This window comes from Gopherus flavomarginatus, chromosome 3 (assembly GCF_025201925.1).
Source record: "Gopherus flavomarginatus isolate rGopFla2 chromosome 3, rGopFla2.mat.asm, whole genome shotgun sequence".
NCBI lineage: Eukaryota > Metazoa > Chordata > Testudines > Testudinidae > Gopherus > Gopherus flavomarginatus.
Window position 1 is genome coordinate 245,505,951 of NC_066619.1, and position 288,358 is coordinate 245,794,308.

Here is a 288,358-nt window from a genome sequence, read left to right on the forward strand (position 1 = left end):
TCCTTACCAACTATATAATTTAATTTATTTTCCTCTCATCTTCTGTCAACCAGATTTCATTTAGGCAATGAACTAAAGATTACATTCTCTACCTGTGTTGTTATAAAAGTCTTGAATGCTTCTTTGCCTGTTTTGAACAGTCTAGTACAGAAACAAAAGAGTATAGATAACATCTATAAAAATTGCTGGAATAACTTGAGTACTCCATCCATATTTACCTGTCATTTTATTGCTTTTTCAATCCTTTCTTGAATGATAAAAAGATTGAACACTTATTATGCTTTCTGATATTTTTGCAAGATAATACAAGGAAAATGTTTGTGTTCAAAATCCATTCCAATGGATTTCTCAATCTTCTCAAGCCTAATCTGATAGCCATCCTTTCTACAAGGTGTAAAGCAAAATAAGTTATCTAAAGTATGATCTGGTGTAAATGTCTTTGAAACACAACTAATCAGTGATTTTTCTATTGACTTTACGGTGTTTCATTTATGGAAAAATCAGATTCACCTCCACCTCTTCCAATCCTTATTTAAATACCAATTCAGGGGGAATTTTTTCAAATGGCATTTTGAAAGTTGTTTGCATCATAATAACAGTTTCTCAACAGTAATTTCATATTCTCTTATTGCTTCCTAATTACTGCTTAGCAAGCAGATTAAGTTCCATTGTGTTCCAAAGAAGCTTTAACTTGCTCTATTGCTTATCAATATAACCAGATGTTCAATGGCAGATCGAGTGATGACGGCATTTTTAATTGCTTTTTTCATTTGGCTAAGTAAGTTCAGATGGTCACTAATTAGTTCTGTCATGCAGAAGTAGTTTTGTTATGAACAATGCAATCAGTGTTTCATTGAAAAGACAACTGTACTAAGATCAGCACTGCTTAATTATTCCTAGGAATCCATCCTCGGTTTCTTTATTTGTTTATTACTGTCATGAGTAAGGTGACATGAATTAAACTGAACTGCTGCTTAAAAGAAGGCTTCAACCAGTGCACATAATGATTTCTCATTTTCTTCTGCTCAAAAGCAATCAATTGAAACCAGTCTTAAAGTCTTATTCTGTATTAAATTTTATGCATTTAGGGGCAATCCAAGCTATTTCAAAATTGTATGATATTTGAGCAGCTTGCACTTGTGTATGTTTGTGTGTTGCACGGAACATCATGAAATCTGCAGCTTCAGATAAGAAAAACTTTAACTTAATTCTATAGGAAAATGTCTTCCTAGAATGCCAACAAAAAAAGCAATATGCAATTCTTTTCTACCACACAGACAATGATAAATAATAACAAAGTAATGACATACTATAAATCATGAATATTAGTTAATTTTTCAATGTCTATGTTTGTTTAAAAAAAACTCCTTCATTTCTAGACTTTGTATGTTAAAATAATGGCTCAGCTTCATAAAATCTAAACTGGTGTTTAGAATTGTAAAAAACAAACAAAAACAAAAAACTCAGTTTCAGTTAACAGGATTTCCCTGGGGATTTTTCAAAGCAGTCATACTTTTTTTCTCTTCCCCTAAGACACTGCACTACCAGGTGTTTTATAACACCATTTTTAGTTACAATAGGAAATGTATTATGGAGTTGGTATTGCAATAGATCTACCATTTTAATACCACATGGATCTACAAGGCCTTCCAGCAACCAACTGTGAGTCTGTGTGACGGTAACTAAGAGGGTGTGACTTGTTAGGATTGGATAGCTATATAAATATGTTCTTTACAAAACTATTCATGACATTTTGAATCTTTTCCACATTATCTGCTAGAACTGACAGTGGCAAAAGGGTTTTTAACACATGCATATCATTTGTAAAGAATGCTGTTAGTTTTTAGTCTTCTTACAAAGCTTCACCTCTTTCGGGCATGTTTTAAGCATAAAATGTTAGGAAAAAACATGGTAATGTGCCAGTTCATGCTCTCCTAAACCCATCTGAATAGGATGCAGGTGGGATTTGCACCTGTAAATAATTTTCAGTGGAAGGTATGAGTAGAATTCAGGCACAAAAAATTACAACTGTCAGGAAAATATGGGAGGAGATTTGACCTAGAAAATGTGCCCATTGTAAAGTTATCAAAGGTGGCAGGTGGTCTTTGGGGCAGATAATCTGTCTGCAACTGCTTGGATCTGGATCAGAGGAGAAGCGAACACCACTTGCTCATCTTTGCTTCATTAGGCCAACCACCTTATACAGAGAAGCCAGACAAATAGCAATCCTCACTTGGAGTGATTTGGGGCAGACACTGAAAAATATTTAGGCAACTAAAGGTGCAGATAGGCAATTCGTGGGATTTGTCAAAAGCACCTAGGCTCCCTAACTCCCAAATTGCACCAAGAAAGCATTTGAAAATACCACAGAGTGCCTAAATGCTATTAAAAATCTGGCCCTTTGTGACTAGGCCCAATGGGTTATTTTACTAGAACATAAGGTGTAATACTGTACAAGAACTGAATGTCAGCCTTCACTCTAAAAGTGCCAAAGAGTTCTGTGGCACTTTATAGACTAACAAATAGATTGGAGCATGAGCTTTCATGGGTGAATACCCACTTTGCCGGATGCATGTCACTCTGAATTTCTTTCCTTGCATCAACAGTAATCTAGATCCCAAATAGTACTTTGATATACATTTTATTGTAAATTTAATGTAATATATTTTTAAAAGCCGTTGATGACATTCACTCAGTCTGAATATCAGACATCCCAATTTTTAACTCTTGTGCAAAACAAAGAATGTTCTCTATATGATGGCCCACAGAAGTATAAATTGTTGCTGCTTCACACTATCACTTACAATGTAAAATTGTGAATGTGTTCTCTCTGCATGAACACTTGCTTATAGAGAGCAAAGAGCTTTACTTTCATATGCAGTGAGTAAACATGAATTGCCATGTTCCCCAAAATGATTGTTAATCCCATTTCTCCATATGTATGATGTAAAAAATGCTACTGGTTCTAACAAAATATAACTTAAAAATAAGACTAGGGTAAGGAGATCTTGAGGAAACAGTTCTTCTTGTTAGAATAACTTTAATATATACATATGGAGAGAGATAGAGACATGAAAAGAAGGGAAAGGGAGTTCCCCTAATATTAATATTATTAAATATATTTCAGACCAGGGATTAAGCGGGTATTACATAATATAATGAACAGATGTGTGTAAATTAACCCAAACAAATAAAATAATAACAATGATAATAAATTATTAATACTCCCAAAAAACATTTAAATGACTAACATCCTTAATGTATGGAATGGTAATAAAAAGAATAAAAGACATACTTGGATGAGTTAAGGGTGGAGTGGGAGTCTTACTTTGAATGCCCTAACTTTTGTTGGTTTGCATCAGTTATTATTTAAACTCAGTTGTAAGTGTCTCTATTATTTCAAGACAAATACTAGATTGTCATTGCAGATAGCTCAATAAACTCTTCTGTTCCATGTGCAGTGGAAGTCTAAAAACAATGCAATGTTAGATGCATAACTAACTGGTTGGAAATTAATGTTAAATGCATACAAACTCTGGAAAATACTCAGAATATTACAATATCGTTATATAAATCAAATATCTGTCCTCAAATGAAATACTGTCTTCAGTCCTGGTCATCATTTCTCAAAGAGGATATGACAGAAAGAGAATAGTTGTAGAGATGCAATAAGAATAATTAGAGGTGAATAAAGACTTCTATATGGAAGTGATTGAAAAAGAGTAAGGCTGGTTAGTTTAGTAAGATGGCAACTAAAGGAGATTGGCCAGAGACTAATGAAAATAACGAAGAATATAAAGAAAGTAGTTGACCTGCTCCAATTTATTTCTGCTCATAATAAATGAATAGGAGACAAGAAATAAAAAGGAAAGACAGCAAATATAAAATGAATAAACAATACATTATTTGGCTGTGGAAACCTTTGCCACTAGAAATCATTGAGTTTAATATCAGGTTTAATAAAGACTAGGTTATTATAAGGATAATATGAACATCCAGAATTACATTAGGTTTAATAAAGACTAGGTTATTATAAGGATAATATGAACATCCAGAATTACATTAGATGGGATTTAAAATAAATATAAAGAATAAAAATCCTTTCCTTTCAAAATATATGCCAGCTTCTGACTGTTGAAGCATAGGAAGAACCCTCCCCTATGGGCAGGTTGTTGTCTACTATGAGATTTCTTACATTTCATCTATAAAACCTGGTTTTGACTACTCTCAGAGATGGGATTCTGGACTAGATGGACCAGTGATCTGATCTGGTATGTTAGCTCCCATGGTCCCAAGTTCAAAGTACTTGAAATGTGAAAAAGTACTTGATATTGCAAACAGATATTAGATAAGCATAAAATAAATATGCTGTTATGCTTGAAGCATTCTAATCGTTTTCACATATGAAGACATTAAAAAAAGTTTGTTGAAACAGTCCCACACATTTGAATATTTTCTTGTAAACCAATCCAGAAATAAATCCAAAGCCATTGGGGAATCTAAACATAACAGAATTTCCTGTTGTTGGAGATGAGCCAAAGTTGAAAGATAATTACACTATGGTTTGTACCAGAACCCAGAATCAAAGGAAGCAGGGCCCTTAGACCTGTGAAATCCTCACACATCCATACTTATTTTCACAATGTAATGCCTTCATCCATGAAAATTAAATTTATCATAACTATCAGAATACAGATTTTCATATAGGTAAGTTGGGGGTTATCTAGGTTTCAAGCACAGGAAAGCCCAGTAAACTTTTTTTTTTAATATTAGACAGTCGGACATCAGTTTCAGTACATGGGTTTGCACAACTGCAATTGAGATTTCTAGACTAAAGTTTTCAAGTGTGGTTGCCTAAAATTAGGCATCCCAATACAAAATGGAAATCAAGCAGAAATGCAGGTACTCAGCATTGGTCCACTTTTCATCACTACCAAAACATGGGTTTAAATATCTATCTTCAGGCACTCAAGTTTAAAAATGTTGACGTTGGTCAAGAAACTATGTCCCTTACTCTAGGCCCCAATCCAGAAAGACACTTAAGAATGTACCTAATTTTAAGCATGTAAGTATCCCTAAATGGCTTTAGTGAGAATGCTTACGTGCTTAAAATTAAGCACTTGCTTAGGTAACTTGCTGAGTCAGGACCAAGGAGATCATTTTCTTTTCTAGCCAACCTAAGATTTTCTTTTTAAAGTCCTTTTGTTTTAAAGGATAAATAATTGTATATTGCCATGTCTTATTGGAATTAGCAATGGATCAAAACAAAATCCCAAATATTCCCAAACTTTTAAATCTGAATCTGGATCTGAATTATGCAAATGTTTCTAACCATTATAATGAGTCCAATCAAAATCCTGAACCCTTATGCCCATAGACTATTCAATCTGGGCTAATCCCTACTTGTGATATCTTATACCTTCTCTTAAATTTCTGTTTCCTAAAGAAGATACATAATTTTCAGAATGTAGAGGATAATTGCAAACTTCTTTGTTCAATTCCATATTATTTGACAGCTTCTTTCAATTATGCACTCATAATTTAAGCATCTGCACTACCAAATGGGAGGAGATAGAGTTTTAGAAGGTGTTGTCTCATTCATGCAATCTTATTCTATATTTTACAAAAAACGTGCTATTTTACTCTACGCTGTCCAAATGCAATGCATTTCCTTCTTGCTGAAAGCAATAGTAAATATTATATGCCAAATAAAATTAACTATGTTAAAATGTTTAACTCCATCTTCTTGATCTTTTATACATGTATATGTATTCCCACAAATCTATGGTTTTAAAAAATGAAAACTTCCCATTTAATTGTTCTCTGACAATTCCCTAGGTAATTTTGGTAATAACACTTTTTCTGAAGTGCCTTTGAACTCAGTTTATCATGAAAATAAGGAGATGCATTCATCTGAATATTTTCTTCAAGTATAAACAAGTCAGGTATTGTGTTTTAGAGAAGAAATTCTATACATTTCCATCTATTTTCAATTGTTAATGATCTTTGAAAATGAAAAGTGTTTTCCTAGATGTGATTGTCTTTTTGCCATAGAAACTTGAGATATTATCTGTTTTCAAGCTGCTGTTCCAGTTATGAAAAATGTGTCAATAAGTAGGAACTATATGTCCCTTATATGTGGATGTCAATTTCTAAGAGGTTTGAGCTATGGATCCATCATAATCAGATGGCACTTCTGAGACTGTGGAAAGTTTGACACATTTCTCAACTAGAATGAAAAAATGTTTCCTAGCAAGTAGTATTAATATTAATAACCCAGTGTCCTCTGGCCATTACTCTTTAGACAATAAAAGTGCTTTCTATGTATGGAACATTTTTCTTCATTACTGTTTTCAGTACATGTTGCACAAACAAAACAACACAATAGGACTAAGGGTTGGATTTATCAATAAAAGCAATGAACATTTACTTTGGGTATAGGAGTCAAACCTTAGCTCACCCAACAAGATCAAACACTTCTGAGTTCTTTCCATTGTCTTACCATAATAGTGTGAAATATGAATGATCAGTTTTAGCTCTGAATTTCCTTGTCTTTTTTTTTTTTTTGGCTTTAGCAAAACCAATAATGCCACTATAATGATTTTTTCATTCATTTATGTCTAAGAGTAATATAAAAAGAATAGAATATTTAAACACCTTACATCTCAAGTTTGATGATCCTTTGATCTTTCATGGTAATAAAATATTCTGGTGTGTTTTACATGGTTTTTTATAACATTCTTAGTATATATTATGAGTGCCTTAACAGTATATACTGCTATGGCTACAGTTAAATGAACATGTATGCACTATTTACATTGCAACAATTCTACAATTATGGAATGTACAAACAACCAATATACAATATAATGAATAGTGTATATGCAGCTCAATGGTTATTTCTATTCTAAATAGTTTATACTTTCTAATACCAAAAAAAGTCTTCAGTCCACACTTCCAAATTACATGCAGCAGAACAAACCTTGAGCAAGCATTTAGAAAAATATATGTTCCCAGAGGAGGAGGCGTAGAGGTTATCAAATCATGGTGTCCAGTTAATTGGAGAGGAAATTATGGCTATCTCACTGCACTGGATATAGCACAGGGTTGTTGTGAGGAGCTACTTTTCTGCTTCAGAAAGTGAGCAGGCCCTGAGAAATAGAAAGCTTTCAACTTACTAATTTGCTTCCTGGAAAAAGTGTGCAAGTAGACTGGCCAAGCAAGATATTAAGTGTTGATATTAAACACACTCCGACATACATTAGACCACACTAGCTGCAGGTTAGAATTGGCATTTATTATATTACCAAATATAACCAATGAAGGTCATCCATGAAATCTTTCTTACATTCATGTTGGTGTCTCTCTCTGCCTGTGGATCCATCTAAACTCTGTATGAAAGCCTTATTTTATCCTCCTCTTTGTCTTCATTGCAAATAGGCACCGATGAGCCATCCCCCTCATCCTATAGGAGAGTGGGTGGAGATGAGTCTAACATTCCGACTATTTTATGGGCTCATTACATACACATTATTAGAAGTCAAGATCAGTAGAAATTTCATAGATGATCTGAACACATGCTCTTAGGATTGTCATGATGATTTTGCCAAATGGACTGTGTCCTTTTATGGAGTGATTCTCCCTACTTAATGTGTTTTAGCAACCTTCTTAAGTACTTTAAGTTCATTTCACAATGTTTTTATTCCCCCAGTCATCAGTCAAGAAACTTAGGACTTAACCATTTAAAAACTAGTGCTACCAAAACCATTTAGGCTATTTGAGATGATCCATATGGTAACAAGTAATTTTGAAATCCCTATCCACATGGAGTTCCTGTGTCAGTTATTGCTCATAAAGAACACATTTAGTTTAATACTTCATTTTTCATTAAAATGAAACCATCCAAAAAATGTCAGATAATAATTTTGCAAGATTGGAGCAAGCATAAAGACATAAAGAGAGTATTTCTCTGGAGCAAAGAAAAGCAAAACAGGTTTCCTTAATTTGGAAATCCAGGAGCTTCTCCAGTTCTGTGACATAATAAGCATTTTGCACCTTTTCTCAATTGCTTTCTAACCTAAATTGTGTCTATCTGTTTAGCTATCTACCTAAATTGGGTTTAAATAAATCAGACTAATGAAGATGACTTTTTAGACGTTAGATGACATATCATATGACATTGAGAGCTGCAAAGTGAGAAACATTTATGAGGATTTTCTGAAAAACCTCCAATTTCAATTTTGTCCCTATCTTGGAGGAATCAATAAAATGCAATGGGGTCCTTGATGGGACAAACTACATTGAGAAACAATATTCAGTATATGATTCTACAATGATGAATTGCTAGAAATCAAAATTATCAATTTAGTAGTAAAACCTGCAAAACAATTTTAATCAGGTCAGACTATCTCTGTCAAAAAATGTTTGCCATTTCAATAGTCAACCTGACAGCACAGATGGGAATTTTTCATGAATGTTATCAATGAAACGTGTCTTTTCAGAATAGCAGAAAATGTGCTATGGTAAGGAATCAACCCCATGCACACACGCTGGAAAGACAAGTTAATCATTTTCTGCCTAATTCACTAAATGTTTGAGTATTTTTTTATTATTATTTTTAAATGAGCACTGTTCCTCTTTGTCAGTATTTCAAATCACATGGCAGACCAGTCTGGCTGAATGTCTATTAAAAGATACTCTGACATTCAAAAGAATATGGAAATGGATTATCTGTAGATTCATACTAAAGTTGTGCCATATCTATTTTTCATCTGTAGGCTGGGTATCAGCAAACTCATGATATTTTTAAAGAAGTGTGCCATTCTGTTATGTGTCCACTTCCCTGAATGGCTATTTCCCCAAAAGTTAGCAATCTGTTCTGGGTAAAGACCACATCTCTTTTAAACTTAAACACATTATATTTCATTCTTTTTAAAATATCTCATAGACTCATAGACTCTAGGACTGGAAGGGACCTCGAGAGGTCATCGAGTCCAGTCCCCTGCCCTCATGGCAGGACCAAATACTGTCTAGACCATCCCTAATAGACATTTATCTAACCTACTCTTAAATATCTCCAGAGATGGAGATTCCACAACTTCCCTCGGCAATCTATTCCAGTGTTTAACTACCCTGACAGTTAGGAATTTTTCCTAATGTCCAACCTAAATCTCCCTTGCTGCAGTGTAAGCCCATTGCTTCTTGTTCTATCATTGGAGGCTAAGGTGAACACGTTTTCTCCCTCCTCCTGATGACACCCTTTTAGATACCTGAAAATTTGTTGGATTTTCTGATGGATTTTTTTTCATATATGGCCCAAAATAACCTTATTATTGTCCAGCACCAATGTTAGCAGATTTTCTGATCTCGCTCCATTCAAGCTATTTCATTCTTTCTTTTCCTCTTTATTTCTTCCTGTCTCTTACACATTTTCATCCACCAATTCCGATCTTGAAAGCAATGCATCAAGTTAATTGCTGTATTTATTAGGTTGGAATCTGAAAGTCAGGGAACATAAAAGTGGAATTGCTATTACATGCCATTTTGGACCATTTTGCTCAGATCACCAGTCAGAGGGCAATAATTTCCACCCTTATCCTTAGACTGAAATAGTGGCTATGGGAGGAAGTATGTGCTGTAACCTTTCATTCTGGCCCCAGTTTGCAAGGCTTTATACCACATCTCTAATCTCCTACATTTAGCTTGATTACTTGAGCACTGTGTTCAATTAATTCAGGGTTGGTTTTTTTTCAGTTTTTATGAGTATCTCATCATTAAAGAGGAATAATGATCTCTGGTTGAATCCCCTGGGTGTGATCCAGTAGAGCTATCTATACTAATAATGCACCTGTTTACATTACATTTCTTATGATAAAGTAATGATCTGATCTAATCTATTCTGTGCAAAGAGCAATACAGGTTACAAAGTAGGAAATAACCATACCTGCATTTCAGTGCTAGACCCAAGTTTTTAAAAAATAGATGACTACCTTTGGCTCTTAAATCCATATTTAGGTACATAAACTTTTGGCTAGATATCCAAAAGTGCTGACTACTCAGCAGCTCCCATTAAAGTTAATGCTGGACGTTCAACATTTTACTATCCACAAAGAAACAAAAGCAATAGTGGACCTTATCCTGTGAACCTTTACTCATAACAGTAATCCTACATGAAAAGGGTTTTTTGAAATTACTCATTGTTGCCCTGATTCTGTTCCCATTGAGGTTGAACTATCATTGACTTCCATGGAAGGAGAGAGAGGCAAATTTTTGAAAATCTCATCAAATGTGTGTAGTCAACAGAGCCATCTATATGACTACAAACTTGTTATTTGTAGACTTGCATATTCTGTGGTTTGTAGGCTGTCAACATTTTAAGGAAAATGTGACACTTTACAAATAGCGGTAATTTTGCTATTTCAAAGCAATTTCTTTATAAATATTAAAGGCACTAGTCTTCAATAAGAATTATATCCATGTCACATTTGAAGTTAAAAAGCATAGATTTTGGTGTATTCAGGCTTATTATACTGTTTGAAAAAATATAAAAACTTTATTTTTTATTTTTTTCTAAAGATTTTATTTATTGGTATTTTTAAATATTTCTAAAGATCAAGTATGAGAAATTTCCACCCAAAGAAAATTTTCTGAGAAATCTATAAGTGATTGAAAGTAGAAATTAAAAATGAAAATTTTTACTCAGTCTAAATTATGACATCACTGCTGTGGTGCTATAAAATATAAATTTCAGAAACCTGATATTGACTTAACTCTAGAATAAGCTTATTACATTTGGATATCAGATGTAAGCAAAGTCTGAATGAGTTCTACTCCCACAGCTAGTTAGCAAGTGGGGAAAGACTTCAAGATCAGACTATATTTACATGAAGACATCCGCTCTGCCTAGGTATCCAGCAGACAGAGCTGTGTTGCCAAAGTGGTCAACTTTGGCTGGTGTTGGGTAACAAATCACTTTAATACTGAATGAAGGGGTAGTGAAATGTTATTATTGTTGTTATCTTTATAGTATGAGTAAAGGGCAGCAAAACTGTGCTTAGTCTGTCCTGATTGAGGGGGTCAACCTTGTTGAAATGTATTCACTAAGGTAAGGGCTGGAATGCAAGAGCCCTGTGAAAGTAAATGGAGGTAAGCACAAGTGTTCTTGCCTGGAGGTCTCCTCTCTGTCTCAGAGAAACAGGCATGGTTTAACCTACCCCTCCCTACTGTTCAAAGATAGAGCTAATTAAGGCTTCATTAGGAGTCTTTTGTTTTGTTAAGTGATCATTAGAGCTGAATTCATTTGTTGTGACAGTGTTTCTGCACAGCCTATTTCATCAAGGAAGTTCCCCCACGAAGCCTATGTCGACACTACACAGTTTTGTTGACAAAAGTTATGCTGCTTTAGTTAAACCTCTGTTGAATGTCGACAATATGCTCCTTGTGTCAGCAGAGCGCTAGCACTAGCAGCTTTTGTATCAACATTGAGAGCAGTGTTTTGTGGGTAGCTATTCCACTGTGCAACTGGTTGCAGGGTGCTTTGGAAAAGGTTTGCAGTGTCTCAGTGGGAAGTTACAAAGTCATATGATGCAGGTTTCTCAATCACATTGTTCCATGGGCATCCTGCTAGATTGCTATCCACTTTTTAACTGACCTGCATGGAGAGGGGGAGGAAGTGGGGCAGAGTGCATAGGAGGGATAAGGTTGTCATCCCTCCAGAACTGGCCTGGAGTTTCCAAGAATTAAAGACTAATCTTTAATTAAAGATTATGCCATGTGGTTAAATCTCCAGGAATATGTCCAGCCAAAACTGGCAAACCTAGATAGGGAGTGTGGGGAGGAAGAGAGACAGAGACAGAGTGTGTGTTGGGGAAGTGGGTGTGTTAGGGGAGAGCATATGAGCATGCTGTCTCATTAAGTTCAGACAGCAGCTTGAGAAGTCTCTACAACCACTCCACCCCCACCCCCACCCCAGCAGCAGCCCACTCTCCCTGCCTGCCTGCCAGGGACAGCAACATCCTATATTAATGATTCTGATTCCCTCCAAGTTCTCCCACAGCCTCCTCAGCTGCCAGGAGCAGCATCCTCAGCAACTCTGTGAGCTCTCCACGTTCTGGAATGTCAAAGCTTCCTGGATCTTTGAAAGGGGAAGGGTGCATGCCTATGTAGCTAGATACGGGAAAGCCAAGCTCAGAACAATGAACTTAGCAATCATGGAGAGGGTAGTTATATCCAAGGGCAGCAGGTGAAACCCCTCTTTGGAGATGCTAGTCCCCAGCTCTGCCCTTCACAATGAGGTCCTGACCTTACCTGGCCCCTTCAGGCATTTCCAATTTTCTACTCACACGAAACCGAACACCCTTGCCCCGCTGTCATAACCTTAGTCCCAGATTTGGACCTTAGCGTCCAAAATATGGGGGTTAGCATGAAAACCTCCAAGCTTAGCTACCAGCTTGGACCTGGTACCTGCTGCCACCACCAAAAAAATTAGAGTGTTTTGGGGCACTCTGGTCCCTCTGAAAAACCTTCCCTGGGGACCCCAAGACCCAAATCCCTTGAGTCTCACAACCAAGGGAAATAATCCTTTTTCCCTCCCCCCCTCCAGGTGCTCCTGGAGAGATACACAGACACAAGCTCTGTGAAACTACACAGAGGGACTCCCCCTCTCCGTTCCCAATCCTGGAAACAAAAGTACTTTCCTATTTCCCCAGAGGGAATGCAAAATCAGGCTAGCGATCCAACCCACAAATCTCCCCTTGATTTCTTCCTCCCACCAATTCCCTGGTGAGTACAGACTCAATTTCCCTGAAGTAAAGAAAAACTCCAACAGGTCTTAAAAGAAAGCTTTATATAAAAAGAAAGAAAAATAAGTACAAATGTTCTCTCTGTATTAAGATGATACAACACAGGGTCAATTGCTTAAAAGAATATTGAATAAACAGCCTTATTCCAAAAGAATACAAATCAAAGCACTCCAGCACTTATATTCATGCAAATACCAAAGAAAAGAAACCATAGAACTTACTAGCTGATCTCTTTGTCCTTACACTTAGAAACAGAAGACTAGAAAGTAGAACTACTTCTCCAAAGCTTAGAGAAAGCAGGCAGACGGAAAACAAAGACAAAAGACTCAGACACTCAATTCCCTCCACCCAAAGTTGAAAAAATCCGGTTTCCTGATTGGTCCTCTGGTCAGGTGCTTCAGGTGAAAGAGACATTAACCCTTAGCTATCTGTTTATGACACGCCCCCCAAATTGCAGACAGTGGGGAAGCTCACTGGCGGCGATTTCCTTCTAGAACTTGAAAATAAACAGATTAATACAACACATAGACCTTTACATATACTCCTAAGTATATAACTAACAGACTTGTACATTTTAAGAACACTTTTTAACTACTGAATTCTGGGAAACTCTCACGGGAGAGTGCATCAGCTACTTTGTTAGAAGCTCCTGTGATGTGTTGAATTTCAAAATCAAAATCTTGGAGAGCTAAACTGCAACGAAGAAGTTTCTTGTTGTTCCCCTTGGCAGTATGAAGCCACTTTAGTGCAGCATGGTCAGTTTGTAGTTGGAACCGCCGTCCCCAAACATATGGGCGTAGCTTTTCCAGGGCGTACACAATGGCATAGCATTCCTTTTCACTGACTGACCAGTGACTTTCCCTCTCAGACAGTTTCTTGCTGAGAAACACGACAGGATGGAAGTTGTGATCTGTTGCTTCCTGCATGAGCACTGCTCCTATACCACGCTCAGATGCATTTGTGGTTACTAGGAATGGCTTGTCAAAATCCGGGGCCCTGAGCACAGGGTCCGACATGAGCGTTGCCTTAAGTTGGGTAAAGGCCTTTTGACACTCATAAGTCCACTTAACTGCATTTGGCTGGGTCTTTTTGGTCAGGTCGGTCAGTGGGGCAGCGATTTGGCTGTAGTGTGGTACAAATCGCCTGTAGTATCCGGCCAAGCCTAAGAAGGATTGGACCTGCTTCTTGGACCGTGGGACAGGCCACTTTTGGATAGCATCTACCTTGGCCTGTAGGGGGTTTATGGTTCCTCGACCCACCTGGTGCCCCAGGTAAGTCACTCTGTTTTGGCCTATTTGACACTTTTTGGCCTTAACAGTTAGTACTGCCTGCCTGATGCGCTCAAAGACCTTTTCCAGGTGTAGTAGGTGTTCGGGCCAGGAGTCTGAAAAAATGGCCACATCATCGAGGTAGGCAACTGCAAATTCTCCCAGTCCAGCTAGTAGACCATCTACCAGCCTTTGGAAGGTGGCGGGTGCATTTCGAAGGCCGAAAGGAAGGACATTGAATTAATACACCCCCGCATGGGTGACGAATGCTGACCTCTCCTTGGCAGGTTCATCTAGCGGTACTTGCCAGTACCCCTTGGTTAAGTCTATTGTAGAGATGAACTGGGCACGTCCCAACTTCTCCAATAGCTCATCAGTACGTGGCATTGGATAGTTGTTCGGACGAGTTACAGCATTTAGCTTACGGTAGTCCACGCAAAAGCGTATTTCCCCATCTGGTTTGGGTACCAGAACCACTGGAGATGCCCATGCACTGGTAGATGGGCGGATTATACCCATCTGTAGCATGTTCTGGATCTCCCGTTCTATAGCAGCTTGGGCATGAGGAGACACTCGGTAGGGTGGGGTTCTGATTGGGTGAGCATTACCTGTATCAATGGAGTGGTATGCCCGTTCAGTCCGTCCTGGGGTGGCTGAGAACAATGGGGCGAAGCTAGTGCACAGCTCCTTGATTTGTTGCCGCTGCAGACATTCCAGGGTGGTTGAGAGGTTCACCTCTTCCACGCCACCGTCTTTTTTCCCGTGAGGTCCTGACCTTACCTGGCCCCTTCAGGCATTTCCAATTTTCTACTCACACGAAACCGAACACCCTTGCCCCGCCCTCTGCCTCTCCCTCACCTGAGGCCCTGCCCCTTCTCTGAGGACCTGCCCCCACTCATCCCATCCCCCATTCCTCTGTCACTCACTTTCCCCACATTTACTCACTTGCTCATTTTCACTGGGCTGGCTCAAGTGGTTGGGGTACTCAGGAGGGATGTACCAGGCCAGAGGAGGGTATCTTTCAGGGGATGTGGGGGTGAGATGGGACTCGGGGAGCAGTTGGGGGTGGAGAAGAGGAGGGATATGGCAGGTGGTGGGGACCTCCAGAGAGAGATAGGTGAAGTGAAGGATGTTGATTACAGATTGCTCTCACCCCTCGCTCCACCGATATGGCCACCAGGTGCCCGTTATCTACCGGGTAATGAGCGTTGGAATAGGGCGGAGGTTCGATCACTGGATGCCCTGGGGGGGGTGACAAGTGCCCAAGGGTAGTGACGGGGATAACGCAAGCAATCAGTCGTAGTGTTAAAGATTGAGGATTTATTAAATGAGTCACAGATAAGGATAAGGGACCACACAATTAGTTACAACTTGGGCTTACAATATAATACTAGAACAAATAACACAAACACTACAATTACAAATAGAAGCTGGCCCTGGTATTTTTCTAAGTCCCAGTAATTATTCAGGTCGTCCCAGGGGTTAGTAAAAGTGATATTAGTACTATTAGTAACCATAAATGCAGCAGCTAATCTTACTAAACACAGGTCGTGAGGCTTGACTGGCCCCCCTTGCTTTCAAGGCTTCCTGGTCAACGGGTTTCCCCTAGCAGGAGCCTTGGGGTGGCTGGAACCAGTCTTTGCCTCTTATCTAACAGCACAGTTATACTTAACAGCTAATTCTACTTACACATACAAACCACGAAAGTTTCATTACGGCCGGCAAGCAGTCAGGCTTCAGGAAACGCGTGAGCCTGGGAGAGACTTCAGGGTGATCAGGCCTGGATACGGTTCGACGGGGATTCGTGTTCTCTCCACCCGTCCCCGGGAGGGGGCCGACAATATATAACGAATTTTTCATCATAATTTATGATAAGCCAATTGCGGGGTCGCGAGTGGCTCATGCCCATACAAGGGAGGCAATCGGGCCCCAGCATCTCTACCCAGGAAGCGACTGTCGTGGGGGAACTTCCCCTCCTCAGGCCGGCCGACCGCAAGGTGCTGTTTCCTGTTACAAGTTCTGCTTTCTGAGCAGCTATGTGATCAGTGGCAGTTCTGGGGGCTGGGGGAAAATTCCGTTGGGGGGTGGAGGCCGGAGCACCCGCTGTCTGGCCCTGGGGCCCAACTTGGGGGTCTAACAAAGGAGAGGAGAGGAGGAACACACTAGGCCACGGCAGGGTCCTTGGGGAAGAGGCGGAGCAGGGAGAGGAACAGGCAGAGGAAAGGTGTGGCCACTACAGCCCAGGCATCCTGTAGCAAGTCAGTGGTGTCTGTGCCAGAGGAGGCTTAGCATCCCCTCGCCTATTATACCTGCTGTCCATCATTATATTGACATAACGAATGGCAGTGCCTACACTGACATGTTATCACTTTAACTTTATTTAAAAAGCTTTATGCCTCTCATTGAAGTAGTTTTATTTTGCCACCAAAAGTATCTTTGTACTGTGTACACTTCCACTGTTTTGTTGGCAAAAGCTGCCTTTTTCAGACCAAACTGTGTAGTGTAGACAAGACCTAAGAACGGACAATCACTGAGAGCTGACAATCACTAATTGCTATGAGAAATATCAAGTGACTAACCCGCTGAGGTCACTATAGAGAAGCAGGTGGCAGCAGAAGGTGACAATATGCAGTGGAGAGGCTGGTGAGGTGGCCAGCGGAGTGGAACATTGAATGTATGGTGGGACAGTCAGTGGAGTGGAATGGCGAGCAGCTGGCAAGTAGGCCAGTGGAATGGAGCAGTGGCTGGCTAGCAGGGTGGCAATGCCATAGCAAGTGCTCGGATGGCAGAGCAAACAAGGTGCCTTCTCCCACACTTCCCTGGTGGGAAGTGAACTCACACAGATGCACCTCTGAACTCTGGGTCTTCACTGACCAAGAACAACTACTGTGAATGGGATATTGTGAGGGAGAAGAGAGGGGATATTAAAGGAACTTTTGGTATAAAATTCATGAATCTGAAGCAAACAACACTGCCCAATGTACTCTGGGGTGGGGTTTTGTTTGCTGTTTTATATTTATGAATCCTGCTATAAGGGTTTTCTCTAATTAATGCTACATGGCTTCCATCCTTTCATTAAAATGTTTCTTTCTACACTGAGACTCTATGCTTGCAGGAAGGGAAGTATTGCCTCTAGAGGTGCCAAAGAGTGGTGCATAATTTTTCGAGGTTACTGAGTGGCGGGGTTAAGCCAATTCTGTGTTGTATTGTTGAAAAAGAAGGAACCCTTAGATATTGAGCTTGACCTTGTTGCTGCCATCTCCCCATGGCAGAAGAGGACACTAACAAAGTTCTCGTAAATACAAATTTACATTTCCTCTTTATTTGCTGGGTGAACCATTATTTCAGTTCATTACTTGAAAGAAGTGAAAATATAGGTGGTTTCTTATTTGCAGAAAAACTATTTTATGTCTCCTGAAAACCCTGTAAAGTGAAAAATTTGCTTGAGTCTATCACATGAAATAAGATTTATTATGACTTGTCAATTTCTTCTAATTATAATGCAGTACAATGCCATGACTTTTCACTGAACAAAATCAACTTTTCTGGAATAAAGTCACTAAATTATTGGAAGTGTCTGATTTTTAAGGATTTAAAGGTAGTTGGAATTGAAGGCGTCCAAACCTATTTATATTCCATTAACTATTATGTAATTTGTCAATGTCAGTTCTTGTGGACTATATTCACAGATGCTTCTATATCATTATGCTTTTAAAGATTACATTATGTTATAGTAGTGTGTTCTGTTCCCTCAAGCAAAAAAATAAGATGAGTTCCTATGTTGTAGGTAGAAGTGTTTATTTATTTTATTCAGACATATCATTTTTTCTTTTTTATCCTTTTATTATTTTTCTGTAGTGTAAGTACTTATTAAAGTGTTTAGAGGTTTTTTGTAGTTGCTGTTTTTTTCATATCAAGCACAGCGTGACTGGAGTTCAAATGGTCAGATTTTTGTTTGTTTGTTTTTAGAGAGAGCTGCCAATTTCTGAGATACCATGATTTTTCACTGGCTTTCTGTGCTGTATATGCTAGCTATCCTTGCTTGCGTCTGCAAGATAAATATGTGTACATATGCTGGCTCCACTGAAGTGCATGGCATTACTTCCATTGATTTCAGTAGGGCCAGAATTTTATCCTAAATACCTAAAAATAATGTAATTTTCCAATGAGTTATTTTAGCCAGCATGTTTAAGGTTTGGGTTCTGGTGTGAAATATTGAACTGTTACTATTGAAACAAAGACCACGGGAGATGGTAGACCAGTCAGGGAGCACTAAACAAACGTCGTCTGTCCAATGGAGCTTGAGGAATCTGAACCAGAACTCCTATGAGGCACCACGGTAGCTTAGCCAGATACAGATTAATGTTGAACTGACTTGAAGCTAAATGTTTAATTTCAGTTTGGAAAACTGAAATATTTCGATATGTGTCTACCCATCCTGAATACTGAACAGAAAAAGAGAAACCCTACGAAATTGAGAATTTCATGTGGAAAAATCTCAATTTTACAGAAATGGCATTTTCCAGAAAACAAAAAACAAACAATTTCAGCAGAAAATGCTCAGTCCACTCTACTTCCAACATTTACTGATATCCCTGAAAAAACATCACATGGCCCCAGTACATCGTGTATTTTCTGCTGGTCTGGCTGCTCTCTTTAGACCTTTATGATTTAGAAATCATTAGTTATGTTTTATAATGTAACAGCATCCAGAGACCACAGCTTATTCTGCTGGGCAATGTACAAACTTACAACAAAGAGATAGCTCTGTCCTCATGAACATACAATCTAAACATAAGATACAGACAACAGGTGGCTATAACAAATAGGGAGAGCATAATGAGCTAAAAATGAGGATCCAGTAATACCTGTCAAATCTGCTTAAACCTTGTATGGTGTCTTTCAGTTACTGAAGCTTATGGGAATGATCTTTCCACTATCTCAGTATATATGAGAAATGTTTAGCTGGGATGGATGCTAACATTTGAAACATATATCTGAAACCTTAACACAGATACAGTGCACTCTGAAGTGGAGGAAAATGAGTATACCACACAAAATGTGTTTGATAGCTCTTATTCTCATCAAAGGCAAACATATATAATGAAAATAAAAATGAAATCTCCTAGTCAGAACTTCAAAACTTAAGTTATGAAGTAAAATATTAATAAAGTAAAACCAGCAGCAAGAGGCCCCATGACCTAAAGGGACCTGAACTGAATTAACTTATGAAGGTTTATATTTTCACTACACTATATAAGTTTGAATATTTCATTATTAAACTTAATCATAATTTCATAACAGTGCTATTCAATGTTATTAGTAGAACACTTGAGTAGAATTACAGCTTCATGTTCAATCTATAGTATGGTATTATGAGGAATATATGAATGAAGAAAGAGGTTGATTAGTTCATTAAATAGGAAAGCACATGTAGGGATTAAAAAGGTTCTTAATAGATAAGAGTATTGACGGTCCACAAGGTCTTTAGCACAGAATGTGCAGCCTAAATATGATTCAATAAATGTCATTCCTTAGGGTCTATAACGTCTGTAAAAGTTTCACATCTTATTGAGCAAACACTGGGTGTATACACAGATACTCTCCATCTGATTCATATTCAGCTCTGCAGTTTTTATATTAGGTAAATTCAGGTGATGTACTGTGGGTGTCCTGGAGGTTTTTATACAGCTGGGAAGGGAATCTGCTGTTTTGCCTGGTGGAGGATCAGGAGCTTTCTGCTATCAGGAGTGATTAGTAAAAGCCAGATGTCTTGGTCTGGAAATGGAATTGAGAAATTTTCACATCCTTGCCTGGTATAATCTGTCTATTGTGAAGCACCATGCATTGTTATATAGCTAAAAAAAAGGATAGCTATGAAGATACATATAAGAAACATGAATGGAATGGAATAGAATAGATGTTTAATAAACTAGACTTTCAGGTTCTCTACGCTTTCCTCATACTGACATGTAGTATCTTTCAAATATATAGTGAAGTACCAGTTCTAGTTTGACCATGGCAGTAATGCATTGTATTTGTGTGTTAAAGGTATTCTGAACAGTTGCTTTTGACTTGTGTGCTTATGGACTTTTAAAGTAATTTAACAAGTGTACTATATGGTTGTGGACACTTCAGACAATAGGCGGTCACATTCTTGGTTCATATTTTTTGGATTCAAACAACTTCAACTTTGGGTGTTGCATCTTGTCAATGAGAGTTAGATTAGACTTCTAACTGGAGTTAAAGTATGGGGAGGATGGGTAATGTTCTGGTTTGTCAACCCCTGATTATGGATCAACCAACCACCTTATGTCTCTGAAGTACTCAATTTCTTAATGCAAAATTTGGAGATTTTACGGGGGTGAAGCTTACAGAGGCATGAAGCCTTCAGCACTTAGGAAACTACAACTAGTACAGAAAGTTGAAGTGCATGTCTTCAGCACCACAGGCTATCACAAACACATTAAAACTCTCTTCTGCTCTCTACACTGATTCCTTAGAATTTCAAATCAAGTTCAAGGTCTTGGTCCTTATATTCAAAGCACTCCAGGGTAGGCACCTAGTATATCTAAAACAGGTTCTCAAACCGTGGTCAGTGGACCACCATTGGTGTGCAAGCTCCATTCAGGTGGTCTATGGACAGTTCCCTCTAAGGTCTACGCCTGGGCTCCACTAACTAGGTACCTGTATGCTGGAGAAGATGCACCTGTAAGATGAGGTGGTGGCCTTGGGGGGAATAGGAGACAGGTGGGAGGGGGCAGTGGGATGAGAAGAGGGGGTTGGGGGACTTTGGGATGTGCACGGCTTCGTCATCCAGGGAAAGAGGTGACTTTCCCTAGCTCCAGAGCTCCGACCTCCAGACAGAGTTGCCCTTTTTCCCAGCCTCAGCTCTGTGGCTGCTGGAGTGCAGAAGAGACCCCTGTCCTTCCCAGCCCCATCTCGGGGGCCGCCATGGCAGGGAGAGAGGGCACATCCACTACATTAGAAAGGTAAGACTACTGATATTAAAGTATGAGTTGTGTGCATTTATTTGTAGAACAAAAAAAGTTAATTATTATTATTACTTTTATTATTATTATTATTATTTTGATATAGCACTTTTATCCAAAATGCTTTACAATAGTTAGATAACAGTACAAACAACATTTGGAAAGATCATTAAGTGGTCCGCTGAGACTCACAGCAGTTTTCAAGTGGTCAGTGGAAAAAAAAGTTTGAGAACCACTGATCTAAAAGATCATCAAAAGCTCCAGGATGATGACTGTGGTTGATACCTACACTTCCATGGTACAAAGGAACAAATAAGAGTAAAGCACATCTGTGCAGGAGACAAAAATTTCTTGAGTCACTCTGACTATGGAATTAACTCCTGCAAGAGCACATTTCTACCTTACCTTCTCTAACATAAACACACAGCAATTAGTATATTTATATAAACAACTACTATCTTTATAAAAAACTCCAAACTACTAAAGCAAGACATCCCACTGCACATGCAAACAAAAAATGCGTGACAGATATGCAGTCAGAGTGCTTAACTCGCCGGTGAAGGTGTTCAGATACTACGGTGATGTATACAGTATAAAAATCTGAATAGCACAGAACAGACAACTCCAGCCTTGAGATTAAGGCAAATTTGCTTTGGTACAGATAGGATACTCTGTGCTGTCTGAGTACTACAACTGGGAAAGTCAGTGACTGTAAAATAGCTGCTGTCACATCCTTCTATTTCACTCTACTAGGGCCTATATAGTTGTAGGGATTTGTTTAGGTCTGATTCTATAAAGATGTGGCTTTTGCCTGTTTTCTCAAGAAATTTGTGTCTGACTTCCTTGACCCCAGTATACCAATTAAAAAAGCAAAACTAAAGTAATACGATTGTCTAACATTCACCCTGACAAGCAATCTGATTCTATTCATAGCATTGCCTGAGAGAGAAGATAGGCTTCTTAATGTACTGGACTGAGATTAAAAAAAAATGTAGGTTCAATTCCCATCTGCACCACAAACTTCCTGTGTGATTGTGATCTCTATGTGCCTCAGTTCCTCTGTCTGTAAACTGGGGATAACACTGCTTTGTCTGACTTTTCTATTTACATTTTTAACTCTAATGCCAAGGACTGTCTTTTACTGTATGGTAGCACAAAGGGGCCCCAATCTCAGTTACAGCCTATGGGCTATGATTTAAACCAGTGGGAGGTCAGAATTAGGCTCATTACATGCTTTTATCTCTTTATGCATTTATTATTTCCATGCATATTTATTAATTTTGTATCTCTTTTTATTACTTATTTTGACATAGCAGCAACAGGATGATGGAGTTCGTTTTTCTGTTAATAAGGCACTGGGATACTCTTGCAACTTTTCTAATTCCTGCAGTCTTTGCTAGTGGAAACTGATGGATTTTAAGCTACTTTCTCTTCAGCTTACAATAATTTTCATATGCGCAAAGTGAGAGTATGTTAATGGAATATAACTTTATTCATAATCATTGCATATTTGTAGTTTTTAACATTTTTAATAGTTTGTGCTTTGATTGGTTGGTCACAAGGCATCTTCTACACATAATGGTAATATAGTGAACGGCGTGGAGTGCAACAAAATTAGATTTTAAATTGAATCACAGATTCTGTACCATATGTTGTCATGAATTGCCTGCCCATGCTATGTATAAAAAAAATGACATTATTTTCTTTATCAGTACAAGACATGCTACCGCTACTATACAATACACTGATGGAACATCTATACTTTTGTAACTGAATGCTGCTTTTCCACATTTTTCATTCATTGCTTATAGCTCTTCTAGCTATTTTACATATAGGTTATAATCCTATGTTAGATTATTTAATTATTTTTTCTATTTTTTATGTGGAGGCAATAATCTAAATAATTACAGCAGCTGTTCATTCTTAATTGGCACATCCTATTTTTTTTTAATATTTTCCTCTTAATTGTTTCAGTATCTTTTGCTTCAAATATTAGCAGATTTCATTTTCTCGTTGCTTTCCCAAGATGCTTACTGAGTGATTTTTACCATTAATCTTGATCATCTATCTAAATCAGCATAAGGAAATGTGTCCGAACACATGCATCAGATAGCCCTTAATAAAATATCGCCTATCACATATCTACGAATGCACTCCATAATTTTATTATATTGTAACTTGATAGCAACTGATCTACCTGATTCTAATGCCTTTACTCTGCAAATAATCCCATTGGTTTCAATACATGTCTGACTAGTAAAATATTGACTGTGAGTAAGGGTGGCAAAATCTGGCTTTTTATTTCCAATAAAAATCTTACTTGCTTTTCAGTGAAATGTTTGTTTGCTGACAACTCCCATGGTTCATTTCAGACACTGATATTCTTTCACACTTTCTATTAACTAATTCATTGTTTGTAACATGGTATATTTTCTTTCAGAGACACAATTATCTGTCAAGGCTAATTCCCCACTCTGGCACTTTGAGTGCAGAAGGTGGAAACCCATAAGGATTCTAAAATTTAATACTGGCCACTCCAGGCTTCAGGCAGAAAAAAGAAAAGAAAAGAAAAGAAAAGAAAACTCCCGTGCTTTGCAAGCTGCCAAAAGGAAAAATGTGTCCTTTTAAAATCCTGAGGTCTGTGCCTCTGGTTCAAAATGATCCCATTGCTCTGCTACCATGTCAAGGCTGATTCCCCACTCTGACACTTCTAGTGCAGCAGGTAGGGGCTCACAAGGATTCTAAAATTTAATATTGGCCACTCCAGGCTGATATTAAACTCCCAAGGTTACAACTTTTCTCTGACCTTGGACTGGTAGATGCTGCCACCACCCAAGTGCAGAACCCATTTGAGAGCCCAGGAAGGTGTATTTGGGAATTCCTTAATGTGGAGTACCCTCAAGCCCTTTCTCCCCACACACACACACTGAGAAAGAGCTGAGAAAGAAAGAAAGAAAAATCAGCTGTTGCCACCAGCTAATTAAACATGTGCACAAACCTCTTAACACACAAAAATCCAATTCTGTTCTAAAAAAAGGTAAATTTTATTGTAAGAAAGAAAGAAAGATAATACATCTGGGAACTCAGACTGCAGCTAGATTTTAAAAGAGCAACTACAAGGATTAAGCACCAAGAATAGTTTTCTTGAGGTCCATCTTTAAGGTTACAAGCAAAACAAAAGCACCTGGGGTTAGCACACAGGAATCCACAAGCCATAATGAGATAAAAGGAATAAACCTAATCATGTTTTAATTTTAGAAAAGTTCTAGCCTTCCCATTGGTTCTTTTTTAGCCAGGTGCTCACTCACTTCCTTTTACCTATGCATAGCAGTGAGACTTTTTAACCCTTTATAGGTAGAGCATTTAGAGAACAGCTACTAAGAGGGATTTTATAGCTACTGCCTGGCTGGGTGTCCATAAAAGGGAACTATCCCACCCCTTCATTTATCACATCTTCATAGGTGTATATTGTCTTTCCTCAGTTACCCAGATTACCACAACTTTATTCTTTGTATCACTGTGTATTAGATGGTCATTATGCCATCTAGGTCCAAGCAAGGGGCAGCATATTGTTGTGTGTGCTCTAGGAAAGGGATTGCCAATTGGGGGTTTTACTTAGAATCTCCTTCCCAGTCTCCCCTGCTCCTCTATCCATGCTTCATTGACTCCTTAACTCTGCCAACCCACCTGTGTGAGGGAGGGACTTAGCAGCTTTGCAAAGCTTGTTATCTCCTGTCCTGGAAACAATGGTACAGTATGTAGGCATGTAGGAGTAAGGGACATCAAACCTCAATTTACATAAGACTTATCCTGCAAAATGCAGAGAAAAAGTTGTTTGGATAAACTTCACACAAGCTGACTCTGGAATGTATTTGGAATCTGAATTTCATTAAAGATTAGGAAATTGGCTTAGCTTTTCAAGTTCAGGCCCATCTTTAGAAAATTCATCCTTTACATTTTGTAGTGAGACTTACATCAACTATATCTGAACCCAATTTCCTTCCAGAAAAGTTACAAATATAAATGTTTCCAAATGGCAGGTTATTTTGAGTTATTTAGTCATTAGCACTTAAAGACCACATAAATCTATATGCACTCTAGGGATGGGTAAAAAACAGTCCAATAAAGTTTGGCTTTATTTACTTATTTACTACTATAGTGTTTGGTTCTGAATGGGTGGTAAAGGAAGTCACACAATACCATCCTTACTCAAGCAAAATTCAATGGCCACTTCACCTGGGTAAAGATTTGATGATTGGACTCCCCGATCTTTTTATGCTACTAGCTGCAACTTTTTTGGACAGTATTCCTTCCTGTCTGACTAAAAAAAATGCTGTTTAATTTTCAGTCTTTCTTTTTCACTCTTATGCTTCCTACTCTGTTTGGTTTCTGTTTCTATCCATTTTTGTTTCTTCTAGTGGGGGAGGGATAGCTCAGTGGTTTGAGCATTGGCCTGCTAAACCCAGGGTTGTGAGTTCAATCCTTGAGGGGGCCATTTAGGGAAGTGGGGATTGGTCCTGCTTTGAGCAGGGGTTGGACTAGATGAGGTCCCTTCCAACCCTAATAATCTGTGATATCAGTTTTAGTAAATCCAGTACAGCACTAAAATCCTGATTATTAAACATGAAGTCTATAATTCTAAAGACCTTATTCTGGAACAAAGGATTTCCAATCACGCTAATGGAAGATTTGCCTGAATAAGAACTTCAGGTTTGAACTCCATATTCTAATTAGGATAATAGACATTTGTGAACTGGAAGATGATTAGGCATAGGATGAGATTACTGTAATTGTCTTCATTATAGATTATGGCAACTACTGCATCCTACTACTGATATTGAATTTTGTGTAATATGCTGCAGCCCAAATGCCTAAGAAAGCTTAGCTTTCTCTGGTTCTCGGTAATGGTCCCTGTTTTCCTATTAGAAATGAAATAGCAATGCTCTTATCACCTAAAATTCTTTCTCCCAAAATAATACTTTATAAAGACTGATTATTGGACAGACTAAACGCTTGAATACACTTTATGATCAGGCTCGAGGCACACTGAACAAATTTCCCCTTCATCTTCAAGTAAGAAATCTTTTTCTTTCTCTGTGATTTTTTCTACACTAGTTTAGGTCTCTTAGAAGTTTCTTTCCCTTCTAATAGGAGACAAGGTGCCTACATTGGTGAACTTCTGGAAAAATCACCCTTTGCTAACAACAGGCATCAGTAATGGGTGACTCGGAACTGGTGCTAAATATACTTAAGCTTGGTAGAATTAGATTGTTATTGGTAAATGACAGTTAATGTTGATTTCACTTACCCACACAAACTAATGAAAAAATATTTCCACTGACAATCAACATTTACTGATAGTCAAAACATGAAAAGTGCTGCTTGAGAACTTAGTTTGATTTAACAACACTGACTTTGTGTATTTTGGCAAGCGATGTCGACAATTGTATTTTTATAGTTCTAAAGTTTTAACATCTACTGTAATTAATTATTGTCTGATTCCTCTATTGTATGTCCCTCCATAATTTCCTGCAAATCTGTAAACATTAAATAAGCTTAAAACTCATAATTTTGCACTAGTGTAAACATTTAAATTAATACAAATAAAAAATGGTTAAAATAATCATCGATATATATCAAAATTGTTAAACAATAAAAATTGTTCTGCCAAGCCTAAATAGAGTTCAACAATAAGCACATCCCCAACTTAGAAACTGTGGCTAAAATCTGTTCCTAGCACTTGAGGTCAAACCAAGGTCAGTGGTGCATTAGTGGAACCCACTGCAGAAACCCTGGGGCAAGGGGTGTATTAGGTAGGACCAAGGTCATGACCTGTCTGTGCTCAAATGTTTGTTTCTTGTCTTAAGGCAGGCAAAAAGAGATTGCACCTTTAAAACTAATAAAAATACATGACTTAAATAATTCTTTTTACTGGGGAAAAAATACTCTGGGGAATGACACTCTAGAGAAAACTTCTGTAAGGGAAAATGTGTTTGGTAAAATACTTCTGGGAAATGACTGTCTTGACAAAACTCCTGCTAGGGAAAATGCCTCCTGGGAAAATACTTCTGGGGAATGACTTTTAAGACAAACCCCCTGCTAGCTCTCTGTCCCCCAAAGTGAGGCTTTTAGAATTTCAAGCAGAATCCAAACAGCCGATAGCTGAATTAACTTATTACTCCAATTAGGCCAAATGAAATTCTATATAAAACTGTATTCAGCTGCTCCTCTTTCCTTCTGACTTACAAATTGCTACTCTGCTACATCCCCAATGTGAACACTTTCAGACTAGTCTGAAACTTGGTGGTCTGTGTTCAGCTTACTTGTAGTAAATTGATTCATGTGTTCTGTGAAGTGCCCTTATAAATTCTATCACCAAGTAAGTGTGATGTTTTTGTTGTAGTAGCTCTTTGCAATATGGGGTTGCTATAACTGATCCTTGATTGCAGTGAATCGAAAAATATGGGAAGATCAAAGTGCAAGTGTCTCAGAAAGTATTCACTCCTTCATTGCTGTGACTCATGTAAAAAGAAAGACTGGAAATTGAGATGAACCCAATACATTTAGCAAAGTATAAGAACCTCCAACATGAAGACCTTTAGTCCCACAGTATTATATTATTCATTATTTAGCCTTGCTTATACTGTGCCATCCATAGTTAAAGGAAGATAAACATGGCCTTTGCCTCAAAGATCTTATAATCTAGGTGATAACTTGAAATAATTCAAGGAAGATTAATATCAGTCAAGAGGGAATATAAAAATAGGGTTATAATCTAGCTTCCCTTTCAATGGTTTGCATTAATTTATGTTTCCTTCCCAAATACTTCTCCTTTTTTAAATAGGCAGGGAAGGTGCAGGGAGTGGAATGAGTGGGATTGTGCTTCTCTGTTGCAGATGGGCACAAGTGGGAGGCATCCTGAGCAGGACTCAAACTGGGGAAACAGAAGTGAGAGTACTTTCACAAGCTATGCCCTATTGAAATGCCAAATGGAGTACTCACAGTGCATTGTGAAGATGTTCAAAATGTTCTCAAGCTGCCTTGGCCAGGCTCCTCAAGAGTGGTTCTCTTTCAGTGGGATTCAGATACACCATAAGCATGTGCATAGGGTCCTGGAGCCAAAGCTCCTGTAATAACATCAGAATCCCAGATTCATTAAATATATATAAGTTTCTAGACCTCATGGTGCAATGAAAAAAAATGAAAAATCTGAACTGAGCATAACTGAGGCAGTAACGTGGGCCTGAGTCTGCAAATAGCTTCCAGCATAAGGAGAAACTGGAGCACAAAGACAGCCATGCAACCCCCCACTCCAGAGCTGACCAGGTCCCTGTTGCTTTGAGGTAAGAGAGATATCTTGACTGGTTGTGTGGTTTGGATATCCAGATGGGCTCTGTGGAATTTGTGGGGCTCAGATGACACCCTAGCCTCCGCTCCTTCCTTCTATCTCTTTAGCTCCACTGGACTGGAGGAAAAATGTGTTGATACTCCCCGAAGCACTATACAGTCAACACCAAAATAAAATGTTGAATGACAATAGATGATGCAGACGTGTATTCCTCAATCTCCTTTCTTCTGTGCTTTGGTATCAATGAAATACACCTTTACCTCGATATAACGCTGTCCTTGGGAGCCAATAAATCTGACTGCGTTATGGGTGAAACCGTGTTATATTGAACTTGCTTTGATCCACCGGAGTGTGCAGTTCCCCTCCCCCCAGAGCACTGCTTTACTGCATTATATCCAAATTTATGTTATATTGGGTGGCATTATATCGAGGTAGTGCTGTAGTTAACAATGCTGACACTTAACATCATTGTCACTAGAAAAACCCAAGTTGCCTATCATCCTGTACTGAGATGAGTGGAGCAGTTCATACCTCTGATATCTATTGTTTCAGGCTCACTGCAGATTTAGGGAAACATTGCTGTGTTGGTTACACTCATTTCATGCTGGTTTTCTCTGCAGTCATATAGGCTACAGATGTTTAAAGAAAAATAATAGTTGAGATTCTGGAGAGCAAGAAGAAAGCTTGAGGAAAACAAAGTCCTGGGTAACCTGACCTAATGGTATCTGGAATAGTTTGAGACCTGCTCTCCAATTCCTTTCCTTACACAAACCACTGGAACAGCCAAGCACAATCAGTCCCACTGTTTGGTTTTACATCGCTCATATGGCTGTCATAGAAAGTAAAACAAGGCATGAGAGTGAAACTTCAGAAGATATTAACTAACTGATGCTGGATACCCCTTTCAAAAGGGCGTATCTTCTGAATGTGCCATTTCTGGCAATGACAACAAAACTTAAGATATTCACTGGTTCTTGTGTGGCTTGGCTTAGGTAATCATAATAATATGTGTTGGGGTAGACAGTGCCTCTACTTGCAGTGGTTTGGAAGGAACAAGAAGGAGCAGGGAGCATCCTCTTCCTTTTCTTAGCCATGAAGAAGAAAAATTACTCCACATAGGCCAAGTCCTGTTGTCTGTCACTTCCATGTAAATCTGGAGTGACTCCAATGATTTCAATATAGTTTCTCTAAATTTACACTAAAATAACTGAGAGGAGCATTTACTTAGCTGACTGCCAGGGATGGGGCTAGGTAGTTGATATTGTGGTGTGATTGCCACCCTTCCACAACCATAATTGCTTAGTGGTTACTACAGGGCATGAAGGGGGGATACATGTTACACTTTTTTAAAATAGTTGCCATTCTTGAACATGCTTCCTCAGTGGCCTGGTATAGGCATACTATCCCAGATGGGCAGAAATCCTCTGGTAAGTAACTCTCAGGCACTGCATCTCCACAGCTGTAGCTGCTGCCCAAAGTATGTATATTGGGAACAGTCATTTACTTCCACAGTTATTTGAAGGTGTTAGCTTTGGTAAGAGATTTCATTTTCTTTTAAGTCCGATTTTAGCTCTAAAGTGGGTTTTAAATGGTCCTTCAGATATTGCCACTACCTGATCTGCTGCTTTTCAATCTCATATTAGTCCATAATAAATAGCGGATTTAACATTGTTTAATATATTTTTGTGATACTAATATTTGGTCTCTCTGCTCTTTATATTCAAGAGGCCAATGTGGCTTATATTCTTTATCACAAAAAACCTCCATAATTATTGTAACCAGGGCTATAATCATAGTGTATGTGAAAAGAAAGGTGATTGGTAACTTTCTTTTTGTGCTCCCTCCCACTTTTCATTGTATGTGTGTATACATATATACACAATATTAATCTGGCAATAATTATCTTAATATGCTATATCTTTGTACATGACAGCTATTGAATACACCTCAAAATTCCTTTTAACTGAACATTCATTTTTTCCTAATACATATTCTGATCTATTTTCTTGTATATCTGAGTATCCTAAACAGAACTGGAACAATCAGAAACACTGTTTTCTTCCACACATTTAAAAAATCTTAAAACTTACTGAGAATTTTGCTTCCCAAATGTTTACAGGGACCAAACAATCCAAATATTTCTCCAGTGAAAAACGGTTTAACTGCAGTGCACAGTTATTATATAAATATGAATATGAAGTAATGTTTACTATGGTCCCAAGTCCACTAAAGTTATAAATTGATTATAGATTAGGAGGCTTTGTGCTCTTAGGCCTTTTTCTATCTTACTGTTGTGATAAGAAAATTAAAATTTAGTTTAGATAACAAATATAATCACTGTAGCATTAGGTTCTTTGGATATTGTGATGGGGTGCCCAACCCACACAACCCCTGAAGGGCTTAAGTTGACTCAGAACCCAACAGGGGGAGAGTTAGGCTTGACTGACAAGCACTTATTGAAGATGGAGCCCATCTGGGCAGGAGTAGGAAGGGTTGTATACAGACAGGAATTGAGAGCAGAAGAGGGCTGTAGTGTGGCGGCCTGCAGTCATTTTCTGTGGCTAGTGAGGAAAGGAGAAAAAAGAAGGGGAGTAGTAGTCCTGGATTCTGACCCTGAGGGAAAGGTTTTCCCATAAGTGAGGTGGAGAATAAAGCCTGTGGAGAACAGAGTAGGAAAAAGCCAGGGAAATGGCAGCAATGTTTGAGACAGTGCAGACCTTCTCTTTTGATGGTTGGGTCCATGGGCTGGAACCTGGAGTAGCAGGCAGTCCCAGGTTCCTCTACTACCAACTCGGAAAGTGGCACAGTTTTGAATAGGAAGACTGCATGGACTGGCCCCTGGACAGTGGGTCCAATGAGACTTCATTACCTCAGAAGAGTGTATAGCAACACAGCTGGAGGACCAATCCACAAAGAGGAAGGGCTAAGCTATCAGACAACTCATAGACAACAGGAGGGTCTGAAGAGTGAATAAGTGACTGAAGGGGGCATCAGACAGGGCAAAACTATTCCCCAGATTCATCCACAAAAGGGGCTGCCCTAGTACCAAGTATACTCTATTTCAGACATGCACCTGATAGCTGTTTCCACCTATGGCCACAAGGCACCTTTCCTTTTCCTAGTAATAATTGGTAATGGTTACTCATGGTCTTCTACCATCAATTTTCCCTTCCATTGTACGTAAACATGCATCAGCTGCTGAACTCCTGAAAGTGCCCTGCACATAAAATTTTTATTTTTATTAGATTTTGATAAGCACTTGCTGAGTTCCAATCATCTCCAGTACTTTTCCATTGGTTATGCAGTCTATCTAGGATATTTTCAGAATTCTTTTATAACACCATGGTTCAAAGAATTTTAGTTTCTTTATCAATTGTTTAAATGTCCATGTTACATAATTGTACTTTAACACAGAGCAGATGTAAGTTTTTTAGAATTGAAATTTAGTCTTCAGATTTATGTCCCTTCTCACTGTATGTTTATTCTTCAAGAATGTCTCTTTCACTCTCCCTCTTCAGCATCCAATCTTCCGTTTTCTGTAATAATGCTTCATATATAGCAGTAGTTGTCACTTGCTATATAGTTGTGTAGTTCACTGGAATGTTGCATGTTTTCATATTATCCTTGCATAACACCATAGTTTTTGTCCTGTCCATATGAAACTCTAGACCACGTTCTTTGCTTTATTCATATGTAATCTCCTCTAGTTTCATCAAGCCTTCTTCTGAATCAGCCAACAGCACAATGTCATCTGAACAGCAAATGCTATTCTCCCATTTTCCAGTCATCTCATTACATTTTTCTGTTTCTTCAATTAATTTAATCAAACACTCGCTATAAATGTTGAATAAAGTCAGTGACATTATACAACCTTGTCTCACTCCTCTCTTGATCTCTATTAGATTTTCATCTCTCATCATAATCATCTTTAGCTACATTTTCACCTACTTCAAATATTTCAGTTTCAGTTTTCAGAGGGTAAAGGAAGGGAAATCTGCCTAAAGTATTTTCAGTCAACAATTGAGGTTTTTCTGAATGTTAACCCCAACAATATAGAAAGGCCAAAACACTGTATTTTTAATTCCACGCTTCTCTTTCAAATGATTCATGGCTGTTCAATGCCAAACGCTGAGATTTGTTGCACTGCTGATTTTCTAGTTTCCCCCTCTGCTAGATGATTACCTATACCAATAATAGTATAAAAACCAGGAAGAGAAATTACTTCAGAACTAAAATATTTTTACATTGTGACGATGCAATCCAAGTGGAGTTTGTGGATTATATGATAACATTATATGACTTGGCAGTTCTACAGAAATATAGTTTCTGCATATAGTTCTGCATATAGTTTCTGTTGGTGCATAGGGAATATTCAAAGCAATGCTGATGCACACAGATTCATAGATTCATAGACTTGAGGTCAGAAGGGACCATTATGATCATCTAGTCTGACCTCCTGCACAATGCAGGCCACAGAATCTCACCCATCCACTCCTGCAACAAACCCCTAACCTATATCTGAGTTATTGAAGTCCTCAAATCTTGGTTTAAAGACATCAAGGTGCAGAGAATCCTCTAGCAATTGACCCATGCTCCATGCTTCAGCGGAAGGCGAAAAACCTCCAGGACCTCTGCCAATCTTCCCTGTAGGAAAATTCCTTCCCGACCCCAAATATGGCAATCAGTTAAACCCTGAGCATGTGGGCAAGACTCACCAGCGAGCACCCAGGAAAGAATTCTCTGTAGTAACTCAGATTCCACCCCATCTAATATCCCATCACAGACCATTGGGCATATTTACCTGCTAATAATCAAAGATCAATTAATTGCCAGAATTAGGCTATACCATCATACCATCCCCTCTATAAACTTATCAAGCTTAGTCTTGAAGCCAGATATGTCTTTTTGCTCCCACTTCTCCCCTTGGAAAGCTGTTCCAGAACTTCATTCCTCTAATAGTTAGAAACCTTCATCTAATTTCAAGTCTAAACTTCCTAGTGTCCACTTTATATCCATTTGTTCTTGTGTCCACATTGGTACTAAGCATAAATAATTCCTCTCCCTCCCTGATATTTATCCCTCTGATATATTTATAAAGAGCAATCATATATCCTCTCAGCCTTCTTTTGGTTAGGCTAAACAAGCCAAGCTCTTTGAGTCTCCTTTCATATGACAGGTTTTTGATTCCTCGGATCATCCTAGTAGCCCTTCTCTGAACCTGTTCCAGTTTGAATTCATCCTTCTTAAACATGGGAGACCAGAACTGCACACAGTATTCCAGATGAGGTCTCACCAGTGCCTCATATAACGGTACTAACACCTCCTTATCTTTACTGGAAATACCTCACCTGATGCATCCTAAAACTGCATTACCTTTTTTAACGGCCATATCACATTGGCGGCTCACAGTCATCCTGTGATCAAACAATACTCTAAGGTCCTTCTCCTCCTCTGTTACTTCCAACTGATGTGTCCCCAATTTATAACCAAATTCTTGTTATTAATCCCTAAATGCATGACCTTGCACTTTTCACTATTAAATTTCATCCTATTACTATTACTCCAGTTTACAAGGTCATCCAGACCTTCCTTTATGATATTCCGGTCCTTCTCTGTGTTAACAATACCTCCCAGCTTTGTGTCATCTGCAAACTTTATTAGCACATTCCCATTTTTTGTGCCAGGGTGTCATAACATAATTCCCAGATTTGGACCTTAGTGTCCAAAATATGGGTATTAGCATGAAAACCTCCAAGGTTAGTTACCAGCTTGGACCTGGTAAAGCTGCCACCACCCAAAAAATTAGAGTGTTTTGGGGCACTCTAGTCCCCCCAAAAACCTTCCCTGGGGACCCCAAAGACCCAATTTCCTTGAGTCTCACAACAAAGGGGAATAAACCATTTCCCTTCCCCCCTCCAGGTGTTCCCTCCCTGGGTTCCTGGAGAGATATGCAGAAGCAAGCTCCGTGAATCTAAACAGAGGGACTCCACCCTCCCTATTTCCAGTCCTGGAAAACAAAAGTACTGAGAGAGAGCTAATCTCTCCTCTTCCTCCCTCACCCAGAGGGTATGCAAGGTCAGGTTAATAAATCTAACACAAAGAGATTTTCCGCCCTGACTTCTTCCTCCCACCAATTCCCTGGTGAGTTGCAGACTCAGTTCCCTGGAGTTCCCACTAAAGAAAAACTCCAACAGGTCTTAAAAAGAAAGCTTTATATAAAAAGAAAGAAAAGGACATAAAAATGGTCTCTCTGTATTAAGGTGACAAATACAGGGTCAATTGTTTAAAAGAATTATGAATAAACAGCCTTATTCAAAAAGAATACAATTCAAAGCACTCCAGCAACTACACGCATGTAAATACAAAAGAAAAAAAACAATAAAACCCTATTGTTTTATGATCTTTGTACTCACAACTTGGAAACAGAAGATTAGAAAGCCAGGAGACAGAAAAATCCTTCTCATAGCCGAGTGGGACAGACAGAAAACAAAGAACAAAGGACTCCACACAAACTTCCCTCCACCTAGATTTAAAAAAGTCTTGTTTCCTGATTGGTCCTCTGGTCAGGTGTTTCAGGTTACTCCTTTCCAGGTGAAAGAGACATTAACCCTTAGCTATCTGTTTATGACACAAGGTCAGTAATAAAAAGATTAAATAAGACTGGTCTCAAAACTGATCCCTGAGGAACTCCCTAATAACCTCCTTCCAGCCTGACAGTTCACCTTTCAGTATGACCTGTTGTATTCTCCTCTTTAACCAGTTCCTTATCCATCTTTCAATTTTCATATTGATCCCCATCTTTTCCAATTTAACTAATAATTCCCCATGTGGAACTGTATCAAATGCCTTACTGAAATTGAGGTAAATTAGATCCACTGCATTTCCTTTGTCTAAAAAAATCTGTTACCTTCTCAAAGAAGAAGATAAGGTTGGTTTGGCACAATCTATTTTTTGTAAAACCATGTTGTATTTTGACCCAATTACCATTGACCTCAATCTCCTTAACTACTTTCTCCTTCATAATTTTTTCCAAGACCTTGCATACTACAGATGTCAAACTAACAGGCCTATAGTTACTCGGATCACATTTTTCCCCTTTCTTAAAAATAGGAACTATGTTATCAATTCTCCAGTCGTACGGTACAACCCCTGAGTTTACTGATTCATTAAAAATTCTTGCTAATGGGCTTGCAATTCCATGTGCCAGTTCCTTTAATATTCTTGGATGAAGATTATCTGGGCCCTCCAATTTTGTCCCATTAAGCTATTTGAGTTTGGCTTCTACCTCAGATGTGGTAAAATCTACCTCCATATCCTCATTCCCATTTGTCATCCTATCATTATCCCGAAGCTCCTCATTAGTCTCATTAAAGAATGAGGCAAAGTATTTGTTTTGATATTGGGCCTAGACTATTCTTAACCTCCACTCCATCCTCAGTGTTTAGCGGTCCCACTTCTTCTTTGTTTGTTTTCTTCTTATTTATATGGCTATAGAATCTTTTACTATTGGTTTTAATTCCCTTTGCAAGGTCCAACTCTACATGGCTTTTGGCCTTTCTCACTTTATCTCTACATGTTCTGACCTCAATAAGGTAGCTTTCCTTGCTACTCCCTCCCATCTTTTACTCCTTATAGGCTTTCTGCTTTTTTCTTAATCACCTCTCTGAGATGCTTGCTCATCCAGCTTGGTCTACAACTCCTGCCTGTGAATTTTTTCCCCTTTCTTGGGATGCAGGCTTCTGATAGTTTCTTCAGCTTTGACTTGAAGTAATTCCTGGTCTCCTCTGCCTTTAGATCCACAAGTTCTTCAATCCAATCCACTTCCCTAACTAATTTCCTTAATTCTTTAAAGTTAGCCCTTTTGAAATAAAAAACCCTAGTCCCAGATCTATTTTTGTTTATCCTTCCATCTACTTTGAACTGAATTAGCTCACGATCACTCGAACCAAGGTTGTCCCATACAATCATTTCTTCTATGAGGTCCTCACTACTCACCAAAACCAAATCTACAATGGCATCCCCTCTTGTTGGTTCTTCAACTATTTGGTGAAGGCATCCATCAGCTATTGCACCCCGGAAAAATCTGAGCCCTATTATTATTACTAGCACTTGTTCTCCAGTCTATATCATGGAATCTCCCATGATCACACAATTCCCATTAGTGTTTACTTCATTAAGAACAGTAAAGAAGTCTCTATCCATATCCAGATCAGATCCCGGCGGTCTGTAGAACACCCCAAGCACTATCTCAGGGGAGGCTCTAGTAGCTTACGTGCCCAATGCGATTATGGTTCAGATAGACTCTGTCTGATCCATTCCATCACTTCTTATTTCTTTACAGTTTACCTCATCATTGATACACAATGCTACTCCACCACCTTTGCCTTTATTTCTGTCTTTCCTAAACAGCACATACCCTTCAATACCTGTGTCATAAACAGATAGCTAAGGGTTAATGTCTCTTTCACCTGTAAAAGGTTAACAAACAGTGACCTGGAACACCTGACCAGAGGACCAATCAGGAGACAAGATACTTTCAAATCTCGGTGGAAGGAAGCCTTTGTTTGTGCTTTTTGGGTTTTGTTTTGTTCTCTCTGGGCTCTGAGAGTGACCGCATGTACCTACAGGCTCTCTAATCTTCTATTCCAATTTTGTAAGTATAAAGGTAGAAAGGCAGCATAGTCTTTTTTTATTTGTTTTCCTTTATGTGCAAAGGTGTATTTGGCTGGAAGTATTTTAAATTGTATTTCAATTGGAGAAGGCTGTTTCTCCAATTTCTTTAAGCTGACAGACCCTGTAACTTTTTACCATCTAAATTGCAGAGATAAACCTTTTACTTTTTTCTTTCTTTTTATTAAAAGTTTCACTTTTAAGACCTGTCTGATTTTTTTCTCCTAGTTAAGGCTCAAAGGAACTGAGTCTGTATACACCAGGGAATTGGTGGGGAGAAGGGAAAGAGAGCAGGGAGGAGAAGGGAAAAGTGAATTTCCTCTTTGTTTTAGATTCATGGAGTTGAATCTGGATTGCCTCTGGGGAAAGGTATCATTCCTCTCTGTGTGGTGATTCAAGGAGTTGAATCACGGTGATCTCCTAGTGTACCCAGGGCGGGAAAGAGCTGGGAAGAAGAAAGGAGGGAGAAGGGAAATGGTTTATTCCCCTTTGTTGTGAGACTCAAGGAATTTGGGCCTTTGGGTCCCCAGGAAAGGTTTTGGGGGAGACCAGAATCAGACACTCTACTCTAAGTCCTGGTTGGTGGCTGCACTACAGGATCTAAGCTGGTAATTAAGCTTAGGGGAATTCATGCTAGTACCCATATTTTGGACTCTAAGGTTCAGATTTGGGAATTATACTATGACAACCTGTACTACAATCATGACTACTATTCTACCATGTTTCTGTTATCCCTATAATATCCAGTTTCACCTCCTGCACCAGTAGCTCTAATTCCTCTGTTTTGTTACCTAGGCTCCTCGCATTAGCATACAAACATCTTAATTTTTGCCGTTTGGCTGCACTGACATTCTTTACCTGATTAGGCACAGACATACTACCACTAATATCACCCTTTAGACTGGTATCTACATTACCCTTCCTCCTTATGTCCATTCTCCTACCCACGGCTGTATCCTTTCTTACTTTGTTTTCTTCCCTCTCAATGTTAAAATCCATTTGTTGTGAATATATCTCTGTGCCATGAATATTAGAAGCAAATTAGAATATTAGATCAAAGAAAATGTAATAACCATAATACAGAAATATAGAAAAGAAAAATACTGTGCTTTTCTCATAAAGATTTGAGGTGCCAAGCTGCCAGCTTTATACTGAACTCACCTCTGGGGGCGTGGCTTATGGGGAATAGCAGTTTTTGTCTGGCTTATCAAAATAATAGTTCCTCAAGTGCATCCCATAGGGAAAGAAGTATTATGTCCCGCTTATGTTTTGATGCCATCCAACAACTCTTAGTAAACAAACAACATTGATATGCAGAAATTAAACTGTAAAAAAGTACATCTAAATTGAGCTTCTTAAGACAGGGTGACCAAAAATGTGGGTGCTAAGACTGTGCAATGGCATATTATTTTTACGTATTTCTCAAATATCTCGCATGAGCTGTGTGCTTGGAGTGAAGAAAGGATAGCAGTAGCAAAACCAGCTGTATTGTATAATAAAGCCCCAACTGTGTCAGTGACATTACATTAAAGGAACTGCTTGGATGAATTTTACATATTTTGTTAAGCTTTCCAGAGCTGGGAATAGATCTGTTTATGGTATACTCTTTGTTGTGAATGATTGTGTTTTTTCCCCTTTTTGCTTGTTCATTGATTGCTTTGTTTGCTCATTTGTTTTCCTCTTAGTGTTTCAGCATCTGCTCATTAGTGAAAGTAAAATCATCACCCACTCTTGTTTTCATTGCCTCTGTTGTTTCCTCTAGGCCATTTTACAGTGTCATCTGTGTAGTACAGCTTTTCTTTTGATTACATTTTCAGCATGTAAATTGGTAGGTAAACAACCAGGAAGGGAGAATCTAACGTAAGTCCTAAAGACTCTTTGCAGAATTACCATTTACAATTATTTAACATTATAAATGTTTATTGAAGAAAGATATCCAAGAAATTAAGACTTTATGTATTACACTAAAGTAGTCAGCAAAGATGTGCAGATATAATTGCTAAATGTGCTCAAATACATAGAAATTCTATAAATTCCAGTTGGTACAGGAGAGTCCACACAGGGATTTCAGATCTTTCTTTGCTGTTTAGCCATACCGCACAGTTTTTGGCAGCTTTCTCATCACTATTATTGTCTATTTCCAGAATCTTAACACTATATGATGTAAGAGGAAATTCACTCCACTATAGAGGAACTGTACAAGGTCCTAGGCACAACTAAACTCTCTTTAGAGTCCCTAAGGGCTTGTCTACACCAGATAGCTTGGTTTTTTTTAACCTTGGGTTAATTGATTGCCTAATAAATTGAGGTAGTTAACACATTTGTGAAGGTTAGTCTGGAAACTTCCGTGAACATTTATTCAAGAATGCAAAAGATCCTGTATCGGGGGTAGCTGTGTTAGTCTGTATCCACAGAAACAAGGAGTATGGTGGCACCTTAAAGACTAACAGATTTATTTGGGAATAAGTGTCCATGGGTAAAAAACCTCACTTCTTCAGATGCATCTGAAAAAGATCCTGGGATCTTTGACAGTTCTTGGAGTACCCCTTGAGTCTCCTTGTTGCCCCTTATCTTTGGCATAAAGGAGTCTTGCCAGTGGTAGCTGGGTGTTAGCTCCCTAACACTATGAGCCTGTCAGCTACTCAAGAATTCTCCTGTGGTCTATGCCAGCTCTGAATTTACCTTGAAGGTTAAGTTGTACAAAAGTCCCCTTGAAGCATTCCTCTGTGACATCTAGCCCCTGACTATGACTACTCATAGAAATCCAAGATCCTCTGCTTCCAAAGGAACTGCTCCCCAGTTCACCAATTTTAAATTAAATCAACATTCCTGTATAAATATACAAAACTTGTGAGAAATTATAATCAAACAAAAGAAAGGTTATTTAAAGAAGAGTAGAGATCCCACTAGAAACAAGAATGTGATGGAAACATACAGCAATAATATACAACACAATCATAAAATACAAAATGGGGCCTAAACTTATTAATAATCACCTTCCTTATCTAATTATATAGGTTTCCTCCACATTGTTCAGCCTGTTGGAAAGTTGGCTGGCTTCCCAGGAATCAGGATCCAATTTTTGATGATGCATCTGACTCAACAAGATGTATCCTCTGTGAATGGATGAAGAGTTTCTTTCTCCACCCTGTGATATAATTAATCAATGTTTTGTCTGTATTCACAGACAGGGTGATCTCTGGTCCTTTGTAATGTTTCTCCATGTGGTTTTGATTATTTGAAGTTGTCTTTGACTGTTAGGAGTATGATTGGGGCAAGGGAACTAACCAGAAGGAGTTACTCACATGAATTGGCCATCACTGAGACATACAGTTCCCTGGTGACTAACTTTTAGTCCAAGACAATAAAGAATAACTTTCAATATAGATAAATTATTCCTTAAACATTACCCAAACATGTCATAGTGATTGAGTATTGGTAAGTTACAAGCTTTCAAAAGAGACATCACATGCTACCTCTTATGGATAAATACTATTAAAGAGGTGTAATAGGTGGAGTGCGTTTGTTGGTTATGAGACAGGAGTTGCTTATAACTTTGCCCATTGGCAACAAAGGACCTCTCTGTCACAGGATCTTAGGCTTCAGTATGACCAGCTTTAGCCTGTGTTAACGGCTGTGTCTTCTTTACCAGAAAAGATGAGTGTTGTTTTACACTGAGATAAGTATGTTATCTTACTGGAAAATCTTAGGGGAGACAAGGGACAGGTAATTTTACTGTGATGTAACTTGTTGAGGTCACCCATCCACAGTTGGCCTCACCTAGCTATATTATGCTAAAAATGACAGATCCCTCATCTCCATTCAGATTTTAGGGTGCAATAGCTAATGTATGTTTTCTAGCTGTAAAAACACAACTTTTTGATACTGAAGCCATGCCCAATGTATACACTACCCTGGGCACACTAGCATTTTAGATCACATTAACTCATATGTTCTAGCGCACCTTTTTAAAGCTTACATGAGGAAAGACCTCAGTGTTCATTCTGTTTTCCAGGCATTGAAAGGCAGAATTTGACAATTATTTTATCAAGGAATAACTACATGACATAGGATTCTTTTGATTTTAATGGGATCTTCTGAGTAGCAAGAATACAAACAAAACTGATGAAAAATGCACAATTAACCTGGATTAAAATGAGTGTGATGGTCTAAAGGCCTAATCCTATTCCCACTAAAGTCACGGAGAGTTAGATCAGGCCCTCTGTGCGGTACTGTACTATAGAGATGTATTTGTATTGCCAAATCTCCTCCAAATTGCCAATAGAAGTTCAAATTAATGTCTCAGCAAAGTGACCAAAGATTGAATAGACATATAGACCTCATGACATATATCAACTTCCCACCATATTCTTGGGAGACTTTATTGAATTAAATTCAAGTACCTTTGGGTTCCATTGTATTAAATGAATAATTTATGCATTATTGTAGGCTGAGATTGCATATAACCTCTTAAAGGAGGGCATATGTGGAAGATGGGAGACATAGGAGATTTATATTGAATAATTTGCCAGAGAAGAATGGATTTTTGGAACAAAAACTGTTTAAGTCGTTTTCCTGGGGAATATCTAGGGGGAGATGAATGCAAATTTCCCACATCCAGTTATGCAAAAACCAAACCTTTTGAAACTATGCCATGAAGATTGGGCTATTGGCTACAGACGAACTGTTTCATGAGCCCAAGATCAAAGGCTCAAGCTTCATAAAGGAATTATTCGTGGTTGTTCTGGTTTCTGAATTTGAAAAAACTATGAAAAACAGTTGTGGGTTTTAAAAGATTGAAACCTGCCAGAACCTGAGGTTGGAGCCGAAGTGACTTCTGGTAAGCTATTTAGTATGTGGGATGTTCTTTTGTTTTTAATGTGTTTTCTCGGTAATACTTGCACCTTAAGAATAAATGTTCTTGCTTATAAAGAGCTGTGTAGTAACTTGTAGATGAGAGAATTACACTATTGATAGCCTCAGGAGAGAAAGCAAAGTGTGCACATGCTGGTCTTTTAGACAGTCCAAGTTTCTGGGAATATGACAGTGTGCTCTGGGAGCTGTGCAGCTTGGAAAAGCTCCCCAAACAAGGTGACTACTTGGAGCAGGGAACCTAGAGTGGGTGCCCTCAAGGATTATAGAGGGGAAATATGCATGAAATTGCCTGAACTGTGCCAGACTTTAACACCTAGAAGTTGTCCCTCTTGGTAAGAACTAAAGCACTTTGATAAGGCAGAGTGTATTCATGGTGAGGGATGGGAATGTTTGCACTTCTGATTCTCATTCTATACCAGTACTGGGGGAAAACAGAGGACCACAGCCTTCTTTCCTGTCAATCTAGTCAATTTCACAAGTATTTATTTCACACAATGCACGCACATAATTAAATTTAACCTATATTTACATTATCTTATATTTTGTCTGTTGTCCACACCTATACCTTGATTTTAGCTAGTAATATTTTCAAAGGTGCTTCCAAAATTGCACCTGCAAATCTTATGCCCACTCTTGTTTGTGCAAATCAAAGTCAGGCAATTGTGCATGGAAATACGCAGTTATGCAATGAATTATCTGTTTTGTGCATGAAAATGTTCAAATGCATGCATGCTTAAATTTTGATAGCCAGTAAGTAAGATAATTTAACAGAATAATTGTCTGGGCAAACTGGATATGGTTTTCCCACTCTCTGTTTCTGAACTTTGACAAGACAGAAGCTACTTTTGATTCTCAGTTTATAAACACCTACACTAGATTCTTATGCAGACTCAGAATTTTCCATAATGTCTATTTTACAGCTCGCCTATAATGAAAACTCTTAACAGATTAATTAAAAAAAGACTTCTAGCATATGACAGTATCTGTCCAAGCAATAAGTGTATATCACTTTAAATGTGTTTAACTACAATTATATCATTTCGTTGTCATATGCAGCAGGAAGAAACATTGCAAAAAATCTCAAAATGCTGGCTTCTTAATAAAAAGACAATTTTTTCATAAGCATATAATTGCTTTCCCAGCATAAAAAACAGATACAAACTGCTATTAGCTGAATTTGCATGGTAGGTGGTTCCTCTTCCTTCTGTTTCCTTCTCGGAAATGCTTGCAGGAAGTTAATCTCTGTTACTATTAGTAGTTGCTATCATAACCAGCAATTTAATTGGAACTGGCCATGAATCATGAGGCTTAGGAACCTAGTATGGTGTATTTACAGAGCTCAGACATATAGATTTGACATTTAGGAGATTCTATTATTGCTGCTTTCTAGAGGATTTGTGAAATAGTGTTGGTATTGCTCTTGGACAAGTTTGCTAGGTTGTCTGCCTAGTAGAAAATAAGGGCAACAAGGGTGGCTGTGAAAAAGGAATATCTAATAGAGTAGTTGCTTCTCAGTAGAGATTTGATTGAGGCATGCATTGCAAATGCCACCTCAATTTCTGCAGGAGAGGGGTGCTTATCTGAGGTAGCAGGAGGAAGATGGGGGGAGGTGGGTTGCCAGTACTAGGAGATCTAGCATCTTAGTGGGACTGAGAAAATGACGTGTATCTTCTTTTCATCCTTTGTGGAAATCAATGACTTCAGAAAAGGGGGAGCCACTTAGAAACCATTTTATAGATGGGAAACTGAGGAATGGTTAATTGAATTCATTTGCCCAAGGTCACATAGGGAAAAATTGGTAAAGTAAATTCTTATACACAGGGGTTTCAAACTCTCATTCCTCTGAACTTTCCCTCGGTTTTGCTACTTTTGTGACAGTCTATAACTCTAGCTGCTTTGTGAAATCAACACAATGTTCAGTTATCCTGCTTTGGTTTTGGGTAGGTCTACACAGCAAATGAAGGAACTGCTGGTAAGTACACACACTAGCTTTTATTTAGCTAGTGTAGGTAACAATAATAGATGTCAGTAAAATGTCAGGAAGGCTACTGAAACAAAGAGTAAAAATTCTTAACGAAAGCATCCCTCAACACTGAAATAAAACCTGGAACTGACATACTTATTACTTATGCTCCACTTTAATTGACAAATAATGTACGTTACAATATTTTTATTAGCAAAACTCACTCATGAAAAAGGTATTTAGGCTTAAACCAAATTAGAAGAAAATTCTTATCTTCCTTAATCCTTCCCAGATGTGCAACTGTCCACTAGCATCTATTACCTGCATCTGATTGCATTTCATAAAATAAAATATCCCTTTTAGTTTCTTTCCTCTCCTTTATCAGATGTATGGTGAATATTTAATGATAATTGAGTTGACATAGATTCTTATAACTTCATGATGATGTAAGTGGTTTCATTGCCCATTCAAGTAATCACTATACTTGAAAAAGTATTGTTTTCTGAGCCCAAATCAAGACATTTTAACACTGTTCCTTAAAATATGAACAAAATCCTGGCTCTGTATGTGTGCTCCCTGTTCCAGACTCAGAATTTTTCCTATTAGAAGGCATTTTTTAAAAAATCTCATTAGTAGGGTAGTGATTAAAGGCTCAGTTGTAGCAGTACACTGCAGCCAGCTGTAGGGAGCAATGTGGAGGCACACCAGTACAGTAACAAAGGGGTAGTCGTATTAGTCTGAATCTGTAAAAGCAGCAGAGTCCTGTGGCACCTTATAGACTAACAAATGTATAGGAGCATGAGCTTTCGGGACGCATCCGACAAAGTGGGTATTCACCCGTGAAAGCTCATGCTCCAATATGTCTGTTAGTCTATAAAGTGCCACAGGACTCTTTGCTGCTTTTACAGTCCAGTAAGAACTCCTAGAGGCATCCTTCCTCTGTAAGACACAAGACCTCCAGGATCACACAGGCAGGCTGCTGGGCAACACTGGGATCATATTCAGTATGTACCCACCATACTCAAGGCCAGCTCAGTTGGCTGGCTCAGAGGGGAAATATGACAATAGTCCTATCCCTTCTGACTTTCCTTCAGAGTGCATAGCACCAATCAAGTACTCTTGCATTCAGAGGCATGTAAAGACTACCAGTATGACCAGAATCTGTGTGGGATCTCCTGGAATTCTCCTTGTTGGAAATAATTTCCCTAATAAATTTATTCCACACAAGTATTCCCATATTAGTCTGGGTGCCACATGATATTGGTTACATCCAAATCACACCAAATCACAAATACAACCATATACACATTTACCTTCTATAACCCAGTAACAATGCAGTTATAAGCTTAGGTCAAATACTCATAATAAGATCAGGCTTGGGAGATGCTATCCCAACATGACATGACTCCAGAGGAATAAGAAACAGCTCTGAGAAAGAAAAAATGCAGCTTTTTATACACTAAAATAAACAAGTGATGTCATCGGTGGTTATTAGTCTTTAAACTAAAGCTAGATGAGGCAGTTTAGGGTGGAATCCTGGCCCCCGGCCCTGTTAAGACAAGAGGGGGCGGTTTTGTTCAATATCTTCATTAATGATCTGGAGGATGGCGTGGACTGCACCCTCAGCAAGTTTGCAAATTACACTAAACTGGGAGGAGTGGTAGATATGCTGGAGGGTAGGGATAAGATACAGAGGGACCTAGACAAATTAGAGGATTGGGCCAAAAGAAATCTGATGAGGTTCAACAAGTACAAGCGCAGAGTCCTCCACTTAGGATGGAAGAATTCCATGCGCTGATATAGACTAGGGACTGAATGGCTAGGAAGCAGTTCTGCAGAAAATGACCTAGGGGTTACAGTGAACGAGAAGCTGGATATGAGTCAACAGTGTGCCCTTTTTGCCAAGAAGGCTGATAGCATTTTGGGCTGTATAAGTAGGGGCATTGCCAGCAGATTGAGGGATGTGATTATTCCCCTCTATTTGACAATGGTGAGGCCTCATCTGGAGTACTGTGTCCAGTTTGGGGCCCCACACTACAAGAAGGATGTGGAAAAATTGGAAAGAGTCCAGCAGAGGGCAACAAAAATGATAAGGTGGCTGCAGCAACATGACTTATGAGGAGAGACTGAGGGAACTGGAATTGTTTAGTCTGCAGAAGAGAAGAATGAGGGTGGATTTGATTGCTGCTTTCAAGTAACCTGAAAGAGGGTTCCAAAGAGGATGGATTTAGACTGTTCTCAGTGGTACCAGATGACAGAACAAGGAGTAATGGTCTCAAGTTGTAGTGGGGGAGGTTTAGGTTGGATATTAGGAAAAACTTTTTCACTAGGAGGGTGGTGAAGCACTGGAATGGGTTACCTAGGGAGGTGGTGGAATCTCCTTCCTTAGAGGTTTTTAAGGTCAGGCTTGACAAAGTCCCAGCTGGGATGATTTAGTTGGGAATTGGTCCTGCTCTGAGCAGGGTGTTGGACTAGATGACCTCCTGAAGTCCCTTCCAACCCTGATAGTCTATGATTCTATGATTAATGATTGGGCTCCTGTCTTCAATGTTTTCCTCTTTATCTTATTTGCCATATTTCTCACTAACTACTGGACTAAGCATTTATTTATAATAAATTAAACAAACATATACCCAATTATTTACTGCACCTGTTACCCAATTAACTATATTTTCTTTATTTTTAATACCTCAAACCAAACCGTAAAAAAAGATAATGCTGGTATTTCAAAGGTCACTACACGTTTAATATGAAAAGTCCTCCTTTCTCTTGATTTCATTTTATTTTTGGTCATGTGCTTTGGGCCCATTACTCATACTAACATCCAAACTCAGTTTAGAGTCCTAGTTCCCCCATGACTAATATAGGCCAATATTTCTACACTGTGCAACATGCAAGAGCTTTAACAACATAGACTCCAACACTATCCCCTTTGTTTACAGTTTTACTCAGGCTACCCAGAGCTAGTAGCTTAAATTCCAGTTATATAGAAGTAAGAAAGGCTACTTGCTTGCTCTTCCATTAAACAAGTGGGCAAGAAATGTTCAGAGCCTTGACTTTACTCCCACCACTAAATAAGTAGCTCGGAGTAGCTGAGCCAGTGCATTGTGACAACAAGTAGGGGACAGTAATTTAAGATGGCCATAAGTCAGAAGTAAATTATCTCCCAGGAGCAATGAAGAAGCAGGAGAATGTGTGTCAGCCACAATTAGAGTTTTTTGAAAAGTTTTGCTTGAAACATTTTGATGGCAAATTGCTTTTTTATCAAACAGAAAATTTCTGGAGAAAATGTCTATTTTCAATGAGTTTGAGGGGGGCTTTCATCTAGAAACGTTGAAAAAAACATTATAATAATGGACCCCTACTTCAGCAGCTGTAAAACTAAAAAAAAAAAGAAAAAAAAAGAAAAATCCATTTTTGGTTTTTCAATCCAAAAATTCAAGTTTTTTTCCAGCAAACTTTTAGTTTTGCTGAAAATGGGGACAGAGGAATAGTAAAAGCCACATAACACTTCTACTGTTCATCTCCAGTCACAAAGCTTCCAGACCACCCCTTGCTCAGAGCTATATCTAAAGTCACAATATAACCCAAAATGAATGAGTCTAATCATCATCTTACTCTGAACACCTAGGGAACATGGTGATTCCTCCACCTCTGGAGTTGAGCAGAGACAAACAATAACTACCTTCTATTTAGGAAAAGAGTCCATTGTCACAGTGAACACAAGACTTGAAGACTCAAGTGTATAAGAGACAAATAATAGAGCAAGAGCTATTGTGGATAAGAGAACGGTGAAAGAAATGCAGGAAAGGATGCTATATCACACTTGTTGTTATTCAAGTCATCCTAGTTAGAATTTTTTGCAGTAAATCTTAATAAAAAGGGGGGAAATGGCTCTGGTTGTAGTCATTCAACTACAAGTACCTCTGTGGCTGAGGAGCATGACTGTCATATGGCCCAATAAAATACTTTTTATAGCCTTGCCACTTTTTATTTAAAAGGCAAGAAACCTAATGAATAGTTCATGTATCAGATGTGAAATATATGGGCTATGTAATTATTTCATACTATTATATATCCCAGAGGCTTTTAAGTTTTCTATAAGAAGCAATGATGTTTGTAAGATTTGCCCCAGTCCCCTCTAAAGATTTTCATTGAAATGTATGTCAGGCTTATCAAAGCCTCATGTTTGTGCTACATCTCATCAAGTTTTGTTCCCACTGGAAAGGTAAGACATGACAAAAAATATATTGAAAATTATTATCATAGTACTTGTAGGTCAATGACAAAACAGGAAAAAGAACCACTGGCAGTAACTCTATCTCTCCAAGCATGTTAAAGAGAGTAGCTGTTATTATCTGGTGAGTAATATCTTTATTACATGTTAAAGCCCTGATTCATCAAGGTACTTAAGGACTTAACCTTATGCACAGGGTTCAACATTAAGCATGTGAGTAGTTGAATGGAAGTCGGTGGAATTAATCACATGAGTAAAGTTAAAAATATGCTTAGGTACCTTCCTGATCAGTGTCTGAAAAAGGGTAAGACTGGAAGGTAAAACCAAAATAATTTATAAAGAAAACGACTATGGTTGTATAGTAAACACATATTAGCCGTCTTACCTGACTATGTCTACATGCTATGGAAGGGCTGGCCGTCATTGAGGGAGTGACGGACAAGCTTACTCATACAGCAAGTGCTGTGTGGGTTTCTAATTAACTTATTTAAAAACAGTAATATCCACTTTTTGTTTCAATGTAGTTTATTATATTTTCTATTATAGCTATATACTATATTTACTTATAATTTGTTTTTAAGTTATATTGGGCAATATTGGAATGTTGGTAATGGTCTTTTCCATTGCCCCGAGAATCAAATAGGAGGTATGAGTTGTGGGCACCCACCCCTAACTGTGATAATTGGACTACAGTTTGAGGGGCTCTTACAACACTCACCTGAACAACTGAATGTTGCTGCCCTAGGTGGGACTCTCTGGTCATGCAAGAAGACCTGTGCCAATGGCACTAAGGGCTTTTAGCATGAACCTACATTCAGAAGAGATACTTTTTATATAGAACTTTGTCACAGAGAATAGTGATAGCCTGTTATTATTATTTGTATTCTATTAGCACCTAGGAGCCCTAGTGATGTCCCACAATCCCATTTTGCTAAGTACTATGCACATATATCCTATATTCCAGTGAAGTATTGATAATATTTTTCATACCCCTATAGGATCCCCAAACATTTTTATACATTATAACTTTTCCTGTCCTTTCAATTTTTCTTACATCCTACAGGAATTGTGGGAAATCTTGAAGGAAATCTAACTAACTAAATAACGAAAATCTTATTTTACTTTCAAAATCATTTCAATCAACGTAGTACTATAAAATGGGAATCCAATATTGTTTAATGTGGAAATTTATCTTATTGGGGAGGAGACTTTTATCATTTAAGTAAAAATCTATTCCATTACTGTAAGTTAAATACTTTACAGAATCACATTTTATAACATTATATATAAAGTCAAACTATAATGACAATATTTATTTTGCTGCCTTCAGTGATGTCATGGGTATGATTTATTCTTGCTCTTTTCCAAAATCATTTTAATTATCCATCTTTCCATTATTGTTATTTATTTTGAAAAAGTTATTTTGACAGGTGAGTTTGCTCTAAAAAAGTCTCTTTTGCCATAAAAATGAACAAATATCTATCAGACAATGGACAATGTTTATAAACCCACCCCAAACATCACCAAATTCATCCATTTCATCTTCATCTATAACAACAAACACTACCATAGCACTAATGATACTGTGAGGAATGACCCTGAGGAGATAGGAAATGACTACAGGGCTCTGGGAGTAAGATTGAAGGAGCTCAGTGTGCAGATTCTGTTCTCTTTGATCCTTCTGATCAAGGGTAGTGGCCCAGGCAGAGATAGATGCATCCTGGAGATAAATGCCTGGCTGTGAGATGGTGTCATCAGGAGGATTTCAGCTTCCTTGACCATAGGATGCTGTTTCGGGAAGAAGTACTGCTAAGCAGAGATGGGGTCCAACTATTGAGGAAGGGAAAAACCATATTTGGATACAGATTGGCTAACCTAGTGAGGAGGACTTTAAAGTACGTTCAAAAGGGACAGGTGACAAAAGCCCGCAGGTAAGTCTAAAACATGTAGACCTGATAGAAGGTCAGAATCTGGGGGGAGCATGGGCTGTTATAGCAGGAATAAGGGAGAGACAAGAAAGAACATGAGGGGAAATCAAATCAGTATCTTAGATGTCTGTATACTAATGTGAAAACTATGGAGAATAATCAGGAAGAACTTGAAATGCTAGTTAACAAACACAAGTATGACATAGCCCACGTCCAGACTAACCCGCGGCATCGGCGAGTTAAAATCGATTGCTCGGGGATCGATATATCGCGTCTAGTCTGGACGCGATGTATCGATCCCCGAGCGCGCTTACATCGATTCCGGAACTCCATCAACCCGAACGGAGTTCCGGAATCGACACGGAGAGCCGCGGACATCGATGCCGCGCCGTCTGGAAGGGTGAGTACCTCGATTTTAGAAATTCGACTTCAGCTACGTTATTCATGTAGCTGAAGTTGCGTATCTAAAATCGATTTTAATACCCTAGTCTGGACGTGGCCATAGTTGGCATCACAGACTTGGTGGGATACTATGCATGACTGGAATATTGGTATACAAGGGTACAGCTTGCTCAGGAATTACATGCAGGGAAAAAGGGGGGAGGTGTTGCCTTATATATTAAAAATGTATAGACTTGGACTGAGGTTGAGATGGAAATAGGAGACAGAGTTGTTGAAAGTCTAAAGTTAAGGCTAAAAGGGATAAAAACGAGAATGATATGATGGTAGGGGTCTACTACAGACCATCTAACTGGGAAGAAGAGGTGCATGAGGCTTTTTATAAACAACTAACAAAATCATCCAAAACACAGGACTTGGTGGTGGTGGTGGTGAAGGATTCCAACTACTCAGACATTTGTTGGGGAAATAATACAGCAGGGCACAGATTATTCAACAAGTTCTTGGAATGTATTGGAGACCTATTTTTTTTTCATTCAGAAGGTGGAAAAAGCTACTAGATGAGAGATTTTGACAAATAAGGAGGAACTGGTTGAGATTTTGAAAGTGGAAGACAGCTTAGCTGAAAGTGATCATGAAATAGTAGAATTCATGATTCCAAGGAATGTTAGGAGGGAAAAGAGCACAATAAAGATAATGGATTTCAAGAAGACAGACTTTGGTAAATTGAGGGAGTTGGTAGGTAAGATCTCATGGGAAGCAAGTATAAGGGGAAAGACAGTTCAAGAGAGTTGGCTGTTTTTCAAAGAGACATTATTAAGGGCACAAGAGCAAACTACTCCACTGCATAGGAATGATAGGAAGTATGGCAAGAGTCCACCCTGGCTTAACCAGGAGATCTTCAATAATCTGAAACTGGGGAAGAAAAAAAAAGAGAGAGTCCTAGACTCCTATTGGAAACTCAGTCAAATTACAGAGGATGAATACAAATAAATAAGAAAAATATGTAGGGACAACATTTGAAAGGCCCGGGCACAAAACCAGATTAAACTAGCTGGAGATTTAAAAGGTAACAGGAAAAATTTCTATAAATACATTAGAAGCAAAAGGAAGACCTAGGACAGAGTAGGACAGTTACTCAAGGGGGGGGCAATAACAGACAAAAGGGGAAATGGTAGACGTGTTAAATGAGTTTTTTTGGTTCAGTTTTAGTAACGATTGGATATCTAACATAGTGAATGACAGTGAAAGTGAGGTAGGATCGGAGGCTAAAATAGGAAAAGAACAAATTAAAAATTACTTTGACAAGTTACAAGGGGGCTGATGAAATACTTCCTAGAATACTAAAGGAGCTGACTAAGGAAAATATCTCTAGTGATTATCTTCCAAAAGACATGGAAGATGGGAGAGACTCCAGAGAACTTTAAAAGGGCAAATATAGTGCCCATCTATAAAAAGGGAAATAAGGACAACTCAGGGACCAATCAGCTTAACTTCAGTACCCATAAAGACAATGGAGCAAATAATCAAGCAATCAATTTGCAAACACCTAGAAGATAATAAAGTCATAAGAAACAGTCAGCCCCGACTGGTCAAGAACAAATCATGTCAAACCAACCTAAAAGCATGCTTTGACAGAGTAAAGGGCCTTGTGGGAAGGGTGGGAAGCAGTAAATTTGGTATATCTTGACTTTAAGATTTTTGATAGTGTCTCACATGACGTTCTCATAAACAAACTAGGGAAATGCAACCTAAGTGGAGCTACTATAAGGTGGGTGAATGACTGGTTGGAAAACAGTTCCTAGAAAGTAATTGTCAGTGGTTCACAGTCAAGCTGGATTGGCAGATAGAGTGGGGTCCCGCTGGGATCGGTTCTGGGTCTGGGTCTGGTTCTGTTCAATATCTTCATCAATGATTTAGATAATGGCATAAAGAGTACACTTATCAAGTTTGCGGACTATACCAAGATGGGAGGGGTTGCAAGTACTTTGGAGGATATGATTAAAATTCAAAATGATCTGGAAAAACTAGAGAAATGGTTTGAAGAGAACAGGATGAATTTCAATAAGGACAAATGCAAATACTCCACTTATGAAGGAACAATCAGTGGCACACATACAAAATGGGAAAAGTCTGCACAGGAAGGAGTACTGCAGAAAGGGATCTGGGGGTTATACTGGATCATAAGCTAAATATGAGTAAAAATGTAACACTGTTGCAAAAAAAAGAAAAAAAGCAAATATTCTGGGATGTATTAGCAGGAATATTGTAAGCAAGACACAAGAAGTAGTTGTTCCACTCTGTTCTATGCTGATTAGGCCTCAGCCAGAATATTATGTCCAGTTCTGGGTGCCACATTTCAGGAAAGATGTGGACAAATTAGAGAAAGTCCAGAGAATAGCAATGAAAATGCTTAAAGGTCTAGAAAACATGACCTAAGAGGGAAGATTGAAAAAACTGGGCTTGTTTAGTCTGAAGGGGAGAAGACTGAAAGGAGTCATTATAACAGTTTTCAAGTACATTAAAGTTTATTACAAAGAGGAGAGAGAAAAATTGTTCTCCTTAACCTCTGAGGATAGGACAAGAAGCAATAGGTTTAAATTGCAGCAAGGGCTGTTTAGGTTGGACATTAGGAAAACTTCCTAACTGTCAAAGTGGTTAAGCTCTGGAGGAAATTGCCTAGGGCGATTGTGGAATCTTGACTGCACCCTCCTTCTAGTGGAAAATCACTGCAAGTCCATGATGGATTTTAGTATCAGGTGACATTACTGCCTGACCTTGTAATGTCAAAGCAACATCTCAGAATACTTTTCAGGCAAGGCCCCCCAGGGGGTGAGCACATGGAGCAATTTGCCCAATGCCCCGGGCCCCGCAGAGTCCCCCACGAGAGTTTTTTGGGGCCCCTGGAGCAGCATCCTTCACTCACTCTGGGGACTGGGGCCCCCGGAGCTTTTTCCGTTCTGGGTCTTTCGCGGCAATTCTACGGCGCTGGGTCCTTCCACCCCGGAACCTGCTGCCGAAGTGCCAGGTCTTCGGTGGCAATTTGGCAGCAGGAGGGCTCCCACTGCTGAAGATCCCAGGCCCCCTGAATCCTCTGAGCAGCCCTGTTCTCAGGAAGGAGACAGATTAGTGTCTTCAAAGTCTTATTGTTTCTTGCTAATGGCCCATCAAGGCTCTTTGCCTATTGTCTGGTGGGTGTTTCCCAGGTGAAAACATAGTTGTAATTGTTACATACTCAATTTCCTAGCTTTAGATACAGAAATATACATGCATACAAACTGGATAATTACATTCAGTAAATTATAACTTTTCCAATGACACATTACGAGACCCATCTTGCATAAAATATATCTGTTATGCCATATCCTTATCATAAGCATATTTTAATAAAGAAAATATGGGGTGTAATGTCACAATGTACATGACATTTTCATCCTCTGACAGATGATCTAAACTCCCACATACTTCCAGGAATGTCAACAACTACCAGCTGCCCATTAAACACTCTTTAGCACACTCCCACATCAGCATCCTGGATATTATGATCAGCTTCAACAATGGGACCCTACTGATAACTATATTAAAAAAACCAAAACAAACAAACTGTCATAAACAGATAGTTAAGAGTTAATGTCTCTTTTACCTGTAAAGGGTTAACAAACAGGGAACCAAACACCTGACCAGGGGACCAATCAGGAGACAAGATACTTTCAAATCTCGGTGGAGGGAAGCCTTTGTTTGTGTTTTTTGGGTTTTGCTTTGTTCTCTCTGGGCTCTGAGAGTGACCACATGTACCTACAGGTTCTCTAATCTTCTATTCCAATTTTGTAAGTACAAAGGTAGAAAGGTGGTATAGTCTTTTTATTTGTTCTTTCTTTATTTGCAAATGTGTATTTGGCTGAAAGTATTTTAAATTGTATTTCTGCTGGAGGAGGCTGTTTCTCCAATTTCTATGAGCTGACAGACCCTGTAACTTTTACCATCTAAATTACAAAGATAACTTTTATCTTTTTTCTTTCTTTTTATTACAAGTTTTGCTTTAAGACCTGTCTGATTTTTTCCCCTTGTTGAGGCTCAAGGGAACTGAGTCTGTACTCACCAGGGAATTGGTGGGGAGAAGGGAAAGGTGAATTTCCTCTTTGTTTTAGGTTCATGGAGTTTGAATCTGTATTGCCTCTGGGTGAAGGGAAAAGGCGGGGGGGAAAGTATCATTCCTCTCCGTGTGGTGATTCAAGGAGTTTGAATCACAGTGATCTCCTAGTGTACCCAGGGCAGAAAGGAGCTGGGAGGAAGGGAGGAAGGGGAAGGAAAATGGTTTATCCCCTTTGTTGTAAGACTCAAGGAATTTGGGTCTTGAGGGTCCCCAGGGAAGGTTTTGGGGGAGACCAGAGTTTATCAGGGGGAATTCATGCTAGTACCCATATTTTGGACGCTAAGGTTCAGAACTGGGAATTATACTATGACACAAACAAACAAAAAATGGATCTCCACACTTATCTCCACAGATCCAGTAACTCCCCCAAACACACCAAGAAATCTGTTATCTGCAGCTAGGCTGTCAGATACCATAGAATACACTCTGAAAACAAAGTCCACGATATACACCTTAATACACTTCAAATAACTCCCCAAAATTGCCAAGTTCATCAAAAGTGAGCCTCCAAGGACCAGGAAACAACTCTGAGAGGCACCAGACTCTGCCAGAACAACAGATGTAAAACCTGCAGACATGTCTCCACTGCTATAATTATAAATCCCCCCAACAAATCACATTCTAAGATCCTTGGGTACTAAGCATGCCGATCAGAACATATGGTGTACCTCATCCAGTGTATCAAATGCCCCAACGAGTATGTAGTGAAACCAGACAAGCACTATGCTCTTGAGTGAACTCACATAGAAAAATGATGCTTTTCACAAAGCAACCTCTATAGCTGATGTCTCAGTCCACATCATCAAAGGAAACCTGCACAACACTTCCAAAAGACAAACTTAAATTCGCAACTGTGCTGGACATTAAAAACCACGGACTTAACAGACACCATTGTTTTATGTTTCATTACAACAATTTTTAAGACACCCTTCTGCCTACTACTCTTTGTCCTATGGCTGCAGAGTTGTTAATTGTCCACTTTTTAAAAATTAGTCTCTTACAACATATGTGCAATATGTGATGCTTAACAATCTGCCATACCTTTTCTTTAGCCTGGACACTCTGGTTATCATCCCCAGACCTGAGGAAGAGTCAAAAAGAGAAGTTGGTCCAGTAAAAGATATTACCCCACCCACCTTGTCTCTCATGTCCTGGAACCAAACAAACACAAGAAGCAGAACAAAATTAACAGAAACAGCAAGATGCAGCTACTTTATTACCATCATATTGATTTCCATTGCATGCTTTTCCTGTCAGTGTTCTTCTAATTGAACTAAGCATTATAAGAATGGCCATTGTGGGTCAGAATAATGCCCCACCTATCTCAGCATCCTGTCTTCTGATAGTGGCCAGTGCTAGATGCTTCAGAGGGAATGGACAGAACAGGGCAATTATCAAGTGATCTATCCCTTGTCATTACAATTCTAACCAATTACTGTACAATGATTTCAAATTCCATTCTTGAAACAGACGCCCATACAGAAGTCAGGCAAAGGACCCATTTAATTGCAATGTAGATATTTGGGTTCATGCTGGAGTCTGTGCTGTGGGGCCCTGCAAATTGGGAAGGTCCCAAAGCTCAAGATGCAGCCCAAGCCTGAACATCTACACTGTAATTAAACAGCCCCTTAACATGAGCCTGGTGAGCCCAAGTCAGCTAAGAGGTATCTAATTGCAGTGTAGATACACCCTCCCATCCCAGCAGGCAGAGGGATAACACAAACTGTTGTATCCCTTTATAGGATGCAGTTTATCCTCTGGACTATGTTATCCACAATGGTTTAAGGTCAGGGAAGATAATGGTAAGTGGCCCAGATGGGGATCATTATTGTACAATGCACAGTATTTGTCCCAAGGAACTTGTAATCTAAAAAGACAAGTGACATGTGGAGGGTGACAAGAAAGGATTAATATCAGTTAAACACTCTGATGAAACTTTAGAGATATATTTTAGTACCCTTTAGACTCTCCTAGTCTGGAATTAACTTCTTGACACTAGCATAGAATCAAAGTTTTGGATCACATACTGAATATGAGCATGTAAACCAGAACACAGAATTGGAAATATATGTTTCAGGAGAAATCCTCAGGGCCCTTCTCAGCCCCTTGATTTCAACAGGAGTTTGCGTAAAAGAAGGAAATGTAAAAATTCAGTAAGGTCATCATTATTTGGTACATATAGTACTTATTGTAAGAACACAACAAATTAAGATAGTCTGAGGTCCATCAGCATATTAAGGACCTCACACAGAAATGATATTCTCCTAGCTGCACCATAAATATGTACTTCAGATTGTTTCAGTAGTCTGGAGAATGCAATCAGACTGTCCAAAAAGGGCATTTACCAGAAAGGGAGTCTACTGGGCATTATATTTATTCCCTCAGAGTAGAAACAAGTCCCTTTGCTACATGGTTTATTTCAGCGTTCATCCAAGGCTTCCATGATGTCAAATAAGATCACTTCAAGAGCTTTGGATGAAAAATAACCAGCAAAAACAACATCAGTTTTCACACTGTTAATTTTTAAAATAAATCAATTGATTTGAAAGCACTTTGAGATGGTGGTGAGGGGTAGAAGGTGGGAGAGTGTTGGCATTTAACTCTTTACTGATTGGGCATTACTGAAGATGCTTAAGACTTTTCTTTTAAATCCTCTCACCCTTTTAAGTAGTTTTGTACAAAACATTTAAGTTTCCACAAATTAAAAATTATATTAGAGAGTTGTGGTCTTTAGAGTTTACAGTAGCTTTTCCTATGGACTCAATATTGTTCAAAAGATTACACGTTGTAGCACAGAGCAGAGACTTTGTTTTCCTTTGGCAACTGTAATGATATCAGAGTTAAATATCTTCTTCATTAATTACTTTAGCTCCTTATGGACCTTCAGCGTACGTCATAAAAGTGACTACTAGATGCCCATGTAGATCTATATCAAATATCTTTTTATTCCACTGAAATTTCCATTGTCATAATAGGCATCCAATAGGTGACCTACATTATTATGTGGCAGTTGAGTGCACTTCTGAAAAAAGATTATGTCATTTCCTCCCCTAAAAATTCTGACACAGTTAGCATGCTATTTGGGAGGGGAGGGAATTAAATTGTAGAACTAGTCCCTTTTATTATTTTTCCTTTGCAATGCCATCCATTTGAAAACGTTTTAGAGACTGGGTTCTGGCAGGTTGGCATGCACAGCTGTGCATGTTGCTGCCACTTATATTTCAAAGAAAATATAAATAAATGTTGTTTGAGAGTAAACATCACTCTTAAATTATCATCACATGGCCATATGCTACCCTCATTATGTTCATGGAGCTTCCATTTATGTCAATGTGCACACAAATTGCAACCATTACACAATCCATATAGTTTTTCCTTTACTTTACGGTGTCATTCAGTAAATGTACTGGTGGGTAGTCAATTCCTTTATAAAGGAAAATGGGCGCTCTGGTGTCTCTTAACAACATTTCTGTTTGTAATAGGATAGAAAGATGTACTAGGAAGATTGGATTTTTTTTTAAAGATATGCTCTAGTTCAAACAGGAAGTTTGGAACTTCTATGGCCTGTTTCCTGCAAGAGGTTAGACTAGACTACAATAGGTGAGTGGCAGACAACACCCCTTTGGTTCACTTAATGTACATTCTCTACATACATGCACATCATTTGAAAGCTCATTATATATGTACATTAAGATAGGGTCTGATGTGGAGTTGTCAAGTGGTGCTGTTACCACAGAAATGAGAATAAACAATGTCTCCAACAGCTTATAATGACCACTTTGAAATGTTTACATTCATTTGTTAGTTTAATGACTATGTACTATTTTAAGATGATAAAATTGGATTTCTTTGTAATCTCAAAGCATCACAACAATATAAAGAGTAAAACAAAATCTAATAATAAATGTGTACAGGTATCTTTGAAATGTAATAGCACGGGTGATATTTCTAGTTAACATTGTTACCATCATTATGATCACTGTCGATTGTGCATGGCTTACCACAGCCTTCATTGCCTTGGCATGTATACAATTCTGTGCAGGGAAGATTTTCTGACTACCAACAGAGTTGATTGTGCAGTGTTCCCTACTGGTACAGGCACAAATGAGATCTTGGGCCCTTGATGAATACAGAAAGTAGTTCATCATCCATATTTTTCCATCCATTTTTCAATAGTGATCCAATATTTGGTTTATCTGTGAGTAAAGACATCCAAATCTTTGTTTTCCAAGATGTTCTTTTGATGTGCACTTTAAAAATGTTCTCACATGGTGGGAATATGTCCAGTAACTTGTACTTTTTGATGGCTAGATTGAGGCACAGTCAACTCATGACTCTGTTACTCTCTTTTACTTTCATGCTCTGGTCATAAAACATTTCTATCAACTTCCTTGCTGCAGAAATTGTAGCTTGTCTGTCATATTCTCCCAATTTGGCAAGATCTCTGAAGTGATTCACTCTCTGTGTTTTCACATCAACAATACCAAAAAAGAATGACATAGTATTACATCCTGTTAATGCTTGTACAGCAGGAAGTATGTTTCAGAATTCAGGCGTGAGTGCATCACAAATTGCTTGCACAAATATGAAGAGACACTTGTCAGTTTTTCTGGTAATTGTGTCTGTTTCAATCCACAAGTTATCTATGTGTTGCATTTTTTTGGAAAGTAGTGAACAACAAGGACCAAAACATCTGTATCAGGTGACATAATTCCTATGATTCCTTTGACACCAAGAGACCCAAAAGACATATTGGCATATATAGCATGCAGAAGCACCCTTGTACAGTACCAAGAGGAAGCAGACACAGGTCACAGGGCATCCACCAATCACCACATATTTCTTGCATCCAACCATAGATCCTGTCCATCACTCTCTTTCTGCAGTTTTCAGAGTTACTGTTATCAGACATATCAAGGACTTATATTACAGAATTAGCTTTGTCAAATCTTTTTAGGACCTGCCTCTAGTACTTAGCAGCCAATTCAATGAATGTGTGGAATTTGTTTCCAGCCATCATTTATATGACAGCCATGATATCTCTGATACACTGTAATTTCCATGTTGCATGTATTTAGCTCATGGATTCTTTCATCCTGAGTTTCCAGATGATATCCTAATACAGTGATGTCTAGTCTTCTCATTGTTCTATCAGCATGGAAGAGGGACTTAGTCACTATTGAATGACTAAGAACAGTTGCCACTGAAATAATGTCTCTACATCTTGCTAAGGACAGGGCTCTGTGGAAAATAGTTTCTGGACTGATAGCTCCTGTGATTTTCCTTCCCTTGCCAGCCTTCTTGATCATTTCAGCAAACAAGTTTTGATGCCAGATTTATTGACTGGGTGGAAAAAGCTATGTGTCCTATCAGAATCAAGAGCACCTCTCACAAAATTCAAATTTGTTCTTCACCAACAGCTGCTATTTTTCAATAGAGACTTGTGTATATCTGATGCCTAGCCCAGAAAATAGGTTGTAAAGTACCTTTATATGCGATTCAGGGTCAAATGTGTTTGTCATATTGTTGAATGCACGGTTGGTAAGAGGTTGTATCATGCTCTTTATCACTCTTCAATGCAGAGGCAAGGACTTGTTTGTGCACTTTGCCTTCACTACTTCTTGGTACACTTCTTTTTCTCATAGATTTTGTATATGAAGCTGTGTGTTGTAATCTGTAACACTAATAATGACTTCTGCCTAAGTGTCACTAAATGTACAAGCTACCAGTAAGTACCAAAATAGTTCAAAGGCTAATACTACATGCATAGGCTATTACAAATTAATATCTTATACCAGGCAAACTAGCTGCTGCATTGTATGTACAAAAGCTTCCAAATGGAGAAGCTTTACATTAGGAATTCACATACCTTTAGATGTATCCCCCTGTGAAGTACAGACTACAAACACACAAGCTGCTGCTACTGATGCACAACCTTCAGCATGAGACTGATCTTAACAGCAAATTTAAACTGAAAATATAGAACATTATTTTATTTAAAAATGCTGATATTCACCATTTTTTCCATATGCTAAATAACTTCACCATTTCTCGGGGTAGATCTGGCCAACAAACAGTACAATACAGTATTGAAATTAACTTAAATAGTAAAAACTGTAATCATAGACATGTTGCAGTGTTTCTGACACTCCCTCATTTTGAGTACAATTATTTTGCCTCACCAACAGGCTTATGGCATCACTTGACTGTTCCACATCATACCTCATTAAAACACCCTTTCAAATGATACAGAATGTGTATGGCTCTTTTTGGCAAATTGTTGCACCTGTTCAATAGTCCCTTCTGGTCTTGAAAACTGTGACTCTATGAAGAAATAGATGGTGAGAAGGAAACATCCATAAAGATATGAAGTTTTAAAAAAAGGAGTTTATCAGAGTAAAACACAAAGAGACAGCAATCAGCTTGTCCGGTAGTATGGAAGAACCTCAATTAGTTCTTTTGGATATGCATCCAAAAGTTCAGACTGATCTGATCTTTGTCCAAACTGCCAAATATTCTGTCTGCCAAATTACACTGGAATTACTCAAGGGGTTTTCAGTACCTTTGGACTTCTGATAAAGCCAGAAATACTGCAATGACAGCCTCCTCTTCCCCCCCGCCCCACCACAGTATTTCAAGCAATTCTGCTTCCACCCTGGCTAACATCAGGAAGAGCAGAGATGCACTAAAATGAAATATTTGGAGGAAAACATTCTTAAGTTTTGCAAACTCAGACTTGAGGTTGGGTGAGGTGAAGGTTATAGTCAATTATTTTATCCAAAGTCATTTTTCCCATCACTACTTTGTCAGTGGAAGAGAGAACATATGGGTAACATAACTACTTCCTGTGTAAATTAGACAAAATGTATAAAGATGACGTAATAAAAATACTAATAGCTATACTTTAGAAGAGTAGGACACATGTCAAGAACATGTCCACAGTCAAGAACTCAGTAACTGGAACAGTCAAGACTGGTTTCTGCAGAAAGCTAAGGAAAAGCAGGACAGAAAAAAAATCGAATAGCTTTCCCACACAGATCTAAGGATACAACTTCATCTAGACCTGAAACACCCTTGCCATTCCTCCCCAGTATCTTTCTTAAGCACAGCCTGATACACAACATAAATTGCAAAATGAGTTTAAGTACAAATATATGAATTGAAAATGACACCTAAACTCATGTTCAATTTTGATCTTGAGTAATATCATGTGGCAATGGTAAAGAATCATAGAATCATTAAAAGGAGAGTCAGAATAAGGAAAACCATGTTATCTCTAAAGCTTATCTCTTTCCTTCTCTTTCTGCTTCATGATTGTACATCTGCTTTGAACATGGTCCCTTCCTGGCTGGCTTCCTACAATAGGTTAAAATAAAAAATAAAACTAAAAAACTAAATTATCCTAAGATATAATATTTGCTATCCAAAGGTGAAAAGTTAGTGTGTTAAGTTAATTACACACTTTTTTTTTTTGGAGGAAACGTTGTCAGTCCTGTGTTGGAGATGGAATGTTTGTACATTTGCTAGTTCCTGGTTTAATTTCTGTGTGAAATATAAACATTTAGAAGAAGAAAGAAGCTCTAACAATTTTAAGGTTTAGTTCATTAATTATTTTGATACCTTTTGGGGAACTACTGTAGCTGTAATCAGGTAAATCCTGGTTCAGCATTATGGAAAAGTAAGTAACTTATCTGACTAGAATCTTTGGGTGGTGAACACTTCTGAAAATCTGAAAAATAAACTGATTCACTAGCCTATAAAAATAAAGAGATGTATGAAAATAAGAATCATATTACACAGCAAACATCCAATCATGCATAATAATGAAATTCAGGTATGAAAATGTTCTAGTTCTTTAGACAGTGGAACAGGGAGGTCACCCATTATAGTGTATGAAAAACTTTAATTCAGATTTTCTCTGCAGACAAATAGAGAATAATATCTGCAGTTTTGCATGTTCTTAAAGGATGTGAACTTGTCAGAAGAGATTTAATATATACTTGCCTTTCAATAATGTCCAAGGATAGTTTTTGCTCACAGTATCTTGGAGCTAGGGACAGAACTGTAATGTAATTAATTATCTGAGATGTCACAAGTAAAAAGATAGTGACCCTCCCAATGGTAACCTGAGAATCTGCAAAGTTTTGCATGATTATTAAATCAGTGGAATTCTCAACAGGAAAGTAAGATAGCTATGCTACTTTAGGTCTTGCACAAGTTTCAAAGCCGTATATTATTTGCATGATAAAACTGCTGCCCAAAAGGAATGTTGAACATAACCAGTGAAAAGCTTTACACAGTAGCAAAGATGAGCAACAACAACTAAATGGTTTAACAAATCAGTTTGCATATGTGTAGGTCCAGATCACCAGTTGGCATAAACCAGTGTGGCTCCAATGAATTTTGCAGGCAAATAAAATGGCATTGAGACATAATAAAAGTCAATGCAGCTACCATTATTTAACCAGCTGAGGCTATAAAGGCTTTCATTTAATCTCCTCACTCCACTTATGCCTTTTAAAACAAAAACACTTGAAAATCAGTTGTTGTTTTGCATATTCATCTCATTGTTTGTTTCTTTCTCAAGTTATCATTCAATCATCTCTGTGCTTTTTTTCCATACTGCTCCTTTTTCATGGAATGCCTGCCATGAGGTGAGCCATAATCCATTACCATCTTGTCATTCAAAACCCTTCTCAAGATCCACTTCTGGTATGATGCCTCTCAGAAATGAACAAATTAATTATTGCTTGAGGGGCAGATGGAGGGTTCCTTGGCAAATGTATTTGATTATATTCTTTTTCTATCACCATCTAGTGAGGCAGAGTGGCCTCCAACTGAGCCGGAGGGGGAGGAGCCATGCTCTGATCCCTGGTGGGTGGAGTCAGGCCAGGCTCACCCCTCCCACCAAAAGCTAAGGGGAGGGACAGGAAGTATAAAAGGTGGAGCCTCAGTTGAGTCTGAGCCAGAGAAGGAAGCATACATCTCCAGACTGCTGCAGATTCCCGGAGCTGAACCTATGCTGCACCAAACCCTGCCCAGGGAGGAGACTGACCCAGGAGAAGAGCTGCCAGGACTACCACTCACCCCCAAAGATATGAAAGATAACCCCAAGCCACAGGAACCTTATCATGGGAGAGTAGGAAGTAACTGAGGGACACCCAATTATAGCCTGGTTGTGTGGCTTCCGGAACACCAGTCAGCATGTTTTGACCAGATCCCCACTTGTCCAGTGGCAAACCCATCCACAATTGTTAGGACTTTGGGCTGCAACCCGGTGGAGTAGGCGCAGATCCTTGTATCCGCTACTGCCAACCTCCATCCCGGGGGTTGACAGCTTACCACCTTAGGCCAAGAGGCCTGCATTGGTCTGCCGTCTGTCAAAGCTAGGACATCCGACTGTCTGCGTGTTTGGAGCATGAACTCTTACACTGTTTGGGGCTCGACCCCGCCTGGGGGCCCAAGCCTTAGAACTGTTTTTCTGCCTTGCCCTACCATGACTGAGGGCCTCGGCTCCTTAAGACTGTTGGATTGTGTTGTCCTGTCTAAGGGCATAAGCTCTAACACCTGATGAGAGTGGTGACCCAGTGACACAGTGAGGAGGAGTGGCTTCCCACTGAGCCAGAAGGGGAGGGACCACAGCCAACTGACTATGCACACTTGATTTCACTTGACCTATAAGAATGTAACCTCTTTGGGCCAGGAACTGTCTTTTCCAATACGGTTTATACAAGAAGTAGCCCAATGGCCCCTGCGTGCTATTGTGACATAAGTGTTTAAATAATATTAATAGTACTTTTAGGTACTGTTGTCTCAATACTTAGAAGAAAGTAAATCAGTGGTGCAGTACTTATCTGGTTAGTGAAGGCAGACATATATTTTAACTGATAGTTACAAATGTTCAACCACATTTTTAGACCCTCTTAAGTCCCCTTTGTGCTGCTCTACAGGCAACGAGTCTCTTCACTAGGTCATGCATTGTGGCGGGTTTAGGCCTTACCTGTAGAGATGCTTGGGAAATTATTTCTCTCCTGTGAAAGCTTTAGTTGAAAATGATTTTTCTTCACTTGAATTGAAAGTTTTCTATGTAGATTTTTGAGTTTTCATCAAGAAACTAAAAAATCCCAAACCAGAAGGCTGACAAATTATTTGAAGATTTCAGCCAGCTGGGTAGTAAACATTTTCAGGGACAACAGATTTGTTCAGTTTTCATTTGGCTTTTTTTTTCAACGAAAACTCAAATTTTAATTGAAATTTGGCATTTCCCATGGAAGTAATCATTTTAACAAGACAATCATTTTCTGTCAAAAAAATATAACCCTTTTAACTGAAAATTCTCAACTAGCTCTATTAGCTATCTTGAGGACATCAGCAATCTCTGCCTGTTGCTGATATATGAAGATGTTGGGTTTGTGACAAAACACTTGGCATTCCTTTTTTCTATCCTTTTTTCTGAAGGTGGTTTAACATAGGCAATTACCACATGCTATAGTACAGACAAGATTTTCACCAAAACTTACTTGATATTGTCTCAGGTACAGCTCCTCTCCCATTCATGACTATAATGATCTTCTCCCCTGCCATTATTACAATTATTTATATTACAATAATCCTAAAGGACCCCACTAAATTAGAGACCCCACTCTTCTAGTCACTCCACAAACATAGAAGACAAGATAGCCCTGTCCTGAAGAGTTTACATTCTACAAGACAAGCCAGAGGAAAAGAGAGACAAATAACAAATAAGCAATTGTCAAAAACTACAGTAAATTTTTCCCCATCTACACCTATGTCCCTCTATCAGTCAAAGTATTTAATGTATCTTACTCATATCAAGTGTCCTTCTTTCATTCTACCTTACCCTACAGGAGGGCATTAAGCCTCAGTTTGATTGTAGATATCTATTAAAAAAAATGAGCCAAAAATGTCACTATTAAAGAAATAAAATCTTTGTGGTAGATATAGCAATTGATTATATGGATAAATAATATTATGAAAATAATGAATTTCTAGATCCCAATGGAATGTATCTCACACCAGTTGACAAACCAGGTTTCCATGAACCTCTAATAAGTGTTCTGCAAATATACTGGTAGTCCATAGAACATAGTTTGGGACATAAAACATTTCATTGTATATTATACATACACTCAAAAGAAGGACAATAAGTTGACAGAAGAAAAACTGATTCAAGGATCAAACGTTAATCCTATGGAAGAATTTGGAATGGACTCATTTCAGAAAGTACTGATGAAGACACTAAGACTACTTTCTTTTGCAAAACCTCTAACTACAAATTTTGAAAGAAGGACAATATCAAACATGTCAGAATAAAACTATTTATAAAATAAGTACCTCACAGCACCGTTTCTATGATCCAGCGGTATTTTGCTTTTCTCCCAAAATTTACTGCTTCCTTTCATAAACAATTAGTGATTAACAATTCTTATCTTATTTGTTGAAGACCAAAGAATGTTTCTTTTTAAATGTTTCTGATGCCAAAGAAATATTATGCAGGATACATTTCAAAAGGGAAACAAACTGTATGACTCCCACTTGACAGTAATTAGAGAGACAAGTTGTGTTAGGTAATATCTTTTACTGGGCCAACTTCTGTTGGTGAAAGAGACAAGCTTTTGCGTTTACACTGTTCTCTTCTGGGAAAATAACTCAAAATATCACTGCTAAATACAAGATTAGTTTCCCAGACCTGAAGAAGAGTTCTGTGTAAATTTGAAAGCTTGTCTCTCTCACCATCAGAAGTTGGTCGAATAAAAGTTGTTTCCTTACCCCAGTGGTTCCCAAACTTATTCCACTGCTTGTGCAGGGAAAGCCCCTGGTGGGACGGGCAGGCTTTTTTACCTGCTGTGTCCACAGGTTCAGCCGATCGCGGCTCCCACTGGCCGTGGTTCGCTGCTCCAGGCCGATGGGAGCTACTTGAAGCAGCACAGGCTGAGGGATGTACTGGCTGCCACTTCCAGCAGCTCCCATTGTCCTGGAGCAGCAAACCACGGCCACTGGGAACCACGATCAGCTGAACCTGCGGACTTGGCAGGTAAAGCCCCGGCCCACCAGGGGCTTTCCCTGCACAAGTGGCAGAATAAGTTTGGGAACCAATGCCTTTCCCACATTGTCTGTCTAATATTCTGGGACCAAAATGACTATAACACTACATAGTACAGTAAAGTCAATTATGTAGCTATACGTCCCTCCAATAGCTTGAAAATGTCTATCTTTGTATCTAGGATTAATTTTCCAGAAAAAGGAACAGAGGGGAAAAAGAGAGATAAACTTTACGACATAAAACATGCCCAAAACACCCATCCTGATTAGATCAACCTTCCCTGAGTGAAATCTGACTCAAGTAGCCATTTATTTATATGTATCAATCAATATAACGTACATTGAATACCAATCAGCAGTCTTGTGTTGTTGTAAAAAGCTTTTCTCCTATTAGTTAGTTGATTTCTCTTCTATGTAGCTATTTTACATTAAAGAATCAACATCCTCTTATTTAATTGAATGGACACTTAATATACAAGCTAAAAAAGAATCATCCTGAGGAAATCTATTTTCATTCTAAATACACTAGAAGAAAAATTTAAAAAGTCATTGTGAGGAATCTATTTGAGTAAAAAACTATTATATCCCAAATCACCTTCCTCTCAAAGAAGTGCACAGTGTGGATAATGTGATAATTACGTTTACCAAAAGGAATCACTGGCTATTTGTCAGTTGATAGACTTCTGCTCAACTTTACCCAGTTGGAAATGTCAATCAACACTTGCTCTTGAAAAATGTGTTCTATTAAACACAGATCATTTAGAGGTATGTAATGTCATGACATAAAAAAAAGTGCCATGCCTTAAGTGGCAATGAAAGAGCTCCCTTACCATGAAGTCCTTCTGATTCTTAAGCACCTCCTGCAATACATCTTGGTCCTCTCTTTGGAAGACCAGAAACTCTATAATCACTCCATATCTTCCTTTTCTTGTTATAACATGTTAAAACTAAAATTGTAAGCCAATTTATACACACATCTCATTTCAAAATAAACTTCAAATTCCTTAAATATATTTACAATACTATGTCCCCTTTTCAATGCTATTTAAATAATCCCTACACATTATTCTAAAGATCAAGTCTTTGAGGGGGTTTGGTCTGTCTTATGGATAATGTTCTCACTTGCACTGAGTTTTCATATGGGGATCCTTGTAAAGGAGGATGATTTCCTGACACAGAATCTTGGACCTTTTTGGTACTATGTCTATTGGGTTGGAAAATATTGAAGATGAGCCTAATTCCTAATGGAGAAGTTTTTTTAGAGTCATCAGTAGGGAAGATATGCATGTTCCTACTGAGTTCCAAATAATTCAGATGCCTGGGAGCTTTGGAGCCATACTCTGCACTTTGGTTTTTAGTTCAGGCAGTGCTTTTGTCCTGTGATGAACACTGAAGTTTTGTTGCTGCCAATATTTTTTATTTCAACATCCTGTTTTTAAAAATTCTTTCAAGTTCTTTCATTCTTAGGTTTAAGTTATATCAGTGCCACACATAAAGATGTCTTTAGTCTTCTTCCTGTCATAAGTTCTGCTGGAGACAGTCCAGATGCAAGCAGTGTTGACTGATATTCCATGAGTGCTTTATGCAGGATCCACTGATATCTGTAGAAGTCTTTTAAAGTCTGGACAGTTCTCTCCACCACAGTATTGCTCTGGGGATAATGCAAAATCAAAACCCTGTGCAAACACTAGGAAAATATCAGAGGTAAACTGAAGTCCATTATCTGATGTGAAGACTTCAGGAACTCCATGTCTATCAAATATTGACTTCAGTCAATCTTCTGTGCTGAGTATAGCAAAATTAATCTATCTGGAGAAATAATAGACTGCAAAAATTGTGTGCCCCCCCTCCCATTACGTGCCTGATAGCTTCTCCTAAGGTCTGAACTTGCCTAATCTCAGACCTTGCCACAATATAGTTTGTTGTGCCCATGCTCTACACTTATTTATACTTTGGCATTCTTCATGGATTTTGGGGAGTATCTAATTTTTAAGTAAGGTAGGGATAAAAATAAAGATCCTTTCAGAGGCAGGCTTTTAGCCATGTAAAGTTAATTTTGATTCTGCTCATATGGTAGTAGGTTCCATGGAAATTGATGCCTTTGACAGAGTTGAGGAAGTTCCTGGCAAGTCCCATCTTTTAGTTGTTCACCTCTGAGTTGCTGAAGTTTGCTAGCACATTCTGGAATTGCTGCCAGAACAACTAAAACTACTGCTGCTATGCATGTTTTCCCAGGTATGTGTTCAATAGTGAAAGAAAATCACATCAGCCGTAGTCAAGGTCTTTGATTCCCAGTGGTTTTGAATCCATTAATGCAACTAAGGGCTTATGGTCTGTTTTTATGTTAAAATCAAAGCCAAACATATACATACTGAAACGTTCACAGGTCCAAAACACTGTTACAGCTTCCTTTTCCACTTGAACATGCTACTGATTGGTTTCTATGCGGATTTTTAATATGAATGCAACGGATTTCTAGTCTCCTTCTGGCTGCTGCTTCTGTATGAGCTGCTTCTGTATGAGAAAATTTGACCACTGCTACTGTTGTTGGTTAATGTACTGAGTATAATGCAAAAATAAGCGGAAAAGACAGTAGTTCTTTTATTAAAAGTGTTTTGATATGTGCTCCTCTATATTTACACATTGTGACCATTAAGGCAATCTCTTAAGGGTTTTGTTAGATGAATGAAATCTGCAAGTAATGCCTCCAGTTTGTCTGAATCTAGCCAAATTCTTGTTTGTTAATTATGTGCCCTACAAATTTAATCTGCTCCTTTTCACATTTATATTTCTCATTCAGGGTGATTCCAGATTGTTAGAAATGTCTTAAAACTGCACGTAGCTGCTCATCAAGTTCATTTTTCTCTCTCCCATATATCAACACATTGTATGCATGGCAAAGGATACCAGGCAACCTTGACACAATCTGAGATATTCTGTTTTTGAAATGTTCTGGTAATGAATATATGCCAAACGGGAAGCTGATTGAAACAATCCTTCTGAATGGAATGATGAATGTAGTTAATGGTATAGATTTTTAGCCAGGGACATTTGCCAGAGCCTGCTGTAGCATCTAACTTTAAGAATACTTTGGCCTCTGATAACTGACCTAATGTCTAATCAACTGTTGGAAGCATGTTTGTCACCTCATATGCTTTCAAGTAACTTGTGTAAGGTTCACACAAGTGCAGATTTTGTCATTGGGCTTTGGTACTAGAAGCATCCCACATACCAGTCAGTAGGGGAGACTTCTATCTTTTTTCTATTCTCTTTAAGTCTTCTTTGACTTTCCCTAGCAAGGGTGAGGACTGTGGTGTGGGGCTGTGAGAACAAAGGGAGTTGCTGATGGCATTAGTTTTATTTTGTACTCCCCTGACTGTTTTCCTAGCACTGCGAATATATGTGAATATATCTTCTATATAGTTTGTTTTTTGTCATTAATACATTCCAGTTTTTCTTGTGGCTCCACTTCACACATCCTTGAATTTTGAAAATATGCTCCCTCCACTGAGGAAGCTGTTGAAAAATCATGTTTCCTCAGTTTGTGAACATTTTACAGCACCTTAGATTCTTTTTCTGAAAAGGAACGACAGTTTTCATATCTGAACTTGAAGTGAAAATTGGTAGTTTCAGACAGTTTCACTAACACACCAAAATAATCATGTTCAGTATGATCACAGCAATCTCTCTCTACATTACTCTAGGCTTCATCTCCTCGCTCTGTTTGAAGAGTTGAAATTTTGAGTGTGAGCAGTTTTTAACCACCTTTCATGCTTAGTGGTGATGCAGGGTGTTTGTAGGGATAAGACAAATATTATAGCTATAGTAATTTTAAGCTTCGTTTAAAAAAATGGATTAAAAAGAAAAAAATGTGCTTGGAGGATTTCAGTAACTCAGCAAGAGGTTAGGGTCTACTACAGGAGTGGGTGGGTGAGGTTCTGTGGCCTGCAATGTACAGGAGGTCAGACTAGATGATGATGATGGTACCTTCTGACCTTTAGGTCCATGAGTCTATATTGATGTAGCTCTTCTGTGTGTAAATTGGGTGTATGTATCAAAAGTGAGTATTGATGTGAAAAGTGTTTATGTACCAGTATGGAGAGAGGTTTAAGCAAACTATTTTCCTTTGAGAAAAAATGTAAGACATTGAAAAGAAATAAATGTTTACCTGACATAGCTGGGTTTATCTTTTAGAAAATGTTATCTTAGAGCAAACATCTTAAATGTACTGTACTATTTACTATTGTGGTAATCTAATTTATTATTTATATTTTATACACACACACACACACACACACAAAATGTGATAATATTTACTCCATTAAATGTAATGGTTTATTACAGCTTCATGAATAAATAGTGGGCCTTGTGATAACCTGCATTTATCATGAACCTTTGACCACCGCAGCTATCTTCTGTCCATTAATTCAGCTCTCCAGGGATTACGTTAGCAAACCAAACCTCAGAGCCAATATGTCCTTCTTTACCCCAAATGTGAAAGTTTCCCCAAAATTGTGATAATCATTCCTGCAACAGTGGGCAAATTTATAGGTGGATTTTCTATATCTTATCAAAGTTATCAAGTGACAATTAATATTTGAGATGCTTGTTCTAGGTTGGAGGATATTCTAAAAGATGAACCCAGATATATCATATAAACATTTTTTTTCTTTTTGATGCTTTACAGTCTTCATGAAGGTAAATAGGAGGATAATATCAATATTTATTTTTATGTATTTTGCCTATTTTTAGTAATTTTAAATTTTCCAGTTGCAGGAAATTGTGGAGGGAGATGTCAGAATTTAACGACAGCAGATGTTGACATTAAAAGAGTTAAAGCTTTATAACCATTACAACACAAATTGTCAGCATCACATGTTAATATATACAGATTAAATATCTTTAAATCAAACTCAAATTCTCAAGTAGCATTTTTCTTACTTTGCCAATCTGCAAATTTTGATAAACATCAAGGAAATATTTTTTCATTAGAGTGTGTGCATATGATGAAATCAGCATTTGACATTAACTGATAAAAATGTAATATTGCCAACCCTAATTATTTGGAACATCTGGACTCTGCACTCTCCATATTTCATTACTGGCCCGACTTGCTCCTGGAATGCCAGTTGCTCAGGAGTAGAGGAGAGAGTGAGAACCACTTATGCATAAGAGAAAAATTGAACAAGGAATAAGCATATTTTGCACCCAAAAAAACAACTCAAGGGCATGAAAGCTTGGTGGGAATGGACCATACTATTTAGTCATGAATTTGTTCCTAGATTTTAAATAGATTTTTTCCTATGTTTCATATTTACTCAGTCTTCTCTGTTTGGACATTAATGACCCTGTGGCACATTCTGTAATACTATGCTGTCATTAACCAAAGCATCTCTTTCCAGCTCTCCTCGAAATAATCTTGGCAAGGCCATCTCACAACAAATTGCCCTGTCATTCAGGGAAGTCTATTGCAGTCTAGTCTAGAGGCTGTAATAGTGGACTTGCCATGCTACATTCTCTAGGTATGAGTTTATAGGCGGTGAATTAATTTATATTGAAGACCCATTTTACACTTCTCAATTCCCCTTCCTTCCTCATTGGTGCTATGGAGCAGTGATCCCTGGAATCTCTTGAATGGCTTTTCCACAATTTTCCCCATTTCAGTTTCAGCGTACCTCTATATATGTATGGGAGGGAGGGAGGGACAAGTCTATATGCTCCCCCAATCTTCCAGTAGCTCCTCAACCATCCAGGATTTTTGACTGTCAATGGTATACTAAAGTTAATTTACTGATTTTCTTAACATTCTAAAATTCATATAATTTGGACCAAGTGATTTGGTTATGCTCAGATTTCCATGTATTATTCCCTTACTTAATCTTTATAAATATTCACATTTAATTCACTAACTGATCAGACTACTATTATACATCTCTCTTATTAAAGATGGATTTAAAAAATGGACTTTGGTGTATCAGCCAATACACAGAATTGGTTTACATTCAAAAGTAGTATTTTTTCAAATTAGTAAAGAAAGAACAAAACACCTAAATAATTAGGAATACATTTGGATGTTTGTTTAATATGTTTTCAATACCCTTTCTTCCAGCCATCCTGCTAATTAATTTGTCCATGAAAAAAAGTTTCAAATTTATTTTGTAACTCTATTGCATCCTGTTAACATTGTAGAAAAGCATCTGGAAGGTAAAACACAGGGTATTTCTTATCAGTGAATACCTTTTTTATTAGCCTTACTTGAAGTAAACTTAATCTTTTTCTTCAAATGCAGATGCTATGAACAATACAGGTTACACTGCTCTACAGCCAAAATGCTTCTGAAATAAACGTAGTCCTACTTTACTAATTCTGGGTCACTGAGAACGAAAATGATGCTTAAAATTGTCGATTGGCTCTAGTTTTCAAGATATGCTATCGGGTCAGTATATACGACCCTTGACTTGGGAATGGCGGAGGATAAGTGAGTTATAAAGGGAAGGGATCTCAATTTAAACCAGAAATGACTAAAATACATCTTTGACTGGATCTATGAATAAATCTATGACTGGGTTCGGACAGTACTTGCTTTTTAGGCAAAACAATGAATGATGCAATCTGAAGCTGGTATTGCGTCATACATGATATGAATTGCATCATGTTATTCCTAGAAGTCATGGATGATGCAATCATAACGAAGCTTACATCACTCTGCTGAACAAATTGCCCTACAAATTGCCTCAGCTCTAGAAATCATACAGTGTTGTGCTCTCTTCTTTGTCAGTGTTTGATTTTGCAAAGGGACACATTTCTGTTTAGCCAAAGTGAGCAGAGATGCCTCATACTTGTGTGAACAGTGCAGATAACTTCTGCTATGTTTGTGGTGAAGTGACTTATGCATCACAAAAGCGCAGTCTAACCACTCTGGTTAAGAAAGCCTATCACCTTTCTTTTGGCTGCAAAATTGGAGATCAGGACAAGAGGTGGGCCCCATATATATGCTGCAAGACTTGTGCAACAAATCTTGGCCAGTGGTTGAACAGGAAAAGGAAATCTATGCCTTTTGCAGTGCCAATGATTTGGAGAGAGCCAACAGATCATACCAGTAATTGTTACTTCTGCATGGTGCCTCCAGTTGGGAAAGGTGTGTCAAAGAAGAAAAAATGGACTGTGCATTATCCAAACATTCCATCAGCTATACGTCCAGTACCCCACGGAGAAGGACTGCTGGTTCCTGATGCACCAGAATCATTCTCACTTGAGTCAGACGAAGAAGAGGATGAAACTTCTGGTCCTGAACCATCAACGTCACAGGACCCACATTTTCTCCCATCCTCCTCCTCTGAACCACCTCATAACACAAGGTGAACTGAATGACCTTGTCAGGGATTTGGAACTACCCAAGAGTAAGGCAGAGCTGTTGGGCTCCAGACTACAGCAGTGGAATCTCCTGGCAGGCTATCAGGGCAAATGGAGCCCATCAATGCTTGCAGACTATTGCTGGACAGTGACAAGAGATGCTCCATTTCATGAATACAAGAGACAAGCCAAGAAGCGCCGAGTAGACACTGAATAGGACTAAACGATGTACAGAATAGTTTTTTGCCTTTTGTTTCATAATAAATTTTATTTATAGAACCCTTTTGCTGATTTTTAAAGTGTTACATAAACAAAACAGGTGAAATATTATCATGTAAAGCAACCACAAACACATGAAAAGACCTAGGTTTACAATTTATGATTAAAACTCTACTATCTACACAATATACATAGACATAAAATGTAAAAACTTAAAAATCTTAGAAACAGTAGCCAATCAATTGTTTTAATTGTCATATTTGAATTCAGCACATCAAAATACATAATAAATAGCACATTTTATCTCTGAAGCAGACGACTTCTCAAAAATTGTAGACCAGTGTTATAGTAGATGTGAATTATTTTCTAGGACAGCTTCTTCCAAAAATACTGTAGTAAGAAATAATTGCACAGGCGAAAGCTGGTGTTACTTCTATTTTCTTCTAATTTCAAGACTATTACGTTCGTTACATCCAATGTTTGAAAACAGGAGTCTGGTTATTCTGGTATATCTTATTTGCCCATTTTTGTGTCTTAATTTGGAAATTAAAATTATTAACCAACTTTAGATGATCTTTCTGTCCCTTTATCTGCTCTATTAAAGTTGTTATTATGGCTTCCCTTTTCTTCATTTCTCTTTTTCTTCCAATTGTTTGTTACTCCCATTCTTGTGTGATTGTCTTAAACCCCAACTGTGATTTGTTACACAAGTTACTGTGCAGAGTTCCATTAATAATAGTAGGGTTTAGAGTGTGTACAATAGCCTGCCTTCACAACAGATTGCACTCTTGGAGCCTTAGATTTTAATTGTTGCAGGACTGTGACCGTTTCTTAGTATGGGGTAGATTGTGAGTTTACTACCTTGCCCATCATAGCAAATAGGTATTTACTAGGTGAGGCATAGATGTAAGTCAATAATGTAATGAGCCTACAATCCTCAATGCCTGTAGGACAATAGTTTAGCCAAGCTAATTAAGGCATAAAGCCAAAAAAAAAGCCTTAAGCACGTGTATCTAACCTAGACTAACCCTAGATCCTAAGATATCACAGGATAGAATGTTATGATGACTACACTTCTGGCATTTGATTACAAGATCTACTTTACATCAGCTTGGGATATTTTTAGTTAAGCACATCAGCCAATGTCTGGCCACACAAATGCCATGGAAATGAATAGATGTATATGCTTGAGGTAAAAGGATTAATGACCTTTGGGAGAAGGGTACTCCAACATTAGTAGGGAAGGAAATACAAATAAGGAAAAGGAAAAATAAAGAAACCCCTATTGAATATGCATTAGGGATAGTAGCATCAGTGTGACACATTATAAAAGTTGTATCCCAGCCTGTGTGCTTTGGAAATGAAAAGATGTAGCCTTTGGGAGATGCCATTGTGACAACCACTAGTGCGTGTGAGGGGGAAGATAAGAAGGATGATGCTAACTAATGCTTCCAGTTGTTTTGGAAAGAATGATGTAAGTAAGGGGTTCCCAAAGTTGGTTAGCGGCTTGTTCAGGGTAAGCTCCTGGCAGGCTGTGAAATGCTTTGTTTACCTAAGTTTCTGCAAATACGGCTGCTCCCAGCTCCCAGAGGCCATGGTTCACCGTTCCCGGTCAAGGGGAGCTTCAGGAAGCAGCACGGACTGGGCCACTGCTTCCTGCAGGTCCCATTTGCCAAGAATGGTGAACTGCGGCCACTGGGAGCTGTGAGTGGCCATACCTGCAGACACTTAGGTAGACAAAGCATTTCACAGGCCGTCAGGAGCTCACCCTGAACAAGCAACGAACCAACTTTGGGAACCCCGGGCTTAGGGTAATACATTGCTACACTGTCCCTGGAGTAACTCTTGAAGGAGATTGTAAACACACACACACGCAAGTGTCCCTGTTGCTTTGGAATGACTTGTGTTGAACTTATACCTGAAGCACTGGCTATGCTACTAGATTCTTCAGGAAAGACAAAATTCAAAGCCAAGGCTCCACCCTCTCCCTGTCTCCTCTTGACCTTTCCCACCCACCTGAATAGAGAGGGAATATAGTGACTCTGTAGAGCTAATATCCCTATTAACACTACTACCCATGATATGAGTAACTGGAACAGGAGAATTCTTCTCCAGGCAGGCCAGAATTTGTCCTGATGTGTTTGCACAGTGCCCATCACAATGGTAACTCATTCTGACTGGGGCCTGTAGGTGCTACCATAACATAAATAATAAATACTATATTTGTATTTGTAAATATAAATAATTATTACATGGATCCAATATCATTTTATTCCTGCTCATTTTGACAGCTCCAACTATCCCCTAATTACTAAGAATCTGATCCAATGCCCTCTCAAGTCATTCAAACAAATGCGGGATAAACAAGAACATATCTATCTTGACAAATTAATTATTCGGCTTGCACACATTCAGATGACTTCTGCTTTCTCTGGAGCTTATATTATTCTACTAATTACCACTGGTTTCCATAAAAGAAGAATCAGACCCAGTCAGAGAACAAAATTTTCCACTAGTCACCATAACTGAACGTGGACCTCAGCTGAACTTGGAGACCCGTTATCAGACAGTTCTGGGTTAAATAACCAACCAAACAAAACTCCACAGAGATCCTGAATCTTTTATTTGACACTGATGATCAGATGTTAGCCATCACTACTGAAGACTTTATATTTCTGCTTCAAAAGGGTTTGCAATAATAAGCAAAGAATGTTGCTGAGGGGTTTCTCTATTCTGATCTTTAGAAACAAACAGAAATGGCCTATCTCATTTAGAGAGTTTGGATTGGGGCAGTGGTATTTTTTCTACAGAGAGAGATTCTGACCTGGTTTAAGTTTGCCCCTGGTTCAACAAAGCACTTAAAACAGAAACTCATCTTTAATCAATTTTAAAATTAAGCAAATGCCTACACTAACATTTTTGCTTCATTGGGGCCAAGGAATGCGGCTGAAGTGGAGGGAGGAGTCTTCAGGCTGCCTTTATGGCTACCCAGTCCTTTGACTAGCTAGGTATAGTATATCCCCTGCTAGAACTCAGGCCAGCTTGTGGCTGCTCTAAGTTGAGCCCAGTTGCTACAACACTCAAGAAACTGCTCTGTCAGGTACGGATCTTGAGAGCTCTGTGCCACTCTAGCCATATGCCTCTTTTCAGTCAGCCATGTGCTCTTAATGCTGGGATTGAGGAAGGGGTGGAGAAAAGCTGGCTATGCTGTTTTATGTTAGGAGAATCCACAAGTAGTTAGTGACATAAGTTTTCTTTTGCGTCACTTTATTTATTTATTTATTTGTTTGCTTGTTTAATCTTATTAGCTTGACAGGGCTAATTTAGCAAGGGTCGAGTAAGCTGGATTCTCTCCAGATCACTTATCAAGAAAAATGTTAACTACATTTCAAATGCATAATTTTTTTACATCAAAGTGCACATAGGTATGCTCTTTATTGCACCTTAACACACTAAAATACACCTGTGTTGAGTCAAAGTTACTGCTGATACATAAAGAGTGTACAGATTTAGCAGTCACAAAATCTTTTAATTTGAACATCTTTGTTATGGAGTGATTGAGACACAAACCAGGAAACCCACAATGCTGCTTTTAGAGAATCCCTTATCAGAGGAAAACTACTCTTTAATGGTCTCTGCTGGCCCCTCATTCCATCTCATCTACATTATGGTGGTGTGAAGTTGGTGTGAAATTTGGCATTGTGGAGACAGTATACATTTAGCAACACAACAGTGCATGCAACAGTTTTTTTTTAATGTTTAAGTATACATGCACGTGTTTTATGTGGAGGGGAACAAGATAGACATAATTTTAATTGGAAAGAAAATCTGCTGTATTCCTTCTGCATTTAAAAATGTGCTTTAGATTATATAAAATTTCAATTCTATTTAATTTTGAAAGTGAAGCAAGCTACATTCCTGAGACCTCCCACTCAGAAGAGTGCTTCTGGTTGCTCTGGGAAAACAATCTGGGAAACTAGGGTGGCATAGTTCAGAAAATTGTTCTAATGGTCACTTTTTGTCTGAGAAGAGGTCAGACAAATGATTTCAATCAAGAGTTGCATAGTTTATAGATTGATAAATGGGCAGTGATTTTATGACAGCCACTAGACACAGAATAGTGTTGGTCAAGACTCTTGAAATTTTTTAACGCACTTTCATTCTTGAGTTAGAAGATTTTAATCAAGCCTTAAAATTTAGGAGGAAATGATAAGTTATTTGCCAATTCTGTTCTGATTTTACAGGCTGTGAGTTTATTTAGCAAAAACATTTAGTAATTAAGAGAATTACATCACTAACAAACCTGCCAAGGAGAAATAAAAAGTAGAATTCACATGACTCCAAGTAGTAAGCAACTTTCTTAGTGTATATGGAAAATCATCATTTTCATACATGTAATATAAAGCATATAAAACATTTTTATTTTTTCTTAGAACTATGATTTTTTAAAATACCAAAATTATTTTTATTCTGGAATTTAGTTGTGTTTTATGAAGATGAGTCTGCCTATTAGGCCTGATCCAACTCCCATTTAAATAAGTGGGGGGGGTAATCTGATTGTCTTTAATGAGGGCTTTGAAAAAGCGCTAGATTATCAAATCTGAAGTAGGCATTGTTCCTAACTAAAGCATTAATTAATCAATCAATACTTATTAAACAACTAGAGTTTTTAGTATTCTTATTCTATATTACCCAATGCAATATAATACTCCTGGCATAATACAAAATGAAAAGAAAACAAAATCAAAACAACCCACCTCCCTAATTTAGATTGCTTGAGGCCTGGTGCAGGCAAAGATTTGTGTGCAGCTTTTGACATTATCCAATAGAGAAGTGCCTTGCAAAACATTAAAACTCTACTATTAATCTATGATTAAGGCTCATCCCACTAGTCACCACATGAGATTTGCCAAAACATACTGCTGCTGGAAATATGGCTCTCTGGGAGCTGCACTGACTCAAGTATTTTGGTGTTCCCCAGGGTATGATTTAGAAGTAGGGAAGAGGATTAACATGATTACGGAAACTTCCTTAAAAATTACTTCCTAGAACTTTGTTATGGGAAATATTGCAGCATCTTGGAAACTCTCCAATTCATGGAAAGTTTGGTTTACTAGAGCAGTGCTGATAGGTAAACAACACATATTGCTTATAGTCTAAGCCTTAGACAGAAGAGTAGACTGCCTTCAGAGATAGAACGTTGGCACAGCAACTTATGTGACCTGCCATCTAAAGAGCAGGTAATGTTTTAGAGAAGAAGGACCCAGACAAATATGACAAGGTTTGGTCTGATGTTTCAGAAACCTTTGATAAAGTATTAGTGGATGGAAACAGATGTTGCTCTCATTTTCTCTTACCTTCCTTCCATTTTTTTCTCTCCCTTCCAATCCCTTTGCTTTTGTGTTCTTTTCTGTTCTCCCCTTATTTTTGAAAATAAAAATCAATATAAATAAAATGTATTTAAAATAAAATCCTACCAGTCCACACGATGAAAGACGATACTTCACAAAGCAAATTTGGTCTGCATGATTCCTTAAGGCCTTATTCGGAAATGCATCCTTATTCAGGAAAGATGCTGCCTACTTGCTTTCTCTGAATCAGGATGGATTTTGCATGTGTTTAAGTGGACGGCCTGCACATATGGAGTCCACTGAACTACCATATACATTTAGGTCAAGGCATTTGATTATTTAAGACAATTAGTACATTTTCAAGGATGATCGCTGCATTTATAAAGTTAGGCAAAAGCTAAATATCCTCCTACTGAGGCAACAAAGGAAAAATACAGTAAAAAATTTCCTGACCTCTCCAAATCCATTACCCCCTTTTTGCCTTTAACAGGTAAACTGTTTTTTAAATGATGTTTTCCTGCTTGTTGAAGTGGTTTTATAATCACCTTGACATTTTAATTCAGTGCAAGGTAACTACATGATTGGAAAACCTCTACAGCCAGTCAGATTGCAGCTTACCTCGATAAACATTTTGTTAGGTTAAATAGCGTATAGTGCTACCAAAATGAAAATGAAGTTGTGGTGCAAGCAACAGCTAGTCCCTGGCCTCAAAATGGTTTCTGTTTAGAGATTAACTCAATATCTTCCATCATAGCAGTTACAAAGAAAAATAGCCTTAATAAGATTTAGAAAATTGCATCTACCTAGCAAGCTCCTCTGAAATCTTGATGGAATTATAAATTTGAAGTACTATCTCCCGTACTAGACTGCAAAGACTTAAGTCATTTCAGCAAAGCACTTAAGCATATATGCTTCAATCAAACTGACTTCAATAGATTCAGGAGGTACTTTAGTACTTCCCTGGATTGGGTCCAGATTCACTCTATCATTGCTGTAATTCTGTATTGCAATTCCTCACCATTTTCCACAGGGTACATCTCCTTGCAGAGTCCTATTGTAGACTTCTGTACAATTCTGATATTTTCCAAGGTTGTCATCTCTTTTCTTCCTAGAGTCAAACAGGCATAACATATGCCCAGGAAATGAGTACAAACTAGAAAAATATTTATACCAGCATTCAACTGAATTGCTATTAGAAGAGAAGAGATGAGACAGATAAGGTGTTCAGATATTTCGCTATAAGTCAACAAAGTAAATAATCTGTGGATGCACCAACCTACAAATAATTAACTAACAAACCATTTCTAATCAAACCCATTTGTGCCTATTGGAATACTTGAAAACACTTCTCAGTAGATCTCAGGCACCTTGAAAGAACACTTTTTTGGCAGATTAGTCAGCTGGCAAATTACTTCATACATTTTCAAAAGGGAGCTTTTTCCTGTCACTTTTCAAGATGAAGGGGCCACTTTTTTTCTTCTAAAAATACATTTTTAGTATTGTTTCCTCCAAAATCCAAAAGTTTATTTTTTTCCTGAGTGTGGAAGTGGAGGACAAGACTAAAATTGCTCAAATATTTGGATGGGCTTCAGAACATCACACTGTCTTTCACTGAAAATGAAGTATGGTGGCATCCAAGGACATTTTGATGTGATGGCCTTAATTTAACATGGTACAGCATATATTCATATTATAGCTGGCAGTGTTCACTCCTGGTATAGTTATAACTCCTTGGATTCAGACACCTCACAACTTCTTAAAGCATTCATCTTTGGGGCTGACATTTTCAGTGTTTGGTTTCTGCTTAAGGTGGATGGTAAATCTTGTTGGGGTGTGTGAGTATGTGGGTGTGTGTGTGTATGAGAAAGAGATTTTAAAAATAAAAATAATTTTTAAAAAATCAAGCCAAAAAGCAGACTATCCACCAAAACTGAAGGGAATAAAAAAAGTTATTTACGTGATAAAGAAAAGATAAAAACGTTCAGAAAATAAAAGTTGAAAATTGGCATGGACAGTCCTATAGTGAGCAGAGTGTGCTTTAGAAAATTAAGGGGGAAAAAACAGGATTAGAAACAAAAAAGTTGTTATTTGCAAATGGCATGATGTTAATCATGAATGCATTACTCATATGGATGCAGCAAAATGCTTAAACCACTCAGATATTGTCAACTGGCCAGGAGATATTGCAAAACAATTTTTTCACGTACTAAACTCTTCAGGACTACCATTTTCTCTTTTGTGTATGCAGCCCTTAGCATGAGGGAGCCCTGCTCCTGATTCTATTAGTTTCCACAATAAAAATAAGGAATAGTAATAATTCTGCTCCTCTCCTACCACAACATAAAAGACTGAATGCTAGCAGCTCATGAGTTTTGTTCCTTATTACTTCAACTGACTAGTGCTAAGTTTTTGCTATGATATATATAGTGAACATTCCTATTATTATTGGGAGTAGCTGGGAGTGACAGAGGGCAGCTGTGCATAAGTATGAGGTCTGCTGTCTGCCACTGATCTAGGGCAAGACAGACTCCAAAGTAGGGTGATAGGAGACATTCTAGGGGAGAAGGAATGGAGGAAGTTTGTTGGAAGGAGATGTTTGGCAAATGTAATCAAACAGTGAGAGAAAGGAACCGTGTTTAAAAAGATAGGATTTAGACTCTACTGGCTTAGTTTTCTATTTGAGATATTTAGGGCATGATTTTCCAAAGCATTCAGCATTGGCCTAACTCTGCTCTCCCACCACCAAAGGTAAAACTCCAACTGAATTAATTGAAAGGAGAATTAGTCCATCTGGGAGTGATTTTAAAAATCACTTCCATAGTCCCCTTGTGAATCCTATGAAGTCTTAAGTGGGAGAAAGTATTTAGTTTTTGTTTGTTTCTTTGTTAAACTTAACAACCCCGGCCAACTACATTCTATACCTAAAATATGAAGTATTACGGGCTCTTCTGATTTAACTAAATTCAAAATATTACTTAAATAAGTTTAGTTTTTACATCCCTGACTTTTAGGAGAGGAAGAATGAACAGACTAAAAATCCATTACTTTCCACTGATAGAACACACTTTTCTGTTCACAGTTTGGATGCTTGCAGTGTTGACAGGAACTTTGAATGGGGGGGAGGCACGCAATGAAATCTCCTTTGATGAAAATCACTTTTATGTGTTTTAGACTGTGTGATCAACTGCTGAATCCTTTTGAAGAGCCTTGGGGGAGTGAGATTTAAAATCAGATAGTAAATTCAGTGAACCTGGGCTCTGCAAATATGGAAACTATCCATTGTCCTAATAGCTTTCCATTCTGAATAGCTTTTAAGGCCCCTGGTCTTTAAAACCTATCAGAACTACTCTTCCTTTATATTCCCAGAGGCATTTCTGCCTACATTATATTATCAGGGTTGGGGGATGGGTGAACATAGCCCCAATTTAGAAGTGAAATGTAGTTTTAATCCGTCTGATACAAATACACTTTTAAAGATTTAATTGAGTTCTTGAGAAGGAAGGAGAACATCAAATGAAAATAGATTCATATTTTGTTAATAGAAAGAGCCTGTGCTTACCACTACCTGCAAATATTTCATAAAGGAGTGTTGTGCAGGATGAAGTGCTGAGGTGGTGTTTTCCCAGAATGTGTCCTCAAGATTCTCCATAACAGAAGCATTGTTACAGAGATGGGCTGAAAGATGGTTATGATCAGAAGCGAAAACGTGTCCAGGACCACACACTTCATATAAACCATATTTGAAAGCATCTAAATTGAGTAGAGTTAACACTGCTCCCAATGCTGCATCTGAATCCATCTATTGTTTGATCCATTATTAGAGGTTAAGCTCTCCTGGTGGTGAGGAGAGTTCACATTTTTAGCATGAGAGATCCCTGGGCCCTCATTACACATTATCTTAATGAGGCAAGTGAATACACTTGCAGAAGAATAATATGGGAAATAATATTTCCCAATATATGTTAATTACAAAAGTAGGGTGGCATGCGTAGAAAAACCTGAACCCCCATGAAGATGTTGTAGCAATGGAGTCACAAGAGCATAAATAGTAAAAGAACAAGTGAGCTACATTGTTTTGAAAAAGTTGCAACTTGGTTACCATTGGCTAGTAGATCTGCCAGGAGACTAATGATTGTAAATAGAAAGAACTAGTGCAGCTGTCAAATAAGATTTCTAAAATGACTAAAAAATTAAACATGAAGGTTTTGCTAATAATCAAGAATTTCATCAAAGAACTAATATAGGGTTTAAGTAGAATGAAATAATGAAAGGGAATACAATAAAATAAAATGAAATAAACAAATGAGATCAAAATATAAATTAGTACCTATATTCTATATCACATGAAGAAATGTGGGAAGAAAGCAGGTTATAATGACTTGAACATAAAAAAATTGAACAGTTTAAAAAAAATGGGTTTCTGTCTTATTCATGTTTTATAGTAAGAGATTACCATAAAACCAGTAGGACATGTCATGTAGAAAACAAGAAACAGAGGGCAAGATTCTGAGAAACACAGAAAAATAAATGTAAATCTGGATATCATTTGCATATGAAACCTTAAGTTAATAATAACATGTCTCATATAACTCACTCTAGATAGAGTAGGTGGGTGAGGTAATATCTTTTATTGGGACCAACTTCTGTTGCTGAGAGAGACAAGCTTTTGAGCTTACGCAGAGCTCTTCATGTCACTCTGTATAGTCCCTAGTTTATGGATGGGAGCCTGCTGCCTTGCTCCTTATGTTTTATATAATTTGTTTTCATTTACCATTTCTAGTGAGTCATATCCCTACCACAAACTCAGCAAGCCTGAGTGAATAGTCTGATTAGTGTGAATCAATTTATTATGCTGAATTTTTTTAAACTATCAGCAGATGGAGCTAGAGTTTCAAAGAGTCCTTCCTCTCCTCGTCCCTCCAGTGAAGCTGCCTGCTTCATCATAGATTGCTCTTAATGGACAAGAGCTCTGGGAAAGTGTTTTACTCTTAGGAAAGAAAATGAACAGTCAGTAGGTATGTGGGAGTTTTCAGTGGGAAATCTAGAGTGCTACAGGAAAGAACATTGTCTGGCTATACCAAAAGAAGGACAGGAGACCCTTCATATGGATTTAATCAGGCCACAACTTTATTATTAGATGTCTGGGACTACCTGGCAGATAAAAAGTGTACAGTGCAGGCAACTTCATGCTAATTCACAGAACAACCTGGGGCTTCCACCAGCTCCACATCTTTATAATCCATTTAGGTCCCCCAGCCAACCATGGTTTGGACCTTACCATCCTCTGGACATCTGTCCCACACTTACAAAATGAGTTGTGACATATGGCCTAACTCCTTAGAAATCATAGAATCATAGATTAGGGTTAGAAGAGACCTCAGGAATCCTCTGCTCAAAGCAGGACCAATCCTAACTAAATCATCCCAGGCAGGGCTTTGTCAAGATGGTCCTTAAAAACTTCTAAGGATGGAGATTCCACCACCTCTCTAGGTAACTCATTCCACTGCTTCACGAACCTCCTAGTGAAAATAGTTTTCCCTAATATCCAGTCTAGACCTCCCACACCAACTTGAGACCATTGCTTCTTGTTCTGTCATCTTCCACTACTGAGAACAGCCTAGCTCCATCCTCTTTGCACAGTCTCTTCAGGAAGTTGAAGGCTGGTATCAAATCCCCACCCACACACACTTCTCTTCTTCAGCCTAAATAACCCCAGTTCTCTCAGACTCTCCTCATAAGCCATGTGCCCCAGCACTTTAATCATTTTCATTACCCTCTGCTGGACTCTCTCCAATTTGTCCACATCCTTTCTGGAGGTTGCGGAGGTGGGTTAAAACTGGATGCAATACTCCAGGTGTGTCCTCACCAGTGCTGAATAGGGGGGAATAATCACTTTCCTCGATCTGCTGGCAATGCTCCTACTAATGGAGCCCAATATGCCGTTGGCCTTCTTGGCAACAAGGGCACACTGCTGATTCATATCCTGCTTCTTGTTCACTGTAATCTCCAGATCCTTTTCTGCAGAACTTCCTCTTAGCCAGTCGGTCCCCAGCCTGTAGCAGTGCATGAGATTATTCCATCCTAAGTGCAGGACTCTGCACTTGTCCTTCTTGAACCTCATCAGATTTCTTTTGGCCCAATCCTCCAATTTGTCTTGGTCACTCTAGCTTATCTACTTCTCCCTCCTTTTATTGCCATAATAGGTCCTCCCTGACATGTACTGTAGGGAAGGCGAAAACACCCTCTCCACCCAGGCCAACATGGAGGTGAGGGAAAAATTAATTCCCAGTACCCCTAAAAAGAAGTAACTAATGCAATAACCACAGCAGGTCCTAACCAAACCTGATATTTGCTAGCTCAACAGGAGAGAGGGTAGGTACTGCCTTGTTTGCTGCCTGGAGAAAGGGCTTCTAAGGCCCAGGCTTGCACCTTTTAAACCTTCCATCCTTACATTCCCAAGGGATGAGTCAGCATCACCAAGCTGACTCCAACCCACCTTTTTTCAGCAGTTTCCGACTTCCTCCCTCCCCTCCACCACACACCTATGAAGCACTGCCACCTTCCTTAGGCAAGCCTGGAAAATATCCCCACCACTTCAGGTGTGACACAGGAATTGGCAGCACACTTCTCTGAAATAATTTCTCAATTAATGCCCAGCATAGGACTTTAATGTGTTAAATTGGTCTGGCTGAAAATATAGAACTGAATTTGGAGAATTATCATCCTGAAAGATGCCATAGTACTTTTACAGACACAGAGGATTTAATCCAAGTGTTCTGGTTAAATGCCATTGGGATAATTATATTCTGCCTATCTACATTTCTCTCTAGAGTTTCAGTTATGTGTGGTAGTATTTCTTGACCTAAAGTATTGTTTAGTATGGGGGTTGGACTAGATGACCTCCTGAGGTCCCTTCCAATCCTAATATTCTATAATTCCTATGTGCTGTTACACACTCTCTATGACCCAGCACAAGTGGCTAGCCGACAGAGAAGGATTGATAGTAAAGTTTATTATCTGGGATGCTTACAGATGAAAACAATTGTATCAATATAAGTTAATCATTCTAACTTTTTACTTTACAAGTTATTTTTTCCTGCAAATTCTGTTCCTCCAAAAGAAAAGTAAGCATCCTAAATATTTAATGCACTAATTAGGTAAAATACTAGCACTAGCAGAGGCTTTAGTAAATATATTCCTCTTCACCAAATTCCGTCCAAGGTTTTTAGCCCAACTCTGAAAACATTTATGAATTTATTTTAACTTCATAACCAGTAAATATTTAATCAGTACTTTAAAATTTAATACCACCCATTTAAGAAGGATGTTTTACCTTTTGAAAAATAGTTTACAAAGTTATCTTCTCTCATGTAGAACAGATTTTTTATTTGAATCATTAATGTGCCTTTTCTAGTCTAATTTTTAATTCTAGGGGAGTTTTAGCTGTTAAACATACATGTCACCAGATTTTACTGAAATACATGGGAATGTTGTCACAAGATCATTTCTTGTGGGGGAAAGAATGATTTTGCAGGACCAGGGCCGGCCTTAGGATTTATGGTGCCCTAGGCGAGATTATTAAACTGGTGCCCTGGTGCCTGATCTGCTCTTAGCAACACAAACATAAGCTTATAGTGTTGGAAAACTTGCCACATTCACATTATTAAAACCAGTTTAACTTAATTAAGCACACTGTAATGCTGATGGACTAGCACTAAAGAAGCAGTACTATAGAAAAAAATTCTGATATGACAGAATGATGCAAATAATATTTTTTTTTAATTTATCAAAATTTTATTGGAAATTTATCTGAAGAGATATTGAAACAAAGATTTGTTTTTAATTAAAAGCAATCTTTCTGGCTTTTTTGGCTGCAAAATCAGTAATAATGTCATCATATGACAAAGACAAAGTCGTGTCTTGTTCGATCGCAAGAACAGCAAGACCAGTCAAGCGTTCCTGACTCATTGTAGAGCGGAGATAGTTTTTAATGAGCTTTAGTTTTGAGAAACTCCGTTCTCCTGATGCTACTGTTACAGGAATTGTCAGTAGAATACGAGTGGCAATGTACACATTAGGATATATGTCAACAGGTATGCGGGTATGAATAAACTGTACAATGTCCATCACCGATTTTGCATGTGGCAACATTGATGACAGTGTACTCAAGTCTTCGTACAGTTCAAGTCCGTTTAAATCAAAACTATCACCGTGCTTCAGGAGGCTCTCTAGATTCTTGCACTTTGTCATTAGTTGCTCTTGTTTTCCTATTTCGTTGAATTTAGTTATGTCATACAAAAATCTAAACTGTTCATGGTGTACTTGCAAGGTATTAGACCTTTCATCAACAGCAGATACTGCTTTATCCATCACAACATTAAAATATTCAACCTCAAATTTCTTTTCTGGATCGTCTATGGGCATGATCTGCTGTACAGATTCTTCACAGAGAAGTGTCCCTGGCCTTTTTAACTCATATTAACTATGTATTTACTTTATGAACGTTGGAGAAAACATTGTGAAAATGTAAAACATTGGCTGCCCAACTTCTGGGCTGGCAAAAGTTATACTGACTCACAAGGGAAAAAAAAACGCAGGAGAATCTTAGTACAACATATGGTCACTCTATTCCAGGGGTCAGCAATCTTTCAGAAGTGGTGTGCCAAGTTCACTGTAATTTAAGGTTTCTCGTGCCAGTAATACATTTTAATGTTTGTAGAAGGTTTCTCTCTATGTCTATATTATATAAATAAACTATTGTTATTATCTGAGGTCTTGACCACCGGTCCTGCTCAGGCCACTGCCAGCTGAGTAAATGAAACCCCAAACCAGCAGCGGGCTGGTGGCTGGAACCCTAGACAAGGATCCCAGGTCCTGCTCAGCCCGCTGCTGGTCTGGGGTTCTGACCACCAACTCCTGCCAGCCAGGATCCCGGCCGCCAACCCCCCCTCAGCCCACTACCAGCCTGGGATTCTGCTCACCCAGGCTGGCAGGAGGTAGGGTGGGGCTGGCGGCTGAGCTCCTGACTGGCAAGGGGCTGGCAGCCGGAACCCCGGAGTAGCAGTAGGCTGAGTGCTGCTGGCACCCCAGACTGGCAGCAGACTGAACCACTCAACTCCCCACCGGCCCTGCTCAGCCCGCCACCAGCCCACTCAGCCCGCCACCAGCCCACTCAGCCCGCTGCCGGCTGAGTGAATGGAACCCCAGGCTGACAGCAGGTTGAGTGATTCAGCTGGCCTGCTCAGCCCACTGCCAGTCTGGGGTTCCTTGGGGGTCCCCAGGCCAGCAGCAGGTGCTGAGTGGGGCCGATGGCTGGTATCCCAGTTGGCAATAGGGCAGCAGCCGGAACCCCAGAGCAGTGATGGGCTGAGCCGCTCAGCCTGCTGCTGCATACCATCAAAAATCAGCTCACCTGCCACCTTTGACACGTGTGCCGTAGGTTGCCGACCCCTGCTTTATACACTAGTAAGGAGATGAGCATATTACAGTTGTTGGAGGGCTCTTATCAGGAGTAACAGGCTATAGGAAAGTCAGTCAACATTTTTTGTTTCTCTGATGAAAACTGGCCCACTCCCTGCCTCAAACCAAACCTGTCACTAATAATTGTCAACAACTTAATTTTCTGTTTTTGGCTAAGATATTGATTTTTTAAAAAAAAATATTGAAATTGGATTCAGGATTGTTAGCAAGAATTTTTGGCAAACAAAGTTATTAAATGACATTCTAAATGGCAACACAGTACTGCTTTCATGCTTGGCTCACCCCCCAGCCCGCTGGCCCAACAGCTGCAGTAGAGGAGGAGATAGGTGGAAAACTGCAGGACCTCAAGATCCACCTCTTGGGGTGCAGAGTGGCAACAGCAGCAGCAAACCCTCAGGTCCAATCACACGCCAATGGGCACCACCACCAGCCTTATGGACCATGGTGAAGTTAGCACAGCATCTGATCTCAGGGACAGGGCACCCATGGAGCCACAGCAGCTCATCCTGCCCTGTGCAGCTCCCCCCGGATGAGATGGATTGCTGGCAACTGCCAGCCTGGGGGAGAGGCGCTCCCCAGCTAGGGTGGCCAGATCCAGATGTCCTGATTTTATAGGGCCAGTCCCGATATTTGGGGCTTTGTCTTATATAGGCAGTGTGACATTCCAATTCTGGCTGCCTGCCCAGGAAGTGAGTTACTTTCACTTTCATTCCTCAGCAAGCAGCCAGCCAGTCTCCCCTCCCTCCCAGCACTTCACCCAACCTAGCCCTGACGGAGGGGAGGGAGGAGAGAGAGAGGGATGCTCCTGGGGAGGAGGGAGAAAGGAGGGGGTGCTCCGTGGGGCAGGGGGGAGAAGAATGGATGTTATGGTAGACAACAAAGGATACTGGTTCCAGAGCCACAGTCTCACCTGACCTCAGCCGGGGGGAAAGGGTCACACTCACAGGTGAGCTCCTTTCCCAACCCCCACCCCCTCCCCTTCCCAGAGACCCCAGCAGCCAATCCCATTCCTCAGACTGTGCTGCATTCGGCTCTCTCTAGGACCCAGCAGCCCTGCTTCTACACTGTCTGGGCTGCCTGGAGAGTGCCCCCAGGCAGTGTGAGGCCCTACGCAGTTGCCTATTCTGCCTATGCCTAAGGACGGCCCTGTGCAGGACCATATTTACAGGGCCACAGTCAGCAATAAATGGGCCTGAGACTAGTAGTAGAAATGCCTACTTCTGTCCATTCACTTCTCCACCAATCAACTCTTTTCTTCCCTCAATCTTCTGCCCCTCCCAGAATCCCTCTTTTTGATCAGTTTGTTTCTTGTTTTTTCGCCCAACAGAAATTACTTTTAAATAAATTTTCCCAACCCTTGTATTTCCTGTTTTGTTCATCTTCCTGTACACACATGCTCTCACCCAAAGATCTCTGGCTGAAGTGGCTGAGATAGCCATGAATAGAAAGCAAGTGAGGCCTAGAGTATAATCCAGAGATGTTCTTTACAATATATAAAGTATAAAATTCAAATCAATTTATCCTGCTCTACTTTTGTTCTATCCAATTGGAGCAAAAATCCGCCTCACTGACAGCTAAGTAGGACCATTAAAATGGGCTGTTGCGGCAGACCTAAATTTTAAGTAAACTGTAATAGAAGGAAGGAGAGACCTGGCTCAACTACAATCACATTAAAACCTGGTGGTCATTGGCACAATTCAGCCTCAATGACAAGATTATGGAATGGAAGTAATGAATAGGCAAGGTATAATTCAAAATATATATATATAAGATAAATTATAGTCCCTTATATCTAGCTTCCACTGATTTCCTAGAAAGGCATGTTTTAATTTGTAATAATAATGTTAGAGCTAAGAAAGAAAGAAAGAGAAAGACAGAGAAAACAAGATAAAATACTTTCTTCACTAATGAAAAAACACAGGTAAGTCTTAACTTAGGCTGGGCTTCCGTTCTACGGTTATTGTGTAAATCGAAAACCGCGTATAGTTGAAATTATATCCCCAAGCCCTTTAAACCCTGCCTGCAGGTCCGGCGGCTGGGCTGGGGGGGCATTTGAAGGGCTCCACCAGGCTCCCCGCTGCCCTTTAAATGCCCTCCTCTGACCCCGCCGCCGGAGCTGCGAGGGGCGGTTTAAAGGGCTCAGCTGGGCTTCCTGCCGCGGTTGGGAAGCCTGCAGAAGCCCTTTAAGTCCTGCCCGCAGCTTTGGCAGCCTGGCTGAGGCTGGCATTTAAAGGGTCCAGAGCTCCACGGTGGCTGGAGCCTCAGGCCCTTTAGTTCGCCACAGGGGCTACCAGCTATCTCTGCAGCTGGGATCCCCCTGGGTGATTTAAAGGCCCTGGGACTCCCAGCCACAGCTGGTGCCCCAGGACCTTTAAATCTTGAGGTCACGCCCCCCACTCTAGCCATACGTTTAAAGTTGAAATCGTGCATGTTAAATGAGCGTAAGTTGCGAGAGACGTGTACTTCATGTTGAAGGGTTTGTAGAACACAACAACAAAGTGGATGGTTTTCTTCTTGGTACAGGTAATGTGAGTGATGGTTACAGAAATCTTTAACTGGTGGACACAGATAATTGTTTAAATCCTTGATCTTCGTGCACATTGAAAAATCTCTGAAATTTGTGCAATTAGCAAACTATTCACACTCTTAAAAGATCCACAGATGCTGTGAGCTAAAGTTCTGTGTGTTTAAAACATGACCCAGTATAATCACTTTCATAAAATCACTTATGATATGTCATATCCTGTTGCTTCATTTCATGTTGGCATACAACAGAAATAAAGTAAAGTGAACACAGACTGTAAGATTAATCAAATTCATTGAATGTATTTCTATTCATGTCAACACCTTCTTTTGGGCTTAAACGGCACTCAGTGATTTTTTTTTTAAACCACAAGGCTGCATAATTCTCAATGAAAGAGAAAAGGTTTACTCCATTTATATTGTTTTACAATAAGATGAAATAAAAGAAACTAAAACAAGTGGAAAGAAGCAGGACATTATTATTTCTAATCGACTTTGAATTGAGGTATCCTGGGGTTTCTCATTATTGAAGAACTTTGTCTTTCATATCCTGCCTTCATGTTAGCACTTTAGTTAATGTGTCATTGTAATGTATTTTGTCTTTTGTTCATCACATTAGTCCAGTGTGACATTTGCATTTGTCTGCTTCAGTCATGAGACTTTTTCTTCTTTCATTTGTCTCATCTTAGTGCTGCATATTTGTCATTCAGTTTTTTAAATGCATAGTGTCACTTCTTCATCTTGTTTGATTACCTGGCTTTCATTCATTTTTTTTCCTTTCTCTTCACCTCTTTTAACTCTCTGTGTTATATTCAGCAAAACGCAGAGTTGCTGTCACTATATAATTGATAAGTGTTCCAATTTACATCCTAAGGCCTGCGGATTTAGCCACAAGAATTTACTTAAATAATTCAATTGAAAGTTTTTTTCCATATAAATATAATCAAAGCAACATTATGCATAAGGAAACTCATTATATTGTAATTATGTCATAAATACAATGCAATGGTGTATATGCATTTTGATACCTCTAGTAACTACTAACCCATGTAATTGGAAAGTTTACCTTTGAGAATAATTACAGTATAAACGCAATGTAATACATATGTCAGGATTGTAATAATATAAGTATTAAGAAGAACATCAAAGGGAAAATGATTTATGTAGTTAAACTTCTGGCCATGTAAGTTAATGATAATTACATGTGAAAAAGCAAAAACAGTGATTACTCTGAAATTATGTGTAACTATATTGTAATTATAGTATCCTTTTTATAATATGTGGCTGAGATGGAGAAAGCATCTTTAATATTAGATTGCAAGAAATTGATAGAAATCATATTTAATTTTACTGTAAAAATCAAGACAGAATTTTCATAATCAATGAAAAAATATTTATGAGGAAAAAAAATAAGGATTACCTTTTTCCTCTTGGTTTATAGGAGTTCTACCCTCAGGCTCATCTTGCATTATAAGATCTCAGGCTTCACTAGACTTTTCCTACAAAATGTAGAAAACAAATGTATGGTGGACTTACTCACATTTTACACTTGTTTAAAAGTACTAACCACTTAAATTCCCCATTATACGTGTGAATAGGTCACTGTGATCCAAAGGAGGATTGAAAACTCCATTACAATACCTGGATTTTAGCTCAGATAATTCATTTGAGGAACATTATGGATGTGTACAAACACACAAATGTCTTAACAGGATAGCTATAATTCTCTCATCCATATAAATTCAGTTCTCATCTACCCTTATTTAACTGTAGCAAAGAGCTGATGTATTTGAATTTTTCTGCACATCATCTTTTACCTATTACCACACAACTTAATGATCTAATCTTCTGACCATTGAAGTCAGTATGGATTTTGTCATTAACATAAATGGAAGCAGAATGTGCCTTTAGATTATACAGTTCTTTTTCAAAATAACAATGACATATGCTCAATGTTTGTTATCCCACTGCATTTTGTCACATTTCCATTTGTGTTTGATATGCTTTAGGAGGTTATAAGATAACATGTAGAAGCAAAGTAATTTCATAGCACATAATGGCAGAAAGGTAAATAGGACTACATTTTCAAACATGGGTGCCTAAAACTAGGCACTCATATAGAAGTCACATTGATTTTTTGTGTCTGGCTCTCTTCACTTGCTTTAGGTTTATGGAGTATAACCGTCTTGGAAGAGTGCAAAAGGTGAGATGGGCTCTCAGCTAGACCAGTCCTAGTCCAGCATGGGCTTAATAGATTAAACACTGAAGTTTTCATTCTGTTTTGCAGGTGGGTTTTAATCTGTTCTTGTGCCAGGAGTTCTCAAAGTATCTCTTTTTTCTTCATTTGCTGTTGTTTTCAATCAGAGAAGCATAGTCACATATGGAGACAAACGGTTGTTTTGGTACTATGCATTTGTGGTGTTCTAGCATTTACAAACTAGCAGAACTTCTCAGTTTTCTTTCCTTTTTTTTAATTTGAAATTTCAACAATTCTAAAAACTAAAATTTCATATTTTGATGTTATAAAAGGGGTGGGGTAATGATAATTTATTCTCTTACCACTCTTTTTCTACCAGCTCTGATAAAATCTTTGGTTGGGTGGTTTTCTGTTACAGGATCTCTAGAAGTTTTCTGAGACCAAGGTCATCAATGGATTAATTAGTTTGGGCAATTAATTGAAATAGCTAGATCCCTTTGTGATGTTGCACTCTGTATATTTTATGGAAATATGTTTATGTGTGTAAATATAATGTAACTGGAATATGCTTTATGCAAAAGGTCTCTTGTAAGGTATCATTACAAAGCTTATAATATACTGAGTGTGTTCATCCTTTTTGTATGAATGTATAATTCTTGTATCTGAAACTAGAACTATGGAGTATTACTCTAAGGTCCTATTGTAATTATGCAAAGTGTGGGCCATAATCTTGATGGCTCCCATTAACTAGGACAACTGGTTGTAAATGGCTCTGTTTACTCGTAAGCCTTCCTGTATATGTGCTTGTACCAGCCAGTGGGTAATGAAGTCTCACAGGACATGTGAACATGTCACATGATACTGGAATCCATCTTAAACCTGGTGCTTTTCCATTTAGAAGGAAGACTGGGAACCCAGAGAGAGACAATGGATTCCTGCCTTCTGCCAAAGATATAAAAGGGGGTGGAACAGAACAAAGGGGGCTGCCAGTCATTAGGAATCTCCTAGTTAATCACCTGAGCTGAACAAGGACTGTACCAGGGAAAGGATTGGGCCCAGACTAGGAAGAAGTCTAGTCTGTGAAAGAAGCTTATTGGAACATCTCTGAGGGTGAGATTTACCTGTATTCAGTTTCTTTAATGTATTAGGCTTAGACTTGCATGTTTTGTTTTTATTTTGCTTGGTAACTTACTTTATTCTGTCTGTTATTACTTAAAACCACTTAAATCCTACTTTTTATATTTAATAAAATCACTTTTGTCAATTAACCCAGAGTAAGTGATTAATATCTGGGGGAGCAAACAGCTGTGCATATTTCTTTATCAGTGTTATAGAGGGTGGACAATTTGCGAGTTCACCCTGTATAAGCTTTATACCAAGTAAAACAGATTTATTTGAAGATTGGATCCCATTGGGAACTGGGTGCTGGAGAGAGGTGAGTAGTTTTTGGTTATAGCCTGCAGCTTCAGGGATGTGGTTCAGACCTGGGTCTGTGTTGCAGCAGACTAGTGTATCTGGCTCAACAAGGCAGGGTTCTGGAGTCCCAAGCCATCAGGGAAAATGGGCTCAGAGGTAATTTCAGCACATCAAGTGACAGTCCCAAAGGGGTCTCTGTGACCGAACCCATCACACCCTTTAATCTAAATCTCGAGGACTCGGTGATCTGTTCAGGAGCATGGAGAGAATTCACACTTCCAAGTTCTAACCATGTGCCAAATACGATATTTAATCATCAGTTTTTCCCTTCCCTTCCTATATTTCCTTTTCTCCCTTTCTGGAGCTGGTTATATCAGTTTGGTAAGTGGTTACTTAATTTATGTCTTTTGTGCAGGTCTCAACTGGTATTCATGAACTGGCAATCAATATAGTTCTTGAAGCACTTGACTTGAATTAAAGTACAGTATTGAATACCATTATTAGATGTGAAAAATTACAAGTCTTTCATATTAAATCAGTAATATACATCTTAAATGATTTTATAAGTAGAAAAATCAAAATCACTTATTTCATACTTCTGACCAAGGGATTCAATCTAATTTTGTAGATTTCCCCATGCCTTTAACACCTCCAGCTATTGTAGAATATCCACAGCTTGTAGATTAAATAAGAACATTCAGAGTGACAGCACAGGTTAGACTATACCATTTTTGCCTCCTCATCTAAGAGAAATAGCATTGAAATGTCAAAAGAGTGAGAGCAGGAAAGGAATTTGAAAGCTGACATTACATCTTGCTTCCAACAGTTTTAAATTCCAGTGATGTGAATTTCATTATAAAGTGGATTTTATAGTCATTACTATCCAAAATCTGGTTTTAATACCCAACACTTAAGCAAATGCTTTAGTGGTGGTGGTGGGGGGGCGGGGAAGCGGGAGATGAGAACTAATTGTCTGATGCTCTGCATCTTTCTGTCTTATAGTAACAACTTGAATAAAACTATGACACAATTTCAGTAAACTCAGTCACTATTCAATTTAAAACGTTATTGCAGGAAGTGCTAATTATCAGCAAAGTCCATCATATGGCTCTGTTTCAGGGATGAAATTTAAAAAAGCAGACTGCTTTAATTAGTGATATCTTAGCTGATGTTAACCTTTGGGGACCCTCCATAGTTGTGGTTTTGTGCTATTTCCCTGACATGACAAGGCCTGCAGTCGTTTTTTTTTTTTTTCAGTTAAAGTGGAACATGTAAATAATGAAGTGTGACAGGCATATCAATAATTCATTCTCAATCGTGTTTGGAAGGTATTTGATGAAAACATTGTGCTGTGTGTTCATTTAGACTTATTATACAGTAAAATGACAGTTTGACTATGTGAGCAATGATGGTTGGGGAGAAAACAGGTTCATATAAAGATCTTCAGTCAACATTTGGCACAATAGTTTTATAAAATTTACAAACTTTGAAAAGCAATCTTTCTGAAAACTCCTACCTGTACAATTCAATGTTTTTTTGCTTTTTAATTAGAGAATATTTATTAGATTTTATCTAAACTAATGTAATTTGAGGTCTTCTGGGCTCATTTTTTGTACAGTCAAAACTTTTTTCCCCTCAAAGACAGCAGCAATCTGTCTGGATTCCCATTCCTGGGTATTGACTTCCATGCTGAAAGTCCTATAGTCTTAAATTTTGAAGCTTTGATAGACCTATAGGGCTACGTTGGGCACTTCTCAGTACAGTACTGTCTGTAGGCTCTGCCTTTGTGAGCTTCTTTCTGACTACAAAGCTTCCCTTGGAATCTTCTCTACTTCATAAACTGAGCCTTGTTCTTGTTTGTGGAGATGCTCAATGGCTTTGCAGCAGCCCGTAACCCCACTTTATGCTTTACTCCCTCTTTTGGACAGTTTTTCCTTTGTTAGATTTAGTGCATCATTGGTCTTTGCTTCTTCGTCATCTCTTTCAGTTGAGGATGGAGGACAACACCTCAGAGACTTAAAGAAACATTTCATATCTGAATAAAATTTCAGCATTTTATAGACATTGTACACAAGCGGACTCACCCCTGTGGCACCTCCTGCTGGTTACTCCTGGGAATTAGCTCATTCTGGCTCTGTAGCGCCCTCTGCAGGCCAGTGATCTGCCTGTCCTCTTGGCTCCTGTGTCCCTCCCTGGACCCCAGTGCCCTTTTACATGGGGTGCTGCCCCTTGGCAGTAACCCCTCAGTCTTAGGGTCTCCCCTCCCTGGGGAACCCACACCCACTATCCCCACCTCACCTCAGTATATGGCTACTGCAAGTCATTGTCTAGCCCCTGCACCCTGGGGCAGACTGCAGTATCAGCCTACTCATCACTGGCAAGGTTGGGTTTGGGCCTGCTGCAGCCTACCCCTGGGCAGCTCTCTGCAACCCCCAGTACCTGTTGGCCCAATGCTAGGCTACAGCCTGGGGCTTTCCAGGCTGGAGCTCCCCAGCTCCTCTGCCTTTCCCCAGCCCCGCTCCACTCAGGTACTCTATCTCTAGCTCCCTGCAGCCAGGCTCATCTCCCTCTACAGGCAGAGGATGACTCTTTGGGCTTCTGGCCCACAGCCTCTTATAGGGGCCAGCTGGGCCTGATTGGGGCATGGCCACAGCTGAGCCTTCTTTCCCCAATCAGCCCAGGCTTCTTGCCCCAGCCACAGCCCTCTTCTGGGCTGTTTTAAGCACTACAGGGCAGGAGCAGGGGACCACTCTGCTACAGACATGCACATATTGTGCATTCTGTGCAACCATGACTGGCTGGGTTCTGAGCTGTCATGGGGAAGGGACTGTGTCTACCTCAAAGTTTGCACAATGCCTAGTTCAGTGAGGGGACCCACTGTAGTCATTACCAGAGTAGAAATAATGAATAATAAAGCAATAACATCATTGTGAATCACTGAGTTTCAAAAAGAATACCTGAAACCCATCTGGCTTTCTCTGAATCTTCAGTGGGTCTTGCACAGGGTTAGTTCAGAGCACCTCAAATCTTCAGCCTAGAAGCAAAGGAGTTCCCATTCTGTGTGCTGAGAATCTGTGCCTGAGCAGCCAAATTGTCCGGCATGATGCCTTATAACATGTTTCTAGGCTGCATCAAGGCTCAGTGTACTCAATGACTCCCTGACACTACGGTTCTCAACACCAGCTCGATTCCTTCTGAGTGAAACATTGCTTTTGTTCTGCCCCAGTCATTTCCTGACTCTCAGCGAATGCTACCTGCAATGCACCGACCCTCTGACGTGATACAATTTCACGGTTGTTTGCTGTGAACTTTTTAATTTACTGATTATTTTACAAAACCATGTATTTTTTCCTCAGATTTCGGCTGTCAGGAGGGATTGGTTTTCAAAAAGATTTAAACATGAAGATTTCATATGCTAAGGGATAAAGGATGTTTATTTGCCCTACTTATATAGGCTGTTCCCCTTTTATATAATAACTTTGAATAGTTTCAAGGTCACCTGAAAATGAGTTTAAATCATAACTGATATTAAACAATTAAATTTAGCGACCTTATTTAATTCTAAACATGCCTACTTAAATGTCAGAGTTATTTTGCCTAAGCTGTTACTACATGTTAGATTTTTTCTTCTTGCTACACACGAGTCCGCCACTATTCCTGCAAAGAAAACCAAATAGTTTTAATGTTGTAACTATACTATATGCTTAGGATAGATCTCTCTCCAAACTTTCAGTCCATTGACAAGGTACATAGGGAGATCATAATCAGTAAATAGTGAAATAAATAGCTTATCAATGCAGGAGACTGCCTCTCAGGAAACTTTTTCAATATTATCAGTCTCTTTAGACACTGGTCAGCTAGGCCAAAGGCAAGATATTAGGTCCTTCTTTGTGCTCTGGAAGGTGACACCAGCTCCTGTCACTAAGATATCCCAGTCATTATGGCTTAACATGATTGGTAATGAACCACAAGTATCAACCCTCTCCTGGAATAGAGATGGTGATAACTAAGGGTAATGTTAAAGACTAATATATGTACAGGAGAAACAGCTGACATAGCAGACTTGAGTTACCAGTCTCAGCACAAGCAGTAAGTGCAGAGGTAATCACTGAGCCTGATAACAGCTTTGTTGCATTGGTACTGGCAGGGCCCCTCAGAGTCTGGAGAATAGCAGTAATTGTTGTCAGAGGTGTTGTCAGAAGCTACCAGTATGGTGCTTTGCTCTGCTCTCTCCTTGTTGGTATCACTCGGCTGCGTGCGTGTGTTCCCTCTGTGTGCTGCCCCAGCTCTGCGCAGATAGCTGACACAGCAGACCCGAAGAGAAACCCCAATGACCACAGAGTCTAGTAAGGTATGAAGGCACGTCGGCCAGGTTTATTGCCGTATTGGACACAATAATAGTTCCCGGTAGGTTTCTTAGCCTAATTCAGGGCATACTACGAGTATGTGCCCACGGTCAATGGACTTGGCTCAGTTAGTGGGGGGACTTTCCACTGCCCCCTCGGCCGGACAAAGACACCACCCCAGGGATACATTCTTATACACAGGTACAAACAAGTTACACATGACTCCTGACGTATTGAGGTACAACCCTTCTACGTAGCAAGGTACAACCCCTCTACGTAGTAAGGTGCAGCCTCTCACCTTGTACATGTTGGTTTGAACAAAACAACTCTATCCATCATATTACCCTTTTGCCCCTGTCGTTGGGATGGGTCAGTCTGTTCCTTGTTATCTGTGTGCAATGTGCAAGTATGTGAATGTTCTGATCTTTAGTGTTCAGTATCTTTTAGGTACGAATCTTCTTGCAGCATCAGCCCTTTCCTTGCCAGCTTCTGTGAGCAGGGCCTGCCTCTGGCTCACAGCTTCACTTTGCTGTATGTTAGCAAAGTCTTGGCCATTATTTTAGTTCAGGCCTCAGGCCTCATACTGGGCCTTTATCAGGGCCTTCACTTACTACAGTAATGAACAGGAAAGTTACGCTATAGCCATAGGCGTAGTAACCAACAAGACAGTGGTGATACATAAGCTCTTATCATATCATGTGACCCCACCAGTTATTCATTGGTGTAGTTACAGGCTCACCCAACATGCTGAGAGTGCTGCACAGATGCAAATCTGTTATCTGGACCCAGCAAGAAATATCAGAGACGCTGTGATAAATAAAGAGGGTGGGGTAGCTTCTTTTTATGGACACCTAACCAGCCAGTTAGTTATAAAGTCCCTCTTGGTGGCTGTTCTCTGCTTGCTTTACCTATAAAGGGTTAACAAAGTTCCTCAGGTAATGGAAAAGGAGTGGGCATCTGACCAAAAGAGCTAATGGGAGGACTAGAACTGTTTTAAATGGGGGGAAAAACTTCCCTTTGTTTGTGTGTGCGCCCCTCTCTGGGAAAGAGGGCAGCAGGAATGCTGTGTAAGGCTTGAACCAGGTATAAAAATTAATCTTTCATACCCAGAAGAAATATTTTGTATAGGAAATGTTTAGTTAGACACTATCAAGTTTATTTCTTATTTTGGCTTGTGGATCTCTGTGCTAATCCCAGATGCTTTTGTTTGCTTGTAACCTTTAAACTGAACCCCCAAGAAAGCTATTTTAGGTGCTTAATTTTTTGTAATTGTTTCTTTTAAGAACCAGCAAAAAGCCTACGTTCCAGATGTATTTTTTTTAAAAACAAAATTTGCCATTTTTAAGAACAGAATTGGATTTTTGGTGTCCTAAGAGATTTGTGTAAATTGTTTGATTAGCTGATTGCCACAGCTAATTTTCTTTGTTTTCTTTCTTGGCTCTTCCCCAGACGGGGGATGAAAGGACTTGAGGGTACCCAACTGGAGGAATTCCCAAGTGTTCCTTCCTGGGTTCAAAGGGATATTTTTGCATTTGGGTGGTGGCAGCGTTTACCAGGCTAAGGTCAGAGAAAAAGCTGTAACCTTTGGAGTTTAATACAAGCATGAAGTGGCAAGTATTAATTTTTATAATCTTTGCAGGCCCCTGCTTCCTGCACTCTAGGTACTAGAATGGGGATTCAGCCTTGAAAGATGCTCATGCACTGGCAAAAATGTGGATGTGGTAGGTGGGGCCCTGTACTTGAAGGCTGCATTAAAACAATGTTTCCCCAATAAACACAGCTGTAATTTTATTGAGTGTAATTTCAGGGAGCTTACCAGTTAAGGTGCGAGAAACACTTACGAGGCATGTGGGTGTTAATCAATTGCTAGAAACAGTAAATGATGGGATGCTACTGAGTGCGCCGGTGAGCAGATGTCTGTAGCCACATCCCATTATAAGCTGAAAGCCCTCAACTATTCATTATGGGGGAAAGACATTAGAGAAATGGCCCAGGTCCTGCCCCTGAAGATAAGGTAGCCAGGTACTGCCATAACTCCAAGCTTCCTCTGACCACCTGTTAGTCCAGCTTGTAACTTCAGGATCGACTCTAGGATATGCAGTTTCCCTGTTGGTGCTTCTGGACATGATTGCTCCACTTCTGTCAGATGTGTTTTGGGGATACAAAAGGCTCAGGGGCTCCTAAGACTAAACTTCTTGCATTGCTTCCAGAGTTCTTGACCACCAGGTAGACACATCCAGGCAAAGGGTCCCTTCTGCCTGTGGTTCATCCTTCATAATAATAATCATGACTACCATTATTCTAATGTGTGTTTTGACAAGGAGAGGACTCAGCTTTATCTCTTAGACTGGAGCAGTTAAAGGCATGGTGGGTGGACTCCTCTTGTGGCCTGACACACAGCAGAGCAATATTCAAAATTGCTGTTAGAGAGAACAATCAAAGAGAAACATGTTTTAATTCCCTCCCCCAAAGGTTTATGATGTCAATTATATTAAAAATTTACCTTATTAAATAATTTGCTTGAAATATTCACATGACAGCAACTGAGTGTTCCTATATTTCTCCCTACCCTAAAAGGTGGCAACTCTAATGGAGCCAGACATCAGGGAGTCAGGAATCCAGACCTGCAGGTCACTTTGCAGCCCAGGAGCTGGGGAAACAAAAGAGTAAATTTGGAAGCTGGAATGCTTGGAAGACAGAGTGTGGCAGCCAGAGACTTGGCTGCAAAAACTAGCTAGCATGTTTCCCCAGTAATATTGGAGTAAAACAAATAAGAAAGTGTATTATGGGATTTTACCACTTAACACATTTTTCAGACCACCTGAGAGTGGACTTTAACTGTTAGACTACAAACTAAATATATTTGGAGCTACACAAGATTGGACCTGTTAATGAAAATGTTTCCCAAAGAATCAAATATTTCTTTTGGTACAGAATGTACTAATTCATTTCCCAGAACTAATGTTAATTTTGCTGATTCATTCATTCAATCAGAATTTGATACCCTCTATAGTGTAGGAAGTGAATGATCTTAAGTGTATACTGGTTGGCATTTGTATTTGTCTGAAACCAGTTTAGGAATCAAGGTCACCCTTGCAACATGAAATAATTGGAACAAGCACATTTAGTGCATCTAATCACCAACAATTTATTTTTGCTCTATTACAATGCATATAAAAGCCATTAGACTATTTGAAAAGTGTCCATTTCTGTAATTATTTAGCTATAGTAGTACTAGGGAAATGCTTATACAAAAGACATTTCAGCCACTTTTGCTATCTCCTGATGCTACTTTTATTTCTAAGCAGATTAACATAAGTATAACAATCATGGCTTAAACTCCATTTATTGTATCCTCTTATCTGACAGGCATCAGGTTTAAGGAGTTTTCTTATCTGATACACATCAGGTTTAAGGAGTTTTCTTAAGATAAGACAATTTTGAAAGCTTGGAATTATTCTGTTATAGTGCATTGCATTTTTTTATTTATAAAAGAGCTTGTGTGGTGAGGAAGATCATAAAAATGATAGATAGTCCTTCATCTATATTTCCTTGTTTATGCTGTATTAGAATCTAAAAGCATTTTAACAGAATAAAGCATCAATATATGATGTTCAGTCTGCTGATGTTTAAGATATTTCTTTGGATGAAAGAATATATTAAAGCGCTGAAATGATTTTAATCCTTCAGAAAATGGTTAGCTTTGGAAAAAACAGCATTTGGTGATATTCTTAATGCACTGCCATCAGCGAACCATACCTCCTACTGGCATAATTTACATTCCAATGCTACATCAAGAAATAAAGATTAAAATGCTTTCTACCCTTAATGGGAATGCTAGGCACACTTTTAATGTTACAGTGGGCTGTTTCAGAAATGGAAACACTTGAAACATGAATTCAAATTTGTTTGAGAGAGAAAAGATGATGGCCCAGATCTTAAAAGGCAAAGCAGCTACTTTGAACTACAGCAGAAGAATCTGTATGTCATGACAGGATAACCTCATCATAGGAAGATCCTTAAGTGCTATACAGCTGGAGTTTGGGCTCTTGTATCACCTTGTTCCCTATGACCAGTGTAGGTGGAATTACTAGGAAAAAAAGGTTGTGGGCAGAACCCCATTAAACCTTGCTGATTCCTATCTGACTTATAGGCTCCCTAAGTTATTGACATCTGAAAGACATTAGAATGGCCCCCTGACTACTCTATTGTGCCATGGGGCTGGCTCAGTATTTATTTAAGCCCAGCTTTGCATGCTTGCCCCTCCCCAATCCTGCTTTGTGCCCTTGTCAGTCATAGCTGAAGATCTGGGCTATTGTGTTCAAACGGTCATATGCTTTGGACCATATCCTTCGACTGATTCTTGAAAGGAATGCATATCCAATGCCAGGAGATGTGCCAATTTATGTTTTACAGCTTGTTGTTTTCCACTGTTCTGTGGAAATATCACTAATTCAAAGGACAGAACCATTGTGAATTACTGAATGTTGTGAATCAATGAGTTTGGGAACACACTATAAAAGCAAGTATAAGTAGCCCAAAATATACTGTGACAACTGCAGTTTAATTTAATATTTATGTCATAATGTTCTAATATATTAATTTGGTAATATATTTTGTGAAACGTTGTGAAGTCTCTGTAATATGAGGCTTCACATTAGCATCCTGATATAAAATCTTTGTTGAGAGGTGAAAAGAGACAGCCAGCTTGTTATGTGGATTATAATGTGTGCTATAATAATGACATACACAATCAAGAAAAAAAGGTGAGATTTTCAAAGGTGATAGGGGAGAATTACTAGTCCTTTATGGATCCAGTGCAAATCTCATTACAGTCAATGGAAAAGAAGTCCATTGTCTTCAATAGAAATTGGATCAAACCCTTTATTCTAACAGGTCCTGATTCAAAGTACATTGAAATCAGTGGAAGTCTAATCTTCACCAGTACAGTCAACCAGTACAGTCAACATCATTTGTTAAAATACTCTGGGAGTTTTGCTGATGTAGTTGCTGAAAATAATATTCTAATGTTTTCAATGTACACAGTTCCTATCTAATTATTAATTCAGACTATTATACAGCTGTTTCTCCTAAAATTCTCTATTTTTGCTGAAATCTTCAGAATTTTAGCTGACTTCCAAGTGGTGGCAGTTATGAAATTAATTGACTCCACATTGTCATTTGCAAGGAATTAAAATATGAAAGTAATCTCTGTTCCAAACAAAAGGAAAATGCAGTTACAAACAAAATGCACTCTAAGATTTTCATTAACTTGAACTTTGTAAGTTATGTGACAACAGAAAAGTAATAGGAGCATGTAACAGGTCAAGGCAACTTCACCCGTATTTCCCCCTTGAAGATCTTGCAAGAGCACCCAGTCTAGGCTCCTGCCTTTTACCTGTCACCTCTCCTGGGCAGATACCAATATCTCTCCCACTGCTGACTGGGATATTAAGGCTCCATATCTCCCGAATTTACAGTGTGACATCCCCAACCTAAAAGGCCAGTGTCTGCACTTTTTTTCTCTCTCACCAGAGGCTATGCCCAGTTACAGGTTACCACACAGGTCTTTCTAAGCAAACAAATGTATTCTTAAGGTGAAAGCATTATAAAGAAAACATATTAAAAGCAAAAAAAGAACCAACCCACATGCTAAAAAGCTTATAAGAAGTCATCTCTCACCCCGTAACTCTACCCTCTGGCTCTAGTAAGTGTCACTCCTTCAAAACCCACAGCTGGGTTTTCCCCATGGTTAAACTTCATAGCAGTCTGAGATTCAGAACCAGATGGAAAAAATGGGCAGTTCATACAGCTTGGATCTTTGATCTCCAGGCTCTGTGAACAGTAATCAGCAGACAATGACCCAATCCTCAGAGCATAACTTCAAAAGGCTGGGTTGTTTTGTTTTTTTGCATAATCAGAGGCAGGGATTTGCGTTCCCCAGGAAAGTATTCCCTAGGAAATCCACTTCACAATTATTGTCTTAAAAGGCCATTCTTGCCTGGCACAATTTCAAGGATATTTCAGGAAATTACCCATACCTGTCACAGAAGGAAAGTTATTAAACTCCTTCATGTTTTTCATATTTGTCAGTGTTATTTTGGGGAACTACAAAATTGCAAAGTTTTGGTGGCAATACAACTTCTACTTTTGCTTTTCCAGTTTGTGATCAACCAGCATTAACTTTAATTTGTTCCTTTTACTTGCTGTTGGTTTTCCTTTTCATATTTTGACATTTTTCTGCCACTCTAGAGGAGTGGGTTGTGTTACTGAAGGTTGAGAAATTGGCATCGTGTTTTCTGTTTTACATTTTTTCTGACATAATAAACATTGTTTCTCCAATTTTGCTGCAGTCAGCATTGGTCAGTATCTAATATATCAAGGCCTTTAACAGCTTAAAATTGCCCCTGTCATTATCATGTCAGTTGTATCAGACACTGAACGTTACTGACGAAAATCTTTCAAGAACATTTTGACAGAGGGAACACTGTAGCACAGTGTTCATGAAACCACCAAGAATTCAAATCATGTGCAGAGACAGAAAGTGGTACAAGCACTGTTTGCCCAAAGCCAAAAAGTTAGATCATAAATTCTACAAATTCCATTCTTCAGGGTTAGAGTTTGGTGATTTGATGCTAATTAAAATATAAACACATACTAAAGGAATTAAGGTAAAAGATTAAAGCACAGAAGCAGTTATGCTTGAAGTCTACTGCACAAACAGGCTTAGATTTTAACCTCTTTATATTGGTATAAACCCCAAGTGATTTCATTTAAGTCACTGCAGTTAAAGGATCTCAGTTAGTGTAAATTGGTGTAAGTCCACTGGAGTCAACAGAGCTATACCAATGTACATCAGCTGAAACTCTGGCCTTTACAGTCTTACTTTTGGTAACTGTTGGTGCTGGCCATTGCCAGGGACAGGAAACGGGACTTGATGGACCATAAGGATCATCCATTATGGCAATACTGATGTTACTGGGAGTAAAGTCTAAAACAAAAACTTAGGAAAACATAAGACAGAGACACCCTGTCTTGAGTATCAGGTAGCTTTTTAAAAGTGAGGTTTGGTTCACAAAGAGAACTATATAGATATGCACTACAGTAATAAGACAGGAGGACTAAGAAGGAAAGAATCAGGAATCCAAGTTTACAAAGGGATTTGGAAGTTTAAACCAAGGGATTTGGGAGTTTGCAATCCACAAAACCCTCACTCAGCTGCTATCTAGCCCTGTAGACAACTTAACACACTTGTCTCCTATATTTCCACTGTAAAAGTACCATAGACACATAAGTTTCTGTTTCTGGGCATGCACATAGGTACCTTTTGTGCATGCCTAAAACAGCAAAGTCCAAGCGTGGTCATCAATCCAGGTAAAAGATAGGTGCTGCCCTGCTGATCAATAAGCATGCTCCCAGCTTGCCTAACTCTACACAAAATGGCTGAGAGGGTAGAAAGAGAGTGGGCAGCAGTGGTCTTTCTTGCAACTTTTAGACCAATGCTTAGGAAACTCACTCACGGTGTGAGAAACCCTAGTTCAATCCCCACTCCCATTTGATGAGAAAGGATTTGAGCAGGGATTTCTGCACCTCCAAGGACTACAGAGTCATTCACTCTCTTGAGTCTAATGCATATTTATATAAATTAGAATGGCTTCAATGAGAGAGACTGAAAAATATAAACATCAGCATATTCCACAGTCCAGTTTCTAAAACACGCACTTAAGAAGTGGGGAACTCCTGTTCAAACTCTTTTTTGCTAATCGGGTAGAATGGGGAGGTGAACCAGGGTTTCCCTACATCTCAGGTGAGTGGCCTAATCAGTGGGCTAAAAGTTAAGGGAGGATGCTACTTCCTCTTTTCCCTATGTGACATTTTGGGGTCTTCCTAGGCCTGCAAGGAGTTTATTCACCTTCTGCCTTGTGACCCTGGATGTCTTGTGGTTGTGCATCTTTGGTCCAGAGCTCTGACCCCCAATAGCCTGACATCTGCGGACATTAGCTTTACCCAATCTAATTACTTGCTGGTTAAACTTCCAGTCCCTAATTTGCCCCAGGGTAGTCCTACTGCAGGGACCAGTCCCTCTCACTGAACCCTCACATAGAAAGTGTCAGGTTCACTTCCTTTACAGAGACAGTAAAACCCTTCAGCCCACTTGCTTTCTAGAAGTACACACTGTACTGAACTTACAGAGCACTGATGATTTATAGTGAAAGCAAAAGATTTTTATTGAATAAAAGAGAATGGAGTAAGTGATAAGTAAAGAGATCAAAGTAAAGATGGTTATAAGCAAGTACAAGTGAAAACGTATTTTAGAGTCATCTAGCAAAGTACAGTCTTTGTTCAAGACAGTTTCTCTCACCCTCAGTCTTCTTTCCAGCTTTTACTGGTTGCCCTGGCAAGGACCCATCACAGATCAAATTGCTTGGTTATTTTGTCTCTTAAAGCAAAGGCTAAAGATGGAGTCTCTGTTCTTTATATCCCCAATGGGATGTCTTAATATTACAAGTCAGGAAGGCTCCCTCGATATTCAGTCTCCTGTATCTCTCTGTCCATTGAGTTCAGAATCAGGATAATGCCTGCTGGTTCAGCATGATGGTTTTCTTTACTGATAATATGTAAATTGAGGTAAAGCCACATTCCTTGGCCTAGGATAGACTTATTTATTTCCCTTACTTAGGCTGTCTGGTCTTAAACATGTTCCAGTAATGTTGTATGGAGGGAATTTATACCTTTACATATAATGTTGGCAAATGCATTTAACAATGATATTAATAACTGGCATGCTATTGGCTTTCATTTGATATCTTACAAGGCATATTTTGTATAATTGTTATTGCAGTAGTGTGTAGGATGTCAATATAGGGGTTCATGGTCATACTCTCCCCACTGGCCATTTCCTAAAGCAGTTCTTATCAGAAAGGCACCTGACTCCAGGAAAAGGTTCTGCTGTCTGTGGATCACAAGCAGAGACAGGCATTCTGTATTAAATTAGATGGAATATATAGGTCCAAAGAGACAAAAAGTCGTGAAAATGACCCAGGTGCTGTCCAACATTAAATAGTTTTTAAAAAGACTCAGAATTTGGTGTATAGAGGCACCAGCCTGCTTAGCACCATGACAAACATTACAAATCCTTTATTTTTTTTATTAAAGATATGGAAAAAGAAGAAAACACACTTCAGATTCTCTAACTGTTAAGCAATAAGTGAGCTGTGTAAACATGAAAGCTTGTCTCTCTCACCAACAGAAGTTTGTCCAATAAAAGAGAGTACCTCACTCACATTGTTTCTCTAATATCCTAGGACTAGTGATGCTACAAAAACACTGCATACAAGTATTAAGTAAGACTTCCATTTTAACAACATTTTTGTTCTTTCCATTTAGCTGGAGAGAATATTTAGGACATTTGTCTGCTTCTGCCACTTCACTCCCCACCCCCACCTAATCTGACAATCTTTTGGGTGGTAATAATTATCCTTTTATGTGGAAAGGGGAAAAAGTAAGTTGAGGTGGACTGGAGCTATTATTGTTGCTGTTGTTGTTAGACTCCAACCCCATCTTCTGGAAACTAAACAAGAGAAACACAAACTAAAGGGCACAGAAAAGAACAGCAGAGAGAGAAAATGCAGCTGCTGTCTCTGGTGTTGACTGTCACTTGATACCTCACAGCTGGAAAACTACAGATAGGGCATTTGATTTTATTAGCCATTCAAGTCCTGGCAAATTCATGCCATACCATTGCACTATTTAGGGTATTTCTTTTAGTTGTCTCTCTGATCACAGGCTTACAGCAGTGTTGCAAAATATACAGTATTGGCCTGCTAAAACAACTTAATAGATGGAAAGAAAATTAGGGGAATAGGAAAGAGAAGAAATAAAGTGGGGAAGAAAAAGGACACATGATGGGGAGGAGATGCATCACGTTGCAGCTGATGACTGGGAGTCAGTTGGAGAGGTGGTGATGACATTTGGGTCCCTTTCTGCCTCTGACCTGGTCTGTCTCTGTCCAGGACATCTCATGGGATTAGAATGGGGAAGACTCAGCAGAGACATGGTAGATCCTGGAGTACCAGGAGACAGTGGGAGTTGGAGCCATGATGGTGACACTCATTTCTTTCCTGTTAATCCATCTCCCAGTCAGCAGTTGTCAGACAGCTTCTTCCTCTGCTAATCCCTCCCTCCCTACCTCGGCACAAAAGTCTTTTATTTAAAAAAAGAAATCAGAAAGGGAATAATGGGTGGCATATTCTCACCTACCCCACCCAGCACTGCTTTTTTTTGTTGGTCAAATCAGCCTAATTCCAACACACCAATTTTGGTCCATTTATTTCTGGTCCTACTCTTTTCTTGTTTAGTAGGCACGATCTTAACATAGTTCTTGAGTAATATCAATAGGTTTTTTTCACTTAGACTAATTCAGTCTGCCTCCCTTTTGCAACCTTTTCCCACTAACATTTGTTGTTATAGGTTATTGTGTCATCTTAGAAACTTTTATTCACTCTTTGCAGTTGAGCTCACAATTAGGGCAATTTTATAGATTCAATTATCACAACAGGTGCCACCTCCAGCTTATATTTAGGTGTCCAAATCCCTTAGAACACACACCTTTCTTGTAGCTTAAGCTCTCATTGGCTATCTTAAGCGGCTCCCCACCTAGTGGACTGGCTTTTTCTCAGGTATATATATCTTCCCATGCAATATATAGGGAGCCTAAGTGCCTAACATAGGATTTGTGGATTCCAGTGGTTTTCAAGGTTTGTACAAGTCCCTTTGTGATCCAGGCAATGGTCCTTTATTTTTAAGGCATACTTTACATTTCATGGGGATAGAAAGTGTCTCTAAATTCATTGAGCAAAATTTACAGATGACAATGAGATTTATGCAGTTACTATTTTAAACCCATAAGTCAGGGGTTCTCAAACTGGGGGTTGGAACCCCTCACAGGGTCATGAGGTTATTACATGGTGAGTCGTGAGCTGTCAGCCTCCACCCTAAACCCTGCTTTGCCTCCAGCATTTATAATGGTGTTAAATATATAAAAAAGAGGTCACTAGAACAAAAGTTTGAGAACCACTGCCATAAGTGCATGGTCACATCACCAGGGAGCACTGATCTCGCTTGCTTTCTGCTATTTCCCATAATCTGATTCTAATAAAAAAAAAAAACACCAAGTAGGAGGGACTCCTCTTCCCTCTCTTTTTTCACTTCTTTTACTCTGGCTCCCCTCATTTTACCAACTTCATCCATCCCCAGTAATGAATTGCATTTGGAAACTAAGAGGGCACAATTTCAATTTTTTTCCCCTAAAGACCATGGTCATTTATGTATTCTGCAGATATTTTACAAACTTTAATCTGACCAGTTTGGGATGGTAGAACATGATGTAGAGCAGGGCTTCTCATTCTAATCACTAAAGGCCACTGCGATCAGGTTAACACCCCAACTCATCTGAAGGGGATCTGGTTTTGCAGAATTCACTTTTGTAAATTCAATAGAGATTTCATATAAGGAGACAAAGGGAGGTAGAAACCTATTTCCATTAGCCACCCTTCCCAATTTACAATATAATTCAGCGCTAAGATCAAATCAACTGGTCGAAAAACATAATAAAACCCTCTTTTTATCATAATGGAAGCATTTTATCATTATTATTTTATTTTTAGAATTTAATCTAGTCAAAAGATGGATTAGCAATGGTACATCCCTTTAACCATATGCCCATAACCTCAGGATAGACAACCATCTGGAATTTCCTGGCTAAATTTCTGTCCTCCACAAACACATTTCATGCTTATAGTTGGTGTTTGGATATCTTTACTCATATCCATCTGCTCAGATGGCATTAAGCCTGCATTCATGTCAGTCTTTTTCACTAGGACACAGGTGCCAGTCATTGATTGGTTTAGACTGGCAGCCTGGATAAAATTGCAAATGCCATCTCTTCTTCTGGACATACAAGTCTTTTCTTTATGACATCAGTTCCGTATTGGCCTCACATGTTGCTTTACATCTGATCATAACTATTACCACAACAATTGTGGCAAAATTATATCTTAATACTAGAAGAAGAGAAGATGTGGAGTTCCATAACACTGACAATTCCACCACTTTATACGAAGGCAAGCCAAGGCAGGGCCACCCAGAGGATTCAGGGGACCTGGGGCAAAGCAATTTTGGGGGCTCCTTGGTTAAAAAAAAGTTGCAATGCCATAGAATACTATGTTCTTGTGGGGGCCTCTGCGGGGCCTGGGGCAAATTGCCCCACTTCACCCCTCCCTTCCCCCCCCCATCTGGGCAGCCCTGAGCTAAGGTCAGAAAAAGAGACTCCCACAAAAAATAAGACATTATATTAGTAGTAGTTTGTATTATGGCAATATTGAAGTATCATTGTAGGAACTCAGTAGGAGTTCTCTTGATCAGCAGAAGATTCAGTGGACCACAGTAAAATATTATTTATTTTTCTTCTGTGGTAGTACCCAAAGGCCTTAAACAAGACCAGGTTCCAATTGCATTAGGTGTTGTACAAACACACAAGAAGGCAGGATTTCTGTCCTGAAGAGATTAGAGTCTAAGGACTTGATTCAAATCCTAATAACGTCTACGTGAATTTTTCTTTTCACATCAGGGAGTTTTGGATTAGGCCCTAATCCAAGGGAAGACACAGTGAGGAAACAGATAGAATGAGGGAAGTTATAAATCTGGGAAAACATAGACAAATGGTATACAGAAAAACTTCAATAAGCACTATGAGCAATGCAACTTGAAAGGGATAAATTAAGATATATATACTTGAGTTATTCTTTACTTGATTTAGATAGTGTACACATGTTTAGATGTCACTGTTATTGACCCTTGACCTGACATTAGGAGTACTTCAAGTCTGAAGAACAGCTCTATATAAGAGCAAAAGCTTGTCTCTTTCACCCACAGAAGTTGGTGCCATAGAAGATATTACCTCACCCACTTTGTCTCTAATAACCTAGAACCAGCATGGCTACACTGCATATAGATTTTATAGGGGCTTTTTCGTATATGTATCCATGCAGTAACTGCATTTTCATATTAAAAATACTGGGAAAGGTAGGACTCAAATAATTTTTGCTAGTAGTTGGAACTCTAATTATGATCCCCTAGAATAACAAACACGGGCCAGGAGCTGAGAGCTAATTCAGTATGGTCCCAGATATATGGAGATGTAGGGAAAAAGGGTAATAAAAAAATTGTGACACCAACCACTAGTTGGGACATTGGGATGACAGGGAAGGTGGAAACTTTATAATCATTCCCATGTATGGTGATTCTCCGCTTCCTATTTTTTCCGTCTTCATTTCTAATGGTCTCCATAATGTTGTGAGTGTGCACAATGCAAGGGGTCATTTTGCTATACTTATTTTTCCCTTCCTGAGGATGCTAATATATTTGTATGAATCTGGGTACAAAATAGAGTCTTTATGTCTATTGTACATAACTCACCAAACTCATTTCCTGTAACAAACCTCAAGTAGCCTCTTGAGTAAAAGAACCTGTTATTAGTGACTTGCTCATTTGGCACCCTAAATTAATCAAAGCTTACACTGATATTGCTTTTCCATTCCAAAAAGGGGAAATACTTAAAAGAAATCAATTACACATCAAGCCCAGATGCTGTCTTTGGGGCCTACATAGTATGCTTTATAGAAAGATGGGGAAATATACCTTCTTACAATGAATACATATTTTGTATTGTTTACAATGGATTATTTTGCTTATGCAACAGAACAACAAATGAGATCTAGCACTAAAGAAAGGGAAGTCTTTCTTGTAATTGTAATTAAATCACCATGATCACAAGGTAAAATTTGATCCATCTGACAATGGCAGCATGACTTTTCTATAATTATGAATTTCTCTCCTGAGGAGAACACTATCCTATTTCATTACTCCACCTACGCTGTCCAAACAGCCCAAACTGACTGGATCTATAGCAAATATGCCCACATACCACTAGACAACTACACTGTTTTGTGAGTGCTTCACTCAGCAGTCAATTAGTTAGTACTCTTATCAGCACTTTGAATAAACAGGTTAAGTGCTATTTAGTCTGAAAAATCATCTAGCTGCAAGGGAAAGTAACAAATCATTCCTTTCCTTACACTGCCTTAAACATACTTTAACTTGTTTGGCAGGTTATAAAAACAAATTAAAACCTGTAATAAACTTCCACTTTCGGATTAAGGATCTCAGAGTTCCTGCTGAGCTCCAGTAGTTGATATTTAAGCTAAGTGAATGTCTTGCTCCTAACTGCTGTACCAATTAAATTCTTGTGATCAGACAAGAACTTAACTTTTCCTTGTCTGAGAGAAAATGGAGAGAAAACCTAGTGCATGAAAGCAAAAAGGCCAAGCAAGTCTGAATCTTGCTCTGCACTGTGTGATAAGGGAACATAATTTAAAGTAATCAGATGCATTTGTATCAACGGTGTTCTCATAGACTCATAGACTCCAGGACTGGAAGGGACCTCGAGAGGTCATCGAGTCCAGTCCCCTGCCCTCATGGCAGGACCAAATATTGTCTAGACCATCCCTAATAGACATTTATCTAACCTTGTAATAACCTTAGTCCCAGATTTGGACCTTAGCGTCCAAAATATGGGGGTTAGCATGAAAACCTCCAAGCTTAGTTACCAGCTTGGACCTGGTACCTGCTGCCACCACCCAAAAAATTAGAGTGTTTTGGGGCACTCTGGTCCCCCTGAAAAACCTTCCCTGGGGACCCCAAGACCCAAATCCCTTGAGTCTCACAACAAAGGGAAATAATCCTTTTTCCCTTCCCCCCTCCAGGTGCTCCTGGAGAGATACACAGACACAAGCTCTGTGAATCCAAACAGAGTGAATCTCCCTCTCTGTTCCCAATCCTGGAAACAAAAAGTACTTTCCTCTTCACCCAGAGGGAATGCAAAATCAGGCTAGCCACTTCAACACACACAGATCTCCCCTGATTTCTTCCTCCCACCAATTCCCTGGTGAGTACAGACTCAATTTCCCTGCAGTAAAGAAAAACTCCAACAGGTCTTAAAAGAAAGCTTTATATAAAAGAGAAAGAAAAAATACAAATAGTCTCTCTGTATTAAGATGACACAATACAGGGCAATTTCTTAAAAGAATATTGAATAAACAGCCTTATTCAAAAAGAATACAAATCAAAGCACTCCAGCACTTATATTCATGCAAATACCAAAGAAAAGAAACCATAGAACTTACTATCTGATCTCTTTGTCCTTACACTTAGAAACAGAAGACTAGAAAGTAGAACTACTTCTCCAAAGCTCAGAGCAAGCAGGCAGCCAGAAAACAAAGACCTTAGACACTCAAATCCCTCCACCCAAAGTTGAAAAAATCCGGTTTTCTGATTGGTCCTCTGGTCAGGTGCTTCAGGTGAAAGAGACATTAACCCTTAGCTATCTGTTTATGACACGCCCCCCAAATTGCAGACAGTGGGGAAGCTCACTGGCGGCGATTTCCTTCTAGAACTTGAAAATAAACAGATTAATACAACACATACACCTTTACATATACTCCTAAGTATATAACTAACAGACTTCTACATTTTAAGAACACTTTTTAACTACTGAATTCTGGGAAACTCTCACGGGAGAGTGCATCAGCGACTTTGTTAGAAGCTCCTGTGATGTGCTGAATTTCAAAATCAAAATCTTGGAGAGCTAAACTCCAACGAAGAAGTTTCTTGTTGTTCCCCTTGGCAGTATGAAGCCACTTTAGTGCAGCATGGTCAGTTTGTAGTTGGAACCGCCGTCCCCAAACATATGGGCGTAGCTTTTCCAGGGCGTACACAATGGCATAGCATTCCTTTTCACTGACTGACCAGTGACTTTCCCTCTCAGACAGTTTTTTGCTGAGAAACACGACAGGATGGAAGTTGTGATCTGTTGCTTCCTGCATGAGCACTGCTCCTATACCACGCTCAGATGCATCTGTGGTTACTAGGAATGGCTTGTCAAAGTCCGGGGCCCTGAGCACAGGGTCAGACATGAGCGTTGCCTTAAGTTGGGTAAAGGCCTCTTGACACTCATCAGTCCACTTAACTGCATTTGGCTGGGTCTTTTTGGTCAGGTCGGTCAGTGGGGCAGCGATTTGGCTGTAGTGTGGTACAAATCGCCTGTAGTATCCGGCCAAGCCTAAGAAGGATTGGACCTGCTTCTTTGACTTTGGGACAGGCCACTTTTGGATAGCATCCACCTTGGCCTGTAGGGGGTTTATGGTTCCTCGACCCACCTGGTGCCCCAGGTAAGTCACTCTGTTTTGGCCTATTTGACACTTTTTGGCCTTAACAGTTAGTCCTGCCTGCCTGATGCGCTCAAAGACCTTTTCCAGGTGTAGTAGGTGTTCGGGCCAGGAGTCTGAAAAAATGGCCACATCATCGAGGTAGGCAACTGCAAATTCTCCCAGTCCAGCTAGTAGACCATCTACCAGCCTCTGGAAGGTGGCGGGTGCATTTCGAAGGCCGAAAGGAAGGACATTGAATTCATACACCCCCGCATGGGTGACGAATGCTGACCTCTCCTTGGCAGGTTCATCTAGCGGTACTTGCCAGTACCCCTTGGTTAAGTCTATTGTAGAGATGAACTGGGCACGTCCCAACTTTTCCAATAGCTCATCGGTACGTGGCATTGGATAGTTGTCCGGACGAGTTACAGCATTTAGCTTACGGTAGTCCACGCAAAAGCGTATTTCCCCATCTGGTTTGGGTACCAGAACCACTGGAGATGCCCATGCACTGGTAGATGAGCGGATTATACCCATCTGTAGCATGTTCTGGATCTCCCGTTCTATAGCAGCTTGGGCATGAGGAGACACTCGGTAGGGTGGGGTTCTGATTGGGTGAGCATTACCTGTATCAATGGAGTGGTATGCCCGTTCAGTCCGTCCTGGGGTGGCTGAGAACAATGGGGCGAAGCTAGTGCACAGCTCCTTGATTTGTTGCCGCTGCAGACGTTCCAGGGTGGTTGAGAGGTTCACCTCTTCCACGCCACCGTCTTTTTTCCCGTCGTAGTAGACACCGTCAGGCCACTCAGCATCCTCTCCCTGGACTGTAAACTGACAAACCTGTAAGTCTCTGGAATAGAAAGGCTTGAGAGAATTAACATGGTACACTTTAGGCTTTAGTGAGGAATTGGGAAATGCTATGAGGTAGTTTACAGCTCCCAGGCGCTCTTGGACCGTGAAGGGCCCTTCCCATGATGCTTCCATCTTATGGGCCTGTTGCGCCTTCAAGACCATAACCTGGTCTCCTACCTTGAAGGACCGATCTCTGGCATGTCTGTCATACCAGGCCTTTTGCTCTTCTTGAGCATCCTTTAGGTTCTCTTTAGCAAGGGCTAAAGAGTGTCGGAGGGTGCTTTGTAGGTTGCTTACAAAGTCCAGAATGTTAGTTCCTGGAGAAGGCGTAAACCCCTCCCATTGCTGCTTCACCAACTGTAATGGCCCCTTAACCTCGTGACCATACACAAGTTCAAATGGTGAAAACCCTAAACTGGGATGTGGTACAGCCCTGTAGGCAAACAGCAACTGCTGCAACACTAGGTCCCAATTATTGGAGAATTCGTTGATGAATTTTCGTATCATGGCCCCCAAAGTTCCATTGAACCTTTCCACCAGGCCATTGGTTTGATGGTGGTACGGGGTGGCAACCAAGTGATTCACCCCATGAGTTTCCCACAGTTTTTCCATGGTCCCTGCCAGGAAATTAGACCCTGAATCTGTAAGGATGTCAGAGGGCCAACCTACCCTGGCAAAGATGTCTGTTAGGGCCAGGCACACAGTGTTAGCCCTGGTGTTGCCTAGAGCGACTGCTTCTGGCCATCGGGTAGCAAAGTCCACTAAAGTCAGTACGTACTGCTTTCCTCTGGGCGTCTTTTTTGGGAAAGGACCCAGAATATCCACAGCTACTCGCTGAAATGGGACCTCAATTATGGGGAGTGGCTGGAGAGGGGCCTTGACCTGGTCTTGAGGCTTTCCCACTCTTTGGCATACCTCACAAGACCGGACATACTTGGGAACATCCTTGCCCATCCCCTCCCAGTGGAAGGACTTCCCCAACCGGTCCTTGGTTCTGTTCACCCCAGCATGGCCACTGGGATGATCATGGGCTAAGCTTAAGAGCTTCTCCCGGTACTTAGTTGGAACCACCAACTGTTTTTGCGGCTGCCATTCTTCCCGGTGTCCACCAGAAAGAATTTCCTTGTATAAAAGTCCTTGGTCTATAACAAACCGGGATCGATTAGAAGAGCTGAGAGGCGGTGGGGTGCTCCGTGCCGCCGCCCAAGCTTTCTGAAGGCTGTCATCCGCTTCCTGCTCAGTCTGGAACTGTTCCCTTGAGGCTGGGGTCACCAGTTCTTCCTCAGACTGTGGACTTGGGCTTGGTCCCTCTGGAAGTGATGTAGGTGATGGGGTTGTTTCCGTTGCTGGTGAACCGCTCTCCGCTGGTGCACCTGAGGGTATTTCAGGCTCTGGCTGAGCCTTTTGGGTATGGCTGTCTGTCGCTTCTGCCAGTTTTGGCTCGCTGGCGCCCTCTGGCGTTGAGTTTGAAGATGTAGTTGCACTTGCTGGTGCTGGTTGTTGTTCCAGTTCCGGGCCTGGGACTGGAGATGCTGTGGCTGTTTCAGTGGTAGGCATGGAATCCGGGTCCACTACCTCTGTCTGGGTCTCTGGTAACACAGACGGGGCCTCTGTGGACGGCTCAGGAACAGGAATGGGTCTGGAAGCTTGCCTGGTTTGGCTACGTGTAACCATTCCCACTCTCTTGGCCCGCCTCACCTGGTTGGCCAAGTCTTCCCCCAGTAGCATGGGGATAGGATAATTGTCATAGACTGCAAAAGTCCACATTCCTGACCAGCCTTTGTACTGGACAGGCAGTTGAGCTGTAGGCAAGTCTACAGCTTGTGACATGAAGGGGTAAATTGTAACTTTGGCCTTTGGGTTGATGAATTTGGGGTCAACGAAGGATTGGTGGATAGCTGACACTTGTGCCCCCGTGTCTCTCCACGCAGTAACCTTCTTTCCGCCCACTGTCAAATTTTCCCTTCGCTCCAAGGGTATTTGAGAGGCATCCGGGCCTGGGGATCTTTGGTGTGATGGTGGTGTAATGAATTGCACTCGCATGGTGTTCTTGGGACACTTGGCCTTGATATGTCCCAGTTCATTAAACTTAAAGCATCTTCCATCTGATGGGTCACTGGGCCGAGGTGAGTTACTGGAGACTGGTGAGGTTGAAGGGTAGGGTATCTGTGGCTTTACTTGGGTGGTATGTGGGGTCTTTGGCTGTCCTCGGTTGTAGGGTTTATGGTCTGTGTGCCCCCTGGGGTAATCGTTCCCCTTGACAGTAGCTTTCTTGCTTTCTGCCAGTTCCATCCATTTGGCTCCAATCTCCCCCGCCTCAGCGATATTCTTGGGGTTTCCATCTTGTATGTACCGCGTGATGTCTTCAGGAACACCATCCAAGAACTGCTCCATTTGTATGAGGAGGTTCAGTTCTTCCAAGGTTTGAATGTTGTTTCCTGTTAGCCAGGCCTCATAGTTTTTTGCAATGTAGTAGGCGTGTTTGGGAAATGACTCCTCTGGTTTCCACTTTTGGTTTCTGAAACGCCGACGGGCATGATCTGGGGTTATCCCCATCCTGTATCTGGCCTTGGTTAGAAAAAGTTTATAGTCATTCATTTGGTGCTTAGGCATTTCAGCTGCCACCTCTGCTAAAGGTCCACTGAGCTGTGACCTCAATTCTACCATGTACTGGTCTTCGGGAATGCTGTACCCAAGACAGGCTCTTTCAAAATTTTCCAAGAAGGCCTCGGTGTCATCACCTGCCTTGTAGGTGGGAAATTTCCTGTGCTGTGGAGCAATAATGGGCGCCGGGTTGTTAGGGTTGGCTGGAGTCTGTTGCTTAGCCTTTTCTAATTCCATGGCCTGTTGGTGGGCTTCCCTTTGGAGTTCTATCTGTCTTCTGTGGGCTGCCTCTTCTTCTGCTTGCTTCCTTCTATGGGCCACCTCTTCTTCTTCTATTTTTCTTTTGTGTGCTGCCTCTTTGATTTGTTCTTCTCTTTCTTTCATCTCCATTTGTCGCCTGTGTTCAGCTTCTTTGAATTGCTCTTCGGCCTTAATTTTTGCCTTAGAAGTCATGGTTCCTGTTTTCTTGTGTTGGGGTGCCCTCCGGTGTTTATCTTCTGAACTGCAGGTTCTGTTGCCTCCTGAAGTCTGCCTAGCAACAGTGCTTTTTTCCTTTTCTCTCTCTAGCTAATGTTCAATGAAGGGAAACCAGAAAAACCACTTTATTTGCATGCATATAAGTGCCGGTACTTGCCTGCTAATGGGAGGGCTATTGCATGACAAAAGACCCTTAACATGCAAGCCACAAACTGCCAGAGAGAGCAAAAAAAAAAATTTCTCTCTGGTTCCCTTTTAAAACCAAACTGTTTCTCTCTGCTAAAAAGCCCTTAGCAGAGAAAAGAAAAATATAATATTCCTACTGGCTTCTGGATTCTAGTCCCACCAGCTGCACACCATGTAATAACCTTAGTCCCAGATTTGGACCTTAGCGTCCAAAATATGGGGGTTAGCATGAAAACCTCCAAGCTTAGTTACCAGCTTGGACCTGGTACCTGCTGCCACCACCCAAAAAATTAGAGTGTTTTGGGGCACTCTGGTCCCTCTGAAAAACCTTCCCTGGGGACCCCAAGACCCAAATCCCTTGAGTCTCACAACAAAGGGAAATAATCCTTTTTCCCTTCCCCCCTCCAGGTGCTCCTGGAGAGATACACAGACACAAGCTCTGTGAATCCAAACAGAGTGAATCTCCCTCTCTGTTCCCAATCCTGGAAACAAAAAGTACTTTCCTCTTCACCCAGAGGGAATGCAAAATCAGGCTAGCCACTTCAACACACACAGATCTCCCCTGATTTCTTCCTCCCACCAATTCCCTGGTGAGTACAGACTCAATTTCCCTGCAGTAAAGAAAAACTCCAACAGGTCTTAAAAGAAAGCTTTATATAAAAGAGAAAGAAAAAATACAAATAGTCTCTCTGTATTAAGATGACACAATACAGGGCAATTTCTTAAAAGAATATTGAATAAACAGCCTTATTCAAAAAGAATACAAATCAAAGCACTCCAGCACTTATATTCATGCAAATACCAAAGAAAAGAAACCATAGAACTTACTATCTGATCTCTTTGTCCTTACACTTAGAAACAGAAGACTAGAAAGTAGAACTACTTCTCCAAAGCTCAGAGCAAGCAGGCAGCCAGAAAACAAAGACCTTAGACACTCAAATCCCTCCACCCAAAGTTGAAAAAATCCGGTTTTCTGATTGGTCCTCTGGTCAGGTGCTTCAGGTGAAAGAGACATTAACCCTTAGCTATCTGTTTATGACAAACCTACTCTTAAATATCTCCAGAGATGGAGATTCCACAACTTCCCTAGGCAATCTATTCCAGTGTTTAACTACCCTGACAGTTAGGAACTTTTTCCTAATGTCCAACCTAAATCTCCCTTGCTGCAGTTTAAGCCCATTGCTTCTTGTTCTATCATTAAAGGCTAAGGTGAACAAGTTTTCTCCCTCTTCCTGATGACACCCTTTTAGATACCTGAAAACTGCTATCATGTCCCCTCTCAGTCTTCTCTTTTCCAAACTAAACAAACCCAATTCCTTCAGCCTTCCTTCATAGGTCATGTTATCAAGACCTTTAATCATTCTTGTTGCCCTTCTCTGGACCCTCTCCAATTTCTCCACATCTTGCTTGAAATGCAGTGCCCAGAACTGGACACAATACTCCAGCTGAGGCCTGACCAGCGCAGAGTAAAGCGGAAGAATGACTTCTCGTGTCTTGTTTACAACACACCTGTTAATGCATCCCAGAATCATGTTTGCTTTTTTTGCAACAGTATCACACTGTTGACTCATATTAAGCTTCTGGTCCACTATGACCCCTAGATCTCTTTCTGCCATACTCCTTCCTAGACAGTCTCCTCCCATTCTGTATGTGTGAAACTGATTGTTCCTTCCTAAGTGGAGCACTTTGCATTTATCTTTATTGAACTTCATCCTGTTTACCTCGGACCATTTCTCCAATTTGTCCAGATCATTTTGAATTTTGACCCTGTCCTCCAAAGTAGTTGCAATCCCTCCCAGTTTGGTATCGTCCGCAAACTTAATACGCGTACTTTCTATGCCAACATCTAAATCGTTGATGAAGATATTGAACAGAGCCGGTCCCAAAACAGACCCCTGCGGAACCCCACTTGTTATACCTTTCCAGCAGAATTGGGAGCCATTAATAACTACTCTCTGAGTACGGTTATCCAGCCAGTTACGCTCCCACCTTATAGTAGCCCCATCTAAATTGTACTTTCCTAGCTTATCTATAAGAATATAATGCCAGACCCTATCAAATGCCTTACTAAAGTCTAGGTATATCACATCCACTGCTTCTCCCTTATCCACAAGGCTTGTTATCCTTTCAAAGAACGCTATCAGATTAGTTTGACACGATTTGTTCTTTACAAATCCATGCTGGCTATTCCCTATCACCTTACCACCTTCCAAGTGTTCGCAGATGATTTCTTTAATTACCTGCTCCATTATCTTCCCTGGCACAGAAGTTAAACTAACTGTTCTGTAGTTTCCTGGGTTGTTTTTATTTCCCTTTTTATAGATGGGCACTATATTTGCCCCCTTCCAGTCTTCTGGAATCTCCCCCGTCTCCCATGATTTCCCAAAGATAATAGCTAGAGGCTCAGATACCTCTTCTATTAACTCCTTGAGTATTCTAGGATGCATTTCATCAGGCCCTGGTGACTTGCAGGCATCTAACTTTTCTAAGTGATTTTTTACTTGCTCTTTGCTTATTTTCTCTTCCAAACCTACCCTCTTCTCGTAAGCATTCACTATATTAGACATTCCTTCAGACTTCTCAGTGAAGACCGAAACAAAGAAGTCATTAAGCATCTCTGCCATTTCCAAGTCTCCCTTTACTGTTTTCCCCTCCTTACTGAGCAGTGGGCCTACCCTGTCCTTGGTCTTCCTCTTGCTTCTAATGTATTGATAAAAAGTCTTCTTGTTTCCCTTTATTCCCATAGCTAATTTGAGTTCATTTTGTGCCTTTGCCTTTCTAATCTTGCCTCTGCATTCCTGTGTTATTTGCCTATATTCATCCTTTGTAATCTGACCTAGTTACCATTTTTTATATGACACCTTTTTATTTTGTAGGTCACGCAAGATCTCATGGTTAAGCCAAGGTGGTCTTTTGCCACATTTTCTATCTTTCCTACCCATTGGAATAGCTTGCTTTTGGGCCCTTAATAGTGTCCCTTTGAAAAACTGCCAACTCTCCTCAGTTGTTTTTCCCCTCAGTCTTGATTCCCATTGGACCTTACCTATCAGCTCTCTGAGCTTACCAAAATCCGCCTTCCTGAAATCCATTGTCTCTATTCTGCTGTACTCCCTTCTACCCTTCCTTAGAATTGCAAACTCTATGATTTCATGATCACTTTCAACCAAGCTTCCTTCTACTTTCAAATTCTCAACAAGTTCCTCCCTATTTGTTAAAATCAAGTCTAGAACAGCTTCCCCCCTAGTAGCTTTTTCAACTTTCTGAAATAAAAAGTTGTCTGCAATGCAGTTCAGGAACTTATTGGATAGTCTGTGCCTCGCGGTGTTATTTTCCCAACATATATCTGGATAGTTGAAGTCCCCCATCACCACCAAATCTTGGGCATTGGATGCTTTTGTTAGTTGTTTGAAAAAAGCCTCATCCACCTCTTCCACCTGATTAGGTGGCCTGTAGTAGACTCCCAGCACGACATTACCCGTGTTTTTTACCCCTTTTAGCCTAACCCAGAGACTCTCAACACTTCCGTCTCCTATATCCATCTCCACCTCAGTCCAAGTGTGTACATTTTTAATATATAAGGCAACACCTCCTCCCTTTTTCCCCTGTCTATCCTTCCTGAGCAAACTATACCCATCCACACCAAAATTCCAGTCGTGTGTATTATCCCACCAAGTTTCAGTAATGCCAACAATGTCATAGTTGTATTTATTTATTAGCACTTCCAGTTCTTCCTGCTTATTACCCATACTTCTTGCATTTGTATATAGGCATCTAAGATACTGGTTTGATCTTGCCTCCCAGCTTTGCCCTGACCCTCCTTCCTCACTGCCATTATAGCCTGTGCTCCGTCCTGTTTCCAACCCATCTCCCAGGTCTTGTTCCCCACTTACCTGTGGGGTTTGCTCACCTGTCCCCATCAAACCTAGTTTAAAGCCCTCCTTACTAGGTTAGCCAGTCTGTGCGCAAATAAGGCCTTTCCCCTCTTCGAAAGGTGAACGCCATCTGTGCCTAGCAGTCCTTCCTCGAATAGCATCCCGTGGTCGAGGAAGCCAAAGCCCTCCTGGCGACACCATCTTCGCAGCCAGGCATTCACCTCCACGATGCATCTGTCTCTGCCCGGGCCCCTACCTTCAACAGGAAGAATCGAAGAGAATACCACCTGCCCTCCAAACTCCTTAACCCGTACTCCCAGAGCCCTGTAGTCACTCTTGATCTGCTCAGTGTCACACCTCGCAGTATCTTTTGTGCCCACATGGATGAGTAGCATGGGGTAGTAGTCAGAAGGCCGGATAATCCTCAACAATGCCTCTGTAACATCTCGGATACGGGCCCCTGGCAGGCAGCATACCTCCCGGGATGAACGGTCAGGGCGACAGATGGGTGTCTCCGTCCCCCTCAGCAGAGAGTCTCCAACCACCACTACCCTACGTTTCTTATCAGTGGTTGCAGCAGACCTCCCAGCCTTAGTGGTACGAGGCTTCACCTCCTTAACTGTTGGGGGTGATTCCTTCTCTCCTGTATCAAGAAGAGCATAATGGTTATCTTTTACCATAGCACGAGGGTTTGCAGCAGGGGTGGAGCACTTCCTGCTGCTAGAAGTAACCAGCTGGCTGTGTCCACCCTGAGCCTCCTCCTCCACTGGTGTGTCAGATACACCCTGAGGCACCTCCTCCTCCACTGGTGTGTCGGTAGTCCTGTGAACTGGGACAGCTACATCAGCTGTCTCCACATGGATACTGTCCAAGAATTGTTCATGGATATGGATGTTCCTCAGCCTAGCCACCTCCTCCTGTAGCTCTTCCACCTGCTGCCTGAGAGATTCCACCAGTAGGCACCTTTCACATTGGATGCCATCCCCAGCCTGAATATCAGTAAGTGGAAATTGCAAATTACAGTCTTTGCAAGCCCACATCAGAATCTGGGTAAAAGCATCCATGCTTTGGTGCTCTGTCTGGCTACAGGCACAGGTGGAGGAGACAGAAGCAGTGCTGGCACAGGTGTTGTGGGTCCTCCTCACCATTGTAAGCCTCCCTCTGTCAAACTCTCTCAAATTCCCGTCTGCAGCTCCCTGTTCGCTCTGCTCTGCCCACAGATGCTGTATGTGCTCCTCCCTCACCTTGAGAACTCCCTTGCAAAACTCCCTGTTAGCAGCTCCTGTTCGCTAGTTACCAAAGCTATCTTGCAACTTCAAACTATTTCCACACACACACCAAGTAAATCTACAGTGCATCTTTTATAAATCCTTCCACACACACACCAAGTAAATCTACAGTGCATCTTTTATAAATCAATGCCTTTGTAGTTCTATTTGGACAAAATATTAGTTATTTCCTGACCCAATCTATCCTGCTGAACTGCTGTGTACTTTTAAATATAGTTTGCACATTTTACCCATGGGTAGTTGCCTTCTTTGGTGGGTGAAGTGATTCCTATTAATTTAGAGAGATTGTAAAGTCCTTTAGAATCTTGCTGGATTAAAAATGTTGTACAGAGTCAGCATGTTCTGGTTCAAGCCTTCTCAACTGGTACACCAAGACTCCTGTCAGTTGAGAAGGACCATACCCACTCAGGAAGAAAAAGAAAAGTCAGCAAGATACTGTGAGTGCCACGTCCCAGAAGGAATAGCATGCATCCTTTCCATTCCTCTTCTTCCTTCCTACGCCGTCTAGTCCCTATCCATCCCACAGCAGCTCTTTCCCTTCTTTCCTCTCCCTGCCTACAAAGCGCTCCATTTAGCAGTAAGGGAAATGGCTCGTCAGTCTCTTAAAACAGTGCTACCCTGGAACTGAGTGCTGTCAGACAGGGAGCTCATCCACATATAGTCAACATAAATAATATGATCTGTATAGTAAAACCATATTGGTTTTTGTCTTATTTCTTCTTCAGCCATGACATAGGGCCAAATTTAGCCTAAGCATAATTAGGTGCTAGTCCATTAATAACAAAAGTACGGAATTAAAAAGTACATTCTGGTTTCAAAGTAATACAGTAAAAATAGAACATGCCTCATAAATGTGTATGTGACACCATAGTTATGAATTCAAAATAATTTAGAGATGTAGTATATAACCAAATTCATGCACATATCACTTTGGTGGTCACATATCAAATATGTGCAGGAAAGAGGAGGGATTGTGTAAGAATGATACAAGGAGTTTTATAACCAACAACTGAAGCCTTATAACCTGGAGTAGAATTTTATGGAAATAGTATATGATATTGTACTAACTATACAATAGCTCCATTGGGAAATTTCAGAATGCCCAATCTATTGTGGCAACAAGATAAATAAGTTATATCATCAATGGAATTAATTTATGAAACTATTGTTTGTTATCCCTTTGTTTGTGAATGAAATGATAGAGTTTAAAGACCAACTAGAGAAAACTAAAAGCAAGAAAATCAGAAGCTAACAAAGTGGGTTGCATAATACACTGCCTAACAAAAGATTCTAAATGTATACAATGTATATATTACTGAAAGATGACATAACATTATTTTTAATGTTGAAGATAAGTTTGTATAAAAGTTATCATTACATAACCAGGAGAAATGAGGGAAGAGCAGAACTGTTCAAATGTATATTTAATGGAGTTCAGTTAATCATGCAGAGGAATGGGGCATTTAAGATAAGAGCTGAAATCATTCCAGTTTAGAAGAGAGCAATGCTGAAAAATTTATCCTCTTACTTATCCTATTGTGTAATAAACCTCTACACTTTCCTGTTGTGGCCAGGTTGTCCAAATCTGCTAGCCAGAATTTGTTTTGTTAAGCAGGGACTTTGCCAGAGTTAAAGTTAGGATATACTTTTTCAGATTGTGGAGGATCAAAACCAGGAAAAAATATCAATTTGCTCCACCACACCTCAGTTATTTAAATCCTGTAATGATACATGTCTCATACAGGACTAAAGAAGTACCAAATGTAATAATTCAAGGGTGGGAGGGAGACAATATTGGTCCTCAAAGGAGCAACTGCAGTAATCGTAATGAAATCCCACATATATTAAAAAACTTGTAAGGGAACAGAACAGTGAGAAGTTTCCAGGCAGACCAATGCCAGAATGCCCCCTACAGTAGCTCTTTAGCACCAGTCCAATTAGCATACTGCAAGTCAACATGCAATGTATTAGTGTAATATATATGACACATGGGTTGTCCTACTGTCTAGTTGCATCATTACTGTACAGGGATTGCAATTCAGGACCCAGTATCGATGTATCTGTATTGGTATAGCAAAGGCTGAAAGCACAGGAGAGAGAGAGTGTCCAGCTCCTTGGGAAAGGAACAAACTGCAATTCTCCCTGGTGAATGCAAGTAGTGGACTTGACAGGCTCCTACAGGAACCAACTCTAATGTCTCTTCTACCATGGTTGTAAAGCAGAACCTTTGGACATAAAAATCAACTTAGGAAAAAAAATGCCTGTATTAAAAAAATCTCTTCAATCTGGAAAGTACCTTTCCATCTTTGAAGAATCTGCCCCAGCTGGGATTTAAAATAGAGTTCCTTGGATCCAACAGCTGTAGCTCCACAACCTGAGCTAAAATAAAATATTTAATAGCTCTCAGCAGTGATGCCACTCAGATCTTCTTTCCAGCCACTAGCAGAAGAGTCCATTACAATTCACTGCTGTCTGAAAAAAACATAGTATCAGTCCACTGGAAATCTGAGAAGCCCCTTTCAGTATTACTTTGAATTAAGTCAAGAAGCAGCACTTCAGTAGTCCCACAACTGGTGATGCAGCACTTCAGTAGCACATTGACAGCCTCATCAAACTCCAGAACTATTCCTGGAAATCCCAGGACTGCTTTCGAAGCAGCTGTGTAGTGCCAGTGAAGACCATCTAGTTAATAAGGAGAGTTTCCAGCTGTTTAGCAATCCACATGTTACCTGACACTCCTTTACAGCAGGAGAGCTTCTTGGGCATACCTGATGTAGAGACAGGCCTTATGGCACAGCCTCAGAGACTTAAAAGAACTGTACAGAGCTACAGTAAATTTCACAACTTCCATATAATTTTATGTTATCAGTTAATCTGCTTTACACACAGATTATTTTTATTAATGTGCAAGCAATTGAGTGATAGGAAACCAAGAGAATATGCCACTTGAAGAAGAAAAAAAAGTGTTTTTTTTCTGCCTACATTGCTGAATTCTGCTATTACCTTGATTAGAATTCATTTGCATTCCTTCCAAAAGTATTTTCTGTAAGTGTTTCCTAGCTATTTCTAGCTTTTCAGTGGTACATATCCTGTACATTGTGACAAGAATGTTTGAATTTCAAAGAGCAATCTGAAGCTTTGTTTAGGCAAATTGAAAACTGGCCTATGATGAGCTGAAAATGTATTCTGTCCATTCAAAGAAGATCCAAGACTGCTGTCAAAATAGTGTATGTGCATTTTAAAAGCATTAGGTTCCACTTGCCTTACTTCTCTCATTCTGCCAGATCCTAGTTAGCTTAGTGTACATTTTTAAAGTCTTCCCTGCTCTGCAGATCAAAGCTTCTTCCTGTGTTTGACCAAAACAGCTATTTTATGTGCTTAGTTTATTCTGGATCTGTTTCACGTGAAACTAAGTTTATCAGGTTTGTTGCATGAATTGAATCATGAAGCACTTGATAGGAGCATGCTTGGTGCAGAACAGGACTACGTATAGCAAGAAACTTGCCTGGTTTCATTCCAGCTCAATGCCTTGTTCTTTGGCAGCCCAGACTTCCAAAGTCCATATATACTCTCCAGGGGCTGGGGGCCTTAGGAATTCCAGGGTATACAGCTCCAGAATAGCCCACTAGACAGACTGCCTAGGGGTCTCATTCCATTTTGCAGAAAATTTCAAAATATTTGGTTTTCAGTCCTAATTGGAATGAAACTAAAGTTTGAAATACAAAAATGCTCTGCAAAATGGAATTACGTTTCTCCACCTAGCTCTAAAAGCAACACTAGACCAAATACTGACAAAGAAACAAATTATGTAAAAAATCGCTGTCAGAAAATACCATATTATATTTCTTGTCCATAATCCTAATTAAAATTACTTCATGAAATTTCATTTACTTGAAGTCAGCATTCCTAAATTTGACTTTTGTGTTGTCCCTCATTATTCTAATGTATCATATCCAATGACCATTAAATTTAATATATTACCCACCTAAAATTGTATTTATCATACTCTCCTCATTTCCTAGAATTATATTGTTCTGAATTTCATGTCACATTTTAGTGTTCTAGGTGAGTCAGATAACTCACATTTTGTTACTGTAACGTAACTTGATATTGAAAAAAAATAGCACACTATGTATGTTTCAGTGAACAGTTGCCTGAATTCTCAAAGGTTCTTATTCTACAATGTCTATTTCTTCAAACACTCACAGTTACATATTGTGGATTATCTTTTATCATAAATTTTTGTTTTGTTTTATTTTATTTTCCAGAATTGCAACATCTAAAATCATGATGGGTGAACCTCAGAGCTTCTGGAGATTTGGATCTCTGAACCTGCAAATCCCTATTGACTATTCAGAAGAGGTAAAACCACAGAAAGTTAGAGGAAATAGAAATGGATTGAATGAACTACACAGTAGTGTTGAAGAGGACAGTAAGAGAATCATAAAATATAGGGAGTAACATGTTCCTCTCATGCCTGTTATCTATGGGTACCCCTATGCAGCACATATAAGGAAAGACTTCTCACAACTGGAAAGGTTTACAGATTCAGCCCCTTAATATGATTCAGATCAGGATTCAAATATTTGAAATATTATGTGAAGTTTAACCTAATCTATGTAAATCTCATTAAGACTGTCAAATTAGAGTAGAAATATGACTGGAAAAAAAGATTTCCTTGCTTCTATTTGGGCTGGTATCACATCATATCATATCACCTCATAAGAACAGCCCACCTTCAAGTATTTGGATACTTTATGACCCAAACCAGATCTCAAATTCAGAGAAAATGAAATGTATGAAATAAAAGTAATAATAAAAAAAAAAAGGGAACAGTTTCCTTTGTGCCTGTTCTAATTTTGTGAAATATTGGGGACCAGGGAATTCTTATTTTAATTGTAACATAAGGGACATAAACTTTAGATACATGGTCTTTTTCAACATTATTCAATTTATCCAATTGTAATATCAGAGAGCACAAGAAATAATTTGAAAGTTTGTATACTTTTTCTTTGACTTTTTTACTTTGATGGCTACTAATTCCTTGAGAACAGAGAGAACCTCTGTGGGCTGAATTTTTCCTGATCCTTTCCCAACAGATTGCATTTTTAGCAGGAAAAGAAGATTGTTCTTGCTTTTTTTGAAAAATGGTTTCAAGCATTACTTAATTTGTAATGAAAGAATTGCTAGTGCTCAAGCAATTTTTTTTTATATTCATAACTGATGCACAGAGCCTGGGGTGCTGGAGCTAAGAACTGCCAAGCCTAGAGGTGCTGGGGCTCAGCCCTGGCACAAATTAAGCACTGGTTTCAAGAGGTGTTAAAGGTGATCCCTACAATAAACCAACAAGCAGAGACAGGTTACTCCAAGCTGTTAATAAGGAGTGACTGGAGATCTCTGAGGATATTAACATAAAGCTGAAACTACTGACATTTGTGACATTTTTCCTTGGTGTTATGGTTTTATGACTGAGGAAAAGTTATTTCTGAAATATTGTTCATAGTGTGTCAGAAATAACTTTAAAGTTTATAACAGTTGTGAAAGAGAATAAACAAGACACAGGGAAAAAATGAGGTTTTGAGGGATTGATGTCAGTTCTATGTCCACAATACATTTCAGTAGATATGTAACACTATTGTTGGGGCTCAGAGTTTAGTATTTGTAGATACTTACTTGGATGAATATCTCTTCTGACAAAACAACGTCCAGAACATTTTGGGCTAAGAGATAGCTCCAGAATATTGAGACATAATTAAGAATTGTAAAGACTTATGAACATTACAGGAATAAGACATATTAACTAAGAACATACTTGAGGACAACAAATACTCAAAAGATGCCATTAACTCTCAAGCTGCTTCAAATGTCTCCAGGTGTCTTCCAAATAAATTATTTTTTCTATCAAACAGGGGAAAATGCAAGTAGCTCCGAGGTTTCTTTTTATGGAAATACGTAAGTAAATCTATTAAGTCCATAAAGTTTTTGCTTCAGTGGCAGATACAGTAGGTGGTTTATGGGTAGAAAATACCAACCTACCTACAGAGGTAGATATATTTTTCATAACAGGTTTGTCCTCTAAGGTTCAAATACAGCTGTTTTTGTTTGTTAGTTAGTTTGTTTTGCTTTTTTTGTTTGGTACAATAACCTAGAATTTTGAGCAGCGTGAACATTTCCTCTCCTGGATATGCAAAAAAAATAATTTTAGATAACATTAGTTCAATAAACAAATCTTACTAATGGAACTTAGGCACCTAAGGACCTTTGAAAAACCCCCAGGTGCCTAAAAACATTTTAGGTGCCTAAGAACATTTAAAAATCTGTCACTAGGGAGCCTAAGTCATTTAAGTGTTTTGGGGAAAAAATACCCCTTTTCAGGGCAAATGTTTATTGTGTTGGAACATGACCTTATAGACTTAATAGGCCTAATCTTGCTTCAGGTGATGTCAACAATAAAACTCCCATTGACTTCAGTGGTAAAGAATCAGCAGATGTTAACTAACATGATGCTAACATGACTAGTAAATGCAGACAGGGAAAATGTTACGCTTAGAATTGCTTCAGCTAATCATGTTTAAACTCTGACACCAGTTTAATCATGACTACCTGTCACAATCCTAAAGGCTATTTGTCCTTGTCTACCTTAGTGCAGAGTCACTACCTAGCATTGTGCTAATTGGATCTTCAAGGTTATATTTTAATGTGATAATATTTTGTGGTAGAGACAAGCCCTCTGTGAAAAAGCACAGGAAGAAATAAGTGAAACTTGGACATTTAAAGACAAAGATAATTCAATTTTGCTGAGTAAAGATGGCAGGAGTAGCTCCCTATCTTTTCAGTTACCAGATTATTCATTATAAATATTTAATATTTTTATCTACATTATTGTAAAAAAAAATCTGAGTTCTTTAAAAAGTATAGTTTACTGTCATATCTATAGCTGCAAGTTAATATTACCTGAGTACTTTTTAATTTATGTGTTATAAATTTAGACATCTCAATCAGTGAAAGCCTATCTGAAATATTTCAAGTGTCTGTTTTAAAACCTGAGGCAGGACATACGTTATGTAAATACTTTATCTAGATTTCAGAGAGGTGATGCTAAGAAACAAGAAAGTACAACTGAATAAGAAAAGCATACTACTAACTTAAGGAAAACAAAATAGCCAATATAAGGTTAAGAATTTTGATATAACAAGTATGATCACAGACAAGTCCTTAGATATAAGTAGAATGTCCATGCCTCTTAAATAATAAATAATAATAATAATAATAATAATAGAAGTGGCAATTTAAGAAGGGAATTTTGGGTTAAAAAGAAATATTGTAATGACAGATCAAAAAATGGTACTCCCTCAGCTGGAGTACAGCTGTGTCCAATTTATGTTCCTTGTCATGTGAAATATAAAGTATGGATTGAAAAGGTGCAGGGCTATGGCGGTTGGAAGCATGGGAAAGATTTACATACAATAAAAGATAGATAAAATTAAACCTAAGACTATTTATCTTGGAAAAGGAACGAGATGGAAGGGAACTGACAGATATCAAAGTTACATACGATATAACGAAAACTAATTAATCACTTCTTTTAGTCTTATCCCATTACAGAACTAGTGAATCTTTATAATTATGATTTAACATATATAGATATGTCTGCTAAAATTAAGACAATTAAATATTCTGCAACTAATCATTTGTGAGGGCCTGGGGGATTTTTTTCTCTCACCTCTGCCCCATGTAGGGTGATGCACAATTGACTAGAACAAGATAGCGACAATGGGGCTTAAAAAAGTAGGTACTACATCTGATAGTAAGTTATAGGCCACTTTTGAATATTTGATTACCTGAACGAATAGATGTAACTAAGATAACATTTTCAAGAATAAGATCCTAAAGTTAAGCCTCTAAATCTACTTCAAGCACACGCCTGATTTGAAAATATATAACTCTGAGTCTAACTTTAGGTTTATATGTTTGAAATTCTTGTCCTAAACACTTAAAATAAACTGTGGATATTTTGTACTTATGAAATAACTTTAAATGAAATCACTCAAAACGTTTTTTGTTGTTGTTTTTTAGCTGCTTGATTTTAGGAATTAGGCAATTCCTTCTAAAGCTGGGCCTGATCCTACATGCTTTTGTAAATTCATGCAACTTTACTGATTGCTATATTATATTGAGCTAATATGGGACAATCAGATTATGTCTTGTCCTGAAGGGTGGTTTCCTGGGGTTCAGGAGTAGGAAGAAAAGGAAGAAGTCTTCTGTCCTATTGTACCCTTTTGGGGCTAGATGCAGTCCGAATTCTTGTGCTTAGAGAATTTAAGGAAAGCTCAAATCCTGTTGCTAGATCTAACATCTCCCCCAACAGTTGTCAGAGTTGAGTCTGTGTGCAGTTTCAGAATAGAGTCTTCCCCTGCTGCACTCAGTAACAAGGTGTCAATGTGAATTGTGCTTGCCCATATCACCCTGAGACATTCCATCCACCACAAGTACAAAATTTTCAGGAAATCCTGCTGTGTTGGTGCACCTTGCCATTCCAGCACATTTAATGCCTCAGGACTCTGTTTTAAAGGCACAGGTTAGCTCCTATTGTTGGCAAATGATTGTTTCATATACCCCTAACTGAACATATTCTTCTTAATATCCATCGATCTACCAGGGTAAACTTATTTTTTAAATAATTCTATACAATATACACGCTGATATTTGGCAGAAAATATGAAACCATACAAGCATTAAACTGGGGAATATACCAAGTTGCTTTACTTAGACTAATAGCACCTGATATATTTGAAATTTTGCACACATGTAAAGAAAGGGATAGATGTACCTCAGCATAGGCAATGATCTTGGTTGAATTGTTCTGTAACTGTGTTCCCTTTTCAGACTGATTACTCCTGGGATGAAGAAAGACATTTTATGGATCACTAAACGTAGTACGTTTTGTAGAGAAAGTACACACCCAGAACTATATTCTACTCTCATTTACAGCAGAGCAACACTACTGTCTTCAGTGTATTTGCGGCAGCGTAGTAGAGAGGGAATTTAGTCAACTGTATTTTTCTGGCAATTCTTTTGTGATATTATCATTGTTGTGTAAGGGTTTTGTCTCCCCACTCCCACCCCTGAGAATATTTGTTTTGTGTTTTAATTTAAGAACCCTTCTGAGCTTTCTTTTAAAGTGTACTGATCCAAAAGGAAATCAGTACCTTCAGCATAGCGCCTATTAAAACATCCTCTTCACAGAGAGTCTCCTGATGGAGGTTTTCTAGACATTTGTTTTGCTGCATCAGCCAGAAACAAACAAAAAATCATTGTTACGCTCTCCCCGTCCAAAGAGTTAATTTTTTCAGGCAGAATATGCCCTTGCTACTTCAGATGTCCATGGCAGCTTTTCCAAAACATTTAGAACTTTAATACAGAGGTTTTCAGACCACAGTTGGCTCTTCTCCTTCTCAGTGTTTTGCTTAAACAGTAAGAGACAAATCCAAAGACCCGTGCCTCCCCCAAGTAGACATGGTGGCATATGCACAGTGGGCTACAAGAAAATCCTTCCTACAGACTATTGATCTGCTGCAATGCTGTTCTCTGGAGCCTAATTGATAGAAAAGTATCTGTGGCTACCTACTTGCTCAGTCTTGAAGGAGGAGGGGAAAGGGATGTGCATACTGGTAGATCCAATACTCCTCTAATACAAGCTTCTTCCCAGAGTCTATTCCTCTAGAATGAAATCCTGGGCCACTGAAGTCAAAAGCAAAACTTCCCTTTTACTTCAGTGGGTTAGGATTTTACCCATAATATTTGATATCCTTCAAGTTTTTAAGATAGAGTCATCGGTATTCTGACACAATCTCACAGTGAACACAAAATGCCAGCACAATATGATACTCATTTTCCATTGCAGACCTCAATCCTGTCCCACAGCAGCCACTGGAAAGCTTTCTATCGACATCTTTGCACTTTGGACCTGACCCTGCTGTCCCTTCACACAATGTCACATCGACTCCAAGGAGAATTCTGCATGCAACACTAGTTTAGGATTGAATTTTAAGAGTACATATAACTTCATATTTCAATACATTATATTAAAACCAGTGTTTTGCTGCTCCTAATCACATAGATTTCACCTAGGACTGCTGCTCTTTACTGTATAAATTAATATAATTTTGTGGTTCAAGTAGATATGGAAGACAGCTTTTCAAATATACTTACAGCTTATTTACCTAAAGCTTATTTCCAGTATCTGCATTGTACTTTTGCACTGAATATTTCATACGGTACAAAGTAAATGTTTACTAGATAACTTCCTTTCCTCTAAAGTAACTGTTCTGAGTACAACATGTAGTACATCGATAAGGCCATCATATCTCCCAGCATCTATTGCTATTGGATGTTCTTTGACTTTAATGAGTTTGTAAAGAAGACATTTCAGTGAAGTATAAAAGCTCAGTGAAATTCTGAGGTATAGTTTTGATAAAAAGAATGCATCTGGTCAACAATTGGCATTTTTTCTCAATGAAGATGCATAATGAAAGGTAAAGTAGTGTGAAATCCAGTTAGCTTTATTCATATGGTATTCCATTTTATTTAAAATAGAAGAGTTGAAAGAAAAAAAGCCAAATTCAGTGTAAATTTTGTAAACTATGATAAAGTTTCTCCATTACTGAGGTGGTAGGAGGCTTTTGGACTGGAACCACATCAAAGTAGATCAAATATTGCTTATTTATATGTTAAGTTCTAAGCTTCATTCACAAAATAAAATGAAACCCTTTTCATAATAGGCCACTCTGTCCTCTCAGTTACACAAATACAATCTCAGTGAAATGGGTAACTAAGATCCAAATCTAGGCACAAGTAGTTAAAAACTATACTTTTATGTAAGTAAGGATCTAGAATAATTTAAGGTTTATAATCTTATTTATTGTTGATCATGTATATTGAAAACAAAAGGTTGATTAATATGTGCTATAGGGAAATAGGACTGGAAGGGCTTACAGAGTTAGAGTCCAGGCCGTGGCTATCACAGGCTACCACATCATATAATCCCATTCATAAAGGTATCAAGATCTATAGTAAAAGTAGTTAACTTGTTTGCTCCATTGCTCTTACTAGAAGGGGTTTTCCAGAATCTCACTCCTCTGATGGTTCTGATTTCCATTCTAAGTTTATTCAGGGCCAATCTGTACCCATTTGTTCTTGTGTTAACAGGGCCGCCGAAAGCAGGTTCAGGCCCCGGTGAAAATTTTTTTTCAGGCCCCAGCAAGGGTGGACTGGCTAAACAGAGCCGAGGAAGCTGAGCCCCAGACCCTTTTCCAGACCGCTGGGCTCCGGTAATTTGTACCGGCTTCCCCCCCACCTCATCGGCCCTGTGTGCTAACATTGTACTTTAGCTTAAATATCAGAGGAGTAGCCGTGTTAGTCTGGATCTGTAAAAGCAGCAAAGAATCCTGTGGCACCTTATAGACTAACAGATGTTTTGGAGCATGAGTTTTCGTGGGTGATGCATCTGAGGAAGTGGGTATTCACCCACGAAAGCTCATGCTCCAAAACATCTGTTAGTCTATAAGGTGCCACAGGATTCTTTGCTGCTTTAGCTTAAATAGCTCTTCTCCCACTCTATTTTTTTTATAAAATGGTTGTATTTAGAGAGCAATCTAATCCCCATTAGTATCTATTTTGCTATCCTATACAAGCCATGTTCTTTTAGTCTCTTCTCCAAAGATAGGTTCTCCATTTTCCTGAAAAACTCCATATCAGGTACTTTGAAAAATGTAAATGGCATGTGATTGTATGACTCTAAACTCACATAACACAAATTACAGACCCAAAGGACAAGTTCAAGGGATTCAGAATTAATGATGTTTTAAGCTACATTTAACAGCCATAGAAAATTAACATTTGTAAAAATATAGAAAACTAACTAACATTCATTAAAACACACACACACACAAATCCATTGCCTTTTTAAGTAAGACCTCATTATCTGGATGCCAGATGACCTAAGTTTGTGACTTTTGACATCGTCAGCTCAAAAGTTAATTTGTTACATTTGCATGTGATCCTTTTTCATGCTGCTATTTTAACTCAAATCCTTCATCTATTCATACGCTTTTTACAGATATTCCGGAAATAGTTCACAGGGCATACAATTTCTTCTTCTGCCCTAGGAATAGAAACAGGCTTGGAGAGAACATTTATATTTAAGGGCTCGCTGTGAAGTAAATGCAATACTACAGTAAATATATTCTTTAGCAGCAATGTGTAAATGTTAAAAAGTATAATTTCTTAGAAAATAGGAAGAAGTATTTGAGAAACGATTGTTTCTGTTCTTCATGGGTTTGCTTGTTCCTTATCTAACAATATTATAGGGAAAAATCACTAATGAAGGGTGCAGACGTGAATACATTCTTGAAAGAGCATCATCATTCATTTTTCTTTATTATTTAGAACGTAACTTATAATAGAGCATCGGTGCTCCAATCAAGATCTAAGACCCATTATGCTAAATCCTATATGAACACGCTGTAAGTGACAATCTCTTCTCTGAAGACTATATAAACAAAGTGTAGAAGTGAAAACAGAAGCACAGAGAGGTGAAGGGATATGCCTCAGGAGACAGCAAGTCAGCTGCAGAGCTCAGAACAGAACCCAGATTTCATGAATCTCAGGCCAGTGCCCTATCCACACCGCCCCTCTATTAGTTTGTGTTTTAATTATATGCACTGGTACAGAAGGAGCCCTCAAGTCCTGTTCCTGACACATAACTAGCGTGGAGGCTGTCATAAACAGATAGCTAAGGGTTAATGCCTCTTTTACCTGTAAAGGGTTAAGAAGTTCACCTAGCCTAGCTGACACCTGACCAGAGGAACCAATGGGGGAACAAGATGTTTCAAAAGGAAGGAAGGAAGTTTCCTTTGTTTAGTCAGTTTTCAGTTTCAATGGGAGTGAAAAAGATCAAGGAATTAGCCTCTTATCAGAGTAGTAAGTTTTAGAAAGGAATAAATAGGTTTATGTTTATTTTCTTTTGTGCTTGTCTTGGCACAAATTAAGGGAATTATCAAATTTGGGGATTCTTGTGTGTATTAAGATTTTTGTCCAGGGAACATCCTGTGTTTTCAAGTTATTGTCTATGAGATTAGCTGATATGCTGCCTCCTAGCGTCTTTTTTCTTTCTTTTACCTTTCTTTTCTTTAATTAAAAGCCTTCTTTTTAAGAACCTGATTGATTTTTCCTTGTGGTAAGATACAAGGGATTGGATCTGGACTCACCAGGGAATTGGTGAAGGAGTCTCTCGAGGCTACCCAGGGAGGGGAAGGCTTTGTGGGGAAAGGGAGTTATCCAGACACTGAGAATTCTGAATGGTGGCAGTGATACCAGATCTAAGCTGGTAATTAAGCTTAGAAGTGTCTATGCAGACCCCACATCTGTACCCTAAAATTCAGAGTGGGGGTGAGACCTATGACAAAGCCAAACAGAACTGTGTGCTCTGGCCAGGCTATGGAACTGCAAAGTCCTATACATATCATTGGGGAGGGCAGAAAGGGTGTCTGGGTTGAGCCTATTCAGCTAGCAAAACCTGCCTTTCTTCCCAAAGGCAGAGTGCATTTTTCAGCTCCTCACTGCTTTATATAATGCAGAGAGCACTAGAGAATTGTAACAGTGTCCCAGTAGGTGATGTGAGATCCTTCTCAGCTGACTGAGAGCTAGAGAGAAACACTAAATAGATCAGGGGTCCCCAACCAGGTGGACGAGCATCTACCGAAATGCCACCGACAAGCAGTGTCATCCAGATGTGTCACTGGGGAAATGCCGCCAATCGGTGGCATTTTGGCAATGACACCTCTGGATGACGCTGCTTGTCGGTGGCATTTCGACGGCAACGCCTATTGATGTTGCTTTTTGTTGGCGGTATTTCGACGGATGTCATCCGCTGCCATGGTCCTCCATGGCTCGTCGTCTGGTGCCTGCCAGACGAAAAAGGTTGGGGACCACTGAAATAGATGAATCATCTGAAGACACCTCATTGATGACAGCCTTTATAGGATTGAGTTGTGCAAGTCACTGAACATTCTGGAGCAAAGCATTTAAACTGATGAGTAGTCCCATGGACTTCACACACCATAACACACCCTTTATTTTTGCGTAATGGAAACTGAAGATCAATTTAGGCACGGTCAGCAGCCTACTAATAAGAATTTCACCCTGTATGCTTTTCATTTCTGAAGTTAAAACCTTTGTCCAAGGAAGATCTGCCTTGCTTTCTATTTAGAAATGAAGGTGCTAAATATTTGCCAGTATCACATAGCAGGAAAATTTCTGATAAATATTTTTCATTATTTGTATTAACCATTAATAGGCCAAAGGACCTATTGCTAAGAAAAAGCCAATTGTTTAGTGAACCACCCCCCAGCAAGCTTTAAGAATAATTTGCAATAAAATATGAAGTGGTGTATCCTTTACTGAGAGTGGTAATTTTAGTTTGGTAAGAGTGGAAAGTTAGGTTTTATAATAATACAGCCAGATTATTAAAACTAGTGCTTTTAAATGCAACATGTATTAACCATATTAGTATGGAATGTCTGGATATTGTAATGTGTGAATGTGTGCTTGGAAATTAGTAATGTATACCAGAGGAAATGCATAACTGTCTGTGTAAAAAAGGAAGTTAAGGATTTTCAATTACCTGCCTATAAATGCAAGTTTGAGTTATTGGTCAAACAAGACAGGACTGGGATCAGATTGTCATTGGATGCAAGTTCCAGTTCCATAAATATTGGGTATTATATATCTATTCTTATTGTGTGTTATTCTTAAATAACAAAGAGAAACAAGCTGGACTACTACTGTCTCATGATTTTGTTATTACTGGCTACAGTATTACCAAACCACTACAAATCAAATTTTAATCTCTCTCTGTATATCTATGTGTTTTATATAAAGATAACATTTGCCTTTAGATTCTAGGTGGTCTAACCTCTACTATCAGTACTTAGTCTGTAAAAGTACAATCAAGTCTAAGGACTATACTCTGCTATTGATCTATGCATAATATTCACCACTGAAAAATAATTCTATGTAGACATAACCTCAGACTATGGTCCTCTGACTAAAATAAGGCTTGTATAGATAGGTTATCAAGTAAGTCTTTCTCCTGGGCTTCAAAAGATGTCTAATCAGTATTTTATTAACACTGATAAGCTTGAGATGCATAGAAACACTTTGAAGAATTTGCTTAAAATCAATAAAGAATTAAATAATGGAAATAGAATTTAGTTTAACAAGAACATTTTAAAATGTTGATAAAGTGTCACCAATAATTGACATCAGCTTTAGGTCTTGACAAATTTACAGTGCTGTTATCTTTGGTTACTTTAGGTTAAAACCATTTGATCAATCATTGAGTCAAAAAGGAAAATTCAGTGATATTTCCATAAGGAAATCTGAATTATTTGTTTTTCATCAAGATCAACACTGAGTCAAAGAGTGTGTCTACTTTCAGGTGGGAGATTGAGTAGACAGAGACTCCCTGCTCGAGCTAGTGCTCTAAAAATAGCTAGGGGTAGCACTAGTGACAGCTTGGGCTAGCTGCCTGAGTACCACCATGGATATGTACTTGGATGGCTAGATCAAGCTGCTGCCCATGCTACCCCCAGCTACACTGCTATTTTCACCATGTTTGCTCGAGCACAGTTAGTGTGTTTGTGTGACCGAGTTGGGAAGCATGCTCCCAGTTAAATTGTAGATGTACCCAAAGTAAAAGTGCAAGAGAAACTTTTGGAGGCAAAGATTACAATGATGAGGAAGTGTGACTTAATAAAATAGCGGAACAGTTATTTGACACCTATAACAAATCAGTTTCTGCCTATCTAGGGTTCAACATGGGATTTTCAAAAAAAAAAAAATCTGATGGATTTAAGTGCCAAATCCCTTTGGCTCTCATTGAGAGCTGATAACCTAACTTTCCAACTGCTTTTGAAAATTCCACCCTTAATCTTTATTTGGAATCTTGTCATTTAATAAAATGGATTTAGAATTTCATACCTATTTAACACTTGGTTAAACCGAAGTTAACTATTTGGCACTATATAAATTAATGACCGTTAACTGAAACTTATGCTCAAACTCTGCTGATTGAACAGAATTAGATTAAATCAGTTTTCTGGGGGATCTCTCAGTGAAGAAGCCAGGGGTTTTGGGACAATTTTTAGCGGGAGTGCTAAGAGCCATTGAACCAAACTGTAAATCCTGTATATGACGGAAATCACTTAAAGCCAGAAGGTGTGGCAGCACCCCTAGTATCTGTAGTTTCAGCACCTATGGAAGCAGCTGTACCAATTCAACCTGTCCTAGTTATGTATAACAACTAATATTTAACATTTGTCTAATACTTCTATTCCCAAATCTCTTTATATATCATATACATAGTACCAGAACCACAGTGGGCAAGCAAAACACACCATGATTCACAGACCAGAGAGTTCAGTTTTAAAGGTTGTTTCTTAAAAGAAAGTGAAGAGTGAGCTGCATGGAACTCATTTTATTTACCTTGAAGATATAACGATGAAGGGCTGAGCTAACTCTGGCTAGATTTGATCCTGTGGCTCCAGGGAAGATAAATATTTTAAACTATCAGAGGGGTAGCCGTGTTAGTCTGGATCTGTAAAAGCAGCAAAGAATCCTGTGGCACCTTATAGGCTAACAGACGTTTTGGAGTATGGAGCTTTCGTGGGTGAATACCCACTTCGTCAGATGCATGTACACCCACGAAAGCTCATGCTCCAAAATGTCTGTTAGCCTATAAAGTGCCACAGGATTCTTTGCTGCTTTTATTTTAAACTTGTTGTTTAGACCACTAAGTCATCCCTTCCAGCAGGGGCTAAAAGTTCCATGGTTACTATATGTACCTGCTCGCTCAATTCTTTTTAAATTCACTTGAATCTCTGAAGAAAATACTTTCTGCTAAAGTCTGCATCTCTTACAGTCCCTCTTATTCCTTCTCAGCCTATATAAGGTGAGCGACTCCCAGTCCTTTCTGGGCTCTGTCAAATGCACTAGAATGATAAATGTGTATTCTCCCTTCAGTAGCCCTTCTCTCTGTTCTTTCAAGTCTCTTCAATTTGGAGCACCTAATAGTAATGTAAATACTTTACATTTGCAAAGCAGTGCATAAATAATATCTAATTAATCCTTATAAGCTGCCTGTAATAAATAACGTCCTAATTTTACAGACAAGAAAATGGATCGCAGAAAGGATAAATGACTTTCTCAGGTTATACATCAGGAAACTATCAACATTAGAATAAAAAAGGAGAGTATAGTATAAGCTTATATTTAAATAACATTAACTATTGTAGTTATGATAATGACACATTTCAGATGCAGGACTAATGAGGTATAATATATCACTAATAGTTTAGGGGGCAGGGGGAGGTATCAAATAATCACAAACATCAATCTATTGTTGCTGTGTATGGTACAACTTAGTCTTTGGAGAAATCAGAGCCCATTGGCCTGAACATTTAAAAGTGATTAATGATGTTGAGTTTCTCAATTTTTGGGTCTCCAACTTTACAGAGGGCTGATTTACAGATACTGAGTGATCAGAACTTTTTGAAAACCAAGCCCCTATAGTGTATCAAATTGGGCAACCAAAAATGGAGGCTTCCAAAATCACTAATCACTTTTGAAAATTTAAAATATACATCTTCTGAGCCCTTCATCCTTAATTACGTGTTCTCTTGTGCGAACCACACACTTAGAAGAGGGATGAATTGTTCAGTCCAAAGTTAGTCCAACTTCTTTCTATTGGTAACAGAACAGTGACATCTAGAATATGCACCTACAGTATTTATGTTGCTGCAGTGCACCCATAATTTGTATTGTATTCAATATTATACTCTGATGAAGAGAACAAATAGTCAGCAATTAAATGATTTTGCAATCTTTATGGTAAGTTACTGCCCCTCATGATGCTTTTTTGAAAATTCTTCTGTCTGAGCTCAGGCAGTGCATCTCTTTAAGCTACATAATTGATGACAAGCTGTGTTAATATGGCTTTTACTGTCATTTTTTCAGAGATTAGGAATTTCTCAGAAGTAGATAACCTGAATCTAAACTACTGCTATTTGAAATTGTTATGCATTAACAACAAAAAGTTAACTTGAAAATATTTTGTGGGTAGATGTGGCTGTATGGAAGGGTTTTTTTTTTGCTATTAATCAGTCTGTAATTTAATGTAATAATTGTACCTTCATGCTACAACTTGGCATGGCACCAGTGGTTGTTATGCATCCAAAAGATGCAGAATAAGTTATTAACTTTCCTTTAAAGTAATGCTAAAATAAAATGAAATACAAAACCCACACAAAATATTAAAACATTAAGGGTCTTCTTTCTAATTTATAATGAAAGGAAATAGAGTTCAGGCTGAAATACAGGCTGGATCCTAACTAGTGTAAATAGATATAGTTCCACATAAATCAAAGGTTCTAAATCTACTCACAGCCATCTGAAGATGCAGCAAAGAGTCCTGTGGCACCTTACAGACTAACAGACGTATTGGAGCATGAGCTTTCATGGGCGAATACCCACTTCATCTGAAGATGTGGCCCTGTATCCATAGATGATCCTATTGTTTCTTTAATTCTAGGGGTCTTCAGTGTAACAATATCCACCAGTGCTGTTGGATACTGATGGCTGTTCATGTGGCAGTGGTATTGTTCTTACACCCCGAAGAGGAGTTTGAAGAGAACATGACTCAATTCCAAAACAATATCTGACAAGCTCAAAACAAGAAACACAAGAGATCCCAATCTTGCAACACTTCAACAAAGTAATTCTAGAGGGATGGCCAAACATCTCCAAGCACAAATCCATATTAAAGATGAAATTGCTCTACGCAAGGGGATTCTGTACAAAGGATATCATGTCATAATTCTGGAGAGCATGAAGTTGGAAATACTAAGCATAATCCACAGTGAGAATCTTGGCATTGAGAAGTCTAAGAACGGAGCCCTAGGTGTCCTACTCTGTCCAGTTATTAATACTATCAGAACATATGCAAGTGTAAAATTTGTAATGAATACAGGAAACACTATGTGAAACCAAATTAAACAGGAAAGATTACTTCCTAGTGGATTACATTGAGTAGCCATGTCAAATAACACACTAAATCTGTCATGGGGGTTCCAGATAATATCTAGAGCTAGTCAAAAAAGATGAAAAATGAGGGAGGGGGGATCAATAGTCCAGCTCAGAAGAAAAGATGTCATAAGACATATAAACACAGAACTGATATTTAACTTCAATTATTTACAATCTTTTGATGTTTTACACCCTGATTCTACAAATACTTTATATATGTAAATTATCCCATTTACTTTAATGGGATTCACATGCATTATTTAATTACATGTTTGAAGGACATAAAATGTTAAACAACAACAAAACAACTGTTCTTAATCACAGTATACATAAACATATGTGAACAGTTTACTCTTTCTAACATGGACATCAAGTACAGGACTGTAAATACATACATGAAAGTATAAGAAAAGTTACTATTTTGGGGAACTGTATTCCTGGGATTTGCATCTTTCAGATAGAACATAAAGCTGAGATGCTTATTGCTGGTTGTCATAAAGATCCCATAACCAGAATGCTGGACACTGTTACTGTTTGGGTAATTATTATCTAATTACCTAATTGATTCCTGGAGTTTTAGTGGGTGCAGAAATCTTGCTTCCGTTCCTGAACTAGCATAGAGTGTTTGGGATCACTGATAAAGCTGATTCCATGTCCTTCTCAAGAGGTAGCATACTGTTCAGGGTATCATTTGGATTTAAAAATGGTAAAAAATAATTCTCTTTAGGTGTCTGATAGTAACTTCTCTTTAGAGGTAGCTAGAAACTGTTGACTATGGAGAAATGAGTTTGTTCACTTGACTTGACCATATCTCCTTAAGCACTGAGGTGACCATCTGAAATTCCATGTATTTGTGGGTTTCATAACATACGCAAATGCATTTGTTTGTACCAGACAAAAAACAAACCAAGAATGATTTGCAAGTAAATAACATTTCCACACAGTCTAAACATTGATCTTTGTGCTATTGGCTTCTTAGTTCCTTTGCAGTGTATCTACTTATTTCTACAAACTATTGAAGCCAATCTGCAGTTGTCTGGAGTTATAAAATTCTAGCGTTATTCAAAGTGACATAGAAAATAGGAGCAATTTGCAACCCTGACCTTTGAGCTTCACAGAAAGGAGACTTTTGTTCTTTCTCCTGAACTGGTAAATAGTTTTACTAGTGCATGGAGACAATTTTTTTATCAGAAGAACATGGGCGAACAGTCACATGTTGTTAATTCAAAGCAATTGTTCTTCTTACCTAGATAGTTATTACTACTAGACCTGTTTTAACCTTAGCTTGTTCTTACCCTCTCCCTTCACCAATTTCTCATCTTTCCCCAGAAATCATTGCACTTGGATTCAATTTTGATCTCAGGTTACAAAAAAAAATGTAATACAAAAAAAAATAAAAATAACAAAACAAAAAGAGCTAAGAATATGCATTATAAAATTGACTGTTGAGATCAAAAGGGATGAATTTCCTAAACATGAAATGAGTAATTAGCTGCATATTTTATAATCAGACTTCTCAGATAGCTTTGTTATGCTTTATATGATTACTAGATAGTATAAAACGGCCTCATTAAATAAATCCTCCTCTAAATTATCTTTTTATATTTGCTTAAATAATATGAATATTAAAATGAACATGGACCCCGAAAATGATTTTCAAAACCTTGCTTCTTGTTTTAGAATTAATTATCTATATACCCAATTATTGTAGAGAAGCTTGTGACCTTAGCTAAGATCTCATGCAATAGGACATACAGAGCAACTATGTGCCTGCATGGACTACCTTTATTATGGTCAGCTGTGGCTCCACCTCCCTCATCATATGGCACATATAAGCCAATGCATTAGCCAAGTAAACTGCATCAAGGATAAGATTTACACAGATTACTTTCCTCCCACAGCCATACACCAAACAGCACCAATGAAACAACCAAACCTGGAGCAAGGGGAAACCAAGAGTCAGACTGAATCACAATACTACTCCTACTCTGCTTCTAGGATAACACAGCTATACACTGCCCCTTAACTCAGGGCTTGTCCAAAGCCTGTGTCCTGTATTTATCTTACTACTTAGTCTCACCACACCAGTACATTAGTCTCCTATTTCAAATTCTTTATTTTACCTTTGTACAAAGCTGTGTACACAGAAAACAAACAAACTATGGGTAAAATTCTACTCACATTGAAGGCAATGAGAGTTTCCTTAAACATGAGTTCCTTTGGAATGTATGATCAATATGTTTTCAAAGAAAGTAATCAATTTTCATGGACGGGGAAAAAAAGACAAGAAAAAACAAGTGAACTTAGCATAGGAATTCAAGGAGCAGGACTCCCTCACCATGGATAGGACCAAAGAGGGAAAATAAATAAAAGGGGGAGTTGGAGAGATCAAGGTGGGGCATTGTTAGTTGTAGGAAATAGAGAGGGTGGGGGAGGAATAAAACAGAGAGGAAGAAGGTCAGGAGAAAGAAAAAAAGAAAGTTATGAACAGTGATATGAAAGAACAGTGAGAGGGATATTGTGAAATGCACTTTTATCATGTTATTGTGCCTCAGTTCTGAGGCCTGTGTCCCCCACATGGCATTCAGATATATAGCTATACTGTAGATTCCTGGACCCATCCGTGATGATGACAGTTAGGGTATACTGTATGATTTATGAAGCAAATTTCAATTACATCTGCAATAGGGCATCTATTTGACCTGCTGCCAAGTACTTAGTAATATTCCCCTCAGGAGTAGGTCGGGTAAGTAGTGATGGCAGTCATCACACACCAAACCATAATACAATCTATCTCCATTGAACACCTCATATTAGGAATATAGGGTAGCCAATAAGTTCATTCATTCACCTAATGCAGCTTGCCCTTAGTATATGTCATGACTATGGGACAGATGAAGCTATTGGTAGATGGCAGAATAAGATAATTAAAGGTAAACACAGAAAGATGGAATGAGGAAGAAAATAAAGGTGAGGAGTAAGAGTGAATGGCACAGAATGGAGGGAAGAGAGATAGATAAAGGGCAGAACAATGAGAAGAGACTGTAAGAGAAGTCTATTTAAAAGAACAAGATGCTAATTGGGCAAAGTTATGATACTCTACTAATACACGTAATTTCCCCATAAGTACTAATTTGAAATCTTCAAATGTATTACATTTATCTATTCTAAGAAAAGTGTGAGATTTGAGAAACTTATATATTATCCATTAGCCCAAACAACTCTACGTATGATTCTATTCTAAGGCAAAATTGGAATTTTTTTAATAAAACTTTTTTCTTTTCCATTGGAAACTGCCAATTTGTTCAAAACTGAATTTTTTTGCGGAAACATATTGTTTTTGATAAAACTTTCATCAAGAAGGTGCTTCAGGTACAGAATGGAATTTCTGGTGAAAACAAGGGAATCCCAGCCCAGAGCAGCTAACAGCTCAGTGGTTAGGGTCTGACGGGAGGTGGGGGACCTGGAGGTTCAAGTCCTGCTTTGAATCAGGCAGAAAAGGATCAGACAGACCTGACTCGTCTAGTCTCTTGCTCTGTGGCCCAATGAATACTGAATTATTTATACTGAGTTGAACAACTCCAACTTGAAAAATATAGGGAAAGAAGGGATGTGAACCAAGCACTCTTACCTCCCAAATGAGTTCCCCAACCATCAGGCATTAGCATTAGACTTGTTCTTTTCTGGACCACTGTATATTTAAATAATCTCTGGCTATTGGCTATTCTGGGGTGGGTCTCTGGTGTGTGTGTGTGTGTGTGTGTGTGTGTGTGTGTGTGTGTGTGTGTGTGTGTGTGTGTGTGAGAGAGAGAGAGAGAGAGAGAGAGAGAGAGAGAGAGAAACATTCAGACAGGTCTAAGTTTTGTTCTTATGAGGAACAATTTTTTTCCCATGAAACTGAATTCTTGTTTTCTGCCCATCCCTACAGTTCTTTTTCAAACAAAGATTGCAACTCTACTTATTCGCAGCGTTCAGGTAAAGCCTGGTCTTAACTTATTGGTTAGATATAAATATTCTTTGTTTAGATCATCAGTAACCATAAAACAAATGATTCTGTGAAAGTAGAGGTAATGTTTCATATAGTTTATTTTAAAATGATTTCATAGGCAAAACATCCTGTCTCAACAGCAACAGAAAGATCAAATATATTGGGGTAATTTCTCATCCAACCATATAAAATTCTGGCTAGCACTGAATGGTGAATCTTATGAAAATGCAGAACAGTTTTATTTTAGAACTTTAAAAATGTGACAGACATGCATAAACCATGATTCTTATGAAGTATTAAAAAAATTAAAAAGTAAAAGTCCTCCTTTTGACAGTGTCTGACCTTTAAGCTTATCTGTTCCTAAAATACATCTTGCCTATCAACCAAAGCTTTAATCACTTTCTCATTTCAGATATTGAAAGAAAGATTCCATTTAAATCAAATAAAGGTCATTTTTCTTTGAAATATAGATTACTCACCTGTACTTCTTAAATAAGCAGGGATTGGAGAGCAAACTGAAAAGAGGCAGCTCTCTCCCAACACTTTTAAAGTACTGAGTCAGCAGTGGAAAGGATTAAAGATAATTATGCATGACTCCGAAGGACTGTAAGGTCCAACCCCAAACTGAAATGCAATTGAGTTTCAAGACTCATGATCCATATTCTGAAGAAGGAATTAAATGCTGCTTTCTTACTCTGCATTCCTTTTGAACTACTTTTTGAATCACAGTTAGTTTAAAGTGGCACCAGAAATATCAAGAGATAAGAACCTTTGGGTAATTCTTCTAAGACTAGCTTAGATGAGGTGAACTGTTCCTCTTCCTATTTGATTGCAGGCTAACATCCTGAAGCAAATGATCACCTTCTCTTAACTCTTAAATTCATATTTGGTTTACTAAAACATTTCCTTGCCTGCTACAGAAACATCAGCTTCAATATACATTTCCTTTATAACTAGAAGTATTTTTTTTTAAAAGGAGGTATCATTTTACCAGCAAAAGTTCAGATTCATACAGAAACTCACAATGAGAGTTCAATGGGAGTTTGCCTAAGAACTGAGAAGAAACACTCAGTTGTGAATGCACAAAAGGAGTTAGGCATTGTGATAACCCTTTTTCTGAAACAGTTGAGCCTCTGACAGTACATCAGGTGCAACCTTTCTAAGGAACAACCACAACAGGTAGTGCAGAACTATATTTTGGATTGATGTTACAATTCTTGGCAGATAGACAACTCAGATCTTCATCTCCTAGTCTCTCTAGATCAGTTCTCACATGGCCCTCGGAACAACTATATGAACTAAAACATTTTTCTTTCTTACAATTGGAGATGTTGTGGTCACAGGTGGTTTAACTTACCTCTTTACTATTGGGGCTTCTTGAGCTCCCTGTCCTGTCCCCATGGAGCACAAGAACAAATAACATGCCATCTTGTTATGGACTGCCCCCTTTATCATATTGATGTTGGATGGTTCAGCTTGATGTCGCTAGATGATGTTGCCATGATAGCATGGCTATCTCAGTTACCCAACAACCAATTTATTGTTTGTGCCATCAGAAGTTAGATGTCAGAAGAAGTTAGAGACCTAAGCTCTTGATACAATGAATGGAGAAAAAGAGGCATCTTACACTGCCATTTACCAAGGCAAACATGCTAGGTGGGGAGATGCCCAAGCTAGCCAATGGGAGATGCCAACAAGAGGAATGTGTCATGAGTGTGCTAAGCTGCATCCCTCCCACAGAGATAGGTCCTGAAGTTCCAGGATGCAGCAAGGTACCTATCTCTGCTTTGTGATTCACAGCCAGGAACTCTCTTTGGATCCAGGTGCTCTCACAATTCTCAGAGTGCTCAGGACTGTGAGTCACCTTGTTACTCCCCTGCCTTTTGGGAGAGGAAGTCTTACCTGTGGTAGCTGGGTGCGAGCTCCCTAGCCCCATCAGCCTGTCAGCCACTCAAGCACTATCTTCTGGGATGTGCCAACCCTAACTTCATTTTGCAGGTTAACAATAGGTGCACCCCAATCTCTGATTCTATTTGAATCATCCCCTTGTGATATCCAGCCCCGACACTGTCTAATCACAGAAATCTCAGATCTTCTGCACCCAAAAGGGCAGTGTACCCTAGTTTACCAATTTTACCTTAAATCACTTCTCCTGTAAACCACACAGCATTTATAATAAACAGTTAGAATAAAATAAAAGTAAGTTTATTTTAGGAAGAATGAAGATCGAATTAGAGATGAAAGAAAGTGATGGAAACAACTCGTTACAGTACAAAACAAAATAATAAAATGCGAATCTGGATCTGTGCCTATCAGTAGTTACCTTTCCAATATAATAAAGCAGTTTTTCCCACCAAGTTTCAATCAGTTGCAAACTGGCTAGTTTCACAAAAACAAGGATTCAAACATTTATGAAAGAAGCCCTGCCCATCCAACCTTAGGGGTTTTCCTCAATGAATGGATAAAGAATGCCTTTCCCTAAACTCTGTTATACAGAAACACTCTTTTGTCTTTATTCATAGCCAGGGCAATCTCCTGCTTGCTATAATATTCCTTTTTCATCTCCAAGTGGTTTAGATCATTTGCAGTTGACTATTCTAGGAAGTGACATGGTTAGACAATAGTATCTTGCATTACCTTGACTAGGAAGAGGTGACATCTCCCTCTTGCTTGAATGGATCACATTTCCCCAGGTAACTAATCTTTACTCCAAGTCCATGAAGCATACTTCCAATATAAACACATCATTCCTTAAGTATTTCCATAACTATATTTTGCAATGATTTGGAATGTTGACAAGTTACGAGCTATCTGTAGCTACCTTACATGTTACTTTTTATAGATAAATATCCTGTGTAATGTGTTTGGTACAGTAAGTTTGTCAGGTATGAAGTGAAAGTTGTTTGCAAAATGACAGGGGATCCTTCATCAAGGAGTGTCTGTGTCATACAGGTTAATTAGTGGTGCACCACAGGCCCCGAGTCCCCTCAAAGCATTTCCCTCTGATATCTAGCCCCTGACACTGGCTACTCACAGGAATCCCAGCTCCTCTGCTCCTAAAGAAGCAATGTACCTCAGTTTACCAGTTTTACCTTAAATCACTGGTTATGTATAAGGCACACCACTTATGACCTCTTACAATAAATAAAAGAAGGTTTATTTAAGAAAGAATAAAAGTTCCACTAGAAACAAGAGAGAGCGATTGAAACAAATGGTTACAATACAAAACAAAATAAAAAAACATGAAATAGGGCTACACTTTATTAATAGCTACCTTTCCTATCTAATAAAGTAGTTTTGCCTCCCAAAGTTCAATCTGTTGCAGAGCTGGCTGACTTCCCAGGAAACAGGATCCAATCTTTCAATACACACCTTGCTTAGCAAGTTGTCTCCTCAGTGAATGGATGCAGTGTGTCTTTCTCCACCTGGTGATATAATAAATCAGTCTTTTGTCTCTTATAATGTTCCCTTTTTACATCCAAGTTGTTTCAATGTTTATCTTTAATGGTTTTACATTGACTTTTCTGGGTTTTTGCAACAGTGAACAATTGAGGAATACATTATTTAATTGGCTTGCCAGGGAGGGATGACATTTCCCTGTTCCTTCCAATTTGAATGGGACATCAATGAGACATATGACTCCCAGGTGACTCCGGCCTTGGCCACACTAGCGCTTTCAAGCGCTGCAACTTTCTTGCTCAGGGGTATGAAAAAACACCCCCGAGCACAGCAAGTTACAGGGCTGTAAACCGCCAGTGTAAACAGTGCCCCAGCACTGTGAGCTAATCCCCATGGGAAGGTGGAGTACCTGCATTGCTGGGAGAGCTCTCTCCCAGCGCTGGTGCCGCGACCACACTCGCACATCAAAGCGCTGTCGCGAGAGTGCTCCCGCGGCAGCACTATATAGCTACAAGTGTAGCCGTACCCTTACTTTCACTCCTAGAACATAAGGGCATAGTTTTATATATAGTTGCATTATTCCTTAAATATTACCCATACAGATATCTCACAATGATTATGTCATTATGCATATTGATAAATTACATGCTTTCAGCAGAGATCTCACGTGCTATGTTTACAGAAAAATACCATTAAATAATAAATTTGATGAAAAAGAAATAAATTTTAAAGAAAGTGGTAGTGACTTTGTAGTGAGTCTGTCAGGTCTGAAAGAGGAGTTGCTTGCAATGGGCCTTAGTGTCATGGGCACCTATGCCATTTTGTGAAGCTGGAGTTTTGTGCATTGTAAAGGAGATGTAATGCAATATCAGAATTCCAAAGGTGGATCATGCCAGACAAACCTGATCCTTCTTTGAGAAAATAATTAGTTTTGGGTTTTTTTTTTAAATAAGGAAAGTAAAATGATTCTAGTATACTTGTATAATACCAGGTCTTTCCTAGGCTGCAGGCATAATATAAGAACTAATAAACTCATAGCGTGAAACCAGACCAGTTCGCTGGTATGTTAGTTTTGCTCAAAATAGGTATTAGTCTTATAAAATATATTTATTATTTAGGTTCTATGAAATGCTTCTAAATTGCTGCATGCATTAATCTCATTTTCAATGGCCGTAACCAGTGCTATAAGAAAATATGTACGTTTTGCTTTATAACTTTGAAAATATTTGCTCTGAACTTGTGAACGCAAGCATGGGAATCATCCTCCCACCACATCCCACTCTGTGATTATATAGAAGGACTATCAAACTCAGATTGACCATCAAAGATATGGCAGTTCAAAGGATTGGTTAATGGCCTTATTGCACCTAGGCAATGCTACATGCAAGGAAGCTTGTCTTGTGGACTAGGTAGCTTAAGAAAGGAAATAAAACAGAAAGTCAAAGAAAAAATGTTTATCTTTTTAGCTGTTTGAATTCTGATGAGACCAGAGACTCTAAACTGAAGCTAGAGATCTGCAGAGGCTGCCTCATGAATCTGCCCTGAAAAACATTTTGAACTGACAGGTCACTACAACTCCGTCATTCGGGATTTAGATGGTAACTCATTTGTGTGTATATGTTTGCTTCCTTTAACCTTTAAATAACTCTCTTATTCCTTTTTCCTAGTTCATAAACCTTTAGATAGTTTATTACAGGACTGGCTACAGCATTGTCTTTGGTGTAAGATCTAGGATACCAGTTGATCTAGGGTGAGGGACCACTCTCTTGGGACTGGAAGAAACCTGAATGTGGTGTGATTTTTGATGTGATTGTTTATCACTAAATCCAGTTTGTCTGAGTGGCAAGATAGACTGGAGGGTCTCAGGGGTCTGTCTGTGACTCCATGATAAGACTGTTTGCAGGAGTTCACATTTGTTACTGGCTTGGTGAAATCAAATTATAGAACACACCACCAGTTTGGGGTGTCTGACCTGTTTTGTCAGTCTACTATGAGGTAGGCACTCATGGTCTTGAGCCACTCTAGCCAGTGTGACAACTTGGACTTCAGTAAAGCTTTTGACATGGTAACATATGGGGATCAATGAAAGCATTGTACGGTGGATAAGGAACTGGCTGAAGGGGAGAAGGCAATGAGTTGTCCTGAAAGGTGAATTGCCATGTGATGTTGGTGGCCTGTGATATACAGGAAGTCTGACTAGATGATCTGATGGTCCCTTCTGGTCTTAAACTATATAACTTTGTAGCCCTAAGGATTAATCTGCTGGTCTGTATAAATATCTTTCTCATAAATTTGAGTATTTTATGTAATAGGCTTATAGATTTATATTAATAAGTTTGACTGTAAGGCAAGAAGGTCAAATATCCTGTATGTGACGCTAAGGCAGCTTTAGCACATTTTGGGACCCTTACTCATAGAAGTAATAATAGACAAAATATCTACGCAGATGTCTAGAGACCTTTGACTGAACCAATAATAGTCAAGGGTGGAAAAAGGGGATTTTTGCCCACAAATCTAACAAGTACATCACAAATGCATACATACCTGTCATTCATATGCACATACATACTAGTCTATGGGGCAAGTATACCCTAACATTTCCGTGGGGGAAGGATGAAATTTTGGCATAGGAGGAAGGATTTCCAACGAATGCCCTATAAAAAAGTGAGGCAGCTCACCATTAGGCAGGCAATCTACCTATCTGCTCCCGTCTACTCTTCATTGCCTCCACCTTTAACTACATCTCAATGCTACCCATCTACGATGGCTATTAACTATTAATAGGCCATAATATTATTTCTTTTCAAACTGTAAGTGTAAAGGGATTTAATTTCCCTTATGTTTTAGTTTAGTTAAAGCTTAGAGTTAAATAAGAAAGCAAACAAATCTGCAGTAGCTTCCTCTGCCAGAGGTGTGAAAATGGAAATTGCCACAGGCGTGGCCCATATCTTCCAGCACCAGGTTATTAAAACAGAGGGTATTAACCTCGTTTGCAGCTTATAATATTGTATTATCATAGATATATCTCTTAAAGAACTGTGATACTTGTAACTCTGTAATCCTAACTGTTTTACCATTTGCTTACCATTTCATTGATTTTAATAATAAGGTCTTTATGACTATATGTGTCTCAGTGTAAGCTCCTGTCATGAACCCGAAGTTCCTTTTATAAACTCTGTGAAGCCTGATCAGGACGAACTTTAGCTTCTGATCAAACAAATTGGCGAGCCAAACCCATACTAATTAATATCTAATAATTATTATTATTAATTAATTTTAAAATTTAATTAAATAAATAAAATTAAATTAAGTGAATAAATTACATTTACACTACTAACATACTCCAAATCACGCTACAACTTATTGCAGTGGAATCAAACTGGGACTTAGGTGCCTAAAATAGGAACTTAGGTACCTAACCCCTTTCAGTCAATGGGTTAGAAAGAGATAGAGAGAGAATGACTCTGTAGTCCAATGGTTAGAGCACCCACCTGGGAGTCTCCCTGGTCCAGTCACTCTTTTATTATTTATCCACAGTGGATCAGCTTCAACAGGAGAGAAGGAGGGAGCCCCATATCAGAATTTCCCAGTGCTTAGAGCATTCTGATGATTTGTGTAAGACTCCTGTTCAAATCCTTTTCCCTTAATGGCAGGGAAGGGTATGTGAATGTGGATCTCCCCAAACCCAGTCAACTGCTCTAACACTGGGACAAAAGCTAACAGGTGGATGGTGGCAGCTCCTCCTCCATCAGTATTTTGAATAGGACGCAATCCTGAAGGCAGCCTGAGTGTGCCTACCAGATCAGCCCCCGCATACAACAAAGGAGGTTGAATACCTATCTTCCCTCGATGTGAATTGCTGTGGTGCTTAGGTGGGAGACAGGGGCCTGGATGTGCAGAGTGAGGCAGCAGTGTACAGGTTCAGAGGCAGCAAGATAAGCACCTACAGAACTTTTATCCTGAAACTTTAGGCACTGCATGAGTTTAGGAACCTACAGGGGTTAGGCAGGGATTTTGTTCGTTGCAGTGGAGCCCAAATTGTGACTTAGGCACCTAAAATAGCTATTCATGTCCCTCCCCTTTTTTTTTTTTTTTTTTTGAGCATTCAGGCCTTAGTAACTCCCACTATCAGATCCACTAGGACTAAAAAATAAGATGCTGGTAGGACTGAGACTGATATTTATACTGCGGAGAGTATGAATTTTTATTTTATCTGAAATTATTTGCATGCATGTTATGTGATCTAGAGAAGGAGGTTAACAGAGATAAAACTTAGAAAAACTAAATGAAAATGTAATAAATGGGTGTGGTAAATTTGGTATAACTTTAAAATATATGAAAAAAAATGGAAATAACACCAAAGCTAATACATAAGTGAAACATCCAGCATTTTGACTAGGTTTAAGATATGTTCTTTAATTGATGCAGGAGGCTTTTGGGTATGTGGTAGTCATAAAATGTTGAATTATTCTCCCTGCACCTGTAATCCTGTTATTTTAGTTCCCTCACAATTGGTACATCATAGTGTGGATTTTTTTTAAAAATAATCTATTGATAACTAATCGTGTGGCATGCCAAGGGTTAACCAGATCAGCGGGAGCTGAGAGTTAACATTCTGGAATCACTCACAGGTCAACACAGGAATAAAATTTGTGTGATGGGGAACAAAATGAATAGCTTGTTTGTGAGAAGGCAGGCTCTTAAATAAAAGTATGCAGAGGAATAGACATATCAATCATTTTGCAAGACTAGAAAATATAGGCCTCCTTCTCCATAGCCCTAGACCTTGGATAGTCATTTATACGGTGCAAAGTGGGTGTCAAACGTTACCAAAGCAAAATGGTAAGTGTTTTACATTCTCAGCATTCACTTCCCTCCAGATACAAGGCAACAGAAAATCAGGCCTCATATGAGGTCATATAAAAGGATAGGCATAGTTACTAAAGCGGATACTGTTAGCAGACTGCAACACTGAAAGAGAGAGGACAATATATGTTGGCTTAAGATACTGTTTGTAAGAGAATCAGGAAAGGACTACTTGAGTAAGTACTGCTCACTGTGAGTATGGCTTGCTGAATCAGGCCTAGGACAGGTGTCCATACATTCAAATGGGATGGGTAAAAAAAATAAAATAAAAGTGGACCAAAAAACTGAATAGAGCCCTGCTGCCTCTGAGGACCTGATGACTGCTCTCATTTCAAAGACTACGCTACATTCTAAAGCTTCCCACTGGCTGACACCACATTCACGGTAACTTCACAGATACCCCTTCAGTGTGGGTTCCCTCCTCCCCCAACCAGAAAAACTAAATTGGGAGTCTTACCTCCTGCTTTATTTATTGATTAATTGGATGAAAATGAAAGTTAAAAGAATTCTGTGTGTCTGCAAAGTACTGGGGTATGTGGCATGTGGGCTATAGAAGGGAAGAATTGACAAGGAATTTCAGATACCTGCAACAAGTGAGAAAAAGGCAATAATGTGTTTTTAAAGAGCAAAACATTATTATAAATACTAGAAAATGCCTTTAGTATTTCCATATTGTAATTCCTTTTGTATTCTCCGAACTATTTTTAGCCATGAAAACATATAAGAACTGGAATTTCTTACTGTACCCGCTTAATGTGCACAACTTGCTTTCACCCCAACACGCGGTGAATAACTAGGAGCACCACTGAAACTAAAAAATGTTTAGCTTATATTGTAGTCACCACCACCATCCAGCATCTCCAAAACTCTCCAGTTTCCCTCTGCTTCTCACAGAGTGACAAGAATAGCAGTCCTTCTTCTGAAACATTCTCCAGCCTTGCAACCTTTTCATTTAGAATAGCTTAGAGGGAACCCAAGAAACCCATGACGTCCTCCCTCCCCCCCAAAGCTAGTTACAGTTAAGTCCCATGCTTAAGCTTTCCAGAGACCCATCTGTCAAGGTCACAACAGCTTCTGCCTCTGTCTGTTCTTATAAAGAACATCATAAATACCGACAAAGAGTCCTGTGGCACCTTATAGACTAACAGACGTATTGGAGCATGAGCTTTCATGGGTGAATACTCACTTCATCAGATGCATGTCATACTCACTTCGTCAGATGCATGTCATGACATGCATCTGACGAAGTGAGTATTCACTCACGAAAGCTTATGCTCCAATACGTCTGTTAGTCTATAAGGTGCCACAGGACTCTTTGTCGCTTTTTTCAGATCCAGACTAACATGACTACCCTTCTGATACTTGACATCATAAATACCATTTCCCTTCTCTCCACAGCGCTTGAAAAATTCTTGATAATCCTACCTGGAAGAGTCATCACCCACAACTGACACTAAAGATATCATCCACCCTAGTTTCAGAAGTGGACAGAGAGAGGTAACTTATATTTGTATTTGAAATAGTTAGACCAGTTCATTAAAAATAGAATCAAACCATGGAGTCACATGCATCATCCTTGACAGGGGTAATCAATTATTTTTTGTCAAGGTTCAACCTTCTTGGTCAAGGTATAGTCAAGGTCCAGATTACAGAGAAAATAAAAAAAAACCCCCAATAATGATAATAAGAAATAAATAAAATAATTTCACAGTCTGTTCAAAAGTGTCTAGTAGTTTGGCTTTGGCTCACATTCCGCCTAATGACTACCCTTGTCCTAGCTGGTGCTGCAGGTAATATTTTATCTGCATAAGACCTTCAGGAAGCTACCTGCTTGTGCTGACAACGTGCCAGTATCAACGGTAATTCAGGTTTTGCCTCAGGACTCTTGACCTTCACCTCTTCTACCCAGTTCTTTGGGTTAATTTTGGCTTTCAGGATCCTCATCAGACTAAAACTGACAGCGGCCATACATTTGACCAAATAAAGAGTGGTGATAATTCATTATTTGAACAATTGATTTGTGTTGGCATCCTCAGTCCTGGACATCCACTCAGTTGGCTGTGATAGAGGAAATAATATACTATGCCCTGAAAAGTGTGCAGTATACTATTCCTTGAGCTCAACCTGATTCACCAAATGACACAATGGCAGGACAGTGGAAACATGGCTGTGTCCATTTCATGCCCTTTCCTCATACAGTTGTTTGATGGGCAATGAGGGGAAACAAGACAGCCCAAAGACTTCACTCCAAAGGGATCTCAAACTATTGTCTGGGTAGCCCTAATGTGGCTTAATGGAGGTGTGGGTGTAGAAGGGACTACTCTTGGCTACTTTGCTTCATGTTGTCTTTATGGTTGTGGATAATCTAACTCTTCATGTTTTTGTACCTATAATAAAGGTACATCCATGATTATCCACTGAAACTCTTTTTTATAATAAACTGATTACAAAAGACGTGTAATTATAGGCCCTGTTCAGACTGTCCAGCTGGTGACTAAAAACATGATCTACCAATAGGTAATGTGTATTTCTTACCAAAAAAACCAGTTTGTTTACTTCTCACTTCTCACCTGACCAAGGTGTTTTTCTCACAGCATAACTATAGATGTCTTACAGGCAAAGCGTTGTATAAAGATATGTTTATAAAGTACTAGAAAATGTGGCAGCTGGGGAAAATTGATAAAAGAATATAGAGAGTTGCAAAAATATGGAGGGAAAGGTTTTTAGTAAGTGAAGTTTTGTGTTGATTTTCTATTTCCATTTCCTCCTTCTGGTGGAGACAGATGGACTTTGATTTTAATGCAGTTGCTATGAACCAAGAATAACAACTCTTAGATCATCACTGAAGTGGTGGAAATGTACAGGAACAAAAACACACAAAATCTCTGTAATATGACTTGACCTTCAAAATAACCACAAGTGGCACATGATTTATTGATTATCTCTCAACACAGAAGAGGATAGTTATTTATATAGTGCCTTAAGTTTAAATGACACAGATGAAGTATGCTGAGCAAAGAATGAATCTCTGCATCAAATAATTTGCAATTTAAAAGGACAAGAGAGATGTGACAATAAAGGATAGCACAGTAGAGAACAAATATAGAGTGATAAGTGGTTATTACAACTGGAACACTTCAATAAAATAGACAATAGATAAACTAGATACATTAACATGTATTATGGCCTATATTTTCAAAATGTAACAATGATTTTGGATGCCTCGATTTTAGAATATTCAACTTGAGCCATCTTAAAAGGGCCTAGTTTTCAGAAAGTTTGAGCATTCACTCTCTGAAAATCACACCCTCTATGAAGTTTCAAGTTGAATACAGATAACTGGTATAGGAGGGAAGTCCTCTCATGGATCAGTAACCAGTTAAAAGACAAAAAACAAATGGTGTAGAACTGATAAATGAAATTGTTTTTAATTGTTCACTTTATTAATGTAACTTCTGTTCACCATTCACTACACTTGCCTACACTGTAACTTCTGTTCCATATTGTAATTCAAACCCCATTTTAAAACACTCACTCCATTTTGTAAAAGCTTCCTCCAACCTTCATTTTTGCAAACCCTGCTGTAATCTTATTAGTTTAGTTTAGATGTGTGAATGAGGTATGTATGAATGATGGAATCAACCTCCAGCCCCAGCCCGTCCTGATGAGATAAAGTTCAAATACCAACGGCTGAAGACCTAGACAACAGCCCTAAACAAAGTAAGAAGCATCCACCCTAAAAAGAAAAGGACAACAGAACAACAGAAGGAAGATCAAAGCCAGGTCCAAGGCTGAAAGTCACACCTGCAATTGATGGGTGATCAATCTAAACCCAGAGGCAGCGTCACACAGCAAGACCTATAGACTTTGAATCCAAACTAAAAGCCTATAAAAAAGAAGGGTGAGATGAGAAACTCTGGGTAACATTCTGCTGCCAACATGGAAGAACATTGGTGTCTGCCCAACAGAGATCCAGCTCAGCCTTGTGCCCAGCTTTCCTCGCCAGTTAGCTGCCACAAGCTAAGAACCCAAGCTGCAAAATCAAGCCATGAACTTAAGCTATCTTCAGGACTGGTAACTATGCAGCAGCTGCAGAACACCTGATGAATGTGGGTGTGGGTGTGTGAATGTGTGTATGTGTGTGTGTATAGGTATTAGGTATTATAATGTGAATGTGTGTGTGTGTGTATAGGTAATAGGTATAATGTGTGTGTATAAGAATTAAGATATTAGTTATTAGTCATAAATTGTTATCATAATAAATGTGGCATCTTTGCCTTGTCCCCTTTAATAAGATCCTGCTCGTTTTTACTGGTCTAATATAATTGGTACAACAAGGGTAGGGATAAATGGTCAGTTTTCAGAATGGAGATAGGTAAATAGCCATGTCCCCCAGGGATCTGTACTGTTCAACATATTCATAAATGATCTGGAAAAAAGAGTAAACAGTGAGGTGGCAAAATTTGCAGATGAAACAAAACTACTCAAGATAGTTAAGTCCAAAGCAGACTGTGAAGAATTACAAAGGGATATCACAAAACTGGATGACTGGCAACAAAATGTCACATGAAATTCAATGGTGGTAAGTGGAAAGTAATGCACTTTGGAAAACATAATCCTAACTATACATACAAAACGATGGGAACTAAATTAGCTGTCATCACTTAAGAAAGAGGTCTTGGAGTCACTGTGGATAATTCTCTGAAAACATCCACTCGGTGTGCAGCAGCAGTCGAAAAACTAACAGAATATTAGAAACAATTAGGAAAGAGGTAGATAATAAGACAGAAAATATCATAATGCCACTATATAAATCCATTGGTACATCTTGAATATTGTGTGCAGTTTTTGTCACCCCATCAAAAAAAAGATATTTTAGAATTGGAAAAGGTACAGAGAAGGGCACTAAAATGATTAAAACTTTGAAACAGCTTCCATATGAGGAGAGATTAATAAAATGGGAACTTTTCAGTTCAGAAAAAAGATGACTAAGAAGTGATATGATAGCGGTCTATAAAATCATGACTGGTGTGGAGAAAGTGAATGTACCCCTTCACATAACACACAAACCAGGAATGAAATTCATAGGCAATAGGTTTACAACAAACAAAAAGACGCACATCTTCAAACCACACACAGTTAATGTAGAACTCATTACCAGAGGAGTCATGAAGGCCAAAACTATAATTGGGTTAAGAAAAGAACTAGGTAAGATCCTGGAGGATAGCTCCATCAATGGCTATTAGCCAAGATTGTCAGGGATGCAAGCCCATGGCCTGGATGTCCCTAGCTTCTGAATCCAGAAGGTGGGAATGGAAGAGAGGAGATGGATTACTCAATGATCATCTGTTCTGGTCTTTTCCTCTGAAGTACATGGCATTGGCCATGTATGGAAGACAGGATGCTGGGATAGATAAACTATTGGTCTGATCTAGTATGGTCGCACTCAAGTTCTTATCTACCCAAAATTCGAGCTGGTCAGAAAAATCCAAAGAAAAAATTTTTGTTAGAATTTCCTAATCTGTTGAAATCAAGAAACTTGTGGAAGTGATTAGATTTTGAGAACATTTTGATGAAGTTCCTGTTGTTTTCCTGCCAGCTGTCCTCAAGGCATGTGGAAACCCATCAGGCAGGACTTCTGTAGTCTGCAGTTCCAGGGCAGCTCACCATGTAGACAGCCTCAGAGTCAGAGACCTCAGCTCTAGGGCAGCTTTGTCAGACGGGGCTTCATTCTCTTTTGTGGACAATTTTTAAATTTTTTATTTTCATTCAAAATCTGAACAAAACCAAATTTCAAGATCCTCTACAAAATAGAAATACCTTTCTCTGCACAGATCTCCCCAAAATCACTGGTGATTTTTAAAAATTTATAAATAGTATATTCTGATCACATATCATTGTCCTTACCCACAGACAACCTGCCAACCTGAAACATATTCTCACCAGTAACTGCACACCACACCATAATAACTCTAGCTCAGGAACCAATCCATGCAACAAACCTCGATGCCAACTCTGCCCACATATCTACACCAGCGACACCATCACAGGACCTAACCAGATCAGCCACACCATCACTGGTTCATTCACCTGCACATCCACCAATGTAATATATGCCATCATATGCCAGCAATGCCCCTCTGCTATGTACATCGGCCAAACTGGACAGTCTCTACGGAAAAGGATAAATGGACACAAATCAGACATTAGGAATGGCAATATACAAAAACCTGTAGGAGAGCACTTCAACCTCCCTGGCCACACTATAGCAGACCTTAAGGTGGCCATCCTGCAGCAAAAAAACTTCAGGACCAGACTTCAAAGAGAAACTGCTGAGCTTCAGTTCATCTGCAAATTTGACACCATCAGCTCAGGATTGAACAAAGACTGTGAATAGCTTGCCAATTACAGAACCAGTTTCTCCTCTCTTGGTTTTCACACCTCAACTGCTAGAACAGGGCCTCATCCTCCCTGATTGAACTGACCTCGTTATCTCTAGCTTGCTTGCTAGCACACATATATATACCTGCCCCTGGATATTTCCATTACATGCATCTGAGGAAGTAGGTATTCACCCACGAAAGCTCATGCTCCAAAACGTCTGTTAGTCTATAAGGTGCAACAGGATTCTTTGCTGCTCTTACAGACCAGTTATCTTTGGGACAAGATGCCACACAGATGTATCTAACACTGTGAAAATATTTAATTTGATTACTTGAATAACAATACATTATTTAAAGACTAGTGTTATGCATTCACAGAATGAGTCAAGTTAAGCTTGTGTGTATAACCATCATTTTATTCTTTCCTGTCTTCTGAGTAGTTAACTCAGCAAGCTAAATGGCCTCTTGGTGTAAGGTTTTGATGGAATATGCAAATAAGGGAAAAAATTATATGTTGGATGTGTATATTTTCAACTTGCAAATTATCAGCATCCCAAAAATTTGCATCCAAGATGCAAAAGAAATGTGCAAATAGGACCATTAAATTACCGGATAACAAAGATTTAACACACTACAAGTATGATGAAGTTCAAAGTACATGGAAATCCTCAGTTAATACTAATCTGATTTGGTGTGAATTCTAATCAACCACACCAGGAGAAAGGAAAAACTGACAAACATTGTTTCAATCAAATTGGTGAAGTTTCTTCCTTCTGTACACATTTCTAACCTACTTTATTATTATCAGTTTAGAGAGCTACAAAGCTTCCACAGTTAACATAGAAACTTCCTTATTTTATGAAAGTTTGTGACAAGTTGGAGAAATACTTTGGATAAGCATCCAGAATGGAGAATATAAGAATCAGGAAAGAATCTCTCCATTATTGTCTTGGGAAATGTCTCATCTCTGCTGCATGGTGGTGTGTAGACAAGTGGACTCACCCCTGTGGTGCCTCCTGCTGGTTGTGCTCAGGAATTAGCTCACTGCCAGCCAGGAGCACCCTCTGCAGACCGATGATCCGCCTGTCCTCTTAGCCCCCGTGTCCCTCCCAGGACCCCAGTGCACTTTTAACTAGGGTGCTGCCCCCTGGCAGTACCCCACCAATCTGGGTATCCTCTCCCTGGGGAACCCCCAACCCACTATCCCCACTTTGCCTCAGTTTTGGCTACTGCTCAGTCTCCATCCAGCTCCTGTTCAATGGGGCAGACTGCAGTAACAGCCACTCATCATAGGCAAAGGGGTTTGGACATGCTGCCTCTGCCTACCCCTGGGCTGCCCCTTTGCAACCCCAGTATCCAGCTGGCCTTACCCTAGGCCTGCAGCCTGGGGGGTTTCCAGGCCAGAGCTCTCCACCTCCTCTTGCTTTCCCCCAGCCCTGCTCCACCTTGGGCACCCAGGTACGCTCCCTAGCAGCCAAGCCCTTCTCCTTCTACAGGCAGAGGGAGACTGTTTGCTCCTGGCTTCCCTGGCCATTTTATACAGGCCAGCTGTGGCCTGATTAGGGTGCAGCCCAACTGCAGCCGCTTCCCCAGTTAGCTCAGCTTTTAGAGCTGCAGCTTTTAAGCCCTTCTTGCCCCAGCCACAGCCCTCTCCTGGGCTGTTTTAAGCCTCAAAGGGCAGGAACGGGTAACCACCCCGCTACATAGTGATAGGAGCCACAACTCAGGAAAATCATGGAAAGTGTGTGGGGGATCTCAACAGAGAGTAAAGTAAGCCACAAGGTACATCCTCTCCTCATTGCACAGCTCCTTCCATCATCTTCACAGCTTCTATGAAGCTTAGCTATATATAATCCATTTTACATAGAAAGTAATAAGTGGCTATCCAGTGTGGGGAAAGAGAGAGGAGAAGTTGGGGAACAGCAATTTTTCCTGCACATTTAGAACCAGATTCTCTGCTGAATCCAGTATCCAGTGTAACAGAGAAGGGGACTGTCAGGGAGTTGCTCATGTTCCACAGTTTCTATGTTGACTCAGCCATGTGCCTGGATATGTATTAGAAGCTGGTTCTGCTCCAATATTTATCAGGTGGTAATGGTCTCTCAACTGGGGCTTGCCACAGCCACATTACATTCCCGTCACTGTTCACCCCCTGACAAGCTCCACCGTACTAGGTTATGTTCGCTCTTCACCAGCATGAGACTTCCTTATGGTGGGGAATCCCCACCAGAGGCCTAGTGGCTAGTCTCTGCTCTCTTTTGTGCTGCCTTGGGGGCATAATGGAGTTGGGTGGGACAAAGAATCTTCCTCTTAGTAAATTGAGTATGACGTTAACATGTAATGATCAAAGGCTTTGAAAAAGGACCCTAATCATAGCACTGATTATGGAATACAAAATGATGTCAAATTAATTTAAACCAAAACAAGTCCTAAATTGTCAGATTGAAAATCTGAAATAAATGGCCAATCCTGTTTGGAGTTGCATGTGTGTAAATCCAGCATAGCTGTTGACACCGAAAACAGAAATTATGATAAATTCTTCCTTCTACCAGCCCTACATCTATCACAATCCTCACCACCTTCTGTTTTAAGTGTAGGGCACATTTCTTTGACCTTCCTTTTTTTTACAAACACACATATATATTTGAAAAAACTACAGACCAAAACTTTGCATTGAACACACTTCCCTCCACCCTCTGCCCCCCTCACCAGAAAAAGAAAAAGAAAACAAAAATAGCATTTAAAGGATGAGCTCAAATTAAAACATGTTGGTAGTCCCATTGAAGCCAATGGAATTTAAACCTGTGCTTAAAGTTAAGCAAATGGTTAAGTGCTTCACTGAATCAGGGCTTTAGTTTTCAAATCTATAAAATGGTAATTATATTAGTTACACACCTACATGTGACTGAAAGTGTCTTAAGCATGGTATATTTTTGGATTTTGCCAGTCAATAATATCAGTGTGCCTTTAAATGACAAAACAAAAGCTCAGAGAAGTTTAATGATATGAGTAAGGCACTGTGTACAAGTTTCTGATTATGTGACTAGGGATCAGAAGACCTTGGTTCTGATTGTCCTGGCTTTGACTTACTGTGCAACTTTAGGTAGGGCTGTCATAAACAGATAGCTAAGGGTTAATGTCTCTTTCACCTGAAAAAAAAGTAACCTGAAGCACCTGACCAGAGGACCAATCAGGAAACAGGATTTTTTTCAACTCTGGGTGGAGGGAAGTTTGTGTCTGAGTTCTTTGTCTTCTGCCTGAATCTCTCTCAGCTAGAGAAGGATTTTTCTATTTCCTGCTTTCTAATCTTCTGTTTCCAAGTTGTGAGTACAAAGTTGGTTTTTTGTTTTGTATTTACATCTCTATAGTTGCTGGAGTGCTTTGAATTGTATTCTTTTTGAATAAGGCTGTTTATTCAATATTTCTTTTAAGCAATTGACCCTGTATTTGTCACCTTAATACAGAGAGACCATTTGTATGTATTTTTCTTTCTTTTTTATATAAAGCTTTCTTTTAAGACCTGTTGGAGTTTTTCTTTAGTGAGGAACTCCAGGGAATTGGGTCTGCAGCTCACCAGGGAATTGGTGGGAGGAAGAAGTCAGGGGGAAATCTGTGTGTGTTAGATTTACTAGCTTGACTTTGCATTCACTCTGGGTGAGGGGGGAAGAGAGATTGACTCTCGGTAATTCTGTTCTCCAGGCTGGGAACGGGGAGAGTGGAATCCCTCTGTTTAGATTCACGGAGGTTGCTTCTGTGTATCTCTCCAGGAACACCTGGGGGGGGGAAGGGAAAAGGTTTATTTCCCTTTGTTGTGAGACTCAAGGGATTTGGGTCTTGGGGTCCCCAGGGAAGGTTTTTGGGGGCACCAGAGTGCCCCAAAACACTCTAATTTTTTGGGAGGTGGCAGCAGTACCAGGTCCAAGCTGGTAACTAAGCTTGGAGGTTTTCATGCTAACCCCCATATTTTGGACGCTAAGGTCCAAATCTGGGACTAGGTTACTGACAAGGGCATTTAAACTTCTTAGAGCCTGAGTTTCCTCATCTGCAAAATGGGGGGCAAAGCTGCCAATGAGGATAGTTAATGGAACATTTATCTATATAAGCTCTGCAAAAGAGGAATGCCTGAACCAAAGTCAGCCATCCAGGCTACCTCAAGCTTTTAAGGTTACTTTCAGGTGCATAATAAAGTTTTCAACAATTGCAACAATGCATCCAGATACCTTAGAGTAGAATTGAAACATCACTGATGTGATATTGATCCTCCTACCGTTTATTTGTATCCATCTTGCATTTTGTTTTATTTCAGTATATTATAACTTTAAAATCAGAACTCTTTTTAAAGTTTTATTTACTTGTATTTTGGTTTCTTCTTCCACCATGTTGCTTTTGGTCCTACAGCATTTAATATTGCTGGAAGAAAGTGATAGTTCATAAGATGAAAATGAAACATATTAATATAGGGAATATAGATATTATGAAGCAAAATCCAATACATCATTCATTTCAGTAATCAAATTAATTTCTTCATATAAAAGAAATCCTGACTTTACCCCACGTTGTTAATGCAATACTTAGTCACTGTAATGTCAGCATGGTAAATCTAGCTTTTTTTTTTAATAAGATTATGAATTATCTTATTCGTAAGGGTTTGTTATTCGTTTCACGCTAATATGTTTATTGTGTTCCTAAGAGTAAACAAAATGTCTGAGCCTTCACAGCAAATACACTGACTACTATATCTGGGTGACGCTCTCAGCAAGTAGCCCCTTCCTGGGCATCTCATCGCAACCTCAGGGCAGCCCTGCAAGCAGCCCCTTGCCTCAGTTTCCATTCTTGATTCCTCAATACACTCAAAAAAAAGTCTTTTATAAGTCCAGTAACAACAGTCCTCCTTAGGGTCTGGTTTACTAACTTAAACTTCAAAAAATAAACACAGAAGTCCATGTCCCAGCCTTAAGCTTGGTCCAACTCTCAAACACCCCTTGGGTCTCAATGTCTTCTCTGTTTTAGCAAGCTACTCCCAGGCCTTTCTAGCTGAGGCACATCCTCTATTCTCACTCTCTGCTTTCTCTCTCTGTGGTTTCCTGTGCTTCCCTCCCTCTGCAGCTTCCTCTTGCCCTTTATAGGGAATCAGCTCCTCCATACCTGATGGTTCTAATTAAAGCCCACACCTCATTGTAGGGTGGCAGGCAGAGCCAGCTCCTAGCCCTTAAAGGAGAAGGCTACCCCATTATACATAGAAAAAAATAAACTTTGCTCAGTAACTATTTTGATCAAGATTTCTCTCTCCATGCAAAATTTTGCTCTAAATTACATCCGGGTTACTCACTTTCCTCCAGAGAAGTTCCATGGTGTAAGTGAGAGCAGGATTTGGCACAAACGCAATCTATTATGAGTACTGAAAACACACAGCCAAATTCTACTTTTGGTTATGCAGATACAACAATTTGTTCAGAAATACAGGTAAAAACATGTATTCCCTCTAGACAAAGGAAAAAACATTACAGATTGGTTAGGTTCTTAGGCCATGCATTTGATTTTTGACCAGCTTTCCACAGCTGCCCATGTTGCTCTCTTGACCCATCTCCAGATGTGGGGTCCTCAGAGCCACAGCTTGGCCACATCAAGAGCTGTGCAGGCAGCTCTGAGGAGCTGCAGAGTTGTGGATCCTCCACCTGCCCTGGGCAAGGGGTCCCAAGAGGCTGCTCGGACCCCCACACTCGTGAAGGTGGCACTTGGGCACTCGGGTCGGCTTCCCACAGCTGCTTGTCCAGCTCTTATCATGGCAGGGCTGCGGCTGCGAGGTCCCCCATCCCTGGCCGGAGCCAGGTCAGGCAGAACCACATGGGCAGCTATGGGAAGCATGAGTCCCTCCACTTGCCCTGGGTGAGGGGCCCAGGACATGGGCAGAAGACTGCTTTTGCCCCCGACTCCCTGGGCAGTGGGGGAGATGGGCTTCCCGACTCCGCTACAGCTTCTGGCTTGGCCAGGGGAGCGGCCTCAGGGGGAAAGGGAGGGTCCACTGGGTGGGGTGAAGCAAAGGTGGGGCCTCAGTAGGGGAAGCCTTTTGCAGTGTGATATTACACAGAGGCAGTGGATTCCAAGTCTACAAGCAGAAGAGATCGTGTATTGACCAGATAGTCACACTAAGGACCATCATAGAAGAATGTATAGCCTGGTAAGCTCCTCATATCATCAATATAATTGATTTTCAGAAGGCATTTGATAGCCTGCACAGACATATGTTGTGAAATACTCTTCTGTCCTATGTTGTTAACATCATCAAAGTTATGTACAGCTATGCAAAGTGTTTTGTAAGGGTGAACAATCAGATAACAGAATGGTTCAATGTGGACTCTGGTGTGAAAGATGGCAGCATTTTATCTTTGCTGGTGTTTGCCATTCACATAGACTGGATAATGAAGAAATGTATTAGTAATACAAACACTGGTACTGCATGGATAGATGGCAAATGCCTAGAAAAGCTAAACATTACTGATGATATTGCACTGTTAACTAACACCCCTGAGAAGTTACAAACAGACAGACAAGCTGGCAAAAACAGCAGAGCAAACAGGGCTCAAAAATAGATAAGCTAGAACAAACATCTTTGAAACCCAGACAGGAAGTAGGGCTGTTGATTAACTCCTGTGATCAACTCAAAAAATTAATCACAATTAAAAAAAATTGTGATTAATTGCAGTTTTAATCTCACTGTTAAACAATAGAACACCAATTTAAATGTATTAAATATTGTGGATGTTTTTCTACATTTTCAGATATATTGATTTCAATTACAACACAGAATACAAATTGTATAATGCTCACTTTATATTGTTTTTATTACAAATATTTGCACGACAAAAATGATAAAAGAAATAGTATTTCTCAATTCACTTCATATAAATACCATAGTGAAATCTCTTTATTGTGAAAGTGCAATTTACAAATGCAGATTTTTTTTGCTATATAACTGCACTCAAAAACAAAATAATGTAAAACTTTAGAGCCTACAAGTCCACTCAATCCTACTTCTTGTTCAGCCAATTACTAAGACAAACAAGTTTGTTTACATTTATGGCAGATAATGCTGCTTGCTTCTTATTTACAATGTCACCTGAAAGTGAGAACAGACATTCATATCGCACTTTTGTAGCCAGCATTGCAAGATATTTACATACCAGATATGCTAAACATTCTTATGCTCCTTCATGCTTTGGCCATCACTCCAGAGGACATGGTTCCATGCTGATAATGCTCATTAAAAAAAAATGTGTTAATTAAATTTCTGACTCAACTCCTTGGGGGAAATTGTATGTCTCCTGCTCTGAGTTTTACCCACATTCTGCCATATATGTCACATTATAGCAGTCTCGTATGATGACCGAGCATGTTATTAGTTTTAAGAACACTTTCACTACAGATTTGACAACGCACAAAGAAGGTACAAATGTGAGATTTCTAAAGATAGCTACAGCACTCAACCCAAGATTTACGAATCTGAAGTGCCTTCCAAAATCTGAGAGGGACAGGGTCTGGAGCATGCTTTCAGAAGTCTTAAAAGAACAACACTCTGATGCGGAAACTAAAGAACCCAAATTACCAAAAAAAGAAATTTAACCTTCTGCTGGTGACATCTGACTGAGATGATGAAAATGAACATGCGTTGGTCTGCACTGCTTTGGATCGTTATCAAGCAGAATCCATCATCAGCATGGACACATGTCCCCATGAAGCATGAAGGGACAGATGACACTTTAGCACATCTGGCACGTAAATAGCTTTCAACACCAGCTACAACAGTACCATGCGAATGACGGTTTTCACTTTCAGGTAACATTGTAAACAAGAATCAGGCAGTATTATCTCCTGTAAATGTAAACAAATTGTTTGTCTGAGCGATTGGCTGAACAAGAAGTAGGACTGAGTGGACTTCTGGGTTCTAAAGTTTTACACTGTTTTATTTTTGAAAGCAGTTATTTTTTGTACATAACTCTACATATATAACTTTAACTTTCGTGATAAAGAGATTGAACTACAGTACTTGTATTAGATGAATTGAAAAATATTATCTTTTATTTTCACTGTGCAAATATTTATTTAAAAGAATATAAAGTGAGCACTGTACAGTTTGTATTCTGTATTGTAATTGAAATCAATATATTTAATAATGTTAAAAACATCCAAAAATATTTATATACATGGTTTTCTATTATTGCTTAATACTAACACTATTAGATTAATCATGATTTTTTTTTTAATTCCTTGACAGCTCTAGAAGAAAGCATGGATATATTTGGGCATGTCCTGCAGATGTTAACAGAGAGATTCCCAAATGAAAATATCAAATGAAACCATCTGGTGTGAGGAACCAGCGATGCCCAGGAGCAACATTAAGAACTCTTAACAAGGAGAGTGGAATGCTTGATATCAATGCCATAGAGAAGATGAAATCAGCAGTTAATGATGGAGGGGCATGGAAGAGAATAGTTGGCATTGTGAAGGATGTACTAATAATTATTTATTGATAATTATTATTCATTCAGAAAGGACACAAACAGGGCTCTGTAACCTTTCATTCACCTTTCATTCATGTCTCATGGGGTAGGGGTCCCCCAATCTCTCCTGCAGGGAAAGTGAATCCTGGGTTACCCACAAGTGATCTAATCACTAGATAACAGAGTCATTCTTATACTTTATTATGCGTGCTCTCTCTTTCTCACTTCCAATGTTTCTTTCATTGTTTAGCCACAGATGAACACTTCAACCTGTGGGAGCGAAAAGATCAAGCATGACAATGACTTTGTGTGCTGCTAGTTACAGCCTTCACCTGGGTGGTGGGAGACCTAGGATCCACTCCACTGCCTCCAGTGATTTTTTAATTTACTGTACTTATTCACAGTTGAATAGCTTTAACAGAATAGACTGAGAGACCCCCACATCAGAATATTCCGTAGTCCAGTGTTTAAGACACTCATCAAGGAGGTAGCAGATTCCTGTCCAAATCGCTTCTCTTCCTCAGCCTGAGGGAGGACTTGAACTAGTGGGTCTCCCACATCCCAGGTGAGCACACTATTACACTGGGTTTGAAATTATGAGGGAGGTCCTCCCCAGCTCCCAGGATTCTTGCAAAAATGATGTAGACATCAACACCCAGAGAGGGTTTTCAGCTGAGACTCTTAAGTAAAGGGAACACCTCCCTACAGCCCAGATTTAGGTGCTTATTTCCAAGAGAGGTGTAGAATTTAGCACCCACTGCATTTTGGCATCTCCCATTGGCTAGATATGTGGGGAGCTGCCTAGCATGCTGGCTTTTATAAACCCATTCTGAGGTGCATGTTTCTCCCCATTCACTGTATAGGGAGCCCATGAGCTGAACTCAGGCTTTATGAATTTTAGTGATTTTCTAGGCACCTAAAAGCTCAGCGTCACTATGGCTAAGTTTCTTATTGACTGTAGCTCAGAGTCTCAGATTAGTTTAAAATAACAAGCCAAGGTAAATACACCATTAAAAGTTCCAAATAAGAACACAGAGTAATTTCTACTGAGAAGGACTCTGTCTTATCTTTGCACTGGTCAGTTTAAAAGGAGCAGGAGGGTGAAGAAGGTTACAATACTTATGCAATGACATAGATTCATCGGAGTCCACCAAAGATTGCCTTCCTTTTCATCAGTTCTCTCAACCTCCCCTCTTTCTCACAAAGCTAATATACCCATTCAGACACATAAAGTGTAATAAACCTGCAAAGTAAATGACTATATTGTATTAAAAAAGACAAAACAAAGAAAACAAACCCTGAAGTTCAACAGGCTGAACATTTCATTGCTGCTTAATGGAAAATTTCCTTCCAGCCTATAATTAAATACTTCTTTATACTGGTATATATATTATAGATAGATGTATCATAGGTAATTGGTGATTTAATAGATAGGAAATTATATCTGTTTGATAAACTTTGTCCTTTAAGGAGAAAATTTTAAAATTTACGTTAAAGAACAGAATAAGTTGCTGGGCAACTTTTAATGTTCCAATTTTATTTTTAGATGTTGGAATGCTGAGGTCAATTACATAATCCAGAACAGTTTGAACATACAGCACAGTCCATTCTAATCAGTGCTAGATACACACTGAGCTCAAAACTTATAAACACAAATTCAGAATGAATTTAATTGAACAAGGAGAGAACTACTTTGAAGCGACCTTGGAGTAATATGAGATATTAAAAAGCAGTATACATTTCACAGAAGCAATTAATAAAGTCAACAGCACTACACTGATACAAAGTTTTAATATAAACCATAGGAATTTAAGACGATATACAGTTCTACATATGGCACCACTTTAATAGTAAATGCATCTCTTATAATTAAAATGGTGTATAATACTTGAAAAGAGAGTACAACATTGAGCCTAGTCCAAAAGATAGGAATGAGATATTAAAATTACTCTGGGCTTTTGATACTATTCTTTTTACCGAGTACCATCTTACAAGTAGTCTCTGTCACTACACATTAAATGGTGCTACTCAGCATGACTATAGGTATCAGAATCTGGCCTTAAATAATTGTTTTCAAAGTTTTGGATGACACCTTAATTGGTGGGAGCAGCACTGATAGAAACAAACTGGAAAAACAAGGTAAGGGATTAGAGGTGTAGAGGCTTTGGGAAGTGAGGGGAGATTCAGATCTAAGAAATCTTATACTTGATTTAAAAAAAATAAATCATACAAATAAAAAAAAGCCATGCTTATCAATTTAAGGTAAATTTATTTTCAACTTAAGTTTTTAATGCAGCTGTAAAATATTATTACTTTTTATGTAATTAAGCATTATAGCGCTGATCCAAAGGCTACTGTAGTGAATGGAAAGAATCCCATTGACTTCAGTAGGCTTTGAATATACAGATGAATAGTCTCACTGAAGTAAATGGGACATGCTTGGGGTTATGCAAATGAATATGTATCTTGCTGAACTGGATCTCAGGAAAAGTGTGACACTAAGGGTATGGCTACATTTGGAATTTCAAAGCGCTGCCCCGGCAGCGCTGCGGGAGCGCTGCCGAGGCAGCGCTTTGAAGTGTGAATGTAGTCAGAGCGGCAGCGCTGGGAGAGAGCTCTCCCAGAGCTGCATGTAAACCACATCCCTTACGGGTGTAGCGTGCAGCGCTGGGAGCTGTGCTCCCACCGCTGCCGCCCTGATTACACTGACACTTTACAGCGCTGTATCTTGCAGCGCTCAGGGGGGTGTTTTTTCACACCCCAGTTGCAGCGCTGTAAAGTGTGAGTGTAGCCTGTTGTCAGAGGTGTGTTGTCAGATGCTACCGGTGTGGTGCTCTGCTCTGCTCTCTCCTTGTTAGTATCACTCGGCTGCGTGCGTGTGTTCCCTCTTGTGCTGTCCCAGCTCTGCAGATAGCTGACATAGCAGACCCGAAGAGAACCCCCAATGACCACAGAGTCTAGTAAGGTACGAAGGCACGTCGGCCAGGTTTATTGCACTCGGACACACTTGCAGGGTCCCCGTAGATTACTTAGTCTACCGGGCATACTGCAACAGAGTGCCTCTTGGCAATGGACTCGGCTCAGTTAGTGGCGAGACTTTCCACTGCCCCCTAGGCCGGACAAAGACATCGCCCCAGGGATACATTTTTATGCACAGGTACAAACAAGTTACACATCACTCCTGACGTATTGAGGTGCAACCCCTCTACGCAGTAAGGTACAACCCCTCTACGTAGTAAAGTGCCGCCTCTCACCTTGTACATGTTGGTTCGATCAAAACAACTCTATCCATCATATTACCCTTTTGCCCCTGTCATTGGGATGGGTCGGCCTGTTCCTTGTTATCTGTGTGGAATGTGGAAGTATGTGAATGTTCTGATCTTTAGTCTTCAGTACCTTTTAGGTACGTATCTTCTTGCAGCATCAGCCCTTTCCTTGCCAGCTTCTGCGAGCAGGGCCTGCCTCTGGCTCACAGCTTCACATTGCTTTATGTTAGCAAAGTCTTGACCATTACTTTAGTTCAGGCCTCAGGCCTCATACTGGGCCTTTATCAGGGTCTTCACTTACTACATAGCCAAGGCCTAAGATTAGGTGGTTGCAAGAAGAGTTGCCTAAAATATGCTCCATCTTAAAGTGGTTCACAGCTTGAAAAAAGTCTGAAAACCATGAGGTTAATAAAATTCAGAATCCTTTAAATTATGTGGACAAGATTTGTCACACTCACCTCCCTAATTGAATTTCTGGCTCTTGATTATCCGTCTCCAGATGGCCTTAGTTATTTCCTTATGTAAATGTCACAACTCCTGTTCAAAACCTGTTTCATGTTAAGGTAGCCAATAATTTAGGCATATCTCACAAGCCACTGTTAAATATTCTATGCATGTATATTCCTCTCTATTATAATGGTAGAGATTATTTTAGCCACATTTTAAAAAATATATTTAATGAATATTAAACATAGGAATCTAATTGTCCTTTTCACAAAATAATATCTGTATAGAGTGATTCAAAAGAACACCCTGAAGACAATTTGATGGCATTTTTGAGGCATGTAGTGCAAAAAGAACAAATCTTTTACAAAGTTTCTTTGAGACAGTGCCAGTAAAGATTTCCTGATGACACAAGTATCCAAATTTCTCTTCCCATCATAAAGGGTCATGAAACTAATAATTCAAAGTCAGGTCATCATGACTTGCATTGACTGTAAAAAGAAAACCAGTGGTAAGGTCAGAACATTATTGTCTTTTTTCTGAAAATTCACCTCATTCTTTCAATTAATTAAAAATGGAATTGTTTAACCTGGCGAGTATCATGCAATGACATTTTCGGTGCTAGGTGATTTATAATGACCCCATTATTTTCAGTGACACAGTAGGAATGAGTGGCTGTATAATACATAGCCCAAGGCTTCATGAATGCTGCTTTCTTGGTTGCACAGAAGGGGGAGATTCAGCAGTGTTAGATGAGTCTAGGTGATCTTTGAAAAAACTACAGTACCATGCTAATCGTTCCACAATTTCTAGGGACTTTTCTCTATACAATATAGAACAAAGTATTCCTTTTTAATTTTGCTTTATTTTTCATTGAAATTATTCTATTGAGCATTGGTTCCTGAAAGTCATTTAAACTGGATATTTATCAAGATGAAACAGGGAAAAAAGATATCCATCTTCTTTCTTTCTTTTATCATTGAAAATGTGCAAAAATCATCATATAGTATTTAAAATAAAATCAATTAAGTTTATTTATGAGAAAAATATCATTGCAATAGTGCAGGAAAGAGTAGTCCTTTTAACAGTTATAAAATTTATAACACAGCTCATTTTTATTCTGGAACTATGTTAGACAAATGAAGGTGAAGAGCAACATAGCAAGATCTGTGGTATTTGACTTTACTGCCATTTCTCCATAACTAGATAGAGCTTGTGAATTACTGATATATTCTGATGATACATGGCCTTATTCTTAAGAAAAATGGCATTACTCTAAAATTGTACATACTATTACACTTACATATAGCACATAATGGAGCTGTGGAAAGAATGTAGGCATTAACCCCATTGAAGGGGGGGAAAGAGAGCAGTTCTTAATAATGATAGGTTAATATCATTGGTGGAATGTAAAATATATCAATAACATAAGGAGATGACATGTGAAAGTAGAATGAATTATATTGTAGAAGTAGAATGAATTAAAGAAATGCTGTATGTTCCTTTAAGCAGGAATGAGGAATGTTGAGATAAAGTTTTCAGAAAGAGAAACATTAAGGTATTGAACAATGAGTCCACTTAAACTGATGGTGGGACATTAACAGGAGACTGGTGAGAGTTAATAAGGACATGAGATATGCGTCTAGCCCCAGGAAAACTTATCAGTTCTGCTCCCTCTGTAATCTTGTTAATTTCTTTCCCTTTTATCTGTATAAATAAGGTGGTTTGAGCCTTGTATGGAACTCACATTTTCTGGGTGTATTGCAGAACACTTTTGCTAATAAACAGAATGGTCTGAAAAATTGTGAGTCCTGAGTCTGACTGACACATGAATAATTTTTCTCTAGTTATAAGGTCACACAATCCTATTTTTTCTTCTTGTTTCTGGGAAATATTGTATGCTATTATAATATTTAGGGTTAGAATGTTCTTCATCACTATAGGTGATTAAGTCATACACTTTTCTTCAGCTAAGCGAACAGGAGCTGCTAACAGGGAGTTTTGCAAGGGAGTTCTCCAGGTGAAGGAGGAGCACAGACAGCATCTGTGGGGTAAGTGACTGTCTGCAGTGTTTGGGTTTGTGTGTGTGTTTGGGGGTTACTTGCTGTGTGCTGAGCTTGTGTTTGTCAGTCTGTTTGGTTTGTTTGTTTGAAGGACCGTGTGCTGTAGCTGGCAGTTGGAGGTGGAGCTACTAGGAAGGTTTGAAAGCTAGAAGCCTCTGGTAATTGGCTGAGCCTTAACCAGTGGGCGGGGCATTCACTCAGGCCAGGGCTTTATAAAGCTGCGCACAAGCGACCAGGGAGCTTAGCGAACAGGAGCTGCTAACAGGGAGTTTTGCAAGGGAGTTCTCCAGGTGAAGGAGGAGCACAGACAGCATCTGTGGGGTAAGTGACTGTCTGCAGTGTTTGGGTTTGTGTGTGTGTTTGGGGGTTACTTGCTGTGTGCTGAGCTTGTGTTTGTCAATCTGTTTGGTTTGTTTGTTTGAAGGACCGTGTGCTGTAGCTGGCAGTTGGAGGTGGAGCTACTAGGAAGGTTTGAAAGCTAGAAGCCTCTGGTAATTGGCTGAGCCTTAACCAGTGGGCGGGGCATTCACTCAGGCCAGGGCTTTATAAAGCTGCGCACAAGTGACCAGGGAGCTTAGCGAACAGGAGCTGCTAACAGGGAGTTTTGCAAGGGAGTTTGGAAGGGGAGTAGGAAGGGAGGAGGGGTCCCTTGTCGGTCTCATCTGTGACCCATTGGTCCCTTGAACCCATAACCTGAGCCACATCGAAAACCTTTCTGTTCACAGCAAAGAGGAGCGGACAGAGAGCTGTAGACAGGAATTTGAGACTTTGACAGAGGGAGGCTTAAAATGGTGAGGAGGACCCGTAACACCTGTGCCAGCACTGCTTCTGTCTCCTCCACCTGCGCCTGTAGCCAGACAGAGCACCAAAGCATGGATGCTTTTACCCAGATTCTGGTGTGGGCTTGCAAAGACTGTAATTTGCAATTTCCACTTACTGATATCCAGGCTGGGGGTGGCATCCAATGTGAAAGGTGCCTACTGGTGGAATCTCTCAGGCAGCAGGTGGGAGAGCTACAGGAGGAGGTGGCCTGGCTGAGGAACATCTATGTCCATGAGCAATTCCTGGACAGTATCCATGTGGAGACAGCTGATGGTGCTGTCCCAGTTGACGGGACTACTGACACTGCAGTGGAAGAGGAGATGCCTCAGGGTGTACCTGACACACCAGTGGAGGAGGCGGCTCAGGGTGGACACAGCCATCTGGTTACTTCTAGCAGTGGGCAGTGCTCCACCACTGCTGCGAACCCTCCTGTTGTGGTAAAAGATACAGGAGAGAAGAAATCACCCCCAACAGTTAAGGGGGTGAAGCCTCGTACCCCTAAGGCTGGGAGGTCTGCTGCCACCACTGATAAGAAACGTAGGGTAGTGGTGGTTGGAGACTCTCTGCTGAGGGGGACGGAGACACCCATCTGTCGCCCTGACCGTTCATCCCGGGAGGTATGCTGCCTGCCAGGGGCCCGTATCCGAGACGTTACAGAGGCTTTGTCGAGGATTATCCGGCCTTCTGACTACTATCCCATGCTACTCATCCATGTGGGCACAAATGATACTGCGAGGTGTGATGCTGAGCAGATCAAGAGTGACTACAGGGCTCTGGGAGTACGGGTTAAGGAGTTTGGAGCGCAGGTGGTATTCTCTTCGATTCTTCCTGTTGAAGGTAGGGGTCCGGGCAGAGACAGATGCATTGTGGAGGTGAATGCCTGGCTGCGAAGATGGTGTCGCCAGGAGGGCTTTGGCTTCCTCGACCACGGGATACTACTTGAGGAAGGACTGCTAGGAACAGATGGCATTCACCTTTCGAAGAGAGGAAAGGCCTTATTCGCGCACAGACTGGCTAACCTGGTAAGGAGGGCTTTAAACTAGGTTCGACGGGGACAGGTGAGCAAAGCCCACAGGAAAGTGGGGAACAAGACCTGGGAGATGGGTTGGAAGCAGGAGGGAGCACGGGCTATAATGGCAGAGAGGAAGGAGGGTCAGGGCAAAGCTGGGAGGCAAAATCAAACCAGTATCTTAGATGCCTTTATACAAATGCAAGAAGTATGGGTAATAAGCAGGAAGAACTGGAAGTGCTAATAAATAAATACAACTATGACATTATTGGCATTACTGAAACTTGGTGGGATAATACACACGACTGGAATGTTGGTGTGGATGGGTATAGTTTACTCAGGAAGGATAGACAGGGGAAAAAGGGAGGAGGTGTTGCCTTATATATTAAAAATGTACACACTTGGACTGAGGTGGAGATGGACATAGGAGACGGAAGGGTGGAGAGTCTCTGGGTTAGGCTAAAAGGGGTAAAAAACACAGGTGATGTCGTGCTGGGAGTCTACTACAGGCCACCTAATCAGGCGGAAGAGGTGGATGAGGCTTTTTTCAAACAACTAACAAAATCATCCAAAGCCCAAGATTTGGTGGTGATGGGGGACTTCAACTATCCAGATATATGTTGGGACAATAACACCGCGGGGCACAGACTATCCAATAAGTTCCTGGACTGCATTGCAGACAACTTTTTATTTCAGAAAGTTGAAAAAGCTACTAGGGGGGAAGCTGTTCTAGACTTGATTTTAACAAATAGGGAGGAACTTGTTGAGAATTTGAAAGTAGAAGGAAGCTTGGGTGAAAGTGATCATGAAATCATAGAATTTGCAATTCTAAGTAAGGGTAGAAGGGAGTACAGCAGAATGGAGACAATGGATTTCAGGAAGGCGGATTTTGGTAAGCTCAGAGAGCTGATAGGCAAGGTCCCATGGGAATTAAGACTGAGGGGAAAAACAACTGAGGAAAGTTGGCAGTTTTTCAAAGGGACGCTATTAAGGGCCCAAAAGCAAGTTATTCCAATGGTTAGGAAAGATAGAAAATGTGGCAAAAGACCACCTTGGCTTACCCTTGAGATCTTGCGTGACCTACAAAATAAAAAGGCGTCATATAAAAAATGGAAACTAGGGCAGATCACGAAGGATGAATATAGGCAAATAACACAGGAATGCAGAGGCAAGATTAGAAAAGCAAAGGCACAAAATGAACTCAAACTAGCTATGGGAATAAAGGGGAACAAGAAGACTTTTTATCAATACATTCGAAGCAAGAGGAAGACTAAGGACAGGGTAGGCCCACTGCTCAATGAGGAGGGGGTAACAGTAACGGGAGACTTGGAAATGGCAGAGATGCTTAATGACTTCTTTGTTTCGGTCTTCACTGAGAAGTCTGAAGGAATGTCTAGTATAGTGAATGCTTACGGGAAGAGGGTAGATTTAGAAGAGAAAATAAGCAAAGAGCAAGTAAAAAATCACTTAGAAAAGTTAGATGCCTGCAAGTCACCAGGGCCTGATGAAATGCATCCTAGAATACTGAAGGAGTTAATAGAAGAGGTATCTGAGCCTCTAGCTATTATCTTTGGGAAATCATGGGAGACGGGGGAGATTCCAGAAGACTGGAAGGGGGCAAATATAGTGCCCATCTATAAAAAGGGAAATAAAAACAACCCAGGAAACTACAGACCAGTTAGTTTAACTTCTGTGCCAGGGAAGATAATGGAGCAGGTAATCAAAGAAATCATCTGCAAACACTTGGAAGGTGGTAAGGTGATAGGGAACAGCCAGCATGGATTTGTAAAGAACAAATCATGTCAAACTAATCTGATAACATTCTTTGATAGGATAACGAGCCTTGTGGATAAGGGAGAAGCGGTGGATGTGATATATCTAGACTTCAGTAAGGCATTTGATACAGTCTCGCATGATATTCTTATAGATAAGCTAGGAAAGTACAATTTAGATGGGGCTACTATAAGGTGGGTGCATAACTGGCTGGATAACCGTACTCAGAGAGTAGTTGTTAATGGCTCCCAATCCTGCTGGAAAGGTATAACAAGTGGGGTTCCGCAGGGTTCTGTTTTGGGACCGGTTCTGTTCAATATCTTCATCAACGATTTAGATGTTGGCATAGAAAGTACGCTTATTAAGTTTGCAGATGATACCAAACTGGGAGGGATTGCAACTGCTTTGGAGGACAGGGTCAAAATTCAAAATGATCTGGACAAGTTGGAGAAATGGTCTGAGGTAAACAGGATGAAGTTCAATACAGATAAATGCAAAGTGCTCCACTTAGGAAGGAACAATCAGTTTCACACATACAGAATGGGAGGAGACTCCCTAGGAAGGAGTATGGCAGAAAGAGATCTAGGGGTCATAGTGGACCACAAGCTTAATATGAGTCAACAGTGTGATACTGTTGCAAAAAAAGCAAACGTGATTCTGGGATGCATTAACAGGTGTGTTGTAAACAAGACACGAGAAGTCATTCTTCCGCTTTACTCTGCGCTGGTTAGGCCTCAACTGGAGTATTGTGTCCAGTTCTGGGCACCGCATTTCAAGAAAGATGTGGAGATATTGGAGAGGGTCCAGAGAAGAGCAACAAGAATGATTAAAGGTCTTGAGAACATGACCTATGAAGGAAGGCTGAAGGAATTGGGTTTGTTTAGTTTGGAAAAGAGAAGACTGAGAGGGGACATGATAGCAGTTTTCAGGTATCTAAAAGGGTGTCATCAGGAGGAGGGAGAAAACTTGTTCACCTTAGCCTCCAATGATAGAACAAGAAGCAATGGGCTTAAACTGCAGCAAGGGAGATTTAGGTTGGACATTAGGAAAAAGTTCCTAACTGTCAGGGTAGTTAAACACTGGAATAGATTGCCTAGGGAAGTTGTGGAATCTCCATCTCTGGAGATATTTAAGAGTAGGTTAGATAAATGTCTATCAGAGATGGTCTAGACAGTATTTGGTCCTGCCATGAGGGCAGGGGACTGGACTCGATGACCTCTCGAGGTCCCTTCCAGTCCTAGAGTCTATGAGTCTATGAGTCTATAATTAAACAATACTTTCAGGTTTGCATTAAAATTCCCAGAATAAATGTAAGGTAGATATTCTGAATGTTTTGGGCTTATTTCTTTACAAGTGTAGTAGAAAGTTACATGGGTTGGGATAGTCCTAGGTGAAATTCTACAATGAAGGAAAGAAAGAGGTGAAAAATTTGCGTTAGACATTATACTGTTTAATGAAACTCCTTGTTTGGGGTTCAAAGAAAGCAACTCTTTCTATGGTTCTCCAGCACTGTCACATGACAAAGTCTCATAGCTGACTCACTTTGAACCAGAATAAGTAGAAGAGAAATATAAGCCAAACCCTCCATAAGATTTTCAGTTTGATAAGTCTGTGGGATGTCCTGAGTGGAAGGAATGTGTCACCAGATTCCAAACAGGTTTAAACAGACAGCAGTGAAATGCAGATCAGATAATAAATTATGCACAATTAAAATGAAGCTGGAAATATTTATATTTTATATAAGTAAGGAGAGAAGAATAACTATGTTATCATTCTTTAAGAAGTTTGATTAGCCTCTTGTTCCACATAGGACTCCAATATCACGATGGACACGATTTAAACATCATGGGCAGCCTGTCAGCTGATGTAAAGTGTCATAGCTCCGTGGAAGTCAATATGCATTTGAAGAGCATTGAATTCCCTGGGTAGAAATACGGACAGGGAGATCATAGGGCATAGGACTGTGGTGGGCAACCTGCAGCCTGTGAGCCATATGCGGCATGTCAGGGTAATCTGATGGTGGGCCACCAGACATTTTATTTACATTTGCAGGCTGCCCACAGCTCTCAGTGGCAGCGGTTTGCCATTTCCAGCCAATGGAAGCTGCAGGAAGCGGTGTGGGTTGCAGGTTGCCATGGGTCACAGATTGCCCATCACTGGAATAGGAAGTCTGTCCAGGCAGACAGTGGAAGTATGCTCAGGAGACATAATGAGAAAGCACTTTGGACACATGTCTCTTGAAGCAAAGAAATCAAGAATCTTGCCCAAGCAATGGTGAGTGATGACCATGTCCTAGAATCTGTGTCCAAAGGTTGTATTAATGAATAGGTTTAGACTATTTATCTCAAGATTTACAATACTGCTATTAAACTTAAAATTGTCTTGGGGCAGAGGAAACTGTGATTTATAATTAAACTTTTGTAATTAAACTTTAAAGGAGATTATTATTTATTTGTATTTATGGGGAGGAGTGCTGGAACAATTTGTACAGTGGGGGTGCTGAGAGCCATTGAACCAAACTGTAAACTCTGTATAAGATAGAAACCATTTCAAGCCAGGGGGTGTAGTGTCACTCCCAGAACCTGTAGTTTCAGCACCTATGTTTATGGGTCCTCAATCATAGATCAGGACCCATTGTGCCAGGCACTGTACAGATACATAACAAAGTCTAGATAATACATAGTCCTGCCAGTAGTGAAGGGGATTGGACTAGATGACCTTTTGAGGTCCCTTCCAGTCCTATGAGTTAATCCTTCCAGTCCTGAAGAGTTTACAATACAAGCATAGAAGAGACAACAGATGGCTACAACAAACAAATGAGGGAGAGCACAAGATAACAATGAGGCAATAATGATCAGCATGATAAGTGATGATCTCAGCACACCAGCTACTTAAGCATTGTTGAGCGGCAGAGAAAAGATTTAAGGAGGGATGTGAAGAAGGACAATGAAATGACTTTTCAAATACTTAAGCGGAGCTCCTCCAATGCACAGGGGGCAGCATGATAGAAAGCACAGAAGTTCTTGATTGAAAAATGAACCCTAGAACATGATATGGTAGTGCTGAACAGGTCAGTTGCATAGGTCAGTTAAAAACTTGCACTAACTACAAAGGTGAGGAGTCATTCAGAAGCATAAGATGTATAGGGAACAAAATAACAATAGCAGATTTTTTAAATTTAAGTAATCAATAAGGAAGAATTTTAAAATTTCAATTAAAGCTATGCAGAAGATGGAGATTCCATTTTATGTTGGATTTTGAGATTTGATAATTTTTTTCCAGTTAGGTACATAACCTGAAAAATTACAAAATTCTCCACAAAAACAAAAGAAAGCATAAATGATACACTATAATACAGAATTTTTTAAAAAAATCAAAATGAGAAGTTATTAAAAAATCAAAATGTGGCATTTTGACATTGTTGGAAATTTCCCCCCTTGTTTCTCAGTAATTAAATTTCAGCAAAATAAACATAATTTTGGAAATTGTTGGGATTTTGATAGAACTGTAGTCTCTGACTGATAATGAATCCATCAAATTTTCTCCAATTAGCTTGTCTGAACATCAAATACATTTAACAGTTTGTAAATTAGTCATATAGAGAAAAATATGGTTCAGAAATTTACAAATAAAATTATTAATGTGTTTCATAATACAATGATTCTTTTATGAATGCTTCCAAAATGGAAAAAAAGAGACAAAATTTGAAAGTTATCTGGTATGAATGATTTGCCCAGCTCTGATTTCAGCTATATTAAAGTTTATCCATACAAATATGTGGGTTTATATTTTGCTTAACAGTTTTGAATGAATTTGACTACTGAAACACAGCAAAAAACTCTTTGTGGTCAATCTTCCCTACACAGCTCTGTTAATACACTTCATTTCTAACAAGTTCTGGGGGAACCTTTAATTAAAATTAGATATTGTAATTGTAAGGATTCCAGAAGTCACAAGATACCCATTAAGGACTAAGTTAAGAACACCAGATCATTCTCCCTTCTCACCAAATCCCTCCTACATTCTGGTTATTATAGTAAGTACTCATTTTGGACTGAATCTAGGTCTTGATTATGTACTGTCTATCCCAAAGGAATTTATATTAATGATGTAGCCAACAGTTAGTCCTGAAATCCCGAGTTCTCAACATCTTATAACTAGGGCTTTCCATGACTTTGAGAATAACAATGTTTAATACAGTGCAACAATTTTGCCCTCAATGATTTCAATTTTCTTTTAAAGGTAGGCTGTGTATAGTATTCACAACCCCCTTAGTAAATGGTATTGAACTGTCAGTCATCATGGAAGACACAAGATCCCCTAACTGAAAAGAATGAGTTTCAAGTTGATTATTTTATTTTCATGCAATTGTTTTGGTAGATTACAGAGTAAAATCCATGTATGGTAACTAAATTGTCATATTACAGTTACATAAAGATAGTTCTAATCCTCACACATCCAGAGAAGTATCAAGGGAGCAGTTATTCCACAGTTATTCAGCCAGAGATTGTAATAGAGATGCCCACAAAATATACTAATTTTGAAAAAAAGAAAAAAACTGGGGCTGTTGCTCAAAGTTTTCAGTATGTTAAAGGCCTTGGCTACACTGGCGCTTTACAGCACTGCAACTTTCTCGCTCAGAGGTGTTAAAAAACACCCTCCTGAGCGCAGTAAGTTACAGTGCTGTAAAGCGCCAGTATAAACAGTGCCCCAGCACTGTGAGCTAATCCCCATGGGGAGGTGGAGTACCTGCAGTGCTGGGAGAGATTTCTCCCAGCGCTGGCGCTGCGACCACACTCACACTTCAAAGCGCTGCCACGGGAGCGCTCCCGCGGCAGCGCTGTACAGCTGCAAGTGTAGCCATACCCCAAGTAGGTGGTTTAAAGTTGATAGCAGCATGGGAAACAGCATGTTGCTTCGACAATCAAACTGCAGTGGTTTAACCCTATCCTCTTAACACCCTCTGTTGCAAACAGAAAATTCCAATCTGTGATTACACAGTTAAATGGAAGCATCAATTTAGAAAATCACAAATCAACTTACAGTGAAGAAAGTCCATTTCATTCCTATAGTGGAGTAAGAAACTGATACAATTCAAGCAGAAGAAAAAAAAAGAAATATATTTTCAGATATTCCCAGCTGAATCTTAAAGTAATCAATTAGAACTGTTTGCTTAGGCCTTGGCTACACTGGAGAGTTGCAGAGCTGGTAGTGGCTTTACAGCGCTGCAACTCCCTCACTGTCCACACTTGCAAGGCACATCCAGCACTGTATCTCCCTGGCTACAGCGCTGGTTGTACTCCACCTCGGCCTGGGGAATAACGACTATAGCGCTGGTGATGCAGAGCTCCTCCGTCAGTGTGGCCACCAAAAATGCTGTTATTGGCCTGCAGAGGTATTTGGAGGTATCCCAGAATGCCTGTTCAGTCACTCTGCTCATCAGTTTGAACTCTACTGCCCTGGCCTCAGGTGATTCGCCCTTTAAATGCCCTGGGAATTTTAAAAATCCACTTCCTGTCTGCTCAGCCAGGTGTGGAGGGCAATCAGTGAATCTTTCCAGATGACCATGCCTCCACGTGCCAAACGAGCTCCAGCATGGAGCAATGGCGAGTTGCTGACCTCATCAGTGTTCGGGGGGAGGAAGCTGTGCAGTCCCAGCTGCGCTCCAGCTGTAGGAATTACGATACCTATGGGCAAATATCAAGGGTCATGCTGGAAAGGGGCCATGACCGGGACACCCTGCAGTGCAGGGTTAAAGTGAAGGAGCTGCGGAGTGCCTATTGCAAAGCCCACCAGGGAAACTGCCACTCCAGCGCTGACCCCACGACCTACCATTTTTACAAAGAGCTGGACGCGATACTTCGGGGTGACCCCACCACCAATCCAAGGACCATGACGGACACTTCAGAGCGGGGGAAGGAGGAGGGGGAGGAGGAAACCGAGAGTGAGGGTACTGAGGTGGGGGGAGACACCTCTGAATCCCTGGAGGCATGCAGCCAGGAGCTCTTCTCAAGCCAGGAGGAAGGTAGCCAGTCGCAGCAGCTGGTACTTGGTGGAGGACAAACAGAGGAGTGGGTTCCCGGTAAGCGGCTTTTATTTTCAGGATGGAAATTTTTCGGGAGAGTAGGGAGGATTAGGGCTGCATGCATGCATGCCTAGATGTGGAATAGCACATTGATGTGGTCTATCACATCGCGGTAATTGGCCTCGGTAATCTCTTCAAAAGTTTCAGCCAGAGCATGGGCAATGCACTTGCGCAAGTTTATTGGGAGAACCGCTGTGGTCCTTATCCCAGTCAGGCTAACGCATCCGTGCCACTTTGCCACGAGGGGTGGGGGGACCATTGCAAGACACAGGCAAGTTTAAAGGAGCCAGGGCAGAATCTGCATTGCTGTAGAAGACCCTCCCGTGCTTCCCAGGTGACCCGCAGCAGCGAGATATCTTTCAGGATCAACTTCTGTAGAAAATGTTGGGATAGTGTTCAGTGTAGGTGCCCCCTGCAGCTGTTTGCTTTCCCCAACGCACAGAAACCTTGAGGACAGTAGAGCCCTGAAGCAATCAGTCCCCCTTACTCACCATTTCGGGGGTCCTGAGGGTTATGTGCGCTCTCTTTGGGATGGGAAAATTATGCTGTTGTGAAGAATGTTACTTACTCCTTAACTGTGTAGGAATAACTGTCTGGTATAAACAATGCTGCCTCTGGTAAGTGTTGCATTTTTTGCCTTTCCAGAAGCAACCTTGAGATCTTGGCTGCCTGTGTTATCAACAGCTCAAAGACTACAAAACCTCTGGAAGAAGCTGCGAAAAAGCAAAGAAGACCTGCTGCAAGCAGTTATGGAGCACTCTGTCACCAAGAATCAAAAAGTGCAGGACTGGAGGGAAAGGGAAAGCAGGATCCGCCAGAAAAACGCAGCAGACAGTAAGAAAAGCACAAAGCAGCTGATAAGCATCCTGGTGCGCCAAGCGGACTCTATCCAGGCGCTCGTAGCCATGCAGGCAGAACATTACTGCACCTGCCCCCCACCCCCGTCCCAAAGCTCTTTCCCTTGTGCCCCAATGTCAGCTCAAACCCCCCTTCTCCAGCATCCAGGTTCTTACCACCACCAGCTGCCTCCAACACCTGTACGTTCACCAACCAGCCCTGAGAACTACGACCCTTACCCTCTGCACTCAACCCGCATCACCATGCAGCATAGCCATCCTGAAGTGCAGCAGTCATTGCACAGCACTCCAGACAGGACATATTCAAGCCTGTGACTGTACAGTTCCCCACCCCACCCCTCTGCCCTTTTAGGTTCCCAAAAAGTTGTGTGTCTGTCAATAAAGTAATTTTCTTTTCAATAAATGAATTCTTGGCTTTGAAAACAGTCTTCATTATTGCAGAAAGTCAAAGATATCTTAGCCCAGCAAAGAAACAGGCACAGCAAATCAGTTTAGGAAACACAGATTCCTACTAACATTGTAACCACTGCACTTCACTCCCATGCAAGGCACCAAACATTACTGTTGGTTTTCAGCCTCAAATTCCTCCCTCAAGGAATCCCTAATCCTTGAAGCCCTGTGCTGGGCGTCTCTAGTAGCCCTGATCTCTGGCTGTGCAAATTCAGACTCCAGGCATTGAATCTCGGAGGTCCATGCCTTACTGAATCTTTCACCCTTCCCTTCCCAAATATTATGGAGGATATAGCATGTGGATATAACCGCGAGGATGCTGCTTTCCCCCAAGTCTAGCTTCCCATACAGAGATCGCCAGCGCCCCTTAAATGGCCAAAAGCACACACTACAGTCATTCGGCACAGGCTCAGCCTGTAGTTGAACCAGTCCTTGCTCTTGCCAAGGTTCCTTGTGTACGGTTTCATGAGTCACGGCATTAACGGGTAAGCGGGGTCTCCAAGGATCACAATGGGCATTTCGACGTCCCCTACTGTGATCTTCCAGTCTGGGAAAAGAGTCCCGGCCTGCAGCTTCCTCAACAGGTCAGTGTTCCGAAAGATGCGTGCATCATGCACCTTTCCGGGTCAGCCTGTGTTAATGTCAGTGAAACACCCAAGTGATCCACAAGCGCCTGGAGAACCATGGAGAAATACCCCTTCCGATTAACGTACTCGGATGCTAGGTGGGGTGGTGCCAGAATAGGAATATGCGTCCCATCTATTGCCCCTCCACAGTTAGGGAAACCCACTTGTGCAAAGTCATCCACAATGTCCTGCACGTTCCCCAGAGTCAGGGTTCTTCTTAGCAGGATGCGATAAATGGCCCTGCAAACTTGCATCAACACGATTCCAATGGTCGACTTTCCCACTCCAAACTGGTTCTCGACTGATTGGTAGCTGTCTGGAGTTGCCAGCTTCCAGACTGCAATAGCCACTCGCTTCTCCACTGGCAGGGCAGCTCTCAGTCTCGTGTCCTTGCGGTTCAGGGTAGGGGTGAGCTCAGCACACAGTCCCATGAAAGTGGCTTTTCTCATCTGAAAGTTCTGCAGCCACTGCTAGTCATCCCAGACTTCCATGACGATGTGATCCCACCACTCAGTGCTTGTTTCCTGAGCCCAAAAGCGGCGATCCACGGTGCTGAGCATTTCTGTGAATGCCACAAGCAAGTTCGTGTTGTATGCGTCACGCGACTTGCTATCATTGTAGGACTCCTCATCACTTTGGATCCTAAGGAATAGCTCAACTGCCAAAAGTGATGTACTGGCGAGACTCATCAGCATATTCCTCAGCAGTTCAAGCTCCATTTCCCACAGAAATTGTGCTTCACAGAAACCGTTGAGAGAGTCAAGATGGTGCCAAACGTGGACGGAAATACAGGGATTGCTGGGATGTGATGCGATGCATCACATGGTGATGGGACAGGAAGCAGAATGACCCGCATCCTCCGCCCCCTTCCCACAACCCATCGCGCCAGAATGGGAAGAGGTGCTCTGTGGGATAGCTGCTCATAATGCACCATTCCCAACACTGCTGCAAATGCTGCAAATGTGGCCACACTGCAGCGCTGGTGGCTGTCAGTGTGGCCACACTGCAGCGCTTTCCCTACACAGCTGTACGAAGACAGTTTTAACTCCCAGCGCTGCACACCTGCAAGTGTAGCCAAACCCTTAGTCACTTACTTAATGTTGTTGACTCATCAATCAGCATTGAAACGTTTGCCCTTCTTTCATCTTTATTGTTTTGTACAACTCTTTATCAAATTGCAGATGAAAGATATTCAATTATATCAGCACAGATTTTCTCATCTTCTTTATACCCAACAAAAGACACTCAATTTAGTGATTGAACTTTAACATATGCTGGAAAATAGATGCATGCCCTATGATGACATCCAGTGTTCCGAACATCCAGAAAATATTTCTGCCAATACATTTTAATCTTGGTATGTCCCACCCATCCTGAATTGTAAGGTGTTTTTTATATCTCAAATATACCCATTAAGATTATCTTTCTTGGAGAATCTCAGCAGTGCTGGTGTAAGGACCAATGCTAGTTCCAGTGGCAATAGCCAAACTATTCCTTTCCTAGCCTGTGCAATGACTGCAGCTTCTCTCTGCAAATCTCCCCAGACCTGAGAAGAGCTCTCCCTGGGTTCTGGTGGAAGAGGAGATGTTTGCCTGGTGGTAGCTGATTCCTTGCCTTCCATGTTCATGTGCGATGGTTCCCTTTGCATGGTAGATTTGGGAATATGTTTAGGCCTTCATTTTGGAGTTGGATGCCACACAGAAGAGGTGTGCTGTGAGTTAGTGTGAGATGGTTTCAGCTGGGAAACAAATGGAGAAAGTGTTTGGTGCTCTGACTCACTTGGTGGCAGTGAAAGGAAGGAATCTGTAAAAGCTAAGATAAACTAACACAGACTGGAGTCTTTAGCCAAAGAATAAAAGGGAAGTTTACAGTTTTTTAGGAACATAGGAGTGGAAAGGAACCTCTTGGTCATCAAGTCTAGTCTCCTGCTATTGAAGGAAACCCCATCATATTATCCCATGTTGTTTGCTCCCATTCTTCCTATTAGATAATTGTTCCAGAACCTCACTCCTATGTTGATTAGCTAACATCTTTTAATTTCCAGCCTAAATTTATTCATGCCAATTTATACACATTTATTCTTGTGCAAACATTTTCTTTTATCTTAAATCGCTTTACTGACCCCCCCCCCCGGTTGTTTACCCCTCTGAAGTATTTAAAAAGAGAAATTTCTCAGCATAAATTTTACTACATTGAACAAGCCAAGCTTATCATAACCTAGTCCCAGATTTGGACCTTAGCATCCAAAATATGGGGGTTAGCATGAAAACCTCCAAGCTTAGTTACCAGCTTGGAACTGGTAAAGCTGCCACCACCCAAAAAATTAGAGTGTTTTGGGGCACTCTGGTCCCCCCAAACCTTCCCTGGGGACCCCAAGACCCAAATCCCTTGAGTCTCACAACAAAGGGTAATAAACCTTTTCCCTTCCCCCTTCCAGGTGTTCCTGGAGAGATACACAGAAGCAAGCTCCGTGAATCTAAACAGAGGGATTCCACCCTCCCCGTTTCCAGCCTTGGAAAACAGAAGTACCGAGAGCTAATCTCTCTTCCCCCCTCACCCAGAGGGAATGCAAAGTCAGGCTACTAAATCTAACACACACAGATTTCCCCCTGACTTCTTCCTCCCACCAATTCCCTGGTGAGCACAGACTCAATTCCCTGGAGTTCCCCCTTAAAGAAAAACTCCAACAGGTCTTAAAAAGAAAGCTTTATAAGAAGAAAGAAAAATACATAAAAATTGCTCTCTCTGTATTAAGGTGACAAATACAGGGTCAATTGCTTAAAAGAAATATGAATAAACAGCCTTATTCAAAAAGAATACAATTCAAAACATTCCAGCAACTATACCCATGTAAATACAAAAGAAAACAATAGAAACCTTACTGCCTTACTATATTTGTACTTACAACTTGGAAATAGAAGATTAGAAAGCAGGAAACAGAAATCCTCTCATAGCCGAGAGAGAGTCAGACAGAAGACCAGAACAAAGGACTCAGACACAAACTTCCCTCCACCCAGATTTGAAAAAGTCCTGTTTCCTGATTGGTCCTCTGGTCAGGTGTTTCAGATTACTTCTTTCCAGGTGAAAGAGACGCTAACCCTTAGCTATCTGTTTATGACAGAGCTCTTTTAGTCTCATCTCATAAAATAGGCTTTTCATTCCCCTGATCATCCTAATAGCCCTTCTCTGTTCTTTTCAAATTTAAATTAATATTTCTTGAACATGAGTGTCCAGAATTGAACACAGTATTTCAGATGGGGTCTTATCACTGCTTTGTACAGTGGCATAAAGGTTTCCCTATCCCTTCTGAAAATACCTTGTGTGACACATGGCCAGAAAGGATTAAGCATCCTGCAGGATAAATGACCCAAATTTCACCTCTAGGCACTTATTAGATAATGTTTGTGGTTTTGTATGTTTGCATGTATGTTGTTAGAGATTAACAATGTAACCAAAGTGTTCCTGTCTATGCTGTTTTCTGTTAATTCAGAGATCAAAAGGAGATCTTAACATTTAAATGAACTGTAAATATAATGATATCACTATATTCTTTGAAATGTATAGGAAATCACCTGTGAATGGTGGAAAACAGGCAATTGTTTTATGTTAATCCCTGTAGATAATTACCAGTGATGCTTAGGAAATAGGTCTACCTCAAAGTCTCCATGATTGCCTGTTATTCAGTAAGGACTCTGAGCTGTTAAGAGAAGGCCTGGATTGCATAAAAGTGTCTTGGGCCCTGATCCTTTTTATCTCAGATCTGTTTTATGCAGCGGAAGCTTGAGTCCTAAGACTGATATCATCAGTCTCATCTGGATTACCCTGAATATGAGCATTGGACTATAACCTATGGACTAATTCTGAAAGAACTCTGCAACTACAAAGCTCACCATCTCTACTATGAATCTGAGCTCAGAATTGTACTTGTGTCTGTATGTATACTGATCTTTTAACCAATACACTTTCTCTTTTCTTTTTAAATAAATTTTACTTTAGTTAATAAGAATTGGCTGTAAGCATGTATTTGTGTAAGTTCTGAAATATTCACTAACCTGAGAAGTAATATGTCCGATCCTTTAGGATTGGGAAGACTTTCTTATATGATGAATAAGATTTTCAGTAATCCTCATCATATATGACTTAGATGCCTGTGTGGAGGCATTAGGCTGGGTTGCTTTAAGGAAACTGTTTGGGCATCTGGGTAATTACACAAGCTATTTTAAAGCTAGTTTTATGGATCTAAGTACAACCTCAGAGAGGTTCCCCTGGGAACCTGGTCACACCTTGCCTGATACATTCTAAGCTTGCATTTGCCTTTTTCTCAGCCACATTACATTGGTGACTCATAGTGATCCTGAAATCAACTATTACACCCAGATCCTTCTCCTCTGTCATTTCCAATGGATGAGTCCCCCAGCTATTGCAAAAAATATTGTTATTAGTCCCTAAGTGAATGACTTTGCACTATTAAATTTCATCCCATTTCTGTTACTCTGGTCCTCAAGTTTCCCTAGAGTTGTCACTGAGATCGTCTGTGTTGACACCTTAGCATTGGTTCACTCTCCATCAATGCATGTGTTTGGTTCATCTGTGACATTCCAGAAGCAGGAAAGAGCAAGTTAATATTGTCTCTATCAGAGTTAACCTATAGAGTCTGTTCTATTATATTTTACTTTGTGTTTGGGTGGAGAATACCATCTATGCCTTTGTGGAACTAACACCTCACAAATTAACCCTTGTCCATATTTACATAGGTGTTGTACTGCTATCTTAAAGCAGCATAGAATATGAACTAGTAGGAATTTAGGTTATTTTCAGTCATGCAGGGGATTTGTTATTACTGTAGCACTATTTTTTTCTCTCTTTGGCAATGCAATCTAATTTGTGATTGCAAACCTGTTCTAGCTTTACTTGTGTTAGCATTGCTAAAATAGTGTAGTTTTGGCACCACTTGCTTCACCACCCAGACTGGCTGTCTCTGCATAATCCTTCCTGAACCCTTTTGAACAAAGCACTGACCTGCAAACTACTCATGACACCCCCTTTCTCAAGTAGCCATTAGCCTTTATCTCTATGCATTTACTTGTTAACTTGCTTTTCCTGTAAAATCTTGATTGATTATGCATGACCATTATCTTTTGTTAATCACTTTGTTTACTTCTGTGTATAAATATTGATGCTCACCCCTAATAAAGGGGCCACACTTAATCTAAAGCTTGTAGAGCTAAGGATAGTGTGAGCCCGTTGATCAACGCATTGGTGTCTGGTCTCTGACAGAATTGTGTGCCCCATACCAACTCCGCACGAACTCGGGTGCTGGAGAGGTGAGTGAGGACTTGCTTTATTTACCTAACAATTTGGGGGCTCGTCCGGGATTCCTTCTGGTACGGTACCTCTGTCCAGTGGTCAGACCACTCATATATGAATTGGCAAGGCGCCACAGGAGATTTCTCCCAGCCAATTCAATATTGAGGGGTCGTGTATTGGACAGCAGGGTAAACGCCAGTTGGAGGGCTCCTGTCAGACACCATGGGTCAAGGGACTAGCGTGCCTCTTGAGAGTCCGTTGGGGATTGTAAATAAGTTATGGAACGAAGGGAAACTCCCAGTACAGACAGGAATGTCTAGGAAGAAGTTGTACACACTATGTGTAAGGAATTGGACTGGGTATACCGCGGTATTGGCCGACCCGGAGATGAGGTGGCCTTCGTATGGCTCTTTCGAACAGGCTGCCTTAAGAGGAGTAAAGAGCCAGATCGAAAAAGACCATCCGGGACAGTTATGTTACTGGTTTTGTTGGGACACAGCAGCAGAGCTGTGGAAATCTTTAAAAATTATGGCAGTCAGGTACTCTCCCGAGAGTGAACCCCCTCCAGGTTATTTCGATGAAGGGTGTAGACCACGGCGTGTTTTGACTCGTCAGCTGGTCCCCTCTGCACCTGCCCCTATTCTTCCACAGGGGGACTCTCTCCATGTAGCAGAGGGGAATCTGCAGAATCCCAGATTGGAATTTCTGCAGAAGGATGAGGAGGAAATGAAGGGGCAAACCTCGGGAGGAGTAGTTACTAGGCTAATGTCCAAGCAGATACAGCAGGGTGCATGCCCTCCCCCCGAGGATAGCCCAGAGGATGTCCCCGTCAAATCTCTTGCGAGTAATAAAAGTATAGTTAGAGAGATGCCTTTACAGGTGCACGATCAACCTTATATGGGCAATGATGGACGGTTACAACATGCTAATATTGTGGAATATAAAGGATGGCTAGAATGGGATTTGAAAGAGTGGGGACGGTTGTCAGGGTCTTTTAGGGAAAATCCCCGAAAGATCATAGAACTTCTAGAAAGATTGTTTTTAAGTTATAATCCTACTTATACGGATGTGGATCAGTTGTTAAATAGAGTTTTGACCGGAGAGGAACGTAGTAGATTGTGGATAGCAGAAAGGACATGGGGAGATAGCAATGCAGTTAATCTTACTTGGATGGATAGGCGGGATCTGGCCGCTGGCTGGAATCCCCTAGACTGGACTCAGCCAAGGCTGACTCAGCTGCGAACAGATCGAGAGCGATTGTTAGAAAGACTCAAGGAAATGGCTCGCCACTCGCCTAATCAGGCTAAGTTCATGCAGATTCGGCAGGAATCTGATGAGCCGCCCAGAAAGTTCTGGTCGAGGCTATTGGAGGGGGCCCGAATGTTCACTCAGATGGATCCTGAGAGAGAAGCAGACCACCCTACTCTTATTTCGTTTTTTGTGAATCAGTCGGTGCCCCCTGTAAGGGATTACTTCTTAAAGTTTCGCCCTGGTTGGGGAGGTGAGTCAGTCACTTCAGTGTTGGACGTAGCTGATTTTGCCTGGGAGAAAGAAAGGGAAAGTAGTAAAAAGAAAGAGAAAAAGGAAGAATATAAGCTGATGGCTTTAGCTTTTCACGGCGGTGTTCGAGGCAAAGGCCGTGGCCGTGGCAGGGGATTCCAGGGTGCTCGGGGAAGAGGGTCCTGGCGACCCCAGCCATCAGGAAATTGTTTTCAGTGCGGACAGCCCGGTCACTTTAAACGTGAATGCCCCTGGGGACGCCCAGAGGGTCTGGTTGCATCCGCAGATGCTTACACAAGTGAGGAATACACCCCTGCACCACCAGCTCAGCCCATTCCCCAGGCCTGGATCAACTACGGGAAACAGCAGCAGCCGCAGCAAACTCAGCCTCCTCAATGACAGTACCCCGGGGGCGAAGGCAAACAATGTGATGGTCTTATTTCCTTAATGTCTTTAGCCGGCTCCTTTCTCACTTTCTCCCCTCCCAGCAAAGAGCCTCGTTTAACCCTTTCAGTCCAGGGACTGCCTGTCTCTTTCCTCATTGATACTGGGGCTACTTTCTCTCTTTTAAATCATGCCCCCTCTCCCTGGCTATCCTCTGAGGTTAAAACTGCGACTGGGGTGGAGGGCAACCCACAGTCTCTGGGACTCACTTTGCCTTTGAATGTTATTTATGCTGATAAATGTTTTCCTCACCGTTTTCTTTTTTCCCCAGCTTGTCCGATCCCTTTGATGGGCCGGGATTTACTCTGTAAGCTTGAGGCTACTTTAACCTGCACTCCTGAAGGGGTAGGATTATTGATGACAGTGTTAGGAGATTCTGCCCCTACTCAGGGTAATTGGGAAACACCCCCCTCTCTCTCCCCTGACCTCACTGACTTGCCTTCAACCCTCTGGGGAATTTCTGACACTGATGTTGGCCTGCTCCTTTCGGCAGAGCCCGTAAGGATTCAGGTGAAGCCTTCCTTAACCCCCCCCGTCAGTCCCTCAATACCCCCTGTCGCTGGAAGCCCGGGAGGGCATCCGCCCCATTATCGAGGGATTCATTGCACAAAAGCTAGTCCGCCCTCAGCGCACTCCCTGTAACACCCCTATACTGCCTGTCAAAAAGCCTCCTAAAAAGGACGGAGACCCTGTTCGTTGGCGCTTTGTACAGGATCTACGAGTTGTTAATCAGTATGTGGTCCCTCTTCATGCAGTAGTTCCTGACCCAGCTACTATCATCAGCCAAATCCCCTGGGATGCTGAGTGGTTCACTGTTATTGACTTAAAATCAGCTTTTTTCAGCATTCCTGTGCACCCAGACTCTCAGTATCTCTTTGGTTTCACCTGGGAGGGACAAAGTTATGTCTGGCAACGACTTCCTCAAGGCTACAGAGACAGCCCCACGATTTTCAGCCAGTGCCTCCGCCACGACTTGGAAGGTTTCACCAGTCCGCAGGGATCCACATTGGTCCTATACGTAGATGACATCCTATTAGGTAATCGCGAAGAAGCTGCCCTCCGCATCGATGGTAAGGCACTTTTATTATACCTACACACCAGAGGCCACAAGGTAGACCCTAAAAAGATTCAGTGGGTCTCACAGAAGGTCCGATATCTGGGCTTCCTGTTAACCCCAGAGGGAAGACAGATGGACCCAGCCCGCATAAAGACTATTCAAAACTGCCCTCTACCGAACACCAAGAAACAACTTCGAGGTTTCTTAGGATTAATTGGCTTCTGTCGCCCCTGGTTGCCGTCCTGCGGGGAGTTAAGCAAACCGCTCCACCGACTCACTGCTAACCTTGCTCCTGACCCTTTGCAGTGGTCCCCGGACACTATTCAAGCCTTTCAGTTACTCAAGGACAGTGTGGCCTCCTCCATGTCTCTCCGCCCCCCCAATTACAGCAAACCTTTTCACCTTTTTGTCCACGAGAGGGGCGGAATTGCTAGTGGTGTCCTTACCCAGCTGAGCGGGCCCCACCATTTCCCGCTTGCTTTTTACTCTCAGCAAATCGACCCTGTCGCTCAGGGAACCCCATCCTACACCCGGACTCTGGCAGCAGCTGCCCTGCTGATCACAAAGGCAAAGAGCCTAACCCTGGGTCATTTTACCACGGTTTGGACCTCTCATGCCTTGTCAGCCCTTCTGCGTAGGGGCACAACCCAAGTCTTTTCGGCCCATCATCAGCAACAGCTAGAGGCCGAACTCTTAGAAGACACTAACCTAATTTTTGAAAGGTGTGGACCCCTTAATCCAGCTACCTTGCTTCCTGACCTGCCAGTCCTCCAGGATCAGCACGACTGTGTGGAAGTAGTTTCCAGCATCTTACAGATAAGAGACAACCTGTTTGACGTGCCACTGGACAATCCCGATTGCATCCTCTTCTCGGACGGAAGCTCCTTCTATGTTGATGGCAAGCGTTTCACTGGTTATGCTGTCACCTCTGAATGGGACATTCAAGAGGCCGCCTCACTGCCAGGCAACTGGGGAGCCCAAGCCGCTGAACTCTATGCCCTGGCCCGAGCTTGCCAGTTGGCCGCTGGTAAGACCGTTACCATTTTTACTGATAGCAAATATGCTTTTGGAGTTGTGCATTGTCATATCCACCTCTGGAAGTTTCGAGGTTTCCAGACAGCTGCCGGTAAACCCATTCAGCACCTCCCCCTCATCCACAAGCTTTTGGACGCCCTCCAAAAACCCTCTGTCCTGGCTGTAGTTCACTGCCGGGCCCATACTAAAGATAGTAGCCCCGTTGCCCGTGGGAATGCCCTGGCTGACGCCTCCGCCAAGAAGGCTGCCACCTTACCTTTAGCCATGCCCACCTTGGCTATTGCAGCCTCCTCCTTTACTCCACCGCACCCCGTACCAGTACCCGCTGCTGAACTACAATCGTGGGAGAGCCTCGGGGCCACTCTGGTCAAAGGGACCTGGCTTATGCCAGATGGCCGAGCCTGCCTCCCTCCCCCGTGGCAGTTCGCTGGCACCATGATAAAGGGGGTCACTACGGCACGCACGCCCTCGTGGACACCATCGCTCGCTTTTGGTATGCTCCAGGCATTCAACCCTATTGCCTATCAATAGTGAAAGCATGCAGCACATGTCAGCGTAATGGACCTGCTCCGCCTCTTAACAAAATTAAGGGTGGAAGACCTCCGCCTGCTGCTCCATTTCAACATCTTCAAATTGACTTTGCAGATATGCCAAAGGCTTTTGGGAAAAAGCACCTCCTTGTTTTGGTTTGCCCTCTGACTTCCTGGGTCGAAGCTTTTCCTACTGCTAATTGTACTGCTGCCACAGTGGCGAAGATTCTCCTTAGAGACATTGTACCCCGTTTTGGCATCCCTCTTGTGCTCGACTCAGATCGCGGACCTCACTTTACTGGTCATGTCCTTGGCCGTTTAGAACAAGGACTGGGCATTTCACACTCCTTTCATACACCCTACCACCCCCAGTCTAGCGGGAAAGTTGAGCGTATGAATAGGGAACTTAAGTTTACATTGGCTAAATACTGTCAGGAAACAGGATTAAAGTGGCCTCAGGTACTTCCTTTGGTCCTGTTTCACCTTCGTACTCGCCCAACCCGCGCATTGGGATTATCCCCCTTTGAACTGCTCTATGGACACCCCCCTTTCAAAGGCGGGGCGCTACCACGTACTGATGTTTCACTATTGGGAGGGGATCATATGACCGCGTGTCAGTTTCTCTCCCTACAGGCTCGCCTCCGTACCCTTTGGAAAGCCTCGCACTTTTCCCAGACCGTGCCGCTGGAGGAACAGATCCACCCGTTCCAACCAGGGGACTTCATCTGGGCCAAAAAGTTCGTTCGTGACGACACCCTCCAGCCAAGGTTTACTGGACCCCACCAGGTTCTTTTGACAACCCAGACTGCAGTGTTCCTGGAAGGACGCAAATCTTGGATCCACCACTCCCACGTCAAGCCAGCCGTAGTGGACCACAGTGACGGACCAGCAGCTCTCGTCACCACTGAGGACACTGCCTCCGACCAGTGGACCAGCTTACCTCTCTCAGACATTAGACTTAAATTGACTCGAAAAAAATGAGAGGACCCTTTATTCTGACAACTGTATGTTTTTTTTTATGCTTTTTTAGTTTATTTTCTGCTTATGAAGATAATGCTTTTATTAGATATTCCCACGAGGTTAAAACTCGTATTTTAGGAAATAGAAGTAACTGCTGGGTATGTACTCAATTTCCAGTAAATGCAGCACAGGGACTCCCCTTCACACCCATTCCCCTAACCACTGCTAATATGACTTGGATGCCACCGACTAGAATAAAAGATCCAGTCCAACCCAATCTTACATGGGACAAAACAGGAGTGCCAATTAACAAATATCTCAGGGTAACCAATCAAACAGGATCACTGTGTTTTGTTAAAGGAAAAGGGTCAACTTTTGTGGGAACAAGTAAATGCAACATATATTTTAATGGCACCGCCTTTAGTAAAAATCTTGGCTTCAAGCCTTGCGCATCCCACTTATCCCATATGTGGATCCCTCACCCCGATCCAACCTTTTCAACTTTTTCATGGAGGGGCAGGTTTTCAGAGTCAGTTTTTAAAAAGCCCTGCTCAGATCTCAAGGGTGTCCAACTAATTGTTAAAAGCTACACAATTGCCTTCTACAACTGCTCAAGCAGTACTACACTGTCCTTTGAGAACAACACTACCAAATTATGCCTCTGCAGTTCACACAACGACCCCTCTGCGTTACCAGGGGAACAGTGGTACAACGGGTGGTGGGTTACCTCCTACTTTGAGAAATGGAATACCCAAAACGCATTATATGGAACATACTGGGTGTGCGGGCCCAAAGCTTATTATTTTCTCTCCCCTGATTGGGCAGGGTCATGTTATTTGGCATGGCTAGCACCGCCTTCTCGCATCTCCCTCACTCCCCCTCATTTTCCCCACGTTCGTAACATCCGTGAAACTGACAGAGATATTAATCTCCATGATGGTTTGTCCTGGCAGCGGTGGGCTGGTCACACTAGCTTGAAGGGTGCTATCATCCGTCTACAGGGACTATTAGAATCTCTGACCAATGAAACTGCAACCCTATTTGAAAATCAGGCCGGGGAAATGTCCCAGCTGCGCCAGTTAGCTTTGCAAAACAGAATGGCTTTAGACATAATGTTAGCAGCCCAGGGAGGAACTTGCGCCCTCATAAATGAAGAATGCTGTGTTTTTGTAAATGACACCTACTCTGACACTTTTCAACGTACCAAACACCTAAGGGAAATGGCTAAAAACTACTCCTCTGGCCAGCCACCTTATGATTGGTGGGGAGCCTTATGGAATTGGCTGCCCGGATTTGGGTGGGTTAAAAAGCTCTTGGTGGGTGTTGTTGGGGCCATAGTAGTCCTTATAATACTGTGTTGCTGTATTCAGTGTGTCCCCTCCCTCATAAACTCATGTAAGTCAGTTTATTCTTTTCCCACTTCAGCTAAAAGCCTTACTCTCTTCGAATTGGCCCAGGCTGAAATTGCCAAGCGGCCCTTAAGATCTTGAAATAGGGTGTAGCTTTTTGATTAATAGTTATCCCAAAGCTACAAATGGAGGAATGTTGGGTCTAAACTTTTGGTGAACTTTGGGGAGCCAAAACACACCCAGACTGGCTGTCTCTGCATAATCCTTCCTGAACCCTTTTGAACAAAGCACTGACCTGCAAACTACTCATGACACCCCCTTTCTCAAGTAGCCATTAGCCTTTATCTCTATGCATTTACTTGTTAACTTGCTTTTCCTGTAAAATCTTGATTGATTATGCATGACCATTATCTTTTGTTAATCACTTTGTTTACTTCTGTGTATAAATATTGATGCTCACCCCTAATAAAGGGGCCACACTTAATCTAAAGCTTGTAGAGCTAAGGATAGTGTGAGCCCGTTGATCAACGCATTGGTGTCTGGTCTCTGACAGAATTGTGTGCCCCATACCAACTCCGCACGAACTCGGGTGCTGGAGAGGTGAGTGAGGACTTGCTTTATTTACCTAACATTAGCATTGCTAAAATAGTGTAGTTTTGGCACCACTTGCTTCACCACAGGCTGTACAAGTATGCCAGAGAGCCTAGGTACATACTCACATTGTGTGGTTGACTCTGTATTGTGTATTATAAAGTTGAACCTGAGACACAAATCTTGGCCCCACTGAAGTCAATGGTAAAAAACTCTCGTTTGACTCAAAGAGTAAAAATCTGGCCCCACAGATGTCAAACCATTATATTGCAGAGGGCCAGCTGTGAAATTTAAATGCAAAATCAGTTCTAATGCTAAGTTTCCCCAAAGCTCAGGTTTTGATACACAAGATTTTCTAGAGATGCACATGTGATGACAGAGTTTAGTACAAATTACCATGTAAACTTTAAGGAAACTGATATTTCCATCTGAAGAAGCCTGTAAGAGTGCAGACCCACCACTGCAGTGCCTCCTGCTGGCTTCTCAAGGAATTAGCTTGATTTCCAGCCCAGAGCACCCTCTGCAGGCCAGTGATCCACTACCGCTTGGCCCCCGTGTCCTTCTTAGCTGGGGTGCTGCCCCCTGGCAGTAACCTCTTTCTCTTAGGGTCTCCCCTTCCTAGGAAACCCCCACCCACTATCCCCACCTCACCTAAGTATCAGGCTACTGCAAGTCATCATCTAGCCCCTATGCCGTGGTGCAGACTGCAGTATCAGCCTACTCATCACTGGCAAGGTTGGGTTTGGACCTGCTGCCTTTGCCTACCCTTGGGCTGCCCTCTGCAACCCCCAGTACTTGTTGGCCTTGTGCTAGGCCACAGCTTTCCAGGCTAGAGTTCTCTAGCTCCTCTGCCTTTCCCCAGCTCTGCTCCATTCAGGTACCCTGTGTCTAGCTCCCTGCAGCCAGGCCCTTCTCCCTCTACAGGCAGAGGGAGACTGTTAGGGCTCCTGGATCTCAGCCTTTTTATACAGGCCAGCTGTGGCCTGATTGGGGCGTGGCACAGCTGTAGCTGCTTCCCCAATCAGCCCAGCTTTTAGAGCTGCAGCCCTCTCCAGGGCTGCTTTTTAAACCCCTCAGGGCAGGAGTCGATAACAACCTTGCTACATAGCCCTTAACATTAAAAGCAGAAAACGTTCTAATTTTATTGTCTACTGTATAAACATCCAGTCACCTCCTCCTCTTCTGTTTCCACTCAGAAATATAGAAACACTTTCAGTCATATAGTGCTGTCAATTCATAATTTTAACACAAATCTCACAATACTTGATATATTTTCTAGAAGTTCAAAATGCTGGAATCCTGTGAGTATGAGAGAATCTCAATGTATATATTTTTTTAAAAGTAAGTTTCTAACGTTAATTGTTGTGGAGAAAAGCTTGAAAATGTGAATCCTAAAGGGTGAAAAGCCAGAATACTGTAAAATAACACTTTTTTCTCTCTTTTTTTTAAGAAATCACATTGATTTTTAAGCCAAAATCATTATTTGGGGGGGAGGAGGCTAACTGCTGAATGTTGAATGCCTGGCATAATAAAACTGCTTCTAATCTCGTGCAATACTTAACCCAGCCGTTCAACCATTGTGAATAAGATTGGCATTTAGGTTGAGAAAGATGCAGAGACACTAACCAATTAACTTGACACCCAGCCCCTCTCTTTAAAATAATGTGTCCCAAATGGCTAATATAGCTTATCTCCCCCCCCCCACCCCGGAAGTGTCACTATTCAATCACTGGAATATCTCTTTGAAAAGCACACCACTTTATTTGATTTTCCTTTACTTTTGTATAATGTCACAAATAGGAAACCTTCTAAAATATTATTACATATTTTATTTTTACCACTCATAGACCCCAAGCAGTATCAGAGCCCAATTGTACTAGGGAGTGTACAAACAAATAATAAATGTCATACCCAACCCAAAAGAGAAGTTCTGTTTTCTGAATGGTGCATGACATTTCATTTCGAATAGACTGAACGCTGTTAGTGTAACTGACCAATAACACTGCAGGAATTATCATTACTATATGTATACTAATACCCTTCATGCTGTGAACCATTTTTTCAAGGTTACACTATTGTTTCAGTGCCAGAGGTTGGTGTTTGCCTTGTTATCTGGTGTCAGCATGTTTATAATATGCTGTATGTGCTGTCTGAAAACCTCAGAGCTCTGTGTAGTGTAAGTAACTGGTCAATAGTGGCATACTGCTATTTCCTTTCTATTAAAAGTTTTTATTTAAAAAAAAAACCAAAAAATTCCAGTAAATTAAGTGTCTAACTAGAGAAATCTTAGGCCATGGCTACACTGGAGAGTTGCAGCTCTGGTGATGGGTACAGCTCTGCAACTCACTTTGTGTCCACACTTGCAAAGCACGGCCAGCGCTGCAACTCCCTGGTTGCAGCGCTGGCTGTACACCTGGTCTGCCTAGGGTGTAGCGATTCCAGCGCTGGTGATTCAGCGCTGCTCATCAAATGTGGCCACCAAAAGAGCTTTTATTGGCCTCCAGGGTATTAGGAGGTATCCCAGCATACCTTTTCAGCCACTCTGCTCATCGTTTCACACTCCACTGCCCTGGGCTCAGGTGACCTGCCCTTTAAATGCCCTGGGAATTTTAAAAATCCCCTTCCTGTTTGCTCAGCCAAGTGTGGAGTGCAATCAATCAATCAATCAATCAATCAGTGACCATGTCTCCACGCCCCAAACGAGCCCCAGCATGGAACACTTCCGAGCTGCAGGACCTCATCAGTGTTTGGGGTGAGGAAGCTGTGCAATCACAGCTGCGCTCCAGCCGTAGAAATTATGATACCTATGGGCAGGTATCAAAGTCCTTGCTGCTAAGGGGCCATGAACGGGACACGTTGCAGTGCAGGGTAAAAGTAAAGGAGCTGTGGAGTGCCAATTGCAAAGCCTGTGAGGGAAACCGCCGCTCAGGAGCTGCCCCCACGACCTGTCGTTTTTACAAGGAGCTGGATACGATACTTGGGTGTGACCTCACTGCCAATCCGAGGAGCACGATGGAAAGTTAAGAGCAGGGAGAAGTGGGGGAGGGTGTAGAGGAAGCCGAGAGTGAGGCTACTGGGGTGGAGGGAGACACCCCGGAGTCCCAGGAGGCATGGAGCCAGGAGCTCTTCTCAAGCCAGGAGGAGGCTAGCCAGTCGCAGCAGCTGGGACTTGTTGGTGAAGAGGAAGCAGAGGAGCGTGTTCTCGGTAAGCAGATTTTATTTTTAGGATGGCAATGTTTTGTGAGAGGAGGGTGGGGGTTATGGCTGCCTGCCTGCATGCCTAAATGTGGAATAGCCCATTGATTTGGTCTATCACATCTCCGTAATCGGCCTCGGTAATGTCTTCAAAAGTTGCAGCCAGAGCGTGGGCAATGTGCTTGCGCATGTTTATAGGGAAAGCCACCGTGGTCCTTGTCCCGGTCAGGCTAACTCGTCCGCGCCACTGTGCCGCGAGGGGTGGGGAGACCATTGCTGCACACAGGCAAGCTGCATAGGGTCCAGGGCGGAATCCACATTGCTGTAGAAGACCCTCCCTCTCTTCCCAGGTAACATGCAGCAGTGATATATCTGGCAGTAGAAAATCCTGTTGAAAATGTAGTGATGATTGTTCAGTGTAGGACCCCAACTGTCTGCCCTCTGCTTTCCCCACTGCAGGTCCCCAACTGTCTACCCTCTGCTTTCCCCACTGCTGGTCCCCAAATGTCTGCCCTCTGCTTTCCCCACTGCTGGTCCCCAACTGTCTGCCCTCTGCTTTCCCCACTGCTGGTCCCCAACTGTCTGCCCTATGCTTTCCCCACTGCTGGTCCCCAACTGTCTGCCCTCTGCTTTCCCCACTGCTGGTCCCCAACTGTCTGCCCTCTGCTTTCCCCACTGCTGGTCCCCAACTGTCTGCCCTCTGCTTTCCCCACTGCTGGTCCCCAACTGTCTGCCCTCTGCTTTCCCCACTGCTGGTCCCCAACTGTCTGCCCTCTGCTTTCCCCACTGCTGGTCCCCAACTGTCTGCCCTATGCTTTCCCCACTGCTGGTCCCCAACTGTCTGCCCTCTGCTTTCCCCACTGCTGGTCCCCAACTGTCTGCCCTATGCTTTCCCCACTGCTGGTCCCCAACTGTCTGCCCTCTGCTTTCCCCACTGCTGGTCCCCAACTGTCTGCCCTCTGCTTTCCCCACTGCTGGTCCCCAACTGTCTGCCCTCTGCTTTCCCCAATGCACAGAAACCCCAGCCCTCAGGCAGTTCCCCTTCCCAGGTGAAGTCGCGGCAGAAACACTCACCCCATTGCTCGCCATGCCTATGCCTTCGCTGCCGTGGCCTCTCTGTGCTATATTAGGTATGTGGGAATGATGCTACAAAAAGTCTAGAAACTCCTTCACTGTGATAATAAACAATGTAGCCTCTGTATTAAATGTTTCTATTTATGTTTTTTTAAGTGTCCTTGAATAATCCAGCCCTATCACCGCCTGCGCGAAGATTACAGAACTTGACGACAAATCATAGAAAATCAAAAGAAGATTTGATCAAAGCAGTTATGAATCAGTACGCCAGAGACAGTAAGAGGCTGCAGCACTAGAGAGAGAAAATGCATGAGTGGAGACAAACACAGAGCAAGAGAAAGGAATTGGCTACCAAGAAAAGCACAAAGCAGCTGATAAGCCTCCTGGCTCGCCAAACTGACTGTATGCAGTCTCTCGTAGCTATGCAGGCAGATCAGTACCACCCCTCCCAAAGCTCTCTCCCTTGTTCCCCAGTGTTTGCACAAAACACCTTTCTCCAGCAGCCTGGTTCTTACCACCACCAACTGCCCCCAACACCTGTACGTTCACCTACCAGCCCTGATAACTACAGCCCTTACCCTATGCACTCAACCCCCATCACGATGCAGCATATTAATCCTGAAGTGCAGCAGGCAATGAACAGCAATCCAAGCAGGACATATTCAAACCTCTGAATGTACAGTCCACCACCCTACCCCCCTGCCCTTTTATGTACTGTATTTTGAATAAATGATTTCTTGGCTTATAAAACATTTTTTATTATTGCAGAAAGTGATAAATACTGTACCCCAAGGGAAAAACGGGCACAGCAAAGCACCAAACATTACTGTTGGCTTTCAGCCTCAAATTGCTCCCTTAAGGCATCCCTAATCCTTGAAGCCCTTTGCTGGGGCTCTCTAGTAGCCCTGCTCTCTGGCTGTGCAAATTCAGCCTCTAGGCGTCGAACCTCGGAGGTCCATTCCTCACTGAATCTTTCACCCTTCCCTTCACAAATATTATGGAGGGTACAGCACGCGGATATAACAGCGGAGATGCTGCTTTCCCCCAAATCTAGCTTCCTGTAGAGACACCTCCAGCGTGCCTTTAAAAGGCCAAAAGCACACTCCACAGTCATTCGGCACCGGCTCAGCCTGTAGTTGAATGGGTCCTTGCTCCTGTCAAGCTTCCCTGTATACGGTTTCATGAGCCATGGCATTAAGGGATAAGCGGAGTCTCCAAGGATCACAATGGGCATTTCGACTTCCCCTACTGTGATCTTGCGGTCTGGGAAAAAAGTCCCGGCCATCAGTTTCCTGAACAGGGCATTGTTCTGAAAGATGCGTGCATCATGCACCTTTCCAGGCCATCCTGAGTAAATGTCAGTGAAACGCCCACGGTGATCCACAAGCGCTTGGAGAACCACAGAGAAATATCCCTTGCGATTAATGTACTCGGATGCCAGGTGGGGTGGTGCCAGAATAGGAATATGCATCCCATCTATTGTCCCTCCACAGTTAGGGAAACCCATTTATGCAAAGCCATCCACAATGTCCTGCACATTCCCCAGAGTCACGGTTCTTCTTAGTAGGGTGCAATTAATGGCCCTGCAAACTTGCATCAACACTATTCCAACAGTCGACATTCCTACTCCAAACTGGTTCGCCACCGATTGGTAGCTGTCTGGAGTTGCCAGCTTCCAGATTGCAATAACCACCCGCTTCTCCACTGTCAGGGCAGCTCTCAATCTCATGTCCCTGCGCCGCAGGGTAGGGGAGAGCTCAGCACACAGTCCCATGAAAGTGGTTTTTCTCATCCGAAAGTTCTGCAGCCACTGCTCGTCATCCCAGGCTTGCAGGACGATGTGATCCCACCACTCAGTGCTCGTTTCCGGAGCCCAAAGGCAGCATTCCACGGTGCTGAGCATGTCCGTTACTGCCTCAAGCAATTTAGTGTCTTCCGCATCAGGCGAATCAATATCATCGTCTGACTCCTCTCTGTCACTTTGGAGCTGAAGGAATAGCTCCACTGCCAAGCATGATGTGCTGGCAACATTCATCAGCAAGGTCCTCAGCAGCTCGGGCTCCATTTGTAACAGAAATCGCGCTGCAGACTCACAATGGTGCCAAACTGCTTGGAATGTGTACAAAGCACCACGGGGCATTGGAACAGGAAGCAGAAAGACCTGCACCCTTTTGTCCCCTTCCCACAAGCCACAGCGCCAAAATGGGACGAGGTGCTCTGTGGGATAGCTGCCCACAATGCACCACTCCCAACAGCGCTGCAAATGCTGCTAATGTGGCCACACTGCAGCGCTGGTAGCTGTCAGTGTGGCCACACTGCAGCGCTGGCCATACACAGCTGTACGAACACAGCTGTAACTCCCAGCGCTGCACAAATGTAAGTGTAGCCATACCCTTAGTTAGAAACAACAATAACACGGTCTAAACTCCAGAGACCACCTTTTTCTCAAGACTCAGGGAGGTACTATTAATAAACTTAGTGCTAAGTTGCAAAGTAGTAGGCTTTAACAAGATTTAAAGGTGTTAGGCTGCCAGAAACATTATCACTACTGGTGCTTAAAGATAACAGTAGTGTGGCTCCATGGGATAAGAAACGTATTTCAGATGTTTCTGGATATCAAAGGATGCTGCTTCCCCAAAGTTGAAAGGACATGTTTAATCATTTATATTTCCTCTCCACTTCTTTCCATCAGCCAATCCATTTTCATCTTATCAAATTCTTTATTTTTCTGCCTAAGGAACATAAACATATAACACTTTAAGCAAAAGTGTTTCTTTAAAAACTAAATAATACCACAGGAGCGATACTTATCACCTTCACATACCTGTTTAAAAGGATGAATAAGACACAATAAAAGCCAATCTCCCTGAACAGTGTGTTAAGAATAGAGCTTGAAAGGCAGCATTTGAAGCTCTTGAATGGCCAGCCAGAGTATGTAGGACCAAGGTTAAAACACAATCTAGTGTGGATCCAGCCTTTGGAAACAAGTTAACTGTACTTGTATGTTTAACCACAACATCAGGATTAAAAATCTACATACTGCTTTTCTTATCCTGTGCTGTCAACTTTGTAATATAACACTACCAAGAAACAGAGAGAAAAAAATAGTACCTAACCTGCCAGCACAATGGCACTCACTGCAGGATTTTTGAGTTAATAATGATCTTTTAAAATAAAATTGCAGCTAGGGAAATTAACTTATTCCAAGGCAACCATTCAAGAATTATAAAGCAACAATTAAATTAAATGCTTGACAAAGCAAGAAGGACTTTTTTTCTCTACTTTTTTTTCCATTTGTAAACTGAAGAATTGAGATTTTTTCTGACATCTTAAATATGTAAATATATCTTTTGAAAATTACATAAAACATACCAAAAGTGAGGTATCTTAATCTCCTTCATTTCTGAGAAGATTTTTCTGAAAAATTGTCAATGCTTTAAAATTATGGCACTTGACAAATATACCACCTCATAAAAGAGAATGAGATGAGGTTCCTTCAAGTTGTTGGAGTCTGAAGTATCTGAATACAGGTGTAGTGTATTGAATTACTGTGCCAACCTTCTAGATTGGAATGTCAGCATGTGCAAATATAATGGGTGAGATTTTCAAATGATTTCAAATGGGAGAAGAGGTAAGCCATTGAATTCAATGCAAACATGTAGGCAAGTGATGAGTGCTTTTGAAAATCCCGTCTAATATACGTTAGGCTAAAATCCTTTGGTTTTTCTATTCTAGTTTATTGTAGAAGTGGTTCCCAAATAAGTGAGCGCTACAAATTTCAATCACATAGTTTAAAGGAATTTCACACCCACCCCTCAATCAGTATCAGCGGTTGCCAGATCAGAATAACTTCACAATATTAGGGAAACAAGGCATGTGAGGTAATATCTTTTATTGTACCAACTTCTGTTGGTGCGAGAGACAAGCTTTCAAGCTTACACAGAGCTCTTCATACCTGAAGAACAACTCCTGTAATCCCTAAAGTTTGTCTCTCTTACCAACATTTCGCTCCATATTATTTATGGAACTATAGTTATGATATGGATATAACATAACTGATATGTACTTTATGAGTGATGGCTCATGTAAGGCTTCAGTGGAAAGGTTATGCTTTACTGAATGTGTTCATCCAATCTGTATGCATGTATCATTTTTGTATCTGAAGCTGGGAATATTGACCATGTCTCTGTATTTCAGATATGCTACATTGGATGAGGCCAAACAAAGTCAGTAGCTTATTGAAAAAAATGCACACGAGTATAAGGATTACCTCAGGAACTGTGTGCAATACAAACCTCTCAGAGATAGCTCTAAACAATGAGAACTGTTTGACCCAGGTCACAGCAAAAAAGCTTTCCAGCAAGTGGTGGGAAGATATAAAAGAGGGACAATTACAACATGAGAGGTCTTCACTCTCCCTACAACAACACACCTGAGAATACCTGAGGAACAAAGACTGAACCATGAGAAGTGATGGTCCCAGGCTAAGATCTTTAGCCTGTGTATGAAAACCTGGGAAAGCCAAGACAACTTGTGCCTTAAGACTCTACCAACTTCTTTATCACTCAGGGTGAGAATTTGCTAATTTGTAGCCTACCTATCTCATGTGTCAAGCTTAGTTTGCATGTTTTGTTTCATTTGTAATCTGCTTTGTTCTGCTCGCTATCCCTTGAACAACTGAAAATCTACCTTTTGTAGTTAATAAACTTGTTTTATTTATTATTAAACCCAGTTTATGTAATTTCTAGCTGGGGAAACAAGAAGTCGTGCACATCTCTCTTCACATTGAGGAAGAGGATGGATTTTTATGAGTTTGCACTGTGCAGATTTTTCAATACAGTGCACAAAACAGTATTATTTTGGGTTTATCTCTCAAAATGGGTGTGCACATGAGTGCTGGGGGAGTCCTTTCACAAAGAGCTGACTTCAGTCTGTGACTGCAGCTGGGTGTGGCCCTACCTGTGTATGTGCTGCAAGAGGCCGGAGAGCCTCATTCAGAAAAACAGAGGGAGGGAAACAAGTCTGGTGGAGCAGAAGCTCAGTGAAATCCCAGTACATCAGGTGGCAGGGTCCAACCCATCACTGTGCTGTAGTTGAAGAAGATAATGTGCACAGCTTATTGCCCTGAAACACCAGTGGTTATTTTAAATGAGCTTTGAGTGTAGTGGCTAGAGAACAGACAAAGTGTTTTTTTCTGATTTGTTATTTTCTGTTTGCTTATCTCAGGCAAGAGAAGTAGGGACAGGAAAAACAGCAAAATGAGTGAAAGTGAAGCTACCAAAATGTTGGAGCTCTGCAAATTGCAGGCAATGGAAAATGAGAAAGAACATAAAAGACATATGGAATTCTGGGAAGCAGAAAAATGCGAGGGAGAAAGTGGCCCAGGAAAGAGCCAAGGAAGCCCAGAAGCTAGCCATGGAACTGAGACAGCTCAAGGCTCACAGGGAAATGGAAGCATGGAGTGGAAGAGACAGAACCCCCCATCAGGTGGCTCCACTTCTCCAAAAAGTCACAAGTGGGAGCGGTTATGTCCACATATAGTGAATCTGGGGACATTGCTGAGTATGTCATCACCTTTGAGAGGGTATGTATGCTCCATGAGATTCCTGACGATCAAAGGATGACCATTTTAGATGCAAAGTTGACTGGGAGAGCTCTGGACATATGCAATAAGATGCCAATGGGTGGTGCTTCCAATTATGATAAATTTAAGGAAATGGTTTTGAAACAATTTCAGACTACACCTGAAACTTATAAATTCTAAGAAGAGGATCATGTGACAAGTATCTCAAATGAAAAAGCTGTATAAATGACAGAAGGCTGGAGAACATGAGGACAATAAGAAAGGGTCATGGTAAAGGACTGGAGGAAACGATTTTGTCAGGCAATGTATGAGAGAACAGAGGTGGCGAGAAAGTAATGAGACTCTGAGAATGGGGAAGAAGGAATAAAAGTGATCGAGGGATTTATGGAGATGGGGAAGCAGAGGAGAATATAAGAGACTGAAAGAACAAGAGTGTATGAGGGAAAGAGCTGAAAGGAGTAGTGGGGAAGTGAAAGGAGTAAAATAGTATTAATGAAAGTCAAAATCTTTGTTGTACAAAAAAAGAGTAATTAGAGAGATCATGGAAAAGGGACAGTGAATAAGACAAAGGAAAAGCTATACCAATATGTAGTAACACAAATGCAAAAATGCAAAGGAGTCCAAGTTTAAAAAAATCACATTAATTACTACATGTGCTGCTATAAATACAACCTCAATCCTGCAATCTGTAGAAGATGGGCAGACTGCTGTGCCCCCACAGAGCACCATTGACTTCATAGGCATTGCAGTCTAACCCATATTCAAGAATCTTCAATATCAGAGCTTAAGTCAAAAATGACATGGGATGTAACCGGAGAGAGACTGAGTATAGTGAGGATTGCTCAGGACAAAAAAAAAAAAAAGGTAGACCAGGTCAACACTTTGAGATCCTTAGGTGAAAAAGCAAAGTATTACTATTAACATCTTATCAACAGAGAATACTTTAGCATATGGGCACTTAACATTGTTCCTTGTTAATTCTGTCATCCCAGCCCTCCCTAGTCCCCGTCCCTCCTTAGCCCTTCGCACATACACACAAAAAAACTTACTTCAAAAGGCAAAAGATCTCTCATTGTCCATGTGTCCCTTTGAATGTATAGCTTTGAAAAATAGCACAATGAATATGCTATAGAAGCTCTATTAAATGATTGGTGTACGTTGCCTTTTTGCTTTGCTTTCTGGTTTCATCACTGGATAGTTGAGAAGATTTATAGCCAGTCCTCAAGTCTGTGTTTATCTAGCTTTTGGAAGACCTTTTCCTCAAATCCTTGTTTTAACAAAATCATAACTAAAAATATTTGAAAAGCTGTAATAATTTTGCTTCAATCTCCTTTTAGTTACCATTAAAATATTTTTAAATATTATACTTTATACAGGTAGGAAAAAGTTGACGTTGTTTATTTCTCTCTCCTCTTTGATATATACCAGGGGTTGGCAACCTATGGTATGCATGCCAAAGGCAGAATGCAAACCGATTTTTAATGGCATGCTGCTACCTGCCGGGGTCCCAGCTGTCGGCCCTGCTCAGCCCGCTGCTGAACCCAGACCGGGAGTGGGCAAGGCCAGCAGCCGGGGACCCCAGCAGGCAGCAGCGTGCCATTAAAAATACTGCCCGACCCAGCCTGCTTTTCTCTGCCCCTGCCCACCACTCTCTCCTGCGGCAGTAGGGGGCAGAAGCTTGGTCCTGCCAGCTGCTGCTGTACTGCAGCCTCCATCAGCAGCCAAGCTCCGTCCTCCCCTGCCTCTTCCCCCAGCGTGCTGGGTTCCTGCCCCTCCTCCTCTCCCTCTCTGCAGCTGAACAGCTGATGGCCCTGGAGAGTGTTTGGAGGGGGAGAAGCGGAGCCAGAACCACAGCCGCAAGATGCTTGCTGCTCTGGAGAAGAGGCGGGGACGGGGCCTTGGAGAAGGAGGGTGGAATAAGGGCATATCCCTTGCAGCCCCCTGCCGTGAGCCACTCAGGGCAGGAGGCTGGGATCATCCCTGCGACTCCAGCCCACACACTCAGCCCCCTGCTGTGACTCGTGAACCCCTCACACCTCCTCAGCCCTCTGCCCTGAGTCCTGAACCCCCTCCTACATGCCCAGCCCTGACTCCAGCACCCCCCACACATACTCAGCCCCCCCACACCCCATGCCCTGACTCTTGCACCTCCCACATCCCCACCCTGAGCACCAAACGGAAGCTCCTGCACCACCTCCCATTCCCACCTGCACCTCTCACACCAAAAGGGAGCTGCCGAGGTAAGCCTTCCACACCCAAACCTCCTGCCCCAACCCTGAGCCACTTCCCTCATTCTAGCTCCTGGCAGACCCTACACCCCAACCCTCAGCCTGCTCCTTCACACCCGGCCCTGTGCTCAGTGCACTCACACCCTCAGCTCAGTGCAGAGAGAGGGGAAGAGAATGGGCTAAAACCAGGGAGAAGGTAGGTACCCATTCTATGTGTGCAGGGCCGGGAGCCACAGACCGGCAGCGGGCTGAGCAGGGCCAGCAGCTGAGACCTTGGCTGGCAGGAGCAGGCAGATGGAACCCCAGACCGGCAGCAGGCTGAGCGGCAACTGGCTGAGCCGTTTAGCCCACTGCCGGTCTGGGGTCCTGGCCGCCAGTCTTGCTTAGCCCACTGCCAATCTGGAGCCCCTTGCCAGCTGGGGTCCCAGCCATAGGCCCTGCTCAACCCACTGCTGGCCTAGGTGAATGGAACCCCAGACCAGCAGTGGGCTGAGCAGGCCGGCAGCGTAAAATCAGCATTTTAATTTAATTTTAAATGAAGCTTCTTAAACATTTTGAAAACTTTTTTACTTTAGATATGACAATAGTTTAGTTATATAATATATAGACTTATAGAGAGAGAGACCTTCTAAAAAACTTTAAAATATATTACTGGCATGAGAAACTTTAAAGGTTGAGGACCCCTGATATATACTGACCCACCAGACACTGATATTGTAGACTGAGTCCAAGCCTTTAAATACTTAACTTTACATCATTTTATTTGACAGTCACATAATGTCTCCAATTTTTGACAGTAATTCTTACAAATATTGAAATAAAACAAGGTACATTGTGGTTCAAAACCATGTAAATGGAGTGTACTAAAACCATCTTACAACTTTGTGAGAGCTTACAGTATAGAGAGAAACTTTAGAGAGAAAAAACCAATATGGTGTTTGATTTTGTTAGTTCAGACCCTGAAAATCTGCAGGGCATTCTTCTTCTTCATCTCACTTTCTTTTTTATGAAGCTTTGGCCCAACACTCTGCCACGTAATTATAACCTCAGAGAATTCATGCTATTTTAGGGCTCAGTTTATAAAATAATATTCCAAGGAGATATGGATCTTTTAAACAGTAGTAGGTTGCATGTAGGGTACCTGATTCATAAGAAAAAATGCAGATTTATACATTCACTGGCTCTTGGATAAACTTTAGGTAAAGCAAATTTGGGAATGAGGAAACAATTAAAGTTGCCTGAAGAAATATAATCCCATATTCTCAACTGCTATAAAATTCCCAAGTCATTTGTGTATAATTAGTTGATACGTTGCTGTCTTTGCAAAATATAAATGTTAATAGAAGTTAGGCACAGGCTTTCTTGCTTTTTAGAATGCTTCACACTGTGTACAAGTCAGTTTCTTTCAAAGTAGAGATACAGAGATTAGTTAATACATGAACAGAAAATGCACCAAATGATTACTGAAGGGACAAATGCTATCTCTGTTATGCTCATGGAATGAATTAATTAAATTCAAATTAATGTGTTTACATGGCAGAATTTGATGCAAAATGTGGTTCTTTTTTTTTTTTTCCATAAACCTTCCAATGGTATTTGGATTGCTTTTTTAGAGCAAATATTTCTTTTACCCCAGCTATGATTCCCAGAGACTTCTCTTTCCAGCAAATTGCATGATCAACATGTTAACCTGTGATAAATGAGCATCCTGATCCCTAGAGACATTAATTTTTACTGAAAAGCGAAAGTTCAGCATCAAATGAACAGCAATCAAACATTTTACCAAGTTCTATTTTCCAGAAGCAGCAGTTTGTAAGATTTTAAGAGATTCTCATTGTTTCTCCTGCTGTACTTGGTCACTTTCTTAATCTTAGAAGATGCAGATTATAAGTTTTTGATAGTACTTCCACAGTATCCGTGCTGGCAGGAAATATTTTAACTTATTTACTGACAGTGCAAATATAGAGCTATTTATGTGACTGACAGTCGGCAATCTTGAATGAAAGTCAGAAAATGACCTAGAGTTTGAAGACTCTGAAAATATTTTAGAAAATGGTAAGGACAGTGGTCTGAGAAAGTGGCAGTGTGTAATCATATTGCCCAAGAACAGAGTAGGGGGATGGTGGCACAAGCACATTTCCTGATGCAGACTAATTCCCCAATGTACCTACTCCAGCTGTACTGGCCAGCATTTTGCTGGGGTACAGCCAAGGTCTACTGTGACCAGGAAGAGGGAAATAGCTGCTCATCAATGACTATTCTTATTCCAGCATTGTGAGCTATTATCTGTGTGATCAATGCAGCAAAGTCACCCAATTTGCTCTCCTATACTGGCATGTAGGCTGGTTTACTATTGAGTCCTAGAGTAGGTTCCTAGACAATTTGACTTCAACAGCTCTATGCCAATTTACACCATTTGATAATCTTCCCCATGTTTTGTATAGCATCTGTTTTCTTAAACTACATCAACTGTATTATTCACAACTTATTTTTAGTAAAGGTACAATATAGTGCATAGCCTGAATTAAACAGCATTACACAGTTAACTTAAGAATATTTTTCCACTTTACACATCATCAGTAGACTGTCCATTTACTGAATAAATTAAAACACTCAGGGCCAAGCCCTGTGGTCCTTTGTCAGTCAAAATTCCCATTGACTTCTTTGGAAGTGTTGCAGTCTGAGACCCAATGGCATTTTCCCTGAGAGCAATGCCTGTGAAGAGTGTAGCAGATGGCCAGGAGTGTTTGGCAAAGTAAAGATCAAACAGCTATCCTATCCATATGTGACCAGATTTAGATATAATTTAAAACCTTCAGAACCTCAAGGTGCACAGTATACATCAAACAAAATCCCATCAACAAATACAGCATCAAGCACATGTTGAATGATAATACTGGAAATATTTCAGGTTACTGTCTACAGACCTGCTTCAGAATAATAACACAAATTGCAGGGATTTTTTGGTTTTTACATATGTGTGAGCATCAAAGCACCACTGACCCAGCCTGGTTTCAGCATATCTGCTGACTTCTTTTCCCTTCAATTCCAGGGCAAATCATTTGCTCACATTCTTCTGACCTTCCCAGAAGGGACTAACTGCCCCATCCCCCCACTCCTTTTAGAATATCATTTTATTAATTCAAGCAAATTTCAGAAAATAAGAAATTTACAACTGATGCCAGCTGTCAGAACCCAAAGACTTTTCACTTTGCTCCTTTCCCATTGCAGCAGCCATAGTCACAAGAGGGCAGGCAGGAGTGATGAGCCACTCACCCCCTTCAACAGAAGCCTTTAATCTGTTTATATAAAGACCTGACTCCTTTTCAACTGCCTCTGAGAAAGTGAAAGGGGCTGGCTGGCCCCAGGACACCTGGCCCTTAAAGGCACAGGCCACCCTGTTACAGTGAGCTTACATAGTCCTTGTGCCTGTGAGAATCTAACACAGGTACTTAGGGTGAGATTCAAAAGGGGGGTCTAAAGTATTGCATTGCCTAATGTTTAGGCACCCTTACATCTACTGAAATTCGCATCCCTCAGTTAGCCACCTCTGCTCCTCATACATTTTATGGGAAGCATTAGCTGAGTAAAAGAGGGATATACAGAAGTCAGCACGCAGAGTGAAGAGCTGCCTTAACTACCTGTAGGAAATGCTGGGGAGAGGCATGAGGCCTAAGCCATGCCCCTCAGAGAGAGCTGGGTGCCTCCAGGTCAGAGGGCAGTGTCTCCTTCTACTCAGGATTCACTCATGAGTTCCTCCTGGAATTGGGCACCTAAACCAGATCAGTTCTTTCTCACTAAGAAACAAGGAAAAGGAGGCACTGATCTCCTTATATCCAACAGTTGCAGCACTCACTTCTGATGTGGGAGACTTGGACCCAAATCTCCATTCTGTCTCATGCAAAGCAGGGATTTGAAAACAGCAGGATGCAGCTGTAATAGCCGGCACTCATAGCCTGTTCCACACACAGCTCAAGTGCAGTTCCTGGGGGGTCCTTCTCTGCATTCAGCTTCTCTTGGCTCACCATGCTGCTTCTGCTTGCAAAAAGGATCCACTAATTTACTCTTCTGAGTACATTTCCTCTTACCTGGTTTGGCAAAATGGAAATACAGTGGGGAAGGGATGGATGGCAATTGTAATCCCCAGTTTAGCAGATCCATAATATCTGGTTTCCTACAAGAATGCCTGAACTCCGGAACTATGGATTCATTCTCACTTTCTGACCTAATGACTATGTATGTATTTCAAAGAGTAACAGCTTTAGTTGATGAGACAGAAAGATCCATCTGAGCATACCTTATAACCCAATACTTAGGGCACTCTTCTGAGAGATGGGGATCCTGGATTCACATGATTGATCCAGTTTAGGCTGAGTGAGGATTTGAAGCAAGGTCTCCTGCATTCTGGGTGAGTTCTCTAACCACTGGTCTATTGGGTATAAGAAGCCCACCACCACTTCCTTGGTTGCCTTTTGCTCAGGTTAGGTGTGCTCTGAGGACACCTACTGGTTCTGGCCCCACTGGTAAGAATCCCACAAGGGCTTCAGCACGAGCGAAGGTATCAAGCTGTTTGGTGGTGTCAGGATTTAAGCATCTTTGCCCTGTGGTTTTGTGAGTGTCAGTGGCAATGTTGGACTTAAGTACTTTAAGAAACAGAAAGATGCCTAAGTTCCCCTTGTTACTCTAGCATAATTCAATGGTATTTATCCTATAGGGTGGAACATTCTCTGCAAGACAGCTAAGATTTTAAAGATGCATGATTGCAGTATCCATACTGATAAATTGGCCTTTTCAGTAGCAAGTCCTTGTTATATGGATGCTGTTTCTATTATTACAGATAAAAGTACCGGAATATATGTAGTAAAATAGTTCTTTAATGTATTTGTGCATCAAAAGGACATTAAATGGACACTGTTCTCTGGACTGTAAGAAGGAGCTTAGAACAAAGACACATGCCTTATTTAAGTATGAAATGTGCTTTGTTGTTTTTTTTTTTAAGTGGAAAGCAAAATTGTAATACTTTTGAGATGCTTACTGATCCATAGGACAGCATTAATTTATTACAGCAGTTCAGTGATTAGATTAGCATCCTGAGGCCCTGATCCAATTAAGTGATTAAGAATATGCAATGAATTTAAGCATATGAATAGTTCCATGGATTTCAGTGGAATTACTCACATGTTTAAGTTAAACATCCACTTAATTGTTTTGCTTTATAGAATATTTGTTCAGTGTAGTGAGTCAGGATGTTGCCAGACCTTGAAAGACTTCTATGGGTTCCAGACCACTTACACAGTGGATGATACAATGAATACAATAGACATCCAATGCTAGTAAAGTATTGTTCTTCAGGAATCACATATAGTCTAGAATCTGTACTGTAAGTTATTATAAAGAAGGAATGTCAACAATATGAAAGTTTGTTAAAATGAACATTTCATTCTATATACTTTCTTTGAATAGATTATATATCTTTTATATGAATTCTTTTATCACTGCATGATTTTTGGTCACTAATATTTTATAAGTGAATTGCTCATTCTTTTTTTCTGTTTCTTAAGGGAAACAGAAAACCCTACTTAATGCATAGGGAAAAATATTTGGCAGTACAGAAGAGCAGAGGTCACTATGCTGTGTGTGTATGTCATTTGATCTTAATGAAATAAAAAGTGATATATTTTATAAAACAATCAGAAATAAATTAGTATGTTTCCTGTTGGTAGCTTTATTTTCTGAGATACATTGATTTGAAGCTCTTTTCTAGTTGTATATTTTGGATTATTCCCTTTCCATTAATCCCTCTTAATATTTTTATACTATTTTTCCAATTTCTAGGATGCTGATGAGGGATAATGTATCTTAATTGCCTTTACCACTAAGTAACAAAATAGAAATAACTATAAAGCCAAACCCTCTATTTCATTCAAGTCTGATTACAATCAGCCATGTTTTGAGTACAAAGCCCTGACCTTCCAAACCAAGAAATCTATATATAGTCAATAATAATTAAAACAAAACAAAAAAACACCCATAGTGAAATAGACTTTACTTTTATTCAACCATTTAGTTGTCAATACTTAAAAAGGCCATTTGCTTCCCTCCAGTAATGTAAATGGAAGGAGGGCAGCTTTGTATAGAGCGTGTGAAAGGCAAATTGTACTACAAAATTCCTGTACAGTATATAAAAGCGGCATCTTCACAGCATCCTCTATATTGCCTTCCAATGCACTATGGTGTCAAGAGTCCATAGTCAAGAAGGATATGCCCAGATGAAGTTGTGTATGTGAAGCTAGGAGCAGTCACTGTGACATGTTCATATTCTTTCCCTGCTAAGTTCTTGCTAGATGTCCTCCCTGGTCTTATTGCTGCTGGATGCTGAATTAATGTATGTAACTTGTTCTATACACACCTTGCCAGAAGTAGTGAATTGCATTATGGCATTATGGAACATTGCAGAGAAGGCTTTTGATAAGAACCACATGTGAAATTCACATGGGACTTATGTGGTGCCTAGATTGGTTCTACTCTCAGGGTTGAATTTCATTCCATGAGTACACTTAAAATCAAACCAGGACTGTATGTATAAGATGGATAAGGACTTCTGCTTTGTATTGTATATTGCCCTATATTGCACAGAGACCACATTTTAAGCCAGAAGCAGAAGGTGGCAAAATTATGATGTGCAAAGACACAAAAAACAATGTTATTGATACATTAATGCCAGATGACATTTTGAATGCAAAGTCCTTCATATTTCTGTTTATTTTAAAAGAAGAAAAATGAAATAATAATAGTACCAAAAAAAAAAAAAAATCAAGGCAGTCTGTGAGTTCCTTGCTCTGTAAGTATCTGAATTTGTATCTCAACAATGCTGTTGTGTTTCATCAAAGCCTAATGAATGAAGTCACTCTTGAATGAGGCCTTTCAATGCCAGGTCCCATTGACTGAGGCCAAGGGGTAGCAGGATTCCCCCCAGAATTGTTCCTGCTACCCTTTTCCTGGCCAACCTGACTAGAGAAACAGAATAGCAGCAGAGGTGGTATGTTCCCTTACTATAATGTGTGAGATGAGACTGTGGAAGTGATTAGCGAAATAAAAATAGGTAGCTCCTTATCTCAGAGAGCAGGGATATTGCTGCTGAAATGTGCGCAGTCTACAGGAAACACATCAGCAAACATGAAATTCAAAGCATGCTGTGTCCCTGCTTGTTTGGGGAATATCCCCAAAGCTATGTGGCTGCAGTGAACAGTCACAGTCTCTTTCTCCCCACTCCAGCAAGCAGGAGCCAGTAAACATAACTGGGATGGAGGCTGCTTCCAACTAGGCCAGACCTCCTAGCTTCCTGGCAAGGGATAGGGCTGTTGAGTCCACATACAGGGGGATACTGTGCATGGATCCTTTCCTTTTCCAGGAAATCTCTCCCTGCAGGCTTGATCTTGGGGGTGGCACTGCATCCTTCCATACCTTTCCTGTTGCATGGACTCACCCAGGAAGAGGAAAGTGGCCCAAGAGATCTGGCATAGACTAGGCCATAAGAGTAGCCCACGAGAGGGGTCTGACCTGCACCCCTGCCTGTGAGGCCCCCCAGTTTCTGTACACAAGTAAAAAAAATCCTTTACAAAATCAAGCATATGATTATTGACAATTTCAGAACTTTTCATAAAAGAAAAATACATAAAAGAAAAGCAAATACACTAAAATTTGACAAGACTTACCCTCAATTTCAGTAATAGGCATAATTCTGGATAAATTAGTAAAATTGTACTCTCTTAATATTACCTCTGAACTTTGTAGCTTAGGTCATGATGAAGATTGTATCGCAAAAGAATTGGAAGTGGAATATTCAGAATCAGATGAAGAAAAGGTGGAAGGAAATGACTGGGTGACATGGTACAGTGAATGGAAACTGGAGGAGAACCCACCTGGTAATAAGGTAAACCTAAGGGGTAAGATTCTACCAGGACCAAGTGTTATTGCACAAATTGTATCTGATGGCCAGAAACAGTCACAGCTAAGGTCTTAAATGCAAACAAAATACAAAAATTACTGGAGAAGTTTCAAAAGAGAGTGGTTCGGTTTATATCCCTGGGCTGAATATAGAGAAATAATAAATGCAGGTTACTGCTTTCTGTGTAGATTTTTTTCAATATCCATTGCTGTAGAAAAATTTGGGCTCATTGGTAATGGCCTTAGCAACTGGAAAAAAGCTATGGCAAAGGATACAGGATTCTAACAGCATGAATACAGTAAAAAAAATCACAAGAGTTGTCAAGAGGTATGGGCTTTGTTTAAAGATACTCAGTCAAAAGGTAATGGTCTTTCAGTTCAGTTGCAAATTATGGATGTATATTTTGCTTTAGTGCAAGAGAATCACCTGTATGTTGAAGTTGTGGCACATGTCCTGGGACTCACTGTAGTCTGGGGGATTGCTGAAATAGGAAAAGTTGAAAGTGAAAACAGTGACAATTACAAGGGTAACTTCCCTGTGCTCCTGATTCTAATAACAAATACAATGACATGGAGGAAAGAAAATTGAAAGTGGAACATACAACACAAAATACACCCATTTGTTAATACAAAATGAAATCATTCACATTATGTCAGAAATGGTACTTGCATGTGGTTTAGTCTTGGTATACTGGTTTTGCATTGTTTCAGATATCACTAAACAAAACAGTTCCTTGTTTAGCCTGAATGAAAGGCAGATGTTGTGCCCAATTAGAGCTGGCTGAAACTCAGGATTTAGACCACACCAAATATTTTAAAAATTTCTTGTGAACCAGAAAAAGGAAAAAGAAAAGAAATGGTTTTGGTGTTTCCAAAATGAAATAGACCAGCATCTGCTGAGTGCAACTGATATTCTTGCCAGTTTCACCACTGCTAATGATTGATAAGAATGTCAGTTTCTCTTTGCTTCCATGACTGTGGCTCTAGGCCTGCCCCATTATGCAGAACTGAAAGACTAAGTATGGCAGGGAGCCTAGGTATGGAAAGTCCTTGGCCCTAAGGCAATCCATGTGGCAAGGCTGCACTCCAGCTACAAACCCTGGAAGCTTAGCATAGTCCACATGGGGCGGGGGAAGAGAGAGGCAATGGAGTTTCAATCTCTGGAAACCCAAGCTCCCTATCAGCCCTCCGGGTGATTGGGCCCATGAGAATGGTTTTGTTGGTACCCTGCCTGAGGCTTGATGGATGTCTATCAAATCCAGCTCACTTTTGCAAGACATTTCAGGTTTGATGAGCTGGTGTTTCTCAGTTAAACTGTTTCATCAGAAAACTTCCAACTAGCCCTATGGCCAACTGCTTCAACAAGGTGGTGTGATTTCTCCTCCCACCCCCCACAACCCCGGCCACCAGCATTACAATAACTCTGTTAAAACAACTGGCAGAAGGAGAGAGTATCTTATCTAAATTAAATGCCATCTTAAGTAATATCAGGTTAGTCTGAGAAATGAGCATAGCTGTAGGAAATGATTATTAGACAAGTTGGCAAAGAAATCAGTGGAAATATGCAATTGCTATTTTGTGCCATATTAATATGATTTTAGACAGATCACTTTTCACTGAGAGCCACACAATGAAAAGGACTGTGCCAAAGAGGAAAAGAGAAGAAAATTTTTGAAGCCCGTGTGCAAAAAGAAAAAGAAAAGAAAAAATGGGGGGAGGTAGAATCTGAGGGAATCTGGTGAAATCCTCATTTTTCTCCCAAACCAATTTTATTTTCTGGTAACTACATTAGGATAAATTTGTCCCATCTTTACAAGGTATGCTTACTCACTTATCTACTATCTACTCACCACGATCCTGTGTAACCAGCAGCTTATATTATGCTACATGCAGGACCCCCACCAATAGAAAGTCCATATTGGGAGTGAGGGTACGGGTTGTACAAGCAGAAGGTGGCCATGATCTTACTTCTTCTGTGGGAAGTGGGGGAAAAATTCAACAACCCAAAATTGATGAGAGTTGTTGAGGAGAGGATAGCCAGGGCAGCCCTAGGATGCACTAATTCAGTATATACCCATACAGCCCTAATCTCAGGGGTTCGTCTAGGCCCCTCATCAGAATATCAAATGGTTTTCACCTGGCATAACCCCTCAGGAAGGGTGTTGATCAAAATGCCACTTACCTTCCCCTCCAGGAATGAATCTCCTTGAGTGTGTCTAAATAGGCTCCAGCCCATTGACATACATTTACAGAAGTGCTCAACTCTAGATCTCCCAGTTACTGACCAAAGTCACTGTGCTTTAAAGCTAAAGTATCTTAGCTATCTTTGAAAACATTCTGCTGTCCTCCAGGAACAAATGTAAAATGTGGTCGACTTCCACAGTGAATTGCTAACTAGCACAACAAGCAATCTCAGAGCATAAATATGATCTTCAGTTCAGAGGTTTTTATACAAAGAGAGCATAATCTGACTGTGCCGCCTGCTAGCAGACTTTTTAATCAAAAGCAATTACCTTGAAGCCCCCAGTGTAGCTACAAGACAACAAATGTATACCGGCACTAATATTTCTTGCTATAACATTAACAACAATAAGGTGAAAGAAAGCATACTATCGCCAGACAATGTAAGAAACAATAAGATGATGTACCAAGAAAACAACCCTTCTTAGTTTATACCTTTCAGACTATTTTTCCTGCTAGGTTAAGCAGGCACTATTATTTCATGCGTTCAGTTTCTGTGGTTTATATTAATAAAGGATGACATGTCACAGTTTAGTTAGTAAAGTTCTTCACTTGTCTCCCTCATACGCAGAATGTTGAGATTTTAAAGAAAGAAAGAAACTTTTAGAGAAGAGCAGTTTAGGAAACATTTGTCAGCTTGCCTTCCCTCTCGCATAAAGGGAAGAGTTGATCATGAATGGTGAAATGAAATGGAGCTACTGAGAAAAACAAAGAGACCCAAATCTGCTGTAAAGATAAATTTACGTGTTTTATCTGAGGGCACATATTAATTTATTTTTAGTGTTAAAAATGGTGTGCATATTAATGTGCAAATACTATGCATTGTGGTAACTAAATTGATTTTAAAATTGATTTAAGTCAAATCCACTGCAACTTCTGTCTAAGGGAAGAATTTGAACAACTGATTATCAAAAACAGTTCAGCAAAGGATGTTTTGTGTTTAGACTCTTGAGACAAGATCCAGCTCAGGTAAATTTATCTATAGTATTTTAATATTTTTCTTTCCAATATTGTACTGAGCATGCATTGTTGTCGTATTTTGCATCATTTTATCTTTTATAGTTTAGTAATAAATGTTACAACTACTTTAAATATGTTAAATAGTGATTTCTTTAACTAGTTGTAAAGGGACTGGGAGACAGTAAAAAATGAAAGCACTGGATGCATTAGAAGATATGGATCCCATATTAGTATTATTTATTGATTAATTGATTTTCCAAAAGACTCATTTGAACAACACAGAACATTGAAGTCTTTGGAAGGGGTGAGTGAAAACAATTCATTCCTCCTCTGGATACTTCAACAGCTCTAGCAGTGACAAATTACTTACATGGGGCTCTTCACTGTAGGTCCTGGAATATTCTAGTGCCTGGGATAAGGAAAGAAAGAAAATGGTAATTATTATAGGCAAAATACTTGACAAATAAAATAATCAGGCCAAGTTGTACACGGATAGCCTCCTCAAGACTTCTTAACTTTTCTATCAGGAAATAATAATAGAGGCAATTTTATCAAGCCTCTAATAATATCCTGGATAATCGAGATAGCACTCTGTCAACTTATGAAAGACTTTTAATTTTGGATGCTTGGAAAGCTCTGCAACCCACAGCAGAAAAGGTTACTTTTTTGTTCCTACCCTCACAAAGTTTAGTTCTGTATTCATTTATGTTTCACATTAATAAAATAAATTGATACGCTTAGCAAAAGCCTGTCTTCAAGGAAGCTGAGTGCCTGATACAAAGCCCAGTAAGATCAGTGGAATCTTTCTGTTGATTACATAGGCTTTGAAGCAGGACTTGAAAACTTACTTTATGATGCATTCTCTTCTCCTTAATAAAGTTAGAGACAGTATAATCAAGCCTATTGTATTTAAAGACTCTCCAGGTATCCACCCATATTTTTCATGGGGAACACTTAAAGCAGCTAATGGTGAAACATAAATCTGTCTCAGTCTCTCCTATGAACTCATTGGGAACAAATTGCACTAATTTAGAAATTAGAAACAGAGACATTTATAAGAATAACTCCCCAGATGTTCTTTTTCAACTTATTACTCTTAGTCTTAGGGGATGTCTTAATAATCTTTTAATTGAAAAAATAGGTCATTCACTTTGCGTAACAGCACAAACATATTAGGAACATAGTAATAAAGCTACCAAAATTCTTGCTTACAAGTTATAAAAGTAAGATCCCACAAAATAATGTATGATTCATCTAATTTCAGAAAGGTGTTGTAAAAAAAATTTTTTTCAAAATATATATTTACTAACTAAGAGCTTCAGTTAAGAACATAGACAATTTTCCTACTTTCTCAATACTGTCAGTTATCCCCAGAATAAGATATCTCATAAACTGTGTGTTATCTCAGATTTCAAAATAATGTATGATTCATCTAATTTCAGAAAGGTGTTGTAAAAACTTTTTTTTTTCAAAATATATATTTACTAACTAAGAGCTTCAGTTAAGAACATAGACAATTTTCCTACTTTCTCAATACTGTTAGTTACCCCCAGAATAAGATATCTCATAAACTGTGTGTTAACTTAGATTTCATAAGGTTTTCGGCATTAGGGCAATTTAAGACAGTGTGGGGCTGGATCATTCACTTACATAGTAAAATCCATGGATGGAGGCTCAAGACGCATAATGAAAACCCCCTTACAGAAGTCCTCCAAATTTTTCCCTTGTGCAGAGCAGGGTGTGCTGATTTACAGAATAAGCTGTGGGAACTAAATATCATAGATTCCAGGGGAATCCATATAAAGGCCCAGTGTCTCCATAGCAGCTTTCTACTTCTATTGCTCCCTTTCCATGAGGAAGTTAATCTTAACCATAGCTGAAGTGGGAATCATTCTGAGTGACCCTATCATAAAGGGAGAGAAGAGGGATCTGTGGCAAAGGTAGTATAGTCTGGTGTTCTATTATCTTTTTGCTTTCAATTTCTACAGAGCCAGATGGAGTACTATGTGAATATACCAGTTCCATCACCATTCTGCCCAGTCACCACCCTTATCCTTGTATGGTACAAGAGACCAGTGGAGAGGACCTTAATGAATGGCTGAAGCCCATTCCATGTGGGATGGAGTGAAATTCATATACAAAGAGTCTCCTCTGGCAACAGATTTGGCAATAGGGTTCCTTTGTTTAGTCAAAGTTAATACTTACATAGTCATTATTCTTCTCTTAATTTATTTTCTGTGTCCCATGCTTCCCATTCCAAACATAGACTCCTTTACTGCATCTTTTGGTAAAGAAATATTTTAATTTCAGTTGGATGGAGGAGAAATAACATGAATAAAAGATTAGTTTTCAATAAATTGAAAGAAAATTAAGTGACCCCGTATCTCAGTTACAGGGAGAGCTGTGCTTTCAGGCCCTTTAAGTTCCTCTCCAGTGAACTCCTTTGGCGACAGGTTTCACTATTTTCACCCTTCCTAGAAGAAACCACACAGCTCATTCTTAGTCAGTATCTCTGGTTTACAACTATTCTGTTCACCAACTGTGCTAACCTGACACTATCTGTAATGCCCAACTGTTGCTATCTGTAAGCCTTTTCTTCTAAGAGCCTGTGGAAGGAGCTGATTAAATTGACTCAAAAACGGTCTCTTCAAAATTACCCACAGGTACTCAGCACTCACTGTAAAGGGATAAAACAAACAAACAAGGTCTATACTCATATTTCCCCTTAACCTTTCCTTGCAAATTTTGATACATTTCATTCAGACCAGTTACTTCCAACTGTGGATTGGGAAAAGCAGAGTTCTCTGATGCAATATGCTCTCTAATTCTCTCTCTCTATGTCTCCTTGCATCCCTGTCAGCTCTCACTGACACTCCTTGGGCAGCTTTCACTTAACTCACAGGATCCCTCCATTTCTCCCTAGATCAGGATCTTTAAACTCTTAGGGCTTGGCTACACTTGAGAGTTGCAGCGTTGGTGATGGGGTAACTTACTCTGTGTCCACACTTGCAAAGCACAGCCTGGCTGCAGTGCTGGCTGTACACCTGGTCTGCTTGGGGTGTAACGATTCCAGCGCTGGTGATGCAGCGCTGCTCATCAAGTGTGGCCATCAAAAGAGCTTTTATTGGCCTCCAGGGTATTAGGAGGTATCCCAGCATACCTTTTCAGCCACTCTGTTCATCGTTTCGCACTCCACTGCCCTGGGCTCAGGTGACCCGCCCTTTAAATGCCCCGGGAATTTTAAAAATCCCCTTCCTGTTTGCTCAGCCAAGTGTGGAGTGCAATCAATCAATCAATCAATCACTGACCATGCCTCCACGCCCCAAACGAGCCCCAGCATGGAACACTTCCAAGCTGCAGGGCCTCATCAGTGTTTGGGGTGAGGAAGCTGTGCAGTCACAGCTGCGCTGCAGCAGTAGAAATTATGATACCTATGGCCAGATATCAAAGTCCATGCTGGAAAGGGGCCACGAAGGGGATGCAGTTCAATGCAGGGTTAAAATAAAGGAGCTGCGGAGTGCCTATTGCAAAGCCCATGAGGGAAACCGCCGCTCAAATGCTGCCCCCACGACCTGCCGTTTTTACAAGGAGCTGGATGTGATACTTGGGTGTGACCCCACTGCCAATCCAAGGACTACAATGGACAGTTCAGAGCAGGGATAGGAGGGGGAGAGTGTAGAGGAAACCGAGAGTGAGGCTAGGGAGGTGGTGGGAGACACCCCGGAGTCCCAGGAGGCATGCAGCCAGGAGCTCTTCTCAAGCCTGGAGGAAGCTAGCCAGTCGCAGCAGCTGGAACTTGTTGGTGAAGAAGAAGCAGAGGAGTGGGTTCCCAGTAAGCAGCTTTTATTTTAAGGATGGAAATGTTTTGGGAGAGGACGGGGGGGTTATGGCTGCCTGCATGCCTAGATGTGGAATAACCCATTGATTTGGTCTATCACGTCGCGGTAATCGGCCTCTGTAATTTCTTCAAAAGTTTCAGCCAGAGAGTGGGCAATGCGCTTGCGCAAGTTTATAGGGAGAGCCACATGTCAAGCTATTCTCCACATGGGATGCACAGAAAGTGATATGTGCTGGCATAACATATGTGATCATTCCACCAGTGATAGCTGGAAGATTATGTTTCAATATTTTGAACAGATAATTTATGCTTATAACAGGGTCTTGTTAAGGAAGCTAAATTGGCCTCACCAGATTAAATTTATAGGTCACAATTCTATCTGTAATGCCCAGATTCACCCAATTTTTGCCATTGGATACTGGATGAGTGGAGCAAATTTGGAAATCCATACACACATCTAAATTGAGCTAATAGTTCAAAAAATCTGGATCTTGTTTTGGAAAAAAAATAAAGACTCACCTTAAAAAAGGAAATTTACACTAATTCTTTGTAATTTCACATCCATCTGTGACGGGTTGTGTCACGGAGATCCCCTTTGGACTATCATCTGATGTGCTGAGACTACCTCTAAGCCTATTTTCTCTGCCAGTTTGGGCCTTCAGAACCTTCTCTTTTTGAGCCAGATATGCTAATCTCCTGCAACAGAGACCCAGGGTCTGACCCACTGCCCCAAAGCTGCAGACTTAACTGAAAATGGCGTAGCAAGTACTCCTGTCTCTAGCACCCAGACACCCACCTCCCAATGGGATCCAAGCCCCAAATGAATCTGTTTTACTCTATATAAAGCTTATACAGGGTAAACTCATAAATTGTCCACCCTCTATAACACTGATAGAGAGATGTGCATAGCTGTTTGCTCCCCCGGTATTAATTACTTACTCTGGGTTAATTAATAAGCAAAAGTGATTTTATTAAATATAAAAAGTAGGATTTAAGTGGTTCCAAGTAAGAACAGAAGGAACAAAGTAAGTTACCATGCAAAATAAAACAAAACACACAAGTCTAAGCCTAACACAGTAGGAAACTGAGTACAGGTAAATCTCACTCTTAGAGATGTCCCAATAAGCTTCTTTCACAGACTAGACTCCTTCCTAGTCTGGGCCCAATCCTTTTCAGACCAACGTTGTGGCTTATGGCCTAGGTCCAGCAGTCACTCATACCCCCAGTATGTTCTTTCAGGCATCGCTTTGGGATGGAGAAGCCATCTCTTGAGCCAGCTGAAGACAAAATGGTGGAGCTTCCAGGGTTTTTTATATTCTCTCTCTTGTGGGCAGAAACCCCTTTGTTCTTCTGTGCAAAATCACAGCAACAAGATGGAATTTGTAGCCACCTGGGCAAGTCACATGTCCATTAATGATTTAGCTTTCTGCAGGCCAATGCCATTGTTTACATGTTAGTTTTAACGTTCTTAGGAAAGCTCAGATATGGATTGATGTCTCCCAGAGTCCATTGTTAGTTAAGTGTTTCTTGAATGGGCACATACTCAGAATAGTCCTTCCGCCAAAAGCTTCAATGATGCTACTTAGAATCAAACACATTGAGATATAAGTACATAGCCAATGTTAATAAAAAATGATACACACATACAGACAACATAATCCTAACCAGCAAATTACAACCTTTCCATAAACACTTTACTTGACCTGCTTTGTACAAGCTTTGGTGCAACTATAGGATCTTGATTGCACCGATGATCTATACAGGCACAATTCATGTCCATAACATCACACTCTTCTCCTGAACTTACTGCCAGAGACTAGGACACTTGCCAGTGGTGGAGGCAGTACTTGTAAAATCCTCTATTGCTTCTTATTACACATCCTCCCAGTACCTATAAACCCTAAGATGTCATTCACAGGTGTTCTAGAAAGGTTTGAGGGTCCTGGTCCCCAGGTGCCTGAAAACATGTTGGGGTGCAGTATTGCTAACAGTATGTGGATAGCAACATCTGTTAAAGTGTAGTCATCTTGGCAGTTAGCCACCAATACCATGAGGCAGAGTGCCTCACTTTCCCCTTCTACACAGTAGTGTAGGCCTGCTATGCTCTTGCTGTTGTGCCATGCTTTCATCTTGTTTACAGGTATAAGCTGAAAAGCAACATGCTTGTGGGACTCTCTTGTCACCATCTCTAGCATGTACAAAAGTTCTCCCCCTTTCCCCCACAAATCACATATGTCACTCATCTTTAAAGGGTTTACCATTAGTTTTAATGCCTTTTTCTTGACCCCTAGATAAAGTAGCAAAAGACACAAGATTAACAGCAAATCTATGGCGGACAGGCTCTGTTCACACAATTTAGCTTGTTCAGTGTCTATTGCATTTCCCCGTTCCTTTGTGTACCATGGTAGGGGTTTAGATACAGAGTCTCCTGTTTCTTTGGAGTCAAGTATCAGAGGGGTAGCCGTGTTAGTCTGGATCTGTAAAAGCAGCAAAGAATCCTGTGGCACCTTATAGACTAACAGACGTTTTGGAGCATGAGCTTTCGTGGGTGAATATTTGACACCATCAGCTCAGGATTGAACAAAGACTGTGAATGGCTTGCCAATTACAGAACCAGTTTCTCCTCTCTTGGTTTTCACACCTCAACTGCTAGAACAGGGCCTCATCCTCCCTGATTGAACTGACCTCGTTATCTCTAGCTTGCTTGCTAGCATATATATACCTGCCCCTGGAAATTTCCATTACATGCATCTGAGGAAGTGGGTATTCACCCACGAAAGCTCATGCTCCAAAACGTCTGTTAGTCTATAAGGTGCCACAGGATTCTTTGCTGTTTCTTTGGAGAAGGTTCTCAGTTCAGGCATGTGTCTGAGTATTTGGCAAGGAAAGTGTGTACCACAACCATGTCTGCCCTCAGCCCCTCCCTCTGGAATTTCTTTGTGTTGGACCCTACCCTCTTGTGAAACTTCCCAAATGCAAAGTTTTCCTCCCCCAGCCTTGAAGAGACAGGAATATCGTTCTTTAATAGAATGCTTTGGATTGGTAAAATCTCCTGTCTGTTCCCAACAGGTCAGCTGGGTGGACTTTTCCCTCCAGATCTGACCCCCAGCTTTTCCTTAAAACCTGATCCACAGGTGAGGGGTCTGGTATTTCAGATGCAGAATTTCATCTTCCTCCTGTGTTTTTACAAAAGGTGGGCAGACCTTCCTGTCCCCCATCACTTTCCATCAGAACTTCCCTCTCTGTGCTCCCCTCTGACGCAGACACTGCTGTGTCCCCCAAAATGGAAGGTGATCCAGCTGTGGGCTCACAGCTACTAGCTATGACAGAGCATTCACTGGACAGCAAAATTCCCCACCTTTCGCTCAGGTTGGGCTTGCTTCCAGCTACAGAGTCCTTAGAGTCTGTTTCCACTGCAGTAGTTACCAGGACCCCAACTTTCATCTCCAAGATATATGTCTCTGTGCACCCCAGGGCAGGACCTGCAATTTAGGTGGCAATCAGCAGCTGGGAGCGCCTCCCTGTTACAAGGTGGAACATCCCTCCTCCCCTAGGGAGATGATGACAGGACAGGAGCTGGCTTTATCCAGCCCTTCTTGCAGGAATCTGCTTTGAGCCGTGGGGCTACAGGAACTGGTTACCACCATCCCTGCCCCCAAAGCTGCATTCTCCACTGCTACAAAGGAATTAAAGAGACACTGTCCTATTCCCCTAGCAGCACATGTGATTTCAACCTCCCCCTTACGGCTTTCAGCATATGATTCCTTCTTGCTGCTAACAAACCCTGGGACAGATTTTGCCACATCAAAGAAATCATTCCCCAGTAGAAACAGTACAAAATTGTGTGCCACTGCTGCAACAATCAGCTCAGCCTGCAGATCACTAGTTTCCATGTGCACCTTAGCTAAAAGTGCAAGGACTTTGTAACCTCCCACCAATTCTAATTCTGCCATTTTCCCTGGTAACAGATCCTTCTCATGGATCAGGTCCCTCCTGACCACAGAAATTTCTGCACCAGTGTCTCTCCATCCTTGGAGCACTTTGCCATTAAGTTTAACAGCATGCATACGCTCACTGCTTGGTTGTGTAAAACCAACCTTTACAAATCCTGTGTGGAAAGAAGCATAGCCTATATCCCTGTGGTCTGAGAAGCAGCAGTTTCATGTGTTACCTACTGCTTGTTTCCACTCAGCCAAAGACATTTATACCTCAAGTGCTCAGTGGACTTACAATGATAGCTCCTTTTGGGCTCCTCTGCTTGTACAGGAGATTTGGGACTAGTAACAGGGGAATGGGGAGGTGAATGCTCAGCCTCCTTTTTCCCAGGGTTAAAATGGTGATTCTGCTTTCCATCAACCCTGTACCCCTCTGCCAGTGGTTTATGTTTAATTGCAGCTTGTGACTGCTCATAGGAGTCTGCAAACTTAGGTAATTCCCCCACTGCTCCTGAGTAACCAAATCACATATTTCTTCCAAGCTTGTATTGTTTTTTCCCCTCACACACTTGTCTAGCAAATCTCTCATTTAATTTACATAAGCCACATTACTCAGTCTGGATCCCCTCTTAAAGCTCCTGAATTTAACCCTGCAGATTTCAGATGTAATCTGAAACTGTTTCAAAACCAGTTCCTTAAATTTACCATAATTTGGAGCATCATCAATAGGCATCTTACTGATTATGTCCAGAGCTCTCCCAGTCAATTTTGCAACTAAAGTCTTTTTTTTTTCCTTTGATCTTCAGGAATTGCATGGAGAGTGCATAGTCTTTCAAAAGTGATGAAATATTTGGCAATATCACTGGATTCATCATACTTCAGACATAACGACTCTCATTTGTGGATTTTTGAGGAAGTTGAGCCAGCTGCTGAAGGGATTTGTCTCTTCCACTCCATTACAGTCAGGTTATGCTTCTGGGTCTCCATTTGGGCCTGTATTTCTCTGGCTTTTAACTCCAGGGCTAACCTCTGGGTTTCCGTGGCTCTTTCGTGAGCAGCTTTTTCCCTGGATGCCTCTGCCTCCATAGCCCTTCTGTGTACAGTCTCCTCCCTGGCTGCCTCTGCTTCTTTGAGCCTCATTTGAAACTCATAGTCCTTTGCCTTCTCTTCTGTTTCCAGTCTGGCCAGCTGTAGTTTTGTAGCTGCCTCACTGGTAGTTATTTTCCTGCTTTCTTGTGCTTATTTCCCTCACCCAAAATAAACAGAAAATAACAAACCAGTAACCACTTTGTCTGTTCTCCAGCCACCACACCTAAATCTCACTTAAAATCACTACCAGAGTCTCAAAGCAATCAGCTGTGCACAGATCCTGCTGACTGTGCCACTGTGATGGGTTGGGCCACAGAGACCTCCTTGGGACTGTCATCTGACGTGCTGAGACTACCTCTGAGCCCATTTTCTCTGCCAGTTTGGGCTTCCAGAATCCTGGGTCTGTGTTGCAGCAGATTAGCATATCTGGTTCAACCAAACAGGGTTCTGGAGGCCCAAACTGACAGAGAAAATGGGCTCAGAGGTAGTCTCAGCACATCAAGTGACAGTCTCAAGGGGGTTTCTGTGACCCAACCCATCGCATCATGTTTGGATGACATTCTGCTAAGAAAATTCACAGACCCAAGAAGCCAGGTTCACTTTTATCTTTTAGTCTCATGTGGAATCCTTCTTTGTTATACAAACTCTTTTTATTTGTGTATAGCTCTGGCAAGAGTATGTATAGCAGCGGTCTCCAACATTTTCATCTGGTGGGTGCCAGATGAAGGACCTTGGCAGCGGTCGAGCATCCGCCGAAATGCCACGGAATTTCGGTTGCATTTCGGCGGTGACACCTCTCGATGACTTTGCTTGTTGGCAGCAAGTGGCGTCATCGAGAAGTGTCGCAGCCGAAATGCCGCCGAATTTCGGTAGCATTTCGGTGGATGCTCAACCACAGGCCAGGACATGGGCATATTTAGATGCCTCCATGAGCGCCATGGCGCCCGCAGGCACCGTGTTGGGGACCGCTCATATATAGCATTATCTTCCCAACTTCCACACTTCATTTTGGCACGTTTCATTGTATACAGTACAGGAGATGTTGTTTGTATATATGCTCCATCTAGAGTTATAGAAGGATGTCTTGATGATCATTTCTGTTTTCAAGAGGCCAGATTCTTGGCCCCTCTTAAGTCCTTTTTTGTGGTTTTCCAATTGTAGCAAGGGTACTTAAAGCTAGCTTTGGCTTTACAGGAATTAAGTTATTGGGGTAGTAGGAATGAAGCTGGTGTACATTGTGTTTGTCAGTGCTACACAGTGGATTATCCCCTGAAGGGCTGTTATCTACCAGCACAAGTCTGGATCAGTCCCATAAGCCTCCATGTCGGTGAGGTGGGGTAGAAGCAGGACAGAAAGGTAATGGGAAGCTAGCTACATCTTTTCCTTCTACATGCATCAAGCAGCCAATATGATTATGGTGGATTCTCATCAAACTCACACTGAGAAGCGTCCCATGGGCCTTCCATAAGGCTTTTAATTTCTCTCTATCTTCCTATTATTTCATATGCTAACTTTGGCTTTGACTCTATAAAGCAGTTTGCGGCACAGTTTCTCTGAAATACATGTCTGAAAATAATATCTTTATATTGCAAAATGCATCAATTTCCTGCATATCCCCTGTGAAACTTTAAAAAATGTTATGGGAAAGCCTGCTCAAAACCTTACATTTTTAACTACAGCCAATACTGTGCTTAAAGGTTTATATTGCACATTAATCCATGTAGGATCAATAGCTTGTCTTTGAACATTCCCCTCATGTAGGCTGTTCCTGGACTGTATATGGCCTAAAATGTCACAATGATGAAAATTCATCCCTATTGTAACCATTGTCTTCAATGATGCTACCAAGGTGATGAATCTTACCCTGTAAGTCCATAGTTTAGGAGCCACTTAGGTAACATACATACCAGAGTATATCAGGAAGGCAGTTCTAAGTAAAAGCAAACACACAAAGGTAGCTTAACATATAAAATAAAAATGCTGTGACTTAAAATGTTAAAAGCAAATGATGAGAGGCGAGAGTGTGACTGAATTCTGGGATAGGTTCTTGTGAGCTGCAATGATTTCAGTTGACACAATAAAAATTGATAGATTATTCCTGTATTTTCAATAGTTTTTGAGGTTTCCTAGGATTGTGATCCTGTGAGTCCAGATGTTTCCATCGTTCAAGCAGTGAATTTCCATAATCCTTCTATAGCTTTCAGTACAGTAAATGTATTTACTATATACTATTTGTTCAAGGATATATTTCCATATTTAATACATTACAATAACCAAAACAATTCCATCGGTTCTTCCTGGTTTACGAGATTTTCTAATGGGGGACCAGCTTATATAACAAAGGGCAGTTAAGAAGCATGTATTAGAGATCAGTCATAGCCACAAAGTTCTCATCCTTGATTTTGGTTTGGCTAATTATAGCGATAGTAACCAGATGCTAAGTTTGCATCCAAATCCTAACACCCTAATGCACTGGGCTGTTTAGACCTGATTTTTTGGTTTTGGCCCAATGCTAATACCTCTTTGTGAACAATACAAATATGTATTTGTAGACAGCCATGTTCCTTGGGTCCAGTCCTGTAGGATGAAAAAATTCCTATGAACTAAAATCAATTGTCAGAGGACAGAACTCAATATGTTGCATGAACAGGCAAAATCAAAATCCCTTTTTATCTGGTTAAAATGGTATACACAAGCCAACCAATACACAAGCAATTGTGTGAGGAGACAATGTCTGCAATATTTCTGTTTAGACAGACTCTTCATTGTCTAGAGTAAGGAGTAACTGGAGATATAATTAAAACCTTTTTAATTTGAGGGATCTTTTTTCCCTCTCTTACATAATTATAAATTTCCAAATTACATGTCTACATTTTTAAAATAAATTGAAAATACTCCCTCTAAAGCTGAAAAGCTGCAATTCATGAACTTGACAGTTCCTTCGCTTCAGTATTGCAAATGTGAAGCTACTATAAAATCTAAAATAGAATCTTTCCCTAGTCCACAGGCCTGAGGAGTATCCTCATTTCAAATGAGATTCTAAATAGAACGTTCCACACAATGCTGTAGGAATCTTGCATTGCTGAATATTCAAAAAACCTTGGATTTCTATTTTAAGGCAACTTTTAGGAAAAAAAAATCCTGTTTTTTCTTTGCTTCCTCTTGTTTTTGATGTTTAACTTTTAAACAAGTCATTTTATACACATGACTTTTTAAAATGCAGTTATCTTCTTCCCACAGCCACTGACTACTAATCAATAAATGCTTTTTTCCCCAGCAGAGTAAATTCCACCAGGGGAATAATCATTCTTAATAACAATAGCATTTATTGTGCTACTTACTGTATGACAACAAAATGCACACTATAGAGATGTTCAGTTGAAAATGAAATCTCACTGGAGTTCTCACTTTCATTTTTTGAGTCATTTATAGAATCTTTATTAGTCATCAATGTTGTCCAGAAATATGCAATGTGACAATTTTGAAATATCCGGTCATTACAGATTTGTAAATTGTTTCAAAGTTTTGCAGAAACACCTGAGGATTTAAGTCCAGGGGTTTCACTTTTTTTTTTAATATAAATTCCATAGCTATATCCAATTAGAAGAGTTGGGCCCTGATCACCCTTTCCCATGGCAACACTGGGGACTAGGGAAGTAGGAAAGCTGTTCAAGATTGCCCTCATGGAATTTCACACTAAGCATCTTCCCAAGGCTATGGAGTTTGTGGGGATGAATCCTGTGACTTTCATACACTGGGTCCACTCTGTGCTTGTTGATGGTGACCTGGAAGGATATGGTGCATCTCTTAATTGTATTAATCCATTCAGGTTTCCATGAAAAACTCCAGTTTTTGCACAGAAACCTGAGTAGATTAATAGAATTAAGTAAGTAAGTAAGTAATTAACCAGTATCTGTGCCATAAAGAATAATCAGAATAAACAATGCCCTTTAAACCCTGTATATACTTGGGGAAGAGTTACCTCAGAGTCACAAAGAAGAGAAATGTTGATGTGTTGGCAGCACTACTCATTCCCATCTTCCCCACCACAGAGGGAACACTAAAGGCCCAGATTTTTATGGTGCAGAGCTGAAATGCTGCAAACATTTAGATGGACTATTTGTAGTTTATTTGATCATAGTATCAATGTATAGTCAAAATTCCTGACTGTTGAAAAACACAGGGATTACAAACTAGTTGAACCACCACCATCCATGACCTGTAATATATATTCTTTTGCTGCAATATTTTGCACTGAAATTAAGAACCTGAATCAAGTAGTCAGAAGAAACCAGAGAGGATTTCAACACTGTGGACTCAAGGAGTATAATTGTTCTGGACTATCTCCAAATTTCAGTACTAAAACTGAACTTAGATGTCTTTGGGTAATGATCCCACAATAAAGATTTAATATTACACCATAAAAGGGATGCTATATAGTTAACTTCTTAAAGGATCATAAAAAATAATATATTTCCTAAAACCCTATAAAAATACAACACAAATTTTAAGCTACTTTAAATGACTTTATAATGTTATCTTGAAGTAACTGGGGAAAAAGTTGTTTTGGTTTGTTTTTTTATTGCAAGCTTTATGAACTGATACAGGCATTGGATAAAATTGTAAATAAGCTTTGTTGAGCCAACTTCACTAAGTTCTAATTTCTCAAAAACAATAAGAAGAGTTCAGTCCTTAAATGTGCAATACATCCATCTTTGCATACTTAATGAAAGAGATTACTGCTTATGTATCATTTCCTACTTTTATCCATTTGTGATATCTCACACAAACATCTTTTTTAATGTTAAAGGAAGTGGCATAGGGGTCTATGCTAAGACAATGACTTAGATTCCATATGGAATTTTTATTAATTCACTAATGGGTTAAAATAAAACAGTAGTTTCCTGAGCCAGCTCCCACTGAAGTCAATGAGAGTTGGATAAGGTATTAGTTGTCTGAACCTTTTAACATTTATTTTTGTCCTCTCTGTTGCTCACAATATTTCCCAGTTCAGTATGATCTACAAATTCTATCAATCTGTAAATGGAGATATGACTTTGTCTCCTTTTGTTTGCATAGCAGCTGTCAAGATTCCTCCCCCACTCTGAACTTTAGGGTGCAGATGTGGGGACCTGCATGGACACTTCTAAGCTTAATTACTAGCTTAGATCTCGTAACACTGCCACCATCCAGAAATTTCAGTGTCTGGAACACTTCCTGTTCCCCCAAAAACTTCCCCTCCCTGGGCAGCCTTGAGAGGCTTTTTCACCAAGTTCCTGGTGAACACCGATCCAACCCCTTGGATCTTAACACAAGGAGAATTTAACCATTCCCCTCTCCTTTCCCCCACCAATTCCTGGTGAGTCCAGTTCCAATCCCCTTGGATCTTAAAACAAGGAAAAATCAATCAGGTTCTTAAAAAGAAAGCTTTTAATTAAAGAAAGAAAGGTAAAAATCATCTCTGTAAAATCAGGATGGAAAATACTTTACCGGGTAATCAGATTCATATAGCCCAGAGGAACCCCCTCTAGACTTAGGTTCAAAGTTACAGCAAACAGAGGTAAAATCCTCTCAGCAAAAGGGAACATTTACAAGTTGAGAAAACAAAAATAAGACTAACACGCCTTGCCTGGCTGTTACTTACAAGTTTGAAACATGAGAGACTGATTCAGAAAGATTTGGAGAGCCTAGATTGAGGTCTGGTCCCTCTTAGTCCCAAGAGCGAACAACTCCCAAAGAGTACAAACAAAAGGCTTCCGTCAACCAAGATTTGAAAGTATCTTGTTCCCTTATTGGTCCTCTGGTCAGGTGTCAGCCAGGTTTACTGAGCTTCTTAACCCTTTACAGATAAAAAAGGCATTAACCCTTAACTATCTGTTTATGACAGCAGCTATCAGAGGTTTGTTTTAGAAAACTTTGTCTTTCAAAATTCTATTCTCTGGGTTTTGAAAAGCTAGTGAGAGATGATGTCTGCCAAAGATATCCTTCCTATAGCTGAAGGGTATCTAAATCCAAGATTTTTGGTATTATGGTTAACTTCAATCAACAACCATCCAATTTGTTTCTATGAAATAATACTCAGACTGTACTCAGTTTTCATAGAAACAGTAATTTGTGGACTTAGCACTGTACAGAAGACAGAACCATTAGGCACAGTTTTGTTTTTGGGAAGTCATATGATCATCTGTATCTTAGTTTCCTCGTTAGTAAAATGGAGATTATTACAATTACCTCCAAGAGATGTTATATGGAATAATTAATTCATGTATATAGGGTATTGGAGATATGAATTACTATGTAAGTGCTAAGTATTAAGGCATTGGACATGGTTTACATATTGTACTTGACCATAGCTGTTTTTGGTACTGGCTGTGGAACTACCCTTTATCACCAAAGAGTATCCAGTAGTAAAAGACATCTAGTTACAAAGATTACTTTCTAATCAGATATACACTGCTGGAGATAAACCAATCATGCAGTGCCATCTTCTCTGATCAAGAGATTAATGAGACTCAGGTCCACACTGGATACTGATGCTGCAAACCTGCACTGTTGATGATATCCCTATAGATGAATTTTTGAACTAGGCTCCCTTCTCCACATGAAAATCAGTGTTCATGTGGCAGTTAGCACTTGTAGCATTTCCTGACAAAAGTAATCCAAGAGTCCTTTATTCCTTCTGTCAGTAAACAAATTCTAGTGTTCAATGTTGTATGCTCACATTGCTACTGATTGCTTAACCATTGCTATGTTTGCTTGTATTGCTAATTGTCATTGCAATGTCAGTATCTAACTCTTCATTTTGTATATCACCATATTATACATGTAATATGTATATTTTCTTTTGCAATAATGCACATTCTGTTCTGTCTCAATTATCCATTGGCCACCACTACATTTGGCAGGCTGTCAATATGGGCAAAACTGGTTTTCCCTACCTACCATATTGTTCCTTTTCTGATATGTTTCTTCCTTTGACTGTGATAAGTCTTGCAATACAGCCACAATAGCCCTATTTTATTAGCTTCCTCTGGGTTTTCAAACTGGCAGAGTTTAGTATAACTGTTACCAGAGGTTTATTTTACTGAGGAAGGTCATTGAAATCATCTCCACTGTGATAACTGTCATGATGCCTGTCTTTGTTAGTGATCTGGAAGAAGGGTTAAACAGATTAATACATTCTGTGAGTTTCAGTAAACTGGAAAATATTGTGAGTTTCAGGGAGGACAGAGAAATAAATGCAAGGTGTCTGAGGCCATGTCTACACTTACAGTTTTGCAGCGCTGGTAGTTACAGCTGTGTTCGTACAGCTGTGTAGGGCCAGCGCTGCAGTGTGGCCACACTGACAGCTACCAGCGCTGCAGTGTGGCCACATTTGCAGCACTTGCAGCGCTGTTGAGAGTGGTGCATTGTGGGCAGCTACCCCAGCATTCAAGTGGCTGCAACGTGCTTTTCAAAAGAGGGGGGTGGGGTGGAATGTGACAGGGAGCGTGGAGGAGACAGACAGAATGGATTTTTGGAGTTGACACTGTTCTCATCTCCCTGCCTTGCAAGTTCTAAGGACTGGAAGACACACAGTGCCTACCTTCAATCATTTTAAAAGTTCTAACTCCCTTCCCCCACTGCTCTCTCATTCACTAAATGCAAATTATGTACTTTTAAATACCCGTCAGACCAGATAAGCAACTGCTCAACACGGACTCCCCCCCTCCCCCTCTGCCGTGTGAGAGTGCTGTTTCTCTCTTCAAGCAAACAGCTGTGAACATTCCAAAGTAATTCCCCTGCCTGCCTCCGCTCGCTCAGCAAACAGAAGCTGTGTTTGTTTTTTAAATAAGCAGTTTGGCTGAACTCCGAGCTCTCCCTTTCTTTCGGTTTGTTGTGGACAGGAATTCTGGGATACTTCCTTATACCCTGGAGGTCAATAAAAGCGCTGGTGGGCGTCCACACTTGCTGACCAGCGCTGGATCACCAGCGCTGGAATCCCTACACCTGAGGCTCGACCGGGTGTACAGCCAGTGCTGCAACCAGGGAGTTGCAGCGCTGGCCGTGCTTTGCAAGTGTGGCCACATCCTAAGTTGCAGCGCTGTAACCCCTTCACCAGCGCTGCAACTCTCTAGTGTAGCCATGGCCTGAGATAGTCTGGAAATAGGGGCAAAAAATAACCTTTTTGAAAAAATGCAAGCTAATATTTCTAGTGAAATATAATACAGATATTTAGTGGGAGTTAAACAATAATGCCAAAATAAACTTAGATTTGGCAGCAGACAACAAATTATGTGTATGTCTGCAATGCATTAGAGCAGCAAAAAATACCACTCTGGAGTAGGGAAGCAATAATCCCACTCTAAACTGTCTGTCCCATGTGCTACTGTTCTGAGAACCACATTGCCAAAAATGTACTTAAGATTTGGAGAAAATACAGAAAACAGCAAAGTTGTTAGGGTTGAAATCTGCATCCACCTTGCTTCAGACACTTTACACAAAGGAAAAAGTCTGGAGTGGCATAAAAGGGCCCTATCTATTGGGGGCTTTCTTAGGCAGCATTATATAAGGTTTCTAAACTGGTCACTGGGCTTGATTTTCCACTCTGTTGGGCATGTGTAACTGAACATAGAGTGAAAGAACACAACCAAGCACACTGAATACCCACTTTGCAAGGGTTTAAATGACTATATAGAGTGCATGGCAGTGAGAGAATAAGCCCCAGGATCTGATACTGCAGCATAATTCCTGAAATGCTGCTTTCTATGGCATTGTTTTCAGGAATGATGAAAAGCAGCAGAGCTCCGGGTGGAGAGGTAAGGAGGGGATGTACCATAAGCCCCTAATTATCTTCATCTTTTTTTAAGGTGGCTGAAGATTTCAGAATTAGTTAGGCTCATTTACACTCCAAGGTAACCTTTATGCTACAACCTGAGTAACTGGTGGAGCATGAAAACTCAAGGCATCAATTCATTGTCTCATTTATTCTTCTAATTCAAGATTACTAAAAATGACCTTTTGCCTTCATTAAAAATGGCCTCTTTAAATAAGCATTAGAACAAAATTCTAACCATTGAATGTCAATTACTGCTAGATTAGGAATGAATTTATGTAGGCCACCAGGGAAATTGATCCTGTACATCTGATCCAAACCAGTAAAATTTCAACATTTATCTTATTTAAAACAGATGAGGATTTGTCCAGACACATTTCCTTTATTACGGTCCCACTTGAATAGCTAATTATGCATGATATATTTCATATGGGCTTTGTTCTAATATTGTTTATTAGTATTATTCCCTACAGGTATTCAAACAAAGAAAATATCTTCATCACTTTTCTTTTCTTCCCACTTCTGTACAGCACATCTCCACGATATTATCATCTAGCCAAGGAGAGCATGAAAATGTGACTAATTTGTTTCTGACTGAACTGGTTCCTTCAGAAAACACCTCGACCACTTCATTGATAAATAGGTAATATGAATGGCCAATCTCTCACTGCATCTTTGGGGAAAGGACTGTGTTGTCCACAGTGTTCTGTACAGTGGTAAACACTCTATTGGTGCTCAATAAATAAGAACCAGAAGCATGTGATCTGGGCCTAGCAGCAGTCAGTTTGCAGATAGCCAACCTATAGTAAGGTGAGATGAGTTGTGCATCTCCATTTTAGGGAGCAGCCTGCTTTGTCTTTCTCTGTTTGGGGGTTCTAGTATTTTGTTCTGAATTCTAAGAAATAAAGTAGCACTATGCTGCAACCTTTCAGCAAGAGCATTTATGTTTGTATTTAAGTTCTGCGCATATACCATGAAACATACTTTAGAGATACAGACTATCCATGCAAAAGCCCTGTGAATCAAGCTAACTTGTAAGCCCTATATACCACTGCCCCTATAAAACCCCTGCGTAGAAGTGGCTCATCACAAAAGTTAATTCGGGTTTAGGCTGCATTGCCTTCAGAAGATTAAGCTCATTGCTGGGGGGATGAAATCTGTCCCACTCACCCTCCACATTCCCTCACACAGACCCACAGAAAGTACTCCAAGGCGAAGGATAAGGATGCTTTGGGAGTGGCTAACCTTTCCCCTCAACATGAGAAGAGAGAAATCCACATACAGAGCACCCCTGTACATGTTTATCTTGGGGAATGATACCCACGTTATTGCTTTAGACTCCAGCATGAATCTGAAAGTTTCTTTATCTCATTAAAAATCTAAAAGAAATAATATCCTTTGAAAATATTGTGTACTTCTGAGAGTGAGGCATTGTTAATTGGTCAGAGAAGAACTATGATCAATATATGGAGGTGCAATACAAATCTTCCCATTTGAAGCTTTGCTAGTTTAAAATATCTCTAAATGAGTGTTTGGGTAAAGAAATCAGAAAGATATGCACTGAGAACATTGAGTTTAAAATGAATTTTTCAGAAAAACAATGATGAAAGTTTAAGCACTGACCACACTGCACTCTGAAACCATGCTAGCATCCAAGCAACAAATGGATTTCATAACTACAGTGATGCTAAATTTGAAGAGAAATGGTATTGTGTCTTGGAACTTATTTCCAAAAATAACCTCAAATAGGTGTCTAAAACATACTAAAGAGATACACAGCGTGACTCATCTTTGTTCAGGCCGTTCTGCCTGTTTTATTTTGACATGTAAATTATATATTTCTTGTATAACCTTCTTAAGGGCTTAATATGCCTCAATGATGTGTTTTCTGTAAGTCTTTAAGGAAGATATTCATTACAGATGTTTTGGAAGTTCTTTAGTATCATGTTTTCTGATAATTGTCTTAGCATAAAAAAAGCACATAATAAGCTATGCTTTGACTGAATGAATCAAATAAACCTTTAAATTGTTCATCATACTGTGACATTGCAGTTTATATAATTTTATAAAAATATGCTAGTAAGTGAATATAATGTAACTGGAATATGCTTCATGCAAAAGGTCTCTCATAAGGTATCATTACAAAGCTTATAATCTACTCAGTGTGATCACCCTATTTGTATAAATGTACCACTCTTGTATCTGAAACTAGAAATATTAAATACAACTCTGAGGGCCTATTGTAATTATGCAAAGTGTGGGACATTAATGGTGGTCTGAAATCTTGATGACTCCCATTAACCAGGACAGTTGTCTGCAGATGGGTGCGTTTTACCTGTAAGTCTTCCTGTATACGATCATATCACCTGAACTGGAATCCATCTTTAACCTGGTATCTCTCCATTGAGAAGGAGGGGGTGGAAAGCCAGAGAGGGACAAAGGATTCCTGCCTTATCCAAAAGATATATAAAGGGGTGGAACAGAACAAGGGGGAGAGACAATGAAGAATCCCCTAGCTACTACTTGAACTGAAACAAGAGCTGTACCAGGGGAAAAAATTGTGCCCAGGCCTGGAAGAGGACCAGTCTGAGGAAAAAACTTACTGAAGCATCTCTGAGGGTGAGATTATCTGTATTCAGTTTGATTAGACATAGAGTTGCACATTTTATTTTATTTTGCTTGGTGACTTACTTTGTTCTGTCTGTTACTACTTGGAACCACTTAAATCCTACTTTATGTATTTAATCAAATCACTTTTTACTTATTAATTAACTCTGAGTATGTATTAATACCTGGGGGAGCAAACAACTGTGCATCTCTCTCTATTAGTGTTATAGAGGACGAACAATTTTTAAGTTTACCCAGCATAAGCTTTATACAGGGTAAAACAGATTTATTTGGGTTTAGACCCCATTGGGAGTTTGGCATCTGTGTGTTAAAGACAAGCACACCTGTTAGCTGCTTTCAGGTAAACCTGCAGCTTTGGGGCAAGTAATTCAGACCCTGGGTCTGTGTTGGAGCAGACAGGAGTGTTTGGCTCAGCAAGACAGAGTGCTGGAGTCCTGACCTGGCAGGGAAAGCAGGGGTAGAAGTAGTCTTGGCACATCGAGTGGCAGTTCCCAAGAGAGTTTCTATGATCCAGCCTGTCACACATACCTTTAGGTATGTTCATAGATAGTATACATTAGCCATTACGCATTGACTAGCAGGAATAATTCAAGCCTCAATAAACTGTACGTATTAGGAAAGAGAAATGTTGAGACTGGAATTATGCCAAACGGTTCTGAAATAATTCAGGCAATGGGGAAGTTTCAGAGCTTTTCTGCTGGCGAGCACTCAGTCACTCAGACACTTATTCAGTGTTCTCTGTTGATCAAGCAAGGAAATGGTGCTATCGTTGAAATGGATTTGAAGTGTCCTGCTTGCCACTACTTTGCCTTTTGCCTGAAGAACAGTGGAAAACAGCTGCTGCAGTTTTTATACATATAGCAACCGAATGTGAGCTCTATAATCAGTTCTTGTACAAGCAAATTGAGGTATATTTCTCCTTACCTACATTTGATTTTTGTGAAAATGCTAATTGCCTGTGAATAAATGCACATGTTATGTGGGGACTATTTATGAGTATGGGTGCATGGAAGGAGAAAGAGGGGGATTAGGATTCAGAATAGAAACAGGCCAAATTTTACAATTTAGGTGCCAAAAATTAGGCAGCCAAGTCCATATTTAGATATCTATTTTCAGAGGACTTGTGTCCCATAGCTTCCTTTGACTAAGGTGGGAGATGCAATGCTCAGCACCTATGTTGATCAGACCTGTTATTTAAGTTGCTTAGTTTTTGGCATCCAGGTTTGAAAACTTTATCCAAGGTATTTGTTCAAAACAAGATTAAAATCAAGAAAAAGCAAACACTAGGAAACAAGAGTACAGACAGACAATTAAAAATGACCAACCCCATTTATAAAAATTAGTAGGTTGCTTTTAGAAGGAAATTTTATATCTTTTCTTGTTTTCTCTTTTGATTTGTTTTCCTATTGATCCCACCATGTTAAAGGTGTTTGATCAATGTCCCATATGTGCATAGACTTGGACAACTATGAGCACAATGTAAACACAGTCATGATTTTTTTTTTGAGTTTAAAAAAAATATAGACCTTTTTAAAAGAAAATCTCATCTGCAAATCTTTGGAGGGCTGAATCATGGCTTCAACACAAGCCCTGTTTATGTAACAATGTGGTGCTATGTCACCCCAGGAGTAGGGTGACTAGAGAGCAAATGTGAAAAATTGGTAAGGGGGTGGAGGGTAAGAGGAGCCTATATAAGAAAAATACCCAAAAATTGGGACTGTCCCCATAAAATAGGAACATCTGGTCACCCTATCCAGGAACGTCTTGGAAAGCAGACTGTGGAGAGGGATGTAACTTGGACCAGCCCTGTACCTTGTGCAGCATATGTCCCCTCTGGTGGACAGTGCAACTGCACTGGCCTATGAATTAGGAAAGGGTGTTAGGAGGAAAGAATATGCACACACTTTGACCCGTCCTTCCTCTTCCCACCTACCTGTATAGGAAGAGGAGTAGCAATTTTGTTCAGACTGCCTATACTGCTATCTGAGATGCAGATAGTCAGTACAGAGGGGTTAAGGGAGTGCTTAGCTTTCCTTTATTCGATGTTGTGGCTTGTCCTGTGAAACCTTCTGGTGCTAATAAAAAAAGTAATAATACAACAAATATTTTGAAACTAAAGTAGGCAACTGATTTCATCCATAGATAAAATAGAAATTACCATCTGATACTGGGGAAATAGGACACTTCTCAGTTTGAGCGGTTCTATTTGCTCAGCTATTAGCAGGCATTCCATCAATCATCACTGATGTGTAACCTTTGATATCTCCCACATATGGATGCATGGCCAAGTAATTTAACATAATTTACACCCTATTTGTGGCTCTTTCAGAATCCAGCCCTAACTTCTCTCATCCATTTCTTCTCCTTTCTCTTTTGAGAGTGAATGGGGAAATGTTGTTAGCCAAATTATTTTGAAGCTTCAAAATTATTTGGTTTCAGAACCAAAGCAAATGTTTGTGTTGGTTTGTATCTTAACAGTTAAGTGTATGTTCTTCACCCTTCCATTGGGAATTGCTGAAGGCAGGCAGATTGAGATATAGATATGCAGGACTGGATTTGATGAAGGGCTGAGTGCCTGGAAGTCCCATTGGAATCAGTGAGTGTTGAGGACTCACATTTATTCATAAGTTCTGATCCTTATTGAGTGTCGGTGGTAGATCCATGTTCAAAGATTCCATTTTCTAACATTACCCACACATTTTCTTAATTACACTGGGAAGCCAAAGTTAGAAAAAAAATATGTGGTTCATTTTATGACATGTGAAGTATGAATTGATTCATGATTCATTTTCAAGTAAACATAAATAAAGTGTTGGGTTTTTTCATATTTATGAAAAAAGAAAAAATGAATTCTTACTTTACATCATTGAGAATTTACATTCAGTATGGAATAAGGTATAATTAATAACAGCTTTTTAAAATTTCTGAATAAAATTAACTTGTTAAACATTGTTTGCAAGTGAAAAATGAACTAGCCAGTTAATCTGTTTTCTGATTCCATGCACTTGCACCTAAATCACAACCTATCTTCATCCCAGCACACAAACTGCTAGACAGGTGAGCAGTTGTGTTATTAAATAAACCCCATTATTTTAAATTTGCCTTCGCACTTGCAGAAGTGAAAAATTGTCAATTGTTCCCCATTCTGGGCTTCTTTCACCAAACATAACTACTTGTTTTGTGGTCTCAAGTAAATGAGATCATCGCCTACGGTGTACTGAGAAGGAGAAGGTGGTAATGAACATCACATGTGCAAGCACACTTGAAAATAATGTGCTCCACATTTTGTTTTTAGTGTAGTTGGAAGAAAAATAAATGCAAAGAGCTGCAGCATAACCCTTTGGTGACCTGAGCTTGTAGGAAAATGCTTATATATAAAGCAGTTATGCTGATGACACTGAAGTTAGCTGTATTAATTTAGGTTAGAGTGCTATCTTCCTAAGGCAACAAACTGTTTGTACCAGCTCTTGTCAAAAACAGAATCCATTTGTACATTCTTGATTAGTGACACATATTAAGGTTTCATTTTATTCTTTGTACTTAAATTGCTTTTTGCCAAAGGCAGTCATTTAAGCCAGACTTCATTAAAGTACGTTTTTTCTTCTCAATTTTTATGTAGAAAGAAAAACTTTGCTGAAAAGTGAAGGACTTTGAGACATAATTTACTTTATAACAATTATGCTGTTATAGCATAAAGGCTAACAAAAATAATTGTAACAGGAGTGGGATACAAATTGTTATTTTTTCTTCTTCACAGTTATATTGTATCAAATCAGAAAGTATTGAACTTTTATATTACCTTTTGTATTACCAAAAATGAATTCAACATTAGATATATTTGGGCTGATTACATTTTTAAAGCCACCCACTTCAGTGGAGCCAGGATTTCACCACCATTTTCCATTTTCAAAGTAGCCTTCATGAGTTCCTGCCTATATGTATTGGACACTCAGGAATATGCACTGCTTTCTCACAGACTTTTTTAAAACAAGTTACGCAACTGCTTTATTTAAAAACTTCTGATCTGAATATTTGGTAGGGAAGTGGGACATCAGCCGTTTTTAAAAAGAAACAACACTCTTTTGGTGAGCTGGAAAATCTGAATGAGCTCTGTCTGTCCATTGTGTCCAGATTGATTTCAGGGGTGCACACAGAGGAGTCAATTGCTCAGGACACATTGGATGAGCATGCTGAATATGTGAGTACACATGCTATTACAGATCATGTATGTCAGTATGTGCTTGGTTGACTGGGATGATTTTCAAAAGTTTCAGTCCTGAATGGTTGCATGAAAAGCAGTTTGCCACTTTTCCTCCTACCTGTATAACTTGTATGTATGCCAACTGTAGTCAGGACTGTGATCTGCTGACAGTGATTGTGATGACACTGTGGCCAGGCAAGATAAGATATCTAAGCATAAGAAAGCAAAATTTACCAATGGACAAGCTGACATGCTACTCTGTCTGATGCCACACCATGAACCCATTCTAGTACAAGAAATATTGAGGGATATGGGAGAAATATAGGACCAGTGGACACTTTTGGCAGATTGGAAGGGTCTAGAGTACATAAACAAGCAGAGGGTCCTCACTTCAATGTTATATGCAAAACATCTGACCAGGCTGCTGCTTGGAAGGAGTAAAATCCTGGCTCTATTGAAATTTATAGGAGTTTTCCCATTGACTTCAATGAGGCCAAGGTCTCACCTGGAATCTCTAGACAAAGCAGAGGAGAATTGGGACACAAGCCAGTACTATTAGGAACTTGAAGATATAGTTGATATAGTGTGTTGTGGGATGTCATTAAGAAGCAACCAAGGGGCACGAGAGGGCTATGAAGTCATGTTTATTAAACAAAATACTAGCATATGCTAGAGTGATTAAATGTCACAGCCTCACACATCCTCAGACACAACCCACTTCCTCTCCAAATTTTCCCAGTACTTTTCCATCTCCCAAAAACCTAATCAACCCACTGAAGTGTCCTATCTTCCCTTGCCACCCTTGCCTTCCTTTCTCCAACAAATACAGTAGCAATGCAATCAAAAACAGAGGCAGGAGAAAAGGTCAACAGTGGTGGAAGGATGGAAGTGATTGCCACCAGGAGGATGACATTTACAACATGTCTGTTACAAGAGGTCCCCATGAAAAGCCACCAGTGTTTAGTAGCTGGGAACTCCACCAGACACTGGAGATGATCCTGAGGTGGCAAGAGAGAAAAACATCCGCATGAAGAAAGAAACAGCTACAATTTCCTTTTAACCCTTGATAAACCTTCATAGACTTGAATCTGGAAGAGAATAAGGTTCTGACCTACCCCATGGTATTCTGGCCTGGCAATTCATCTACACAGAAGATAGTCTTCCAAACAGGTTTAGCTACAACTTGGAGTATGTGAGACATCTGCATCTGCCATCTGTCTATCAAATTAGAGTTTGTCTATGTGATCACTTCCTTTCCCAGTTGCCACCTGTTTTGTATCAGCATTACATGTTAATTAGCCAATGAGAAACTGTTTCTAAGTCCACCTTCACGTATGTTGAATAAGTAAAGTGTGACCTAACTGGCCCAAAATTTAAGTTGCTTAAATCTGCCCAGATGATGTCTTGCCGAGTTTGAGAATCCCACTTGGGTACTTTTTCCCTGTTAAAAATTCCATTGAAATTTACACTGTCCTACAAAACATTTTGATGAAACTGCATTTGTTGATAGAAAATAGTTACAACAACAAAAAAATGCTGACCAACTCTAAACTTAACCCAGCTAACAATATGCCCTGTAGAATGATCAATGTGAGTAAAGTCAAGCATGTCTGTATTTTTGCTAATGGGGACAAAGTATGTGTGGTGGTATATGCCTCTGTTTGTGCACATGCACACACACATACACATACCCCTTTGATATTTCAGATTTTTTAATTTAATAAATGTGCATCAGCTACCACTCAGCCTGTCCAATGTTTGGCAGTTTCTTGTCATTGTCACAAAAGAAACTGGCCTTAGGGAATTATATAAATGAGCACAGATCAAAGCAGACTCATTAAAAATCTGTATTCCATATTTTGCACTGTACCTTATATTATCTTAAAGAAATTGTATTTAATGAAGATCGAGGCTACAGTATAAAATCATTTGTAGACATCTTTATGGCAATAATAAAATAAAATAAAAAATCCGAGTTCATAAACCACATATCAAGCAAAGGTCATTCTAATGTATCTATATTTAAAGAAGCAACTGCCAAAGCTGGCAATGCCCAAAACATGTTCTAAAATTGTAACAAATCAAAGCTGACACATTTAATACAAAGAAAAGAGGCCAACATGCACTATGCAATCCCCTTTTTGCTTACTTGTACAAACATCAGTATGTAATGATACATTGTGACACAAAACAACAGCGAGGAAATGGGGGAAGGGAGAGAAACTGACTAAAATCCTTTCTGCAAGTATTTCCAAAACATTCAAAGTCACTTACTGACACTTTTTGCTGGACTAAGCATGAATCAGATTAACAGCTCATTTTACTGTGTTATTGCTCTTCGAAGTTATAAAGTAAAATTTATTAGCACTTGGAGAAACCTGTGCTAAATGAGAAATTAACAATTTCCAGTGCCGCAAAGAAGGCAGATTTGTTTGTTTAAATATGTTAGATTTGTGATAAGAAATAACTAAAAAAAATCATATATTCAACAACCCACAGACGACAGACCTAATCCCAAGACAATAACAACCACCAGCAGCAGCCAGCCTTAAAATGCTGGTAACTCTATGTAATCATGCACTATAATTGATACAAGGTATATCTCACTTAAATTCAGATTGCTAAACGCTTTCCATAACAAACCACAGGCTGATAACTTTGTATGCTTTTAAGATGCCATTTTCCATATTTGTTCTGACATTTGAAACCAGGAAGAGACATATTTTCATAGACAAACAGCCTCTCTGTTTGGTTTTAAAAGAATATGTTTGAAATTACATGATTAAAATAATCCTCCTGAGCATGGTCAGTGAGCAACTGATACATTTGTAATCAAATATTAATAAATCTTTAATTAATAAAATCATCATCCTCTGGCATACTGAGACCATTATGGTTTTACGTGCATTGGAATGAACAGCAACTGGCCCAGACAAGAGGCGAGTAGTGCTAATGGGAAGATGGTACACACTGCAGAAGCTCACCAGTGCACAGGATTTCTTTTCCATCAAAAGCATGTGCTCTCAGTTTGTCAAAGTAGCACAAAATGTCAAGGTCTCATTGGTATCATCACTTATCCTGGTCCCAATTCTTGGCCCTAGTCTAAGTTCTTTCAAGGCCTCAATGGACTTCAGCCCAGATAAATCAAATACTGTCTTTGTTATCAACTAAGATAGCTAGGTTGCCCCGGGAAAATGTAGTTAACACTGCCAGAATGATCTGAGAGTTGGAGATTGAGGGTCTTTTTGGTATAGGATAAAGGAGGTAGTGAAGTTGCATGAGTATAAATGGGAACATAATTTGAATCAGTGGTTCCCAACCTTAGACATAAGTTCTACTATAAACATGAAAACGCATGGTTGAGTAGAAAAAAATCAAAAAAGAGTCATTGAAAATGTTTGGGAAGAAATTAAAAATAAATTGTCTGATCCAAAACTCAGTAAAGTAAATGAGTGCCTTTCCTTTTACTTCACTGGACTTTGAATCTGGCCAATAGATCACTAGAATTTTAAGATGGACTTTACATCGGTGAGATGATTCTATACGAGGCTGCAGATTAGACCGAGGTTTTTTTTCTCAATAACTATTTGGGCAGGACACATTTTTCATAGAACTGCTGGAATACAATTTAGCTGGAAATTCTGATATGTTGGAAAAAAAAATGTTCCAAATCAAAATGCAAGCATCACAAAACTAAATTTCCTGAGGAATGAATATTCTGGGGAAAAAATAAAATGTTTCATTTTAATAATGTTGAATAAAATATGCTTTGTTTTGGTACTGTTTAAACATTATAATGCTCTATATTATATATAATTAATATTACACGTAATATTAAAGTTGAAATGACAAAGTTGAAACAAAACATTTTTAACTTATCTAAACAAAATGTTTTGTCTTTCTCATTTCATTTCAATAATGACAAAATGATTTGTATTATACTGTAATACACTGTATTTTTTTTTGGCTGTAAAATGGTACTTCTCTTCAACATCTGCGAAGTTTACTCCTAAATAAAAGTAGACTAGAATATTTCATTAACTGTGTTTCCTTTATCTGTTCATTTTCTTTCTCAAAAGCAAGCACTGTCTTCTAGTCCAAATTGTATTAATTGATCAGTGCTGCATGAGACAATCGTACAATTGTATTATTTGCTGAAACAATTCCTTGAAAATACATTTCATATTCATGTTTCCGAGCAATTAAATAACACTATTCAATGAAATGTTGTCTATGATAAAATTAAGAGCTGCAGTCCTAGGAGATCAAGGTGTTGCCAAGGTAACATCAAAGTAGAGTTTTAGAGGTTAAAAGTGAAAAGTGAAACCAGTTGTTTGGGGAACAATTGCTGCAGAACTATATTTGAGATCGTCTGCTTGGAGTTAGTATATAAAAAGATTAGTTGTATCTTATTCTATATAGTTTTTACAGTATGCTCATCACTGTAGTATCTAAGCACCTTGCAATACAGCATTAAGTGACATGACTACACCTCTGTCATGTATTTGTTCTCTCATCTTCTCCCTAGAAGGAAAAGTATGTGCAATGATGTCTCTTGTTTTGATAGTGTGTCTTTTTAATATAAATATGCCGTTGTTATGGGTTTATATTAGAGAAGGCAAGATGAAAGAAACCTGCCTTGCACTTGGAGCAAGAAGTGGTGAGGTTGATGATGGTCCATAGCATGTGAAAGAGTTCATTCCACAGTCTCAGACTGCCCTTGAAGAAAGATTTGTCTCTTGCATAAATAAACTCTTACAGTTACTATGACACTGTGTCAGAGGAGCATAGTTGTTGAGTATGGTCTTTGTGTCAGAGCTTGAGATGACCTTTTAGATATCCTGGACCCAGATCATAAAGTGTTTTCAAAATATAGCAGTTCATGTATCCTGGAGAACATGGGGAGAGGATATTGCAGGCCAGGGGAGGCTAAGTTCCAGAAACAGATAGGCATGGCTCTGCCCAAGCTCCTCCCCAAGGCCTCCTCCTGCATCCCGCTCTTCCTCCATGGTGGCCTCAGCCCAGGCTCCTCCTCTTGCAGCCCTTGCTCAGTCTCTCCTCTGAAACTGCTGGGGCTGGGACTAGGGACAGCTGGATGGCCACCTAGGACTCAGGGCAGCTGGGTCCAGTGCTCAAGCTGGCCAGCAGGGGCTAGGACTGTCCAGCTGGCACCACCCTGTGCTCCAGGGCTAAGGCCTCCAAGAGATCAGGCCAGCTTGTGCTCTGGGGCTGCTCGGGCCACCCAGCACTCTGGGGCTAGTGCTGCCTGGCACTGGGGCCAGCTGGCACTCCAGGGCTGAGGTCGCCTGGTGCTTGGGCTGCCCAGTGCTCTGGGACTGGGGCCACCCGACCGGCCTGGGTCTGAGGCGGGGTTGGTGGGACTTGGGCTGGCTGGGGCTCTGGCTCTGGTGAGGGAAGGCGAGAAGGGCAGGGCCTCTGGCAGAAAGGGCCGGACCCAGGACGAGCCTCTGTGAACGGGAGGTTCACACACTACCTATACTGGGGAGACTTAAAGAGTGGATATTTAACCATAGAGACCTTTATGGAATGTCTAGGAAGAAGGTTAATGTAGCAGGAACAAATCAGGGTACTTGAAACCAGTTCAAATCAGAATAACTTTGAGATCGATTTAAACCATTTTAAAAGTAGACTTTGGCCTACGTAGTTATATAAGACTAGACTGTGCCTTTGTTACTCATATACCTTGCTCAGCCACTGGTCCCAGTGATTTCAATGTAGTTAGTCAGAGAATAAAGTTTTCTTCAACATGAATAAGAGTGGCAGAATCTGGCTCTTAGAGCGGTATACTTTGAAATATGTGTTTATTTTACTAATTTTCCTGCAGGAAATGTCCATGTTCCATACAGCATGTTCTTGGATACATTATATCAGTTATTTTTCTGTTCTCTTTGTTGTTATTCTCTATAAATAAATGCTTTTTTCATTCTCATTACTCTAATGGATTGTTACACAAATGAACGTAAAGAGAATAAATAGCTTAAAGTGATCTGCCCTTGACCAGGTGATATTTCAACATAAAGATAGATAATGTAAGCCACTTATCCCTGAGAACTATGAGGAGCGGTGCAGGTATTATGGTTATTAATTACACACTCTTACAATCTCCTATTTATACACATTCTAGACCCACTAAATGTTTTCAACTATGACACTTCCTTATTAGCACCCCTAGAACTGACTTCAGTCAGAGCTCCCTGCATTGATGAGCTAATACACTCACTTACATGACTAAATAACCTCCTTTTATTGGATCTTACTTTCTGCAGATTTCTGTTTGTAAAGTATTTTTTTTAAACCATTGTGGCTTATAAGAAAAGAGATTTTTTTTTCATAAGTTTTAGAAGTTATTTTGTTCTAACCTAGGGTCATTTATTGTCCGTAATCCATGCATAAAGCCACGTTTGATATCAAGGAGAGATCCATTGTAGATTGAAAGAAATACATATGCCAACATTGTTTGGAATCATAACTTGGATTTATGTTAAATGGGCTGCTGATTTGCTTAAAAAGTCTCAACAGAATTGAAAGAAAAATATGCAATAGCCAGTGTCCATGATTTAATATCAGTCCAGCATATATCAGACATCTGATCACAGAGTTTTGAGCAGACAGGTTTAAAAATAGAAGATGACTAGCAGAAGAGACCTCAGGGTTGGAATAAAAGGTTTGGTGAGTTGAAAAGATCATCAGATTTTTGAGAAAGGAAAGTATGTTTTGTGAAAAGGAAATAGAAGTGAAGACAGAGACAAGTTGAGAGGCTCTGGACTGCTTGAAGAACTATTGTTGCTACAGAAAAGATTTAGTGAGCCAGATCCCCAGCAGATGTAAATTGGCATAGCTCTACTGAATGTGTGATTTCTTACTCCATTCATTATTTTCACTGGACTAAGAGATTACTTGAGGACTGCAAAATGAAAGCACAAAAGCATGTAGAACTTCAATGCTTTCCTTAGCTTATAAGAAAAGCACAGAACTAATAAGCGCTTTTGAAAGGAAAAAGCATGCTGTTGTCCCAGAAGATTTAGGTTTGCTGAGGAAACTTCATAGAGATTAGAGTAAAGTTGCAAATATAGTGCCAAGAGAAGCAAAGAGCGGTGGTCAAAGAAAAAAAAATCCTATATGACTAATTTTCAGCTTTGGTGATCAGCTAACTAGAGTCACCATGGACAACGAACCCAGCAGAAAGCAGACTGCATTAAGGTACTCAGATACAGTAAACCTGGCACTTAAAATTAACTGGTCCTGTGTTATATGGGAATTACAAGCCTGTTTCTTTGTGGTCCTAGATAATCTCTTTTAAACTGCCATTTGTGACAGAATTCCCACATTAGGTAAGCACCTACTTACACTCAATAGGGACATTTTACTTAACTGAATCCCAAGAGGCACAAGAAAATCTTATTGACATTGAGTAAATACTGCATGTGACATATCAGTGATATAGTCTTAAAACAACTTTCTACCTAAGCATCTGAAATGCCCACTTGGATTTCCTTTCCAAAGCTTAGTTTCTAATTGAAGTAAACAGGTGGTTCACAAGGAGTCAGAAAGTGACATAACAGTTCAGTATCATCTCAGGCCAGAAGTATGGAGCCTGAATCCAATGTCCACTGAGGTCAGCAGGAGCCTTTTACTGGCTTCAGGAATAAACCTTATATTCTCTAGTTACACATACAGTACCAATTTATCACTGTGATCACTGATGATTTATTCAGTAGAGCCGGGCACAAACTATTTGCAATAAGGCTGAATACAGGCACTTAAGCCAATAGGAAAACAGTCACACAGGGTGAAATTTGATGTAATCCACTGGCAGCAAGATTGTTATGCCACAAATGAAATTACCAAAAGTTGCTTAATTAATATGCTTACACTTATTTAAAGAAGCAAATCTTTAATATCAATAACAGAACATATTGGCCTGCAAAGCATAAATGTAACTTATCTAGAATCCTGCTGGATTCCAGGCTTTACAAATCTTAACACCTGGAGGAGCTCTCATTTTACTTTTGCTGAATCCTGATGTCACTCTGCTACTTTGGAAGCAGATGTGCTAAGGAGAGAATGGGCCCTTTTCACAGAATGGCTTTTCTAACAGACCACTCTCTCCATTTTTCCCCATCCCTTTTATTAAAAACCAGTGTCAACTTGTGAAGACCTTAAAAACTCATTTCTGATTGGAAAGGATGTGTGTGTGGGGGGGGGAGAGTTAGAAAAGCTTCTATGCTGAAAAAGCCCACTTCTCCATGAGCTGCAGGCAACTTCAAAGAAGCTGCCAGCAGAGTGACAGCTGCTCAGGTTTAAAGGAAGTAAGATTCAGAGATCCTACAGGCTTTAGGCACTACAGGGCTTTAACTGCAATAAGGTTTCAGATCCATTTTCCTGATTGAATTATTTCATGCAGTGATTAATATCCTTTCCCTCCTGTTTTTCACAGGTCTCTTTCTGCCTTGCTATAAGATAGGTCTCTTCATGGCTGCATCTGAAGGGATACAAAGGTTTCATTCAGACATTGGGGTGTTACATATGCTTCAGCATTCAAACAGGCTTTGTCAGATCACAGACACACAGCTCCACGTGTGAGCTCAATTTCCTCCAATAGCCAAGATATGTCTCATAGCAGGACATGATCTTCTTTCCCCTCCCAATTTAGTGGAGCTGTATAAAAGAAAAAATGTGAAATTCACCTATAACTCAGACCAAACTCACCTGATTTTTCAGGCATATGCAGAAGTTGGGCGCGGCAGTGCCACTGTGGACGGACTAGGCTAGACTTGGGTACTAGACTCAGGTTTGAAAGTGGTTGGCCAAAATGATAGATATATTAGTGGTTCTTTGGATTCTTGCAGGGAATTTTTCCCCCCATTAATAGGGGTTGATGGGAGAAAGTACCAGCAATGTTTGAGGGAGATAAATGTTGATAAATATTCAAAGTAGCTAAATGTATTCCTAAAAGCAATACTTATATCACATTTCCACTGAAAAGAAAAGAAGGTGCAGGGCAGAAGGGGTAAAATGGAAAGGAAAATTGAAATAATGGAATCATAGAAATATAGGGCTAGTACAAAGCTTGAGAGGTCCTCTAGTCCAGCCCCCTGCTCTAAAGAAGGACCAAGTATACCTAGACCTTCCCTGACAGGTTTTTCTCTGACCTGTTCTTACAAACCTCCAGTCATGGGGATTTCACCTCCCTTGGTAACCTATACTATGAATTAATTCCCTTATTGTTATGAAAAACTTTCTAATATCTAACCTAAATCTCCCTTGCTGCACACTAAATTGATTACTTCTTGTCCTGACTTCAGTGGACACGAAGAACACTCTATCACCATTGATTTTTTATAACAGACCTTAACATATTTGAAGACTGTTATAAGGCTCCTCTCAGTTTTCTCTCAAATCAGAACTAAACATAACCATTTTTTAAAACCTTTCCTCATATGCCAGGTTTTCTAAACATTTTATCACTTTTGGTTCTCTCTCTGGACTCTCTCCAATTTGTCCACATCTTTCCTAAATTGTGGCATCCATAACTGGACACAGTACTCCAGCTGAGGACTCACTAGTGACAAATAGAGCAGGATATTTACCTCCTTTGTCTTACATATAACAGGCCTGTTAATATATCACAGATTGTTGGCCTTTTTCACAACTGCATCACATTGTTGAGGTATATTCAATTTGAACCCCTACAACTAAGGCTAAGATTTAGTCATGAGTATTTTTAGTAAAAATCATGAACAGGTCACAGGCACTAAACAAAAATTCATGTCCCCGAGGCCACAGCAGCTGCAGAAATGACAAAGTCCACGGAAAGTCATGGAATCCATGATCTCTGTGACAGAATTGCAGCATTAACTTCAACCCCTCAGATCCTTCTCTGCAATACAACTGCCTAAGCAGTTATCTTCCATTTTGTAATTGTTCATTTCATTTTTCCTTGATAAGTGAAGTACTTTGCACCTGCCTTTACTGAATTTAATCTTGTTGATTTCAGACCAGTTCTCCAATTCATCAAGATCTTTTTTGAATTCTAGTCCTGTCCTCCAAACTGCTTACAATCCCTCTCAAATCGATGACTAATGCAAATTTTATAAGCATACTCTCCACTTCATTATCCAAGTCATCAACAAAAATATTGACTAGTACTGGACCCAGGACTGACTCCTGTGGGAATCCATAAAATAGGTTCCCCCAGTTTGACAGCAAACATTTGATAATTACTTTTTAATTAGTTTTGCACCCACCTTATAATAATTTAATCTAAACTACATTTCTCTAGCTTGCTCATCAGAATGTCATATGGGACTATGTCAAAAGCCTTACTAAAATCAAGATATATCATATCTACCTCCGCCAAAAGTCCACTTCTTAAGGATAGGTCATATATGTGCCCTTCTCTAGTCCTCTGGTACCTCAGCCATCCTTCATTAGTTCTCGAAGATGATTGCTAATGGTTCAAGATAGCTTCAGGCTAGTTTCTTACGTACAATAGGGTACATTTAATCAGGCCCTGCCATTTTGAATATATCTAACTTATTTGAAGAGTCTTTAAGCTATTTTTTCCCTATTTTGGCTTGGGTTCCTTCCCCTTTGTTGTTCATATTAAATGTGTTAAGTATCTGGTCTGGTTTACCTTTTAAGTGAAGACTTAAGGAAACTAGGCATTAAACACCTCAGCCTTGTTGATGTTGTCCAAAATAAGCTCTCCTTCCCTCTGAGGAGAGGCCTTACACTTTGCTTTGTCTGTATTCTTGCTCCTAATGTATTTATAGATTGTTTTCTTATTACTTTGTATGTTCCTTGCAAGGTGTAAAATCTTTTTGAGCCCTAGCCTTTCTGATTTTGTCCCTACATGCTTGTGCTATTCTTTTGTATCCCCCCTTAGCTATTTATCCATGTTTCCATTTTATGTAGGATTTCTTTTGATTTCCAAGTCATTAAAGAGCTCCTGAAGGAAGAATACTAAAAGGCCAATATTACCCTATCTTTCCTTCACATTGATATAATTTTCTGTTGTGACTTTAATATTGTCTCTTTGAGAAATGGCCAGCTCCCCTGAACTCCCTTTTCCCTTAGATTTTCTTCCCAGATTAAGTACCACTTCTCTGAGTTTGTTAAAGTCTGCTTTTTTAAGTTAATTGTCCATATTCTGCAGCTTTAACTCCATCATGTTCTTAGAATCATGACCACTTTCACCCAAATTGCCTCCAACCTTCAGTTTTGCAATCAATTTCTCCCTGTTAGTCAGAATCAAATCTAAAATGGCTGTCCCTCTGGTTACTTCCTCTGTCTTCTGAAATAAAAAGTTGTCTTTCAGACATTTCATGAATTTTCAAACAGGTATCTCATAGTTAAAGTCTCCATTATTACTGAGTCTTGTGTTTTGGATATTTCTGTTTTTTTGTTCTAGAAATACCTCCTCCACCTCCTCTTCCTGATTTGGAAGTGTATAGTAGACTCTTACCAAGACATTGTACCTATTTTTTCTCCTTTTATCTTTACCCAAGGATTTTCAACTGGTCTACCTCATCTCCTTCTGGGGCCACAGAACAAATGTATATATTCCTGATATATAATGCAAAACCCTTCCCTTTTATCCTTTCCTGTCCATTCAGAACAAACAATATTTCAGTCATGAAATTTTTCCCATCAAGTCTCTCATGCCAATTAACTTATAATTTAGCTTATGTATGAATACTTTTACTTCTACCTGTTTATTCCCCATACTCCTTACATATATGTATAGACAGCTAAGATAGTGAGCATATCTCCCCACTGCTTGCCCTCTTGTTGCCCTATTTTTCAATTTCCCCCTCCAACATTTTGCCTTGTGTTAAAGTTGGCTTTTATTATGCCTACCCAGAGACTTTTGTCACCAGTCCCCTTTTAATCTCATTTAAAGATTTCCTCACTAGGTGAGCTCATGTGTAAAGATGTTCTTTCCCTTCTTGGTAATGTAAGCCTCTTATTTTCCCAGCAGTCCTTCCTGGAACAGTGCCCCATGGTGTGTATTTATCTCCAGGATATGAATGTCTCTGCCTTAGCTCTCAGCCTCAACCAAGAGGATGAACAAGATCCTGGCTCCTTCACCCTCAATCCCTGAGGCCTATAGCAACTATTGATCTGCTCAGGGTCAGAATTCCTAACTGAATGTTGGGAATAGTTAAGAAAGGAATAGATAATAAGACAGAGAATATCATATTGTCTCTATATAAATCCATGATAGGCCCACATCTTGATTAATGCATGCAGATGTGGTCACCTCATCTCAAAAAAGATATATTGGAATTGGAAAATGTTCACAAGAGAGCAACAAAATGATTAAGTGCATGGAAAAGCTTCCATATGAAATTTAAAAAAGGGGGGGGGCTTTTCAGCTTGGAAAAGAGACGTATAACGAGTGATATGATATAGGTCTACAAAATCATGACTGGGATGGAGAAAGTAAAAAGGATGTGTTACTTCTTCTCATAACACAATAACTAGTGGTCACCAAATGAAATTAATAAGCAGCAGGTTTAAAACAAACAGAAGGAAGTATTGTCACACAATTCACAGTTAACCTGTGGAACTCATTGCCAGAGGAAGTTGTGAATGTTAATAACAGGGTTCAAAAAAGAAATAGATACATTCATGGAGGATAGGTCCATCAATGGCTATTAGCCAGAATGGACAGGGATTATGTTCCTAGCCTCAGTTTTTCCAGAAGCTGGGAATGGGCAATAGGGGATGGATCACTTGTTGATTGCCTGTTCTATTCATTCCCTCTGAAGCACCTGTCATTGGCTACTGTCGTAAGACAGGAGACTGGGCTAGACAGACCTTTGGTATGACCCATTATGGCCGTTCTTATGTTCTTATATACCAGGCAGTATCATTAATACCCACATGCATGATCAGCATGAGGTAAGTAGTCAGAGGGATAGATGAGCCTCTACAGATTTTTGCTATGTAGCAAAGCACCTCCTTCATCTTGCTAGGCTTAGTGCTTCCCCCTCTGGCAATGGCAGCCCTAGGGTAATCATCCCCACTCAGGGCATTGCCTCACACCCTGGAGAAGCTTATTTCCCTACTGCCCCTAGCCTGACAGCAGCTTGTCTCTCTTCCCTGTTTCTCTGTGCAGAGGAAGGTGTTTTTAAAGGAAACAGGCAGCCCGTAATTGGGATCAGGTGTCCCTAATTGACCTGAGATAACCCCTTCTCAGCTTGTTGGGAAAGATCCTTTAACATTCTAGGACTAACATATCAGCCTTCCAAGACCCTCTTGCAGCCATCCAGCCTGATTTTGTCACAGTTATATAATGTTATATAATATCCCCCACCTCAAGCCATGAATATGGGATTTTCGGCACTCAAAGCATAGACCTCTGACAGTTGAGATGAAGGAATAACTCTGTTAGCTGGAAGTAGTATCTTATTCAACAAATGAACCAGTCAATAGAGGAGGACATGATACACTTGGTGAGTGCATACAGAAATATCTGAATTGTCTGCTGACTTCATAGCTATAAAATAAAACTTTTCCTATTATCACTGAAATCCAACTGTTTTCATAAAGTTCGCAGAGGGTTTGAAATTCATCACTTAAGCCTACATTCTTTTAAATAATCCTCTTCTCTTAATTGAATTTATGTTGTCACTTTATTTCAGTATTATTATTTATGGGAAGAATAGGATAAAAAGCTACAGCTGAAACAAAATATTTTAAAGATATAGTTTTACAGTATATTTATCTTTTATCATGTAAATAGTCATTTCACTAGTTAAATAAGAGAAAAAGAACAACTGAAATGCCATAGTACACTTAAGCCCCAATTATGATTCTGGGAGTGAAGGAAGGATAGAGCAGCTAGAAGTCAAGTAATATATTTGAAAAAAACATATAAAGAGTAGGAGGAATACAGGGGCTGCTACTTAAAATTATAGAAAGATAAGAATTCACTAGGGAAATAATGCAATTATTTAAAGATAAAGTAATACAGCACAACTGCATTTTGAACATTTTGAAATAAAGACATAGCTATCTATAGGTACAAAGGAAATGCATACATTTTATAATGGAGTTCTAAAAATTTAAATGGAAGTGGAAATTTTAAAAAGAATAATTTTATATGATCTATTTCTCTCTAGAAGTGTAGTCTCGACTGCTTCTCTGCATGAATATGTGTAAGCATGTGTGTTTTAAAATATTTTTCTTATAGTAATATATTATTTAAATATACAATGATGGCCTACATTTTCAAGAGTGCTTGGTAATTTTGGGGTGCCTCCATTTTTGGGCATCCATCTATGAGCACTTTACATGAAACTAATTTTCAGAAAATGTTGAGCATCCACTCTGAATATGTTGTTTTAGTCCACTGGTAAGCAAGTGTTATATGCCCTTCTTCATGCCTAGTCCGTGAAGAATATAGATTGATTACAGCTCTCAGCCTGGCTTCTTTGTGCAAGCTGCAGAGAGACAATTCTTTAGCTCTCAAGATCTCCAGTACATTTCCTAGCACTGTCCAAAATGGCAGCCATCACTGAGGCAACTGAATCACTAATAACTTTTTGAAAATATATGTTAAATGATATATAATTGGGCTTACTCAGAGAAGCCATCTGAACTGAATGAGCACAGGTTCAAAAACCTCAAACCAAAACCATTTTAAGTTGAGACTGGTTAACTTTTTGTCCATTTTTTTTCTCCTCAGACTTTTCCATTGATTTTATCATTGCTAATGTTAAAAACTCCCATTCTGTTATTTCCAGCATAAGTAGATGTGCAGTGTTACTGCTACACAGTTTTTGCTGCCTGCTTTTTTTCCCCCAGATATATGCAATGAGAGGCAATAGTATGCAGAAGTATAACCATGGAAGAGAAGAAAGAAGACCTGAGCTACAGCAATTTTCAGTCACAACTATTAGAAGTAAAAGCCAAAACCCATGCTTTGTTTTCAATGGGCTAAATGTGTTGTTACCAAAGCAAAGAAGAAAAATGGCATGTCTGACTCATGTAAAATTACTTAGCAGTAAATAGAAAGGAATCATGCAGTTTTTGGAAGCTTTTTTATTTAAAAAAAAAACCCTAGTACATTTTTGACGGTAAAATAATAATAATAATTAATATATACGGTTGGGGAATTAGAATGATCAAAATAGTGATATTTGTTAAATGATGAAGGCATACAGAATATAGCATATCTCCTCATAAAAAGATATTTTGAAGGGCTACATTTTCATTAGGCTTGCTTTTATCAGAGCCCTTGTAGCTAGTGCTGATTTTCCTTCTGGCATCTGCATAGAAAAATAGTTCCATGCACTTCAGTCTTTTGCAAGATATGTAAATATCATTGATGCATAAATGTTTTGCATCAAAACCATCAGCTAGTACTAACTCTCAACAATTCTGTACTATAATTGTAACTAAATGTTGCTGACCCAAATATGTTTCCTAGACATGTATTAGTCTTAGTAAAAACTTATCTCTGTACTTTGAATTTGTATGAAAAGTTGTGCATAGCAGTCACCCATATAGTTGGACTTCCATATTTTCCTGTGTTTTTTACTGTAGTCCTGTTTGCATATACCGTCCTTTGAAATATAAACAAATATTTCAAAACAATTAAGCAGAAATCCAGATCTCCCAGTTCTGTTTGTGCCTTAATCAGAGGATCATCCTTCCTCAAGTAGTATGAAAGTTATAACAACTTACTATTTCTTTGAATAACCCGTATTTTTCCATTTTAGTGCAAACGGCAACTACTACAACAGTGTCAGGATAGCAGAGTCAGATATGGACACAGTTGTTGTCCTATGGCACCAACCTCTAACTCAACACATTTCTTTGCAGTTATTAAAAAAAAAACAACACTTTTTGTTTGCTTTTATGTTGGGTCAGAGAAAATCCCATCACCATAACTTACTAGAAGTTGCCCTTTATGTTACCTCTGAATTTCCATTTTCTCTGTGGTTTAACTTGCAAGGTTCTAGGTGAATTTGTTTCATTTGTTTACCCTCATATTCACCCACCCAGATGGAAAACTCTCCAAAGGTAAAAAACCATGGGTAGTTTATAAAAAAAAAAAACCTAACAACTACAGAATCCATAATTTGTGTGACAACCAGGGCATAAATTCCGCTTTATACATAATCCATTCCATACCAAAATTTGGTTCAGTGCAATGTGTTACTAGTGGACCATCAAGTACATTGACGTCAGACATTGAGCCAACTCTAGCAGCAATTCTCTGCCCCTCTAGTAAATATTAGATCTACTGCATAGACAGACATGTATTCTTCCTTCATCCCTGATTTGGGCAAGAGATTAGATGAGGCATTCTTGCTCTATCAGACTGTGGTGAAGATATTCATATTAAAAAATTGCCTGTTTTCTTGTTACTTGTATAGTCGCATGGTAGAAAATTTCCATGACAAATCTCAGTTTTCATATAGTCACAGATACATGAAATATTCTCTTTTAAGGTTGAAATTGTACATGCCTAGTCTCTTTCAAAAGTTGAGTTGGGCTTTGTTCTCTGGGTGTGTTTTTTCTTTCTCTTGGGATATGAAAATTTGAGATATTTTTTATGTTTTGAACTTAAAGCAGCAAAATACTTGCTTCTTGTTTTATACAGCCCAACTACTCAAATGGTTAAGATTTGAAAGAGGCAATTTGGCATGAAAATATTTTTTGCCCAGGGACAGAGGGATAGATTTGACTTGATTCTTAATTTACTGAGTTATGACTGTTTGAATATTGCATTCTCTAAATACTAAGCTTTTAAAGTATGTTCCTATGGCTCTTTCCAGCATGCTTTAAATCAGTGGATAAACTCCCATTATGTTCAATGATGGAAGACCAAACTTGTAAGGAGTGACACTCCATGCATAGCTAACAACTCCATAATGAGCTTATAAATCACTAGAATGGCTCCAGATAGCTTTGTAAATCCACAGAAAGGGGGCAATATTGCACACTGGGATATTGGGGATAGAGAAAGTGTAGAAACATAGAGGGGACCAGGAGATAAATAAGACAATGAGGCAGATGAGGGGTGGAAGATTGCTGGAGGACATGGTTAATTCTAATGTGGAATTTGTAGCAGAAGAGCTCCCCTACTGCACAGTAGCTCTTGTTCTTCAATCCTTTGAAGGACTGCAGTAAAAGTTGGGGGACGCTGCTTAACTGGTGGGTTTGGTTAGTAATAGAATAGACATGGAAAAGGCCAGCAGTCAAAGATAATAAATTCATTTCAGGAATACTGAACTTAATGTATGTGTAAAACTGAGCTAATGGTATCTGGAAAACTGTCTAGAGCATTCAGAGGAAAGATGGGAGCACTTTCAAACTAATCTTGATGTCCAAGGACCTGATTCCACCTTCAGTTATCCTGATTTTACACTTTTAACTTACTCAACAGAATTATTCCTGATTTACTCTGGTGTAACAGTGTAAAATCAGGTTCCAAATCTTGGGGGTCATTTCTAAAAGTAAGGCTGAAGGATGACTAGCAAATTGGTATTATTGATGGAAATATAGCCTTGGGTTTTGAAAATCATGGTCACGTGGGCTTGTTTTACCGCAAAGCACATGGCTATATTTTTGGACCTTCAGCTGTGTCTGAGGATACAGAACTAAATTTAGTTAAATGAATGTCTGTTTATTTCTCTGCAACTATGTGACATATTTCCTTAGAAGGTGAGAGAGTGAATTTACAGGCTCATATCTGTTTCAATAGGTGATTTTTTTTTCTTTTAAACAGACAATGTATTTGGACAGAAATGCAATGCATCCTTTTGCTATCATTGTCGTTAAAAAAGGCTTTATATTTATTTCAAAGAGAAATCTTTTTTTCAATAAGCAGTGCATCCCATTGCATAGCCAGCATATTTAGAGTAGCCAATATGTCTACTTCAAAAAATATGAAGCTCCTTTTCCAACAAGACATTTCTAATTTAATAAGAAATGATTTTGGTTTGGCAATTGAAATACAATATCTGTTGCAATATGAGATCTATCTTATTTGCAGGTTTCAGTGGGTGACACACGTAATATCTGTTCTAGTACTCAGAATATATGTTTCAGTGAGAAATATAACTGACTCAACGGCAACGTATTTGATTCAATACAATCATCTCATATAAAGGGTAATTTGTGAATATATTGCAACAGATGATTTATCTATAAACTACAACAAATTTACCATACCATGTTTTTTTTCCTGATCTCCATAATTCATGGTATTTATTTCTGTATGTTTTAAAATATAACCATATCACTTCTACATTTTCAAGTGAACACATCTACATGCAATGAGAAAAAAAAAGAAGAATCTGCATAGCATTCATCCTCAACTGTTCAGGGACCCATTTTCAAATCAACTGTCATATTCAGGTTTCCCAATTAACCGCACAATATTCTACTACCCAGCTAACAGCACTGTATTCTCCTAAACATTGCATTCCTTTCCTAGTTTTAGCATCAATAAATACTTGTCTAAAATGATTTAAAGTGTGTCTTACAAAATTTAGAGATGTTACAAAATTTAGAGATGTAGAATTCCTATATATATATATATATATATATATATATATATATATATATATATATATATATATATATATATATATATATATATATGCTTGCATCTAATCTATCTCAACCCGCAATGGTGGGAATTTGCTTGAAGTTCTGTTTGGATTTTCAACGTGATAGCCTGATAGGCTTAGGCACTTTTATTCCATCCAAACCAAATTCAAACTTTGACAAGGCTACCATCCACTTAAGGATCTTTTGATGCTACAAAGTTCAAAAGAATAATTAATTCTACTTTTTGGGTCTTATTTTTGTTTTATATTTTTCAAAGAACTCCACTAGGATTGGCTGTTCTCTGTATGGGACCTGATTCGCTTCTGCTTTATTTCAGCGTTACACTGATATAACTCCATTGAAATCAATAGCTCCAGTTTACAACTGCTTTACACCAGTTTCACACTGGTATAGCTGTTAAAGTCAATGGAGTTACACAGCTGTAAAACTGGAGTAATGCAATGGGAAATCAGGCCTATGGAATTCCTAGATATTCTAAAATCAGATTAGAGAAATATAATTTGAGAGAATTAGCTCAGTCAATTCTCTCATTTTAATTTCCCTCTATCTACAATAGAGTTCATTAAAAACTGGACCTCTAATACCCATAGTAGTTAAATAACTATATGTGTTATTCCTCCCATTACAAGTATGAAAAATACTGCAAATATTGCAAAGAAGGTAAGTACTCTGATGTAGTAAATGGCCAGTCTTCAATGGTGTGCCCATTATACCGTTGTCATTATAGCATCAGATAAACACTATGATAATGGTGTGCTCTCAAAATGCGTGCCTAAAGTCTACAATGTACACTTTTGGGGCCTGATGCTGTAGTCATAACTCAGACAAAGCACTACATTTAAGTCAATGCAGAGTTTTTCTTGAATGCAGGAACTGGCCTTTTATCATTGGATTGGGAACCCTTAAAGTTAGGTGGACTGTGGCAAAGTTAACTTAGTAAATCACATCACAAAACCCAGTCTCTGACATACTGGCTTTAAAGTGAGTTTCAGTCTTGCTGTATATGAATTTTCAAAAATGGAATATTTTAAAACATTTGCTGATACTGGCTTGTCATACAGTTTAGAATCCTAAATGGTGAAGCATATTATACTTACTCAGGAAATGACAGATTAATTGTGAGAAATACATTATGGTTGTGGTAAGAGAAAGTAGATACCTCAGAATAGAATGTTAAACTCTTTATACAATCCCTCAGTGTAAATCATTGGCAGGCTGCAGTAGACAATCTCATATTTAGCAACAGATAGCACACAGAGAACAGTTGATCAAATTTGAAAAAATAAGACTAATATTTCTTTTTATAGAGTCTTATGCGGAGGACACAGTTTTCTATTAAGTATTTCTAAAAGGATTATAGATATTACTTAGGGGAAAACAGATTTAATTCTGAATGTAGAGTTTTTAAAAGTATTTGCATACAGATTTCAAATGTGTGGTGCATTTATTGACATACTTTATGGCTCATAACTTTTTAAAAAAATCTTTGTCATGTTATTAATCTAATAGAATAAAGTGTTAAAAATACAAGAAAGGGTCTATTGGATACATTAAAATCAGTTAAAAATCTGAACCTTTCTGTGTTCAAATAACAATAATTAATTTTCTGCTTAACTGTGAATCCAGAAACTTGAAATAGAATGCAGATGGTCATTGACACTGAGGTGATTTGACCTCAGTGCTGCCTTACTAAAAAGAGAGAAGATACATTCTCAAGTGACTATAGGGATTGTCATTTACATCAGAGCTCCCTTTCTCATACACAGAAAATGTGCTCATATCTAACACATGAGGAAAGCTCTGCAATTAGAATAATAGTGGGGACAGATTATCAAAACACAAAAATGGTGAACACCTGACTTCAATTTAGCACACAGTTGATTTGATAGCTGTGTTTTACTGACTTTATGACCCCACTTTTTAAAACCTATTTTAAAATAACCGATTATAAAATTGGACATTGTTTGGATGTGATACGATAGTCCAATCACTCTTTGACATCAGTAACTAAGTCAGAGCTTATGAGTCTATTACAAGAGTGGATGGGTGGGGTTCTGTGGCCTACAATGTGCAGGAGGCCAGATCAGATTATCATGATGGTCCCTTCTGGCCTTAAAGTCTATGAATCTATGAGACTGGGTGTCTCAGTTATAACCTCTGCTTGCAACTCAGATACCTAGCAAGCCCAACAGGTTTTGCACCTCCAAGAGTTCCTTTCAGGACCTTATGGATAGTAACAGTTTGCAATGACAGAGAAGCAGCTCCTTGAACATAAAGTATGATTTGTTTACCAAGAGGTGCCCAGCATTCAAAGAAATGGATTTCAAACAACTATATTTGCCTGGTGGGTCCCTCTTTGAGCTTCCAATATTCATAAAAATATAATATAAATGTTTCCCAGATCTCTATGGTTTCAGTCTCTATTTGTTGAACTCTTGGAATATGGATAGTTTGGACATGCATAAAAAACGTTATTATCCTCAAAGCTACTCTGCTCCCCTTTTAAATTAATGAGGACTAAGAAATTTTAACGCATGCCAGCAGGGTCCATTAGTGCATGACACATGTACTAGAGTTTACACTTCTCTGATGTGGTCTAATGCACTGTGTAGACAAACTTTAAAAGTCTCCATTGACAGATTAGGTTTAGTAACCTGGTAATTTTTAATTAAAGGGGTGGGAGAAGAAAAACTCAAGCTTGCTCAGCAGGCTTATTTATTTCTGATTCTCCTGGGTGGTTTTATGCACTGGGCTGGACTGTGCTCTCTCCTTACATAGGGCTGAGAAGGAATAAGGGCTTCCCTCTGCTTGCATGGTTTATGTAAGGGCCAGACAGAATTACAGCCCTGGTGCTTATGGGAGAGAAAAAAATAGTACCTAAGATACTTCTCTCACTTACTTCCAGTAGCATCTTGGTAGAAAAGAAGCCATAAGGGACACTGAGCTGGTGAAACTATGGCTCTGTTCCTCCTCCTCATCATGTCAGCATAGCTAGGCAGCAGTCTGTCAGTGGGAAGTATGCTGTACACAGAGAGACATAGGGTAAAATATTCCAAAGTGATCTAGGACCTGATGTTCAAGGGGATGTATGTGTCAAGGGTATGGCTACATTTGGAATTTCAAAGTGCTGCCCCGGCAGCGCTGCGGGAGCGCTGTCGCGGCAGCGCTTTGAAGTGTGAGTGTAGTCGAAGCGGCAGCTCTGGGAGAGAGCTCTCCCAGCGCTGCATGTAAACCACATCCCTTATGGGTGTAGCGTGCAGCGCTGGGAGCTGTGCTCCCAGCGCTGCCGCCCTGATTACACTGACACTTTACAGCGCTGTATCTTGCAGCGCTCAGGGGGGTGTTTTTTCACACCCCTGAGCGCGAAAGTTGCAGCGCTGTAAAGTGTGAGTGTAGCCATGGCCTCAACTAATGTCTGGAGTAAAGGTCCTGCAGCTAGCTGGCTTACCTGCTACCTTAAGCCCCAGGCAGTCTAATGAGAGCAGATGGGCCACAACTGAGCTGCCTGATAGGCCAAACTGCCCAATTAGCTGATCTCCTCCTAAAACCACTACCAGCCTTGTTCCTGGCTTTCCTGGCTCCAAGTAATCTGGTTCTGACCAATGGCTCCAATTCCTGGCTCTGACTCTGGTTTGACTGTTGACTTTGGCCACTGATTGCAGTTCTGACCCTCCCTTCCTTTTCCCCAGTAGGCCTGATGCCTGTGCTACCCAGTAAGCCTGACAGCCTATGTCCTGGTGTCTAATATCTAGTGGGATTACGAAAGTGCTTAAAAGCAGGATAGGTGCTTATGTTCCATTGATTTCATCTCAGTGTCATGTCTTACCATGGGCTTCAGGCTAAAAGCATCATCTAGCCCTAATTTAGTCATTTTCCTATACTTATAAAGTGTGAAAAAGTTCTTGGTCTGAGTTTGTTCTCCAAATTTTTTTATTTTTTTTATTCATTTTGCTAAAATGCCTTTTTTATTGTCTGAGGATAATTTAATAAATACATCAGGACAAAGATTACATTCCTGCAGACAGAAGAATACAGCTTGGTTTCAGATTTACTACTGTACTACCTATTCTCAGTCAATCACCAACAGGACAGATGCATAATATATGTTATTAATAGAGCATCTCAGTTGCACCAACCTTGTTTGAAAAATGTTTTATTCTCCAAGGCCATGTCTACACTACCACTTATGTCAGCAAAACAAATGTCACTCAGAGATGTGAAAAAAACAGCTCCCTGAGTGACATAAATTTTGTCAGCATAAGTGGTAGGGTGCACAGTGCTAGGTTGGCAGGAGAGCTTCTCCCATCAACACTGAGTGACTACATGAGCAGTCTTACAGTGGCATAGCTCTGATCACTAGTTAGACATGGCTAAGTCTGAAAAGGAAAGAAATAAGAACCTCTTCTGTTCAAGGGATTATCTAGGTGGTCAGACTCCAGGTAATATTACCAAGAACCTTGCAATGGCTAAAGATGTTCTAGAATACTCCAGAACATTGTTCCAATGTGGGTTTTTGTTTGTTTGTTTGTTTTTGAGGATTGGAATGATGTTCCAGTACTTCTGAAAGTTTTAAAGTAAACCAATGATTACTCATGCTAAAAATACTGGAATTTTCATCAAAGCTCCTGTCATTGTATAATTCCCCACTCTGAACCTTAGCATCCAAAAGATGGGGTACCAGCATGAATTCCTCTAAGCTCAATTACCAGCTTAGTACTTGTAGCGCTGCCAACAACCAGGAATTCCAGTGCCTGGTACACTCTGGTCTCCCCAAAACCTTGCCCGGGGACCCCCAAGACCCAGACCCTCTGGATCTTAACACAAGGAAAGTAAACCCTTTCCCTCACCGTTGCCTCTCCCAGGCTTCCCCTCCCTGGGTCACCCTGGAAGTTCACTGTGATTCAAACTCCTTGAATCTTAAAAAAGAGAGGAAAATCCACCTTCCTCTCTCCTTCTCTCTCCCCCTCCCAGACTCTCCCTGAGAGAGAAAGTAATCCTAACACAAAGAGAAAATTAACCTTTCTCCCCACCAATTTCCTAGTGGATCCAGACCCAGTCTTCTGCGGTCTCACCAGAATAAAAAAAACAATCAAGTTCTTAAACAAGAAAAGTTTTTAATTAAAGAAAGAAAAAACAGTAAAAATTATCTTTGTAAATTTAAAATGGAATAAGTACAGGGTCTTTCAGCTATAGACACTGGGAATACCCTCTCAGCCTAAGTATACAAGTACAAATTAAAATCCTTCCAGCCAAATACACATTTGAACTCCTCCCAGCCAAATACACATTTGCAAATAAAGAAAACAAACATAAGCCTAACTCGCTTTATCTACCTAGTACTCACTATTCTGATCTTATAAGAGCCTGTATTGGAGAGATTGGAGAGAAACCTGGTTGCACGTCTGGTTCCTCTGAGCCCCCAGAGTGAACAACAACCCAATTCTAACAGCACACACACAAACTTCCCTCCCTCAAGATTTGAAAGTATCCTGTCCCCTGATTGGTCCTCTGGTCAGATGACAGCCTGGCTCACTGATCTTGTTAACCCTTTACAGGCAAAAGAAAGATGAAGTACTTCTGTTCTATTAACTCTTACTTATCTGTTTATGACAGCCCCTTTTCAAAAAGTCTACTTTATACGCTTGTATTCTGGCACTTTATATTTCTTTTTAGGACTTGAGCACTGAACAAATTCCTATATTTAAACAAAGCAAAACAAAACAAAAAACTCTGATGAGCCCTACTTTTCAATATTCAAATGTCTGCACTATAGCAATAGGGGAAAGAATCCTGCATTTGGAGAAACAGCTCAAAATGTGTGTACAATTTCAGGATGACAGCCTGCAAGTGCAACAATGAAAATAATTCCTAGAAATAGAAAATAGAGAACCAAAGCTATTAAATACTCAAGAACAGAATTCAAAAGCAAATCAGAATTTTTCCGCCAGCCCTAAAGCTATACTTAACTTTGTAGAATGTCAATTATCTAAAAAAGAAATAGACTATTTCAGATACAAGAAACTGAAACTAATATTAAAGAAACTAAGTTATAATAATATATATTTTTAGCAAGGACGTAAGGTCCTTCAATAATAATAATAATAATAAAGTTAATAAAACACCTACCTATTTAACTATTTTCTGAGAATAGTTAAGATTTTACTTCCATTGTCTTGAATATGTAGAATACCTAAGACTTTATTTTTTAAATTCACTTTGTACCTTCCAGTAAATATGAGTTGAATGACATAAATATCAGACTGTTTTAAATGACAGAATGGCTGTGTGACAGAGAGACCAACTTCCTGGAATATATTTGGGAGATCATATTGTACTGCATGTATGAATGACTTATTTATCTTTGTGGGACAGGGATTTTACACTCCACAAGGGGAGATTTACTTCTTCCAGGAAGTGAAATCAATAGGAGATTATTAAAGCAAATCACTCAAGTTATAACACCGCTGGAGAGGTACTAGCTCCTGGGGTGGCTCACATATTCTGGTTCAAACTGGATTCTCCACAGACCAATAGACAAAAATGATGATTGGATAAATAGTCTGAGCTTAAACTGACTTGGGACCTTCCTTCTGGTTCCTGATCTCCAGGGATCCTAGAAATCTGTTTGCCATGGAAAAATGTAAAAAAATGTAGAATTTGTATTTTTACAGAGAACCTTTACTTTTTACATGTTGTGAAAAAATAAAAACGTATATTAATTCCGCTTATCTGATCCAATTGGGACCAGGGTCAGATCAGATAAACAAAAATTCAGTTAATTCGGAGAATGGGCAAGGACCTTCAGCCCCGGGCTGACAGCCTGAGCCTGTTCTCTGGATTATCTGAATTTTTGCTTCTTTGATCTGGCCATGGTCCAAATTAGATCAAATAAATGGGGTTCCACTTTATATTGTGGCTAAGGAAACGAAGTTCAGTGTTTCATTTCAATTACAGAATAAAACATGGATGTCTGTTTTTTATTGGAGAATTTTTGGGGGGGCAGTTATCACACAAAACTAAGGTCTCGGCTGATCTACAAGACTGATATGAACTTGTAACCACTGGGTAATCCAAGCTGTGGGCTTGAAGGACTGACTCCTACCAGAGCCCAGTGTTGGACCTGGGGGTGCCTCTGGTATGTTTGCTAGCATGTGTTTAGGTTTTTTATTGTTTTAATACAGTTTCTCTGTAATACATTTACCTTAAAAATAAATGTGCTTGCTTTGAAGAAGCTGTGTGGCAACTTGTAACTGACCTGGCAGAGAAAGCAAAACATAGTCTGGGTTGCTGGTGATATTGCAGTGTAAAACAGAGGACTGTGCAATCATAAACAAACAAACAAAAAAAAAACATCAGAAAGTCTCTGCCCAGGAGAAGTGATGGCTGGGAGCCTGAAACCTTTAAGTGAGGTGTCCTCCAGAGATCACAGAAGGGGAAATATAGGTGCAGTTACCCTGAAATTGTGACAGCATGTAGGGTAAAATCAAAAAGGGGAAGAAAGAAGAAATTTAAGATAAATAAATTAATTACAAATGGAGAGTCATGTGATATTGTTTCTATGCATGATTCACACAACTAACCAAAGGAGAGCAGTAGTAGTAAGGTCAGGCTTGACAAAGCCCTGGCTGGGATGATTTAGTTGGGGGTTGGTCCTGCTTTGAGCAGGGGATTGGACTAAATGACCTCCTGAGGTCCCTTCCAACCCTGATATTCTATGATTCTAGCATTCTATGATACTCACGCCTGTATCTTCAGCAATTTCTAAGTAAAGTTATCTAACCCAAGCAGTGATAAATACTAAGTGATACATTAAATAAAAGCAGTGTAAAAAGGAACTATGCCCACAAATTATATTGCCAGCTTATATTTCTTGTGCTATCACCTTGAAAAGTTAAATCAACTACAAACACTGGTGGGAATCCATCCAAACACTAATCTGAGATACCACATGGTCAAAAATATTTAGTAAAACAAGAATACCTACACATACCCAAATGAGGATAAGAGATTAAAATTTTATTATTTTGATATATTACATGAATTAAAAGGTTTCCTGCCTCTAGAATATAGGTATCTGATGCATATTTTTTTAAAAAAGTTATTGTACCTTTGTATAAGCAGTGAAGAGTCCTGTGGCACCTTATAGACTAACAGACGCTTTGGAGCATGAGCTTTCGTGGGTGAATACCCACTTCGTCAAGGTGCCACAGGACTTTTTGCTGCTTTTACAGATCCAGACTAACACGGCTACCCAGCTGATACCTTTGTATGTTAGACTTGGAATTACTAAACATTAAAACCTGATTGGTACATAAATTTGCATCTATTGAAAATTGAAAATGAAATAAAACCAAAAACTATTTATTTATTTATTTATATAGTTAACAATGCCCTTACCAGTTCCTGGGGAAAAAGACAGAGAGAAGGATGTGTTGAAGTTAAAGGAGATGCCAGATTTCACTAGCTGAGGATCTGCCTTTTTATGTTTTATTATGTGGAGTAGCCTCATTCATTCCAAAGAAGGATAAAGGAAATTAATATTGTTTCAGTAGACAAGTCCATTATTCCACCTGGAATTTACTCTCAGACTTTTTTGCTCACCGGGGATTCTTTTATGAAACCATTAATAAAAAAGAATCTTCTTTAAAGACAAAAATATATCAAAGACATATACCAAATTCACAAGACTATGAAGTCTGAAAGTTCAAAGACTATAAGCATGGATACATACACCTTAGCTGCCTCTTAGGATACTTTTGTTCTTATAATTTCTTTAAAAAATAAAGATAAATTCAAAATCTTCTTTGGTGTGAAAAACACTCTATTTTTCCAGTGAAAGAAAAACAATAAGCTTCTTGTTTCCTTTTCAACAGAGGTTGCTGTTCACAGGCCACTTACATACTCTTCACACCCATAAAATAAACTATACATGCCCAACATATGTCTATTAGAATGAACTCCATACTGTACACTGCATGCCAGGGAGTTACAGCTCTACTCTGTGCATTGGACACCACTTGACCACTGCCTGAATTGTTGTATGGAACAGGCACCTGAACTATGAGCTGCTGACATCTTTGCAGCTGGTCTAATTGGACAGCAGGAAATCCTTAAAGTGCAAGGTTAATGATCTTTATTAACAGACTATATTAGATTCTCCAGGAGGTGAATGGCTATAAACAGTCAACATAGAACAGTACATGGGTATAAAATCACATGCACATGCACAGTTCTATGGTTAGAACTCCTAGGTACTATGGTAAAACCTCCTTCTCTTCTCTTGGAGAATTTGTTGTCTGAGGAAAACCTTCACCTTTTTTTACAAAATCAAAATTTAAGAAATAAATCAAATAAATCAAGAAAACTATGTTATCATGAAGTTAATATACACATGGCACCCCTCTGCTTAGGGATACAGATGGGCCAACCTCCCTAGAAAGTAACAAGTTATGCAAATGAGTAGCTACTGAAAAGCTCTCATCATTCAGATGCAGTAATGTGTAGATATTTGCAGCAGATGAGCACACAAAGTGCACCAGCAAGGAAAATGCAACTTGGCCACTGGGAAAGTAGGCAGAAAAGAAATCCAGCATCCAGCGTCTTGCCCCAGTTACACAAGCATAGTATAGAACCGGTAGAGAGCATACAGTCGAGCAGACTTTAGAATGGCATTTTACATTTCAGAGGATGCACTGACTGTGTTGTTTTCTCCAATACTTTCCCTTTCTGGGAAGTAGAGATGAAATGTGTCACTGAACACAAAGGATCCCTTAGAAAAGCCAAATTATAGCTTGAGGTGGAGTGTGCGCATATGCATGTATACATACCACGTCATTGTGAGGAAACAAGAAAAGGATGGCATAGAGCCATGTAAGGCAATTCCACATCACAGTGATGTGAGAGGTGGCTATTGAAGCGAGCTTTCCATCCCCTTTGGGATGCCTGAGGAATGAAGAAGGAATGGAGTGTGCCTGAGCATCTAATGCACACACTATCAAAAGTATTTATAGAAAAAATATTTCATAAGCAAAGATATTAGCAAACAATTTTTTGGTGACACAGCTATAAATCATCAGGTACAAAAGATTATCATCTATCTATCTACCCGAGAAAAATTCTCATATATAAAAAAGCTTTGGGTCATGAAAAAAGGAGAGGAGACACGATCACCATCCATTCATTAATATGAACTGAGGTGAATAATTTATCTCCTAATTAATTAATTAAATTACGAGTAATAGAGCCATTACCAATTTAGAAGTCAATTAGAAGCCATGATACTTTAAAAAGATCAAGCAAAGCCCCAAACTTGAATAAAATACATAATAAACATCATTAAAATGCAATTCCTGATCAATTATCATCAAGAATGAATAATCAGATGATATTCCGAAAGAGGAAAGTACTAACTGAGGAGTCATAAGTGCATAACAAACTTAATCAAAGGGTGAGGGTAGACAAAATATGTATTCGACTTTTTTCTCCAGGTAACATTCGGGCAATAACATTGTTGGTGAGACCAAAGTGAACAAATGAAGAATGTCCCCAAAGCCCTGAAGATAATTGAAAACAACTTGGTTTAATGAACCGTTCACTTGAAAGACTCAGGCAAAAGTGCTCTAAGAAAATATTCCCACCAGCATACACAATGTGCATTGCTTTCACTATCTCTGATTAATAAATATATGGGAGCCTGATTCTTCTCTCACTTATGCAAGTGTAACCCATCTCCTCTCACACAAGAAGTCACAACACTGACGTTGTTGGCAGTGGGAAGAGAATAAGTCCCTCCTTTATAGCACCATTGCCATCAGTCTCATTCTATATCACCATCTATAATCTTCTTTTCCTCAGAAATAAATTCAGATTATGATCATTCAATCTAAGATGTGACAGAGTTCAGTTTTCAAATTTAAAAAATCCAAAAGTTTCCCTTTTATGGAATCTTAATTCTGTCTTCTCCTCTGTTTGATTCAAAAAATGTGCAGTCCCCATAAATTGGAGTGTACTAATAGAATCATTTTTATCTATAAAATATCTAGCAACAGATATGTCACATAACAGATAGCGTTGCCAGAGGTACTGCAGGATTTTATTGCTCCATTTTGCCTCAATCCTCATTTAGAAGAAGAACTCTGGGGGCGTTTCTACACTGGGCACATACTTCCCAGTGTGGGTAGACAGACACATGCTAGCTCTGCTCAAGATAGCACACTAAAAATAGCAGCGTAGCCAGGGGCAACATGAGCAGAAGCTTGGACTAGTTGCTGGAGTACTTAGCCAGGGGGTATACCTATATGGCAGAGTAAACCTGGGATCAGACTCAAGTCTGATCCCAACATCTCGTGACACAGGCCTTTTGAATCACCCAGGAATTTGGGTCTGAGACCAAGTGCTTCTGTGGCACGGGTCCAAGCCCGCTCAATTTGCAGTGTGGCTGCAGCTGAAGTCCAAGTCACCAGGCTTGAGTCCAGAGTGTCCACCAACAATTGCACAGTCCCTGCCCTCCTATCCTCAAAGTTCCCACTTGATCAGGCTACACCACTGGAACAACTACAGTATATCCCAAGTTCACATTCAGAGGACCTGTTTGTGGACAGCCCTGAGGAGCAGCTCACAGTTGAAGAAGCAGCAGAAGCAGAGCTGGAATCAGACCTTGTTTTGTTTTTGCCACCATATAAGAATGGGAGGTGTTTCTGCATTATGCCTAGATACATTATTATTACAAGCCAGGGGTTGTGATATATTTCCATTTAGAGTGGAGGCCAGGCCACTTGCCAGGCATCCCTCTCCCCTGGACACTACATGTCATTCAAAATGGATACTAGAAAGGTAGGAGGGAGGTTAAACATGCAGTTTTGAATTTTTTACTAGATTTAGACTTATCATTAGAAAATGGGTTGGGGTCTTAGACTTATGAGCCTCACATTTCCTTTCCTGCAACTACAGCACACCTTATAAAATAAGCCACACTGGACTGGACCAGCCTGTCTGTATTATGAGTCCAAATACTGCAGAAAGTGTGTTTAGTCCATGACTGCTTGTATTATGAGTCTGCATGATAGCAGAGGATATATTTAGTCCCAGGCTGTCAATCACACCTGTGCAGGAATGTAGGGTTCATGTAAGGACAGTATAATGAGTCTTCATCCTATATCAATATTTTATTGCTTTTTACCACAATTTTTTACCCATTCCTGTCTGGTGATGCATGCAAATTTCTCACAGAGTAGGAACTCCTGAGTGTTGATTAAATTCCTGCGAAGTATAGTTATTAAAGCCACCTCTGTAGCTGACAAGCCTCCTCCATTTGTAGACATGCTGGTCAGTCACCTGGTGCCTAAAAAAATCTCCTTACAATAGATGGATGGCTCTCCTCCGCTGGCCTGGAACAGAAATTCACACTTGCACTCGGGCATGTCCAGATCAACAGTGTCCTCTAAAGGTTGCCCAGTTTGATAGCATTGTAAATCCATTGATAGTAATTTCATCCTTCACAGGAACACTCCACTTCACAGGGGAAAATGTGGGGATTAATACATGTTTTTAATTGATTTTTCTACAAGCATCTTACCATGATGTGTCAGCTTGAAGCTTAACTTGCAGGACCTTCTGAGCAGGAAAGTGGTTTTGTGTGAATAATATAAAAAAGAATGGTACAAATCAACCAACCCCCACATCTTTTGGTCTTGAAGTGATGCAGCTGCTGATGGCAGGAATGCGTGTTTTATTCATGGTAAGGCAATGCACATTCTCATTTTCATTAGCAGGCCCTTCCACCTTTGCTTGGAGGAGGGCTGCCCAATACAAGGGGAGAGGGTCATGCTTCAGGAACAGTGCTGACAACATAGTGGAGAAGAAAGACAAAGTGCTACAGGAGGAGCTTAAGGCCATCAAAATGCAGACTCCAGCACCAGCTCCAACTCCACATGCTGAGTTCCCTCCATGCTCAAACATCCTGCAGCCTACGCAGACTTTGGAAAGTTCTGGTCCATATTCCAAACAATGAATGCTACATGGAACAGTCAAAATATACCCTGTACATTCCTCCATTCTTCTTCAGCCCTGGCCCATGCATATAAAATGAACCAGAAGGCAGTTTTGCTGTTAGGTACTGATAATATGGACTTAACTATAAGTGCCAAATACACCATCAAAGTAATATTTTAAGTACAAGTATGCTATGGAAATAGTACTTATAAATACATAAGTACAAGTACACGCACTTTCAGCTCACATATTTTTTGCAATTGTCTGGTCAATATATGGACAACTACCTAAATAATATAAGCACATAGCTTCAAGGTGCACTGAAACATAAGTAATGTTGTTTAACACCTTAGGCAGTCATAAGAAACTGAATTTAAAATTAAATAAAAAATAATAGGAGAGAGAACAATTATATCAATTATAAATGCTTGGGGCTTATGTAGATTGTTGACCTGTAATTAATGTACATGTGTGCCATAAAGTTGGTGATTTTGTTGGAATCACCAAGCTCCACTTAAATTAAGATGATATCTGGGTCTGTAAACTCAACAGGACATGAAACAGGAAGTGCAATCAATGATACAGGCAAGCAGCGATGGCGCTAGGCAGAAGCTGACTAAGCGATTGCTTAGGCTTCAGTTTCTCAGCAGTCCCTTCAGCAATGGAGTATGCCCAGTGTCTGGTAGGCCTTTCCTACTTCAGCCCACAAGGGATGCATCTATTGGACTCGTTCTCTTAATGCAGGACACTGAGAGATACATGTCTGCCTGATGTGCCCACCATCCCCCACTAACTCACCCCTCCATTGGGCTCGGCTGGGTCAGGCAGCTAGTATCCCCACTGTTGGATGCAGTGAACAATCACAGTTGAAGGTTGCAGGACCACCACCCTCCCTGGTCGATGCAACAGTAGAGCCAACAGAAAAAAAGCCTTGGTAGCTGGAACTCAGGGCCTGAAGCTCCCACACCAGGACATTGGGTTTTGGGGGCCAGCCAGAATCTGAAACAGTTGGGAAAGACTTGATTTTCTTTTATTTTAAAGCACTTGCAGTTTTAAAAAAAGTTATTTATGCTTTACTTACATTTTAAATAAACTTAATATAAGTGCTAAGTGCAGAATATTTAAAAGGTACAGGTATGTAGAGTTCTTCAAAAATTCTTAAGTATCTGCTTAAGTACAAATGTCCATGGAAATACTGGCAGAATGATTTATGAGGACAGGGGACATACAAAGAGTGAAACTGTTGTGGTAGCAATGTATGTACAGTAAAAGCTGTGTTATCCAGCACTTTACCAAGGGGAAAATTCTAGAAATTGGCATTTCTGTTATCTCCCAATACAAATGTTCAATAGGGTTTCCAAGTGTCCAGTTTTCAAATGGAACACCTGGTTGAAAAGGGACCCTGGTGGCTCCCTTCAGTACCGCTGACCAGGCCATTAAATGTCTGGTTGTCGTGGAGACAGCAGGCTACCTGGCTCTGCATGGCTCCTTGGAAGTGGCAAAATGCTTCTCTGCTGCTCTTAGGAGGAGTGCAGGCTCCTGGGACCTCAGTCAATGGGAGCAGGAAGGGTGGCACCAGCGGGCGGAGGCAGCGTGCAGAGCCACTTGGCTGTGCCTCTGCCTAGGAGCAGCAGAGATATGTCGCCACTTTTAGGGAGCCGCCCGAGGTGAGCGCCACCCAGATCCAGCACCCTGAAACATTCCTGCACCCCAACACACACCTCTGTCTCACACCCAAACTCTTTCCCTCCATTGGTTAGTATAATTCTTAGCTAATAGGATTTTTTGACTAATCAGCACCCCTCATTCACCCAACATGCCAAATAACAAAGCTTTTACTGTGCTTTGACTGTTTTGCATTTTAACTGGTTGATTTCTTAATATGCACTGAATTTTATTGACTGTTTTTGCACCAGTTTGTTCTGCTTTTTATGTCTTGATAGCAGCTGGTCCACTTAGTAGTTCCATCTTCCTACACAAACACACACACATACTTATTTGTCATTTACATTCATGTTTAAACTAGAGATGTAGATTAATCACAGTTAACTCACACAATTAAATCAAAAAAGTTAGTCGCAATGTAAAAAAAAAAATCATGATTAATTGCACTTTAATCCCACTGTTGAACAATAGAATACCAATTGAAATTTATAAAATATTTTTGGATATTTTTCTACATTTTAAAATTATTGATTTCAATTACAACACAGAACACAAAGTGTACACTGCTCACTTTATATAATTATTTGTATTAAAAATATTTGCACTGTAAAAATGATAAACAAAAGAAATAGTATATTTCAATTCACCTTATACAGAAATGAAATCTCTTTATCATGAAAGGGCAACTTATAAATGTAGATTTTTTTGTTACATAACTACACTCAAAAAACAAAATAATGTAAAACTTTAGAGCCTACAAGTCCTCTCAGTCCTACTTCTTGTTCAGCCAATCACTAAAACAAAGAAGTTTGTTTACATTTACGGGACATAATACTGCCTGCTTCTTATTTACAAGGTCACCTGAATGTGAGAACAGGTGTTTCCATCACACTTTTGTAGCAACATTGCAAGGTATTTACATGCCAGATATATTAAACATTAATATGCCCCTTCATGCTTCGACCACCATTTCAGAGGACATGCTCCCATGCTAATGACACTCGGTAAAAAAAATTGTTAATTAAATTTGTGACTGAACCCCTTGAGGGAGAATTGTATGTCTCCTGCTCTATTTTACCAGCATTCTACATATATTTCAATGTATAGTAATCTCTGATGATGACCCAGCACACATTGTTCATTTTAAGAACACTTTCACTTCAGATTTGACAAAACACAAAGAAGGCACTAATGTAAGATTTCTAAAGATAGCTACAACACTCGTCCCAAGATTTAAGAATCTGAAGTGCTTTCCAAAATCAGAGAGGGACAGAATATGGAGCATGCTTTCAGAAGTCTTAAAACAGCAACACTCTAACTGGGAAACTACAGAACTGAAGCATCAAAAAAGAAAATCAACTTTCTGCTGGTGGCATCTGACTCAGATGATGAAAATGAATATGTGTCAGTCTGCACTGCCTTGGATCATTATCAAGCAGAACCCATCATCAGCATGGATGCATGTCCTCTGTAAGGGTAGTTGAACCATGAAGGGACATCTGAATTTTTAGCGCATCTGGCATGTAAGTATCTTGCAACACCAGCTACAACAGTGCCATGCAAACATCTGTTGTCACTTTCAGATGACATTGTAAACAAGAAGCAGGCAACATATCTCCTGGAAATGTAAACTAACGTGTTTAACTGAGTAATTGGCTGAACAAGAAATAGGAATGAGTGGACTTGTGGGCTCTAAAGTTTTAAATTGTTTTATTTTTGAGTGCAGGTATCTTTTGGTACATAATTCTACATTTGGAGGTTCAACTTTCATGATAAAGAGGGTGTATTATATTATTTGTATTACTTAAATTGAAAAATACTATTTCTTTTTTTTTTTACTGTGCAGATATTTGCAATAAAAATAATACAAAGTGAGCACTATACACTTTGTATTCTGTGATGTAACTGAAATCAATATATTTTAAAATGTAGAAAACATCCAAAATATGTTAATAAGTGGTATTCAATTATTCTTTAACAGTGCAATTAATTGCATAATTTATCATAAGTAATTTTTTAATCACACGATTAATTGCGATTATTTTTTTTTAATCCCTTGACAGCACTAGTTTAAGCTAAAGTGTTCAATTTGCACATAAGGTTACATAGGTGGGTTTTATTAAATTTATTAAAACGCAGCTACATCACATTGATCTACAAACTGTGTTTTAAGGTACATGAGCAGTGTTTATAAAATTAATTAAACATTTCATTAAAAAAAGTAACTTCCCATGTTGCCCCAGCCCCAGAAATATGAAGGTGAGTTTGGCACAATAACAAAACCTAAATCTTCTCCCCTTATCCACAGCACCATATAAACCCTTTATGTGGGTACACAAACAGAAATAGCTGATTTCTGTTGTACATGTATATCATGTCCCAGTAAATACACATTTACTTCCTGATTGTACATACGGGTCCAGCAATCCAGCAATGTCTTGCGTCTACTCCTAGCAAAGTGGCCTACTTTTTCCTTGCACACATCGTGCAGTGCACAGCAGGCCACAATAATGCTGATGACATGGACAACATTGGCATCCAAACAATTCTGAAGGCAGCAGCATCTGGATTTTAGTTTGCCAAATGCACATTCCATCACCATCCCATTGCTACTGAGCATGTAGCTGAAACTTTTTTAGCCAGGTCCTCTGGGATCAGGATACAGTTTCATAAGCCAAGGTGTTTCTAATTTTTTTTTTTTACATTTTGTTTACAGTTTCCCAAGAATTTATTAGTTTACACTAAAAATAAAATATGGATGAAAATCAGTGCAAAAAATTAACTTTACAGTTAGCTGGTTAAATATGGTTATTATTGGAGGACAGAGAAAAGCAACAGATAAAGAAAACGTGAAGGCAATTTTCTGCTTCTTATTACAAGAACTGCACATTAACAGTATGTACACATATGCATATTCATATTTTCCACTACATTGCCCTTCTTTGACAGCCTTGCATTTACAGTTAGACTAATTTATTATTAACATAAACACATCTCTCTAATGTAATGTACTGGATTTTCTTAACATAATCAGTGTTTTCGTATACTTGAGTGGTGCAAAATTTGAGCAAAAAATCAGTTAAAGAACAAACAGTTTTTGTAAAACCTGGGAATATTTTGATAAAAGACAGCAAAAACTAAAATGAAGGGGCTTAGCCATGGCAAAAGTGGGTAAGGTAAGTGAACTTTCCTAGAATAACTGTGGCGACAAAGACATTTGGTAGAAATAATATTCCAATTTACCCATGAAGGTAAAATCCTGATCTCTGGAAATCCTTGTCACCAGGGAACTTGCCAGTACAACATTTCTTGGTGTCCCTAAACCTGTGTCTATGATCAACCGGAGCATGCATAATGATGGAGTAGTACCCTTTACAATTTATGTAAACATGTACTCCTTGCAGAGAGAAAATGATGGACACATAAGTCCCATTCAATAACCCCAACACAGTCTGTGAAGCCTATTCTCTCAAAGCCAATGATAATTTCAGGAACATTTACCCACCATCTTTGGGTAAATCAATCTTGATTGCCTCAAAAACCTCCACCACCACAACCCTCCGCAGTTGACTTGACCAGACCAAACTGGTTCACCAGGAACCTGTAGCAAAAACAATCTAGGCTAGCCATTTTCCGGATGCCTATAACAACTTGCTTCTGGACCAACATGTTTGTCCAGATGCTGGCAGGTCAGGGCAAGCTGATCACACAGCTCCAGGAATGTCTGCTCCTGCATACAAAAATTCTAGAGCCACTGTTGGTCATTGCAGGGCCACATAATCATGTGAACCCACCAGTCTGTGTTCAGGGACCTGCTCCAAAATACCAGTTGACATATTGGGAATCTGCAGTTATTGCTGCAGGCATAAGCTGCATCACCTAGGTCATGGCTGCCATGTCTGTAAACCACTCTGAGGGTATGTCTACATTACGGGATTATTCCGATTTTACATAAACCGGTTTTGTAAAACAGATTGTATAAAGTCGAGTGCACGCGGCCACACTAAGCACATTAATTCGGTGGTGTACGTCCATGATTCGAGGCTAGCGTCGATTTCTGGAACGTTGCACTGTGGGTAGCTATCCTGTAGCTATCCCATAGTTCCCACAGTCTCCCCCGCCCATTGGAATTCTGGGTTGAGACCCCAATGCATGATTGTGCAAAAATAGTGTCACGGGTGATTCTGAGTAAATGTCGTTACTCATTCCTTCCTCCATGAAAGCAACGGCAGACAATCATTTTGCGCCCTTTTTCCCTGGATTGCCCGGACAGATGCCATAGCACGGCAACCATGGAGCCCGTTCAGCTTTTTTTTACTGTCACCGTATGTCTACTGGATGTTGCTAACAGAGGCGGTACTGCAGCACTACACAGCAACATTCATTTGCCTTTGCAAGATAGCAGAGACGGTTATCAGTTGTTCTGTACCGTCTGCCATGCCATTGTAAATTGGCAATGAGATGACTGTTATCAGTCGTTCTGTGCCGTCTGCTGCTGTCATGGGTGCCCCTGGCTGAGGTCGGCCGGGGGCGCAAAGACAAAAATGGGAATGACTCCCCTAGTCAATCCCTCCTTTATGGTATCTAAAAATAGAGTCAGTCCTGCCTAGAATATGGTGCAAGTGTACTAGAGAACCAGTGTACCAGAGAGCACAGCTTCTCTGTGTCAGATCCCACAGAAATAATGAGCTACATGCCATTCTAGGGGATGCCCCTGCAACAACCCCACTCGTTGCTTCCCTGCTCCCCCAACCCTCCTGGGTTACCATTGCAGTGTCCCTCTATTTGTGTGATGAAGTAATAAAGAATGCAGGAATAAGAAACACTGACTTTTTAGTGAGATAAAATGAGGGAGAGGCAGCCTCCAGCTGCTATGATAGTCCAGGCAGGACATTAAACAGTGCCGGGGAGAAGAGCCCAGCATCCCGCTGCTATGATAGTCCAGGCAGTACAGAATCTTTTCTTTACACATGAAAGGGAGGGGGCTGATGGAGCTCAGCCCCCAGCTGCTATGATGAAGATGGTTATCAGCCGTTCTGTACCATCGACTGGGAATGACCGGGAGTCATTCCTATTTTTACCCAGGCGCCCCCGGCCGACCTCACCTGAGGCCAGCCAGGAGCACTCACAGGCTGCTGATGATGGTGGATAGCAGTCATATTGTTCCGTCTGAAACTGGGGAGGGGAGGGGAGGGGAGGGGAGAGGATACTGCTGTTCACTGCTGCAGCATCGCATCTACCAGCAGCATGCAGTAGACATAGTGTGACACTGAAATAAGTAAAGAAATGATTTTTTGCCCTTTTCTTTCACTGGGGGGAGAGGGTAAATTAACGAGCTATACCCTGAACCAACCTGGACAATGTGTTTGACCCTACAGGCATTGGGAGCTCAGCCAAGAATGCAAATACTTTTCGGAGAGTGCTGGGGACTCTGGGATAGCTGGAGTCCTCAGTATCCCCTCCTTCCCTCCAGGAGCATCCATTTGATTCTTTGGCTTTCCGTTATGCTTATCATGCAGCACTGTGCTGTGGACTCTGTATCATAGCCTGGAGATTTTTTCCAAATGCTTTGGCATTTTGTCTTCTGTGACAGAGCTCTGATAGAACAGATTTGTCTCCCCATACAGCGGTCAGATCCAGTATCTCCTGTACAGTCCATGCTGGAGCTCTTTTTGGATTTGGGACTGCATCGCCATCCGTGCTGATCAAAGCTCCACGCTGGGCAAACAGGAAATGAAATTCAAAAGTTAGCGGGGCTTTTCCTGTCTACCTGGCCACT